We start from the raw sequence: 288,358 nt of genomic DNA on the forward strand, positions 1-288,358 counted from the left end.
GTTCCGGCTGCGCAGGGCTCAGGCGGCTAGGGGGGCCCTCTTTCGCCGCTGCTCGCGGCGAATCACCCGCAGAGCGGCGGCGATCAGGCAGCACACGCGGCTGGCAAAGTGCCGGCTGCGTGTGCTGCACTTTATTTGATAAAAATCGGCCCAGCAGGGCCTGAGCGGCAGCCTCCGGCGGTGATGGACGAGCTGAGCTCGTCCAGACCGCTCAGGAGGTTAACGAGAAGTCAAAGTCTAATTCATCCTCATCAGAGCTATCCGAACTTCCTCCGGAATCTTGAGAAGAAACATAGGAGGAACTCGGAACTTGAGCTTTTCTTTTCGTGGTCAGCTCTGAAACCGTATCCTTGACTACCTGCTTAATGAGGGAGGAGACTTCCCTGTCTTCCCTGGCTATGTCAAAATGGCATGCTTCACACACTTTTTTCCCAGGTAAGGATGATCTTCCACAAATCCAACACTGATTTGGCATAAGAACAGTCCCCACTGCTTTCTTACTAGCAGTATCTTGCTCCAACTTGTCTGAAGACTTCCTAGCTGCCTCTTGTATGTTAATTACGTGCCTTGCTTCAACATGAGACTCTCTAGGCTGGGAAGATGTGGAAGCTTGCAAAGATTTTGATGTTTCCCCTTGTCTATGAGAGGAAGGCCCTGACGATGAAGATGACTTCGTATGATGGTCGGATTTAGCATGTGATTTTTCTTCATCACTCCTCCGCCTAAGGAGATGATAAAGAAAAGGAAATACTATATTAGTATCTACTATAGTATTTGTGCTCTTTTAGCTCTCATGATGAATGATCTTACCTATTTGAATCTTTTGAAGATGACTCTCCTCTATGCTTCCCCATAATGCAGCTGAGAACAAGAACAGGAGAAAGGAGTCATAACTGATCCTTTTCCCTCATGTCCAGATAATAATAACATAACCCAAAAAACAACTATAATCTGAATCTACACACTAGCAAACATCTGAAGCAATTACATTATCACCTGCAATAAACTGGGCACAAAAAAAGCATATGCAGTACATCCTAAGATAATGCACAATATCAGGAAAAAAACTCTCAGAAATAGTGCTACACACAACCTGCAAGGAAACATCACAACAAGTGGGAGATTCATAATTACCGCTCTTGCTCCTTGCCGCTCCTCTGACACACTGCTCACAGGATGCTGTCCAAACACAGACTGGGCTTATCCTTCCGGACACGGCCTAAATAAGGCAAACTCCGCCTTACGCTCCGACGAGCAATGCGCCCACAACAAAGATGGCCGCCATCCACTTCCGCCCAGCCACCCATAAGCCCCACAGAGCGTCGCGCGCGCGCCTGACGTCACTTCCGGAAATGAACCCGGAACGCTGCAAAACCGCTGCTCAGAGCATAGCGCTGCTCCACAACGGACCAGAAACGCAGCTGCTGGGGAATTCGCCATACCTGTTGGTATGCAATGCGAACGCAGGAACATACCACAAGAGGCCCCGGAGAGACAACAAGAGGGGGCTCTGTGCCTTATTGGAGCCTTTAGCTACCAAAGACACAGACCTCGACAAGAGAGCACCAACTTGCCGGTCACCGCATCGCGAACAGCGGAGGTAAGATAAAAGTCCTAACATCCTGCAGGAGGCGAGGATTAAAAAAAAGAATGACGGTATGGGGCAGGGGGTAGCTCTCTTATTACTTTGGGATGTCCTGTCAGGGCAAAGGGGTGGGGTTTTGCCCAAGAGTGTACTGACAGGGGGAAACTCCAGGGAAAAGACTGTGTAGAGTATGGCTCTCATACTACATGAAGGGTGGTAAGATTGGTCTGTGATCTTTCATTTTCAAAAGACTATGGTCTGATGTGTGTATGTGGCCTAACATTATCAATATCCACCTCTGGTGGAGGGGTGTTGCCCCTTATTTCCTTATCTACAGAGAGCGACTTTTAATCCTGAGTGAGGACAGGTCTAATCTCCTCACCTGCCTATACAGTGGTTACCTAGGAGGTAACCCACGTTTGTGAGTATATACATTATATATTTTTCATTTCCAACCCTTTGTTTTGCATACTACACTATATTGGGCTCTCGGTATTTCTTTTGTCTTTGTCCTACCTTATAGTTCGCTTCAGTGCTTCCATTACAAGTAATCCGCCGTGTCCCCGACGCAAAACGAGGGCTGCAGAGCCCCCAAATCGCCCGGGGGCAATCCACCGGCATTTCCTGGAAGGGGCAGAGCTTTCAGCTTCAGCTCTGCCCCTCCTGACGTCAATCGCGGCGGATCGCCGCCTCTGCCCGCCCCTCTCACTCTTCCTTCACAGAGAGGAGCGGGGAGAGGCGGCGATCCATGCGGCGATTGACGTCAGGAGGGGCAGAGCTACAGCTGGAAGCTCTGCCCTTCAGCGCAGTCGTGGATGTTTGCCCGGGGGATTTGGGAGCTCTGCAGCCCTCGTTTAGCGGCGGGGATGCGGCGGATTACTTGGGACCACTGAAGCAAACTATACGGTAAAATAGCTTGCTTCCGTGTCTCTTTTGCTGGCGAGGGCCACAAAATATTGTACCGAGGGCCGCAAATGGCCCGCGGGCCGCGAGTTTGAGACCCCTGGTCTAGAGCCTTGAGTGTTGTGTTTGCTGAACGTATTTATTTACTTTTTGACAATTTTTTTATGCAACTTTTTACCGCATGTTTACTATCTGATTACGCATGTTTATGCAATTTTTTTACGCATTGTTCCTGCATGCGGAAAATTTATAGTGAATGTGGAAAAATGTGGACATTATCACTGCCGATAATATAGAGGTAAAAATTACCGCACGTGTGATTGTGAATAGAGTGTAGGTAAGCTTTCATACTACATGGAAGTGGAAGTTGAGGATTGAGGTTTCTAAAACTCATTTCCATAGAATTCCATTGTCTTAGGGCTGGAACCCACCAGAATGCTTTTTTGAGCGTTTAATTAGGGAGCGCTTTAACTTGCTTGCTATTTCCCTAAAATAAATGTAACAAAAACCACAGTAGCGAATGCGATTAGCAAATTCGCAATTGCAGGACATACAGCATTTTGGGGGTGTTTGCGCTTCACTGTAAAGTATTGAAGCGCTGGCAAATCACTCATGAATCGCTACACATAGCGATTTGTGTGTGATTTTAAATTACTGCAGACTGTAAACAAAAATTAAAATAAATTGAAAGGACCAATCAGAATTAAAATCGTTAATCGCTATCAATAGCTGGCAAAAAGCTTAGACTTTTTAAAATCGCTACCAAAATCGCCAGAAAACGCTCCTGAAATTGCTTACAAAACGCTAAGTAAAAACATGAGCGATTGCACTAGCGCTTTGCGATTTGTATTTGTAGTGGGTTCCAGGCCTTATGTAGGGTACAAATCTAGGTTTCTCATGTGCGGGGCTGTTCCCATACAGACAAATCTCTACCTACTGAACTTTGCATCTGTTCCCTGCATTCAGAAGTGTATTTCTCAGCCAGGGTTATATTTATAGCCCCCGCAGCATTCAGCATGTCTCTCAGAAAGGAACTGATTCCTACCACACTCAGCTCAACGATTTTAAATAGATTCAAGCAGGGAACCTATCAAGCTGCAGCATTGCATTGTGTGATTCGACGCTATGGCCTATTGATCATCTGCTGCTCTTGCCCTACCCCCAATCAACTGAGATTTTCTGTCCTGTCTGATCGATATTTGGTCAAAATTGATCGAACTGGATAGTGAAAAGAATCGATTCCCATCTGGATCTAAGGGAATCGAATGAGAAAATTGATGCGTGTATGGGCTCCTTACGATTGCTCAGTAGCGTACTTATTACTCAAAATGTTTTATTTATGGTTAAAACACGGCACAATACTGCAGCGATGTATTACAGGAAAGCAAATAAATGGTGTGTGGTCACAATGGCCTCCATTCACAAAGCAGCGGCTGGTAATCAAATTTCGGTCGGTACCGCATGCAGTATTTTAGATTTTTTTCCTGCATGCGGGAGAGTCTGTCAATAAATTACCAAAATATGGTATTTGTTCAGTAACAGTGGGTGGGCCCCAGAGTGCAAGATGCTGGTATCCTCCACCTCTCGCTGTCCACATGTGCCACCAGCTCCGTCCTCTGCAATCAGCAGAAGCGGCTGATGGAACACTGAGGCAGGGAACACACTAAGCAGAAACGCTAGTGTTGCGAAAAACGCAGCGAAAAACGCACATAATGCAAGTCAATGGACTACATGGAAAAACGCATATACTTGCGTTCTGCAATGTGCGTTTTTGAAACCGCTGGTTTTGTTGCATATTTTTCAGAAATGTATCAAAAACGCATATAATGAAAGTCATTGGTTGGTGATGCAGAGGTATTGCGTTTTAGTGCATTTTGTATGCATTTTGCATGCGTGTTTTACTTTTTAAATGCATTTTTCTTAAAAAAAAACAGTTTGATGATGTATTTCCACTTCCTGTTGACTTCCTAGTGATATGCATAAAATGCATTAAAAAAGCATACAAAACGCATATACATTTTTATATGGCAACCGCAAAAGCATTAAAGCATATGCAAAATGCAAGAAAAGAAACGCCAAACGCACATAAAACGCACTAAAAATGCACAAACGCATCAGCATCAAAATGCTACGTTTCCTGAACTGCCAAGTGTGCACCTAGCCTGAGGGCAGGAAATCACCAGGCCGAATCGCATATGCGTTTTTCATAGCACATAGTGAAAAATGCATATGCGATTCTGCCTAATGTATTCCTACCCACCACAATGGGCTCTATTCATAAAACCTTACCGCAAGTTTTCCGCTCAAAACAGCGGATTTTCCCGTCCATTTAGCAAAGTGGGCATTCATAAAAGCTGTTCCCGCATGAAAATCTACAATCCCCCAGCAGAGCGAGAAATTTCCGCCTTCTCCAGTGTTTTTCTAGATTTATCTAGAAAAAAGTAACAAAATGGCCATTCAATAAAGATTAGAGGAAGCGGTATGTGGACGGGAAATACCGCTTCCTCTGATTTTGCGGATTACATACAAGTGAATGGGACAGACCTCCCAGAGAGAGCAGCGCACGGAGGGACTCTGCCGGCTGAAGTGTTTCCGCACGCCTTCCGACAGCTTACCGCCAGCTTTCAGCGGGAGATCTCCGCTCTTGCATCGCAGCTTTCAAGATTTTTTTGAATGACCACCCAGAAGTGTAAAATACCGCTGCGGTATTTTACCTCTACGAGTATTTACGCCACAAGTTTTTTATGAATAGAGCCCAATCACTGGCTATAGTAGTAGGAGGGGTGGTCAGGACACGCCCACAAGAGAATAAGGAGCAGCTGATACATTGTGCCTTCAATCACTTACCTTGCTGTTGGTGGGTGATTGGACCGGTGCTGTTTGCCAGATTTGGAGCTGTGCCTTGCTGCTGCAGGCAATTGTGACCAGGACAGTAAGTTAGCTGCTGTCAGGGATGGGTGACATCTGTAGCCTGTATTCCCCCTGTGTATCGGAACTGGACACAGCGTTTAAAGCAATGCCTGCATGCAGTGACTTAGACTAACGGGTACTAATCCGTTAGCCGAGCGCATCCTCTAGGTGGTGACAAAACTCCACCAGAGTTACATCTTTTCCTACTATCCATGGCGGCCTGGAGGGGGAATAGTAATTAGCGCCACCTGCCGGATGCGCCCGGCTAACGGACAAGTACCAAATAATGTTGCACATTACAATGTAGAAATGTGAACAGGCTCACAGAACTGTGTGGGCTATGAGCTGACACAATTGTTCTGCAATGGAACTGATGCAGTGTGAATGCACCCTGGGTGTGGTCAGACTGTAATGTTTAGCAGTGCCAGTGCCTTTGTAGTGTGTGTGTAGGTGAATATTGTAGTGTGTGCGTAGGTGGAACTGGTGCCGTTCTTGTCATTTCCTTGTCTCTGTGTGTGATACTGATACATCTGGACTATAATCTGAACTACAGCATCCTATTTTGCAAGAACCAGAACTGGGGGAGGCTGAAATTGATGTGTGGAATAATAAAAAAAAAAATCTCTATCTCTTATCTATCCTCTCATCCTCTTATCTCTATAATCAGTGTTGTCAAAGTCTACCCTGTGCAAAGATCTGTTATTGCTTGCAATCAACATTGCACATTTGCTTAATTCACCTATGCGTGTCCTTAGTAGGGAAGCAACTACTTCAGAGTTTATGCATATTTATGTATGTTTATGCAACTATTCAGCAGCTTGAAAATGGACCAATCAAGTCCTACCTAGGTTTAAACTGAATGATTTCAAGCTGCATATATTTGCATAAAATGTAACATTTGTATACCACTGATCGTCCTTAGCTGGCATAACAAATCTGGCCTGCAGTATTGGATAAAGGTGCATACACAGGTGTGATTGATGTTGCCCATCAGGGATCAGGACTCTATTCCCTGGGTCACTGGGTGACATCGCTCTGTAGATGATGATTGATGGTGTTGCTATGCTGGGGGGCAACAGAGTGATGCCTGAACCATAGAATTGGCCGTCGCTGAGTGCATTTAGATCTGCTGGGCAAATAGTTTGCTGGTCAGGTGCTGCTGTACACATGCCTGATTATTGGCCAACTTGAGTCAGGCTTAAGTGAAGCTAGGCATACACTGCGCAAGGGTGTTTTGCCCCCCCAATAAAACACTGAGTAAAAACTATCTTCTAAACTAGAGCTCCTTTGAACATTAGATTTGATGCTTTGTATTGCTTCGATCATTGTAACGCTTGTGGTGGTGGGAGTTTCAGTTTTGTGCAAAACCATCCATTAGAAAGTCATCAGTTTGCTGGATCCAGTGAATGCTGCATATGGGAATTGCTGGTAGGGATAGTCAATGAGATGCACTTTGAGTTTATGCAGCATTATGCAAGTGAAAATGAACCAATCAAATTCTGCTGAGGTAACATTTGGGCCATTTTCAAGCTGCATAGAATTAGCATAATCCTGCATCAACTCAAAATGTGCATCTCATTGACCATCCCTGAGGGCCCGTTTCCACTATAGCGAATCTGCATATGTTTTCTGCATGCAGAGTCGCATAGCAGGGGGCGTAACAATAGACCCTGCAAGGAATGCAGCAGCAGGGGGGCCCAGAAGCTGCAGGGGCCACCTGGGGAGAGAAGTTTATTTTCCCTGTCCTGAGAGGGAAAACTATAGGAATGGAGAGAAAAAAAAATTATACTCTGTACAATTGTTCTAATGACAGCATCAGTCACTGATAAGGAATCCTACAAAGTTTTGCGGACACAGATTTGTCGATGGTCCCTATTCAGTGTGAAGCAGGTTCTTGTGTACAGCCCCCAACATCCCTACCCCTCCCCAATTGCTTTGTAGTGATGCTGGAGGAGTCTGCAGAGGCAGTTCTGCTCCATCAGAGGTGGACATAGTGAGTGCAATAAGAAGCTGTGGCTGGAAGCATGCTTGTCTGTTGGTTTTCTGTACGCCATGTGTGTCTGTATGTGTGAAAACATACATGCTTTATTACAGAAGCTAATGTAATTGATAGAGAAAATGCTCCCAGTGCTTCACTGTCGTTTTTTTTTTTTTTTTTTTTTAATCTGCATGGGGAAAACGCATTCAGGCTACATGTAGAGTTGGGCCGAACCTCCGATTTTCGGTTCGCGAACCGGGTTCGTGAACTTTTGCGAAAGGTTCGGTTCGCGTTAAAGTTCGCGAACCGCAATAGACTTCAATGGGGATGCGAACTTTGAAAAAAAAAATTAATTATGCTGGCCACAAAAGTGATGGAAAAGATGTTTCAAGGGGTCTAACACCTGGAGGGGGGGATGGCGGAGTGGGATACATGCCAAAAGTCCCCGGGAAAAATCTGGATTTGACGCAAAGCAGCGTTTTAAGGGCAGAAATCACATTGAATGTTAAATGACAGGCCTAAAGTGCTTTCAAACATCTTGCATGTGTATACATCAATCAGGTAGTGTAATTAAGGTACTGCTTCACACTGACGCACCAAACTCATCGTGTAACGCACCGCAAACAGCTGTTTGTGTAGTGACGGCCGTGCTGGACTGGTGCGCACCATGGCGAGAGTGCAGGTTTTGGTGGCTTTACAGCCCATATGGTCAGTCACCTGGCTGATGTAGCTGAATGACAGAACAGTGACTGTCCAGCTGATCAAATTTGGTCTGACCACAATGAGGCAACGACCTTATTATCGTGGGTGTGCCCCCCGAGACACTCATCTAGGCGCCGGTCATTGCTCCATTGTGATACGCAAGCCCCTTCACCACGGCAAGGTAATGATCACGAAGGGGAATGGGCGCATGTTCATGCCTTTTCTTTTGTTGTTGCAGCTGCCCGCAGTGCAGCCAGAAAAATTAGGCAGTCATGTACACGCACCCGAAAAATTATTACAGCGGCCGCTGCTAGCAGCGGCCTAAAAAATTCAGCAATCCGCCTGGAGTCCCGGACCCTGTTGGTGGTGGCGGAGAAGGTAGTGAAGCGGCCTGCAGGCAGACATGCTGTGTGGAGGGACTGGGAGCGACTTAGTCTTCTTGGGGCAGGCCAGGCAGCCAGTCACACGGCGTGCAGGCAGAGATGCTGTATGTGCGGGGACTGACTTAGTCTTGGGGCGGGCAGCAGCCCTCCGGGATCCATGCCTCATTCATTTTTATAAAGGTGAGGTACTTAACACTTTTGTGACTTAGGCGACTTCTCTTCTCTGTGACAATGCCTCCAGCTGCGCTGAAGGTCCTTTCTGAGAGGACGCTTGCGGCAGGGCAGGAGAGAAGTTGGATGGCAAATTGGGACAGCTCTGGCCACAGGTCAAGCCTGCGCACCCAGTAGTTCAAGGGTTCCTCATCGCTGTTCACAGCAGTGTCTACATCCACACTTAAGGCCAGGTAGTCGGCTACCTGCCGTTCCAGGCGTTGGTGGAGGGTGGATCCGGAAGGGCTATGGCGAGGCGTTGGACTAAAGAACGTCCGCATGTCCGACATCACCATGAGATCGCTGGAGCGTCCTGTCTTTGACTGCGTGGACACGGGAGGAGGATTAGTGGCAGTGGTACCTTGCTGGCGTTGTGCCGTCACATCACCCTTAAAGGCATTGTAAAGCATAGTTGACAGCTGGTTCTGCATGTGCTGCATCCTTTCCACCTTCCGGTGAGTTGGTAACAGGTCCGCCACTTTGTGCCTGTACCGAGGGTCTAGTAGTGTGGCCACCCAGTACAGCTCATTCCCCTTGAGGTTTTTTATACGGGGGTCCCTCAACAGGCAGGACAGCATAAAAGACGACATCTGCACAAAGTCGGATCCAGTACCCTCCATCTCCTCTTGCTCTTCCTCAGTGACGTCAGGTAAGTCAACCTCCTCCCCCCAGCCGCGAACAATACCACGGGAAGGTTGCGCAGCACAAGCCCCCTGCGACGCCTGCTGCGGTTGTTCTCCTGCCGCTGTCCCCTCCTCCTCCTCCTCCTCCCCCAAAGAAACACCTTGCTCATCATCCTCTGAGTCTGACTCATCTTCTGCACATGACCTCTCTTCTTCCTCCTCCTCCCCCCTCTGTGCTGCCGCAGGTGTTGAGGAAACAGCTGGGTCTGATGAAAATTGGTCCCATGCCTGTTCCTGCCGTAACGGTTCCTGGTCACGCTCATTCGCAGCTTCATCCGCCACTCTACGCACAGCACGCTCCAAGAAGTACGCGTAGGGAATTAAGTCGCTGATGGTGCCCTCACTGCGGCTCACCAGGTTGGTCACCTCCTCAAACGGCCGCATGAGCCTGCATGCATTTTTCATCATTGTCCAGTTGTCGGGCCAGAACATCCCCATCTTCCCAGACTGTTTCGTTCTACTCCAGTTGTAGAGGTACTGGGTGACGGCTTTCTTCTGTTCTAGCAGGCGGGAGAACATGAGGAGGGTCGAGTTCCAGCGAGTGGGGCTATCGCAAATGAGGCGTCTCACCGGCATGTTGTTTTTACGCTGAATTTCTGCAAATCGTGCCATGGCTGTGTAAGAGCGCCTCAAATGCCCACAGAACTTCCTGGCCTGCTTCAGGACATCCGCTAAGCCAGGGTACTTTGCCACAAATCTTTGAACCACCAGATTCATGACATGTGCCATGCAGGGTATGTGTGTCAGCTTCCCCATATGCAAAGCGGCAAGCAGATTGCTGCCGTTGTCGCACACCACGTTGCCTATCTCCAGGTGGTGCGGGGTCAGCCACTCATCCACCTGTTTCTTAAGAGCAGCCAGGAGAGCTGCTCCAGTGTGACTCTCCGCTTTGAGACAAGCCATGTCTAAGATGGCGTGACACCGTCGTACCTGGCATGCAGCATAGGCCCTGCGGAGCTGGGGCTGTGTAGCTGGAGAGGAGAACTGCCACTCAGCCAAGGAGGAGGAGGAGGACAGCGAAGAGCATGTAGCAGGAGGAGAGGAGGTGGCAGGAGGCCTGCCTGCAAGCCGTGGAGGTGTCACAATTTGGTCCGCCGCTTTCTGCTTGCCATCGTTCACCACCAGGTTCACCCAATGGGCTGTGTAGGTAATGTAGCGGCCCTGCCCGTGCTTGGCAGACCAGGCATCCGTGGTCAGGTGTACCCTTGACCCAACGCTCTTCGCAAGAGATGACACCACTTGCCTCTCAACTTCACGGTGCAGTTGGGGTATGGCCTTTCTGGAAAAATAAGTGCGGCCTGGCATCTTCCACTGCGGTGTTCCGATGGCCACAAATTTACGGAAGGCCTCAGAGTCCACCAGCCGGTATGGTAACAGCTGGCGAGCTAACAGTTCCGCCACGCCAGCTGTCAGACGCCGGGCAAGGGGGTGACTGGCCAAAAGTGGCTTCTTCCGCTCAAACATTTCCTTCACGGACACCTGACTGCTGCTGTGGGCAGAGGAGCAGGAACCGCTCAAGGGCAGAGGCGGAGTGGAGGAGGGTGCCTGTGAAGGTGCAAGGGAGAGAGCGGCATAAGCAGATGATGCACCTGAAGGAGGAAGAGGAGAAGGAGGGTGACTTTGCTTTTGTGTGCTGCTGCTGCTTTTGCTCAGGTGGCCATCCCATTGCTGTTTGTGCCTTTTCTGCAGGTGCCTTCGTAAGGCACTTGTCCCTACGTGAGTGTTGGCCTTTCCACGGCTCAATTTTTGTTGGCAGAGCGAACAGATGGCTTTGGTCCGATCTGAGGCACACACATTAAAAAATTTCCACACCGCTGAGCCACCCTGGGATGTGGGCACCTCAGCAGCTGATGCTGAAGGGCAAGTTGGCTGGCTGTACATAGGTGGCGAATCTGGCGATACATGGTGCCGGACTCTGCCACCAGCTGTTTCTGACGAAGAGCTGCCCCAGCTTCTTTCAGCAACTTCTATCCTCCTACTACTCTCTGACTCCCCCTCTGAACTGTCCCCCTCTTCATCTCCTCTATTGGGAACATACAGAGGATCCCTATCATCGTCATCATCGTAATCATCCTGCCCAGCTTCGCTTGCCTCAGAAAAATCCAAATGTGTAGGTCCTTCATCCTCCTTACACGTTACATCCATAGTGTTGTCGCGTAACGCAGACATATGAGCTGGTGAAAATTCATCTGGCTGTAACAATGGCTGTGCATCAGTGATTTCACCACCACTAAATAATTCTTGCGAAGTGTCAAATGCAGCGGAAGTGGTGCTAGTAGTAGCGCTGGTGGCTGAGCAAGATGAGGTGTTCTGTGTCGCTAAATACTCAACCACGTCCTGACAATCTTGGGAGGTGATGGGACGTGCCTTCTTCCGAGCACTGTACTGTGGGCCAGGTCCACACGAAATTACATTTACACGACCTCGCGCAGACCTGCCGGGTGGCCTTCCTCTGCCTCTGCCACTACCTCTTCCTCTTCCTCTACCTGTTTTGTCCATATCGGGTATGCACGGAGTGGTATATCACACTGCGTGCACTCACGTAGGTAGGTGGGTTCACTTAACTGCACAGGTATGCGCACTGATGCGGTGGGTTCACTGAACAGTACAGGTATACAGTGGCGGGTTCACTGAACACAACAGGTATGCAGTGGCGTGTTCACTAAACAGGTATACAGTGGCAGGTCCACTGAACAGAACAGGTATACAGTGGCAGGTCCACTGAACAGAACAGGTATACAGTGGCAGGTCCACTGAACAGAACAGGTATACAGTGGCGGGTCCACTGAACAGAACAGGTATACAGTGGCGGGTTCACAGAACAGGTATGCAGTGGCAGGTTCACTGAACACAACAGGTATGCAGTGGCGTGTTCACTAAACAGGTATACAGTGGCAGGTCCACTGAACAGAACAGGTATACAGTGGCGGGTTCACAGAACAGGTATACAGTGGCGGGTCCACTGAACAGAACAGGTATACAGTGGCGGGTTCACAGAACAGGTATGCAGTGGCAGGTTCACTGAACACAACAGGTATGCAGTGGCGTGTTCACTAAACAGGTATACAGTGGCAGGTCCACTGAACAGAACAGGTATACAGTGGCGGGTTCACAGAACAGGTATACAGTGGCGGGTCCACTGAACAGAACAGGTATACAGTGGCGGGTTCACAGAACAGGTATACAGTGGCGGGTCCACTGAACAGAACAGGTATACAGTGGCGGGTTCACAGAACAGGTATACAGTGGCGGGTCCACTGAACAGAACAGGTATACAGTGGCGGGTTCACAGAACAGGTATACAGTGGCAGGATCACTGAACAGGTATGCAGTGGCAGGATCACAGTACAGGTATGCAGTGGGCTGAGGGCTCACTGAACAGAACAGGTATGCTGTGGCAGGATCACTGAACAGGTATGCAGTGGCATGATCACAGTACAGGTATGCAGTGGGCTGGGGGCTCACTGAACAGAACAGGTATGCTGTGGCAGGATCACTGAACAGGTATGCAGTGGCAGGATCACAGTACAGGTATGCAGTGGGCTGAGGGCTCACTGAACAGAACAGGTATGCTGTGGCAGGATCACTGAACAGGTATGCAGTGGCAGGATCACAGTACAGGTATGCAGTGGGCTGAGGGCTCACTGAACAGAACAGGTATGCTGTGGCAGGATCACTGAACAGGTATGCAGTGGCAGGATCACAGTACAGGTATGCAGTGGGCTGAGGGCTCACTGAACAGAACAGGTATGCTGTGGCAGGATCACTGAACAGGTATGCAGTGGCAGGATCACAGTACAGGTATGCAGTGGGCTGAGGGCTCACTGAACAGAACAGGTATGCTGTGGCAGGATCACTGAACAGCTATGCAGTGGCAGGATCACAGTACAGGTATGCAGTGGGCTGAGGGCTCACTGAACAGAACAGGTATGCAGCCAGGAAGAAGTTAAGCCTAACTAATCTTTCCCTGAGAGACAGTCTGCAGCAGCTCGCCCTACTCTGACTAATGCAGGCACACGAGTGGCCGTAATGGCCGCCGCTGCCTGCCTTATATAAGGGGGGGGTGGGGCTCCAGGGGCTAGTGTAGCCTAATTGGCTACACTGGGCCTGCTGACTGTGATGTAGAGGGTCAAAGTTGACCCTCAGGTGCATTATGGGGCGAACCGAACTTCTTCCGCAAAAGGTTCGCGTGCGGTACCCGCACGCGAACCACCTAAGTTCGCGCGAACCCCGTTCGCCGGCGAACCGTTCAGCCCAACTCTAGCTACATGCACAATGCAGCCTGAAGTTGCACTAGCCAGTTGAATAACGTTGGTTCTCAGTTTACCTGTGCAGTAAGGGCCCATTTCCACTATCGCGAATTCGCATGCAAATTCCCATAGCAATACAAGTGAATGGGACTGTTTCCACTTGTCAGGATTCCTTTGCGTTTTTTCTGTGCAGAAAAAATTTGCATGGCAGAGCCATCAGAATTCGCATATCGCATACCGCTATGTGAATCGCATACAATGGGCTCTATTCTCAAAGAGCCAAATTTTCCGCAAAATTTTACCGCTATATTCCCGGCAGCGGTAAACTCCGCATTTTCCACATTCACTAATGTTTTCCGCATGCGGGAAAAAAGATGCGGAAACAGCCATTATTCATGCGGGAATGTTGCGGTAAAAAGGTCACATGAAAAAGTGTTTAACAAAAAAAAGTTATAAAGTCCAGCAAGCACAGCCCTTAAGCCTCCACACGTCATTAAAGTCAATGGGATGCGGAATATATCACCTACTACTTGTAGGTGGTAAAAAATCGGTAATTAACGACGAAATGATGCGCCTGACCATTTTTGAGAATTGATCTTTTATTGCGGAAAATACCGACTTTTGCGTAAAGTTTTCCGCATGAATCCAGCACTTTTGCCGCACTTTTTCCGCATGCGGAACATTTTGAGAATGTCAACTTGACGGTATTTTGGTCGCAAATTTCCCGCATGTACTTTACCGCATGCGGGAAATCTTTGAGAATAGAGCCCATCATATTTAATAGGAAATTCACATGAGGTTTGGGTATGCGAATTTTCATACAAATTCGCATGAAAATTTGCATAGAAACATTGGAAAAGCACACCAGCACTGCCATGGTTAAATTCACGTACATCGTCATCCATGCGAATTCGCATGAAAATTCGCATCGACCCGCATGCAAAATTTGCATCCGCATGTGAACTTTTACCGCAGCGATTCACACCGCACAAGTGGAAATGCAGCCGGGGGGGGGGGGGGGCATCCAAAGTTTTTTGCAGGGGGGGCCCAGTGACTTCTAGTTACGCCCCTGTTGCATAGCCAATGATATTAAATGGGCCGGTTTCCATTCGTCAGGAAGTCTGTGCGGTTTGCAGTGCAGGAAAAATCTGCATAGCAGAGCCATCAGAATTCGCACCCCGCATGCAATGTAATTCACAGGAAATAATTTGCGTACGTTTTCACCTAAAATCAATGTAAAAGCACACAGGCACTGACATGGTTAAATTTGCATACTTACAAAAATATGCAAAAACATACACTAATTCGCATAGAAATGTGTACGATTAGGCTACTTGCACAGTGGGATGTTGCGTTTTGATGCAATGTTAAAGTCGCAACAAAAATTAACAACGCAACGTCCCAAAAATGTCACAACGCAACTCTATGCCCTGTTATCGTCGCATAGAGTAGGCAAACGGGCAATGAAAAGTATGCTTCCAGGTCATTGTGCAAACAGTCTACCGCAGTTAAAGCGGACCCAAACCAAACATTTTTTTTTTTTTTTTTTATTAAAAATATTTAGTTGCACCACTCTGACACATACTAAGATAAATAAACATTCCTTCAAGCCTATGAGCATTTCAGTGCATGCTTTTCACCCCTCTCTTTCCATAACTAGGATTATATTGGGGGCAGCCATTAGCAATTCCTCCATTGCCAGACACCATCTACTGCACCAGTTTGCCGGATTCTGTCCCGGCAATTTGAAAGGAAGGGAGGGGTTCCTCCAATAAATGTAAAATATTTAATATTTGTCATCATGCAGCTGAAAAAAAGGCTGCTATTTATTATTATAATTTAGAAAATGCATTTTATTTCTGAAATCTTGTATTTTTAATTTGGGTCCACTTTTAATAACGTGTAACACACAGCATGCAGCACTTTCTAATAATGCTACATGTTACACACAAACACGTGCACTGTGAATGTTGCACAGACGTAGTATTGCTGTTCGTTAGTCCACATTAAAACTTTTTCTAACGTCCGACTTTAACGTCGCACTGTGAAAGAGGCCTTATGCACGCAAATTCGTTTTCGCATTTTCCTCAATGAATTCGCACCGCACAAGTTGAAACGGGCCCTGATTGTTGGTTCAGAGGTTGCCACATAGGGATAGTGAGTGAGTTGCAAATAATTCTGAGTTGGTTTATTCCAAATTTGTACACTTTTTTTTTTTTTTTTCCCCTTGAACATAAATTGAATTCCCAGTCTGCGGATAAACATGCATTACAAGCAGGGCCGGATTTACCATAAGGCACTGTAGGCACGTGCCTGCAGGCGCCTGATGATGGAAGGGCGGCTCACTCCCCTCCTGAGCGCCGCCCTCCCTCCTTCTCTATGCAGTCCTGATGAGAGTTTAAAAGAGGGATTACTCACCCTGCTCTTGGCATGCCACTAACAAAAGTCCCCTTCAGTCACCTTTAGCTACTTAATACTGAGGTTCCACCAGCTACCTGATACTTGAGAGCACCGCTAGCCAGTGCTGGTCGTAATGGAAAAATCTACGCGTACAGATCATTACGCGTAATTTTACGCTATTACGCTATTACGCATTACGCAATTACAGTTACGGCAAAGGAAATTATCTACGGTTCATCGCTGTAATTACGTGTTAACTTATGCAGTTACGCGTAAGGATACCGTAATGTAGGCGCTTACACTACGATGCTACGCGTAGTGCCGTAATACCCATTAATGCGTATTTTTTGATGCATACGGACGATGTGTACGCAATAGCCGTCAATGCGACAGCTATTGCGTACACATCATTCGTATGCGTCAAAACGTACGCTTATATACTGAAGGCGGGAGAAGATACTATTGGTTGCTTAGGATGTTGACTGATTGGCTACTCTTAGAAAAGGGGAGTTTTTACGTTAGTAATTACGCGTAAAATTACGCCTAAGTCTTCGTAAAATTATGCATACCTAGCACTTACGGTAGACAGCGTAATTACGATACCACTTAACTGCTTACGCGTAAATAATTACGCATAAGACCGTAAGTTACGTGTAGCGCTTACGCGTAAATTTACATTGAATTATGATGCGTAATTATGCTTATGCGTAATTTCGGCCCAGCACTGCCGCTAGCTACTTAATATTGAGGGTACTTATGGCTACCTAATACCTGTAGCTACCGGTGATGGGAAGGGAAGTAAGGGAGAAGTGACAGCCAGCACACTTTGGCGAGGGTTTGTAGGTTCATGGAGCGTGAAGTCTAAGGTGCCAAAACATCTGTGCCTATAGGCTCCTTTGAGGTAAATCCGGGCCTGATTACAAGCATGAATAATCCTACATCAAGTCCAACTTATCTGTATGTCCTTGACCATGACTAATGTAAATAATATATTTTATGATTACCTGACAGCTGACTAAAGCCACATACACACGCTCAACAAGTCTTTTAAATGCAAGCTTATCAAACCACTTGAAGCTCGACAACTTTGGTCAAGTAAGACGTGCAAACGACAAGGTGTCCTCACTGATAAGAGGTGACCGACAACTGATAGGATGCAGCTCAAGTCAATCCAGATGGTGGATTGACTTGAGCTGAGTCTTATCAGCTGTTGGTCACCTCTTATCAGTGATAACGCTTTGTCGTTTGTAGGTCTCTTACTTTACAAAAGTTGTCCAACTTCAAGTTGTTTGATATAGTAATGGTCAAGTAGATGCAAATGTGTGCAGCTTGGAATTGAACAGATCGAATTTACCTCAGCAGGATCAAATCCTCCATTTTTAAGCTGCATACATTTTGCATTTACTAGAACATCACTAGTTTGATAATTGTGCATTTAAAAAACTCTTGCTGGTCGTGTGTATGCGCTTTAAAGCTACATATTGAAGCTCTGTTGTCCAAAAGATTGGATACCAATGCCTGCTGGTCATGTAGGCGCCTTGCCTTAAAGGTGCCCATACACGCCAATTTTCCACAAATTTGCTCACATGACCAGCTAATTGTATATTCACTCAATCTCTTGCAAAGATCAATCAAAAGTCTGTCTGAAACATAGTACGTCTACTGCTGGGTAGAAAACAACCATCTAGTGTCTAGCTGGTGGCTTTCACTTATTCAGATTCACACCACTCCTGAACCATTGGAGCTGCCTAAAAGTGTCCAGCTGATCCACAAACATTTTACATATGGTAGAGTGACCAGACGTCCCGGATTGCCCGGGACGCGTCCCGGATTCGGGGTCCGCTGTCCCAGGCTTAATGAGGTCCCGGGAAACGTCCCGCTTTCAGCAGCGGGACGTCCCGGCCTCGGACTCTGGCCACTCTCTCCTCAATGAACTGGCAGCGGCGTCTATAGACGCCGTGCCAGTTCATTGCCTGCAGCCCCGCTCCCCAGCCTCCTCTTCCGGTGTCTGTTTCCGACACCGGTGTTGTCTGATTATGCTGCCTGTGGATTTGCGCTGCCCCGCATGCGCAGTAGGAGACTGTGCGGCCACATTTCCTATAGAACGATGCTGCTGGAGGTAAAATATGAAATATCTCCGCTCCCACACCTCTTACACTCCCCAAATTTTCAGGGTAGGGAGGGGACCCCCCGAACGACCTCTATGCCAAATTGCAGCCCCCGAGACCCGCTGGTTCCCGAGATAGGTTACTGTAATCTCTCTCCTGAACCAGCGGGTCTCGGGGGCTGCAATTTGGCATAGAGGTCGTTCGGGGGGTCCCCTCCCTACCCTGAAAATTTGGGGAGTGTAAGAGGTGTGGGAGCGGAGATATTTCGTATTTTATCTCCAGCAGCGTCATTAACTTCACACTGAGCATGCGCGCTATTCAGTGTGGAAGGGAGTTTCCGGGTAGCGTAATCAGACATTACACCGGCAGGCGAGCAGGGCTACGGCAAGATGGCTGCCGAAGCCCTGTACTGGAGACCTATTTGTACAGGGCTTCGGGCGCCATCTTGCCGTAGCCCTGTCAGCGCGGGAGAGAAGAGCAGGAGGAACAAGACGGTCCCGGGACGGAGCAGCGCGCCAGAGGCCGGACACTTCTGCCAGGTGAGTAAATGCTTTCTTTTCCAGGTGAAATGTTTGCCCGCATTAGGTTTCTTTTCCAGGTGAAATGTTTGCCCGCATTAGGTTTCTTTTCTAGCGAAATGTTTGCCCGCATTGCGTTTCTTTTCTAGCGAAATGTTTGCCCGCATTGCGTTTCTTTTCTAGCGAAATGTTTGCCCGCATTGCGTTTCTTTTCTGGTGAAATGTTTGCCTGCATTGTTTCTTTTCTAGCGAAATGTTTGCCCGCATTTGTTTCTTTTCTAGCGAAATGTTTGCCCGCATTGCGTTTCTTTTCTGGTGAAATGTTTGCCTGCATTGTTTCTTTTCTGGTGAAATGTTTGCCCGCATTTGTTTCTTTTCTAGCGAAATGTTTGCCCGCATTGCGTTTCTTTTCTGGTGAAATGTTTGCCTGCATTGTTTCTTTTCTGGTGAAATGTTTGCCCGCATTGCGTTTCTTTTCTGGGGAAATGTTTGCCCGCATTGCATTTCTTTTCTAGCGAAATGTTTGCCTGCATTGTTTCTTTTCTAGCGAAATGTTTGCCCGCAGTGCGTTTCTTTTCTGGTGACATGTTTGCCCGCATTGCGTTTATTTTGTACCGACATGTTGCCCGCATTGCGGTTATTTTGTGCTGACATGTTGCCTATTGCGTTTATTTTCTGGTGTCCGGGGTAACTGTTACTACATTTATTATTTGATTGGTCATAGATGGCTATGTTTGCTGCTTTGTGGTTACAGTATACTATTAGCATCACACAGTTTCTGCACACCCATGATGCAAAGTCTCGTTTGTCCACATCATGGCGTAAACACTGCTTTCTTATGCCTCGCTGTTACATCATTACGTTAGCTCCGCCCATACAATGTCATGGCCACGCCCATTTTTTCAGCAACCCCCCCCCCGTCTTCGCCGCTGCGCGCTCAGTCCTCCCCACTTTTCGCCGCGGCGCGCGCCGCCCCCCCCCCCCCCCCAACGTCACAGGTTGGACCCACAAAAATATGGTCACTCTACATATGGGAAATGCTACTTAGTTTCCTGTGTAAATACAGCCTAAAGCTACGTACACACATACAACGATCGTTCGTTGTGAACAATCTTTTAATTGACGAAAGAACGGCCTAAGTAAAGTTAGCTTATAAAGGTGTGTAACTATCTAATCGTTAGAACAAACGTTACATCATGTAAAGCAACTATTGCGCTTGCGCATAAAAATGAAAAGTTCCATGGAGAAATGGCGAAATGTGCATGTCAAGCCTAGTACGAACGACCGTTTTCCAATGATGTACTACTTTTGCAAACTATCGTCATTGGAAAAAATCCGCCAAGCTAGATCAATCGTTTTTAACGATCTTAGCTCGTCCGTCAGACTTAATGGTCGTTGGCTGTTTTTTTTTTGTTTTTTTTTAAACGATCGTTTGAAATGATCGGGGAAGGATCGTTTCAATGACTATAGTCGCATGTGTGTACGCACCTTTAGGCTCAGGTTGCCACTTGAGCTGGACCTCTAATGGCCTGTGGGAGTGAGAAGTGTAGTGTCCACTCTGATGGTTCAGTTGATGCCCAGAGCAGTTGCTTTTCAACCATCCTAGCCGGGGCACTATCTGCACAGTTTGTATGTTCTCCCAGTGTCTGGACACTCTGGTTTCCTCCCACATCCCAAAAACATACAGATAAGTTAGTTGACTTCGTCCTAAACTCTTTTTACAAAGTCTAGTGCTCAACACAGTCAGTATTTGCTATATAACAGTCCCAAAGGAATGTTTCTCTGATACACATCCGATCAATTTGTAAGACAGTCCATATATTCCACAAACACTGTGGGAGGCGCCCTTATATCTAATATCTAATATCTATTACTTTCAAATAGGCAAAGTGTGCCTTACCTTTTATGGAGGCTCGTACACACGGATCAGGTAAAAATTAATTTATTTCAAGCACAAATGGACTGGACAACGCGTTTCGCGACCGCAAGTCGCTTCCTCAGGTCAAATAAAATGCTGTTAGCCAGGGACGTGTAGCGTGGGCGCCCACGCTACACGTCCCTGGCTAACAGCATTTTATTTGACCTGAGGAAGCGACTTGCGGTCGCGAAACGCGTTGTCCAGTCCATTTGTGCTTGAAATAAATTAATTTTTACCTGATCCGTGTGTACGAGCCTCCATAAAAGGTAAGGCACACTTTGCCTATTTGAAAGTAATAGATATTAGATATAAGGGCGCCTCCCACAGTGTTTGTTACTAATTAGTACCCCACTAAGTAGGGTTATACTTACTGTAAGTCCATTATAGTAGTATCTTTTTCCGGGAGCGGCGACCAACAAGGCCGAGTGGAGACGGTACTTCTCCACATGCTCTGATGGTGGTTGCCTAAATGGCAACCCAGAATTGTGAGTATATATTTATTCTGCGATAGACCGTTTACACAACGATAATACACGATATTGGGCTCCCGGTGTCCCTGTGTTTTTTATCTCTACTAGCCCTACATATATTCCACAACCAGGTTGTGCTCACCCGATATGCAGGCTAACCATATTACAGATTAGCATATGCACGTTTGGCCCAGCTAGTAATGGTGCTCCTGTTCAACTCTTCTACTCCATCTTCACAGGCTCCAATAAATAAAATGCGTATAGATATATGGTGTAGTGCGTTCACATAAATTAGAATCGCCACTGGTGCTCCAACGCGCTCCTCACCTACTCAGTGAACCTCCACCACTAGAAAATACAAATCTCTCACCAGATAGTATGGCTGACCCGGCAAAGGCCAGCAGTGAGCACTTTTCCTTTTCAATCCTAGTTCTGTATCCTCCAATTTTCCTCAGCATAAAATGTCTCCCTTAACCCTCCTGGAGGTATGAAAAATTCCGCCAGGAGGCAGCGCGGCAGTGTTTTTTTTTTTTTTTTTCCAAATCATGTAGCGAGCCCAGGGCTCGCTACATGATAGCCGCTACTCAGCGGCATCCCCCCGCCCTCTTCGTTCGGGGTTACAGCCTGGAAGGTTAAAACTGAAGAGTATTTGCGTAGGGTAATACTGTTTTATTAATATCAAAGTTGAAAAGCAATGCACTTACAAACTCCGTATAAAATTGCCCATATCACAAACTCCACATGCAATCAGTGTCTCCTGTCGTGCTAGGCTCCGCTTTGTCCTAAATTGGCCCTAGACTACGATACATACACTGCATGATACAAAGACGTGATTATGGTAGGGATTAGATTCAGAGGCGTAGCTAGGCTTTTCAGCGCCTGGGGACAAAAACAGTTTTTGCGCCCTCTTCTGGACAAATTGGGCATGGCCACGCATCAGAATGTGGGTGTGGCCATGGGTTTTTAGCAAAATGTACAAATGCTGTTTAGATAGCCAGATGTGCCTCCCTTCCCCTCGTTTAGATAGCCAGATGTACCCCCTATAATTAGATGTGCCGGGGATGCGACCCCCTCAGCCGCAGGGGGGCCCGGGGCTGCTCTGGGGCCCGCTCACTGTGCGTGGGGGGAGCGCTGCTCTGGACCCCCCAGCAAGGTGCTCAACTGGCCGCAGCGTCTAATAGACGCTGCGCCAGTTCATTCCCAGCAGCCCCGCTCCACCAGCAGCCTGCATAGTCTCCGGCAGGCAGAGCAGGGCTACGGCAAGATGGCCGCCGAAGAAGCCCTACACTGGAGACTGTGTCTCTAGTACAGGGCTTCGGCAGCCATCTTGCCGTAGCCCTGCACTCTGCCTGTCAGCGCGGGAGATGTGCTGCAGGAGGACTCGGGGAGCTGCGAGCCAGATGCTGGGAGAGGAGAAGACTTCTGTCAGGTAAGTGAATTGTTTTTTGTTCACAGGTGCATTTTTTTTTTCTAGTGTCTGCTGCACACATTGTGATTTTCAGGTGTCTGCTGCCCACATTGTGATTTTCTGGTGTCTGCTGCCCACATTACGATTTTCAGGTGTCTGCTGCACACATTATTATGATTTTCTGGTCACTGCTGCCCACATTGTGATTTTCAGGTGTCTGCTGCCCACATTACGATTTTCTGGTGACTGCTGCCCACATTACGATTTTCTGGTGACTGCTGCCCACATTACGATTTTCTGGTGACTGCTGCCCACATTACGATTTTCTGGTGACTGCTGCCCACATTATGATTTTCTGGTCACTGCTGCCCTCATTGCGATTTTCTGGTCACTGCTGCCCACATTATGATTTTCAGGTGTCTGCTGCCCACATTGTGATTTTCAGGTGTCTGCTGCCCACATTACGATTTTCTGGTGACTGCTGCCCACATTACGATTTTCTGGTGACTGCTGCCCACATTACGATTTTCTGGTGACTGCTGCCCACATTACGATTTTCTGGTGACTGCTGCCCACATTATGATTTTCTGGTCACTGCTGCCCTCATTGCGATTTTCTGGTCACTGCTGCCCACATTATGATTTTCAGGTGTCTGCTGCCCACATTACGATTTTCAGGTGCCTGCTGCCCACATTACGATTTTCAGGTGTCTGCTGCCCACATTATGATTTTCTGGTGTCTGCTGCCCACATTGCGATTTTCTGGTGTCTGCTGCCCACATTACGTTTTTCAGGTGTCTGCTGCCCACATTACGATTTTCTGGTCACTGCTGCCCACATTGCGATTTTCTGGTCGCTGCTGCCCACATTGCGATTTTCAGGTGTCTGCTGCCCACATTACGATTTTCAGGTGTCTGCTGCCCACATTACGATTTTCAGGTGTCTGCTGCCCACAATACGATTTTCAGGTGTCTGCTGCCCACATTGCGATTTTCAGGTGTCTGCTGCCCACATTTGCGATTTTCAGGTGTCTGCTGCCCACATTACGATTTTCTGGTGACTGCTGCCCACATTGCGATTTTCTGGTGACTGCTGCCCACATTGCGATTTTCTGGTGACTGCTGCCCACATTGCGATTTTCTGGTGACTGCTGCCCACATTGCGATTTTCTGGTGACTGCTGCCCACATAAGGATTTTCTGGTGACTGCTGCCCACATAAGGATTTTCTGGTGACTGCTGCCCACATAAGGATTTTCTGGTGACTGCTGCCCACATAAGGATTTTCTGGTGACTGCTGCCCACATAAGGATTTTCTGGTGACTGCTGCCCACATTAGGATTTTCTGGTGACTGACTGCTGCCCACATTAGGATTTTCTGGTGACTGCTGCCCACATTGCGATTTTCTGGTGAACTCTGCCCACATTACGATTTTCTGGCCCACATTACGATTTTCTGGTAAACACTGCCCACGTTACGATTGTCTGGTGAATGCTGTCCACGTTACGATTGTCTGGTGAATGCTGTCCACGTTACGATTTTCTGGTGAACGCTGCCCACATTACGATTTTCTGGCCCACATTACGATTTTCTGGTGAACACTGCCCACGTTACGATTGTCTGGTGAATGCTGTCCACGTTACAATTTTCTGGTGACTGCTGCTCACGTTACGATTTTCTGGTGACCGGTGCCCACATTACGATTTTCTGGTGAACTCTGCCCACATTATGATTTTCTAAAGGCCCACATTACGATTTTCTGGTGAACTCTGCCCACATTACGATTTTCTGGCCCACATTACGATTGTCTGGTAAAATGCTGCCCACTTTACAATTAATTTACAGTGAAACGCTGCCCCATTACGATTATTTGGCACCTATGGGGGGGGCCCCATCCAAATATTCGCAGGGGGGCCCAGTGATTTCTAGTTACGCCCCTGGATGTGCCCCCCCTTGTTCTGCTGCAGAGAGAGGGAGAGAAGCAGGGGCACTTCGGGCAGCCAGTGAGCCGCCTCTCACTCCGGGGGGGCGCAGGGGGTGCGGTGGCCATGCTCTGTGCCCCCTTACAGTGCTGCGCCTGGGGACGTGTGCCCCCTTTGCCCACCCATAGCTACGGCTCTGATTAGATTATGAGCCCTTCTGAGGGACGGTTAAGTGAGAAGACTATATAGTGTATGTGTATATATTATTAGTCTTGATATTGATCCATCTCCTATCATAAATATGACAATTTGGATCTTACTCAATCATGCAACAATGGCTGAACGGATTTGAATGAAATTTGTCACACAGTACATTATCTGGAATAACATAAAGCATACTTTTTATGACCATAACTAAACTGTGGGCGGAGTAAAATACACTTTTTTTTACTGGGACAATGTAAACTGAAGCTATTTGTACACTGTGTAGGGTTCTCAATTTTTTTCACAGTGGGTGACTGGGATTAATATTCAGACAAATGGGTGTAGCCTACAAAAGCCAAGCAAAATTCACCTATAGATTTTCAAGGGGAATAATTGCTGCACTGTTAATGGCACAAGTCTCAAACCTGGTACAGTTGGGCATTGGGTGACTGGGGTTCAAAGTCAGAAAAGGGGTGTAGCCACAAACGGCCAATCAGATTTGTTTCATTTCAATGAAAATATTGATGCCATAGACCGCAAAGCTCACAAACTTGGTCATTGAGTAATTGTGGGTGGAGCAAACACCAGCCAAATCCATACCAAGGCAATTTTGGGTCATCAGCTAGTGAGTATATGATGTATCTCTCTATCTCTAGCCTCCTCCGTCCAGCTCCAATCGCTGATCACTTGCTGCTGGTCTCCTATGCATAGCCACTGATTAGCAGGAAGTAGAGTGTATACACCGCTATGCGGAGTAGTCCAGCGGCAAGTGATTGGCAATTGGAGCTGGAAGGAGGTGAGTTGCTCAATACAAAGATTCCATGCGCTTACTCTGCAGTGGAGGGGGGAGCACGGAGGGTGGTGCTGGAGAGAGGAAGGGGGGGAAAAAGTCAGGCTGCCCTCCCCGTGGCTGAGTCTGTGTGGCCACGGCTTCCCCCTCCATCACTTATGGGGGTGGACACCTATACCTAGCTAACCTATACTCACTGCAACTATAACAGAAAGGAGCGCTCTTCTGGTGCATTAACTTTTTTTTTTTTAATATGCTAAGATAAAATTGCACTTACAAAATAGAAGTAAAGTCGCAGCTTATCACACCTAATGGTGTACAGATCAGTTTCCCTCTGATGGAAAAATTCTCTCCTTAGTCTCCAACTCTGTGGCCAGTAGCGTGGGCTTCCCAAAGGGTCAGGACTCCGGCGGGACAGGGACTCACAGACAAGTAGCTACTATGTGCCTTTTGCATCATGACGCGTTTCGGTGTTACTACGGCGTTACTAAGATCTGACGAAGGCGTAGTAACGTCGAAGCAGTCATGACGCAATAGGCGCATAGTAGGTACTTGTCCATGAGTCCCGCCGGAGTCCTGACCCTTTGGGAAGCCCACGCTACTGGCCACATCGTTGGAGACTAAGGCGAGAATTTTTTCCATCAGAGGGAAACTGTGTGAAATGGTGTGATAAGCTGTGATTCTACTTCTATCTTGTAAGTGCAATTTTTTTTTTTATTTTTTTTTTTTTTTATCTTTTGAAGCATATTAAAAGGTTAATGCACCAGTAGAATGCTCCTTTCTGTTTTACTTTTTGTTAGAAAAATCTGACTACCTCCCACGAGTCATTACGGGAGCAGCATATTCTGGAGGCATTCAACGCTATCCTAAAGGGACTGTATCTGACTGAGCGTGGTGGATTTGAGATTTTTTTTTTTTCTTTTCCCCTGCAACTATAGCTAGCTACCTATACTGGGGACACTATGCCTGGTTACCTATACTGGGGGCACTCGTATCTGACTACCTGTACTGGGGGCATAGTATGGGCTTGCAAGTCCATGGGGGGGGGGGCGCACAATTTTACACCCTTGTCCAGAGTGCAATTTAGTTGAGAAACTGCATTGCCGATGTGGTAAAATGGACAAAAACGTGCGTTGTATCTTTGTAGGTACACAGACGAGATAAGTAACTTTGAAGCTGTATATTCTTTTTGTAGGATGTGAGGGGAATTTTAAATCTTGGGGAGGGAAAACCCTTTTGTGGCTAATTCCTAGCCGTAGGCCTGGTGCACACCAAAAACCGCTAGCAGATCCGCAAAATGCTAGCAGATCCGCAAAATGCTAGCAGATTTTGAAACGCTTTTTCTTTTTCTGTAGCGTTTCAGCTAGCAGTCTGCGGTTTTGGGAAGCGTTTTTGGTGTAGTAGATTTCATGTATTGTTACTGAACAGCTACTGTAACAAAAAACGCCTGGCAAACAGCTCTGAAGTGCCGTTTTTCAGAGCTGTTTGCGTTTTTCCTATACTTAACATTGAGGCAGAAATGCATCCGCAATCCAAAATCTGCAGCAGCCCGGGAGTATGCGTTTCTGCAAAACGCCTCCCGCTCTGGTGTGCACCAGCCCATTGAAATACATTACCCTAGCGGATCCGCACCCGCAAGCGGATCGCAAACCGCAGCAGAACCGCTCTGGTGTGCACTAGGCCTTTGTCAACATGTCTTGTATGTGCATAGTGTGGTCTGCAATTTAGCTTTTTTCCAAAGGTTCACATTTATGTTGTCAATGGGGACTATTGAGTATCAGAGTATCATTCGTCTATGCTTAGACAAATAGGCTTACCCTTAAAGAGGAACTACAGTGAAAATAATGTAATGAAAAGGTGCTTAAAGCGGAATAAAACACAGTATTTCTTCTTTGCTCTAAAACATTATTTACAGCATATTATATACTACAGTGTTTTTTTGTTAGAACAGCATTCAAAGGGTTAAACACAGGACTAAAAGCGGTTTAAAAATCTGACAAAATATTCAACAAAAATGTGTTTTCCTACTTTTTATAACCCATACACTTATAATACTTGTGCACAAAAGCAAATATGATAACGACTAACTTCCCAAAGTTGTTTGTTTACTTTGAAAGCTACTGGTGCATTTTATTCATAACTGTTGTAATTCTGTTTTAAATGCAGCCATCAGTGATTTTCTGACCTGTTTCACTCCAGGGCTCATTAGCATAAGTTTCTGCACAGCCAGAGAATGTTTACTTAATTGTATCAAGTAAAGAATGTATACAGAAGATGAGCTAATCACCAGTTCTGATGTGCCAGCCCATGCAGGAGAAAGTCAGTCCTGTGATGTAACCCTTTAAATGCTGTTTTACTAAAAAAAAATTGTTAGTATAGTATGTGCTGTAAATCTTTTAGAGCAAAGAAGAAATACTGGGTTATATTCCACTTTAAAAGCTCCCTGCCGGGAAAAGCTGGATGCATCTGAACTGGAGCTATTACCTTGTATTTAATTGTATCAAGTGAAGAATGTAAACAAACACTTCTCTGACACTGCAGACTCTCCTGAACACAAACACACTCAGAAAGCATTTTTGCTTATATTTCAAGATGTAAAAAACACTTATGAATAAAATGCAAAGTCAGCTCTCAGAGCAAAAAAAATTTACTTTGGGAACTTGCAATTTCTAAATGCATAATACTTATGCACAAAAGCAAATATGATAACCGTATGTCATATTAAAAGGTAGGAAAACCTGTTTTTATTGAAGATTATGTCAGGGTTTTATACCACTTTAACTTTTACAATTATGTATAAGCAATTTAGTCAGTGTTTAACTAGTGTAAAATATTTCCTCTCCCTGATTTACATTCTGAAATTTATCACATGGGGGCATCCTTACCACTGGCAGGTAATGTCTGTGGAAGGTGGTGCATTTTTGGCAGTCGGAAACAGCTGTTATTTCCCACAATGCAACAAGGCTACTACATTGGGATGTTAGTACCTAGGTGCTGCAATCACACTGTGGGAGAGTCCCCTGATCTGTCTGAGGAAAAAGTAAAGATTTCTCATGGGAAAGTGGGTATAAGCTACTGATTGGGATGCAGTTCAATCCTCGGCTACAGTTCCTCTTTTTAAATTACGTTAGATGAATACTGCTAGTGTTTGGGTTAACCATCACCGGCATTATCTAGCTACCCATTATCAGTACACTGTTATGAAATGTTGAAGATTTTTTTGCATTTTACTTGGTTAATTGTGCAGGACGTGTATGCCAGCAATCATATGTACAGTTTGTAAAGCCCAACCTCTACTGAATGGAGGATACAAATGACCAATCTGGACATGTAGTAAGTTGTTATGCTGTGAATTATCTTTATAGATTGTATCAGGTGACAGTTTGGGAAATTCAGCTTCCAGCTAAGCAGCATGATGGGAGATGTTAGAGTGAGACAGATGCCTCCTTTGTGGTGGAGGGGGGGGGGGGGGGGGGGGCGATGGCCCCGCACCTGAAGAGGGCCCTGCAGTCATGCCCGCCATGCCATGCTCATTTTGGTGGTGGTGAAAGAAAGCTCTACAGAAGTCTAGCTGTTTGTGTTCTGAGCAGTGTGTCATTAACAAATACAGATCTTCCTATTTTTGTTTTACGCATCTTCTATTTTGCACCAACCTCCCCTTTTTTATTGCTCAGGTTTTAGTCTTCAGCATACTTTATTGTACTATGCCATTTGCATTTTTGTAATGAATTTCTGCACTAACGTGACGCTTGCCAAATGTCAAATTAAGGTAACATGCAAGAGCCTCAGCCTGAGTGACCCAGGGGGATTTAGGTCAGTCAAGCATGGGCTGGAGCTGGAGGGGCTCAGGCTGGAGCCTCCAGACTGGCTGGGGATTTGTGCTAGGTTTGATTGGGAGCTAGGGATAGGTAGAGGCTGGCTGGAGAGCTTGTGGTGTGTATCCAGTCTGGCTGGGAATGGGTGTTAAGGTGCGTACACACATGCGACTATAGTCGTTTGAAATGATCGTTCCCCGATCATTTCAAAGACTATCGTTAAAAAAAAAAAAGCAGCCAACGACCATTAAGTCTAACAACGGACGAGCTAGATCGTTAAAAACGAACGATCTAGCTAGCCGGATTTTTTCCAACGACGATCGTTTGCAAAAGTAGTAAAGGTAGTCCTCAGTTAACGAACGAGATAGGGACTGTCATCTCGTTCTTAACCTGAATCTGTCATTAAGTCGGGACAGCGCCGGATTTCTGTGATTTTTTTTTTTTTTTTTTTTTTTTTTTTTTTTTAAAGCAGTTTAACATTGACCTAAAGACGCCGTGTGTGTGGGGAGGTGAGCAGCTACATACCGCACACCTCCCGTGCCCTGGCGTCACCCTCTGCCTCTACAAAGCACCTCCGTATCATTACAGAGATCCACGTCCTCTGACCCGGATACTGTTACTGCTCTGCACATGCGCAGTATGCCGGGTCGCCTCCCGGCCTGCGTCAGAGGACTCGGATCTCTGTAATGATACGGAGGTGTTTAGTAGAGGCAGAGGGTGACGCCAGGGCACGGGAGGTGTGCGGTATGTAGCTGCTCACCTCCCCACACGCACATGGCGTCTTTAGGTCAATTTTAAACTACTTAAACTTTTAAATCATAGAAATCCGGCGCTCGCTGTGATTTAATCGACGGGGCGGAGCTATCGGCGGGGCGTTCGTAAAGCGGGGGTACGTAACCCGAGGACTACATGTACATCGTTGGAAACGGTCGTTCGTACTAGGCTTGACATGCGCATTTCGCTATTTCTCCATGGAACTTTTCATTTTTATGCGCAATCGTTGCTTTACATGATGTAACGTTCGTTCTAACGATCAGATCGTTGCACACCTTTAAAAGCTAACTTTACTTAGGTTGTTCGTTCCTCAATTAAAAGTTCGTTCGTCGTTCACAACGAACGATCGTTGTCGTATGTGTGAGCGTAGCTTTAGGCTGGCTGGGGAACTGTGGATGGGTTCTAGGTAGAGTTGGGCGAACAGTTCGGCTGTGTTAGCCGAACTGCAGCCGAACTGTTCGGCTGCCCAAGCTGTCATTTAGCTGTGGCTCTTACTACTTCCGGGTCGCAATGACCCGGAGTAGTACGTCTGCGCTGGCCCGGCGGAGCGCGTCCTAGATCGCGCTCCCGTTGCCGGGCACTCTCTGCGCATGTGTGTGACGTCACACACATGCGCAGAGAGTGCCCGGCAACGGGAGCGCGATCTAGGACGCGCTCCGCCGGGCCAGCGCAGACGTACTACTCCGGGTCATTGCGACCCGGAAGTAGTAAGAGCCACAGCTAAATGACAGCTTGGGCAGCCGAACAGTTCGGCTGCAGTTCGGCTAACACAGCCGAACTGTTCGCCCAACTCTAGTTCTAGGCTGGCTGGGGAACTGTGGATGGGTTCTAGGCTGCCTTGGAGAGCTGGAGAATGCTAGGCTGGCTTGGGGAGCTGGGAATGGGTGCTAGGCTGCCTTGGAGAGCTGGAGATTGGTGATGGGTGCTAGGCTGGCTGGTGAGATGGGGATGGGTACTAGGCTGCCTTGGAAAGCTGGGGAGTGCTGATAGACTGGTTGGGTAGCAAGGAATGGGTTCTAAGCTTGTTGAGGAGCTAGGAATGGGTACAAGGCTGGTTGAGGAGTTGGTGATGGGTGCTAGTCTGGCTGGGAGCGTGTCTGGATAGAAATACAAACTTTGGACTTCCCATTCTGCCTAGCACCCATCCCCAGTCAGCCTAGAACCCATCAGTTGGTTAAAGGCCACTAAACCAATATAAGAATTACAATTCATAATGTAATCAAAAGGCAAATGATTACATTAAGTATTGTAATTGTTCCTATATTGGTTGGCTTAGTAGCCTTTAACAATTAATTTTTTTTAAACCATAAGGCATACTGCATTAGAGGTTAACAAGCCCATGAGTGTGGTGGTACAGTATATGGCTCTAGGCCCTGCATATGACACTCGCCCCAGGCCCTGCGTACTCTAAGGCCGCCTCTGAGTGGGCAAAGGCTTTCATATGGCAGTTGTAGTTGGAAACCGTGCTGTCAATAGTCCTAAAATGATGGGTTGCAGAAGTCCTGCTGTTTTGACCGAGATTCTAAAGGTGATTGTGATTTGGCTCAGCATTGATGTGATCACTCCCAAAATGCTGCATGCAGTTTAGCAGTTGCTCCAAGATATCAATGCTGCAAGTGGAACCAACCACAAAGGGTTCCACTGTTGCAGTACTTTGCCCGATCACCTGTGATCAGCAAGTGCTGCCTCTTGGTCCCAGGCCCAAAAGTTGGCTGTACATGCAGTGGAGATCAGTGAAACTGATTCTTGTCCATTTTGGGCATTTTGTCCATCTCAGAACCACATGTAAGGCCTGGAACCCACTAGGATTGCTTTTCTGAGTGCTTTATTTGAAAAGCTCTTGCTAATGTAATGCTATGGCTGTGATCCCACTGGAGCAATTGGTTTTTATAAAAATCGTGTGTGTGTGTGTGTGTGTGTGTGTGTGTGTGTGTGTTAACATCCTATCTGAGTTTTGATCAACCTAAAGGCACAAGTAGGTAGATTCAGGATGGGTCCACATTTTTGTCCATTTTTCACCTTGTTCTCTTCTAGGCTCATTGGGCCAGATTTGTCAAAGCATTACCAACTTTGTTTTTATTTATTCCCCTCTTCTTAGATGTCTGAGACAGTTCTGCACAGATTTTTTTTTTTTTTTTTTTTTTAAAAGAACCTACCAATATTTTGTCTCGGACACTCTTGATGTATATTTTCATTTTACAGATGACTGGGGTGGCGGTGGTCCTCCTCTGCCTTCTGATATGCATTACAGCACCTGCAAACTGCTACCCAGATGGTTTGGTGACGGTGGTTTGTGGTTCAATGATTCCTCAACATGGCTCTCAACCAGAGACTGAGATCATTCATACTCTAACCGTGGACAAGACCACCTTTATACCAGGAGACCTCATCAAAGGTAACGGTTATCAGTTGTAATGGATGAACTAACTGTACCAGATACAGTAGAGTCTGTTATCCACCACCAACGGGGATCGGCTGATGCCTGATAAGTGTGGTTTCTGGTTGCTTGAAACTCCATGTTAAAAATAGGCTTGGCACAGTACAATATCCCACTCTATATACATACCATGAACTCTGTAATGTTAAAATGCAGTAATTGAAAGCATATTCACCTTGGAAAAACTATGGAACCCAGTCTTTGTAGAGGAACTGTCGCTAAAATGTTTAAAATTTAAAAACCTACAAATAAGCACACTTCTCCCAGAGTAAAATGAGCCATACATTTCCTTTCTCCTATGTTGCTGTCACTTACAGTATGTAGTAGACAGGGGCGTAGCAATAGGGGGTGCAGAGGTAGCGACCGCATCGGGGCCCTTGGGCCAGAGGGGCCCTGAAGGGCCCTCCCTCAATTACAGTATTAGCTCTGTATTGGCCCTGTGCTCATAATAATCACTTCTATAGATACTTTGAATAGTAATAATCATTAACACACTGTTCCCCATCCCCCTCTTGCACCCCTGACACTGTAGTTGCCATTGGCAGGTTTTGGTGCGCCGTATCAATTGTTATGTATAGAGTGCTTGGGGGGGCCCCATAGTAAAACTTGCATCAGGGCCCTCAGCTCCTTAGCTACGCCACTGGTAGTAGAAATCTGGCATTACTGACAGATGTTGGACTAGCCCATCTTTTCAGGGGGGGGAGGGGTTCTCAGGGTTTTTATTTTTGAAAGCACTTAGTGAATGGCAGTTGCTCCGTCCAACTGCCAAAAAGTGTGCAGCGATCAGGGAGTCTGGCCAGCATCTTTGTATAATTCCTTTTTCAGGGAATGTCTTTATAAAGAATAAAAGCCATGCTGAGAATCTCCTATGGAGAAATGGATTAGCCCAAAACCTGTTGTCAGATTTCTACTACCTACTGTAAGTGACAGCAACATAGGAGAGAAGTAATTTATGGCTCATTTTACTCTGGATGAAATGTACTCATTTGTATGTTAACCATTTAATGACAATGTGTCATATTAAAACGTCATTCTTTAGCCTGTTAATGGCAACATGACGTTTTAATACGCCGCAGGTTCCCGCCGCTGCTCCGCATGTGTGCGCGCTGCTATCGCCTCAGTTTCCGTCGGGATCCCGTGCTAAGTGATTGGGGAAGTGAGCGGTCTTCTACCCAATCGCAATGCCTGAAGTGAATGGACATGACCACGAACAGCTGCTGCGTCCATTCACAAAAACAGGAAACTGTCAGTTAACAAAATGTAAAAAAAAAAAAAGTGATCACTTCCTATAACGGGAGAGTATTCACTAGCGCCAACTATATTACACATACAGGTACATACATAATACACAATATTAATAAAATTAATAAATTACACTACAATTCCCCCCTCCCCCCCCCCCCCCCCCCCCCCCCCCAAAGAAAACACTTGTAAAAAAAAAAAAAAAAAAAATCAGCTTAAAATAGTTGCAGCAAGCAATGGGCAGCGCTCACAGGCTGCAAGTGAAGTGAAAGCTCCAGAGATATGCCCAGCCCCTTGGGGCTAAATACACACCTTGAATACAAATCAGATGCAAATTATGTGCTAACACTAATCAAAAATTCTAAAATTTGAATGCAAGCTGACACCCCTGGAGGCAGCTAGCCTGAAGTATACTTAAGTTTTGTACAGCAGAAGGAAATGGCAGCGCTTCCAAACAGACGCTGCACCTGAATTGGAGCTTTCACTTCACTTGCAGCCTGTGAGCGCTGCCCATTGCTTGCTGTCTTTTGAACAAATGTGTATACCATTTATGGCTAGCTGCACCAGGTAAGGATTATGATTTTAATTTTAGACTAGCTAGGGTTCACTGTTGGATATGTTTCACCGAAGCAGGAAAATCTGGCGCATAGCTCCGCAGCTACTTTCTGGCGCGCCATTCAAATGTATTGAAAACGTAATACACCGTTTTCAGGTGGCATCGTTGCTGTGGTGGAGTCGGAGAGTGCATTGCCCGGCTGCCTGCGGTGGGGCGGGAGGAGGCAATAGCTGCCTGGGAAAAAGTGTAGCAGATGTGCGCAGGGAGTGGGGGCCAACTCCCACCCTCTGTTCCTCACCTCGGGAGCCCCCTCCTTTTAATGGCAGTCAGCGTAGCGGAAGATACAGCTGATCAATCACCGCCTGAGGCTCCGGTCTTCAGCAAACGTTAGAGCTGCAGGTCTACGCTGCCTCTTCTCTCTGCAATGCTGATTACACTGGATCAGGAAGTAGTGTAATCAGCATTGCAGAGAGAAGAGGCAGCGTAGACCTGCAGCTCTAACGTTTGCTGAAGACCGGAGCCTCAGGCGGTGATTGATCAGCTGTATCTTCCGCTAAGCTGACTGCCATTAAAAGGAGGGGGCTCCCGAGGTGAGGAACAGAGGGTGGGAGTTGGCCCCCACTCCCTGCGCACATCTGCTACACTTTTCCCCAGGCAGCTATTGCCTCCTCCCGCCCCACCGCAGGCAGCCGGGCAATGCACTCTCCGACTCCACCACACCACAGGCAGCCTGGGGAGGAGAGACTGTCCTATCTTCTGCAAAAAAAAACGTTTTTAGCAAAACGAAAAATTGCGTTTGGATCACAAACGCTAAATATCGTTCAGAACCATGCGCCATTTTTTCCCTGGCGCCGTTTTTTACTGTATGCATGTTTCACTGCTGAATATGCTTCACTGTTACATTAGTTTGAGGTTTTAACCCTTTTTTTCTTTTTTGGACAATTTTCATTGTTTGAACATGCTTCACTTTTTGATATGTTTCACTGCTAGATTAGTGGTTAGTTTCTCTCCTGTTGGTTCACGTCACCGCCGTAGGAGAGTCTATTAGGGATAATTTGTGCACAACTTATGCTGAAGCTAACGCCCCCTTTACTGTACCTGTTTTGAATGCAAGATGTGTAACCTGCCCGTTAGTCGAGCTCTGCATACTTGTGCAGGTAGTCAATTCAGGTGCAGCGTCTGTTTGGAAGCGCTGCCATTTCCTTCTGCTGTTAAAATAGTTGCGTTGGGGACTCAACCGTTTTTTAATCTATAATTTATGAGGGAGAATTGATTTTACTTTATCACATAGGGGCTTGTAATTATGGCCAGAACACACACACACAAAAAAAAACCAGAAAAATAACACCTAGATTTCAAAATAATATATTGTCACCATACATTGTGATAGGGGTTATTATTATTATTATTATTATTATTATTATTATTATATTTATAAAGCGCCAACATTACACAGCGCTGGACAATAAATATATACAATGATACAAGGATGACAGACATAGGGTTATACAACATAGAACAAAGTTATACATGCAAATTGTACAAAATACATGATCATGCAATATGGGCTGGTTAGGTAGGCCCAGTAATACAAGTACAGGCTGTCATAGGACAGGAGCACATGATCCTGTAGATTACACTAGGGAGTGGAGGACCCTGCCAGGGGCTTACAATCTAAAGGGTGGGGTGGAAACACTAGGTGGGGCTGTTAAATATTTCTTAGAGTTACTGTGTGGTAGGAGGTGGGTAGGCCATCATAAAGAGGTGGGTTTTGAGGGCTTTCTTGAATGTGTTGAAAGAGGGAGCAAGTCTGATGGGTGGTAGAAGGGCATTCCAGAGGGTGGGGGCAGCTCTTGAGAAATCCTGCAGGCGGGCATGGGAGTGAAATGCGTGGGGTGGTGAGGCGAAGGTCGCTGGAGGAACGGAGGGGGCGACCTGGTGTATACCTGTGAACAAGCTCCGAGATGTAGGTAGGGCAGGTTTTGTGCACCGATTTATACGCCAGGCATAGAATCTTGAAACTTATCCTGAAATGGATAGGGAACCAGTGCAGGGATTCACAATAGGGGGGATGTGGATGCAGAGTGGTGCTAAGAATGGCTGAGTCTTGCAGCCGCGTTCATCACTAATTGAAGGGGGGGCAGTGCGTTTCAGGGGGAGGCCAGAAAGGAGGGAGTTACAGTAATCAAGGCGCGAGATGATGAGGGCATGGATGAGCAGTTTGGTCATGTCCAGGGTTAAGAAGGGGCGGATCTTGGAGATATTACGGAGGTGGAAATTGCAGGCTCTGGTGATGTTTTGGATGTGTGGGATGAAGGAGAGGTCAGAGTCCAAGGTGACACCCAGACAGCGGGCCTGGGAGGTAGGGAGAATGGTGACATAATTTAAACAGTTTAAAGGGACTCCGAGCAGTGCAGAAACTATGGAAAGATGCATATCATTTTAAAGCTCTCTTTCTCCTCTTTCCGATGATATATAAACCGCTGCCCGCCTTTTAGTTTTCGCTACTTTCGCGATTGAAATTGCCGCAATTTCAATCGTGAAAATAAAGAAAACTAAAAGGCATAGAGCGACGATTTAGGTGTCGCCAGAAAGAGGCGAAAGAGAGCTTTAAAATGATATCCATCTTTCCATAGTTACTTGTATTACACAGGCCGACTTTTTTTCTGCTGAATGGAGCTGCTGACACTGGGGAAAGTGTCGTCCTGTGTAATACAAGTAACTATGGAAAGATGGATATCATTTTAAAGCTCTCTTTCTCCTCTTTCTGGCGACACCTAAATCGTCACTCTACGCCTTTTAGTTTTCTTTATTTTCGCAATTGAAATCGTGGCCACGGCAATTTCAATCACGAAAATAGCGAAAACTAAAAGGTGTAGGGCGGCGGTTTATATATCATTGGAAAGAGGAGAAAGAGGGCTTTAAAATGATATGCGTCTTTTCATAGTTTCTGCACTGCTCGGAGTCCCTTTAATAATCGGTACAATTGGGCAAATGTGGTGGTTTTATCCACAGGATAGAATGTTTAATTTTAAAACTATAATGGCTACTTTTTCTATTGAATTGATCATAATGGTAGTATGGTACATGCTAGGCCAGCTTTAGCATGTAGTGTGGTTGATGGTCTAGTGGGTAGAGTTGGGCCGAACCTCCGATTTTAGGTTCGCGAACCGGGTTCGCGAACTTTCGCGGAAGGTTCGGTTCGCGTTAAAGTTCGCGAACCGCAATAGACTTCAATGGGGATGCGAACTTTGAAAAAAAAAAAAAATTATGCTGGCCACAAAAGTGATGGAAAAGATGTTTCAAGGGGTCTAACACCTGGAGGGGGGCATGGCGGAGTGGGATACACGCCAAAAGTCACCGGGAAAAATCTGGATTTGACGCAAAGCAGCGTTTTAAGGGCAGAAATCACATTGAATGCTAAATGACAGGCCTAAAGTGCTTTAAAACATCTTGCATGTGTATACATCAATCAGGGAGTGTAATTAAGGTACTGCTTCACACTGACACACCAAACTCCACTGAACAGAACAGGTATGCAGTGGCGGGTTCACTGAACAGAACAGGTATGCAGTGGCGGGTCCACTGAACAGGTATACAGTGGCGGGTCCACTGAACAGAACAGGTATGCAGTGGCGGGTTCACTAAACAGGTATACAGTGGCGGGTCCACTGAACAGAACAGGTATGCAGTGGTGGGTTCACAGAACAGGTATGCAGTGGCAGGATCAATGAACAGGTATGCAGTGGCAGGATCACTGAACAGGTATGCAGTGGCAGGATCAATGAACAGGTATGCAGTGGCAGGATCAATGAACAGGTATGCAGTGGCAGGATCAATGAACAGGTATGCAGTGGCAGGATCAATGAACAGGTATGCAGTGGCAGGATCAATGAACAGGTATGCAGTGGCAGGATCAATGAACAGGTATGCAGTGGCAGGATCACTGAACAGGTATGCAGTGGCAGGATCACTGAACAGGTATGCAGTGGCAGGATCAATGAACAGGTATGCAGTGGCAGGATCAATGAACAGGTATGCAGTGGCAGGATCAATGAACAGGTATGCAGTGGCAGGATCAATGAACAGGTATGCAGCCAGGGACAAGCTAAGGCTAACTAATCTTTCCCTATGAGAGACTGCAGTAGCTCGCCCTACTCTAACTAATGCAGGCACACGAGTGGCCACGGCCGCCGCTGCCTGCCTATATAAGGGGGGGTGGGGCTCCAGGGGCTAGTGTAGCCTAATTGGCTACACTGGGCCTGCTGACTGTGATGTAGAGGGTCAAAGTTGACCCTCAGTGCATTATGGGGCGAACCGCAATGGGGCGAACTTTTCCGCAATAAAGTTCGCGTGCGGTACCCGCACGCGAACCACCTAGGTTCGCGCGAACCAGGTTCGCCGGCGAACCGTTCGGCCCAACTCTACTAGTGGGTAAGACAGATACCTACTACACACTGAGGCCTGGGTTCTAATCCCAGCTATGGTATGTAAGCTGTTTTGAAAAACTGCAATTCCCTACAGGATAATATTGGAGGCGGTTTTTAAAATTTTTTAGACGGAATCCGGAATTCCACAGAACAGTTCCGGAATGTAACAATTTCGGATCGACGGTGTGCCGAATTCCGCGGAACGGGAAATTGGAATTCCGAGCATGCCTAATAACGTCCCCCTAAAATGCAACGTCCTGGTGGGAAAGAGGCCTTAATGCTCAGCTAATGTTAATGAATGGGCCAAATTCCACTGGAGCGATTATGATTGCCAAATTTTCAAACGCGGGACATGCAGCATTTGTAGTGATTAGTATTTCTGTAAAGTATATAAACGCTGGCATAATCGCTCGTCCAAAACTACACCAAGCAATTTTGACATTACTGTGTGTATGTGTTAAAAGAAAGTGTCTGCTTTTTGCCAGCAATTAGCGTTTTTAATTCTGATTTTGGTCCTTTCAACTTTTTATTTTTTGTAAATTGAAAGGACCAATCAGAATTAAAAACGCTAATCTCTGGCAAAAAGCAAACACTTGTAGTGGGTTCCAGACCTTATGGCCTTCACCACTGAGTACTGACCATTTTGTTCTGGATAACTGGGACTCTACTGCATATTCATTTCGGAAAGCGTGCATCTTAAAGGACAACTATTAAGAAATTGTAAAATGCATCTTAATGTACCGTACATTTCACCCAGCCCATCTCCTCGAGGGATTCTTAGTTCTTTACAAAAGCACTTGCTGAACTGCAGTTGCTCAAACTGCCAAAATAGTGTGCAAGCGAGTATCCAGGGAATACTTTTGTAAAGAATAAAGGAAATGCTCAGAATCCCCCAATGAGAGGATGGATTAATGCAAGGTTTACAAAATAATGTAAGTGACAGCGATCTACAATGGCATTAGGCAGGGAAGCTTCCAAAGCGATTGTTGAAAAGAGGCATTTCATTTTGATATTAGATGGACTATTGCAGCGCATGGAAAATGGAAGCTAGATGTGATGCATAACTAAATAAATTCTACCTCCTTTTCTTCCCACTAATAGAGCTTTCTGGTGGTGGTATCTGATTGCTGCTTTATTATTATTTATTATATTTCTCCTCCCTCTTCCCCCCCCCCCCCCCCCACTAAATTAGCCCTAGACTATGTAACATACACTACACAATACATACACGGGCATATGCTTATGATGGGGACTGGATTGTGAGCCATTCCTGGGGACTGTTAAGGGTCCTTAATCAGTTGCTCTCCGTTTAAAACGGAAAGAAAACTGATTTTCAAAAGTAAGTCCCATGGTTTCCTATGGCACCTTTCACACTTAACGCGTTTTTAACTGAAATCTTCTTCCCAATGCACTGCTATGGAAAAAAACGCGTACTAACGCATACCAACTGATTAAGTATAAAAGGGCCCTTAGTGATAAGGCTGTCCTTTGTTAACCGCTGCACTAGATCCCAGCGCAGCGAGCCACGCTCCCACTGCTGATTGGTGTTAGGCAGTGGGGAGCTGTTTAAAGAGGAACTCCAGTGAACATTTTACTGTTGGCAAGTGATGTAGCTGCTGCATGGTTTTTGGCAGTTGTAAACAGCTATTTCCCACAAAAGTTCGAACTTTTCTTGTGGGAGGGGTTGCTTGTGGGAGGAGTTTCACCACAATATCAGTCATACAGCACCCCCTGATGGTCTGTTTGTGAAAAGGAATAGCTTTCTCATGTAAAATTGGGTATCCGCTACTGATTGGGATAAAGTTCCATTTTTGGTCGGAGTTTCTCTGTAAGTAACTCAGATAGATATAGATCTATATCTCCAGCTCGATTTCCAGCCGATATACAGCAGATTTGATCACTGATCAAATCTGCTGTGAAATCGTTAATGCAAATGCTGACAAATTGACCGATTTCCATCTGAAATCACTCAATTCAGTCAATCTGTCCAGGTGGAAAAATTTGCTCACTCGCCAGTGGGTCAGGAGAGCGTTGTTAGCGGCATTCGATTCAGCAACCGCAGCAATACATCACCTCTCTGCTGGCATAAGTCCCCGGGTCCATGCTGTCAATTTGTCTGGCTGGTCTTCTGCATCTCCTACTGTTTGAACTTCCCCTTCTCACAGGAAGAGACACAAAGTGAAGAGAACGCCCTCTACTGTTTGAACTTCCAGCTTGTCACCGGACAGGAAGTGAAGCGGAGATGCAGAAGACCACCCGGAGAAAGGGACAGCACAGACCCGGGGACTTGTGCCAGCAGAGAGGTGATGTATTGCTTCTGGCCAGGGGCAGCGAGGCAGGCAGAGGTAGCAGCAGCTACACAGGTTGTGACACTATTTCATACTGAAATCGATTCAAAATGTGTGCAGTGTATGGGCAGCCAATCCCTCTCTGATCTGATCAGAGAGGGATCTATCTGGTGGCAATCGACTGTGTTTGGCAGCCCTAAGTTTGAAATGTGCCAGGCAAAAACATCTGTAGTTAAAGAGACACTGAAGCGAAAAAAAGTATGATATAGTGAATTGGTTGTGTACTATGAATAATTACTAGAAGATTAGCAGCAAAGAAAATATACTCGTACTTTTATTTTCAGGTATGTAGTGTTTTTTTCTAACATTGCATCATTCTATAATATGTGCAGATTACACAACACTCAGCATTCAAAATGAGTCTTTCAGAGCAGTCTGTGAAGTAATGACCTCTCCTCTAGCAGAGAAAAAGTAAACAGTTCACTTACAGTTGAGATAATAAAAGTCAGATAACAGCCCTCTCCACGACTAAAGCTGGCCATACACTGGCCCGATTTGCGGCCTTTTCGACAGCAGATTCGATCACTGGGATCGAATCTGCTACCAATCGTTCGCGCTAAACGCACCCGCCGATCCGATTTCCTCCCGGAATCGGATCGGTCCGTCGATTGCGCCGTGCGGAAAAATACCGTCTATCGCCCGCGGGTAAGGAGTGCGGCGCTAGCGTCGGCCGATCCGATTAGGTATGCATTACCTGACGCTGGCTCCCGGGCATCTTCTCCGCTCTGTTCTTGCTTCCATCCCAGCGTACAATTAACTTCCTGTGTCACTGCAGTGACCAGGAAGTTAAATAGAGGGCGCTCAGATTCGATCAGATAGGGATCTGTCAGCTGGTCGATCTAATGGCAAATCGACCAGTGTATGGCTACCTTAAGACTTAGGCTTCGTACAGACATGCGATAACGATCGTTCGTCGTGAACGACGAACGATCTTTAATTGAGTATCGGGCGATGGTCGTTGGTACGAAGTCATTTAAACGTTCGTTCCTGTACGACCGATGTAGTAGCGATCGTGACGTACATAACAGGAAATGACAGAAGAATTTCGTGTAGGTGGCAATGGTGTGTAGGAAATTACGTTTATGGTGTGAGACAATAGAAAAAAGGAAATGACATACATGAAGGGCCAAAAGTGTAGTAGATTATAGGAAGTGACGTAGAAGTCAAACGATCGTTACCTTTATAAACGTTCGCTTTTCCCATTTAGTTTATGCACTGTTATACGCGGGACGTGCGTTGTGTTACGTTCGATACCAAACGTACGTTTCTTTGTAGCATCAAGCTTATTGCATCCCTATGGCTACCCACTTATCTAGACGGAAGAGAGCTGCTGTTTCTTTTGTGTGTCTTTTGCAAGTAAAGCGAAATCTTATGTTATATTTTGAGAAAAAAAAAGGACGTCCTTGGATGAAGAGCTGGCTCGAGAAGCGAGATCTTTTGTGCCATGATAATTTGGTGCGGGAATTGCGCCTTACTTGCCCTGATGACTTTAAAAATTATTTGAGGATGCCAGACACCGCATATGATTTTCTTTTATCTGTGGTCACAGCTGACATTCAGAAAGCAGACACTTGGATGCGGAAAAGCATTAGCCCGGATCAGAGATTGTGTGCCACTCTGAGGTATTTAGCAACAGGACGGGCATTACAAGATCTGAAATACACCGTTGGCATATCAGCACAATCGCTTGGACTAATAATTCCGGAAACGTGCCAGGCATTAATAGATGCATTACAAGATGAATATTTGAAGGTTGGTATGTTTGTTGTTAATGGTTTTCCTTTTTGTACTATACATATAATCATCATGTATGGCATCATCATTTGTGTTGTAATGGTGACATGTCTATTTATGTAATGTTTTCCTCTGTTCACAGTTTCCAAAGACACCTGCAGAGTGGATGGAAATAGCGGAAGATTTTTATTTGTTATGGGATTTTCCAAACTGTGGAGGATCAATTGATGGGAAACATATTAGGATTCGTCCACCATCCAATTCTGGATCATATTATTATAATTACAAAGGTTATTTCAGTATAATATTGATGGCAATAGTCAATGCCAAATATGAATTCATTTATGTTGACATCGGCAAGAATGGAAGAATGTCTGATGGTGGAGTTGTTGACCAAACCTCTTTCATGTCTAAGTTAAAGAACAATACTCTGAATTTGCCTAATACTGCGCAGACCAAGTTTGGTTTAAATTTTGTTTTTGTAGCTGATGAGGCCTTTCCTTTACATCAGCATATATTAAAACCATTTCCTCAGAAGACTCTCAACAGACAACGTGAAGTGTATAACTTCCGTCTATCTCGGGCAAGGCGGATAGTAGAAAATGCCTTCGGGATCCTGGCAAATAGATTTAGAGTGCTACACACTGCCATACATATGCGAGTGGACAAAATTGATACTGTTGTGTTTGCATGCTGCATTTTGCATAATTTTTTGCGCAAACACTATGGTGCTAGCTACTTACCACAACAGGCAGTGGATCGTGAGGACCTTGTTGGTGGGCACATTTTGCCAGGTGAATGGCGGAACAATGACAATGTCCTTACTGGGCTGCAAACATCTGCCCCACGCAATGCCACAACAGAGGCCAAAAGAGGTCGTGATTTGTATTGTACTTATTTTAATACGGTTGGTTCATTGTAGTGTGTTTTGATTTTGTTACCTCCTTTTGCCTATTTCTTCTCTGGACTTAAGAAATGTATTATAAATTTTGTTCCCCTTTGCATATTTGTATGTGGTCTATATTATTTGACTAGTGTTGTGTGTATGTGTGGTATGTGTGCGCAATAATTATAAAATAAATAGCACAAGGAAGTTAATGCATTCAGAATGTAGTATAGTGGGCCCATTCTGTATGGCTGTAACATAGTGCAGGAATATGAACCAATATATGTAAACTTAAGACATACCACTTGTGTGTTAAGAAGCAACAGATGTAAGTTAACAATCGTGTCTCATTAAGAACTATTTCCAAAGCATGGTTGTCACATAACGCTGTGTTTTTAAAAGTACACTCTGTGATCTGCAAATTAGTAGAGTGTGTTTTTTGGAAAATGTTCTTTACCCTATCTACTCGGATATAAGTCGACCTCGTGTATAAGTGAATCCTATTATTTAACCCTCTTACGCTGTAATTGTGTAAAGACTGAAGTATAAGTCTATCCATCAAAGTGAATGGCTGCACTTGGGGACTAGAAGTGGTTAATGGCTGCACTGCATACAGTATTGTAGCCATCAACCACTCCTGGCACCCAAGTGCAGCCATAAACTACTACATGCCCCTGCATTCCCCTGCTCCTCTTATCATTGTGGCTTACCATCTACACAAATATAGTTGACCCCTTTGCAACCAGACCTGAACTCAGAACTTCATCTCAGCAGTGTATCTACTTCCTGATTCATGGAAGCAGACGTAGTGTTAACCTACTGTGCTTTAAAATGTGATGATCTATCATCTCTGCCATGGCAGTCAGGTGGCACAGGGGAAAGATCAATTTGTGAATAGACACAAATGAGGGGTAATGAAACTGGCTAAACTCTCTAAATACATTCAGGGTGCTTTTATCAATGTTTGCATTCAGTCTTGTGAAACAGGTCATGTCAATTTTCAATGCAGCAAAAACCCCTGGCCCCACCTCCCTCATTGTGGCCAGTATTGTGAATGAAACATCCCCCTCCCCCCTGCATTGTGGCCAGTGTTATGTAAATATCTCACACCACCCCCATTGTGGCCAGTGCTGTTAAAGGAACCCCTCCTCCATTGTGTCCATCGTGGAGTTAACTTTACCCCTTTATTTGGGGCAGTAGCGCAAAACATCAACCACATCAGCTGCAGCAGAGCCACCCCCTCCACCACAAACCAAAGCACCCAGTGTACCTTCCCTTGTTTATTTATACGCACAGTGAGTTGGTGTATTAAGAGTTCGGAAGCATTCATTCATGATTTTTGCACTGGGCGCAGTGTCCTGTCACTCGTGCACTTTATCTCACGCTTGTCTGCCTGTGTCAGTGTCAGCGTACCTCTCACTCACGTGACTTTGGTAGCCGGAGCAACGCTGACACAGGCATACCAGCGTGAGAGAGAGTGCGCCAGTGACAGGACACTGACTGCGGCTGGTGCAAAATGCATGAATGGAGGCTTCCGGATCTCTTATTACAGCAGCTCACTGTGCATATAAATAAAGTAGTGAAGATACGCTCACACTGGCCACTGAAGCTTGCTAGGGGGAGGGTGCGCCGGTGCTGCGGGTGACTCGACCACTTTGCCCACAATGGAGGGTGATACCTAATAGGAAACACAACGCTGCCCACAATGGAGGGGGAGGGGGATCATTACACAACACATTGCTGCTGCTTGAAGGATAGAGAGTGGCGTGCCCCCTTCCCCCAATCCCAGGTATAATTACTGAAAATTATGAGGGACCCGAGTATAAGGCCCCCCCCCCCCCCCCCCCCCCACACACACACACACACTTTGATACTTGGAGGCAGTCCGACATTTTTCGATTTGTAGTCCAGTATATACGGTACTCACAATCATCAGGAGACTCATGCAACTGGACCATAAAACCAAGGAACCTACTTCTGAATGTCTGAAGCAAATGTACAGCACACATGCAAATGTGTGTACAACCATTTCACATTATTTGTAATGAAAATCAAACATTGAATTGATGTTCACCATCATTTATTGAATTTTTGTGGTATTACATCACATAACGCAAATACTAAATGGACTTTTGCCATTAAGAAAAAACAATTAACCTTGTATGTCACAGTAGTTTACACACAAACATTGTATGTCAAACATACTCAATCATAAAGTATCAGATATTAGTAAAGTTTTTTTCAACAGGCCAAAACTGCTCGCCTTGATCTGCATAGTAGTGGTTAGGTTGTTGTTGGTGACGGTCACTCTGTGTAGCATGTGGATAATGTGGGTTTCCATGGTATTGGTCCACGTGGTAGTTTGCAGGGTAGTGTTGGCTTTGGAAGTGTGGTTGCATTGTTTGTGCAGCTATAGTTGGCACATGTGGTGGTTGTGAGATGTTTGGGTACACTGGTGGTGCAATATTCAGTTGTGCTTTATTCAACAAATCAAGAATTGATGATTGTAGCATTAAACTTTTGTCCTTACTGAGTGTCCGTAATTTAGTTGCCACGATGTTCCCAAACGCATCACATTCGTCATCTTTTTGGTTCATGATAGTTGTTGCTTTATGCATAGCATCTTCACAATCTTCGAGAATAGCACTAACCCTTTTTCTTGTTTTTTTTGCAGGCAATTTATGTGGTTTTCTTGCCACTTGTCCTTGTGGTTTCTGTGTGGTTTGTGTTGTCTCCTGTGAAGTGGATGGTTCTGTGTTCTGTGTGTGATGAGAGGAACCACAATTAGACGTTCAAATATAATACTTACTTTGAATGGAGATAATATGTTACTGCCTGTTTACACTACAAGCCCATGATTGAATATGTTGTTGTGAAGGCCTATAACAATTCCTTACAGTGATGTTTGTTGTTTTATCGATATGTGTTTTTATTAAGTCAGACTATCTTTTCTACTTACCACGTATATGTTGTAACCTTTGTTTTTTTTTACATAAATATTGATACCAAATGATCTACATTTATATTCGAGGATGACCATGTCTGCATGGTGTAATTAAATGGTGGAGTTACATATGTACCTACTAATCATGTTTTGTGGCAAGGTGGTTATTAATGGGCGCCACCTAGCGGTTTTGTGTGTGTGTGTGTAACGTAAAGGTACCTTTTCATTGTTGACCATTCAATACTATCAAAAGTTGAGGACACCATCAAACATTACAGACACATGTGCAAATGTAGTGGCCAATAAGAAACATACAATTGAGCTGATGCTTTTAACGAGAACCAGAGATGAAGCACCCTGGTGTATTTTACCTTATAAATCAGTGGGAACATGACAGTAAACACCTAATCTGCTCTTTGTTTCATTGTTCTCTGTTTAATCTGACTGTTATCACGTCTGATAAGAATCCCCAATTGAGCACTCAGTCTGGCTTTGCTATGTAAAGATTATAGCTGAGTTTGTCTTCTCTGGTGTCTTTTCAAGGCCAAGCCTGCCCCCTTGTGGCTCTGCTATAATGACTCGGCTATAATTATTCCCTGCAAAGCCAGACTGAATGCTCAGTCCGGGATGCTTATCACAGCTGATAACAGACACTTTTAGCAGTGATGATGAAACAGAGAGCATGGTAAGTGTTTGCTCTAATGTTATTACTGATATAAATGGTACAATACACAAGTGTGCTTCATCTCTGGTTCCCTTTAAGTTTTAGACAGTATGATCAAGCACATAATGAAGCATGCATGTAACGTTAGAAAAGATTTCAAACACAGGTGAATCCAAACATGTGCTGCATATTTCATGAGGAATGAGCTAGCCAGGTATGAAAGGCACATGTTCATCACTTACATCAACAAAGTGAAATAGATATAACATATCTTTCATGCAAATGAGTGTATTTTAACACATTTCCAACATTTTCCCAGGATGAACCTGATGAAACTTGGTACATCTACAGAAAATACATAAGGTCTTGCTAATGCAATGTGATGGTTGATGATACCATACCTCTAGTGTGAACAACCACATAGGATTACATTATCTAAAGGTTTGAACATCACAAACATGTTTTAACCCTAGTGTACTGTTAAATGGGCCTTTGTGTACATTCACAGGCCTTAGCTTAAATGTTGCTGATGTAAGGTTTGTTTTAATGACTGAAATGAGGCATGCACATAAAACGCTATACTGCTAAGACATGATAAGCATGCTTGTTCCTGGCCTATGGCTTCAAGCATTCCAAACAGAGGAGGCCAAACAGAGTCATGCATGTGTTTTGTATGACAAACTCAAAAATATAGTAGACTACATCTATCACTTCATTTGTTATGTGATGCACTTTATGGTATATCATCAGCTTAGAAAAATTACAAACAAGAAATATCCACTTACCTCTTCAGAATCATCCTGATTGTGTGGATCTTCTTCGTTTGGTTCCTTTTCAACATTTGTGTCTTGGAGACTAGAAACTGATTGTCGAGGTTCCTCTTGGTCTGCTGTGAAGAGTAGTAGATCATAGTACCACAATCGGGGTGTATAGATGTCATCAGCACCTGCTCCTGATCGCTGGGATTCACGAACTTTATTAAGTTCTTTTTTGAACACTGTGCGTAAATTTTGAATTTTGGACTTCACTAACTCCACATTGGCAGTTGGTAGTAGTGGTAGGCACAACTTCACTAGTTCTTTGTGTGCTTTATGCTTAATGTGCCTATTTGAGTAATCTTTAGAGGTTATTTTCCAAAGGCATGGATGTGCTCTGTAAAGTTCAAGAAATTCTTTCAGGAATTCGGGGTTGGTGAAGATATCTTGTGTGACATGCACATTACTGTGTGTATTAAAGGAGAAAATATAAATGTACAAAGTTAGTGATAATGTTGAGTATCTGTACACAATACACAACAACATTAGTTGTTGCTTCTCTGTTTACAAGTATGTTTTGTCAGTGCTTTACATAAGGAGATATGGTTCATGATGGAATTTGAGAGTTTTTGGACCCACATCACTATATACATAACAATTGATATGGCGCAGCCAAACCAGACAACGCCAAGTACACTGTCTGAAGTAGAATCAAAGGATGCATAACATTTTGATATTAATTGATAATAATAAATACACCAATACAAGTCCATTTTTACAGCATAGGATCAATACATAGTTAATTAGGTTTTCTATGCTGCAGCACAATATATAGTACTAACGTATGCTATGTATTATAGAAGGTTATTTTGGGTACATTCGTGATAATGACGACATAGAATGCTTGTAAATATTAATACTGATAGTGTAAAGTACGCTTGTTATGAACGTACTATCGTATAGTAACGTTCGTTAAAAAACCCTAGCGATGTAAGCGTTATACCAAAATGAGGTTTTGACAAGGAAAAAGATATGTTACATGACAAATGAAATACATACCTTCCAGACGGATTCATGGTGCTTTAAACACTGCAAGTGGTGTTAGCCAACAACAGTTTTGCGGATATGTAGGCTGCATTTAAATACTTTGCGTCACGCACGTTCGTTAGTAACGTACGTTCCCAGGGTGTTGTCCATTTCCTGTTATGTCATTTCCTTTGGTGAGAGTCAACACAGCATTCCGAAACCAACAATGGCTACACAGAGCAGCAGCAGCCAGCGTGCGACAGCAATGTCCAAGGAGGAGATGATGGAGATGGTGCGGATATTAGATAAAAAGGACTATGATGGGAGGAAGAAGGTTTACAAACAGCCAGTGGGTCGCAAAAACAAAATACTGGACCAAGTTATTACATCCCTGCACGAGAAATATCATGTGGTGAGGACCAAACACCAGCTGCAACGCCGATGGTCGGACCTTAAATTGAGGGAGGAACATGTCCTGGAGGAGCTACGACAAAAAATAATTAAAAATAGTAAGTATCTATATAAAATGTCATGTAAAATGTCATTCTACATTATACTGTTTGATATTCTTGAAATGTGTGACATGATGTACAGTCTGTGCTTTAACTCACTAAAAACAATTTGAACATGGATTGCAGGTTCAAAGGAGTAGAGATAGATTACAGTGTTGGCATGATGTTTTGGTCACACATTCTCCTTTTGTATGTTAGATCTGTAGCGCTGTCTTGCAGCAAAACCATTGTGAAGTACATACAGCTTGTCGAAGGAACCAGCACATATCAGCTTTAACAACATAAAGTGGTTGTGATTGTGAACAACAACAATCAAAACTGCAAATGCAGTGTGAGATGATGATCTGCATGCCTACTCAGGGCCTGCGTGTTTAAACAGTGGCAGTGGGAGCTGAGCAAATTCGCTTTGTAGTATGAACTGACTGTATGCAGTTGACTATAGTGCCTTATTATTCAAGTGATACTATTAAGAATGACAACATATATGTGTAAATGTTTTTTTGTTTCACTCAACATGTGCTTGTATTGTTATCATATTACAGAAAAAAAAGCACGAAAAAGGAGAGAGAGAGAGAGAAAGGCAGCAAGAGGAGCAGGATGATGATGACGCAATGGCGGTGGCAGCAAATGAGGACATCACAGTTGTTCAGGATAATGGTGGTGAAGATTTGGAGGTTTCTGGCTATCCTGATGAGGCACAACGGAATCTACTTGAAGAAGGTTAGTATACATACCTTTGATGCTGTTTTATTTTATCATAAGTTGTAGCAAATACACAATGTACTTTTTGCTTTTCACAGATGAAGAGGCAGAAGTGAGCCAGGAGGATCATCAGGAAATGACTGAACTACCGGAAGATGGTGAGCATATGGATGTAATGTTCTGTACCCAAAAAACTATATTTCAATAAAGTGTTGTGTCCATTCTGTTAATGTAGTTGTGCTAACTATCACACCTTTTAAAACGTACAACGCCTTATCAGAGTCACCGAGCGAATGCTACGACCTTATAACACTTGCTCAGTGGATCTTGCAGTAGTGGTGGCGTTTGCCACTGTGGATATGTTGCACTCGCTATGTTACTTTTATAAGGCCTTGTTGTTTTGTTAAAGAGAACCCAAGGTGGGTTTGAAGAATATTCTCTGCATACAGAGGCTGGATCTGCCTATACAGCCCAGCCTCTGTTGCTATCCCAAACCCCCCCTAAGGTCCCCCTGCACTCTGCAATCCCTCATAAATCACAGCCACGCTGCTGACAAAAAGCTTGTCAGAGCTGGCTGTGTTTATCTCTATAGTGTCAGTCTGCTGCTCTCCCCGCCTCCTGCAGAACTCCAGTCCCCGCCTGCCTCCCTTCCCTCCATGCTGATTGGAGGGAAGGGACGGGGGCAGGGACCAGAGCTATGCAGGAGGCAGGGGAGCAGCTGAGACTGACACTACAGATGTAAACACAGCCTCACAGCACGGCTGTGATTTATGAGGGGTTACAGAGTGCAGGGGGAGCTTAGTGGGGTTTAGGATAGCAACAGAGGCTGGTCTGTATAGGCAGATCCAGCCTCTGTATGCAGAGAACAATCTTTAAACACACCTCGGGTTCGCTTTAAGGTGTCATATATTTCATACGCTTTCATATTGAGTACAAAGATTTGGTTTACATTAACACATTTGTGTGGTTCATTACATATGCAAACATGGGTAAATTTTGGATTCAGACAGGACAATACAATGCTACTGGCCTACCTTAGTCGCGTTTTATATTAACACATACTAGCCCAGCCATGGGCAAACTTTCCCCTCCAGGTGTTAATGAACTACAAGTCCCACTATGCATTGCAGATGTGTCACAGCCACAATCATGACTCATAAAGGCTAATGTATTGTGGGACTTGTAGTTAATTTAGAACTGAAGGGGCAAGTTTGGCCAGGCCTCTTTTAGCTATTCCAAAAATGTAACTACAAAATAACAATAACATGCTTGCTGACAATATGAAACATAGTTCATACCCACACACTCTCTGCTCCAAATGCCTATTTGCACATTATTAACAAACCATACTTTGAAATTGTAGATTACATAATTCTAACTGAAGTACCCCAACAAGATGTTGTACAAGCAGTACCACAGGCCAATTATGGTGAGTGTACACAATTGTGATTATTGCATAACATAACAGTTGTGACTTTTATACTCATGACATCTAATTAATGTTTATTGTCTGTCCTTAAAAATAAACATGATGACACATCTGTCAGCAGAGCTGACAAGGACACCGAAAACGTATAAGTAAGTAGTAGACATTTCCCCAAAGAAGCACAAAAAAAACACTAACCATTACTAAATCATCAATTTAACTTTGGTTTCGTTCACCTTGGTGTCTGGTAATTAGTGCATTCTCCAAGCATGTTTGTGCCAAATGTTCATGTGTGTGTGGGTGTCATTCACACTTTTTGGTGGCTTTGTTGCTAATCTGTAATTTTGCTGACATGCATGCAGAAAACAATCTTTAAAAGGTAAAAAGCTGGCAACACACAATTGGAGATGACATTGTTTATGTTGTATTTTTGTATTCTATTTCCCAGATACCTACCGTGAACACCAGGAAGGTGGTGATGCAAATGTAGCAGAATCCAGTGCTTTTATGGAAACAACAGAGAGCATCAACCTCAGTAAGTATACATTTCAATGCATATAGGCTAAAGAGGAATCACACATTTTTCACACATGAAAGTAAAAATTTAAATTTTCAAAAAAGACAAAATACAACAAAAGAGAAGGAAGGCTCTGGATCATTATGACCCTTCCCTCTCTTCTCTTGGTGTCGTTGATGCAGTGGTAGCTCCCTAGTTGAAATCACTAATCGCGGAAGACTTCAGAAGTCTTTTGGAGCCGTCTCCTCCAAAATACAGGCATCTACATACTGCGCACGCGTGAGAGAGGGCGAACACGCTTGTCCAGTGTAGAGAGGCCCATCTTCAGGGGTATTTGGGCTCCTAAACACTCCTGAAGCATCCTTTTGGATCTTGCAATAGCATTATTTGACAAATTTCATAAAATACTGTGACAGGGGAGCCCGCACAGGAACGGACACCAGGAGAGGAGAGGGACGGGTCATTAGGACCCCGAGCCTTAAAAATAATTAGCAAATATCTGTCTTTATAAGCTTGGAACGGGTTCCCATGTACTTTAATACATCTATGTAATATATCTCCTACAGGCCAGTGATCCTCGTACATAAAAAAAAATATATAACACTAATGTCCAGCCAACCTGCACCTTGTCCACCATACACATACAAAAATCTTACACACAGGAAATAACAAACTAAATTGTACGCTGTAAACTATCATTGATAAAGCACTGTGCAGTAAGGGAGGAGAAAGCCACATGGGGAGGCCATGGGTCTACAGCGCCTTATGGTTAATGCATGGATATCCTTTATGTAATAACTAGCTTTCTTGAATAACACATGCATTATTAATAATTTAAAATACATTATGTGTATAGTGTCCTTCCTATAGCACACACTATTTGTGCCACATATGCCTCTTGTCCATCCACTGCAAGCAAACTTTGACTTAAACACCCCGACATAAATAGCAGGATATTGAGGCGAAAAGGACATATCAATATCATTATGTAACAAACCTTATTTCATACAGTTGAAGAACATGTGGTTTTTACATCTATATTAATTTTTTGTTTTATTATTTTGTATAGCTAAAGAAGAAGCACTACAACTGAAAGAGCAGGCAGTGGAGGATTTTAATAATTTAGAAGCTTTGAAAGCGGACATGTGGGCTTCCATATCAAAGTTACAAGATAAGGCGCAGCAGCGTGAAAAAAAATTGATGTGCTTTTAACACGTTTCAATAAATAATTATATTTTTACACAGCCAAAAATAAAAAATTTGATAATGTTTCCTTAAAACTAAAAATAAAGTTCAATTTATACTTTAATAATATCTTTGTGGCCATTTATCATTTGTCACGGATTATGTGTGTGTGCTGGACAAACTGTTTTGAAACAGAAGTGTGAAAAAGAAGCGTGTGAGCATGTGCAAATCTGGCCAAACGAACGATCCACGACCGATCGTTATACAGACAATAAATTTACAAACGACCGTCGTTAGAAACGATCGGGCAGAATGGATCGTTCTAAACGAACGACATCCGTCGTTAGTCGGTCGTTGGAAAGGTCGTTTGGTCAGTTTTTTGGAACGATCGTCGGCCGATGCGGTCGGTAACGATCGTTTCCAACGACTATAGTCGCATGTCTGTACGCACCATTAGTCAGAGTTAATGGCTTGTTTGCATAGAGATAACTGGAGTTTCTTAACTCTTCCTGTACTGGAAACAATTAGACTGATGTATCTGATCTTAATGTTTTGTTTCTTAGCTGTACTACACATACAAATCATAATATCATAATTTTTTTTCGCTTCAGTGTCTCTTTAACTCCACCTCCATTCTGTTTGATGTTTACAGCCGGTCATTGTTGAACTTTTTTAGCCTTAATTTGATCACCAATATAAGGGGCCCCATACTTAAAGTGGCCTAGAGACAGGGCTGCATGGGCTTCCTCCGGCCCCCTCTGGCCTAATTGCTCCCATACCGTTCTCTTCGGACTTGTTCTGCACTTGCGTGGCCAGACCACACTCGTGCTACCGGCTCATTTATGTCTCTGGGAGCATTCTGCACCTCTGCAGTACTACTGCGCAGGTGCACAAAACTCCCGGCAACAGAAGCAAGACGGGAGTGCACCTGGCCAGACTCATGCACTAACTGGCCCCAACTGATGGATTTTCCAGGGCCAGTAGCGGGCGAATGGGCAGTCAGAGGATGGCATGTTAGTGATCAGGCTGGAGGAGAACTCTGGTATGGATTTTATCCATGCGGCCCAGTCTCTGGATTTCTACAGGAATGCTCCACTATAAAATATTAAATTATACACACAAGCACACATTATGGCCCTGTTTGTGATGTTCAGTTGGTTCCTGTCATTGCTGAACTTAGCCTTAAATTTTATCACTTTAGTTGGCCAAAAATATCTTAACAATAATAATCTGAACATTTTGTATAGCTCTTTTCTCCTGTCGGACTCAAAGCGCTCAAGAGCTGCAGCCACTGGGACGCGCTCAAGAGGCCACCCTGCAGTGTTAGGGAGTCTTGCCCTGAACTCCTTACTGAATAGGTACTTGACCTAGCCAGGATTCGAACCCTGGTCTCCCATGTCGAAGGCAGAGCCCTTAACCAGTACTCTATCCAGCCACTGGCTATACACACACCAATATTGAACACTAATTCAATCTGCCAGTAGTCCATTGCTCAGACATATCCAATATTGGCCCACCAATGACACCAAGTGAGACATCTTCCTCAGGCGGCAGGCCTCAGTTAAAATGCGTTAAGTGTGCCTGGCCTGCTTCCTGCCTGGCCATGGAGGGGGTCCCTGCCATGAGTTGAGCCGAAGAGGTAGCAGTGGACACAGGCATGGGAAGGTGGGGTGTTCGGGTCAGCCCCCTTCCCTCACCTGGGTTCTCCCTCCAGATGTGATGGTGGCAGCAGGCGGAAGATGAATGACTAAATCACCTGACTTCCAAGTTCCAGGTGTTGGAGGGCTAAGCTCTGCGTGTGTCCCACAGGTCTCCTCCTCCAATGCGGCCCACTGTACACAAGTACCCCTCCAGCTCACCTCACGGCGGGGACCCCCCCCCCCCATACTGGGGGTAACTATACTAGTGACCTACCTATACTGGGGGCAACTACAGTATCAAGAAAAAGTATGTGAACCCTTTGGAATTATATGGATTTCTGCACAAATTGGTCATAAAATGTTATCTGATTTTCATCTAAGTCACAATAGACAATCAGTCTGCTTGAACTAATGCCCCACATTAAATGGTTCCATGTGTGGTTTTTTTTTTTTTTTTTTTTTTTTTTTTTTTTTTTTTTTTTATTGCACACATGTAAACATTCTTAGTGCAGGTAGAGAAGTATGTGAACCCTTGGATTTAATAACTGCTTGAACCTCCTTTGGCAGCAGTAACTTCAACCAAACATTTCCTGTAGTTGCAGATCAGACGTGCACAAGGGTTGGGAGTATTTCTTGACCATTCATTCCTCTTTGCAGAACTATTTCAGTTTAGCATTATTCTTTGGATGCCTGGTGTAAATCACTTCCTTGAGGTCATGCCATAGCATCTCAATGTGGTTGAGAATCAGGACTCTGACTGGGCCACTCCAGAAGGCGTATTTTCTTCTGTTTGAACCATTCTGTTGATTTACTTCTATGCTTTGGCTCTGGAAATTTTTTTATTTTTTTTCAGTCTCATTATCTGGGAACGGCTTCTTTGGATTCTTCATCCAAGCAAGGGATGCTGATAATCTAGATGCTGGCGCAGTGGGCTCCTTTTCATTGGTTGATGATCAGATGTCACAGCTGCTGACATGCAACAGATTACTGGTAAGTGTTTTTGTTAGAGCTTGTTTGCACTAGAGCAATTAGCAGGTGATTCTCAAAGCGCTAGCGCAATATTAACACTATGGCAGTGATCTCACTGCTGCAATTGGCATTGATCGCGGGTGATTTGCGATTAGAGCCAAACTCATAGCATGCAATATATTGCAGAGATTGCGGAGTGATTGCAATACAGTGCTTAACAAAACACTGATCGCGATCACTCAATGACCGCAAATTTGTACAATGATTTATCCAGTGATCCTCTGGGACAAGACTCCGAGAAATCCACGCCCCTTCCAGGAAATATTTCAATCCCTCCCCTATAAAAGAAAGGCCATGAGAATCTCCCCTCAGTTTTAAATATATCCTGCACGAGAAGAATGTTTCTTTCCCTCAGGTGAACCAGGTCTGGGGTAGGTAGGGCCTGGGGATCCTTGTAGGGGGTTGCCGAGACTGAGTTGGTCAGTCTGGCAGCATCAAGGTTTCTTACCTTGCCTCGTATTTGCTCTCTTAGGAGGAGGGAGAAAGCGAGATGGCATCCTCGATCCTTCTGGCCTGGTTGGAGGTGGCGATAGGCTGTCTTGCACGCAGCTGGAGACAGCATCAGTGGAACAGAAGATCCATCGGGTCTGTTCTGGGGAAGTTTAATAGCCACGCGCGCGGCTGCCGCTGACGTCACTTCTGGTGGAAACCAGGGCGGAGCTTAGTATAAGGGAGGCGGTGGGACGCGCCGGCTTCCTCTCACTCTGGCTCTGGGGAGCGAACAGGACAGTCGCAATGTCTGTGGCTCCGGGGGAGGAAGTAGCGGGTCCTTCTAAGGTATTTTTTCAGGCTAAAGTAAGATACTTAGAACTATTTGGGCAACTTTTTCCATTCTAATGGGGGGGGTTATTTGGATAATGTTTTTCAGGCAAAAGATGGATCCAAGAGAAAGTGCCCAGTATGCAATGCACGACTGCCAGCTGAATGGGAAAAGACACTCTGCAAACCCTGCTCTAAGAAGGTTTTAGCAGAGGATGGCCTCTCTGTCAAGGATACGATAAGGGCCTTTAGACAGGAGATGGCAGATACTATTAAACAATTTAAATCTTCCTTGGCTGAAACTAGGACACAATCTAAACCAGAACCTCCTGTAGCAGCAGTTTCTTCTACTTCAGAAGGGGAGGTGGGTTCAGATTCTCATGATAGTGCAGAGGAATTTAAAGAAACCCCATCAAAATTTAAATTTAAAATGGAGGACACAGAGGGCCTGATTGATGCTATTATTGATACCTTACAGATTGATAAAGAGAATTCGGATTCGTTAACTCCTCATGATAAACTTTATGAAGGTTGGCAAGACAGTGAAGGCATTGTTTTTCCAGTTCATAAGTCTATTCGCCAGTCTATCCTGAAGGAGTGGACCGAACCTGATAAAAAACTTGTTTGTTCTAAAGGAATGAAGCGAAGATTTCCATTTAGTGAAGAAGAGGTTAATGTATGGGGTAAATGTCCTAAACTTGATACTCCCCCCTTTTCTCAGATGGTAAAAGAGGGAGAATTGGCTTTTGAAGATTTGGGCTCGTTAAAAGATCCGTTAGATCGGAAGACTGATGCTTTTTCTAAACGCACATGGGAGGCTATTTCGGCTATTTTTAGGCCGACTATAGCTTCTACTTGTGTATCAAGAACCATGCTGTTGTGTTTGGATCAATTTAAGAATAAAATTCAGGAAGGGGCTTCTAAGGAAGAACTTCTGGAGGCCTTAGAATTACTTTTCAAAGGCACTAGCTACCTGGCAGATGCATCAGCAGAAGGCATTAAGTATACAGCAAGAGCAGCTGGGTTAGCTAATGTTACTAGAAGATCAGTTTGGCTCAAAACTTGGGAAGGAAGTATCACTTCAAAATCCAAGTTATGTTCAGTCCAGTGGCGTAGCTAAAGAGCTGTGGGCCCCGGTGCAAGTTTTACATGGGGCCCCCCCAGCACTCTATACATAACAATTGATACCCTGGACCAACTAAACATATGCTGAAATGCCCTGACCTGCTTGGTCCAGCATTTCACAAAATAGTAAATTGCTCTCTGCAAGCAGGGAGGTTTCCTACCTCTCTAAAAGAAGGAATCATCAAGCCCCTTCTTAAAAAACCTTCCATGGATCCAGATGCTATGAGCAGCTACAGGCCTGTCTCCAACCTCCCCTTCCTAGGTAAAGTTATTGAAAAGGCTGTCTATCTGCAACTTGAAACCAGGCTGTCAGTAAACAACATCCTGGACCCTCTACAATCTGGCTTTAAGAAACACCACAGCTGTGAAACAGCACTCATCCAAGTCTGCAACGATCTGCTCATGGCAAGGGACAGAGGGGAATGCTCCATCCTAATCCTGTTGGATCTCTCAGCGGCTTTTGATACAGTTGACCATGAAATCCTGCTTAACAGACTGCAGGAGTACTGTGGCATCAGTGGATCAGTCCTCCAGTGGTTCAGATCATTCCTGACTGACAGAACACAGAGAGTATCCCTAGGACCTGTAATGTCCAAACCTGCACCTCTACATTTCGGAGTGCCACAAGGATCAATCCTATCCCCTCTGCTGTTTGCAATCTACATGTTGCCACTCGGTACACTTATCCAACGACATGGCCTGACGTACCACTGCTACGCCGATGACACACAGCTATACCTGTCCTTCAAACCTGGTGGAACAGACCCTACCCCAAAAATAAACTTTTGCTTAGCTGAGCTTCAGGCATGGATGAATGATAACTGGTTGAAACTGAATGCTGACAAAACTGAGGTCCTGTTTGTCCAAAGCCAGTGCTCTCCATCAAAACAGCTCTATCCTAAAGCAACACCAATCAGGATTGGGAATTCAGACATAAACAGCTCCAACCTTGTGCGCAGCCTTGGCGTACTAATCGATGGGGAATTGAGTTTCAGAAACCAAATTTCATCTGTAGTTAAATCTTCCTTTTTTCATCTGAAGAACATTGCAAAGATTAAACATCTGATTTCCCCCAGAGGATCTTCCAACCCTAGTCCACGCCTTCATCACATCACGGCTGGACTACTGCAATGCCCTTTATGCTGGCCTCCCCAAAAAGGACCTGCGTCGCCTGCAATTAGTGCAGAATGCTGCTGCCAGATTGCTAACAAACCAGCCTCGCCACTGTCACATTACACCGATCCTTCGCTCACTGCACTGGCTACCAGTAGAATGGAGAATACTCTTCAAGATTGGACTGCTGACATTCAAATCCCTGCACAATCTGGGCCCTGGATACATGAAGGACTTGCTGAAGCTGCACCACACCTCTCACAACCTCAGATCATCAAGTTCTATAAACTTGGTCACTCCCAGAGTGCACCGCAAAAAATCTGGAGACAGAGCCTTCTGTCATGCTGCCCCTACTCTTTGGAACTCCCTACCACACCCAGTAAAGACAGCACCATCCCTGGAGCTATTCAAATCCAGACTGAAAAGCCACCTGTTTAGCCTGGCATTTCCAGATTTATAAAATTCTTCCTCTGTACCATGATGGTCGGAGCCATGCTTATGCGCTTTGAGTCCCACGGGAGAAAAGCACTTTACAAATGTTGTTGTTGTTGTTGTTGATACGGCGCACCAAAACCTGCCAAGGACAACCCCAGTGTCAGAGGTGCAAGAAGGGGATGGGGAACAGTGTGTTAAGGATTACTACTATTCAAAGCACCTATAGAAGTGATTATTACCAGCACAGGACCAATAGAGAGCTAATACTGTGATAGAGGGTGGACCCTTCGGGGCCCCTCTGGCCCAAGGGCCCCGATGCGGTCGCTACCTCTGCACCCCCTATTGCTACGCCCCTGGTTCAGTCCCTTTTACAGGTAATCTGTTTTTTTTTTTTTTTCTCGACGATATTTTGATTTTTGCTGATTCGGTGAAGCTTTTGAAGGCACAACTAGAGACTTCTTTGAGGCATCTGGCAGATCTGGGGTGGTTGGTAAATCGAGACAAATCGGTGTTGATACCAACTCGAACGATAAATTTTTTGGGTATGATCGTAGACACGTCGGTTCAAAAAATGTTCTTGCCACCGGAGAAGATAGACAAGGTTATGAACGAAATAACCGGTCTACAACGGAACCCAAAAGTTTCCTTAAGAGTGATAACGAGAACTCTGGGTCTTTTGTCTTCCACAGCTCCAGCAGTACAGTGGGGTAACAGTAAAAAAGGGCGCAGGAGGCTAGTGGACAAATCGGGCGCCGCCATTCACTCCCATAATAAATATCGTTTAATGGGCGCCCGATAGGAAAAAAGGGCGCCGGAGAAAAATAACGTTTTAAAAGCGGCGCCCGGAGACTTAATGTTTTATTACTGCTTCTCATGATTACACCTTATTTAATGATTTATACATTTTTTAATATTTTTAAACGAAAAACAGTACAATATTTTTTTCAAACATTATTTTTAAACGAAGAAAACCGCACAATATGTTTTTGAAACGTTATTAATGCTTATCACAGGGGGGTCTTAGGTTTAGGCACCAACAGGGGGGTCTTAGGTTTAGGCACCAACAGGGGGGTCTTAGGTTTAGGCACCAACAGGGGGGTCTTAGGTTTAGGCACCAACAGGGGGGTCTTAGGTTTAGGCACCAACAGGGGGGTCTTAGGTTTAGGCACCAACAGGGGGGTCTTAGGTTTAGGCACCAACAGGGGGGTCTTAGGTTTAGGCACCAACAGGGGGGTCTTAGGTTTAGGCACCAACAGGGGGGTCTTAGGTTTAGGCACCAACAGGGGGGTCTTAGGTTTAGGCACCAACAGGGGGGTCTTAGGTTTAGGCACCAACAGGGGGGTCTTAGGTTTAGGCACCAACAGGGGGGTCTTAGGTTTAGGCACCAACAGGGGGGTCTTAGGTTTAGGCACCAACAGGGGGGTCTTAGGTTTAGGCACCAACAGGGGGGTCTTAGGTTTAGGCACCAACAGGGGGGTCTTAGGTTTAGGCACCAACAGGGGGGTCTTAGGTTTAGGCACCAACAGGGGGTCTTAGGTTTAGGCACTAACAGGGGGGTCTAGGGGTTAGAGGTAGGTACAGGGAGGGTTACTTAGGCACCAACAGGGGGGGTCTTAGGTTTAGGCACCAACAGGGGGTCTTAGGTTTAGGCATAAACAGGGGGGTCTAGGGGTAGGTACAGGGAGGGTTACTTAGTAATTTTTTTTTAAAACGTTATTATACGTTTCACTATTTAAACGAAAGATTAAAGTTTTTACAATTGCCGATTTAATGCACATTATTTAATGATTTATAACTTTATAAAACATTAATTTTAAACAAAATACAGTACAATACATTTTTAAACGTTATCCATGCTTATCGTTTAAAACCCCGCGCCCTTTTTTCCCAGCGCCCCTTTTTAACGTACGCGTACAGTGGGCCTTAGCACACCAAAGACTGCTTCAGTCTTTTCTACTAAAGAGCTGGGACAGATCTCAGCGGAACTTGGATCAGGAAGTGATGCTTCCTTTGACAGTCATCAGGGATTTGGATTGATGGGTGAACAGAGGAAATCTGTCCAAGGGGAATTTATGGATATACCCCAGAGAAAGAACAATCACAACAGATGCCAGTGCTTGGGGGTGGGGTGCTCATGTGGAGCATCAGGCCTTTCAGGGACAGTGGAGTCAGGAAGAGAAAAGATTCTCGTCCAATCGGAGAGAATTGAAGGCAGCAAAGATTGCTCTCATTCAGGCACAAGAGATTGTACAGAACAAACATGGCATGGTGAGATCAGACAATTCTACCACTGTGGCATACATAAACAAACAAGGGGGCACAAGGTCGGAATGGTTGCAAAGGGAGGCAGAGGAAATCTGTACTTGGGCACAGGTAAACGTGCTATCTCTGAAAGCTCTTCATCTAAAGGGTCTTCAGAATTTAGATGCGGACAAGTTAAGCAGGAATGCTGTTCTTCCGGGAGAATGGGCCCTGAACAGAGAAGTGTTTGCTCTGATTTCAGAGACCTGGGGTGTTCCTTCAATCGATCTTTTTGCGACGAAGCAGAATGCTCCTATGCCAGTTTTTTGCTCGATAAATCCAAGGGACTATCCTTGGGGAATAGATGCGCTGTCGCAGGTATGGAACTTTCCTCTGGCGTTTGCTTTTCCTCCTCTGCCTCTCATTCCATTAGTCATCAAAAAATGGAGGGAGATAAAGGCCCCATTAATTCTGATTGCGCCTCTTTGGCCAAAAAGTTGGTTCCCAATTCTAAAAAAGTTAGCTGTGGAACCTCCTGAAGTTACCGGACAGGAAGGACCTATTGTACCAACGAAAGCTTTGGCATCCGGAGGTGGAAAGGTTAAAACTAGCGGCCTGGATCCTGAGGTAGTATGGCTTAACAGCAGGGGGCTTTCCAGTAAAGTTGTTCAAACTTTATTGAAAAGCAGAAAGGATTCTACCAGAAGTATATATATTAAGTATTGGAAAACATATGTTTTTTCATTGGTTAGATTCTTCTTCTCATAACTTTTTTCTATTCCAGCATTATTGGATTTTTTGCAGGAAGGTTGGGAAAAAGGTTTATCGGTCAGCACATTAAAAGTGCAGGTATCAGCCTTGGCAGCCACGACAGATAAAAAATTAGCTGTGGAGGACTTGGTGGTAAGATTTTTTTAAAGGCTATTAGTAGACAGGTACCGATAAAAACGCCTAATGTGTCCCCGTGGGATTTGCCATCGGTGCTAAAAGGTTTATCCGGGGCCCCATTTGAACCTTTGGACCAGTGTGATTTATTGCATGTTACAAATAAAACTGCGTTCCTCACTGCCATATCTACAGCTAGGAAGGTCAGTGAAATACAGGCGTTATCTTACAAGCCTCCATATTTTCAGGATTTAGGAGACAGGTTAGTGTTGCAGACGGACCCAGGGTTCCTTCCTAAGGTGGTGTCCAAATACCATAGGTCTTAATCTATTGTTATCCCTTCCTTTAGCGTTCAGGGGGGAAAAAAGGATAAAGATCTGTACCTAGTAATGTCAGAAGGTGTATTTTACACTATATTAAAGTTACTTCAGATTTTAGGAGGTCTGATTCTTTGTTTGTTCTATTTGGGGAAAAAAATAAAGATTGCACAGCATCCAAATCTACTATATCTAGATGGATTAAGAAAGCTATTAATGTCTTATTCTTTATTGAACTTGGAACTTCCGTTGTCCTTCACGGCACCTTCAAGTAGAGCAGTGGCATCATCCTGGGCACATAATTCTGGTGCTACCCCGGAGCAGATTTGCAAAGCCGCTACGTGGTCAAGTTTTAACACTTTTGTTAAGCATTATAAATTGGATGTATTATCGGAACAACAGCAAGCCTTTGGTCGCAAGGTCTTGAAGGCTGCTACCCACCCTGAGGTTTGATTCTTGCTTATCATCTCGGAGTCTTGTCCCAGAGGATCACTGGATAAAACAATAGTAACTCACCGGGTAACGTTCTTTCTAGTGATCCTCTGGGACAAGAGTCTCACCCGATTTGGGTATAGTAGAATTATTCTGTACTTTGTATGGAGTGGTTCATAGTATAAATGAGTGAAAGGGAGAGTTCTAGATAGTTATTATTTAAGACTGAGGGGAGGTTCTCATGGCCTTTCTTTTATAGGGGAGGGATTGAAGTATTTCCTGGAAGGGGCGTGGATATCTTGGAGTCTTGTCCCAGAGGATCACTAGAAAGAACGTTACCCGGTGAGTAACTATTGTTTTTAAAGCAATAATCACTGTGAAATCACCCGTGCAAAACGCATGTGCTAGTGTTTTGCTTCAAGTGTGAATGGGCCCTTACTGTACTTTATAAGTTGCAGTAATAGTTCATTGTTTGACTATCCTTCCATATGTCTGCCCTGTGTTAATTTATAAAGGGATAATGGTGCATTTGTGTATAAAGTATAGCTTACAACCTTGCTTAATAGAAGTGTGGTGTCACATGGTCATACAGGAAAAAGAACGAACCACCAGACCTCATCAAAATGCCACCTGTATGAACAAAAGACTGTAATTCAGGGCCGGATTCACCATAAGGCACGGTAGGCACGTGCCTACAGGCGCCTGATAAAGCAGTTCACTCCTCTCCCCAAGTGCCTTTTTTCCAAATGCAGAGTCCTGGTGAAAGTGTAAATGAGGTTACTCGCCCTGCTCTCCACATTCCCCGAATGAAATCTCCATTCAGTCGTGGGCGCCACTAGTTGAGGAGTACCCGAATTTAAAATATACTTACCTGGGGCTTCTTCCAGCTCACTGTAGGTGGCGAGGTCCTCCTGGCTCCTCTCCTTCAGCCTCCGCCGGCCCCAGTTACCGGTGACACCCAGGCCGGGTGTCGGGCCGGCTCTTCCTGGTTGACGCAATGCGTCATCACGCCGGTCGCTTTGCGTCGTCATGGCGGCCGGTGCGATGACTCATTGCGTCATTAACCAGGAAGAGCCGGCCCGACGCCGGTAACTAGGGCCGGCGGAGGCTGAAGGAGAGGAGCCAGGAGGACACCGGGGGACCTCGCCGCCTACAGTAAGCTGGAAGAAGCCCCAGGTAAGTATTTCAAATTTGGGCACTCCTCAGTGTCCCTTTTAATACTGAGGGTACCTCTAGCTACTTAATATTGAGGGTATTTCTGGCTACCTAATAATTAGCATCTGTTGCTACCCACAGTATACAGGGGAAGGGAGAAATGACAGCTGGGTCAGCTATTGCACTTGTGGTTCGGTGGGGGTTGTGGGTTCATGGAGGGTGAAGTCTAGTGTGCCAGGACATCTGTGCCTATAGGCTCCTGTGAGGTAAATCTGGGCCTGAATGTAGTTAACTTGCATAGTGTGTGTGTGTGTGTGTGTGTGTGTGTGTGTGTGTGTGTGTGTGTGTGTGTGTGGTTTTTTTTTTTTTTTTTTTTTTTTTCGTTTGGTACTTTTCCGTTAGCCGGGCGCATCCACTAGGTGGCGATAAAACTCCACCAGAATTACATCTTTCCCTACTATCCATGGCGGCCTGGAGGGGGAATAGTAATTAACGCCACCTAGAGGATGTGCCCGGCTAACGGAAAAGTACAGTTTTGTGTTTAAATAATCTCAAGTGTGCGAATAGCAAATTATAAACACAAAACTGTACTTTTCCGTTAGCCGGGCACATCCTCTAGGTGGCGTTAATTACTATTCCCCCTCCAGGCCGCCATGGATAGTAGGGAAAGATGTAATTCTGGTGGAGTTTTATCGCCACCTAGTGGATGCGCCCGGCTAACGGAAAAGTACCAAACAAAAAAAACAAAAAAAAAAGCTTTTGTGATGAAGTTTGGATAGATTTACAGAAAGTGAGAGATATATTTTAAAGTGCACCCGAGTCAAAGGTCTGGGGGTGGGGGGGAAGTTTATACATACCTGGGGCTTCCCACAGCCCCCTCCAGGCTAATACCTTCCTTGCTGTCATCCTCCACCTCCTGGTTCTTCTGTAATTGGCCCTGAAACATCCTCCAGTTGGCGCAGGCTGGCTGAATGTGCTCTCATAGTTGGGAGCAGGCGCAGAATGCAATGGGAGTGCGCCGGATCACAGGTGCAGTTGGCCCTGGACCAGAGGACTTTCTGGAGCCAATTGCAGAAGATCCAGGAGGACAGGAAGGGAAGAAGGAATGATTGGGCTGGAGGAAGTCCCAGGTATTTATAATCCCCTCCTCCCTTCATCTCAGGTTTACTTTAAACCTTGCCTCGATGTATAGGCAGATCGACTGAGAGGCAGTTCTCCCTGAGGAAGGATTTTGATCCGTAACATGTAATGTACTTGTTCCGCAATACACCGCAAGTAATTTGCAGCCAGTGGTGTGCCGGCTCTTCATTTTGTATGGGTGTTTCCTAGGCCATGTGAGCAATCCGGCTGAGACTAGGCACCGGTAGACACAGGTTCCACACACCTGACAAGCTACTCTCCAGGCATCGTTTGATGTGAATTGGTCAAATGCAGTCCTGTTTTCTAAAGCACTTAAAGGACACTTTAAAGTGGAACTGAAATAAGTGTTTGACTTACCTGGGGCTTCTGCCAGCCTCTTTCAGCCTTCCGGTCCTCCACAATCCTCTGTTCTCCCGCCGCCAGCTACTTTCAGTACTGTCGTACCGTTGACTTGTAAGTCGACGGCAAGCCACGCGTGTATTTTTCCCATCTGCAATAGTCTCCTGCACTAATGGCACACAAGACGCTATTGCAGAAAAAGATACGTGGGGCGTGCAGTTGCAGAGTCAACCGTAAGTAGCTGCCAGCCGGAGAACAGAGTATCATGTAGGACCAGCACAAGACGGGAAGGCTGCAAGGGGCTGGCAGAAGCCCCAGGTAAGTGTGTGTTTGTTTGTTTGTTTTGCGCAATACCAGTTGCCTGGTAGTCCTGCTGATCCTTTGCCTCTTAAACTTTTAACCAAAGACACTAAACAAGCATGCAGCAGATCAGGGGTTTCTGACATTTTTGGAAAATCTGATAAGATTAGCTGCATGATTTTCTGGATGAATTCAGACACTACTGCAGCCAAATGGATCAGTACGGCTACCAGGAAACTGGTATTATTTAAAAAGCAATAAATGGCATCCTCCATATACTTCTTGCTTCAGGCTTCTTTTAACAGCCAAGAAACTGTGAGACAGCTTGAGATAAGGTTTTTCTTTTTTAGAAAATGCAAATTGCCTGGCTGTCCTACTTTACCCTCTGGCTATACTTTTCAGCCATAGACCCTGAACAAGCATGCAGATCTGGTGCCCTGAACTGAAGTCTGAAGAAATTGAATCTCACACCTGAAACGAGCATGTGCCTAGACACTACTGATGCCAGAAAGATCAGCTGGCAACTGGGCATGGTCCAAAAGTAAATGCAGTAAAATGGCAGCCTCCATATGCCTCTTACTTTTACCTTTAAGTAATTTTATTCTGTCAGTAGTAACCTAGTTTTGTTTCTACCCAATGCATCTGTGATTTCTCTGAACAGCTCCTGTGTCCAAACATTTGTCAGCTTGCCTCATTATGGTCAAGCCAGTTTAGTTTTTAGCAGTGGGCTGGGAGGGTCACCACCCAAGGTAGTGTGCAGCTACCTACTCTATACTGTTGTGTGGGGCTCTCTGGGACCTCTGTCTGCCTTTGGGGGGGGGGGGGGGGGGGACTCGATGGCTACCTATAATGGAGGGAGCTCTGGCTGCCTCTACTGTGGATAAAAACGAGTAATTATGCTTGAGCTAATAGGACAGCATGTGTGACCAAAAGATAAGTGGTAACATTGTGGTGTTTTGTTTGTTTTCCTCCCTGCCCTATAGAATTCTGCAGTGAGTCACACGAACAAGGAAAGTAAGACACTGGTGGAAGTTTACTGGATTGTCCCTAGTAATGCCCCGACGCGTGTCCAATTTCTGTAGGTGAACATGGCTGTCAATTGCTGAATTTTTTTTTTTTTTTTTTTTTTTTGGGGGGGGGGGGGGGGGGGGGGGGTTAGCTGACTAGAGTTAAAATGGCTTGTGTATAAAGAGGTACAGTGCTGTTTTTAGTTTGATGCAGTATCAAATGACCAGCTTTTCATGGAGAAAACGGCACATGCTCTGTCTGCATTTTGTAAAGTGGAGACTCGCAGCTAAAGTGCTGTTGGGAGGTGGCTCCTTGCATTCTGTGCAATGGGGTTTTTAGTGGTTCTACTCCCAGTTGAGTAGAAGGGCCAATGGCCACAGCTGAGGGGAACTTAACTGAATACAATTATTTAAAAAAAAAAAAAAAAAAATCTTATCGCAATATAAGGTTAGAAAATGGAGCCAGTGTTTGCTCAGGGCCCGTTTCCACTATCACGAATTTGCATGGGCAATACAAGTGGATGGAACGGTTTCCACTGGTCAGGATTGGTTTGCGTTTTTCTGTGCAGAAAAAATCTGCAAGGCAGAGCCATCTGAATTCGCATACTGCTATGCGATTTGCATACAATGTATTTAATAGGAAATTCGCATGCGGTTTTGGTATGCAAATGTTCATGCAAATTCACATATTTTGCATAAAACCTATGTAAAAGCACACAGGCACTGACATGGTTAAATTCGCATGCATACAAACATATGCAAAATCGTATGGAAATTCGTGGTAAAATTTGCATACAAACGTTAACAAATTTGTTTCAGCATACAAGTTCGTATCCGATACTGCGCAAGTGGAAACGGGCCCTCACTGTAAAAGCTTTCCTCACCCTGATCTACATTTTGTAATTTCTCATCAATGGCAACATCTTTACTGCTTGCAGGTGCATCACTGTGGAATGTTGTTCCAAAGTGAGTAGAAACACCTGCCTGGAATGCATTAGGGCCGAAGGCTGCATTGCTAAATAGCCCAGCAAAACCTCACTGGGAGGGTGGAGTTACATGCCAATATACATATAGGAAGGGTTTCTGATGCTGAAACGTGTCCTGAATAATCTATTGCGTTATTCTGTCATTCCTCTTTATATTGTGGCATGTGCTCTGTGGGGGTAGTTGGGATTGAACTACTGGTCTCTCCAGAGCCTTACACAGGAAGGATTGGTCCTGAAAGGATCCAGTAGTCAGGTTTATACTAATGCTATGACAAAGGTTGTAGCCGACACCTTCTATGTATAAGCTCTTTTATTGTTAGACACATGACAGTAAACATCAGCAACGTTTCGGAGGCGTGTCCTCCTTTCTCAAGCTCTATCAGTGTCTACACACATTCAACATCGGTTCCTTTTTATACTTAACGTGATAGAGACATAACTAATCGCATATCTTTGCCACGTTGTGGCGACCAATCACCAACCGTCTTACCTTGCGAACCTGATGGGGAACTTGATTCCATGTACCAAACAGACATGCGTAGAGGGGGATGCATCATCCTACGCAATGGGGTGGAGAAGGCGTGACCCGGAGCCGAGCACACTAAGACGCCGACCAGACACGGGGAGGCAGAAGATGACACCCTCTGGTCACGCCTACTAATGCCATGGGCGCATTGTCTTTGTGGGAGATGGGGTAACCGGTGGAATGTCACCTCTGAAGCAGGGGGACCTGTGAAACAGCTGTCAGGATGTCCTGCATACACTTCACTCGAGACCCCAGAGCTAGCTTCCTAAAAGGAAAAACTGTTGATTTGGCTAGTTAGGTTACAATTAACAATTTTATAAAAATAAGACCATGCAGGACTTCCGGTTCTGGGGCTGAGAGGAATGGTGGCATAGGTGAGATCCGCTGTGATTTCCCCTCCCTTACAATCTCCCTGATTAGAGAGGAAGAGAATCCCGGGCCGCAGAGCCGGGACAAGGTCCTCCAGCACCCAAGGCTGAGACACCAAAGTGCGCCCCTCCATCCCTGCCACCCCAGCTGTCACACACTGATTGCTATTAGACTAAGAGGCGCCACATTGCCCACAACCTCCCCAACACCTTAATCTCTAGTTATCTGGCTTGCAGTCACTGCCATGTATCCCCTTTTCTTATTTCCTTCTGCTTCGAACACAATTAGGAATGACAGCTGAATGAATTCTGCGCCCCCTCCTACACTGCGCCCTGAGGCTGGAGCCTCTCCAGCCTATGCCTCGGCTCGGCCCTGCCGGGCCGGAATATCATGTCCGAGATCGCTACCTCACCAGAGCGACTAAGGAGAAGGAGAAAGACAAACAGCATCAGAAAGAGGCCCGCGGGAATCCGTGTGAAAACAAGATGGCGCAGCCTGACTCTGATGCGGCGGCAGAGCCTGAACCTAGCCTGAAGCAAGGTGTGGATCTTGATTATCAGCAAGTGGCCAGGGAAGTAGTGTCACTCTTACGACCTGAGCTATCTACATTAATAAGGAGGTGCTGGGACATCAGATGCGCATGATTCAGGAGAACGTCGCATCAAACATGGCCAAGCTAACTCCGCTTGAACAACGGGTGAGTGACGCAGTTAACTCAGAGGAGGCAATCGCTCTGGCACAAACAGATTGCAATAAACAAGTGACATTTGATCGTATTGATGACCTTGAGAATCGGTCACACCGGAATAACCTCCGGGTCATAGGCTTCCCGGAATCTGTTAAAAATGAAGATTTAGCCGGACTGTGTTCGCTAGACCTACCCAAGGCTCTTGGCTTAAACAACCTCTTAAAAGTTGAAAGGCCTCACCGCATTCGCCCCATGCTCCCTGATAGAAAAACACCTCGCCCTGTAATTGTGAGGTACCTTGACTACTCTGAAAAAAACTTTATTAAAAGCCTATCGTGTTCAGAAGTTACTGCAGGTGCAAGGAAACTGTTTTTTTTTCTATCTGCAGACTATTCAGCGGAGGTGAACAAGGCCAGAAAGCGTTCAATCCAGTATGCCAAGCTTTAGAAAAAACTTTTGTTTTTTGTTTTTTTTATCTCCTATCCAGCCACCCTCCATGTTCAGAAGACTGGAAGGTATCCACATTTCTATCACCAGCAGAAGTAGAGAAGTCTATGCATTCTTTTGGGAGCATGGGACACGCTTAAAGGAGACAGAGTGCTTCCCTACAACTACAAGTTCTTTTGGGAGCAGTGATTCAGTTTCACCGAGGAGGGCGAGCAGGCAATCTTCTCCAAAGCAAGGCCTGGACTCCCCACCTAAACTTTTGTATCTTCCAGTCAGGAATCTTCCCCCTGGGATGATTGATAATTCGGCAATAAGTAATGATCGGGGAGAGAAATATTTGAATTTCATAGGTTTAAAGGGACTCAGAGCTCGAAAAATAAACGAAATTGGTACTTGGAGCTTTCTGCAGCCCACCGTAGGTCGGGAAGTCCCCCGGCGTGGTCCTGGCTCCTCTCCCGGACCGCATACCGCACCGCCGACACCCGGGCAAGGGTGTCGGGCTCCCACTTCCTGAATCAGGACGCTCTGTCATCACGTTGGCCGCTGCGTGTCATCACGGCAGCCGGCGTGACAGTACTGCGCATGCGCGATTTAACCGCACATGCGCAGAACTCACGCCGGCCGCCGTGATGATGTGCAGCGGCCGACATGATGACCGGTTCAGGAAGTGGGAGCCTGACACCCGGCCCGGGTGTCAGCGGTGCGGTATGTGGCGGAGGGACCGGGAGAGGAGCCAGGACCACGCCGGGGGAACCTTCCGACCTTCGGTGGAATGCAGAAAGCCCCAGGTAAGTACCAATTTCGTTTATTTTTAGAGGTCAGGGTGCATTTAATACATGGACTCAGGACATGATTTATGTGATTTAACTTTCATATGATCTACTCCTGTGCTCTCATAATGGGAGGGGCTCAGATGTGATGCTCACAGATGAGGGAAGGGGGACAAATGTGTTCCTCAAGGTTGATACTGTGGTTTGTTAATTTACTGCTATGTTTTCTGACTATTTCACCATTGCCATTACCTTTGTTCTTAGAAAAAAGGAAGTCAGTAAGAGATTGGGATACTGTAGTTACAGTGGAAACTAGGGATGCACTCATTATCCTAAACGCACACTGGCTGCTTGTTGGTGTGAGTGTGATCTGGAATGGGGGGGGGGGGGGGGGATTATACTTTGTTTATGTTGGTTTTTGTTGCTCACTTTAAGAGGCACACTTGCAGAAAAAAAAGATTTTCGGTGGGTCAAATCATGGGGTCGGTTATCTGATGGTAGAAAAGCAGGTGTTCTTGTTCATAAGAACTTCCAAGGTAAAATCTCACAGTTGGAGACAGTGATTCTGAAGGGAGATGATGGTTGAGATTTGAGGTCCATTTAGATTTATTTCATTTGGGGAATTTATGCTCCTAACGCGGATAATTCGGTATTCTTCCAGAGTCTAGTAAATTACAAAAACAAAGCCCCTGAATATGCTAAGATTCTAGTTCTTGGAGATTTTAATGCTGTTTCCAATCCCCAGATTGACAGACAATGCCCTTCTACAACCATGTCACAAAGTAGAAAGCATGACAAGACATTTGTAAAGGAATCTACAAACTTAGTTGACATATGGAGCCATTTACACCCTTTTGCAAAAGATTCTCATTTTTCTCATGTCCACAACTCCCATTCACATATTGATTATAGCCTTGTTTCTCTAAACCTAATTACCTCAGTTCAAACAGTTGCCATTAACCTCTTGCCGACCGCGTCACGCCGACGGGCGTGGCCGCGGCGGCAGCCCCAGGACCGCATAAAGCCAATTGGCGTAAAGTCCTGGGGCTCTGTTTTGCAGGAGATTGCGTGCGTACGCGCTCGCATCTCCTGCTTGGGGGGCGGGGCGGAGCTCGGGAGACTGTTAGACGGTGTGATCACCGTCTATTTACACTGTGCAGCGCTGCGGTCAGCAGCAACGCTGCACTGGGGACAGCCGTGTGAGACGGCTGTCCCCCTGGGGGACGAGAGCGATCGGCTCTCATAGGCAGAAGCCTATGACAGCGGATCGCCGTAATTGGCTGGCTGTGGGGAGGGAGGGAGGGAGAGGGTTTAAAGAAACAGGCTTAATAAAAAATAAAAAATATAAAAAAAAAATGGGGGGAGCGATCAGACCCCACCAACAGAGGGCTCTGTTGGGGTGGAATCACTTGTGTGCTGTGTTGTGCGGCCCTGCAGCTTGGCCGCAAAGCTGCAGTGGTCAATTTTACTAAAAAATGGCCTGGTCACTAGTGGGGTTTAGCCCTGCAGTCAGGGCCGGGCCGAGGCATAGGCTGGAGAGGCTCCAGCCTCAGGGCGCAGTGTAGGAGAGGGTGCAAAATTCATTCAGCTGTTATTCCTAATTGTATATGAAGCAGAAAGAAATAAGAAAAGGGGATACATAGCAGTGACTGCACACCAGATAACTAGATATTAAGGTGTTGGGGAGGTTGTGGGCCCTGTGGCCCTCTTAGTCTAATAGCAATCAGTGTGTGAGAGCTGGGGTGGGAGGGATGGAGGGGCGCACTTTGGTGTCTCAGCCTTAGGTGCTGGAGGACCTTGTCCCTGCTCTGCCTGCAGTCCTCAAGAGGTTAAGGCCTTAGTAATTTATGACCACGCACCCATCCTTGCTACCATCTATTGCTCCCCTAAGGAAACTCCAGCAGAGTGGAGATTTCCCACTTTTTTTTTATATACAGATGAACAATTTGCAGCTGATATCATTTTGTCGTGGAGAGATTTTTGTTCCAACAATAAACACTGGAAACAACCCACTTTATTCTGGCAAACTGCAAAAGCGGTGCTGAGGCCAAATTGTCACTTGCTAGCACCCACAGGAAAAAAATACCAAAGCATGTGATGAGGCTAGACAGGCCTATATGTAATATATAGCTGATTCTAATCCTATCCTACGAGACATGGATAGTAGCTAAAAAGGAAGCGGATGTGTGGTTAGAGAAATGAACAAGTCATAGAAAATATTAGCAAATTTTAACTAAACCAAGATGGACAAGATCAGCAATATCTCAGATTAAATATGCACTAATTAACAGGATATTATAGAAGTTTTTAACTCCTATTTGTATGAATCTAAAATTTCTGAGGGAATAGATCAAAATCAATATATTCAATCAATGAATCTTCCCAAATTAACAGAACAGGATCTAGAGATTCTCAACTCTCCTATCGCCCCACAAGAGATCTCCTCTAATTAAGAACTTGCTTTTGGGCAAGGCATCAGGCCCTGACAGTCTATCTATTGAGTTGCTTGTTTGGTTTATTTTTTTAACGCTTGAAGACAGAAGCTGTAGATACCCTAGCAGCCTTATATAACCACATCATTAAAGATGAGCAATTTCTGCCGACAGCAAATGATGCTAGGATTAAATTGATTGCCAAACCACAGCCCACTGATCACATGATTAAGGCCGGAAGCGGCTGATACACGTGGTGAGGGTGACTGCCATTGCGGCCTTGCATACGCCAGCCACAAGCCCTGCCTGTACCAAGGCTGAAGTCTGGCGCTGGATTCGGAAGGTAGTAGAACAAGAGGGGCAGCGTGGATGACCAGAGACCGGTGGAGAGCACGACCGCACCAGCCTAGCATCACCAAGGGGAGCTCACCATTGCTACTGCATATGGGATCTACCGGTGGGAGAGGAAAGAATCCAATCTATGTGCTGAACTTTACCTGCTGTAGCCTATAGGAAGTCTGATGGCCCATTACTGTGCTGCTGAGTGGTGAGAGCCTCTTATGAGGCGGAACCCCGTATACATGCTCATTATTTTGTAGTCGCAATACTGCATGAGGGTAAAGGATCTGCTGCTATGCACGGCTTATGAACTGTAGCTGCAATACTGCATGAGGGTAAAGGAACTGCTGATCTATGCCTATATAGTCCAACTGCTTAGTATTTGCTGCCTAGTGGAAGCAGGGGCGTAGCAATAGGGGGTGCAGAGGTAGCGACCGCATCGGGGCCCTTGGGCCAGAGGGGCCCAGCATATTTATACATTACTTGTCCTATGTCGCAGTACCCATCTGTCTTCTACCTGCTGCTGGTGTGGGGAATGCTATGCCCCAGCCGTGTGTATGTGGCTAATAGAAGAGCGGTGGAAGATGTATGGGCACCACGTCACACAGGACGGGTAATCTATAAATGCACATTTATACATTGGGGAACAGCAGCGGGTTTTCTTGCATTCGTCGCTAGTTCCGACATCACTCGCAGTTACCGTCGTGCACACGATCAAGCAAAGTAGGCCCTACATCTTGCAGCATGTTCAATTAATGTGACAAATTTCAGTCTGAAATTGGTCGCTTTGTTAATTGGGCATGTACTTGTTAGCACAGATTTTCTTCCGAATCTTGTAATTTTAATCTGATTGTCGATCGGACGCCAAGTTGCCTGATGTATGGCCACCTTAAGAGATGAGAAATGAGGCAGAATGCCTGAAGGTTCAAAATACCGTGAGTCCAGTAAGGGCTTGTTCTGTGTGTTGTTCATTTCCAGGTCAAAGAGTTCACTTCCTGACAAAATACAATGGATTTATTCATAAAAAGTGCTCGGGAATTTGCAAAGCACTTGAAAAAGTGATTTGAATAGCTATTTCCCTATACTTTCTATTGAACACAAACACTCAGAAAATGTTACAGGAGCTGCGTTTGCGATTTAATAGAAAGCTCAAGTATGAACACTAAAAGTGCTTGTGCAATGATTTCTTATTAGAGGGATTTCAAAAATCCCCAGCGCAAAAAACTCCTCCCTGTTCTTTCAAAATGGCTTTGCTTTTTAATTTTTTTTTCTTCACTAACCAAATCGCTCAGCGCTTGCGAATGTGAACAAGGCTGAAGTAATCCAAAGTATTGTTTGGCCAGTCGATTGATGGAAATTTAACAGATGAACAAAGGACACAGATCTGTTGTCAAGTCTCTTAACCACTTGGGCGGTATGGACGAGCTCAGCTCGTCCATCACCGCCGGAGGCTGCCGCTCAGGCCCTGCTGGGCCGATTTGCGCCAAATAAAGAGCAGCACACGCAGCCGGCACTTTGCCAGCCGCGTGTGCTGCCCGATCGCCGCCGCTCTGCGGCGATTCGCCGCGAGCAGCGGCGAAAGAGGGTCCCCCTAGCCGCCTGAGCCCTGCGCAGCCGGAACAAAAAGTTCCGGCCAGCGCTAAGGGCTGGATCGGAGGCGTCTGACGTCAGGACGTCGGCTGACGTCCATGACGTCACTCCGCTCGTCGCTATGGCGACGGTGTAAGCAAAACAAGGAAGGCCGCTCATTGCGGCCTTCCTTGTTTATTCTGGGCGCCGGAGGCGATCGGAAGAACGCCTCCGGAGCGCCCTCTAGTGGGCTTTCATGCAGCCAACTTTCAGTTGGCTGCATGAAATAGTTTTTTTTTAATTTAAAAAAAACCCTCCCGCAGCCTCCCTGGCGATCTTATCAGAACGCCAGGGTGGTTAAGGCCTAGGTTCTCAGCGTGTGGTATATGTACCCCAGGGGGTACTTCTGATGGTTGCAGGGGGTACTCGAGCTTGATATACTTAACCAAGAGTTACAAATTTGGAGTTTTAGAAAATTATAAATTGTATTTAAACACCACCAAATTAGTGTTTTTCGCTAATTAAAAGCCAATAGTAAATGCTTAGAAATTGTTTAGAACCAATTATCATGTACTACAATTTAAAGAGAAACTCCGACCAAGAATTTAACTTTATCCCAATCAGTAGCTGATACCCCCTTTTACATGACAAATCTATTGCATTTCACAAACCGACCATCAGGGGGTGCTGTATGACTGATATTGTGCTGAAACTCCTCCCACAAGAAGCTCTGGGACCGCGGTACTCTGGGCAAACTGCCACAATGTAACAATGTTCACAGACAGGAAATGGCTGTTTACAGCTGTCAGTAACAGCCAGAACAGCTAGAGACAGCTACATAACCTGCCCACAGTAACAATGTCACCATGTAATACATGTCAGAATGTGCATCTAGGAGAGGAAAGATTTTACAATGAGCAAACACTGACTAAATCATTTATACATAATTATTTTAAAAATGAAGCACTTTTTTTATTACATTATTTTCACTGGAGCTCTTCTTTAATAAATATTTGCCAAGGGATACTTGTGGTAGTGTTTACTATGCTAGGGGGTACTTGGTGAGTACAGGGTTTTAAAAGGGGTACATACCAATAAAATGTTGAACACTGTCTTAAAGAAAACCTGTAACGAAAAAACTTCCCCTGGAGGGGGAAGCCTCCGGATCCCGTTGAGGCTTCCACGGTCCTCCTCCTCGGTCACACGGTGGTGGCGATAAAGCTCCCAGAACAGCGGGGATGTAAATATTTACCTTCCTGGCTCCAGCGCAGGATCTGCTCTCCGCACAGAGATAGGTGGAAATAACCGGTCAATGTCGGGGCGCTCTATTGTGCAGGCGCAAGTCTCATGCGCCTGTGCAGTAGAGCAGACCCGACAGATCGGCTATTTTCGCCTATCTCTGTGCGGAGAGCCGCAACAGCGCCACCCACTCCAGCAGCCAGGAAAGGTAAATAAATCGGCGCTTGTCGACGGAGGATTCCGGGAAACTTCAGGGCAGCCAGCGCTGGACTGCCTGCAGCTACAGGGGAGGGGGAAGCCTCATTGGGACCCTGAGGCTTCCCCCTCCCGAGGTGAGTACCCCCCCAGGGGTAAACTGAGAGGGATATGGATGTTTCCTTTTAAACAATACCAGTTGCCTGGCAGTCCTGCTGATCTCTTTGGCTGCAGTAGTGGCTGAATCACACACCTGAAACAAGCATGCAGCTAATCCAGTCTGACTTCAGTCAGAGCACCTGATCTGCATGCTTGTTCAGGGGCTGTGACTGAAAGTATTAGAGACACAGGATCAGCAGGAGAGTCATGCAACTGGTAATTTAAAAGGTAAAATCCTTATCCTTCTCAGTTTAGGTTCTCATCCTGGTGGGAGGGCTCTGACAAGCAAGGTCCAGCCTTGTGTACTGTAATTTGAACAGGTGGGCAGGGCTTGACCCAGAGTGACAAAAACAGAAATTCTGCCAGATTTTCAGTCTCTCCATGCCTGTAGGTCCTATCAGAGTGCACCCCTGCATTCAGTGGGGCACCACAAGTCTGCAGATATGAGATATGAGTGCTATTACACGATTATTGGTGTTAATTCAAACCTGTATTACTCCAGGTTCTGAAAGTCCATTTTGACTTGCAACCTCTCAGAACGGGTGTCAGACTTATGCTGGGTACACACGTCACGATTTCCCGCTCTATCCGCACGATCTATCGGGATTGATTTGATTATTTCCGACATGTTCAATCGGGTTTTGATCGCTGCAGCCGTCGATTTTGCATACTTAACATGCAAAATCGACTGTTGTATCGATCGAAACTTAATAGAACATGTCGGAAATAATCAATTGATCGAGCGGGAAATCGCACAGTGTACCCAGCATAAGCCTAACATCCTCTGTTAAGGTGGGCAACATAGGAGCCTCCCAGCCCATAAAATATCAAACTATGGAAATTTATACAATAAGGTCAGCTGTCCCTGTGAAATGAACTGTTTGGAGCTGGCATCCTCGGATCAAATCTGCTTCTTCTCCGGCTCTGCAGTGAGGTGTGGAAAACTCTCTTGAACTAGGGATCTCAGACATCTGAAAAGGGGAAAGTATATAGGACTTTGACAACCTAGATTTAAGAGTTTGTCAGCAGGGTGCTGTGCGTTCCAGAAAGTTCTGATACTACCTATGCAGTTTGGCCTGGTCATGGCACAGAGTAGAATTGTCACCTATAGCTGCTTTTGACATGGTGACTAATGTGTAATGTATTAGATTAATTATGGTGAATGTGTCACTTAATTTTTCAGGTGGATTATTGAAAAAATGGAACTAGTTCAGATTTTAAACCGCTAAAATTGTTATACTTTGTTATCCAGAGCCACTGTGGTTGAGACATACGCCATTTACTGGGTTAAGATTCCAGGACCGGTCATTATCCAGACTGATGCGCTTCCTGTCCCACTGATACCAGTGACACCTTCACCAATAAGCTTGGACTTCAATCCCGCGCTAACTGGAAGGGTATACATGCCGCCTCATTTATCAATTTGTACAGCCTTTTTTTTTTTTTTTTTTTTTTTTTCCCCCTTTGCCTAGGCAATGCGTTGGTAATTTTCCAAGTTGGTGCACTAAAATGTGGGCATGGGCAATGCAAACTGGCTGCAACAAGATATTGGCCCAGTTCTAAGCTAGTTGTGGCAAAATTTAGATTGGTTCAGAAAATAAGCCTCTCGTTAAATCTGTAGTTCACTGCTATACTTGAAATAACTTATTCCGTACATTAATATATTGACTTTGAATGCATTAACCCTTCCCTGCCAAGCATGTGCTAGGTACGTTGTGGCTGGAAAAGGCTCCAACTGCCAACTTGCCTAGTATGATGTTTGGTATTTTGTCCCCAGGGAAGCAGCGGGGATGGGGCCTGACATCATTTTTCCCTCCTCACGTGGGCCCGCCTCCTCTGCCTCCCTGCAATGCTGCAGTAGCAGTTGGTGTGTGATTGCTCACTCAATGCCACATGTCCCCCTGCCGGCAGCAGTCTCTTCTTCTTGTTTCCTGTATGTTTGTGATTACATAAGCATCATACAGAGATCCGGAGGGGGGGGGGGCCGAGAGTGCCTGCTGCCAGAGGGGACGCCACATGGAGCGAGCAATCAGGTGAGCAATTGCACACCGCACCACTGCACTCCAGCTCTGCAGGGGGGCATGTGGTGGGAGGCTGGTGGCACCTATATTGGAAGCAATTATACTTACTACCTATATTGGGGCACCTATTCCTGGCTGCCCATATACCTGCAGGGGCGTTTCTAGCCATCTTGTCACTCCAGGCAAGAAAACCTGTAGCGCCCACCCCCATGCGTGGATGCGTCTCTCGCTGCCCTCCCGCAGTCCCCCTGTTTAATGGTAATCGGCCTGGTGTCTGGCTCAGTGACGTCAGCCAGGGTCTTCTGCGCATGGACCCGACTGAGACTGGACCCGACTGAGCCAGTTACCAGGTTTGATTGCAGACAGAGGACAACGGGATGACGGCGAGGGACTAGAGGAAGCTCCGGGTAAGTAAAAAAAAAATTGTAGTGTACTGTCTGACTGAGACTAAGATTCAGCAGCAGCAATGCTGCAGCATCGCCTCAGACAGCATGATTGCTCACTGCTGATATCACTGTCAGTGGTGCTGCTGCAGCTGGTGCGTTACTCAAACTTGGGGCCCTTTTCCACTAGCAACTGCAAATTACCTGCACTTGCGATCACGCAAGCTCCTTTTTCCACTGTCCGCGTTCCGCTGTACCGTCGTCGGCAATGTAACGCGATCGCGTTGAGAATTGCACTGGCCGGCAATTGCATTTTGGCAAAAACCGATCCACGATCGAAGCATCATAGTGGAAATTGGATCGCAGCCAGTGGAAAAGGGCCCTAACAACTCGGCCCACAGCGCCCAGCACAGCTTGCCTTGCCCTGCCCCCCCCCCCCCCCCCTGACAGTGTCAGGCTTAAGGTGGCCACACAGGATACAATAAAATGATCCGATTTTACGGCAATTGGATAAAAATTATCATATCTCCTGAAAAAATCGAAAGCTCTTTTATCTATCTGGAATGCCAGATATTTTTCTTCAATTTCTCTAAAGATTGTATGGTGTGTGTGTTTTGTCAATTTATTAATATGCACTTAGCTAACCTGTACTGGGGCACCTACCTATGTAACCTATACCAGGGCACCTACCTATCTGGCCTATACTGGGGCAACTATACTAGAGGGACCTACCTGGTTAACCTATACTGGGGCAATTATACTAGGGCACCTATGCCTGGCTACCTATACTGAGGGGGGACCTATAGCTGGCTACCTATACTGCATGCAACTAGACCTGGCTAACCTATACTGTGGGCACCTATAACTGGCTCCACGGCGGGGGGCACAATTAGGGATGCTCATTCGGATTCCGCAGAGATGCAGTTTCCGAAATTCCGATCGGAAATTGCATTTCCGCATCAGAATGCGGAAATCGGTAATGCAAGGGTGGTAGGCGGATTTCCCCTGGAAATCGCGGAAACTTCCGCCGGAAATTGCGGAAATTCCACCCGACTTTAACATACGTTTTTGAAAACTTTTTTTTGCATCTTGTTCACAAGATTCTGTTTAATAAACCCTGAAAATTTGGTGTTTATAGGACTTACGGGGGCTTTGCTATTAACCGCAAAAGTCGGCGGATTTTTACTGTAATGTAAAATGCAGAAAATCTGCATCTGCCTATTTTCTGCACTTTGTTATTAATCATTAAAGTCAGCGGATTTTTACTGTAATGTAAAGTGCAGAAAATAGGCAGATGCAGATTTTCTGCATTTTACGGTACAGTAAAAATCCGCCGACTTTTGCGGTTAATAGCAAAGCCCCCTAAAGTCCTATAAACACCAAATTTTCAGGGTTTATTAAACAGAATCTTGTGAACAAGATGCAAAAAGTTTTCAAAAAGACCTTATAGTTTTTGAGAAAATCTATGTTAAAGTCGGGCGGAATCTCCGCGATTTCTGGCGGAAATTCCGCATTGGAATGCGGAAATTGGTAGCGGAATCGGTAATTGGCAATGGCGGAATGCGGATTTACCGCGAAATCGGAAATTGGCATTTCCGAGCATCCCTAGGCACAATTTTGACACCCTCACCCTGGGTGCATTTTAGCCTAGAAACTGGCCTGGAAGCACTTTAACCGCTCTGCGACCACGACCACATAATGCCAATGGGCGGCCAGAGTGGCTCTTCTGGGACTGCCTAACACCAATTCAGTCCTCGTGAGATTATCAGGGAACGAGCTCTTGCTTGAATGCACGTTCCCTGCAGGGGACACAGAAAGCTGCCGCCCTTGGAGCTGGCAGGCTGAAACTAAGGGGGGGGGGGGGTAATTTTATGTGTACAGCGCTGGGACCAAGTGCAGCACTGTATTTAGTGTCCCTGTTACTTGCCTGTCCCTTGGATGGGCTCACAATCTAATCCCTGCCCTACTACTATCCCATGTAGTCATAGTGTAGTGTATGGATTGGGTGATGAATTTGGCCAAGCAGTAAATTGTTAAAACTGTGAAGTGCTGGATTGTGAATAACTACCTGGTCAGTGTCACTAGAGGGGTGAAAACCTGTGGTCCTCGAGTGGGTAATGTTTACCTATCTGGGTTATGCCAACCAAGCTAGTTAACACTGACTGATACAAGACTTACTAATTGAAGTTTGTATTGGCAACTAATGGGCAGTGGGGAATGTCAGAAGCCGGTATGTTCTGAGATATGGCACTGATAAGACAATGAGGCAGCTCTCTACATTTGGTGGGACTTAGTGGTGTACTGCTCTAATGTGGAATAAATGGTCAAATGTTTTCAGGATGGTAAAATTTAAGTAAGGGTTGGTGCGCATGTTTCAAAAAACGCTGAACATTTGTGATTATGCTAAAAATTTTGGTGTACTAGTCCTAAGAATTTTTTAGCTCATCTCACCAAAATTTTCTTTTTAAAGTGGGGAAAAAAATTACTACTTTTGTACTTCTAGTTCAACCTGTCTGGCTGCGGCAGCAGAAAGTTCTGCATCAGGAATCCAGCGGACTGTGACCCGAAGCGGGATGTGCAGTGCTTCTTCTTGTCCTTTACGACGCAGGGCAGTTCCGTGCAGATTGAAATGAGCGGTCCAGGGAAAGGCTATGTGGCATTTGCCTTGTCACATGATCAGTGGATGGTTAGTATCTCATCGTCTGGCACTTTACACAGCAGACAATTGGTTATTCAATGCCAGATATTATTTATTTATTTATTTTTTTTATAACATACTTTGCCACTGCAAGTCTAGAAACATACAGGCATGTCAGAAATGCAGAATTCTGATTCAGATGGCATTCCGAGAAGTGTAGTTCTGGATTTTCGCAGAATGGATTTATTATGTTTTTCAATAGTTAATTTAAAAAAAAAAAAAAAAAAAAATTTGCGGATGTACACTGAGGATTACACATTTCCAGCAGCCTCAGCACACGTCCACATTCTCGGATTAGTTTGACTTCCGAGTGTCCTTAATATGGAATTCCGACTTCTGCTATGGAAAGCAGATTTCCAATCAAAATCTGAAATTTGTATTCCACGGAATTCAGAAGCTCCTACCTAACCATATGACCTGTACTTCTTTTCTACACACAATACACATGTAAATAATTCAAAATGCTATTAATTTTGAAAAAGCCAGTTACAGCTCCTTGATTTGAGTGATGTTAAATATTAAATTTGTTACTTGGGAGCCCCTACTACTGTCACATGTATGGCCAGAGCTGGCTCATGTAGCCCAATGAAAGTGTGGGGTGAGGTTTTTGTGTTTGGTTTGTTTTTTTGCATGCTTCTGATACAAACTTTGTCTTCATTGATGGCTAAGTGTAGTAATGTACTACTGTTCGTGCAGGTGCTTCCGTAGGGGCAACCTGTGCAATTACCCCAGGGCCCCTGTATGCTGCCGGGTCACCCGGGTGGGCTCAGTCCGCCCATGATGCCAAGTGAGGAGACTTCCTCAGGCGGCAGAAGTCTGGGGACTGGAACAGGAAGTGAAGAGTGGCAGGGCAACTGCACCTAGCTATCAACACTGGTGGCACCTATAACTGGCTACCTACCTATACTGAGGGCGTTTTTTTGAGGGGCAGCAAGAAGTCTCGACCGGCCCTGCACCCGGGTCGCCCAAGGTCTCTACCCCCCCTCCCAAAGGCCAGGCCAGCCTGGACAGGTGAGTAACTATGCTGCCAAAAAATCTGAGGGGAAGGGCTTGCCAGAAATAGTGGCCCTACCCTGATGCCACTTATGGGGGCACCCCAACTTGCCTTGTAGCCCAATTGTCACCTGAAATGGCTGTGACTACTGTAGCACCAAGGGCTCTATTCGCAAAACTTTTCATACATGACTTATCACCCAACTACTAAAAATAACCTTTCAGCACTTGTACAAGCAAAATAATCACTCAAAGTTGTTCCTAATATATAATTTAATATTACTTTTCTTACCTTAATAATTTGCTGTTTGAGAGCTTAAAGTAACAGAAGGTGAGGAAACTTTGTGCATCGTGCCCAACAAACAAATTTAATATTGTAATAGTAAGCAAAGTGCCTGTATAAGACCTTATCTGAAAAAATGTTGTACTAGAAAAGTTGTTGCCACAATAAAAATCAAATTCAGTAAAGATAGTCAGCTTGATGGTTGCTAAGAATAAGTAACTGTGCAGCTAATGTCTGCTGTGGATGTCTAAGTCTGTCTTAGAATTCTGAAGGTATTTGTATACAGTCAGTCTATAACGATTGTTGTATCTGTTCTTGTAGGGGGATGATGACGCCTACCTGTGTGTGATTGATGGCCAGACTGTTGCTGTAAGCCCTGCCTACACCACTGGACGATCACCCCCGAAAGTGGCTTCTCCGGTAGCCTGGATATTTGTAATTTTTTTGCGAATTTCTGTTTTGGGAAAACACAGCAGCTGGAGAAAAATGGGGAAGTCTACTTACATTTAAAAGTATCGGATATACTCGCGTATAAGCAGTTTTTGGGACCAAAAAAAAGTGGGCCAAAAGTCCTCCCCTCCACCGTATTACCGTACTAGTGGTGATGTCGGAATTGTATATCCACCCCGCCACATGTACCTTGATGTAGTGGTTTGCAAGCTGTGTAACTATGCGTACGTTAAAAAGGGGCGCTGGGAAAAAAGGGCGCGGGGTTTTAAACGATAAGCATGGATAACGTTTAAAAATGTATTGTACTGTATTTCGTTTAAAGTTAATGTTTTATAAAGTTATAAATCATTAAATAATGTGCATTAAATCGGCAATTGTAAAAACGTTAATCTTCCGTTTAAATAGTGAAACGTATAATAACGTTTAAAAACAAATTACTAAGTAACCCTCCCTGTACCTACCCCTCACCCCTAGACCCCCCTGTTGGTGCCTAAACCTAAGACCCCCCCCCCCTGTTGGTGCCTAAACCTAAGACCCCCCTGTTGGTGCCTAAACCTAAGACCCTCCTTAGTGCTCACTGTATTGTGTGTAGAATAATGTTTTAAAAACAGTAAGGGATAAAATATATTACAATTTACATTACGTACTGATCGCTTTGTTTCGTGAATAATGTTTTACAAACAGTAAGGGATAACATTTAAAATAATGTTTTATTGAAATAAGAAACGTAAATCATCACAAGCAGTTATAAAACATGAAAAATCTTCGGGCGCCGTTGGAAAATGTTATTCTCGGGCGCCCTTTTTTCCTGTTCGGCGCTCATTAAACGATAATTATTATAGGAGTGAATGGCGGCGCCCAATTTGTCCACTAGCCTCCTGCGCCCTTTTTTACTGTTACCGTGTAACTATATCCTGTCCCCGGCCCGCCAGCATGTGCTGACCAATCGGAGCTTTTTAGAAGGTGTAGCTGGGTCCAGTTCCCGGTCTGCCCACGTTTTAACTCCTTGAAGCATAATTTATCATACTTTTTAATCAGTCATCACACTTTATAAATCAATACTTTATACTTGAATCTTTTTTACCAGGGTTTCTGGTAGCAATATGTCACTCACAAGATCTGATTCTCTAAAATCTGCTCCTGCTACAGTATGTGCATGTGACTATTGCTGTAGATACAGATTGAAGAGTCCTAGTAGGTGGCCCCTACAACTACAAGATCAAGACTATGAACGCTGCAAAACTCCTGCTCCTATGCCAGTGGCAGGAGCCTCAATAACTTCTGCCCACATGTCGCTCCCTACCATGGTGATGACTGGGGCATATTAATATAGAAGTTCAGTGGTCAAAGGTGCCTAATAGAAAACCTGTATCAAGAAAAAGTTCCCCTGGGGGGGTACTCGCTTCAGGTAGAGGAAGCATCCGGATCCTGTCGAGGTTTTCCCCCATAGTCCTGTGTCCCTCGGCGGTCTCGCTGTGCCCCTCCAAACAGCAGGGATGTAAATATTTACCTACCCGGCTCCAGCGCAGGTGCAGTATTTGCTCTCCACTTGGAGGTAGGCAGAAATAGCTGATCGCTGTCGGGCCCCTCTACTGCGCAGGCGCAAGTCTCCTGCACCTGCGTAGTAGAGCAGACCCGACAGATCGGCTAGTTCCGTGCTGAGAGCTGCAACAGTGCCACCCTCTGGAGCCAGGGAAGGTAAATCTAGCTTGTTGAGCCAGGATTGCGAGAGACTTCGGGGGAGCCAGCGCTGGACTGCCTGCAGCTACAGGGGAGGTGGAAGCCTCATTGGGACCCTGAGGCTTCCCCCCCCCCCCTCCCGAGGCAAGTACCACCTCAGGGGACGTTTTCTCAGTACAAGTTGTGTGTAAGATGCTGTTAATGCAAGCTAGATATCCATTTACAAATCTGTGTTTAGAAAGAGAATAATTTGGTCTGTGTATTGAACCTTTCTGTAAATCTAATTTTGTGAGCAGTCGTTTTTAGACTAAATGTAATTGTTCCTAAGAACGGATGGCTTTCCCTCCATTCTCCAGGGAAGGGATAGGAGCACTCGGTCTACTATTTCTTGTTTCATACATGAAGTAACGGTGCCTAGAAAAAAGGAAGTGGGGATTGCCACTAGGAAAATATTGCTAAGGTTATAGCGCTATTGTACTAGTGAATTTAGAGTAAAATGTTCAACAATATTTTACTATGGCTAAACCTACTCTCGCACAGAAACCTTCCCGGGTGGTGGCTAACCCTAATTCCCTCCCCCCGTGGTGCCTAAACCTAACATACATGATGACGCCTAACCCTACATCAACCTCCTAAAGCTGGCCCCTCTTCCGCAAAGCCACAATATGCTATGAAGGTAGGCCATTTGTTTGTTCTGTGCTTGCTATGCAATGCCACAATGTACAGTAGTTATTTGCAAGCCATTTTTCCTGCAAAGCCTCTGTACCAAATGACCTCTCTTGCTGCTAATTAGGCGCACAATTTTACCTTTGTAGCTGCATATCCCGGCTTCAGGAAAGGTAAAATTAGGCCTCCCGAGGTGCCCGCTAGTGGCCTGACATGTGCCCAAATTTCCATTCAATGCCACTAAAACTTTTTATCATAGGCGCCTATGGGGGTGCTGGTTTTTTCCCATAAGGGCTCCTGCTCCCTTTTCTGTTTTGTTTTCCCATTTCTAATATCTTAGGCCACTGTCTCAGAGATGCCTGCTGCCCTGCTAGGGGTGATCAGTCTACTCCTGCATAACAGATCTTCTAAATTAAGTGACATTGAAGTTAAAGTAGTGTGACTTGATTTAGCAGTCATTACCTGACAGTGATGACACAATCCTACTTTGCTTTTAAATATACATTTTATTTTTATTAGGTCAGTAAATGCTCAGGCATTTCACATATGCTAACTGAGCTTTCTAAGAACATTAGGTTAATTGTATCATGCAGTTTTCAAAAAGTACCAGTAATCAGTTACTTACCGTAGATCAGGCATGTCAAACCAGTCCTTAGAGGACCAAGGTCCTCACATTTTTGACACAGCTTAAATTGATGCAGGGGTGCCTCTAGCCATTTTGTCACTCCAGGCGAGAACCTGTGCCCCCCCCCTCCCCCACGTAGGGAAACCAATCAATCATATTGCAGCAACATTTCACAAGAAAGTAATCATAATGCGGCAGCGTTTCACCAGAAATTACACTTGCTGTGGCAGTGTTTCACCAGAAAATACACAGGCAGGGCTCCACTTTCATGAGGCACAAGGGGGACAGAAGGAGGCACGGGTACTGAATAAGGCACAGAGGGTGACATAGGGAGGCACGGGGACAGGAGGCGGCATGAGGGTCAGAAGTCACAAGGGGGGACAGGACGCACACAGGGGGATAGAATGAGACACAGAGGACAGAAGGAAGCACAGGAGGTACAGGGGGCAGTGGGCAGTACAGGAGGACAGAAGAATGCATAAGGGCCGGAAGGAGGCACATGGGGGGGGGGGGGGGTGCTCAAGGAGGCACATGAGGGGGGCGGAGTTTAGAGGGAACTGAGTGAGGCGCAAGTGGGGGACTGAAAGAGGCACACAGAGGACAGGAGACCCAAAGGGGGCAGAAGGAGGCACGATGGGGGGGCAGAAAATAAGCACAAAGGGGGCAGAAGGAGGCACAGGAAGACTGTAGGAGGCACAAAAGGGAACAGAAGGATGCACAAATGGAGACAGGAGGCACAAAAGGGTGACAGAAGGCAGAGAGGGATGTAAGGAGACACAGGGAGACAGGAGGCAGAGGGGGATCGACAGAGCCACAGAGAGACAGAAGGCTCAAAGGGGCACAGAAGGATGCACAGGGTAACAGGTGGCACATGGAGACAGAATGAGGCACAAAGGGAGACAGGAGGCCTGTACTGCCTATGCCTAGAGGTGTGGTCCATCAGGTAGCACACATTCCTCTTTCTCAGTGCATCAACTCTGACATGGATCTGGCCCTCCAGGTCTGGAGTTCGACACCAGTGCCGTAGATCCTGCAGTGAAACTGCTTAACCCTTTCTGGACCAGCACCCTCTGCCCCCTTAAGGACCAGAGGGTGCTGGTCCCGTAAATCGCCGCTTCCCGACGAATCGCCGCAAAGATCCGCCGCTCCCGATGAACACGCCGCTCTGTCCCCACCGCAGGCTGCTCTCTCTGCCGTCGCTATGATGGCAGAGCGCTGTGCGCCGGTCAGGAGCCGCTTTCATTGGCTCCTGACCCTGTCACTCCATGTAAGCCAATGAGAGCGGCTTACATGAATGATAGGGCCAGGAGCCAATGAAAACGGCCCCTGCCCGGCTCAGTTTCTGTCCTGACAATGTATTGGGTTGAACTGGTTTTGATTTTTGTGTTGGTTTGGTTTTGTTTACCCATCAAAGCAATTATGCCAGCTACCTTTTTTTTTTTTTTTTTTGCTGCAAGAAGTTCTACAGGACATAGCTTGGAGGGTCGCAGATGGAGTCATTCAGTGTTCTTTCCGCAGGAAGATTTGGATCCCGACTACTGTAGAAAGGTACCCTTTGGACATCGCTTACTACATTTTCCTGGCTGATGGAGATGCTGAGGATGGTATGGTTCTATACGTTTACAGTAGGCACCCATATTAATCATGACCATCTTTTGAAAAGTGCTGTAATTAATAGTATTCTCTTTCAGGTGCAATTAAAAGGCATAATAGGCAGCCTCTCATTACAAGTAAAATGTATGATGTCAGTGGACCCCCTAAAGACATTGGAGGATCACGGTCTCCATTGCTCATCAAATTTCATGGTAAATTTACACTCCACTCGATTATGATCAGTAAGATGACACTTTGTCCAGGTTTTATGAGAAACTTGGTAAAATGTAAAACCTGCTCAGGGGCGTGTATCGAAAAAAGGGCGCGGGATATAGCTGAAATTTATAGGTTGTAATGTAAAACAATTTCCGAATTCTAGCTTGTAAACGAAAATGTAGTGCTAAATAGGTTAAAGAGAGTCTGAAGCGAGAATAGATATCGCTTCAGACCTCATATATAGCAGGGGCACGTGTGCCCCTGCTAAAACGCCGCTATCCCGCGGCTTAACGGGGATCTCTGTCCCCCCAAACCCCCTCCGTAATGCGGGGGAGCGCTTCCTGGTTGGGGCAGGGCTAACCGCCGCAGCCCTGCCCCACGCGCGTCTGTCAGCGCGTATCTTTGCCTCTCCCCGCCCCTCTCAGTCTTCCTTCACTGAGAGGGGCGGGGGAGAGGCGGCGATGCGCGTCTGATAGACGCGACTGGAGGCAGGGCTGCAGCGTTAGCCCTGCCTCCAGGAAGAATATTTCTACGACCAACTTGCCGACCATCTTTTGTGGGGGGTGGGTTGGGGGTGAAGGGACCCCCGTTTAGCCGCGGGATAGCGGCGTTTTAGCAGGGGCACACGTGCCCCTGCTATATATGAGAGCTGAAGCGAGATTTAGTCTCGCTTCAGTGTCTCTTTAAATAAACGGCAAAATACCGGCTATAACAGACGCTATTTGACGTTTCATTTCAGAATTCGTTGAACAAAAAATATTTACGCTTGTATTAAGCATGGTAATACAAAGGTATAATTGCAGTAAAATATCTGTAAAATCTACCAAACTGTAGGCTCACACAGATCTCTTCCTATCCCTAGACCCCCTTTGTTTAAATATACATAATTTAATAAATTGTATATATTACATATATTGTGCTGTAACTATACCTAACCCTACTCTCACACAGAACCCTCCCTGTACCTATCCCTAACCCTAAGATCCCCCCCCCCCCTCCTCCCCAGTGGTGCCTAACCCTAACCATCCCCACTGCACAAACACCCTTACACACATATAAACAATATATGTAATCATTAAAATAATTCATTATAAATTACATGAATAGAATAATGTATATATTTTTAATAGAATAGCCTTAAAATCACGTACACATTAATATTATAAATAGAAAAAGGTGTGTGTGTGTGTGTGTGTCTCGATCTACCTCTATCTCATCACGTACGCATTAGAATTCTTAAAATAACGGTAATATTAAAAGCGATATATTAAGTTAATAAAGCTATAATCGACGCATTATAAGTGTGAAAAACAAAGTTAATACCAAAAGCGATGTTTTTCTAATAGAATAAGGTTGAAAACGATATTTAAGCATTATACGTATGAAAATGAATTTAAATGACTAAGTGTAAACGAAAATTTACTTGTTACAGTCCTTTAAGCGAAATTTAAAAAAAAGTAAAACACAAAGTCAAAACGAACTTGTAAACGATATTTGTTATAAACCTTATTCTGTAAACGAAAACTTTTAACACGATCCCTGCAACCGCTATTTCTCGGGCGCCCTTTTTTCCTGTCAACGCCCAATAGCCGATATTTTGCATTGCAGTCTATGGTGCCGCCCTCTTTTACTGGCCCGTGCTCAGGGGTGGACCTACTATAAAGACGCCTGAATAGCGTGATTCAGGGGGCAAAATCTAGGGGCACAGTTTGGGCCACCTGGCGCCTGCCTCATCCTCTTGCCTGCTTTCTTGGACACATGCCATCCTCCTCGTCGAGCATCCCCAAATTTCAACTATTAAATTTCTGAAAGGCATGCTACCATTTTTCCCCAAGACTTTTGGAGAGACATCAGTGTTTGTTTGTTTTTTTTTTTTTTTTTTTTTGTTTTTCCCTGCTTGAGGACCACAGGCTTACACCCCCTTCTCCCCCCCCCCCCCCCCCCCCAGCGACCAGGCCGTCTTTTACAATTCAGTGCACTGCAGCTTTAACAGCTTTCTGTTGGTGGCATCTGATTGCTCCTGTGGTTTGTGGATTTGTGCTGCACTAGATCGCAGAGCTGTACAATTCATTTCAGGTTTTTGTTTGCCAGCCGCGATCAGGGCTAGCAGGTACTTTATATAACTCAGTGGGGATGCGCACGCATCTGATCCCCTGCTAATCTCCTCCTCCTCCTCCTCAGGACTTGACGCCAATCAACGTTAGCCGGTCCTGTGGAGCCACCTTCCCGACGCCTAGCAGCGTTAGGTGGTTGGGAGGGAGTTAAACACTGGCAGCCCGTGACTTGCCCAGTACGTGGAAGCAAGGCATGCAAGTCTTTACTTCTTGCATAAAATAAACAGTGCAGCATGAGCATTCTGCCTTCTTATTGTTCAGTACTTGACAAGCAAGATTTCAGTCTCCCTGGTATCTTCACTATATGCAGGTAACTAGCTGAAATCAGGTGCACCCTCTGTAGGGGAGTGATCCTAATCCCAGCTTGGTACAGGACCTGTATAAAAGAGACCTGTCCACAGAAGCAATTATCAGATTCCAAGCTAGCCACTATGGTCAAGACCAAAGAACTTGTCCACGAAAGTTTGGTACAAGACTGTAGACCTGCACAAAGCTGGGCTACAAGACTTTCACCAAGAAACTTGGTGAGAAGGAGACAGTTTGCATGAAAATCTGCAAAGCAGTAGAATTGCAAAATTAAAAACTATTAATCTCCTTTGGTCTGATGCCCACATTCTGTTGCAGTAATCCTAAGAATCTCAGGGCACCTTGGACCATAGTTGTCTAAAAACAATTAACACATTATGCCGTGAAGGACTCAAATTTTGCTGAGCCTGCAAGGTCCTGCTACTCAAGACAGCACATGTACACAGGCCCATCTGCAGTTGGCTAATGCAAAGCTGAACGATTCAGAGGAGAACTGGGGTGAAAGTGTTGTGGTCAAGAATGCTACCGATGATGCCAAGAACACCATCCCAATCATCAAACATGAACAGAGTCCATCAGCAAACAAAGTTAGATGCAATGCACTCTATTGTGCCGTATTCCACATCAGAAAAAAATAATTGTTTTGGGGCCACACGGGGTCCCTCTTTATGACAGTGGCTAAAGGGTAACCCTGCAAGACCCCAAAACAATTGTTTTCTTCTGATGTGGGATATTGCACAAAGTGTGTTGCATCTAACTTGGTGTGCTGATAGGCAATGTCAAACCACTTGCATACGAACAGAGTCCATGTCATTTCATCAAGCACTTGGAGTGCCTGTTTCTCTTTACTCCTTGAATTATCAAACATGGAGGTGGGACACATTGGGCTCTATTCTCAAACTGAAATGACGTATCACCTAATTGATAAAAATAACATTTCAGCTCATTTACAAGAAAAATAACCACTGTTCCTAATTAACATTTCAATATAACTTTTCTTACCTTAATTATATATTTTGCTCTTTAAGCTTAAAATTGTAACAAGGTGAAAGGGGGACAGGACACCTTTGCTGCATTTGAGGGACAATGGATATGTAAATTTTGGGTAAGCATCCCCTTTCCACAATCTGCTGTGGGTTTTGGTCATTGTCATAATGGAATCCTCACCCATGACCAAAGGCAACAAAGGGATGGCTCCAGAGGAAGAACATTGAGGTCCTGGAGTGACCTAGCCAGTCTCTAAACCTGTGGATCCTCAGGAGCAAACTGTACCAGATGGTATCAACTTTCCCAAGTTTGAGCAATGTCCCACTTCCAACAGTAAGAATTCAGGTCCAGATCTGTACAGAGATGCCAGTATATAGTTATATGGTCGTTGGGTCAGGCTTGTCTTGGGAAACTTCCTCTTTTCAGGGGCATAGCTAGAAATCACAGGGCCCTATAGCAAAGTTTTTGTTGCAGGCTCGTGCCCCCCCCCCCCCCCCCCAAAAAAAAAAGAAACTGTGCATGTACACATTCATCCTCAATCATGCTCCCATTACCATGAGCGTTCTGCACCTGCTAAGTTGCAAGTTTTCCGAACTGCACAGAAGCGCGTTTGAAAAGGCGAGTACAGCTGAGACGGTGCATGGGGTGACAGCGACATAGTGGTGCTGAATGGGAAGATAGTAAGGGACCTGAAAGACTACAGGAAGAAGCCCCGGGTAAGTAGAGATGAAGGTAGTCAGAGGGACCCCAGTATAGGGAGGCAGAAGCACCCCCAAATATAAATATAGTCCAGCGCACATCCTCACATACATAACAAATGCAGCACAAAAGTCCCAGTTCAGATGTCCAGAAACTAATGCTTCAATCCTCCGTTATTCCACCACCAGATAACACCAATATAAAGCGCACTCACCAGATACAATGTGACCACTATCAGACTGGTCAATTAGCGCACACCTCCAGGTTACCCCAGTACTTCAGGTCCTGTTATATATTCATTACGTTTCCAGGTTTACTTGCCCAGATTATATGTCCAAGTACCTCAAACAGAAGCCTCTCATAGCATAATACAGTTTAAAAGCATTAAAACTTTATTAAAATATACACTCGCATATCACCAGTAGTGTTGAGGGCACAGTTTTTATCACGGGCTCTCCCCCGTTGCCAAGTCGGGCTAGATGACGGTCCTCCGTATTCAGCATTCCCACCGCCGCTGCTTAGTTCCTAGTGCGTCCAATCCCCGCTCGACTAGTTTCGTCACTCCCTCCTGACTCATCAGGATGCTCCTGATGAGTCATGAGGGAGTGACGAAACTAGTCGAGCGGGGATAGGACGCACTAGGAACTAAGCAGCAGTGGTAGGAACGCTTAATACGGAGGGCCGTCATCTAGCCTGACTTGGCAACCGGGGAGAGCCTGTGATAAAAACTCTGTGCCCTCAACACTACTGGTGATATGCGAGTGTATATTAAAGTTTAGGTTAGTGTTGGGCAACAGGAAAGGGATTTGGCATAGAGTAGGGAAGTCATCACGGCCGGGCTTTAGCATTTAGGTTGGGGAGAAGATGCCCATATAATGGGACAATCCTGCAGCTGATCGACCATTTCCAAACGCCACGGTAAACGATTGGCTGTTAATAGGCACAACCACTCGTTTCCAAATTCCTGTTTACCAATTTGATCAGATCAATGGAATCGATCCAATTAAGCCATTAATGAGCACGACCGATCATTTCTGATTACCATGGAAACAGTCGATCGGCCATGGAATTCTACCTTTAACGGCCACCTTTAGAAAATCTTGGGTGGCTGTCGGAACGCTAGGAGGGGAGGTTCAGGGAATATCTTTTTCAGTCTCTGATCCTTGTGTAGAATAGGATGAAGTTCTTTTGCAATCTAAGATTTCCAGGTGTGGGTTGTAGGTGACCACCACTGTGACACGGCTCTTTTCGTGGTTCTGCTTGCACTCCAGGAGCTGAGTCGTAGGGATGTTAGTTTTCTTGATTTAGCCATTAGAGGATTGTATCCCCGTTTAATGAAATTCTTCTTCAGGTAACCCAGGTGTTTCTCCCTGTCAGAACATATCCACTTGCATCTTATTGCCTGGCTCTAAATTATGGAATTCTTTGTTTGGGGTGGAAACTGTCATACCTGAGGTATGTGGGACGATCTACTGGTTTGCGGTACATGGATGTTTGTAGGCTTTTCTCTGTGATGTATATGGTGGTGTCAAAGTTAATCTCCCTGTGAGAGTAGCTCAGTTTATTTGATTGTGGGATGAAAGGCATTGAAGTTCCTGTGAAATTTGGAGAAGATCCTCCTCACTTGCAGACCAGATGATTACGATATTGTCTATAAAGCAGAAGTAGGCCATGGGTTTTATATGGCAAGTATTCTTCTTCAATCTTTGCCATGAAGAGATTTGTGTACTGCGGTGCAAACCGTGAGCCCATTGCCACTCCCATTTTCTGTAAATAGAGGTCCTCTCCAAAAGTGACATAATTGTGGGTGAGAACGAATCTCATCAGTCCAGCAATTGGCTTTATAGGTGTGCCCAAACCTTGAAGATATTTTTGCGACAGGCTGCCATACAATCACTATGGGGAATGTTGGTGTACAGAGACTCTACATCCATAGTGGCAAGAATGGTGCCTCCAGGCACTGGGCCGATGGCTGCCAGTTTGTTCAGGAGTTGTGTAGTATCCTGTATTTAGCTTGGTGTTTTACAGACTAGAGGTTTCAAAATGTTTTCCAACCACCCTGAGATATTCTGTGTGCGTTCCATTCCCTGAAATTATGGGCCTGCCTGGGTTCCCTTCTTTGTGGATTTTGGGAAGCATGTAAAAGCAGGCTGTTCTCAGCTTTTCCGGGATAAGGGTCTGTACATGAAGCCTGGTGTTCGCGGGCAATTTCTTTACCATCCTATTAAGTGCCATCCTGTACCCTTTTTTTTTTTTTTTTTTTTTTTTTTTTGTTAGGTCCTCCTGTAATTTGGCATGGTGTTAGACAACTGTCTTTGTGCCTCCTGGATATAGTTGCTGGTGTTTATGACTATGGCACCCCCTTTATCCGCTGGTTTAATAATATCCTTATTCTCCTTAAGGGATGTGATAGCCTGTCGCTCTTGCAATGTTATGTTTTTGAGCCAGTGTTTTTCTTTTATTCAGAACCCTGTCAGAGATTTGGCATCTAAATTTGTTGTTGTAGTTGTCCAGGGTAGAATTTTTTTTTTTTCCAGCTCTAGGGGTCCATCCGCGTTTTTTGTGGATCTGGTGTGTGGCTCATTGTCAGTAGTGTTGCAAGATTCCTTGTCAAAGTAGTGTTCCTTGAGTCGTAGCTTACTGAAGAATTGTTCCCGATCACCACAGAGTGCAATCTTGTCTATGGGCTTTGCAGGGCAAAATGACAGGCCAGTTAAATAGAAAGGGATGGGAAGAAATATAAATCTCAGCAGAAGAGCTCAGTGACCTCTGTAAACTGCAAAGCTGGCAGACCAGCCCTGACTCAATGTCAGACTTCAATCAGGTTCTTTCTCTCCTTCGGCTGTGAGCTCCATTCCTCCAGGCAGCCAGGACTCCCTTGTGATTCAGCAAGTGAAGAGCTGCTTTGTCTGTTACACGCTGGGTGGGAGTGATGTTGCAGCCTGTCTCAGACAGGCATGCTGTCAGCCAAACAGCAACATGAGGGCCTTCCTCGGAGTCGGACCCCCACATTGCCTCCTGCACCCATGCATGCCGGGCCTCCCTCATCCACCCTGTGGTAAGGGCCCCATAGCAACCACTCTGGTTGCTATGGTGATTGCTACACCACTGTCCTTTCATGTGGCATGCCCAAAGATCTCCCCAGCTGCACAGGAATTAAAGGATACCCGAAGTGACATGAGATCGACGTGTGTATGTACAGTGCCTAGCACACAAATAACTATGCTGTGTTCCTTTTTTTCTTTCTCTGCCTGAAAGAGTTAAATATCTGAGTCAGGACTGAGTCAGCCACTTACATATCTGTCACACTGTAGTCACTTCCTGTCTGAGTGAGGACTGAGTCTTTCAGGCAGAGAAAGAAACAAAGGAACACAGCATAGTTATTTGTGAGCTAGGCACGCTACATACGTACACATGTCTAGCTCATGTCACTTCGGTTAGCCTTTAAGGCCGTGTTCCCCCAACCCTGTCCCCAAGGCCCACCAACAGTGCATGTTTTGTATAAACTCTGTTTTAAGGGAGCCAAGCCATAGTGAAGGCTCCTTGTGGGATTTGTGGCAGCCAGGGTTAACAGTTGGGCTCCCTTCGTGAGTTTAACTGCCTGTCAGGTGATCACAGCTGATTGGTTGGCACAGGTGAAAACTGTCAATTCTTGGCAGTTTTGGATTGTGTCGACAAACCAGCTGTTATTAGGGGCTATATAAGGGGGCTCCTAGGGCCTGTACACACTGCTGCTCTTTTTAAATCGCAAGCCTTTATGAGAATAGGAAAAGCGCATTGCACCAGTGTGTACAGGTCTTCACGATTTTCATTATTTTTTCAAAAGACCTTGCGATTAAAAAATGCATGCGATTTGAAAAGCGCAAGCGCAGCAGTGTGGCCCTAAGTGCTGCTCAGCTGTCGATCCAGTGGAGCGATCAGCAAGCTCCCACCCTCTCGGCCCTATTTATTTTCAGTCATGGCGCTTTTATGTGGTTGTGTCACTGAAAAATGTGGACTAGCTTTAATATCGGCTAAGGGTGAATTGTTTGGTTATTATTGTCTGGGCTGTGGTGGTCAGGCAATTTTTTATGATTTTAAAGGGGCACTATGGCGAAAAATTGTAAAATTTAAAATATGTGCAAACATACAAATAAGTACTTCACCCCCCCCCCCCCCCGAGTAAAATGAGCCATAAATTACTTTTCTCCTATGTTGCTGTCACTTACAGTAGGTAGTAAAACAGACAAAGACAAACACTTATATTGCGCTTTTCTCCTGGCGGACTCAAAGCGCCAGAGCTGCAGCCACTAGGACGCGCTCTATAGGCAGTGGCAGTGTTAGGGAGACTTGCCTAAGGCCTCCTACTGAATACAGTAGGTGCTGGCTTACTGAGCAGTCTGAGCAGTCAGAGCCGAGATTCGAACCCTGGTCTTCTGCGTCAGGCAGAGCCCTTAACCATTACACTATCCAGCCTCCAGCTGGACAGAAGTGACAGGTTTTGGACTAGTTCAGTGATCTGCAAACTTGGCTCTCCAGCGTTAAGGAACTAAAAGTCCCACAATGTATTTGCCTTTATGAATCATGACTGTGGCTGTCAAGACTCCTGCAATGCATTGTGGGACTTATAGTTCCTTAACAGCTGGAAAGCTAAGTTTGCAGATCACTGGACTAGTTTAGTGTTGTGTGTTTTTTTTTGTTTTTTTGTTATGTTAGGTTTTGTTATGTTAGGTTTTAACAAGAATGCTGCCTACAATCCCATACATCTGAAAACCGGTGGAAATATTCTGCCTTATGTAAGAAGTTGAGTGGATCAATGGGACGTAAATGCAAGTTTAATTGACTTTTTTTTTTTTTTTTTTGATAGGTGCCTTGATGTTTGTGGCTTGGATGACCACAGTCAGCATTGGAGTTCTTGTTGCCCGCTTCTTTAAACCTGTCTGGCCTTCTTCAAGGTTGTGTGGGGAGAAAATCTGGTTCCAGGTTAACATCGTTTAGCCAGCTAACTAAATTTTTTTTTTTTTTTTTTTTAGGGGGTGGAGGGAATTCATAATGCATCCAAAATATACCAGAATCACTTGTGTACAGCCAAGATTTGGTAGACAATTGTGTTCTTAAATCATGAGCCTCATCCACAAATGGTTGATAAATCTAGCCAGAGTGATACAAATTCCCAGAGAGCCACAACTAGTAGGCCCAAAACAGTCCCAGCTGTATGCATCCTTATGGTGATTGTCCAAACTGGCGGCCATACCTCCTAAACCACTCGGTCTGTGATAAATGATTGCTAGAAGTGTTACAACAAGCAAGAGGCACAGGTGCATTCCTATGCAATAAGATTTGAGACATGTCTGCAGTGGCTTAACTACAGGGGAGCAGCTGTGTCACTGCAGGGGTGCCCACAGCTGTAAGGTGGCCCAAACTACTACTCCCTCGGTTAAAGGGGTCCATCCTTCAGATAACCGGTGGGTGCATACACTTGTTATAGGTGTGAAGAGTACAATGTCCACTCTTGTTTTATGACCCTTGCAAGGCAAAGAAAAGGGTGTGAACATTGGGGGGGGGGGGGGGGGCAGTGTTAATTTTGCTGGGGGTACCCATGATTTATAGTTGCACCCCCTACCTTCCTGTATGCATATCGTGTTCGTTTAAAGAGGAACTCCAGTGAAAATTATGTAACAAAAAAAGTGCTTCATTTTTACAATTATGTATAAATGATTTAGTCAGTGTTTGCCCATTGTAAAAGCTTTCCTCTCCCTGATTTACATTTCTGACATTTATCACATGGTGACATTTTTACTGCTGGCAGGTGATGTAGCTGCTGCTTGCTTTTTTTGGCAGTTGGAAACCGCTGTAAACAGCCATTTCCCACAATGCAATGAAGTTCACAGACAGGAAACAGCCAGGAAAATGGTCCTCAGTCTCCTGTGGGAGGGGCTTCACCACAATATCAGCTATACAGTGCCCCCGATGATCCATTTGTGAAAAGGAAAAGATTTCTCATGTAAAATGGGGTATCATCTATTGATTGGGATGAAGTTCAATTCTTGGTCACGGTTTCTCTTTAACAATGTTGATATTTGAACATTCTGGTAGTTAGCGCAGCAGCAGTGCTTAAAGAGGAACTGTTGCGAAAATCTTAAAATTTAAAGCTCCATAATAAATTTTCTTCCTGAGTAAAATGCAACATAAATGATCTCTTATGTTGCTGGCATTCACAGTAGGTAGTAGAAATCTCACATTACTGACATGGGCGTCCGCAGAAATTTTTCTGGGGGGGGGGGAGGGGCAAAAATCTGGGGTGGTGTAAAATGGGGCTACGTCATGCGGCACGCTGAAAAATGGGTGTGGTCATGAACCAGAATGTGGGTGTGGTCGTGGGTGGAGACAAGTTTACATGAACTAAGCAATGGTGGGGCATTAGATTAGGACAGTGGTGGCGAACCTTTTGGAGGTTGAGTGTCTAAACTGCAAAGTCACTTTACTATCACAAAGGGCCAACAGCAATTTAAACTAAATACAAACGTTTTAACTCATACATGAACATTATAGAAAATCCAAGTTGAAAATAAACTGTGAAGATAAACCATTTCATCCATCCTACTCCTGAAAAATGTATTCATTTTTTTTTTTTTTTAGAACCTACCAGTTTCATTTTCTGTTTTAAAAAGCGGAAAAAGTAGGTTTAATGCTATTGTCTCATATGATGATGATTCAGCTTTTTCCATAGTCTCGCAGTTAGCAATCATGAGGCCCCCAACATAACCAACTCAGCAATCATGAGGCCCCCCCCAACAAGACAAATTCAGCAATCTTGAGGCCCCCAACAAATCATGAGGCCCCAACAAGACAAAGTCAGTAACCATGAGGCCCGCAACAAGACAAATTCAGCAGTCATGAGGCACATAGACAGCTTTTCACATAAATAGGCAGAATGCCCCCTTAATATGTAGACACCTCTCACCTGGCAGCAGTTCCCCAAAATACACTCAATCTGACAGCAGTGGTTCCCCAAAAATAGGTAGCCCCAGGTCTATAGGTGTCCCCAGAATAGGTGGCCAGCGGTATAGATGTCCCCAGAACTGGTAGACAGGGGTAGAGATGTCCCTAGAACAGGTAGCCAGGGGTATGTGTAGGCAGGGGTACATGTGCCCAGTATATGTAGGCAGGGGTACATGTGCCCAGTATATGTAGCCAGGGGGATATGTCCCAGTATATGTAGGCAGGGGTATATGTCCCCAGGAAAAGTAGCGAGGGGGATATGTCCCAGTATATGTAGGCAGGGGTATATGTGCCCAGTATATGTAGGCAGGGGTATATGTGCCCAGTATATATAGCCAGGGGTATATGTGCCCAGTATATGTAGGCAGGGGTATATGTCCCCAGAAAAAGTGGCCAGGTGTACCCAAGCAGGAGGGGAGCAGCGCAGAGAAGAGGGAGAGCTATGGGCACTCACCTTAGGGGGCTCTCCCTCCCTCGCTCTCCCCTCCAGAACGAAGTGTGCAGCGGCTGGGCAGCGGGCGGAACTTACCTCGTCTCGTCACACGCGCCGGATGGATTAGCCGCTACTCTGGTCTGATCCAGACCAGAGTGCGGCACCAGAACTTCCGGCGCAGGAGCGAGACGAGGTAAGTTCCGCCCGCTGCCAGCCGCTGCACACTTCATTCTGGAGGGGACAGCGAGGGAGAGAGCCCCCTAAGGTGAGGGAAGGGGGGGGGAGACGTCCACCCTTCCCCACTGTGCCCATAGCTCTCTCCTCTGCGCTGCTCCCCTCCTGCTGGCTGCACGGGAACGCGGCCAGGGGGAACAGCGGGTGGCCAGGCTCGGGCAGATGCCCGGTTTTGCCATATGTGCGGACGCCCATGATTACTGACAGGTTTTGGGCTAGTCCATCCATCCATAGGGGACTCTCTGCATGGCCTTTTATTCTTTATAAAGACACTCCCTGAAAAATATTTACCGTATACAAAGATGCTGACCAGCCTCCCTGCTCACTGTACACTTTTTTGGCAGTTGTACGGAACAGCGATTCACTAGGTGCATTTTGAAAATAAAGAAATCCCTGTGAAACCCCATGAAGAGATGGGCTAGTCCAAAACCTGTCGGTTCTGTCAGATTTCTACTACCTACTGTAAGTGACCTGGGAGAAAAGTAGTTTATGGCTCATTTTACTCTAGAAGAAATGTACTTCTTAATTCTATATGTTTACATATATTTTAAATTTTAAGATTTCACGACAGAGGTCCTTTTAAATAAGTCTTGTGACATATATTTGATTTACTTACAAGTGTCTTCTTTCTTCAACAGGTTCATCGTATTCTTATGATGACCACGCTACTGCTAACAGCCATGGCTTTTGTACTTCCTTACATCTATCGTCGTAGATTGAGCAATGTAAGAAAATGTTAGTTCTGTCACAGTAAGAGAGCAGTGTATAGTGTGTAGTTTATTTTTTTTGAGAGTTTATTTTTCCTTTTTTTTATAGCCTAGACAGCCATGGCACACCTCGTTTAGGACTTTCCCTCTCAAATGAATGAGCAGCACTTTTATCATAGTTTTCACAAATGCAAGAGTTTTTGATCCCTATTTTTTCCATTGTTTGAACTGACACGCACTCCTGTCTGTAACGATTGGCGTCAGCAAGAACAGACTACTGATTATTAGGTGATCTGCAGTATCACCAATAATCAGTAATATACCTGATTATATGGTGATCTGCAGAATCACCAATAATACAACTATATTAGAGGAGTGGTATGATAGCTACTGACTGAGTATAATGCCAGGGGCAACAGAGTATCTGATAAGAAGCAGCACCCCACCAGAGGAGCTTGGGGGAACGAATAGCTATTAACAATGAATAGCCTGGTATAATAGTAATTCAGATAGAGAGCAATACCCCACCAGAGGAGCTGGTGAGATAGATTGCCACTAACAAAGAAACAGTATAAACTGACAGAGCAACTCCCCACCAGAGGAGCTGTTGGGAGAGTTTGCTACGAACAATGTATAGTGCTTGGTGCAACAGTAATCACTGATTGGAAGGAGACCCCACGAGAGGAGCTGGTGGGTCCTAACAGTAAGAAAACCCCTCACCAGAGCAAGGGCCCTCTGGTGAGAGTAGAGTAGTCAGACAGATCGGTTTGGCAACAGACAGGCAGATCAGGTACCAAATTCGGAAGGCAGAGACAGGAAGGTTAATTCTGGCAGAGTCGGCAAAAAGATCAGATGAGCAAAGGTACAGAATCAGGAAGCAGGAGCGAAGTCAGAACAAGGCAGTCGTACACAAATACAGTTTTCAATGAATTATAATTATAGCTATCACAGGTCTGAGCGCTCACACGAGGTATTCGCAACAGCAGACAAATTGTGAGTGAAGCCGCTTGGCTTTTAAGGCAGAGGAGACTCCTCTGGTCCGCCCCCTCCTCTAAGCCAATGAGGAGCGGCGAGAGTCTCCTCTGACGTCAGCCGACCGGCCGGTCAGCTGACGGGCCTCCTCCCCGCATAAAGGTCCTGTCTGTGCACACGTGATACAGCAACCCTATGAGCAGCTGACAAGCCTGTTCTCGGCGTGCTAGATGCCCGAGACACGGGAACACTACCAGGCAGGGAGTCGGAGGCAGCTGCGGCGGCAGTACTATTTCCCGCAGCTGCCTCCCCAGAGACCATTACACTGTCCCTGCGGTGGTGAAAAATGGCGAAAGCTGCCAAATGCTTTTCTGCATGCTTGCTGGATAGCATTTGGATGAGACACCACAGGAGGCCAGTATGAATTTGGACTTAGTGAGGTTAATTTCCTTTTAAGCCTTTTACAATACGTTGTTACTGCTGTATAGTTATTTATGTTTTGTTGTTTTTAGCGAGCAGGCTATCACCAGTATCTGGGCTGCATTGTTATGGCTTTGGCGATTCTCCAACCTGTACTGGCAATTTTTAGGCCTCCACCTCAGAGTCCCAGGTAAGAATCTTTCTCTATAGAATGATGCAAATGTTGCTGCTGCAGGCTAAAGAACAGCTCTAGCCTAAAATCTTATTTTTCCTACAGCTAGAACCTGACCATGCTGTTTCTAAAAGATTTTACCCAAGCATGAAGTTGCTAATATGGTGTTTGACGATCGCAGACCGACTCTCTTGCGGAAGCTGCCAACTAGAGAAACTTTAGGATTTTTTTTTAACAGACTAACTTAACGGCTAACTAAAATTCTAAATGCCATATATATATTTCCTGTAACTACTAGAAAATGGCAATACAAAGGCTTTTTCATCTGTGTTTTTGTGAAGAAAATTGCATTTACAGAGAACAGTTCTCACTGTGGGCATTACTATGGAGGACTGTGCCCAGCACATCCAGCATACAGAAACAATCTTCACTAGCTCTAATAGTGTGAGTAAAAGGTGTTCAGAATGATAGAAAGCAGAAATGAAGTTTCAAATGTGTGTAAATCAGTTGCAGCTGTGTGTGCCTGATCCTGTATCTCTCTGCCTCAGTGTAAAGTAAACAGTTTACAGCCAGGGAGATCTCATTCTGAATGGGAGGGGGAGACTCATCCAAGTAAGGAAAAAGTGCGGGTCCTTTTCAGATCCTTCTCTGTATCTAAAAAATCCCTCAGCTGTTCACATGTGATCTTTAATAAAGCAGGCAGAGCAGAAACTGTAAATGGAACCTAGCCATGGCTGGATTTCAGGCAAGGCACTAAAGGCCATGGCCTAGGGCACCAGGAAGCAAGGGGTGGGCTGGCACTCATGCAGTCAAGCTGCCAAACATGTGACTCGCACTAGTCTTGCAAGTTTCTGGGACTCTGGGTAAAGATGTCACTCATCACCGTCGGCTGCTCTTGCTCTTCAAGTCCTGCTGCACCCAGCTCCAACCTATCAGAGCAGAAAGCATTGCTTTGGCCCGTAAATGGAACAAAATTATAACCATTCTGATCATTTCAGATTAAATCAATCCACAAACCGGTGATAAAACCATTGACAAATTGGTAATTTGTAGTCGATTGGCACACTCCCTACTGTCCAATCCAATCAATTGGAAGGTTGATTGCTTAGTAAAATTGTATTGTTAATAAATCTCTTTAAATACATTGATTACTGGGACCAATAAGTGTCTGTGGTTGGGGTTTGCTGTTTGTTAGTGGGCAGCTGGTGATAGCAGCCTTGGATGGTAAAAAAAGAAAAACAAAAAAAAAAACACATCCAACCCTGAACCTAGCTACATGGTATCTCTAGCCTGATGCCAACACAAATTGTTACAGACAGCTGGTAAACAAGGCATTTTTTCAAACAGGCTGTGATGAGACCTCTGGAAAGCTTTCTATTGCTGCTAGCTAAAAGCTCTATAGGTATGTGGGGTTTACAAAAGAACAGTTTGATAGTTGTTTAACTACTTTCACCTTTTGGACTTTGCTATTACGTACAAAAGGATGCTGCTATTCTGTTGCGCGTGGCTATGTGCTCCTGCGTGCAATCGCGCACTCCCATGCCACCGCTCGTTAGCCCGGAGATCAATGAATGGGAACACAGTTCCCATTCACTGAGCTAACTCCCCGTCAGAAAGACTGACCGCAATCTTTCTAAAGAAGTTTCCAGTCCTCCCTTCACTTCCTGTAAGTGAGAGAGATTGCTTACAGGACTTTAAAAAAAAAATAAAAAAATGTAGCTGTAGTTTTACCATTTGGCCACAGTCATTTTTTTTTCTAATTACAATAAACAAACGTAGTTACCTAAAGGGTCTCCACTTTTTCTTTTTTTTTTTTTTTTTACTTTTTTTTTTAATATGCATGTGAAGTATTACTATTTTTTTTTTTTTTAATTATAAGCTTGTAAATAGTGATGGATGCAAAACTGTAAAAATGCGCCTTTATTTCCAAATAAAATATTGGTGCCATACATTGTGATAGGGACATAATTTAAATTGTGTAATAACCAGGACAAATGCACAAATTAAATACGTGAGTTTTAATTATGGTTGGAAGATGAAGCCAGCACCATCAATAAAGTATTATGCTCTTTTATTTAGTATTCTTCATAGCAGTCCGTCACAGAGATATTACGGGAACTTGAATTGAATTATTCCATCATTCTTAAACCGGCGGATAAGGGGGGAGCAGTGGTAGTGGTGAATATTGAAGACTATATGTCGGAAGCGATGCGCCAATTATCTGACTGTAACACCTATCAATCACTGCCCTGCGACCCTCTGCCCGATATACAAAAACGTATTTCTGATGTTCTAAACAAAGCCATTCAAGATAGGATAGTTGATGATAAATTGGTCAAATTTCTACAAATAGAATATCCAAGAACACCGGTGTTATACCTGGTACCAAAAATTCATAAAAATTTACAACATCCTCCAGGCCGCCCTATAGTATCAGGGATAGATTTGGTTCTTTCACCCTTTGCAAAATACCTTGATTACATTCTTCGCCCATTTTGTTGTAGCACAAAAGTCATACTTAAAGGGATACTGTAGGGGGGGTCAGGGGAAAATGAGTTGAACTTGCCTGGGGCTTCTAACGGTCCCCCGCAGACATCCTGTGTTGGCGCAGCCACTCACCGATGCTCCGGCCCCGCCTCTGGTTCACTTCTGGAATTTCAGACTTTAAAGTCTGAAAACCACTGCGCCTGCGTTGCTGTGTCCTCGATCCCGCTGATGTCATCAAGAGCGCACAGCGCAGGCCCAGTATGGTCTGTGTCTGCGCAGTACACTCCTGGTGACATCAGCGGGAGCGAGGACACGGGCGTGCAGGCGCAGTGGTTTTCTGACTTTAAAGTCAGAAATTCCAGAAGTGAACCGGAGGCGGGGCCGGAGCATCGGTGAGTGGCTGCGCCAACACAGGATGTCTGCGGGGGACCATTAGAAGCCCCGGGTAAGTTCATCTCATTTTCCCCTGACCCCCCCCCCCCCCCCCTACAGTATCCCTTTAAGGGACACTACTATGTTCCTGGAAATTATCGCCTCTTCAGGATATTCCTGAGGAAAGCTTGATGGGTCACTATGGATGTTGAGAACCTCTACACCTCCATCCCTCATGATGGGGGGGGTCATATGCTATTTATAGCTTCTGACTTTTCTGATCCTCAGATTCAGTTTTTGATTGATTTTGTTACATATTATTTTGAAATTTAATTATTTTGTATTCAACGACAGTTTTTATTTAGGTACGTGCCACAGCCATTGGGTCGAACATGGCCCCGTCCTATGCAAATATATACATGAATGTTTATGAAGAAAGTGTTTAACAATCCAAATTTTAAAAAGTATGCCAAGATTTGGCTAAGATACATTGAAGATATATTTTGCGTGTGGGCGGGGCCCCGTTCGGCCCTAGAGGAGCTGACTTCACAGCTACACCAACAATGTGAGGCTATTCGCCTTACTATACACTGTGATGTCGACAGTGTTCATTTTTTAGACACTTTGGTCAGAATTGACAATGGAAGATTGTATACAGACCTGTATGTAAAACCTACAGACCGTAATGCTATTCTCTCTTTTGACAGCTTCCATCCTAGAAGCACTAGATGTGCCATACCTAAATGTCAATTTATGCGGATAGGCCGCATAGTGGGTGATGGAGAGAAACTTGAGTCCCGACTAGATGAAATGACAAAAATTCTTAGCATGACAGTATCCTGGGGATGTGGTGGCTAATGCACGCAGGGAGGCGAGAGAGACACCTGCACGACACAAGGGGAGAAAGAATGTAGGCAATCGATTACCTTTTGTTTCTAAATTTAATATATGGAGTGACTCCATTAGTAGAATTGTTAAAAGACATTGGAGCACATTGTCTCGCTCTATCCCCTCCATTAATAAATTTCAAAATCCACCATTATTTTCATATAAACGAGCTCCCACTCTACGGGATAGATTAGTACTAGAGATGAGCGTAATGACCTAATTACGATTTTGCGAAATTTCGCGTAATTAGTGTAATTACGATTATAGCCGTAAGTACATAATCGTAATGAAGGATTTCGCGAAATTTCGCGTAAGCGTAATTTTCACGTAATTTTCGCATTACAGTCGTATCATGCCGTAATTTCGCATTAAACGCTACCGTAATTTCGCGTTAAACCGTAACGCTCCGTATAATATAAAAAAGCCGCCGACTTTAAGGGTTAATAGCAAAGCCCCCTTAAATGCTAAGAGCCTCAACTTTGGAGAATATATTAAGGAGATCAGGAGGAATAAGAGGAAAAAAATTTTTTTCAAAAAGACCTTATAGTTTTTGAGAAAATCGATGTTAAAGTTTCAAAGGAAAAATGTAAACATTTAAAAACCCGCCGACTTTAACGGTTAATAGCAAAGCCTGCTTAAAGTTTAGGAACACCAAATTCCCAGGGTATATTAAGGGGATCAGTGGGAATAAGAGGAAAAATTTTTTTTCAAAAAGACCTTATAGTTTTTGAGAAAATCGATTTTTAAGTTTCAAGGGCGAAAATGTCTTTTAAATGCGGAAAATGTCAGGTTTTTTTGCACAGGTAACAATAGTGTATTATTTTCATAGATTCCCCCAAGTGGGAAGAGTTTTACTTACTTCGTTCTGAGTGTGGGAAATATATAAAAAAAAGAACGTGGGGTCCCCCCTCCCAGACCTCTTTAACCCCTTGTCCCCCATGCAGGCTGGGATAGCCAGAATGCGGAGCACCGGCCGCGTGGGGCTCCGCACCCTGACTATACCAGCCCGCATGGTCCATGGATTGGGGGGTCTCGGAAGGGGAGGGGCAGCCAAGCTTTCCCCTCCCCCTCCGAGCCCTTGTCCAATCCAAGGACAAGGGGCTCTTCTCCACCTCCGATGGGCGGTGGAGGTGGAGGCCGCGATTTCCTGGGTGGGGGGTTCATGGTGGAATCTGGGAGTCCCCTTTAAAAAGGGGTCCCCCAGATGCCCACCCCCCTCCCAGGAGAAATGAGTATAGAGGTACTTGTAGTACCCCTTACCCATTTCCTTTAAGAGTTAAAAGTAAATAAACACACAAACAGATAGAAAAAGTATTTTAATTGAACAAAAAACATAACCACGAAAAAAGTCCTTTAATATTCTTAATTAACCATTAATACTTACCTGTCCCTTTAAATAAATGATCCCACGCAATATCCTCGGAAATGTTCTATCAGTTACAATGTAACAAAGTTATTATGTAACAACTTTGTTACATTGTAACTACGCCGCACCCGACGCCACTCGCCGCTCAGCCGCATTTTCCGCATTTAAAAGACATTTTTGCCCTTGAAACTTAAAAATCGATTTTCTCAAAAACTATAAGGTGTTTTTGAAAAAAAAATTTTTTCCTCTTATTCCCACTGATCCCCTTAATATACCCTAGGAATTTGGTGTTCCTAAACTTTAAGCAGGCTTTGCTATTAACCGTTAAAGTCGGCGGGTTTTTAAATGTTTACATTTTTCCTTTGAAACTTTAACATCGATTTTCTCAAAAACTATAAGGTCTTTTTGAAAAAAAAATTTTTCCTCTTATTCCTCCTGATCTCCTTAATATATTCTCCAAATTTGAGGCTCTTAGCATTTAAGGTGGCTTTGCTATTAACCCTTAAAGTCGGCGGCTTTTTTATATTATACGAAGCGTTACGGTTTAACGCGAAATTACGGTAGCGTTTAATGCGAAATTACGGCATGAACGAAACGCGAAATTTCGCGTTGAAAATTACGCTTACGGTATTTTCAATTACGATTTTAATGGCAATTTCGCTACGCTAATTTCGCATCGTAATCGCAAATTTCGCATGCGTAATTATAGTAATGCGAAATTACGAAAATTTCAGCTCAACTCTAATTAGTACACGCTGAGATGAAGACCTTGGTTAGACCACCAGAGTGCTGCACTCGTAGGGGGACATTCCCCTGTCTCAACTGCGTGCATTGCCACTCCATCATCAGAGCCCCTTATATAGTACATCCATATACAGGGAAACAATCTCCAATTAAAGGCTGTTATAATTGTGATTCCCAATATGTGGTATACCTGCTTAAAGAGAACCCGAGGTGGGTTTGAAGAATATTATCTGCATACAGAGGCTGGATCTGCCTATACAGCCCAGCCTCTGTTGCTATCCCAAACCCCCCCTAAGGTCCACCTGCACTCTGAAATCCCTCTTAAATCACAGCCACGCTGCTGACAAACAGCTTGTCAGAGCTGGCTGTGTTTATCTCTATAGTGTCAGTCTGCTGCTCTCCCCGCCTCCTGCAGAACTCCAGTCCCCGCCTGCATCCCTTCCCTCCCTGCTGATTGGAGGGAAGGGACTGGGGCAGGGACCGGAGCTATGCAGGAGGCGGGGGAGCAGCTGAGACTGATACTACAGATGTAAACACAGCCTCACAACACGGCTGTGATTTATGAGGGATTGCAGAGTGCAGGGGGACCTTAGTGGGGTTTGGAATAGCAACAGAGGCTGGGCTGTATAGGCAGATCCAGCCTCTGTATGCAGATAATATTCTTCAAACCCACCTCGGGTTCTCTTTAAGTGCCCTTGTGGCCTTATTTATGTAGGACAGACCATCTAAATTTAAAGTAAGATTATCAGCCCATAAATCAGCCATAAGGAACAAACTTGTAGAACAAGCTGTCCCATCACACTTTGTGAAGTTTGGACATAATGTCAATCAACTTAGATGTCAAATTATCGAAGCAATTCCACCTATGAATAGAGGTGGTAGCAGGATAAAAAAACTACTCTATAGGGAAGCCTATTGGATCAGAACATTAGATTGTCTTGACCCTCGGGGCCTTAATAGGGAATTTGAACTATCACCTCTATTATAATTATCTTATTTCTGTCATTCTATTACCATTTTATTTTTAGTCTATTTTTTAATTTTTTTTTTCTGTCTCTATTTTTTTTTTTTTATGTTTATTTTTACGTCCTAGTTCTCTTGACTTTATTTGATATGTAGGTCTTAATTACCATGACCTTATACATCTGGAATGATGTGTTCTCTGTGACTGTATATATACTGATATGTGACTAGTCTGTAATGGATATTTCATTTTTTCACTTTAAATCAGTCTGCTCCTTTACTGTCCCACTGTCCTATACTGCCATCACCAAAGTGTCCGTGCTTACGCGGCTCTGTAATGGTGGTTGCCATGGTGATGTGACTGGGGCGGCGCCGGTGAGGTCATGTGGGCGCTGGAGAGTGATGCCTACATGCGTCTCTGCATGCGACGCGTCACTTCCGCGTTCCACCTCAGGCCTCGCTTGTGTCCAGCTCTTACGGAGCTGGTCACGTGGTGCTCCCCCGGCCGCGCACCAATGTGGGAGCTCCGCCCGCCTCCTGGGGGCGGATCTTGGCCACAAATGGTGTCCTCCGTACATGGATGCGGCGTGGCTCGGTCTTCTGAGGTGTTGACATGTGGGTGAGTGTCTCTCTTTCTATTGGCTCCCTTCCTATCTTTTAGTTCTCCATCAGGTCCGCACAGCCCATTTGACTGTGTGATTGGTCTAAGAACCTTGACCAATGATTGGTGGACTTTATGGTGGCTATGTATAAATTGTGTTCTATGTTAGTACACATTCTGTCACTTGCTTGAGAAAGGGGGATCCCCCCGAAACGTTGCAAATCTCTGTGACTGACTGCTATGAAGAATACTAAATAAAAGAGCATAATACTTTATTGATGGTGCCGGCTTCATCTTCCAATTGTTACTTATCCGTTTGGTACACGGACAGCCAAGGCACATCACATTTGTTCATAGGAAGGAATGCCTCCTCCTCACATTTCTACTGGTTTTAATTATGGTAGCACGTAGTATTTTAAAGCTACAATGGCCAAAAACAGAGAAATTATTTTTTTTTCCTTTATCCTGTTCAAAATGCATTTAGAAAAAAAAATTCTTAGCAAAATGTACCACCCAAAGAAAGCCTAATTAGTGGCGGAAAAAACGAGATCTAGATCAATTAATTGTGATAAGTAGTGATGAAGTTATTGGGAAATGAATGGGAGGTGAAAATTGCTCTGATGCTTAAGGTGAAAAACTGAAAGCTGAAGTGGTTAACACTGGCGCACAGAGGGGGGTATTCCGGGTGTCTGGAACACCCCCCCCCCCCTGCACAAAAGTGTGGTGCAGCGCTGCGGGGGCCTCGCTGGTGGCAGGCGGAGGGCATACGGGCACAGGCAGAGCTGCGGGGAGAGAAGACTTTCCACTTACGGTGCCTGGATCCTGTGCTGCTTCTATGTACTTCCTGTCCCAGCCGGCGTCTGTCGCTATGGTAACAGCGGCCCTGTGATGACGTAACCGCATGTCATCACAGGGGGAGCTCTTACCGATGCGACGCGCGCCGGGAGAGGCTGAAGATAGAAGCTGCGTGCAGGATGAAGGCAGGTAAGTGGAAACGCCTCTCTCCCCGCTCCCCCGCCTACCTATCTAACCTATACTGGGGCATATACCTATCTAAACTATACTGGGGGGCATATACCTATCTAACCTATACTGGGGGACATATACCTATCTAATCTATACTGGGGGACATATACCTATCTAATCTATACTGGGGGACATATACCTATCTAATCTATACTGGGGGACATATACCTATCTAATCTATACTGGGGGACATATACCTATCTAATCTATACTGGGGGACATATACCTATCTAATCTATACTGGGGGACATATACCTATCTAATATATACTGGGGGCATATACCTATCTAATCTATACTGGGGGACATATACCTATCTAATATATACTGGGGGGCATATACCTATCTAAACTATACTGGGGGGCATATACCTATCTAATCTATACTGGGGGCATATACCCATCTAACCTATACTGGGGGCATGTACCTATCTAACCTATACTGGGGGACATATACCTATCTAATCTATACTGGGACATTTTTTTTTTTTTTTTTTTTTAACCATGCAAGGCCATGCAGATTGCCTGGCTGTCCTACTGAGCCTCTGCCAGTAACACTCTGAAGGTGCGTACACACATGCGACTATAGTCGTTTGTAACGATCGTTCCCCGATCTTTACCAACGACGATCGTTACAAAAAAATGAACCACCGACTATTAAGGCAAACGACGAACGAGCCAAATCGCTACAAAAGAAAGTTCTGTCTCGGCGGATTTTAACCAACGACGATCGTTTGCAAAAGTAGTACATCGTTGGAAACGATCGTTCGTACTAGGCTTGACATGCGCATTTCACTATTTCTCCATGGAACTTCTCATTTTTATGCGCAGGCGCAATAGTTGCTTTCTGTGATGTAACGTTCGTTCTAACGATCAGATCGTTACACACATTTTAAAACTACCTTTACTTAGGTCGTTCTTTTATCAATTAAAAGTTCGTTCGTCGTTCTTAACGAACGATCGTTGTCGCATGTGTGTACGTAGCATCAGCCACAGACCCTGAACAAGCATGCAGATCAGGTGCTCTGACAGGTCTGACTGGGTTATCCACATGATTGTTTCAGGTGTTTAGACACTACTGCAGCCAAATGGATGAGCAGGACTGCTAGGCAATTGGCATTGTTTAATAGGAAATAAATATGCAGCCTCCACATACCATTTGATTTACCTTTAACTCTTACCTAAAGTGAAACTTCAGAGGGAGCAACAATTTTTTTTTTTTTGTCAAGTCTAATCCTTAAAGCGGATCCGAGATGAAACACTAAATATAACAAGTGACTTGTCTATATATCTTATCTAAAGTTTAGATAGTTTACACCGCAAATCTATCTTCAAACAGCTTCAACAGTATATTAATAATTTTTCCTGTGATACAATGGCTGGATAGTGTACTGGTTAAGGGCTCTGCCTTTGACATGGGAGACCAGGGTTCAAATCCTGGCTAGGTCAAGTATCTATTCAGTAAGGAGTTCAAGGCAAGACTCCCTAACACTGCAGGGTGGCCTCTTGAGCGCGTCCCAGTGGCTGCAGCTCTTGAGCGCTTTGAGTTCGACAGGAGAAAAGCGCTATACAAATGTTCAGATTATTATTATTATTATTATTATTTATTATTATTATAATGGGAGCAGACATGTTTTCTGCTTGTCACTATTACACAATTGCACACACAGGCAAGCTTATCTGTATCTAGGCATGCTAATCTGCATATTCTGTGAAAACTCCACTCTTATCTCCTCCATTACACAGGCAACTGATCTGTATCTGCACTGCAGCTCTCAGATTGTGAAAACTCTGCCTCTGAAATCTATAACTAGTAACACCTTTTTCACCTGCCCAGACTGAAATCCCACAATCCCTTGCAAGCGCCAAGGCACTGTGGAGAAGCTGTGGGTGTGGCTTGTTTAGTTTATAGGAAATTAGGGTATTAAAACAAAAGAAAACAAGTATTTGGCTTGAGGAATGCCCTATAAACTATATGTAAGGAACACAATTATGCAAGGAGTAAAAGTTCATCTCGGATCCACTTTAATAGGGCTAATGCACACAAGGACTGTCTGCATGGATCAGGACATAATCCTGCTGTTGACAGCTCTGGGCAGAGTTCTATACAGATGTATCACTAGCCTATAACCTAGCAATGCATGCTGTTATGGAGTAGGGACAATGCACAGCAGGAAGGTGAGTAAGGAAACTGAGTGCTTGGTCAGGTGTTGCTGTTGGTCCTTACTGGCTGCCCTGACAGTTTAATCAAGCCAGTGTACATAGCTTACACTCGTCTTAACCAACTGACTGCAGAAAGTGTAAATTGCATCCCTGAATTAACCCTTATCATGAAACGGGCGTGGGGGGGGGGGGGGGCACAGCCTAGTTCTATGTAGGCCTGGAACTGAACATGCTCCTGTGACTCGTGATAAACCTGTCACTTTGGGTACCCTTTAAACATAAGAGTACATGGTTAAGTATTGTAAAATATAATGCCCCATTCAGACAGGCACTTTAACCATTTCCTTCTGCATAATGGGTGTCTGGTTTATATTGGTTGAAGGAACTGGCTCAGTAAGGGCCGGATTTACCATACGGCACTGTAGGCACGTGCCTACAGGGGCCTTATAATAGAAAGGCGGCTCACTCCCTTCCTTGAGCTCCTCCTCCCTCCTTCCTTATGCAGAGTCCTGATGAGTGTAAATGAGATTATGCGCCCTGGTCTCGGCATTCCACTGATGAGATCTCCCTTCAGTCAGGGGCACCTCTAGCTACCTAATACTGAGGTTCCTTTAGCTACTAAATACTTGACTATTGAAGTGAAGTTCAGCTTAATGATCCACAAGATTATAAGACTTTATTTAAACCATGAAAAAGCAGCACATGTTCGCTGACCTGTTTCAGACACCTTGTGCAATTTTTTTTCACTGTTTGTTAAAATAAAGGCTTATTCCTGTGGACTGATGAGCAAAACTTCTTCTTCAAAAGTCTACTGTCTGAAGATTGAGTTACCCAGTTCCAGCTATGTGTCTATCAAGTGGAAAGTAGAGCGGACTTCACTTTGAACTTTACTTAATGCTTGGGGGCACCACTAGCTACTTAGTATTAGGTAGCTAGAGGTACCCTTAGTATTAAGAGGCACCTGTAGCTACCCATGACAGGCAAGGTAAGTAAGGGAGAAGTGACAGCTGGGACAGCCAGCACTCATGGTTCAGTTGGAGTTTGTAGGATCAGGGAGGGCGAAGTCTAGTGTGCCAGGACATCTGTGCCTACAGGCTCCTGTGAGGCTGTGAGGTAAATCCGGGCCTGTGTAGGGCAGTTTCTAGGCTAAACTGCTCCCAGGGCGAGCGTATAAAAACTGCAACCAAACCCACCTCCTCCCCATCCCACCCCCCACCCCACACACAGGGTTTGAAAATGTTTGTGGTGCGGTATTGTTGCGCCCCCCCCCCCCCCCAGTGTAGATAGCCAGTCATGGGGGGCTTTGGCCTGCTGGGCGGGGATTACAGTGAAAGAGGGAGAGCAGCATGCACACAGGGATTCAGTTGCAGGGAGGGTGGCAGATTACTCCCTTTCCTCGGCCCCCTTTCGTGGCCCCCTCGACTGAAAAGATGTGGCGGTGCTGCAGGGAGCCTTGTGTGCAATCTTACCTCAAGGCTCCATGTGATGTTCACTGTCGCTCCGCTGCTCTGTCTCAGTGCTTCAGTACTTGTGCTAAGCAGGAAGTAGAGGGAGGAGTTGGGCACTCCTTCCCGTGGCTAAAACCTTGTGTTGTGCCTGCAGCTCCCCCGTCCTTCACTGCAGTAACTGTTCCCCAGGCAGACACTTGCCTTGCCTGCCCATAGAAATGGGGCTGTCTAGGTAATAACTCATGATTTAAAGAGGAACTCCAGTGAAAATAATTTAATATAAAAAGGTGCTTAATTTTTACAATAATTATGTATACATGATTTAGTCAGAGTTTGCTCATTGTAAAATCTTTCCTCTCCCAGATTCACATTCTGACATGTATTACATGGTGACATTGTTACTGTGGGCAGATTATGTAGCTGTTCTGGCTTTAACAGACAGCTATAAACAGCCATTTCCTGTGTGTGTCATTGTTACATTGTGGCAGTTTGCCCAGAGTACCGTACGGTACCAGAGCCTCTTGTGGGAGGGGTTTCAGCACAAAATCAGTCATACAGCGCCCCCTGATGGTCTGTTTGTGAAAATCATTATATTTTTCATGTAAAAGTGGGTATCAGCTACTGATTGGGATAAAGTTCAATTCTTGGTCGGAGTTTCTCTTTAAAGGCATTTGTGGCAGTGTTAATGTTGTGTATTTTTCTGTTTTTTAGAAGGCCAATTTTTTACTGGACACATTGGACAGTTGGCACAGCTGCTAGGATTATAGCAGGTAAGATCTCCTTTATGTCCTGTGTAAACAATTGAGAACTGGGTCACCCTAAATATGAACACTACAAACCATGCATTATCTACACATCCCCATTTTTGTAAGAACGCAGCTAATAATGCTAATACGCGGGTTAACCAGAAAGTGACAGAAGTTTGCTTTATATCTGCATTGCAAATTATTCTTTCAGTTGAATTTTACGTGCAGTGCCATTTTAACTTATGACTATGGTAGGGATTAGATTGTGAGCCCCTTCGAGGGATAGTTGGTGACAAGACTATATAAACACTGCAAAGCGGTCAAAGTACCTTTTTTTTTTTTTTTTTTTTTTTTTTTTTATTTGAGCTTAAATTACTCTTCTCCTATGTTGCTGTCACAGTAGGTAGTAGAAATCTGACACAAGCAACAGGTTTTGGACTAGTCCATCTCTTCATAGGGGATTCTCAGGATATTCCCTAAAAAGGATTTAAACAATGCTGGCCAGCTTCCCTGCTCGTAGTTTTTTGGCAGTTGGACAGAGCAACTGCCATTCACTAAGGGCCACATACACACATCAGACCATAGTCTTTTGAAAATGAAAGATCACAGACCAATCTTACCACCCTTCATGTAGTATGAGAGCCATACTCTACACAGTCTTTTCTATGGAGCTGAACTCCACATCAGAAAAAAATCTTTGCAAGATGCTGCACACACAGATGCTGTACAGACACAAAAGATCAGTATCTGCAAAAGATCTGTTCCTGCCAAAAATCCATTCCTGCAAATTGCAATGATAGTCTATGAGATCTGCAGATCATCATACACACATGATTTAACTGACATTCATCTGTAGATCAAGCAATCATACGCAGATCTGAAAATCCATCCTGGTGGATCTGATCTGCAGATGAATTTCAGTTAAATCATGTGTGTATGATGATCTGTAGATCTCATAGACTATAATTGCAATTTGCAGGAATGGATTTTTGGCAGGAACAGATCTTTTGCAGCTACAGATCTTTTGAGTGTGTGCAGCATGTTTGTGTACAGCATCTTGCAAAGATTTTTTTCTGATGGGGAGTCCAGCTCCATAGAATAGACTGTGTAGAGTATGGCTCTCATACTACATGAAGGGTGGTAAGATTGGTCTGTGATCTTTCATTTTCCAAAGACTATAGTCTGATGTGTGTATGCACCTTAAGGGCTTTGGAAAATAAATAAATACATCCCTGAGAATTCGTGCTTATGGGAAGTAAGTCTAACTTTGATTTATGCTTTAAAGTGCTCTTGCGGGCTAGTCTATGTTGGCCAGACCACATAAAAAATCAGTTAGACTTTGTTCCCATAAACACGCCATAAGAGAAAAACTTGTAGATCAAGCAGTGGCGAACCATTTTGTAAAAGCTTCACATACTGTCAGTCAATTTAGATATGATTTTAGAGCAAGTGCTACCATCTAGGAGAGGAGGAGACAGTCAAACTTCTATATAGGGAGGCATATTGGATAAAAAAGTTGGACTCTATGGAGCCCAGTGGTCTCAATAGGGAACTGGATTTGATACAGTTTATATAGATTGCTGTTTGCCTCCTATTCTGCCAAATGATGTCATTGCCGATTTAGATATTAGTATATGTATCCTTTTTGGGTTTTTTTTCTTCCATTTTTATCTTTTCTTAGTTTATTTAGTTTTACCTGGACCTTCTGGCTGCAAAAAAACTGCCCTGTATTTAATCACTTGGGTTACATGGACATACAGTGGGTTGCAAAAGTATTCGGCCCCCTTGAAGTTTTCCACATTTTGTCACATTACTGCCACAAACATGCATCAATTGTATTGGAATTCCACGTGAAAGACCAATACAAAGTGGTATACATGTGAGAAGTGGATCGCAAATCATACAACATTCCAAACATTTTTTACACATAAATAACTGCAAAGTGGGGTGTGCGTATTATTCAGCCCCCTGAGTCCATACTTTGTAGAACCACCTTTTGCTGCAATTACAGCTGCCAGTCTTTTAGGGTATGTCTCTACCAGCTTTGCACATCTAGAGATTGAAATCCTTGCTCATTCTTCTTTGCAAAACCGCTCCAGCTCAGTCAGATTGGATGGACAGCGTTTGTGAACAGCAGTTTTCAGATCTTGCCACAGATTCTTGATTGGATTTAGATCTGGACTTTGACTGGGCCATTCTAACACATAGATATGTTTTTGTTTTGAACCATTCCATTGTTGCCCTGGTTTAGGGTCGTTGTCCTGCTGGAAGGTGAACCTCTGCCCCAGTCTCGTCTTTTGCAGTCTCCAAGAGGGTTTTCTTCCAAGTTTGCCCTGTATTTGGCTCCATCCATCTTCCCATCAACTCTGACCAGCTTCCCTGTCCCTGCTGAAGAGATGCACCCCCCCCCCCCCCCCCCCCCCCGAGCATGATGCTGCCACCACCATATTTGACAGTGGGGATGGTGTGTTCAGAGTGATGTGCAGTGTTAGTTTTCTGCCACACATAGCGTTTTACAGTTTGGTTAAAAAGTTCCATTTTGGTCTCATCTGACCAGAGCACCCTCTTCCACATGGTTGCTGTGTCCCCCACATGGCTTGTGGCAAACTGCAAACAGAACTTCCTATGCTTTCTGTTAACAATGACTTTCTTCTTGCCACTCTTGCATAAAGGCCAACTTTGTACAGTGCACGACTAATAGTTGTCCTATGGACAGTCTCCCACCTGAGCTGTAGATCTCTGCAGCTTGTCCAGAGTCACCATGGGTCTCTTGACTGCATTTCTGATCAGCGCTCTCCTTGTTCGGCCTGTGAGTTTAGGTGGATGGCCTTGTCTTGGTAGGTCTACAGTTGTGCCATACGCCTTCCATTTCTGAATGATCACCTGAACAGTGCTCCGTGGGATGTTCAAGGCTTTGGAAATCTTTTTGTAGCCTAAAGGTGGCCATACACTGGCCCGATTCCCGGCCGTTTCGACAGCAGATTCGATCCTGGGATCGAATCTGCTGCCAATCGTTCGCGGTAAACGCCGCCGACGATCCGATTTCCTCCCGAAATCGGATCGGTCCGTCGATCGCGCCGTGCGGGAAATTACCCTCGATCGCCCGCGGGTAAAGTGCGCGTCGCTAGCGGCGGCCGATCCGATGAAAAATACATTACCTGATGCGGGCTCCCGGGCGTCTTCTCCGCATCTTCTCAGTGCTGCACCCGCTCCATCCCGGCGCTTCCTGGGTCACTGCAGTGACCAGGAAGTTCTAATAGAGGGCGCTCTATTTGAACTTCCTGGTCACGGAGTGACACAGGAAGCGCCGAGATGGAGCAAGAACAGAGCGGTGCAGCGTGGAGAAGATGCCCGGGAGCCAGCGTCAGGTAATGTATGCGCGGGGGGAGGACAGGCGGCAGGAGCAGCTGAACAGATTGTGATCGGTTTCAGGCTGAAATCGATTCACAATCTGTTTGCAGTAAAGGCAGCCATACGATCCCTATCTGATCAGATTCGATCAGATAGGGATCTGTCAGCTGGTCGATCTGATGGCACATCGACCAGTGTATGGCTGCCTTAAGCCTGCTTTAAATTTCTCAATAACTTGATCCCTGACCTGTCTTGTGTGTTCTTTGGACTTCAGTGTTGTTGCTCCCAATATTCTCTTAGACAACCTCTGAGGCCGTCACAGAGCAGCTGTATTTGTACTGACATTAGATTACACACAGGGGCACTATATTTAGTCATTAGCACTAATCAGGCAATGTCTATGGGCAACTGACTGCACTCAGATCAAAGGGGGCCGAATAATTATGCACACCACTTTGTAGTTATTTATTTGTAAAAAAAAAAATGTTTGGAATCCTGTATGATTTTCGTTCCATTTCTCATGTGTATACGACTTTGTGTTGGTCTTTCATGTGGAATTCCAATAAAATTGATTCAGGTTTGTGGCAGTAATGTGAAAAAATGTGGAAAACTTTGAGGCCGAATACTTTTGCAACCCACTGTATATGTATGTGTATGTGTCCGTGTATTGGATTATATGTTTATAGCTGTTTATAGGCTTGTAGGAGTGCTCCTTAGTGCGGGGGGGCGTTCTGTTGTCCATTGCCATAGTAACGAGGTGGGAGTGGGTGGACTCGGAGCGCGGCCTCTAGGCATCTCACTGGTCGCTCAGTTGTGGAGGCGTGGGCGGCATGAATGCCGCCTATGCTCCACGTCACTCGCTGCAGTTCCCCGTCAGGTCCGTCGGGGGCGAAGCGGGGTGATGCTGCGCGAGTGCAACTGCGCGCAGGCGCTGGGTGGTGGAGACGTCCCCGCTCGGTGACATGGGGAGGGAGGAAATGGATTTGGTGTCCAATGGACGAGCAGATGGTTGGTTCCCCATCAGGTCCATGTCTAGTACGGACCTGCGTGATTGGGCAGTAGTTTCACTGCAACTCGCCCTGACATGTCTGTATATAAATGATGTGAAATGATATATGTTCATACTGTACTGAGCCTTGCTTGATAAAGGAGTTGAATCTCGGAACCGTCACTGATGGCTGTACTAGATGCATTCATGCAATAAAAGAGCAAAAGATTACGGATGGCGCCGGTCATTCTTCATTACTTTTGACATATCTGCAGTGCTGGCAGACAGACCGAGGCACATCCACCAGGAAGCAAAGGAAGGGTGCTGCACTTTCACTATCTACTATGGTGATGACTCTAGAAATGTTATTAGACAGAGAAGCTTAGTGAATTGAGGCCATGATCTCCTAGGAGAAAGTTAATTGCATATGGGCCAGTGAGTTAATTTCTGATGCTTATTGTCAGGGCTGTGGAGTCGGAGTCGTGGAGTCGGGCAATTTTGGGTGCCTGGAGTCGGAGTCGGGAAAAAATGCTCCGACTCCTAATGAATTTGTAACTGTAATTAAAATAGAAAATATGATAAAATGTTCTATTTCTCAGATAATAGTCATTAAAAATAATGTATATATACAGTAATAGCTATGCTTAGTCCACAAAAATAAAACAAACCAATCAAAATTAGTTACTTGTGCTGCTTCAATAAAGCAGTCCCCGTATTTTTAAGGTCAGATATACATATCTGATTGTGACTGTATATATGATGTGTACACAGGAATCTCTTATATATACTAAATAACATCTATGCTGTAAGAATAAAGCCTGATGTGTAGCTGTGTCACTAATAGAGATGGTCAACGAGATGGAAATAATTCTGCATTGATGCTGATTTATGCAAATGTATGCACTCCCTTTGCTGATGAAATCAAATAATTTGTGTTATTAAAATTTGGTTTGGTGACTACAAATTAAAGGGTAACTGAGACGGATGAAAAGTAAAGTTTTATACATACCTGGGGCTTCCTCCAGCCCCCTTCAGGCTAATCAGTGCCTCGCTGTCCTCCACCACCCGGATCTTCTGCTATGAGTCCTGGTAATTCAGCCAGTCAGCGCTGTCCGGCCGCATGCCGCTCCCACAGCCAGGAGCATTCTGCACCTGCGCAATAGTGCTGCACAGGTGTAGTATGCTCCTGGCGGCGGAGTGTGTGCATGCGCACTACGCCTGACTGGCTCAAGTACCTGGACTCATAGCAGAAGATCCAGGTGGTTGAGGAGGACAACGAGGGACTGATTATCCTGAAGGCAGCTGGAGGAAGCCCCAGGTATGTATAAAACTTTAATTTCATCTGTCTCAGGTTTACTTTGTTACACAGTAGTACTATACTCTACATATGCACTCCCCACAGAGCTACAGGGAATCCACTGAGAATGCTGTGCACATTGAACACAGAGGTGTTGTCTGTTTACAATCTCCTCATTCCCCTGCACAGTACCTGCACATCATTCTTACATGTACCCACACTTACATTGCCTAGGGCCTGATAGATGTTCTTTGTTCCGGTTTGTACCTTTTACAAGTACTCTTACCAAGGACTAGTTTTAGTCTAAAGGGAATAAATATAGTAGTCTACATATCCTTCTTACTTCAGTTGTCTTGTAAAATTCCTAAGCGTTGGCAGTTAAGAGACGAATTTCATGTTGCATACTTTTAATCAACAAAATTGTAATATGCAAATTAGAGGAGTCGTGGAGTCTGAGTCGGTGGAATCCTAAACTGAGGAGTCGGAGTCGGTGGATTTTTGGACCGACTCCACAGCCCTGCTTATTGTAAAAGCAGCAAGAGAGTTCATAACGCTCTACCCCCAGACATCATACCAGTCGGTGCAGGATCAGGCAAGCCAGGCCCCAGCAAGACAAATGTAGAAGAAAGGATCCGCAAACCAAGACAGGTTGAAGTGAAAAAGGCTTGAAAAATTTATTTGAAAAAATCCACAAGATGTGCAATAAAAACAGGATCAACTGACGCGTATCGGGCCTACCATCTGCCCTTAGTCATAGTTAAAAGTGAACCTGCACAGGAGGAAATTTATATGAGACCGGGGAGGGAAAACCCCACCCCCGGAAACACACAAGCCACCTCTTAAAGGAACATACATCCATAAGAAATGCAATAAGAGAATTACAATAATAGCATTGGAAATATCATATATAAAAGATGTAAAAATGTTGTCACTGAAAACTGCTGGGATAAGTGTAAACATACCAATGAGTATATGCAAAGAAAATAGTGCAAACTAAGAAAACAGAGGCAGCAATGGTAATACATACAAGTGATTAGATACATACAGTGTATATATAATCCAATAGTAAAGCTTCAATATGTATAGACTAGACTCAAGTCCCACTTTTTATTTAAACCATGTGGTACACGAGTGCCCAGTCTATGAATCCAGAAAGCTTCTCGTTTCAACAGCAACCTTTGCATATCACACCCCCTAACTGGATACACCACCCGCTCCACCCCCTGAAAGACAAAGGAAGATAGATCCTTCTCATGTACCGTCTCAAAATGTTTAGAAACCGCCGATTTGCGGAATGTGTTCCAATTTGTACCACAATAATGTTCCGCTATGCGGGCTCTAAGATGACGGGTGGTACACCCCACATATTGTACACGGCATGACATGCAAGAAATGACATAGATTGTGTTTTTAGTATCACAATTCACATACTGCTTAATTGGAAAGCTCTTATTGTGTGCAAAAGAAAATATAGAGTTATTAGTTCTATGGCACTGGCAGTACTTGCATGTAGAGAACCCACAAGGGTAGGAACCTACTGTCGCCAACCATGTGGGAGTGCGGGGGAGGGAGGGAGAACGGAAAAGGCTGGGTGAGAGAATGGACCCCAAGGTGCGGGCCCTCCTGGCAGAAAACCGGCACCCTCCATCAAGGATGGTTTTAAGTTTTGTATCAGGGTACAGCACAGGGATATATTTTTTAATAATGTTTGTAATTTTGTTGAACTCAAGGCTGTAACCAGTGACAAAAGTAACCCGGTCCTCTCCGGCTCCACTACCCAACCTACTTTTCAAAAGGTCCGAGCGCGGTCGCCTATTGCTCCTTTGGCGCCCCACTGTCAACTGTCTTGCAGTGTAGCCTCTCTGTTTGAGTCTAGCCTCAACTAGATTACATTCCTGTTCAAGATCAGTCGGGTCTGAGCAATTACGCGTCGCCCTAATAAATTCACCTGTGGGGATGGCATTAATGGTGTGTCTAGGATGGCATGAATTGGCAAGTAGGATGGAGTTCCCTGCCGTGGGCTTACGGAAAGTACGGGTGGAAACTGAATGAGATATAGGGTCCCCCCTAAGAGTAAGATCCAAATAGTCAATCTTGACCGGATCCGAGCACATTGTGAAGTTCAAATTAAGATTATTGATGTTGACATAGATCAGAAAATCCTCCAGGAGGGCCGGAGGACCTCCCCACACTAAAAGTAAATCATCTATAAACCTGCCATACCAGATAATATGGGAGGCAAAGGGGTTGTCCTCCCCAAAGATGCGGAGCTCCTCCCACCATCCCATGTAGAGGTTGGCAAGGGAGGGGGAAAATTTCGCCCCCATAGAAGCTCCGCATCTCTGGAGAAAAAACCTCAAATCAAACATAAAATAATTGTGCGTGAGGAGGTACCTCACAGCCCTCCCAAGGAAAGCCTGTAAGGACACATCAAAAGAAGAATACTTGCGGAGATGAAAGTCCATAGCCTCCAAAGCCAGATCATGTGGAATCGAAGAGTAGAGTGATGTGACGTCCATGGTCACCCACAGAAACCCGTCCTCCCAGATGAAACCATCCAAACTGGAGAGTACATGACGGGTGTCCTGCAGGTAGCCAGGAAGTCTAACAACCAAGGGCTGCAGATGAGCGTCGACCCATTCCCCCAGACGCTCTCCCACGGAGCCAATGCCGGCCACAATCGGCCGGCCCCGCGGGGGAACGTCTGGTTTGTGGATCTTCGGGAGATGGTGGAAGACGGGCACAACCGGGTGCAAAGGACACAAAAATTCAGACATGCGTTTGGTTAAGACACCCGTGCTGTGCCTTAAGTCCAGCAGCGCCCGAAGATCTTGAAGGAAAGCCTGCGTAGGATCTCGAAGTAAAGGCTGATATACATCCATATCCCCCAATTGTCTAAGGGCCTCTGCCCGGTAGTCCAGGGCATCCTGGACCACGACCGAACCTCCCTTATCAGCCGAGCGTATTACAATATCATTGTTGCTCTCAAGAGCGGCTAAGGCTTGTTGCTCGGATGCTGTGAGGTCGGAAGGGGCCCTGGACGCCCTGGACAAAACGGTCAGCTCCCTCTCTATAAGGTCCTGGAATGAATCTATCTCAGGAGATCTAGCATTCACAGGATAAAAAGATGGATTAGAAATTTTGACAGGGACAACTTGCTGTAAATCTACCCTGTCAGAAGTATGTTCGTCGAGGTCCCGCAATGCAGTGAGGGTCCTAATGTCCCGAAACGGGGAAACATCCCCAATATGATTCCGGAACAAGGGCAGTGCATCACCGGACTCCGCAGAGTCAAAATTATCCGACAGGAAATGTTTTCTCACCACTAGATTTCTCACAAATTTGTTTAGATCCAGGATGGTGTGAAACAAATTGAAATGACATGAGGGAGCAAAAGATAGACCCCTGGACAAAAGGTTGACCTGATCCGAAGAAAGGGTACAACTGGAAAGATTAACAACATTCTGGAGAGGAGGATCTGGAGTCCCTAATGATGATTTGAATTTGTTATGTTTACGGCCCGCTCGGCGGGTGCGTTTCTCTTTTGTCTTCGTTTTTTTGATTTGGTTGTGCTCCTGGGTGTTTGATAATAAGGTGTGGAAGGAATAGGGACACCTGATGTCTGGAGTATTGGGGGGACCCCTGATGTGTGGGGAATTAGTACGGTGTGTATCAGATACTTCTGAGGTATCAGATAGGGAGCCTAGATTATCCGATGAACTAAAACTCACATTCTTTTTCGGAGTAAATTTTTTAAGAATGGATTTAGGTGACCTGTAAAAGGATTCCCATCTGCCCCATTCGTATACCACATTTTTGTTATAATCATTTGTATCTCTGAGGAATTTGACACGCTTGGTCTCCATGATGATTGTCTCCAACTTATTAATATTTGTCTTCAATTTGGAATGCAATTCATCATAGAGAGACAAAGTGTCAAACGCCTTCAGGTCTTGATTGGTTCTGTCTATCTGCAATTTCAAATCCGTGAGTTTTTGTTCCTCATACGTCACTATGAGTCTCATAAGTTTTAGAGAACAGTCGGACAAAATCTGATTCCACTCCAAAATGAAACTGTCGGAGTACACTGTGGTGGGAATCTTTTTAATGCGTAAACCTCTGGGTATAATCCCCTTGCTGATATAATGTTTTAGGCTAGTTACATCCCACCACAGACGCACTTCCTTATCCATCAGACACTCCAGAGTGGTTTGCAAAGAATGCAAGGTGAGTTCTGGCTGCAGGCTAGCTGCATTAAGATTGCCTGAAAACACTGATATAAATTTGTTCTTGCGGTCAGTGTCATGCAGTAAACCGCCAAACAGATCCAGGTTGGCACCAGGATCAAAACCATATTTGGATTCATCAGTATGAGTCATCTGTGCAGGCTCTGATGTGGTAATAACTGCTGCAATATCATTATAAACAGTGTCATTAGAGGATATATCCACATCAGTGCCCCCAGACGGCTCCAAAGGAGACTGCATAGTTCTGGCAGGCTCTGATTGTAAAATAGATTCCCCGACAAGTTTGGGAAAAGCATTTGCATAACCTACAGTGCCAGATTTAGGAACAAACATGTTAACATTTTGTGGCAATACATGATTGAAATCAGAAACACCCAAATGAACATTGTTATAAGACACACCAGAAGGATCCATATAGGCATAGCGTGGCCTGGATGTCTGAGATGGCATCGCATCATACATAGGTACTCTAGGAGGAATGAAAGTAGCATGATTGACGCCTGGTGGACCATGCTGTGAAGATTGTGGCCCTGGATACATAAACAAGGTAGGATCAGTGGCAATGTTCTGTGTCAATGTGTAATGACAGGCAGTTCCATTGGCATGATAGGGAGTCCCTTGGGTGGACATTAGGGAGGGTGCAATGGTTGGTACAGGCATCAAAGTCTCAGTCCCAGATGTGCGCTTGGGCACAGCCCCCAAAGAATGTGATGCAGCAGGGTGAGTGGCCATGATGTTATATGGGTAATGTAAGTCACTCACCCCTTTGGTCGTGTAGCCGTAGCGTAATGGACCAGGCATGGAGGAAGAGTCCAGAGTAAAAGGAACGCTGTATCGTTCTCTGGCACGCCTGAAGATTTCCTCTGTAGTCAACTGTGACAGAGACGGCGAGCCCGGAGAACTATGTGCTGCCGGAGCGTGGGACTCAGTTCCTCCCTGCTCTCCAGCCGCCAGGACGTCACTTCCTGTGGTGCGCTCCAACAGATTCCCCGCACGCTGAGCTGAAGGTTCCTTGACGGAGGTTCCCCCACCCGCAGCCAAGAGCATAGACTGGGAGGACATTTGATCGAACAGCCCTCCACACACAGACGGTGCTCTCTCCGGTAAGTCCACAGCAGCGGTATGAGAAGCTCCAGCATTTGGATCACCCACATCACGTATTGGTAGGGGTGGAGGAGTAAGCTGGACGGCTTGCGGGGGTTGAGTAGATGAAGTATGGCCTTTGAGAATAGGTTGACCATTGCTGTCCTCTCTGTTCTCTCCACTCAGAGCAGCAGTTTTGGAGCGTAATTCCATGATAATTGAAGTGAATATTTATTAATCCAACTTGCCAAAATTATATTCATGGAAAAATCAGTGGCAACAAAAGATAATATTGCACATAACACTGTGGAAAATGGAATTCAAGTAGTTGTTAAGCCTGAAAGGGGGGAGCATAATGTAAGGCAGGCAAAAGCAGCAAGAGAGTTCATAACGCTCTACCCCCAGACATCATACCAGTCGGTGCAGGATCAGGCAAGCCAGGCCCCAGCAAGACAAATGTAGAAGAAAGGATCCGCAAACCAAGACAGGTTGAAGTGAAAAAGGCTTGAAAAATTTATTTGAAAAAATCCACAAGATATGCAATAAAAACAGGATCAACTGACGCGTATCGGGCCTACCATCTGCCCTTAGTCATAGTTAAAAGTGAACCTGCACAGGAGGAAATTTATATGAGACCGGGGAGGGAAAACCCCACCCCCGGAAACACACAAGCCACCTCTTAAAGGAACATACATCCATAAGAAATGCAATAAGAGAATTACAATAATAGCATTGGAAATATCATATATAAAAGATGTAAAAATGTTGTCACTGAAAACTGCTGGGATAAGTGTAAACATACCAATGAGTATATGCAAAGAAAATAGTGCAAACTAAGAAAACAGAGGCAGCAATGGTAATACATACAAGTGATTAGATACATACAGTGTATATATAATCCAATAGTAAAGCTTCAATATGTATAGACTAGACTCAAGTCCCACTTTTTATTTAAACCATGTGGTACACGAGTGCCCAGTCTATGAATCCAGAAAGCTTCTCGTTTCAACAGCAACCTTTGCATATCACACCCCCTAACTGGATACACCACCCGCTCCACCCCCTGAAAGACAAAGGAAGATAGATCCTTCTCATGTACCGTCTCAAAATGTTTAGAAACCGCCGATTTGCGGAATGTGTTCCAATTTGTACCACAATAATGTTCCGCTATGCGGGCTCTAAGATGACGGGTGGTACACCCCACATATTGTACACGGCATGACATGCAAGAAATGACATAGATTGTGTTTTTAGTATCACAATTCACATACTGCTTAATTGGAAAGCTCTTATATAAATATATCCCTGTGCTGTACCCTGATACAAAACTTAAAACCATCCTTGATGGAGGGTGCCGGTTTTCTGCCAGGAGGGCCCGCACCTTGGGGTCCATTCTCTCACCCAGCCTTTTCCGTTCTCCCTCCCTCCCCCGCACTCCCACATGGTTGGCGACAGTAGGTTCCTACCCTTGTGGGTTCTCTACATGCAAGTACTGCCAGTGCCATAGAACTAATAACTCTATATTTTCTTTTGCACACAATAAGAGCTTTCCAATTAAGCAGTATGTGAATTGTGATACTAAAAACACAATCTATGTCATTTCTTGCATGTCATGCCGTGTACAATATGTGGGGTGTACCACCCGTCATCTTAGAGCCCGCATAGCGGAACATTATTGTGGTACAAATTGGAACACATTCCGCAAATCGGCGGTTTCTAAACATTTTGAGACGGTACATGAGAAGGATCTATCTTCCTTTGTCTTTCAGGGGGTGGAGCGGGTGGTGTATCCAGTTAGGGGGTGTGATATGCAAAGGTTGCTGTTGAAACGAGAAGCTTTCTGGATTCATAGACTGGGCACTCGTGTACCACATGGTTTAAATAAAAAGTGGGACTTGAGTCTAGTCTATACATATTGAAGCTTTACTATTGGATTATATATACACTGTATGTATCTAATCACTTGTATGTATTACCATTGCTGCCTCTGTTTTCTTAGTTTGCACTATTTTCTTTGCATATACTCATTGGTATGTTTACACTTATCCCAGTAGTTTTCAGTGACAACATTTTTACATCTTTTATATATGATATTTCCAATGCTATTATTGTAATTCTCTTATTGCATTTCTTATGGATGTATGTTCCTTTAAGAGGTGGCTTGTGTGTTTCCGGGGGTGGGGTTTTCCCTCCCCGGTCTCATATAAATTTCCTCCTGTGCAGGTTCACTTTTAACTATGACTAAGGGCAGATGGTAGGCCCGATACGCGTCAGTTGATCCTGTTTTTATTGCATATCTTGTGGATTTTTTCAAATAAATTTTTCAAGCCTTTTTCACTTCAACCTGTCTTGGTTTGCGGATCCTTTCTTCTACATTTGTCTTGCTGGGGCCTGGCTTGCCTGATCCTGCACCGACTGGTATGATGTCTGGGGGTAGAGCGTTATGAACTCTCTTGCTGCTTTTGCCTGCCTTACATTATGCTCCCCCCTTTCAGGCTTAACAACTACTTGAATTCCATTTTCCACAGTGTTATGTGCAATATTATCTTTTGTTGCCACTGATTTTTTCCATGAATATAATTTTGGCAAGTTGGATTAATAAATATTCACTTCAATTATCATGGAATTACGCTCCAAAACTGCTGCTCTGAGTGGAGAGAACAGAGAGGACAGCAATGGTCAACCTATTCTCAAAGGCCATACTTCATCTACTCAACCCCCGCAAGCCGTCCAGCTTACTCCTCCACCCCTACCAATACGTGATGTGGGTGATCCAAATGCTGGAGCTTCTCATACCGCTGCTGTGGACTTACCGGAGAGAGCACCGTCTGTGTGTGGAGGGCTGTTCGATCAAATGTCCTCCCAGTCTATGCTCTTGGCTGCGGGTGGGGGAACCTCCGTCAAGGAACCTTCAGCTCAGCGTGCGGGGAATCTGTTGGAGCGCACCTACAGGAAGTGACGTCCTGGCGGCTGGAGAGCAGGGAGGAACTGAGTCCCACGCTCCGGCAGCACATAGTTCTCCGGGCTCGCCGTCTCTGTCACAGTTGACTACAGAGGAAATCTTCAGGCGTGCCAGAGAACGATACAGCGTTCCTTTTACTCTGGACTCTTCCTCCATGCCTGGTCCATTACGCTACGGCTACACGACCAAAGGGGTGAGTGACTTACATTACCCATATAACATCATGGCCACTCACCCTGCTGCATCACATTCTTTGGGGGCTGTGCCCAAGCGCACATCTGGGACTGAGACTTTGATGCCTGTACCAACCATTGCACCCTCCCTAATGTCCACCCAAGGGACTCCCTATCATGCCAATGGAACTGCCTGTCATTACACATTGACACAGAACATTGCCACTGATCCTACCTTGTTTATGTATCCAGGGCCACAATCTTCACAGCATGGTCCACCAGGCGTCAATCATGCTACTTTCATTCCTCCTAGAGTACCTATGTATGATGCGATGCCATCTCAGACATCCAGGCCACGCTATGCCTATATGGATCCTTCTGGTGTGTCTTATAACAATGTTCATTTGGGTGTTTCTGATTTCAATCATGTATTGCCACAAAATGTTAACATGTTTGTTCCTAAATCTGGCACTGTAGGTTATGCAAATGCTTTTCCCAAACTTGTCGGGGAATCTATTTTACAATCAGAGCCTGCCAGAACTATGCAGTCTCCTTTGGAGCCGTCTGGGGGCACTGATGTGGATATATCCTCTAATGACACTGTTTATAATGATATTGCAGCAGTTATTACCACATCAGAGCCTGCACAGATGACTCATACTGATGAATCCAAATATGGTTTTGATCCTGGTGCCAACCTGGATCTGTTTGGCGGTTTACTGCATGACACTGACCGCAAGAACAAATTTATATCAGTGTTTTCAGGCAATCTTAATGCAGCTAGCCTGCAGCCAGAACTCACCTTGCATTCTTTGCAAACCACTCTGGAGTGTCTGATGGATAAGGAAGTGCGTCTGTGGTGGGATGTAACTAGCCTAAAACATTATATCAGCAAGGGGATTATACCCAGAGGTTTACGCATTAAAAAGATTCCCACCACAGTGTACTCCGACAGTTTCATTTTGGAGTGGAATCAGATTTTGTCCGACTGTTCTCTAAAACTTATGAGACTCATAGTGACGTATGAGGAACAAAAACTCACGGATTTGAAATTGCAGATAGACAGAACCAATCAAGACCTGAAGGCGTTTGACACTTTGTCTCTCTATGATGAATTGCATTCCAAATTGAAGACAAATATTAATAAGTTGGAGACAATCATCATGGAGACCAAGCGTGTCAAATTCCTCAGAGATACAAATGATTATAACAAAAATGTGGTATACGAATGGGGCAGATGGGAATCCTTTTACAGGTCACCTAAATCCATTCTTAAAAAATTTACTCCGAAAAAGAATGTGAGTTTTAGTTCATCGGATAATCTAGGCTCCCTATCTGATACCTCAGAAGTATCTGATACACACCGTACTAATTCCCCACACATCAGGGGTCCCCCCAATACTCCAGACATCAGGTGTCCCTATTCCTTCCACACCTTATTATCAAACACCCAGGAGCACAACCAAATCAAAAAAACGAAGACAAAAGAGAAACGCACCCGCCGAGCGGGCCGTAAACATAACAAATTCAAATCATCATTAGGGACTCCAGATCCTCCTCTCCAGAATGTTGTTAATCTTTCCAGTTGTACCCTTTCTTCGGATCAGGTCAACCTTTTGTCCAGGGGTCTATCTTTTGCTCCCTCATGTCATTTCAATTTGTTTCACACCATCCTGGATCTAAACAAATTTGTGAGAAATCTAGTGGTGAGAAAACATTTCCTGTCGGATAATTTTGACTCTGCGGAGTCCGGTGATGCACTGCCCTTGTTCCGGAATCATATTGGGGATGTTTCCCCGTTTCGGGACATTAGGACCCTCACTGCATTGCGGGACCTCGACGAACATACTTCTGACAGGGTAGATTTACAGCAAGTTGTCCCTGTCAAAATTTCTAATCCATCTTTTTATCCTGTGAATGCTAGATCTCCTGAGATAGATTCATTCCAGGACCTTATAGAGAGGGAGCTGACCGTTTTGTCCAGGGCGTCCAGGGCCCCTTCCGACCTCACAGCATCCGAGCAACAAGCCTTAGCCGCTCTTGAGAGCAACAATGATATTGTAATACGCTCGGCTGATAAGGGAGGTTCGGTCGTGGTCCAGGATGCCCTGGACTACCGGGCAGAGGCCCTTAGACAATTGGGGGATATGGATGTATATCAGCCTTTACTTCGAGATCCTACGCAGGCTTTCCTTCAAGATCTTCGGGCGCTGCTGGACTTAAGGCACAGCACGGGTGTCTTAACCAAACGCATGTCTGAATTTTTGTGTCCTTTGCACCCGGTTGTGCCCGTCTTCCACCATCTCCCGAAGATCCACAAACCAGACGTTCCCCCGCGGGGCCGGCCGATTGTGGCCGGCATTGGCTCCGTGGGAGAGCGTCTGGGGGAATGGGTCGACGCTCATCTGCAGCCCTTGGTTGTTAGACTTCCTGGCTACCTGCAGGACACCCGTCATGTACTCTCCAGTTTGGATGGTTTCATCTGGGAGGACGGGTTTCTGTGGGTGACCATGGACGTCACATCACTCTACTCTTCGATTCCACATGATCTGGCTTTGGAGGCTATGGACTTTCATCTCCGCAAGTATTCTTCTTTTGATGTGTCCTTACAGGCTTTCCTTGGGAGGGCTGTGAGGTACCTCCTCACGCACAATTATTTTATGTTTGATTTGAGGTTTTTTCTCCAGAGATGCGGAGCTTCTATGGGGGCGAAATTTTCCCCCTCCCTTGCCAACCTCTACATGGGATGGTGGGAGGAGCTCCGCATCTTTGGGGAGGACAACCCCTTTGCCTCCCATATTATCTGGTATGGCAGGTTTATAGATGATTTACTTTTAGTGTGGGGAGGTCCTCCGGCCCTCCTGGAGGATTTTCTGATCTATGTCAACATCAATAATCTTAATTTGAACTTCACAATGTGCTCGGATCCGGTCAAGATTGACTATTTGGATCTTACTCTTAGGGGGGACCCTATATCTCATTCAGTTTCCACCCGTACTTTCCGTAAGCCCACGGCAGGGAACTCCATCCTACTTGCCAATTCATGCCATCCTAGACACACCATTAATGCCATCCCCACAGGTGAATTTATTAGGGCGACGCGTAATTGCTCAGACCCGACTGATCTTGAACAGGAATGTAATCTAGTTGAGGCTAGACTCAAACAGAGAGGCTACACTGCAAGACAGTTGACAGTGGGGCGCCAAAGGAGCAATAGGCGACCGCGCTCGGACCTTTTGAAAAGTAGGTTGGGTAGTGGAGCCGGAGAGGACCGGGTTACTTTTGTCACTGGTTACAGCCTTGAGTTCAACAAAATTACAAACATTATTAAAAAATATATCCCTGTGCTGTACCCTGATACAAAACTTAAAACCATCCTTGATGGAGGGTGCCGGTTTTCTGCCAGGAGGGCCCGCACCTTGGGGTCCATTCTCTCACCCAGCCTTTTCCGTTCTCCCTCCCTCCCCCGCACTCCCACATGGTTGGCGACAGTAGGTTCCTACCCTTGTGGGTTCTCTACATGCAAGTACTGCCAGTGCCATAGAACTAATAACTCTATATTTTCTTTTGCACACAATAAGAGCTTTCCAATTAAGCAGTATGTGAATTGTGATACTAAAAACACAATCTATGTCATTTCTTGCATGTCATGCCGTGTACAATATGTGGGGTGTACCACCCGTCATCTTAGAGCCCGCATAGCGGAACATTATTGTGGTACAAATTGGAACACATTACGCAAATCGGCGGTTTCTAAACATTTTGAGACGGTACATGAGAAGGATCTATCTTCCTTTGTCTTTCAGGGGGTGGAGCGGGTGGTGTATCCAGTTAGGGGGTGTGATATGCAAAGGTTGCTGTTGAAACGAGAAGCTTTCTGGATTCATAGACTGGGCACTCGTGTACCACATGGTTTAAATAAAAAGTGGGACTTGAGTCTAGTCTATACATATTGAAGCTTTACTATTGGATTATATATACACTGTATGTATCTAATCACTTGTATGTATTACCATTGCTGCCTCTGTTTTCTTAGTTTGCACTATTTTCTTTGCATATACTCATTGGTATGTTTACACTTATCCCAGCAGTTTTCAGTGACAACATTTTTACATCTTTTATATATGATATTTCCAATGCTATTATTGTAATTCTCTTATTGCATTTCTTATGGATGTATGTTCCTTTAAGAGGTGGCTTGTGTGTTTCCGGGGGTGGGGTTTTCCCTCCCCGGTCTCATATAAATTTCCTCCTGTGCAGGTTCACTTTTAACTATGACTAAGGGCAGATGGTAGGCCCGATACGCGTCAGTTGATCCTGTTTTTATTGCATATCTTGTGGATTTTTTCAAATAAATTTTTCAAGCCTTTTTCACTTCAACCTGTCTTGGTTTGCGGATCCTTTCTTCTACACCTGCTTATTGTAACCAGTATAGTTTTGCCAAACTGAGCCTCACTCTAACTACAGTCCTTCAATTTAAAAAGCATTACACTGAAGAATAATAACCTGTTGTAAGAACCATAGAAGTGAAGTGTAACAAACTCTAGAAATATTTGTGGAGCCAATAATTCATAGACCACAATAAAAGATACGGTTTAGACTTTTTCTTTAAAGGGGCAGTTTAGTGAAAATTATTTACCATTTACCTCAGTGGCAGTAAGACCAACATATGCTCAGGCTAGCTGCTGGAGAGGATCACATGGTCCCCAGAGGATTTTTTTTTTTAAATAAAATGTGCATTATATGGTTAAGCTAGCACTTGGCTAGCTAACCATGCCCCCAAGTTTTGCCGCTCTGCTCCGATCCCCCACGATTGCCGCAGTTATATGTACCCCCCAGGGAGCCCGTGATGGCACAGTCTCCCAATTGGCTCAAGGCTTCATTATGGGGAGGATTGGGACTGGGCATGACGTTGATGACATCATGTCCAATCGTTGCCATAGCGACAAGTGAAGCTAAATGGTGAAGCTGCGGCTCTTGCTGGATCGCGGAAGGGGTAAATATTGCCAACGGCAATCGGGGGTTTAGTTAGGTCCGGCGGGGCTTGGGGGGCATAGTTAGCTAGCAAAGTGCTAATAAAAAATCCTCCTGCAGACGCAGCCTCTGAAAATGCGTACCGCCAGGGAGGTTAATCACATATCAGTTATATAATATGGAGAGCATATGTTTCTCCATAGACCTTGTGTTAAAGTAGATATCACTAAATCTGCTTTCAGAGAGGTGAGCTGCTTCATTAGCTTACTATGCGATGGACTTCACTGATAGCAGACACTCCAGCTGATTTATAACGCTGACTCAGACACTACAGAGAGCTGCTGTAACTAGCTAAGTAAATAGATAAAGCAGGCTGCTAATTATTTACTTACTTAGCAGCCTGTTTATTTACTTAGCTAGTTACAGAGAACAGCATGGCTCTCTGTAGTGTGTCAGCCTTATAATCAGCTGGAGTGTCTAATCAGTGAAGTCTGTCACTTACTATGCTTATGAAGCAGCTCCGCTCTCTGCGAAAGCAGAATTAGTGATATCATCTACTTTTTTTAAGAAAAGGTCTATGGAGAAACATATGCTCTCCATATTAAATAACTGATATGCAATTATTGGAATTAATAATTTCAACTAAACTGCCCCTTTAAATGTCTGGAGATGGCCTTTAAATGGAAAACTGCATCCTTGAATTGCAAGCAAGTCTCTTTGATTCTGTGGCTGCCTGGTTTGCTGTGTGTCTATCCCATGGATGTCGAACCGGTCCTACGAGGGCCAAGGTCCTCACACATTTTTGACACCACTCAAATTGATGGGTCTGATTCAGGAAAAGTGTAGTCCATCAGGTAGAACACATTCCTCTTTCTCAGTCCATCCTAAACACTGGCATGAATCTGGCCCTCCAGGCGTGGAGTTAAACACCTGTGGTCTATCCACATCTTCCAGTGAGACTGGCAGCCACGCCTGTGTCCCAGAGCCTCACTAAGGCCACATACACACATCAGACCATAGTCTTTTGAAAATTGAAAGATCACAGACCAATCTTACCACCCTTCATGTAGTATGAGAGCCATACTCTACACAGTCTTTTCTATGGAGCTGAACTCCACATCAGAAAAAAATCTTTGCAAGATGCTGCACACACAGATGCTGTACAGACACAAAAGATCTGTTCCTGCCAAAAATCCATTCCTGCAAATTGCAATGATAGTCTATGAGATCTGCAGATCATCATACACATATGATTTAACTGACATTCATCTGCAGATCAAGTAATCATCTGCAGATCTGAAAATCCATCCTGGTGGATCTGATCTGCAGATGAATGTCAGTTAAATCATGTGTGTATGATGATCTGCAGATCTCATAGACTATCATTGCAATTTGCAGGAATGGATTTTTGGCAGGAACAGATCTTTTGCAGATACTGATCTTTTGTGTCTGTACAGCATCTGTGTGTGCAGCATCTTGCAAAGATTTTTTTCTGATGTGGAGTTCAGCTCCATAGAAAAGACTGTGTAGAGTATGGCTCTCATACTACATGAAGGGTGGTAAGATTGGTCTGTGATCTTTCATTTTCAAAAGACTATGGTCTGATGTGTGTATGTGGCCTTAGGCTGCTGTGATTCTCGCTATCCCACTGTTCAGCCCATGTAAGATTCTGCATTTGTTGGTTTTATCTGGGATAATATGCTTTGTTGCAGTGGCGGCCATCTTCCTGGGCATGGAATTGGATGCACTGGATCTCCCTAACCCTTGGGACTCCTACACAATGGTTGGATTTGTATTGTGGCATGTCTGTACAGAGATCTTGCTAGAAGTGCACCATTACTGCCTAATGCCTCGAGGTGAGCTAATCTGTAAAAGTTATTTTTTTCAGATACTGTAATATAATTTGTGTATTGCCTCAGTACAGGTCAGCAATCCTCACTACCTTCAGTTCTAAAGGAGAAAAGTCATGTGATCTGAATTGGTTAACCGGCATTGCAAGCAGGGCTTCTGCTTGGATCTGTGCCACAGTATTCAGATTACAAGGGGTTAAAGAGGAGCTGTTAGGTATAGGGTCTCAGAGAAAAAAAACACATATATCAGTAGTTAAATATTGGCTCTACTTACATTGCATATGCACTTCACTGTCCACGTTTGGATTTCACAGAATTTTTATATAGGATATGCAGAGAATGATGCTCCTGACAGCTCATGGCAGGTTCCATGTTTGTCTGTCTCCTATGAAGCCAATTGTGATGTCATATCCTCCCTGCTTCCTGATGATTACACTTGCAAAAAAGATTCTAATGGACAACACTACTGTGCAGTGAATATTAATTAGCCATGTGGCTAGGAACAATAGAGGACTCATGCAGTATAACATGTGCCCTGTGATTTTTCAGTGCTGTGAGTTCAGGCTGCTGCTGTTAGAAGCTGCTGTAACATGAGCCTGTGAAGCAGCCATAAGGCTCATACACACATCAGACTATAGTCTTTGGAAACTGAAAGATCACAGACCAGTCTTACCATCCTTCATGTAGTATGAGAGCCATACTCTACACAGCATTTTCTGTGGAGCTGAACTCAACATCAGAAAAAAATCTTTGCAAGATGTTGCACACACAGATGCCGTACAGACACAAAAGATCAGTATCTGCAAAAGATCTGTTCCTACCAAAAATCCATTCCTGCAAAATGCATTCATAGACTATATCTGCAGATCCTCATACACACATGATTTAACTGACATTCATCTGCAGATCAGATCCACCAGGATGGATTTTCAGATCTGCGAATGATTGCTTGATCTGCAGATGAATGTCAGTTAAATCATGTGTGTATGATGATCTGCAGATCTCATAGACTATGAATGCAATTTGCAGGAACGGATCTTTGGCAGGAACAGATCTTTGGCAGATACTGATCTTTTGTGTCTGTACAGCATCTGTGTGTGCAGCATCTTGCAAAGATTTTTTTCTGATGGGGAGTTCAGCTCCATAGAAAAGACTGTGTAGAGTATGGCTCTCATACTACATGGAAGGTGGTAAAATTGGTCTGTGATCTTTCATTTTCAAAAGACTATGGTCTGATGTGTGTATGTGGCCTTAGGGCGTGATAGGGAAATGAAGGGGATGACCCAAGGTAGTGCACTGGGGAGAAGCAGCCCCAGAATGCTTTGCAGTATATGTTATGCGTCCTGCCGGCCTCCTTACAGAGCTTGGGAATAACAGCCTTGCTATTCAGCACACATCACAGTGAGAGAGATTTTTAACTTCAGTATTGCCTTTTTGGCTTCCTTCTAAACAGTTTAACACAGGAGAATAGAGGTTTAAATTAGCTTTTGTAGCCTGACAGTTACTCTTTAAGGCAATCCTGCTGAATACTGCCCAAGAAGATTGCAGCCTGCAGATTTTTGTGCTGCTGAACATAGTTGTATTTTATTTTCTGGTTGAACCTAATGGACGTAGGTCTTTTCAACCCAAATAACTATATAACACCAGCCTGCTCCCTCACATATCACTGTTGATCCAGAGGAAGGAGAAAACCCTTACAAGGCATGGTCTAATACTCTAATTTAACCCCAAAATGGAAAAAAATCCTTCCCGACTCCAGATGGCAATCAGATAAAATCCCTGGATTAACACCACTGGGTATTGCCTAGTAATTATATAGCTATGGATGTCTTTCAACGCAAGAAAAGCATCTAAACCCCTTTTAAATGCAGATATAGAATTTGCCATAACAATTAATTCCACATCTTAATCACTCTTACTTTAAAGAACCCTTTCCTAAATGACAAACTGTTTTCTCCATGCGCAGATCCTTTGTGAAAGCCTAGGGACACAAAGCTCATCTGCCAAGCTTCTATATTGTCCTCTGGCACGTTTATACATGTTAATTAGATCCCCCTCTAAAGGCTCATACACACATCAGACCATAGTCTTTGGAAAATGAAAGATCACCGAATAATTTTACCCCCTTCCATGTAGTATGAGAGCCATACCTACAGTCTATTCTATTGAGCTGAACTCCCCATCAGACAGAAATCTTTGCACGATGCTGTACACATTCAAATGATCTGTTCCTGCAAAATGCATTCATATTCTATGGTATCTGCAGATCATCATACGCACCTTGTTTAACAGACATTCATCTGCAGATCAGATCCACCAGGATGGATTTTCAGATCTGCAGATGATTGTCTGACCTACAGATGAATGTCAGTTAAACAATGTGTGTATGAGGATCTGCAGATATCATAGACTATGAATGCATTTTGCAGGAACGGATCTTTGGCAGGAACAGATCTTTTGCAGATACTGATCTTTTGTGTCTGTACAGCATCTGTGTGTGCAGCATATTGCAAAGATTTTTTTTTCTGGTGGGGAGTTCAGCTCCATAGAAAAGACTGTGAAGGTATGGCTCTCATACTACATGAAGGGTGGTAAGATTGGTCTGTGATCTTTCATTTTCCAAAGACTATAGTCTGTGTGTATGAGCCTTAAGGCATCTATTCTCCAGACTAAAGCTCAGTTTATCTAACCTTTCTTGATGAGAACTTCCATCCCTTATATCAATTTTGTTGCTTCTCTGCACCTGCCCTAAAACTGCAATATCTTTCCTGTGATGTGGTGCCCAGAAATGAATTCCATATTCCAGATGTGGCCTTACTGGAGAGTTGAACAGGGGCAATATTATACTAGAATCTCTATTTTATTTCTCTTTTTAATGCATCCCAAAATGTTAACTTTATCTGCAGCGGCTTGGCATTGAATACAATTCTTTAACTTGTTGTCAATGAGTACTCCTAAGTCCTTCACGTTTGATGTCCCTGTGACAATCCAGCCCCGCGATGCCGTCTAATCTGCTCCAGTTAGCATGCGCAGGAAGTACGGTGAGCAGACTGACAAAGATTGGTCGCACAACTGCCGACAATATGTACTGTGACAATCTCTCACCAATCCCGTATTACTAGGCCGTTGTTGCCATGCAGGTCTCATGCACTAGAGACTTCCGGAGGCAAATTCACTGTGTGCGTAGTAAACGGTTAAGATTGGTTGGAGATGCCCATACATGTACAATCCCAATTGTATGAACAATCAGTAAACTAAAAATCGATTTCACGCTTGAAATCGGGTAACTTCACTGCCACCACTCTCCGATTGATAGGGCGAAGAGACCCCAATGCTATCCTAATACGGTAGCCAGCCCAATCGCGTTCGCCATGCTCCAGTCACCGTTCGGGTAATGGTCACTTCCGAAGGCTTAAAGATTGTGAGCAATGTGATGTTTAAAGAAAGGGTACTGGGTCCATTTATGATGCAATCTCGAATGTATGTCCAATCGATAAACTAAAGTTATCGCTTTCGCACAGGAAATCGGATACTAGCTAATCCTAGAAGGAAGAAACTGTTTACAACCTAGCTAGCAAATCAACAGTTTATAAGAAAATAAAACAATGCGGTAGTATGACTCTTTAGAGGGCAGATTTGTGGTAGCAACAATCAGATGACCAGCACAGGCACAAGACTGAACGATTCTAAAACTGCATGCACATAGCCTACTTTAGCCCACAGATAAATATACCTGTCCGGCAGAACAGATTGGTTTGATGGAGAGTAGAGATGAAAAACAGAATGTCTTAATATACAGTTCAAATACCATTATTGGTAATCCATGCGGCAATCGCAAGTCTTTAGCGGAAAGTCCAAGATGGCGATTGCCATGCCTTTGTGAGAAATTATCCAAGACATTTGCGCCAGTGTCCAGCTGGCTGCCGGGATGTTATTCGACAAGATTTTAGGTGAAGGACGCTGGATCTTTGTGTCATTGGAGCTTTAATCCTCACTGTAGATGGGTGGGGTCATGACACGTAAAAGTCCAGCCTTGTGCAATTTGAATAAGGCAGTGCCCTGTTAGACGGAGAGATTTTGGCCCAATTCCTGTTTTGCCCACTTTCTCCGTGTCCATAGGTCACATCAAGAAATGGAATGCATATTCGCACCCAGCATAATTGTACAAATCACTTGATACCACACATGAGGACCATGGGAGACAAATAACACCGTTCGTTACTTCCACCCTTTTTCAAGTATCTGGATCTTCCAGAACCAATGCTACAATCTCTCAGAACCAGTGTCCCGTGAAGTCCAACACACTCTGAATTTGAAGGACCTGGTATCTTTGTAACACCAGAATTATTACAAAACTGTGCCTATTAAACATGGTTTTTAAGGTTTGGTTGAACTTTTGGGAGTCCCCAGCTGGAGTGATAAGGATCACTCCTGTGTCTTTCAACTCAGGCCAGCAGGCAGCTATGTGTCGGACACCTGCTGGGTTGGTTCCTAACCGAACCAATTAAAAGCATCCTTTTCTAGACTGTCAGGCTGATATCTAATCTTCATCTGATGGATGAGCTATATAACTTCCCAGAAATGCTAGGTGACAGATTTCTAACATAGGTGGGGGTTTTGTAATTAGAAACTGCCCGTGCTTGCTAGCAGAGCCAGGAAGGAGAGAAAAAGTTGATTTAAACCAAAAATGTCATTTTGGTTGCTTGCAGTGAAACTAGCGTTTGACTCCATGATGCATTTGATATGTCCTATCGAAGGCGTCACAGTCCCCATCTGTATCCTGTTTATTTTGTATGGTGCTAGACCATTGGTATGACCAAAATGCATGACTTTACATTTTTCAACATTGAATTTCATCTGCCATTTATGTGCCCATAAAGCCATCCTAACCAGATCCTGTTACAATATTGTGCAGAACCATAAACTCTCAGGAAGATTGTGACATATCGCATGATCTACAAAAATCAACATTGCCTTCTACTGCATATACTAGATTGTTAATAAATAAATTGAAGAGCACTGGACCCAGTACTGACCCCTGTGGGACCTTACTACTAAGTCACCCATTTTAAATAAGATCCATTGACCACAACTCCATGCACACACTTGGGGCTGGTATAAGGGGCCACGGGCCAAACTGCAGGGTCAGGGGCCCCCTACGCAGTGCAAACCCCCCCCCCCTGCCATTACCCCTCTGCTCCCCAAGGCCCTGAAAGTATATTAGTAGCAATAATTACCGCAGTCCCGGAGTGTGAGTAGGTGGACAGCGGCTGCATTTGAGGCACGCTGTCTCTACACATGATGCGCCGGATCATAGAGAGAGAGGGAGACAGCGTGCCTCAAAGTGCAGCTGCTGCCTGCCCCCACACACGCTGGGACTCAGGTAATTATTGCTACTAATATACTTTCATGGCACCGGAGAGCAGGCAGCCAGGGTTGGCGCTGCGTGGCCTCAGCAGAGGTCGGGGCTATGGGGCAGATGCTCCCTTTGCCTCTATGGTAGCCCGGCCCTGCACACTCTTCCCCAGTCCTTGCATCCTCAGCTTATGCACCAGACTTTTGTTGGACGTTGCAAAGGCCTTCAACACTGTTCCCAAGTATATCACATCTACAGCATTCCCAATATCCACATTAGCGTTCACTACATCATAAAAGCTGAGCAGGTTAGTCAAACGCGAACTGTCTTTAGTAACCCCATGCTGATGCTGAGAAATAAGATTTTCTACCATGAAGTGAAGTCTTGTATAGTATCTTAGTAACACCTCAAATAGTGTAGTTTTCACACAACTGACGTTTAGATCCAGGAAATTGTAAACCTGTAAGCTTTTTTTTTTTTTTTTTTCTTTATCGTTTTTGTTTTTGCTCTGACACATTCATTGAAGTGTGCCAGAGCTAAAATCTATGAACCATTGACCATTTTAGCTCTTTCCTGCTCTCTAATGCTGGGCATACACGGAATAGATTGTACGCCGGATCCCGGCGCTGGCTCGATTCCGGCGCATCCCCGCTCGTCCCTGCGGGCGCTCGAGTGGGGAATCCGGCGGGTCATCGGACCAGAAGAATTCAAGGGGGAGAGGGATGCCGGTCAGTATAGGAGGATTTACTGCATTGCTTGGCTTGCTTATTAAAAAGGCATAAAGTATTGCCGGCCATATTCCAGTCCAGTGTCCACTAGTGCTGTCTAATATGGACTGGGATCCCATGATCTTTTCCTGGCTGGGGGAGGGGCGCCGGGTGGACTAGGGAAGGGAGCTGCTTGGGCTGGCTAAGCCTTTTAGTACTTACTGCCTGGCTGGGCTGTATATGATCATTTTTTTTTTTTTTTTCTCAAATGAGTCGGGCAGTCGGCTGGCTGGCCTGGTGCTGCAGTGAGTGCTGTACTGTCTCGCTCAGTGGTGGGTGGCTTGCTGGCTGGCTGTGACAACTCGCACTGGCTCGCAGCGTCGTCGACTCATCCACCGGGCCGAGCGAAAGGTGGGGCTGCCTGTTTTCCGCTCTGCGCAGCGTTCCACTGCAATGGACACTGCGCGGCAGTGCGCTGACGTGACTTCACTGATAGCATAGGGAGATGGAGATCGGGACGGTGGCCCGGGTGCCGCGGAGAAAAAGTTAAACAAGACACTGTCATGGCTGGGTGCCCCTAGGGGCACATGACCCACCCCAAGCTACGCCCCTGACTAGATGCCAGTAGTGAGGGTGTATTATTCGGTTATTCGGTGCACTACTAGGACAAGCAGACCTGCCTCAAACAACTAACATGTACACTTGACACACAACTGCAATATAACAATAGCAAGGAAAAAAGGCCCTTTAAAAGGGTGAACTACTGTAGTACTAAGCACTGACTGCACCTCTCTGCAACAACTCGTGTGCACTTTGTGGACACGCTGAACAGCAATATCAGATCAAAACACAGCCTTAAAGTGAACTTTTGGACTAAAAAGCTACTCGGCAGAACTGAAAAGGCTTGATGTTTCACAGCATCAGAACTTTGTTTTTTCCTACCAAAGCATCATTTTTAGCTGCATTTTTAGCTAAGCTCCACCCATCAAAGAAAACTGCCCGTACTTTTTTTTTTTTCCCTGATGCTGTGCAAAGCATGATGGGATTTCCTATGTTGTTCATTGCCTAGCAACTGGGAGGGGTGATCAGCACACAGGACAGTTGGAACTGTCTCATGCTCCCTGTCACCTCATTTCAACCAAAAAGATGGCTGTCCTCATGAAATCAAACATTTGCCTGTTCTTTTAAAACAAGGTGGGTAAGAGATTATATTACCTATTTTAATTAACGTAACTTAATCACAGTATGTTTGTTTAGGCTGAAGTTCCTCTTTAAGAAGGGCTCTTGGGTTTATGTGGATACAACATGCCATATGTTCACAAATAGATGCAAACACGTTTTTTGGCGTAAAGTATTTGCCAGGCCAACAGTTAGAGCCCTCTGTACCGACCAGTTTTTGTCATAGATGAGCGGATGAAGCCCAAATAGAGCTTTTGTCCATTTAATTTTTTTTTTAAATATTCTTTATTTATCATTTTCATTTAATCACCAAAGTTCAGATATCTTCTACACATAAATATATATCATAATTTAACAAATAAATTCATTTATCACAAACATTTAACCACTTTACCCCCATGCGTACGGATTTCTCCGCCCCTTTTTTCCCTCCTAAAAAACCAGGGACGGAGAAATCCGTACCTTCCGCGCTACCGCCGCTGTCCGCGCTCCCGCCGCTCGTGCGCGCGCACCCGCCGCTCGTGCACGCCGCCGCCCGCTCGCCCGGAGATCAATGAACGGGAAAATCCATTCCCGTTCGTTGATCTAAGCCCCCGCAATGATCTGCTGCTTCTTTCAGAAACAGCGAGATCATTGTGATCTTCTCAGCCTCCTACTGCTTCCTGTAAGCGTCCTTCCGGACGCTTACAGGTCGCATGTAAACAAACACTCTGTGGCCATCTTGTGGCCAAATAGTAAACTACACCCTAAAAGCATTTTACATATACAAACATTACATTTACACAATAAATTAACTCATTACCTCCCACACTCCCCAATTTATTTTTTTTTGTAATTAAAAAAAAAATACAATTAAAAAAAAAACATAAATAGTTACCTTAGGGACTGAACTTTTTAAATATTTATGTCAAAAGGGTGTAACACTGTTACTTTATAAACTGCGGGCTTGTAATTAGGGATGGATGCAAAACTGAAAAAAATGCACCTTTATTTCCAAATAAAATATTGTCGCCAAACATTGTGATAGGGACATAATTTAAATGGTTTTATAACCGGGACAAATGGGTTAATACATTTCATGGGTTTTAATTACAGTAGCATGCTTTATTTAAAAACTATAATGGCCGAAAACTGAAAAATAATTTTTTCCCACATTTTTTCCTATTTCCCCATTAAAACACATTTAGAATAAAATTATTCTTGGCATAATGTCCCACCTAAAGAAAGCCTAATTGCTGGCGAAAAAACAAGATACAGTTCATTTCATTGGGATAAGCAATAATAAAGTTATAGACGAATGAATGGAAGGAGCGCTGAAAGGTGAAAATTGCTCTGGTGGTCAGGGGGTAAAACCCCTCAGTGGTGAAGTGGTTAAATATGACAATATATACAATCTCACTTATCTCCCCCCCCCCCCCCCCCCTCAGCAGCACAGTAAATTCCAAAAGTGCAAAAAACGTTCTGTATTTAATCATCCATAATAATATCTTCAGTCCTAATTAATACATCCTACATCATTCCCACCTCACTCATACCTTCCATCCTGCTCATTCATATATCATAGGGAGTCCGCGGGCGGGGGGAGAGACAAGGCCCACAGGGGCCCCTCAATCAGATTGTCCCGTCCAGCCCTGGCCTAGTCATGTTAATTTCCCCTTCCCAAAATCTGCCTATACCTTTCTGTTTCCATAAATCCAACCCAGTTTTTCCATATCTCCACTCCGCAATCCTCTGTTCCATGTAAATAGTGAGTTAATTGCTCCATTCTATATATATGCGAGATCTCCCCAAGCCACTCCACAACAGAAGGGGGACTCACCGACTTCCAATGCCTCCCAATAAGTGCTCTGGCACCGTCTATTAGATGTCGTACTAAAGACTTCTTATATTTTCCAATACTCCAACTGTTAAGGTGGAGGAGGAAGAAGCCTGGGTCATCTCGCACCTCACTCCCTGTCACCTCCTTCATTATTTCCCTTACTTCCTCCCAAAAGGGTCTGATATCACTACAGTCCCAGAATATATGTCTCAAGGAGCCAACGTCTTTTCTACATCTCCAACACTTTCTATCGGCTCCCTGAAACATCTTACCCAATTTTTCCGGTGTATAATACCATCTTGTTAATATTTTAAAACCCATTTCCTGTATTCTTGCTGAAATAGATGTCTTATGAGCCCATATTAGTACTTTTCTCCATTGTAGGTCTGTTAGGTCCCTTTGTAAGTCCACCTGCCATTTGTTTCGAATAACTTGTGTGTGGTCCTCCTGACCATTTAACATTGCGTAGATCTGAGATATCACCCCTTTCCATCCCTTCTCTCCTTCGCAAATATCCTCAAATTTAGTATTTCTCCTGGATAGTTCCTCCCTTGTAACTTTCGCACTCAGGAATGACCTAAATTGTGCCAGACTCCAGAAGTCCAGTCCTTCTTTCTGCAAGGATCTTTCTATTTCGGCTAATGTCTTCCACCTTCCCCCCTCTGTTAGCATATGTGCTTGCAGTCCCTTTGGTCCTCTCCAATTACAGTATGCATTTTTTTGCGTCCCAGGGACAAACTCCGGGTTATCCAGAACCGGTAGTAATGGAGAGGGATAGGCCTCGGGCTCTAATTTCTTATAATATTTATAAAATATTTTTAGTGTGTGCTCTAGCAGCTCATTTGCCGGATGGGTGTGGTTATATTTCAACTCCATCCAAGGAATATTTCTTAGCAGTATATTTTCCAGCTCTTGCTCCAGGTCGACCCACCTCTTGCTTTGTATGGGTCTATGCCAATCCACAATCCTACTGAAAATGGAGGCCACATAATATAGTTGGGGGTCTGGTACTGCTAACCCTCCTCTGTCTGGATTGCGTCAGTAACTTAAAACTTATTCTGGGAGGTTTTGCCCTCCATATAAACCTTAGGAAATTTCTTCTGACATTTTGGAAAAAAGACGATGGAACTGCGACTGGGAGGGTCTGGAACAGATATAAAAGTCTCGGCAAGATGTTCATTTTTAATATGCTCACCCTCCCCAGCCAAGAAAATTCACGCTTATTCCATCTCTTTAAATCTTTGTCTATTTCCTTCTCCATCTCTTTATAATTAGATTGTATAATATCCCTGGAGTCTGCTGCCACTTTTACCCCCAAATAAGTCAGGGTCTTTAAGACCCATCTTATTGGGAAGTTCTCTTTTATGGAATCTATATCTTCCAAACTCATCCCTACTCCTAAGGCCTCACATTTATCCCAATTTACTTTGAAGTTGGACAGAAGCCCATATTTCTTAAATTCTGCGAGCAGGCAAGGTAACGCAACCCTGGGTCGGGTAAGAAAGAACAGGAGGTCATCTGCATAAGCAGCGATTTTATGGATCCCCCTTCCTATCTCTATCCCTGTTATATCTTTATTTCCCCTGATATGCCTCAATAAGGGCTCTAAGGTCAGTGCAAAAATCTACGGGGAGAGGGGGCAGCCCTGCCTTGTCCCATTCTTTATTTCTAGGGGTTCCGACAGTACTCCATTTATCCTAATCCTAGCCCCAGGGGATGAATAGAGAGCCATAACGTACGCTCTCATCCTATCTCCCAGCCCAATCTGTTCTAAGACCAGCTTGATAAAGTCCCAGTCCACCCTGTCAAACGCCTTCTCGGCATCCGTCGAGAGGCACATGACAGGAATGGACCGGGCTCTTGCATATCTCATTAGTATCAAAGTCCTAATAGTGTTGTCCCGTGCCTCTCTTCCAGGTACAAAACCTGTCTGATCGTAGCTTTTGTCCATTTAAATGAGGAGCACTAAATTTGTAGTAAAGGAACATACTGCATTGCGGCATCAGAACCGTGTGACACCTGGTGGTGGAAGTTCTGGTCTGGGTCTGCTTTGCTGCATTTGGGCCTGAATAGATTGCAATCGTTGATGGAACAATGAATTCTGAACTAGATTAGAGAATGATAAAGGAAAATGTCAGGACTGTCCAACTGAATCTATGTAGCCTTGTTAGAAGAATAAAGTGAGCGGTTCTGCAACTCACCATTGTGAATGTGGCCTTAAAGTGACCCTGAGAAGAGGGGGTATAAAAGATTTGTACATACCTGGGGCTTCCTCCAGCCCCTCAAGGCAGATCACTCCCTCACTGTGGTCTAAATCCTCCTAGATTGTCCCGTATAAGCCCCGTTCCTTCGCGGCCAGTCGAGCATACTGTGCATGCGCAGCCCGTCTGTGCGTGCCCACCGTGCTTCTGTCGCTGAGCATTCTACAGCTGTGCAGACGCAGAACGCTCCCAGGCACGGGAGCTAGACTAGTGCGCATGTTTGGCTGCACTGCGCAGACTGTCCCACAACAGCCCCATTCTCAGTGGTAAGTTGGGGCCAATCTAGAAGGATTTGGACTGCAGCGAGGGAGAGCTCTGCATGGAGGGAGCTGAGGGAAGCCCCACGTATGTATAAATCTTTTATGCCCTCTTGTCTTGGGTACACTTTAAGGCCTACTTCACACTACAAAATGCAACTGTGAAGTACTTGGCTATTGAGATTTTGCAAAACTCTTTTCAGAGCGTGGTTTTTTTTTTTTAAAGGAATGTGCGTTTTTGCACATCCGTTTAAGACAAAAAAATGCCCTTAAAGCTGATCCGAGATGAAAAACAAACTAGAACAAGTAACTTGTCTATATATCTATCTAAAGTTTAGATGGTTTACACAGCAAATCTAGCTGCAAACAGCTTTAATAGAATATGATTGTCTTCCTGTGATACGGTGACCGCAGCCATGTTGTTTGTAAACATTACACAGAGGCAGGCTTATCTGTATCTGGCGCACTCAGCCTGTGAAAAAAACCAAATTCCCCCTCCTCCCTCCCCTCTGCCTCTGAAATCATTGGCTAGTAACCCCTCCCCCTCCTCCTGCCCAGACTGAGCTCCCATGCAGCCTTGCTACTGCCAAGGCTCTCTGAAAACCTGTGGGCGTGGCTTATTTAGTTTATAGGGAATTAGAGTATTAAAACAAAGTATTTGACTTGAGGAATCCCCTATAAACAATAGGAAAGGAACACAATTATGCAATGAGTAAAAGTTCACCTCGGATCCACTTTAACCTAGTCCCCTATGGACCAGAGCAATTTTTACATTTCAGAGCTCCTCCCATGATCACACTTTTTTTTATTTTATTTTATTTTTTTATTTTTTTCCTTTATATGCAGAACAGGAGGAATAGAAAACAAATAAAATGTCTGACTAATGGCAAACCATGACTATATTTTTTACAATCTAAATAAACTTTAAATCAGTAATTTATGGAGTTTTATTCAGGTATGTTTCTCTAGTTTTCCCAAAACACAGCCTTTTGTCTGTTCTTCCCACAGAACCTGTAAAAGTACCAGAAGACCAGATTAAGATTCTACATCCTCAGTGTAATAATGAGGAGGTAAGTCCTTCTCACTGTCAGGGCCGGGCCGAGGCATAGGCTGGAGAGGCTCCAGCCTCAGGGCGCAGTGTAGGAGGGGGCGCAGAATTCATTCAGCTGTCATTCCTAATTGTGTTTGAAGCAGAAAGAAATAAGAAAAGGGGATACATGGCAGTGACTGCAAGCCAGATAACTAGATATTAAGGTGTTGCGGAGGTTGTGGGCCCTGTGGCGCTTCTTAGTCTAACAGCAATCAATTTGTGATGGCAGGGATGGAGGGGCGCACTTTGGTGTCTCAGCCTTGGGTGCTGGAGGACCTTGTCCCGGCTCTGCTCACTGTAGTCCTTATACAGTTGAATAAGTCTGTTCTTTTTAAGATGTGCTAGATGCACTAACTGTACATCTCAAAAAGAATGGCTTGTATTGGCTCACTGAAAATACATTATGCAATTATTCTGCTGCAATTGCAATCACCAGAGCTGATTGAGAACAAATTGATGTCTAGTAGCCTAAAGGTCGGGAAATCTAAAATCCAGTTCTTTGCTAGATTGCTTGGGCGTTAGATTGCATTCCTCATCTGGGTCACAACAGACTAACAGTATTGGCAATAGTTGTGTGTGTTGTTTTTTTTTTTTTTTTGTTGTTGTTGTTCTTTGTGTGTGAATTAGACCTTTATTATTTGGTTAAGGCTGGAGGGCAGTGTGATTATACAACATGACTGAAAGGGAGAGTACCATGGCGTGATGTGGTAAGTGTGAAAGGCATATGTTAAAGGAGCACGGAAAAGGACGCGGGATGAAGCCCTTTTCAAAAATTTCCTATAACCATGTTTTGATCATTCCTAAGGTTTTTATCATTTCTTTATCTCAATTAAAATAATATAAATGGTAAAATAGTATTAAAATGCATGGGGTGAAGTTGAAATAAATAAAATAATATACTGTTATAAATTGGGCACAGTGGTGAAACTATTGCCCCTGCAAAGGATGCAGGCGAGGGGGGGCCCATGGCTCTAGGGTCCACCACCCGCATGCATTAACAAGCGCGAGGATGAGTAGGACACAAATTGTTTGCAAGCAGGCTGTTGTCTGGTGTGGTGGGCACCAGGACCCGGAGTCATACTTCTCTTCAACCTCCTGCTCAGATGCTTCCTTACCAGCCCGCCATCTCAAGCACACAGGATGGACACGCATGGCGAGGTAATCCCTTGTGGGCTGCTACAAGCTTCGAACTTCTGTCTGCCTTCTTCTGGTGCAATCTCCTACAGACAGGGTGATGAATGGCAACAAATGTCTCTTGTCTGGTGCTGTGAGAATGTATTGCTTAATTCTTCTGTGTGTGTGTGTGTGAGATCTGCCTGCCTAATTTCTGTTTTTGTGGGGTGCCTCAGCCTGCCTGATCTGTTTTGTGGCTCGGGGTGTCTGCATTAGGCGTTGGTGGGGATTTCTGTGTGAGAGATAACAGTGCTGCTCATCCGGATTCCAGATATCCGGATTACCCGGATAATCCGACCATTTTTACCACTATCCGACTGATTCAGATTCCTGATACCTGGGCCAAATCTGGAATGCGGTATCCGGATAGGAATTCGGATATCCGGTCTGATATCCGGGTACTGAAACTGGCTCAGTGATGTCATGGCCGTCATCTCTATAATCAGAGGGCTCCCAGCCTAAGCCCTAGCACCCAATCACAGAAGGGAACCCTGGCCAGCTCCCCTGTATATTGAGGGGTGCCATGATGAGAAATCTCATCCTTGCTTGTGACTGCTCACTGAGAGACATGCTCCAGTGCTGCTGGCCTAGCAAGTGCCGTGTACAGTGATGAACCTAAAGCTTGGGACCGTAGGAGTGAACTCATCCCCCCCCCCCCCCCAAACACACAACAACAAACATACCACAAATAAATGACTGGAGAAAGACCAACAGAACTTAGTGCATAAATATCGGCCGCAGCCTTTTCTTTATTGGGGTTTTAAAGATAACAGGTTATTTATTGATTGTTTTGGACACAGCACAAGAGTAACTCGGCAAACAACAAAACGAAAAGCCGTCCCGGGCAGGAAAGGCCCAGGGAGGCTAACAATAACTTAAATAACCAGCAATATTCCCAAAACAATCTTGTGGGGATGGTACCCCCGACACTCAAAACTTGGAAAGCGGGAATGGGAACCCACAATAAATTACAGCCAGCGACAAAGGGCAGGGAGGGTGGGGGATCTTCAGCTCCTGAAAGGGTGAGCTTATGCTGGGAATCAGGCCAGTATATATAGTAGCAGATGCACGCTGATTGGCTGTGACACTATAAACAACATGGGAGTCCCAGCCAGTGAGAAATCTTGAAATCTGGATGACCTGTAAATTAGAGTGACCAGATTTTTGTGGGTCCAACCGGGGAGGGGGGGGGGAGACCATGACATTGTATGGGTGCAGCTAACATAATGATGTAACAGCGAGGCATAAGACAAACGAGACCTTGCATCATGGGTGTGCAGAAACTGTGTGATGCTAATAGTATACCGTAACCACAAAGCAGCAAACATAGCCATCTATGACCATTAAATAATAAATGCAGTAACAGTTACACCGGACACCAGAAAATAAACGCAATGGGCAACATGTCAGCACAAAATAAATGCAATGCGGGCAAACCTGTCAGCACAAAATAAACGCAATGCGGGCAAACCTGTCAGTACAAAATAAACGCAATGCGGGCAAACATGTCAGTACAAAATTAACGCAATGCGGGCAAACATTTCACCAGAAAAACGCAATGCGGGCAAACATTTCACCTGGAAAAAAAACGCAATGCGGGCAAACATTTCACCTAGAAAAAAAACGCAATGCGGGCAAACATTTCACCTGGAAAAGAAAGCATTTACTCACCTGGCAGAAGTCTCCAGCCTCTGGCGCGCTGCTCCCGGGACCATCTTGCTGCTGATCTTCTCTCCCGCGCTGACAGGGCTACGGCAAGATGGCGCCCGAAGCCCTGTACTGGAGACTGTCTCCAGTACAGGGCTACGGCAAGATGGCGCCCGAAGCCCTGTACTGGAGACTGTCTCCAGTACAGGGCTCCGGCAGCCTTCTTGTCGTAGCCCTGCTCGCCTGCCGGTGTCGGAACACCGGAAGACAGTTAGGCTGGAGCGGGGCTGCGGGCAATGAACTGGCACGGCGTCTATAGATGCCGCTGCCAGTTCATGAGTATAGAGTGGTCAGAGTCCCGAGGCCGGGACGTCCCGCTGCTGAAAGCGGGACGTTTCCCGGGACCTCATGCTGCCTGGGACAGCGGACCCCGAATCCGGGACGCGTCCCGGGCAATCCGGGACGTCTGGTCACTCTATGTAAATAGAAAGTCAACAGCAGAATCTCATTCAAATTTTTAAAACTTGGAGGGAAAAGTTCCCTCCAAAAATAACAGTTTTATGGTAAAGAAAAGGAAAAGAGGGGGGTGGGGGGTCACTCCACGGCCCCAAAGGATGCTTTCCCTTTACAGGGGTGCCTCCATGCATTTCAGTGATTAACACCTTCGCTATTACTACACTATTGTTCTATTGTTAGGTAGCTAGCTTGATTTCATTCAGTGACAGTCAGTGTTCGCTGCAGGCCTGCTGCAGCAGCTGCTATAGTGTGTGTGTGTGTGTGTGTGTGTGTGTGTGTGGGCTATGCACAGACCAGGCCAGCTGCTGGCCTGCTATTGGCCTTAGCTACGCTACAGTATAGGTTAGGTAATAGGATTACTGTGTTGTGTAGTTAGTACTGCAGACAGTGCTAGTTAGTTGTTAGCGTAGTACTACTGTGTTAGCTTACTACATAACTGCTGTGCTGCTGAGCAGTGACAGTTAGTGTGCACTAGTGTCTTCTCCTCTGCTGTCTGACTGTCACTCTGTGCTGACGTTCTTTAAAGTCCAACCCTGATTTTAATTAAGTACAAGTACCCCACATGTGGCTGACTCAAACAGGCGCTGGCAGTGGTCAGACTCGGAGCTCCAGAACCCCCTCTGCCACTCCTGCCGACACTGAGGCCTGTTCAGGCAGCCAGTCCTCAGTGGCCTCATCTGCTCCCTCCATCGCTCCCCGTGCAAGGAAAAACCACCGCCGGACCCTATTGGGAGAGTCTTTCCCTGCTGTTGGCAAGAGGTGGACATGAAGTGGCTGGGAATCACTATGCCTACCTTACCACCCTTTACCACCACAACCTCCTGGCTCCTGCTGATTAACTATTACGAACTAAGCCGCCTGGTTCACAAATTTTTTATTTTTTTTAATTTATTTTTTTACAGCCGTGGTACCAACAGTGCTACGTGCCATGTGCCACAGCCAAGTGCCACATCAGGCATGCTACTGGCAGACGTTACACCTGCTGCTGCATTGCCCTGCTCCTGCTGACTGTGCTGCTCCCACCTCCAGGCCACTGATGCCACCTATATTTAACCCCAAACACAATTGCTGCGTAATTCTTTGGAGGTGTCCGGGCTGAAAACTGTCATGTTCCAGTTGTGCGGTTGGACTTTGGACACAATGTGGGATGCACAACCGCTGTCTGAAACCTAGTCCTGATGTTAATTTACGGGCCTTTTTTTTGGGGGGGGGGGGGGGTGTAAGTCCCCACATAATCAATAATCAATTAGTGTTTCCCTTTAAAGAAACATGATGCTACATGCCTCATTTATCCCCCAAAATTTTTTTAGAAACAATTTAACCACTTGCCGACCAAGTGATTTCCCATTGATATGTGCTGGGTGGGCTCTTCAGCCCCCAGCACAGATCTTATTGCAGGCAGGGCGATCAGACTTCACCCCCCCCCCCTTTTTTTCCCCACTGGGGGATGTCCTGCTGGGGGGGTCTGATCGCCGCCGCTCTGCTGTGCCTTGCGGGGGGGCTCCTCAAAGCCCCCCTCCGCAGCGCTATTCCCCCCCCCCCCCCTCCCTCTCCCTGGCTCTGTGGGTGGTACAGGACGGCGATGCATCCTGTACCGCCTCTGATAGGCTTCAGCCTATCCGACAGCGGCGATCCCCGTCCTATCAGAGGCCGGGGATCGCCGATCTCCTTTACGGCGTTGCTGCAGCTGTAGCCGTACAGAGACACCCTCCGTGAACTGACATGGAACGGCCTCTCGAACGAGCGGCCGTTTCCATGGAAACCGGCAGACAACCAGTTTACTCCAATCGGCGTTAGCTGGTCGTCAAGAGGTTAAAGGCCACTTCCGGTTTTCTATCCGGATATCAGAATCCGGGCGGATATCTTGGATACTGGGTTCGGATATCCGATTCTATTCGGATATCAAAAAGTTTGGATTCAGATATCCAATCCGAATATCTGGGTATCTGGATCTGAATCGATTCGGATTTTGAAAAGGGGTATCCGAGCAGCACTGGTAGTTTACTCTATTACTGGGTGCCCACATTTCTATGTTGCATTTGACAATTGTGATGTGGGGCCAGGGGGCCCTTCCAAAGTTGCACAGGGGGTCCCAGTGATTTTTTAGTTACACCCCTTATTGGGGACCAAATGAAAACCAATATTTACAGTGGTAATGACAATGGTAAAACATTAGCAATATTACCGATATTTTACTACAACTAAACCTAACCCTACTCTCCTCTCAAAACCCTCAATAACCTCTTCAAATGTTTGAAATTTAACATTTTAGAAAAAAAAATGTTTCCGTATTTTCAAAAAATTAGTCAGGCCCAGCACTTGCTATTTATCAGGTGCCTAAGTGTGGGTTGGTCTGTTTGAAGACTTTGGGGAAGGTGACTGTGGAGAGGAAGAGGTCAAACACACGGTGAGGGTCAGGGAAGTGGGTGTTGAAGGATCTGGGATCGAAGGGGAAGTCGACAGCAACAGGCTGACTATCAATAGTGACAGGAGCAAAGGTGGTCAGGGGTGGGTGGGATGAGGGAATGGCCAGGGAGGGGATGGAGGAAGGAGATTTTGTTTTGGATTGTTGCGCTTAGTGGTGAAGTGAATGGCAAAGTTGTTGGCTGAGAGGGAGGACCTAGTAGGGTGGAGGAGTGTGGTTGAGTAGGGAATTAAAGGTGGTGAAGACATTGAGGGTTGGAAGCTTGGGTTCTGAATTCTGATCAGGGCTGCAAAGTAACTTTGGCATCAGGGAGGGCAATGTGGAAGATAGGAAGCTGGGCAGCCAGAGAAGTAACATCTGTGCTCATTGCAGCAGTGTTCTTCAATCGTAAGTTATCAACCTTTTATAAATGGTGGTACATTTCTGGGTACGAGCAGACTGTTGTCACAGGTGGTTAGCGTAGAGTCTTGAGTGGCTAGGGGTCTTTACCAGAGCACCCCACAAGGGATGATGGGCTGCTACCCCTAGTGGGCACTGTACTCTGCTGCCTAGTAGCCACCAGGTAACGACACCCAGGATTGCCCTGCCAGTGACTGACTCCACATCGCAGTCTCCTGTTCTCTTCATTCAGGTGCTGAAGGTAGTAGTATTCATAGTCAAACTGAGCCAGAGGTCCGGGCAGGCAGCAAATAAGAAAGGGCAGCAAATAAGAAAGTCAGAGAAACAGAGCCAAGGATTATGGCAGGTGGCAAAACGGGAGTAGTCTGGGTCACTCTTACCTCAGGCTCTCCCCTCAGCACTCCCCCCCCCCCCCCCCCCCCTCCCTCCAGCATTAATCAGTGGCAGCAGCAGCGGGCAGGAACACAGACCTATCTCCATGCATTCCACCGCCAGAGGTCCTGTCTCTAACGGCTCATGCTACTTCCTGGTAAACTGGAAGTAGTGTCAGACGCTTAAAGAGAGGAACCTCCGGTGGTGGAACATTTGGAGGTATGTCCATGTTCCTGCACGCCGCTGCTGCCACTGATTAAAGGAGAACTGTAGTGAGAGGTATATAGAGGCTGCCATATTGATTTCCTTTTAAGCAATACCAGTTGCCTGGCTATCCTGCTGATCCTATGCCTCCAATACTTTTTGCCCTAGACCCGAAACAAGCATACAGCAGATCAGGTGTTTCTGACATTTTTGTCAGACCTGACAAGATTAGCTGCATGCTTGTTTCTGGTGTGATTCTGCAGGCAGATGGCTCAGCAGGGCTGCCAGGCAACTGGTATTGCTTAAAATGAAATCAATATGGCAGCCTCCATATACCTCTCACTACAGTTCTCCTTTAATGCTGAGGCGAAAGCCCAAGGTGAGGAAGGTGGGCAGTGGCCCCCCTCCCTGGTGATGTGGGTGGCCAATGCTCTCCTCCCATGCGCTGTGACCCCCTCCTACCTCCCAAAACTGCCCTGGGCAGGCCCCATGCGTCTGCATCCCTTGCAGCACCTATTGTTACGGCACTGGCTCTGGTAGCTGTCAATCGTAGTCCATGTTGTGCCCGCGGACTATAACAAGTGGGTAAGCTAAGAGCAGTCCATAAAAAGATAGTGTACTTGGGGCATCCTTAAAATGGCCTAAACCTCCATTGAAAGTTTAATTCCCAATATACAGATAAGTTGATTGGCTTGCCTCTAAATTGGCCCTAGACTACAATGAACATAGGACTATGGTAGTGATTAGATTGTAAGCTTCTCAGAGTACATAGTAATGTCACAAACTGTCCTTTATAAGCACTACTCCAGTCCAAACTGGCACCGGTCCAACCTGCTCTGAACTCTGCTGCTCATCTCATTAATGTCTCTTCTCGCTCTTCCTCTGCTGCTCCTCCCTACCTCTTTATTGGCTGCCAATTAGTGGGAAAATCCAATCAACTTTTAGCCCTAACCTACAAAGCTTTCCATGATCTCCCTCTATACATTTCCTCGCTTGTTTCCAGATTACCAACCCAGCCGCAATCTCAGATCTCCACATAAGCTTCTTTTGATATCCTTGCATTTACGTATACAAGACTTCTTGAGGCCTTCACCCCTCTTCTGGAATGACTTTCCACAGCACATCAGCCACTCTCCAACCTTGAAATCTTTAAATGCTCTCTAACATATATTTTTTATGACAAGTATATGCTCTACTTTAGGCCATTCCCACTCTGACCTCTAGTCAAGTTGTACTCTTTACTAGATAACCTAAAAAACGCACTGTTTGAATATTGCATACCACCCAGCCCCCCCTCACCCCTCAATTATATTCTTTTAGATCAGGGGTAGGGATCCTATAGCTCGGGAGCCATATGTGGCTCTTTTGATGGCTACGTCTGGCTCACAGACAAATCCAGTAGGGGTTGATTCACTAAGTTACACTGCTCAAGCAGCTCAGCTTAGTGTGGCAGCCAGGGGCATAACAATAGACCCTGCAAGGAAGGCATCGGCAGGGGAGCCCATAAGCTGCAGGGGCCCCATGGGGGAGAATTTTCTTTTCCCTGTCCTGGGAAACAGACAATTAAGGGTACGGAAAGTAAAAAACGTTCTGCTCTCTGCACAATTGTTCCAAATGACTGCATCTGCTCAGTGGTCAGCCGCTGATAAGGAAGCTTTTTGTACAAAGTTTTGTAGGCAAAGATTTGTAGGCAATCCCTATTCAGTGTGCAGCAGGCTCTTCTGTACACTGCTGTTTTACCCAGGGGAGAGTAATTAGAAATCACTGGGCCCCCCTGCGAATATTTGGATGGGCCCCCCCATAGGTGCCAAATAATCGTAATGGGGCAGCGTTTCACTGTAAATTAATTGTAAAGTGGGCAGCATTTTACCAGACAATCATAATGTGGGCCAGAAAATCGTAATGTGGGCAGAGTTCACCAGAAAATCGTAATGTGGGCCTTTAGAAAATCGTAATGTGGGCAGAGTTCACCAGAATATCGTAACGTGAGCAGCAGTCACCAGAAAATTGTAACGTTGACAGCATTCACCAGACAATCGTAATGTGGGCAGCATTCACCAGAATATCGTAATGTGGGACAGAAAATCGTAATGTGGGCAGAGTTCACCAGAAAATTGTAACATGGACAGCATTCACCAGACAATCGTAACGTGGGCAGTGTTCACCAGAAAATCATAATGTGGGCCAGAAAATCGTAATGTGGGCAGCGTTCACCAGAAAATCGTAACGTGGACAGCATTCACCAGTCAATCGTAACGTGGGCAGTGTTCACCAGAAAATCGTAATGTGGGCAGCAGTCACCAGAAAATCGCCATGTGGGCAGCAGTCACCAGAAAATCGCCATGTGGGCAGCAGTCACCAGAAAATCACCATGTGGGCAGCAGTCACCAGAAAATCGCAATGTGGGCAGCAGACACCTGAAAATCGCAATGTGGGCAGCAGACACCTGAAAATCGCAATGTGGGCAGCAGACACCTGAAAATCGCAATGTGGGCAGCAGACACCTGAAAATCGCAATGTGGGCAGCAGACACCTGAAAATCGCAATGTGGGCAGCAGACACCTGAAAATCGCAATGTGGGCAGCAGTGACCAGAAAATCGCAATGTGGGCAGCAGTGACCAGAAAATCGCAATGTGGGCAGCAGACACCTGAAAATCGCAATGTGGGCAGCAAACACCAGAAAATCATAATATGGGCAGCAGACACCAGAAAATCGTAATGTGGGCAGCAGACACCAGAAAATCATAATGTGGGCAGCAGACACCAGAAAATCATAATGTGGGCAGCAGACACCTGAAAATCGTAATGTGGGCAGCAGACACCTGAAAATCGTAATGTGGGCAGCAGACACCTGAAAATCGTAATGTGGGTAGCAGACACCTGAAAATCGTAATGTGGGCAGCAGACACCTGAAAATCGTAATGTGGGCAGCAGACACCTGAAAATCGTAATGTGGGCAGCAGACACCTGAAAATCGTAATGTGGGCAGCAGACACCTGAAAATCGTAATGTGGGCAGCAGACACCTGAAAATCGTAATGTGGGCAGCAGACACCTGAAAATCGTAATGTGGGCAGCAGACACCTGAAAATCGCAATGTGGGCAGCAGTGACCAGAAAATCGCAATGTGGGCAGCAGTGACCAGAAAATCGCAATGTGGGCAGCAGTGACCAGAAAATCGCAATGTGGGCAGCAGACACCTGAAAATCGCAATGTGGGCAGCAGACACCTGAAAATCGTAATGTGGGCAGCAAACACCAGAAAATCGTAATATGGGCAGCAGACACCAGAAAATCGTAATGTGGGCAGCAGACACCTGAAAATCGCAGTGTGGGCAGCATACACCTGAAAATCGCAATGTGGGCAGCAGACACCTGAAAATCGTAATGTGGGCAGCAGACACCTGAAAATCGCAATGTGGGCAGCAGTGACCAGAAAATCGCAATGTGGGCAGCAGACACCTGAAAATCGCAATGTGGGCAGCAGACACCAGAAAATCGTAATGTGGGCAGCAGACACCAGAAAATCATAATATGGGCAGCAGACACCAGAAAATTGTAATGTGGGCAGCAGACACCAGAAAATCGCAGTGTGGGCAGCAGTGATCAGAAAATCGTAATGTGGGCAGCAGACACCAGAAAATCGTAATGTGGGCAGCAGACACCAGAAAATCGTAATGTGGGCAGCAGACACCAGAAAATTGCAGTGTGGGCAGCAGTGATCAGAAAATCGTAATGTGGGCAGCAGACACCTGAAAATCACAATGTAGGCAGCAGACACTAGAAAAAAATGCACCTGTGAAAAAAAACAATTCACTTACCTGACAGAAGTCTTCTCTCCCGGCACCTGGCTCGCAGCTCCCCGAGTCTTCCTGCAGCACATCTCCCCATTCTCCCGCGCTGACAGGCAGAGTGCAGGGCTACGGCAAGATGGCTGCCGAAGCCCTGTACTGGAGACACAAATAGTCTCCAGTGTAGGGCTTCTTCGGCGGCCATCTTGCCCGTAGCCCTGCTCTGCCTGCCGGAGACTACGCAGGCTGCTGGAGTGGGGCTGCGGGGAATGAACTGGCGCAGCGTCTATTAGACGCTGCGGCCAGTTGAGCACCTTGCTGGGGGGTCCAGAGCAGCGCTCCCCCCACGCACAGTGAGCGGGCCCCAGAGCAGCCCCGGGCCCCCCTGCGGCTGAGGGGGTCGCGTCCCCGGTAGGTACGCCGGTGGTTTTACCCCCTGCCTTTCTACACCTCCCCAAGTGCTGTGTACTGTAGTGGTGCTGGAGAAGTCTGCAGAGTCAGTTCTGCTCCACCAGAGATGGACAGAGTAAATGAATAACATTAGTTCTCAGTTAACCTGTGCAGAAAGCGAGGTGGGCCCCATCCAATGTTTTGCAGGGGGACCCAGTGATTTCTAGTTACGCCCCTTGTGGCAGTGCAAATAAAACTTTCTAAAGTAGGCACACTACTGCTGTAGCATCATGTACTGCTAACTTACTTGCACTACCCCAAAACGAACAGCTGCTCCAATTGTTCCACTCTGGACCCTGTCAGGTCCAGTGATTTTGTAGAACGAGATCCCGCACTTTGATTGGTCCAATAGGCTGCCTGCCACTTGACAGGCAGCCTATTGGGCCAAAGTGCGAGGATCTTGTCCTACAAAGTGAATCAACCCCCAAGCCAGCTAGCTAATTGTACAAGCTGTTAGTTGGTATTTCTCCTGTCTGGCTTTTGGGGAAATTGCTGATGTTGCTGGAACCCAAGAGAAGTTGAAGTGTCTGACACTTCTGCTGCCTGGCGGATCAACTGTATACACATCACCATGGCAACAGGGATGTGAGCCCTCTGCTGCGCATGCGTACTGTCCCAGTTTGAAGTTGTATGGCTCTCACTGAATTACATTTTAAAATATGTGGCGTTTATGGCTCTCGGCCAAAAAGGTTCCTGACCCCCGCTTTAGATGGTGTTTTGGAATTTGTTGTTCACTTTGTAGCTTGCACTCAGTTATAGATTTTATTCATCATGTTACATTTGTCATTGTAATTATCAATTCTCTTTTGTACCGGTGTCCATATTTGATATGTTCCATAGTCTGTATTATGTACTCCATGTTTGTTTTTGAATATGTTGCCGATTTATAAATCAATAGCGCTGACAACTTCCACAGTGCTTTACAATTTTGACGTTTTCCAGAATCTGTAACTTTAACAGCCTGCACCAGATGGTGCTGCTGTCTTGGTTTTGGCATGTGTTCAGTTCAATCCGTTCTGTACCTAATGTGTCTGTTTTTTTGTTGTTGTTTTTTTTGTCAGGGTCACACCTTTAAGAAGATTGTGCTGACAATATACATCTGTGGAAACTTTGGCTTTTTGATCGCATTCTTGGCTGCAATCAACCAACTTTAACAGGCTAGAACAGCAGCGATAAAGGCATTTCTGAATCGGGAGTTCTGTCAACCAATCATTTTCTAAGCTTTGCACAAAGCAGGACTCTGTTTTGGTACTTTTCTTTGTGCTGATGTCTTAAAGTGCAATTGGAAAACACTGAGGGCTGGTTCAAACTACAAACGCAAAATGCAATGTGATTTGTGTTGATTCCCGTTCAACAGACTGAGATTCACATCGCAATCGCACCTAAAGCGCTGCATGTAGCATGTTTTTGCGATTTATGGAAATCGCAAACGCTGCAGTGTGAATTATTCCATAGGGATGCATTGGCAACAAGGCTTTGCTAATCACTGGCGATCAGCAAGCGCTGAATAGCGCCAATCAGCCCTCAACGTGCCTTAAATCCAGTGATTTGAATGCTCACATCCTGGTCCAAAAGTCTAGTGTGCCTTTAAATAGATGTCAAGTGCATTTATTGTCATTCTAATCGCCTGAAGAAATGACCTGCATAAAATTATTTATTTAGATTTTAAAAAAAGTTAAAATATTCATTTAAAATTGTAAAAAAAAAGTCTATTTTTTTTTTTTTGTTTTGTTTTATGAAATTGAGCTGACCAAAAAAAAAAAACCTTAATGTTCCTATTTATTAAAAAAAAAAAAAATCTTACTGCCTGACATGGAGACACATTAATTGCATTTGTATTGTGTCTTTTACTTAATAAATGAATGCAGCCCATAACCAATTGGATGAATATTTATGTTGACCAGATATTGACCATGTGGTGTTTGTTTCTGTTTCTTTGTGTCCCCGGCATGTGGCCACAGGTAGGGGTGTGGGTTAATGGGGAAGAGGGGCATGATTTGTAGCTAAAACCTTGCATGTGTAATGGAAATAAATTCAACAGTGAAACAGTCACTCCAAACTTATGTAATGTGAGCAGCTATTTTACATAGTGTAGTAGTTGGACAGGGGCTTTTCCTTCCCAACCAGGAGATATCAAATTACAACTTGTGATTAGACATAAATGAGGAATAATTGCCTGAAGACAGTCCCCACACACAGCATCTCTACCTGCACACTGTGTGACTGCCTGCCCCAAGACTAATGCTTCATACACACTTGAGATAAAAGTCTTTGGAAAAGGCAAGATCACAGACCAATTTTACCCCCTTCCATGTAGTATGAGAGCCATACCTACACAGTCTATTCTATGGAGCTGAACTCCCCGTCAGATAAAATCTTTGCAGGATGCTGGACACAAAGATGCTCGTACACACTCATAAGATCATTATCTGCAAAAGATTTGTTCCTGCCAAAGATCCGTTCCTGCAAAATGCATTCATAGTCTATATCTGCAGATCATCATACACACCTTGTTTAACAGACATTCATCTGCAAATCAGATGCACCAGGATGGATTTTCAGATCTGCAAATGAAGTCTGTTAAACAAGGTGTGTATGATGATCTGCAGCAGAGCCGGGACAAGGTCCTCCAGCACCCAAGGCTGAGACACCAAAGTGCGCCCCTCCATCCCTGCCACTCCAGCTGTCACACACTGATTGCTATTAGACTAAGAGGTCCACAGGGCCCACAACCTCCCCAACACCTTAATATCTAGTTATCTGGCTTGCAGTCACTGCCATGTATCCCCTTTTCTTATTTATTTCTGCTTCAAACACAATTAGGAATGACAGCTGAATGAATTGTGCGCCCCCTCCTACACTGCGCCCTGAGGCTGGAGGCTGGAGCCCCTCCAGCCTATGCCTCGGCCCCGCCCTGATCTGCAGATCTCATAGACTATGAATGCATTTTGCAAGGATGGATCTTTTGCAGGAACGGATCTTTTGCAGATAATCTTTTGTGTACAGCATCTTTGTATGCAGCATATTGCAAAGATTTCTGTCTGATGGGGAGTTTAGCTCCATAGAAACGACTGTGTAGAGTATGGCTCTTATACTACATGGAAGGGGGTAAAATTGGTCTGTGATCTTGTCTTTTCCAAAGACTTTTATCTCAAGTGTGTATGAAGCATTAGTCGTGAGATACAAATAATTCAACACTGATGTAGGCTTATGCAAATTTACAAAGCTTGAAAATGGACCAATCCAATTTCACTTGGCAGCAATAAGAGGTATACAGGATCTTCTCAAAAAATTTGCATATTGTGATAAAGTTCATTATTTTCTGTAATGTACTGATAAACATTAGACTTTTATATATTTTAGATTCAAATACACACAACTGAAGTAGTTCAAGCCTTTTATTGTTTTAATATTAGTAAATTTTGGTTTTCATGAGCTGTATGCCAAAATCATCATCTCAAAAAATTAGCATATTTAATCCGACCAATAAAAGAAAAGTGTTTTTTAAACAAAAAAAGGCAACCTTCAAATAATTTGGCGACTTTCGGCACGGAAATAGACGGAAATACCCGATCTCCGTCGGGTCCGCTCTACTGCGCAGGCGCCGGAAACTTCCTGAGGCTTCCCCCACCCGAGGTGAGTACCCCCCAGGGGCCGTTTTGTCGTTACAGTTCCTCTTTAAGGCCGCTATCGAAGCATCCCGGGCCTCCATAACACCTGAGCAGTGCCGCAGGCAGACTGCCTCCATGCCACGCCTCATAGAAGCAGTCATTCCTGCAAAAGGATTCCCGACCAAGTATTGAGTGCATAACTGAACATAATTATTTGAAGGTTGCCTTTTTTGTTTTAAAAACACTTCTTTTATTGGTCGGATGAAATATGCTAATTTTTTGAGATAGTAAATTTTGGTTTTCATGAGCTGTATGCCAAAATCAATAATAAAACAATAAAAGGCTTGAACTACTACAGTTGTGTGTATTTGAATCTAAAATATATGAAAGTCTAATGTTTATCAGTACATTACAGAAAATAATGAACTTTATCACAATATGCTAATTTTTTGAGAAGATCCTGTACAATTGCTTTCAGCTGGATATTAATTCAAATGCCAGTTGTATGGTCCTGTTTAACACAATTTAAGGGGGAAAAAAAATTCCTTCAAAGCAGACCTGAACTCAGAACTTCCTCTCTGCTCTAAAAGATAAGCAACAGCATAACCTCTTAAGGCTAGGTGCATACTTAGTAGAAATGCTAACGCTGCGTTAAACGCTGTTTTTGCCGCTAATGGAAGTCTATGGGTCTCAGGCAAAAACACATATGGATTTTCACTGTGTGTGTTTTTTAACCACCCTGGCGTTCTGATTAAATCGCCATTGTGGCTGCGGGAGGTTTTTTTTTAAATAAAAAAAAAACTATTTCATGCAGCCAACTGAAAGTTGGCTGCATGAAAGCCCACTAGAGGGCGCTCCGGAGGCGATCTTCCGATCGCCTCCGGCGGCAAGAGATAACACGGAAGGCCGCAATGAGCGGCCCTCCGTGTTTCGCTTCCCTCGTCGCCATGGCGACGAGCGGAGTGACGTCATTGACGTCAGCCGACGTCTTGACGTCAGCCGCCTCCGATCCAGCCCTTAGCGCTGGCCGGAACTGTTTGTTCCGGCTACGCTGGGCTCGGGCGGCTGGGGGGACCCTCTTTCGCCGCTGCACGCGGCGGATCGCCGCGCTGCAGCGGCGATCAGGCAGCACACGCGGCTGGCAAAGTGCCGGCTGCGTGTGCTGCTTTTTATTTGGTGCAAATCGGCCCAGCAGGGCCTGAGCGGCAGCCTCTGGCGGTGTTGGACGAGCTGAGCTCGTCCAGACCGCTCAGCAGGTTAATTAAATGCTGTTTTGTTGCATAATCTCAAACTCATAAAAACGCACATAGTGAAAGTCAATGGAAACGCAACGGTATGTAATTCCATGCATTTTTAATTTTTTTTTTTAAATGTTCTAATGTATATCCGCTTCCTGTTTACCTAGTGATTTCCATAAAACATGAAAGAATGCATACAAAACATATATGCGAACCACAAACTCATTAAAACACGCAAAACACTTGAAAAACGCATCTGTGATCAGTGGCTTATCTAGGTAAGACAGTGCCCATGGCAAATACTAAAATTGCGCCACAGACAGACAGACAGACACACACACACCCCTACAATCAACAGCATTTTTTCTAACCTTTTTGGACGGGCTAACCCCATCATGCAAAAAGAACACATGCGCACACACAAATACCAGAATGTAACAGTCACTATGACATAAATTAGGCTATCCTTGATCCTCTGCCTCGAGTACTTTAAAGAGAACCTGAACTGAAAATAAAAAGTCAAAATAACAATACACAGGCCATACTTACCTCCTGTGTAGTCTACTACTCAATCTTTCTCCTCTCCTGAGTCCCATTTGTCCACTGTGATCAATGGATTTCTCGGTTCTCCATTTTAAAAATGGCCATTACCCCCTAACAGCTTGCCGGTCAACACACTGTTAAACTGTAATATCGCTACTTGAGCCATAGGGAAACATGGACATTACCTTGCACATTCAGTTGTAACTGACGTTCCAGTTGCTGTCAGTTATATATCAGCAGCTATTTCAGTTCTGACAAAATATTGTCAGAACTTGAAGGGATCACTGTAAGAAGAAAATGGTGAGCTTCTGAGAGGAACTGATGTTGAGGTTAGTATGTAATCTTCATTTGCAGCTATGTCATGTGTTTATTTTAAATATTTTTACTCACTTCAGGTTCCCTTTAAGGCAGGGAACATACTTGAGTGTTTTCATACGCGTTTTCTACACAGAACTCATGTTAATCAAAGGGCTAGTTCCCACTTAATGTGTTTTTCTCGCACAGAAAAAAAAATGACATTCTGCATGAGAATTCTGCTCATTTTGTCAGTTTTCTGTATCAATTACATTAGCTGTTGTGAAAAAAACACACGTTTTTCTGCACACACACTTGGTATGCAGAAAAACACGAGCTGAAAACTGAAAGGCAAGTGTGTTCCCTGTCTTAGCCATAGACCCTGAACAAGCATGCAGATCAAAGGTCTATAACACATCTGACAAGACTAGCTGCATGCTTGTTTCAGGTGACCAGAAAGATCAGCACAATTTCCATGCAACTGGTATTGTTTAACCACTTGAGGACCACAGTCTTTTCGCCCCTTAAGGACCAGAGCCTTTTTCTCCATTCAGACCACTGCAGCTTTCACGGTTTATTGCTCGGTCATACAACCTACCACCTAAATGAATTTTACCTCCTTTTCTTGTCACTAATACAGCTTTCTTTTGGTGCTATTTGATTGCTGCTGCGAGTTTTAGTTTTTATTATATTCATCAAAAAAAGACATGAATTTTGTAAAGCTTTTTTTTTACTTTCTGTGCTGACATTTTTCAAATAAAGTAAAATTTCTGTATACATTTTTGTCCAAATGTATTGTGCTACATGTCTTTGATAAAAAAAAAAATCCATTCAGTGTATATTTATTGGTTTGGGTAAAAGTTATAGCGTTTACAAACTATGGTGCCAAAAGTGAATTTTCCCATTTTGAAGCATCTCTGACTTTTCTGACCACCTGTCAGGTTTCATGAGGTGTTAAAATTCCAGGATAGTATAAATACCCCCCAAATGACCCCATTTTGGAAAGAAGACATCCCAAAGTATTCACTGAGAGGCATGGTGAGTTCATAGAAGATTTTATTTTTTTTGTCGCAAGTTAGAAGAAATGGAAACTTTTTTTTTTTTTGTCACAAAGTGTCATTTTCCGCTAACTTGCGACAAAAAAAAAAATGAAATCTGCCACGGATTCACTATGCTCCTCTCTGAATACCTTGAAGTGTCTACTTTCCAAAATGGGGCCATTTGTGGGGTGTGTTCACTGTCCTGGCATTTTGGGGGGTGCCTAATTGTAAGCACCCCTGTAAAGCCTAAAGGTGCTCTTTGGGCCCCTAAGCGCAGTTAGGCTGCAAAAAAGTGCCACACGTGGTATTGCCGTACTCAGGAGAAGTAGTATAATGTGTTTTGGGGTTTATTTTTACACATACCCATGTTGGGTGGGAGAAATATCTGAGTATGGCGATACCACGTGTGGCACTTTTTTGCACCCTAAGTGCGCTAAGGGGCCCAAAGTCCAATGAGTACCTTTAGAATTTCACAGGTCATTTTGCGACATTTGGTTTCAAGACTACTCCTCACGGTTTAGGGCCCCTAAAATGCCAGGGCAGTATAGGAACCCCACAAATTACCCCATTTTAGAAAGAAGACACCCCAAGGTATTCCGTTAGGAGTATGGTGAGTTCATAGGTTTTTTTTTTGTTTTTTTTTTCTTGTCACAAGTTAGCGGAAATTGATTTTAATTGCTTTTTTTTCACAATCTTCTATGAACTCGTAATACTCCTAACGGAATACCTATACTGCCCTGGCATTTTAGGGTCCCTAAACTGTAAGGAGTAGTCTTGAAACCAAATGTCGCAAAATGACCTGTGAAATCCTAAAGGTACTCATTGGACTTTGGACCCCTTAGCACACTTAGGGTGCAAAAAAGTACCGCCGTACTCAGAAGTAGTAGTATAATGTGTTTTGGGTGTATTTTTACACCTAACCATGCTGGGTGGGAGAAATCTATTTTTTTTTTTTTTTTTTTTTTTCACACAATTGTCCATTTACAGAGAGATTTCTCCCACCCAGCATGGGTATGTATAAAAATACACCCCAAAACACATTATACTACTTCTCCGGAGTACGGCGATAACACATGTGACACTTTTTTGCAACCTAGGTGCGCTAAGGGGACTAACGTCCTATTCACAGGTCATTTAGAGGCATTTGGATTCTAGACTACTCACGGTTTAGGGCCCCTAAAATGCCAGGGCAGTATAGGAACCCCACAAGTGACCCCATTTTAGAAAGACACCCCAAGGTATTCTGTTAGGAGTATGGTGAGTTCATAGAAGAATTTTTTTTTTTTTTTTTTGTCACAAGTTAGCGGAAATTGATTTGTATTTTTTTTTTCCCACAAACTTGTGACAAAAAATAAAATCTATGAACTCGTCACACCTAACAGAATACCTTGGGGTGTCTTCTTTCTAAAATGGGGTCACTTGTGGGGTTCCTATACTGCCCTGGCATTTTAGGGGCCCTAAACCGTGAGGAGTAGTCTTGAACCCAAATGTCTCAAAATGACCTGTGAAATCCTAAAGATACTCATTGGACTTTGGGCCCCTTAGCGGTTGTGGCTGCAAAAAAGTGCCACACATGTGGTGCTGCCGTGCTCAGAAGAAGTAGTAGAATGTGTTTTGTGGTGTATTTTGACATATATCCATGCTGGGTGGGAGAAATATCTCTGTAAATGACAAGTGTTTTTTTGTTGTTTTTTTTTACACACAATTGTCCATTTACAGAGAGATTTCTCCCACCCAGCATGGGTATGTGTAAAAATACACCCCAAAACACATTATATTACTTCTCCTGAGTATGGCGAAACCACATGTGTGACACTTTTTGCAGCCTAGGTGCGCTAAGGGGCCCAACGTCCTATTCACAGGTCATTTTGAGGCATTTGTTTTCTAGACTACTACTCACGGTTTAGGGCCCCTAAAATGCCAGGGCAGTATAGGAACCCCACAAGTGACCCCATTTTAGAAAGAAGACACCCCAAGGTATTCCGTTAGGTGTATGACGAGTTCATAGAAGATTTTATTTTTTGTCAAAAGTTAGCGGAAATTGATTTTTTTTTTTTTTTTTTTCACAAACTTTTGACAAAAAAATAATCTTCTTCTATGAACTTGTACTACACCTAACAGAATACCTTGGGGTGTTTTTTTTTTTTTTTTTTTTTTTTTTCTAAAATGGTGTCACTTGTAGGATTCCTATACTGCCCTGGCATTTTTACAGGCCCAAAACCGTGAGTAGTCTGGAAACCAAATGTCTCAAAATGACTGTTCAGGGGTATAAGCATCTGAAAATTTTGATGACAGGTGGTCTATGAGGGGGTGAATTTTGTGGAACCGGTCATAAGCAGGGTGGCCTCTTAGATGACAGGTTGTATTGGGCCTGATCAGATGGATAGGAGTGCTAGGGGGGTGACAGGAGGTGAGTGATGGGTGTCTCAGGGGGTGGTTAGAGGGGAAAATAGATGCAATCAATGCACTGGGGAGGTGTTTGGAAGGGGGTCTGAGGGGGATCTGAGGGTTTGGCCGAGTGATCAGGAGCCCACACGGGGCAAATTAAGGCCTGATCTGATGGGTAGGTGTGCTAGGGGGTGACAAGTGGTGGCAATCTGAGCGTGTAATTGGATGCCCGCAAGGGGTAGATGGGGTCTAATCTGATGGGTAACAGTGACAGGTGGTGATAGGGTGTGATTGATGGGTGATTGATGGGTAATTAGTGGGTGTTTAGAGGAGAAAACAGATGTAAAGAATGCACTTGGGAGGTGACCTGATGTCTGGTCCAGGGCCGGCCCACCCATGAGGCGGGGTGAAACTTTTGCCTTAAGCGGCACTTCTGGGGGGGCGGCATCCGCCCGTCCGTGGGGGGCCGCCCGAGCTGGAGGGTTAGCGGGCAGGAAGGGGGTATTGGGCCTAGCGGCGGGGAGGGGGGTTGGACCTCCCCCTCCCTCGCCTGGGTCCCCCATCCTCCGCTCCCCTCCAGCTTTAAAAAGTTACGTCGCTGTCTGCAGCTATTGTAAGAGGCAATGGGTGGGGATCACTAACCTCTTCCTCGTTCCAGCGTGCACTCCACTGACGGCACTTCCTGCTATGCTGCAGGAAGTGATGTCAGTGGAGCGCACGCTGGAACGAGGAAGAGGTGAGTGATCCCCACCCATTGCCTCTTACAATAGCTGCAGCCAGCGACGTAACTTTTTAAAGCTGGAGGGGAGCGGAGGACGGGGGACGCAGGCGAGGGAGGGGGGGTCCGACACCCCCCCCCCCTCCCCGCCACTAGGCCCAATACCCTCTTCCTGCCCGCTATCCCCTCCAGCTCGGGTGGCCCCCCCCCCCACAGCGATTTCTTTAAAGAGTGCCTCAGGCGGCAAAAAGTCTAGGGCCGGTCTGTGGGCGATCTGATGGTGTGGGTGATAGGATTGCCCGCAAGGGGCAGGTTAGGGGCTGATTGATGGGTGGCAGTGACTGGGTGATTGACAGGTGATCAGTGGGTTATTACAGGGAAGAACAGATGTAAATAATGCACTGGCGAATTGATAAGGTGAGGGGGGGGGGGGGTCTGAGGGCAATCTGAGCGTGTGGGTGATTGGGTGCCCGCAAGAGGCAGATTAGGGTCTAATCTGATGGGTAACAGTGGCAGGTGGTGATGGGGTGTGATTGATGGTTGATTGATGGGTAATTAGTGTGTGTTTAGAGGAGAGAATAGATGTAAACAATGCACTTGGGAGGTCATCTGACGTCGGATCTGCAGGTGACCTGATGGTGTGGGTGGGTGATCAGATTGCCCGCAAGGGGCAGGTTAGGGGCTGATTGATGGGTGGCAGTGGCAGGGGGTGATTGACAGGTGATCAGTGGGTTATTACAGGGGGGATAGAGGCATACAGTACACAGGGGGGGGTCTGAAGAGAATCTGAGGGGTGGGGGGTGATCAGGAGGGAGCAGGGGCAGTTTAGGGTTAAAAAAAAAGCATTGACAGTGACAAGGAGTGATTAGGGCGGTGATTGGGTGTAAACAGGGGGGTTGGTAGGGGGGGGGGGGGGGGTCTGAGGGGTGCTGTGGGCGATTGGGGGGGGGAGGAGATCAGTGTGCTTGGGTGCAGACTAGGGTGGCTGCAGCCTGCACTGGTGGTTCTTCGGACAATGGGACCACCAGGGCAGGCGGCAGCCTGTATAATAGGCTTTGTATACATTACAAAGCCTATTATACCTATTACATGCGGCGATCTGGGTGCTAGTAACCCACCGGCCCTTCCGAATGGCCGGCGGGTTACAGCGTGAGGGGGGCGGAGCCTGTCACCGGCAGCTGATCGCGTCACGAATGACGCGAACGCTGCATAACCACGCCCGTCACTGCCACCGCCGATGGCTGTATTGCTGTCGTTTGGGCCCAGCCCTTACCGCCGCCCGTCAGCTTAAAGGGATACTGTAGGGGGTCGGGGGAAAATGAGTTGAACTTACCCGGGGCTTCTAATGGTCCCCCGCAGACATCCTGTGCCCGCGCAGCCGCTCACCGATACTCCGGCCCCGCCTCCTGTTCACTTCTGGAATTTCTGACTTTAAAGTCAGAAAAACACTGCGCCTGCGTTGCTGTGTCCTCGATCCCGCTAATGTCATCAAGAGCGCACAGTGCAGGCCCAGTATAGTCTGTGTCTGCGCAGTACACTCCTGGTGACATCAGCGGGAGCGAGGACACGGCAACGCAGGCGCAGTGTGTGACAATCCAGCCCCGCGATCCCGTCGAGATCTGCTCCCGTTAGCGTACGCAGGAAGTACGGGCGCAGACGGACAACGAGACCGGTTGCTGGATGGTCAGAGGTAAGAAGAAAAGGGCGACAGAGCGTGCCAATCCCGTCTAATCTGCTCCCGTTAGCATACGCAGGAAGTACGGTGAACAGACTGACAATAAAGATTGGTCGCGCAGCTGCTGACAATATGTAATGGGACAAACATCCACCAATCCCGTATTACTAGGCCACTGTTGCCATGCAGGTCTCATGCACTAGAGACTGCTGGAGGCAAATTCACTGTGTGCGTAGTAAACGGTTAAGATTGGTTGGAGGTGCCCATACATGTACAGTTTTGATTGTATATACAATCTGTAAACTAAAAATATCGATTTCGCGCTGGAAATCGGATAAATACACTGCCATCACTGTCCGGTTGTATGGAGCGGACAGTCTCCAACGCTATCATAATACGGTAGCCAGCCCAATCACGTTCAACACGCTCAAGTCACCGTTCGGGGAATAGTCACTTCCGACGGCTTAAAGACTGTGAGCAATGTGACGTTAAAGAAAGGTTGCTGGGTCCCTATATGATGCAATCTCGAATTGTATTTACAATCGAGAAACAAAAGTTATCGATTTCGCACAGGAAATCTGGTACTAGCTAATCCTAGAAGGAAGAAACGGTTATTTACAACCTAGCTAGCAAATCAACAATTTATAAGCAAATCATAAAACAATGCGGTAGTATGACTGACTCTTCAGAGGGCAGATTCGTTATAGCAGCAATCAGATGACCAGAACAGGCACAAGACTGAACGATAAAATCGTTAGTTTATTTCTAAACTACATACACACAGCTTATTTTAGAACAGATTGATTGACAGAGAGAAGAGAGGAAAAGAGAACAGAATGTCTTAGTATACAGTTCAAATACCGTTATTGGTAGTCCATGCGGCAATCGCAAGTCTTTGGCGAAAGTCCCAAAATGGCGGTTGCCATGCGGCCAACAGGCCTTTGTTAGGAAGTTCCAAGAGGGAGGGTTTGCCCGCGTCCTTGCGGGCTGCCAGGATGTTACTAGGCATCAGATTGAAAGTAAAGGACTCAGAGCTTTCTGGGCTCTGTCTGGTTATAGCCCACACTCCAGCAAGGAGGGGTTAGGGGGCGTGGATCACACACCTCTTTGGGAATAGGAGATCTCTGCCCCTCTCATAGAGACAAAAATTTACCTGAATCATGATAAGGGTGCTCATCTGCAAACCGTACAAGTTAGGTTAAATCTAATAACATTTTTAGGTTTGTCAGAATTTATCAAGAACGTTGATACCAAACTTGGGGAATCAGACCCCTGGGGTATTAGAGGGTTATTTTAAAACAATCTTACGCTAGATCTGGCAGTCCGATTGGTCCGTAAACCTGTCAGAACCAGCGCCCTGTGGAATCCCATAACCTGTGCAGATTTCATGGGCAGGGAGATCTGCTATGTCAGGTATTATGAAGGAAATATGGAGAACATATGAATATTGGGATTCCTGAGGTCACAGCAGGTTTTCCTAAGGTCATTGAGAAAGTCAGCTGTAGTCTCTAAGTGGCTTCTGCAGGATGTTAGCAGGACCTCCTGTGGCTGCTCTTTTCATGTACGGAGCTGAGGAGCCACCAAGTCGGGGTTAGGCAGTGGAGGTGTGAGATTTCCCTCTTTCTGCCTGGTTGGGGGTCCCTGTGCTGGTATAAAATCTTTTCAACAGGAGGCTAATTAGCTGACCATGAAAAGATTTCTCCAGCCCTTTGGTGAAGGGAAAAAAAAAGTGTATTTAAACCAAAAACTGTATTAACCCCTGGCTCCCCTGATCTTCTTATAAACCAAGCCTTTCCCTCTGCTGTCACTTTTAATAGTGGCGACAGGGAATATTTTATAAGGCTCTAACTACTTTTTTAGGACGAATAAACGTTGATTCGTCACACCTCCCCCTTTTAAGAGATTAGCTGGGGAGGAGTCAACAAGACTCTGAGTAAAGCAATCCACTGTCTGCTGGGTCTGGTACGCCACATTCGGAAAGGCTGGGTTGCGCCTGACCTTGGGGGGTTGCCTTTTACCCATGGCATTGGTCAGTGGGTTAGTCAGGAGGCTACAGGGCGTAGCACACATCCTGTAGTATCCCGCCGTTTCCCGAGAGGCCTGTACCTCTGTCATCACAATCTGATCTGCGTCTGGTTCAACGGTCAGATTGTCAGCTGACAGCTGTCCTAGTACCAGGGACGAGTGATCGCAGTGTTGCTCCCAAGTCGGGGGGAACACAGGGATGTCATCCGGGTACGTGACTGTACAACCGTGCTTGCTCTTCCACAGGTCGTTCCACGCCTGGAGGAAGGTGGCTTGGGCATTCATCATGCCAAAAGACATCCGCATCGAGGCGTTTAAGTCCAAGGGCAGGGTGAATGTGGATTCCAGGCGTGCCTTGGGCACGGTTGGAATCTGCCAGTATCCGTAGCTCTGATCTATGATCGTTAGGTAGTTGGCGGATGCCAGCCAATCCAACAGATCACCGAGTGGAGTCATGGGATACGCAACGGTTATTGGGATGTCGTCCGGCATCCTATAGGCCTCACAGAACATGGTGGTCGGTGAGCTAGAGGATTTGCGGAGGACAGACATCTGTAACATCTCCTCATACTTCATCTTCACTTTTGCTTGCACCTCCGGAGAGGCGCTGTATGGGATCTGCCATAAGGGCTTGTGAGTCCCCGGGTCCCTTCTGTGAACTGCTGTATCCTGCCCAGGGTTGCTGCGAAGATTTCGCTGTGGGGGCGCAGTGCGCTTCAGCGAGGCCTTCGGGGAGTACGAGAGGTGGGGGGTGACTTTCACATCATCTGCCAATTCTCGTGTGGGAGCTATCAAGCCTGGTAGGGGACCTGTGTCTTCCTGTTCTAATTGGCTGTGCTCTCCCAGAACTAACTGCGTTCTATCTGACTGGGCTTCTAACAGATCCACATGGACCGTGCTTTCACCTGGGGTGTCAGTTACATGGGGAATGGGTTCACTGGAGTAGTTACCATTCTCCCTGTACACCTGTAGTGGAGCTTCCACTGCTGGCGGCTTAGCGGTCTGGCCACTAAGCGCACGCAGGTTGGAGTCGCTCTGTAGTATCCTCACGGATGCGGGACTACAAGTCTCAGCCAGCTGCCTAGTGTGATCTGAGGTCAGCTGCTGAAAATCTAACTCTCTGGGGTCAGAGCTGACAGGAATGCCTGCAGGCTCTGAGCTCAGGTTACCAACAGTACTGTATGTGTCTGTCTGCACAGGCCCACCACAGTAAACATCACCTTTTGGGTTAATCAAAATCATGTCCATATTGACATTGGCCTGGGGATCAGAGATATCAGGGGAAGTCGACACTTCTCCAGATAGTCCTTAGCCCAGACTACCGGTGACACTGAAGGCGTCATCCAGCGTACTCTCACAAACATGCACAACATTATCAAAAGCATTTGCATAACATGACATGTCATTTTTAGCATGAGTGTCACCCGCCTGAAAGTCAGAATTGTCAGAGGGGATCCCTGCTGTCAGCTCTGAGTTCATGCGGCTGGCCATAGAGCATGTAATGGCTAAAGAATGTACAGCGTTTCTATCACAATTATCACTGACACATGCAATTTCATTAGTAATAACAGGTGCAGAAAGAGATAAAAGACAGTCAGTTGCTTGTACATATAAATCTGAGGGAACCTCCCGCCCAGTGGCGTTAGGTACAGTAGCAATAGCAGGTAAGGGGTTGACATCTCCCTGTTTTCCCATAGGCTTGTACAGTACCTGGTGGTCAGGGAGTCCTGCTGGGAACTCCTGCATATCAGCAGAAAATTCCGAAGGGCATACAAGCGTGCCTAGATCAGTGCCAAGCACAGGAGGAGAGGGAAACTCAGCAACAGCCCGCTCTGGAAAACCCACCCCCCATCCGGCCTTCTCGGGACCTGGGATAACAGGGTTGTGGTGGTTGGGCCTGACTTCAGTCAGGGTGAGGAGCTTTTGTGGGAGAATATCTTCCTCTGTGGCAAGGTCGGAACAGACCAAGGAAACATCTGCTTCTGGAGCACTGGAGCAAAAGATGATCTGGTCGTCCACTGGAGCACTGTGAAGATTTCCGGAACCGTAGAGCATCTCTGACACGGCTGACAGGCAGTGCAGAGGGTGATGCAGGTGACGGATCAGGGTTGCTAGCCATCTTCGGGCTAGGGACGGTCGTTCTCTTCCTCTTGGGACAGAAGAACTTTATGTGGCCGGTCGAGCCACAAAGATTACACGTGCGAATGGCAGGTGTGTCAGACTGGGATGCAGCAATAGCAGCAGCTGCAGGTCTCAGTGGCACAAAGCTCACCGGACCAGGAGGAGCGAATGCAGTAGGCTTACCTCCTTCCAAGTCTTGGGACAGTGTTCTGTGACTGTCCAGCACCAGGGTTCTCTGGCTGTCAGTTACAGGAACCTGATAGTACGCCCTCTCAGAGGTGCGCACAGGAAAGTCTCGTTCCGTGCCCTCTTCCATGGCAGGAAGTTTTGCTGTGGGGGTCACGGGTAGAGGTTCGCATCTCTCCACCGAAACACATAGTGAAGAGTGCTGATTTGATTGGGTTAGCTGGGCCAACTCCAATTCACGCTGGAGCCGTAGCTCTTCGATCTGGAGATCCCGCTGGCGCAGACACTCTCGGTGCTCCTGGTATCGGCGCAGTTCCTCGCCGGTCAGGTTCGCCAACTCCAATTCCCGCTGGAGTCGTCGCTCCTTGGCCTGGAGATCAAACTGGCGCAGTCGCTCTTGGTGCTCTACTTCACGCTGGAGCATCTTTGCCTCATGCTGGCGCTCCTCTCTCAGGAACTGCCGCTGTCGTTCTGCTTCCTGGCGCTGTTCTTCTGCCTCCTGGAGCAGAAGTTCTTGTAACTCCGGGTACATGCGCAGATCCTGGTCAGTCAGGTTTGCCAACCACTCCGGGGTTATCAGGACTGCAGGTAATAGAGGCATTAAGCAAGGTGGCGACAAGGATTCCATCTCTGGAGTAATGCCACCAGCTCAGCCTTGTCTGTGCTGCAAGCAGCAATGCCGTGCGATTCGCAGAGGGCTTGCACGTCAGGAACTGACCAATTTTGGTGAACCTGAACTGAATCAGACATTCAGAAGAGAAGAGTACAAGAAAAAATAGGGTATAGCAAAGAGAAAGTTAGGAAAGGTAGACCAATCTATTCGCTATCAATGTGTACCGTTTTGTGCCCAGAACTTCGGTTCTGCAAGACAGGATACTTAGCGACCACTGTCTTATTATTCTGGTTGCAAAGACTGAGTTTGTCAAATCTTTGCGCTCTGATTTCCCAAAAGCTGGCTATGCCTGGTTTTGGGGTGTGCTATCACCACCACTGCCAACCAATGTGACAATCCAGCCCCACGATCCCGTCGAGATCTGCTCCCATTAGCGTACGCAGGAAGTACGGGTGCAGACGGACAACGAGACAGGTTGCTGGATCGTCAGAGGTAAGAAGAAAAGGCGACAGAGCGTGCCAATCCCGTCTAATCTGCTCCCGTTAGCATACGCAGGAAGTACGGTGAACAGACTGACAATAAAGATTGGTCGCGCAGCTGCCGACAATATGTAATGGGACAAACCTCCACCAATCCCGTATTACTAGGCCACTGTTGCCATGCAGGTCTCATGCACTAGAGACTGCTGGAGGCAAATTCACTGTGTGCGTAGTAAACGGTTAAGATTGGTTGGAGGTGCCCATACATGTACAATTCTGATTGTATGTACAATCGGTAAACAAAAAAATATCGATTTCGCGCTGGAAATCGGGAAAATAAAGGAAACTGCCACCACTCTCTCAAGTTCAGGGAGGAAAGAGACTCCCGCTATCATAATACGGTAGCCAGCCCAATCACGTTCAACACGCTCAAGTCACCGTTCGGGGAATAGTCACTTCCGACGGCTTAAAGACTGTGAGCAATGTGACGTTAAAGAAAGGTTTTTCTCGCACAGAAAAAAAAATGACATTCTGCATGAGAATTCTGCTCATTTTGTCAGTTTTCTGTATCAATTACATTAGCTGTTGTGAAAAAAACACACGTTTTTCTGCACACACACTTGGTATGCAGAAAAACACGAGCTGAAAACTGAAAGGCAAGTGTGTTCCCTGTCTTAGCCATAGACCCTGAACAAGCATGCAGATCAAAGGTCTATAACACATCTGACAAGACTAGCTGCATGCTTGTTTCAGGTGACCAGAAAGATCAGCACAATTTCCATGCAACTGGTATTGTTTAACCACTTGAGGACCACAGTCTTTTCGCCCCTTAAGGACCAGAGCCTTTTTCTCCATTCAGACCACTGCAGCTTTCACGGTTTATTGCTCGGTCATACAACCTACCACCTAAATGAATTTTACCTCCTTTTCTTGTCACTAATACAGCTTTCTTTTGGTGCTATTTGATTGCTGCTGCGAGTTTTAGTTTTTATTATATTCATCAAAAAAAGACATGAATTTTGTAAAGCTTTTTTTTTACTTTCTGTGCTGACATTTTTCAAATAAAGTAAAATTTCTGTATACATTTTTGTCCAAATGTATTGTGCTACATGTCTTTGATAAAAAAAAAAATCCATTCAGTGTATATTTATTGGTTTGGGTAAAAGTTATAGCGTTTACAAACTATGGTGCCAAAAGTGAATTTTCCCATTTTGAAGCATCTCTGACTTTTCTGACCACCTGTCAGGTTTCATGAGGTGTTAAAATTCCAGGATAGTATAAATACCCCCCAAATGACCCCATTTTGGAAAGAAGACATCCCAAAGTATTCACTGAGAGGCATGGTGAGTTCATAGAAGATTTTATTTTTTTTGTCGCAAGTTAGAAGAAATGGAAACTTTTTTTTTTTTTGTCACAAAGTGTCATTTTCCGCTAACTTGCGACAAAAAAAAAAATGAAATCTGCCACGGATTCACTATGCTCCTCTCTGAATACCTTGAAGTGTCTACTTTCCAAAATGGGGCCATTTGTGGGGTGTGTTCACTGTCCTGGCATTTTGGGGGGTGCCTAATTGTAAGCACCCCTGTAAAGCCTAAAGGTGCTCTTTGGGCCCCTAAGCGCAGTTAGGCTGCAAAAAAGTGCCACACGTGGTATTGCCGTACTCAGGAGAAGTAGTATAATGTGTTTTGGGGTTTATTTTTACACATACCCATGTTGGGTGGGAGAAATATCTGAGTATGGCGATACCACGTGTGGCACTTTTTTGCACCCTAAGTGCGCTAAGGGGCCCAAAGTCCAATGAGTACCTTTAGAATTTCACAGGTCATTTTGCGACATTTGGTTTCAAGACTACTCCTCACGGTTTAGGGCCCCTAAAATGCCAGGGCAGTATAGGAACCCCACAAATTACCCCATTTTAGAAAGAAGACACCCCAAGGTATTCCGTTAGGAGTATGGTGAGTTCATAGGTTTTTTTTTTGTTTTTTTTTTCTTGTCACAAGTTAGCGGAAATTGATTTTAATTGCTTTTTTTTCACAATCTTCTATGAACTCGTAATACTCCTAACGGAATACCTATACTGCCCTGGCATTTTAGGGTCCCTAAACTGTAAGGAGTAGTCTTGAAACCAAATGTCGCAAAATGACCTGTGAAATCCTAAAGGTACTCATTGGACTTTGGACCCCTTAGCACACTTAGGGTGCAAAAAAGTACCGCCGTACTCAGAAGTAGTAGTATAATGTGTTTTGGGTGTATTTTTACACCTAACCATGCTGGGTGGGAGAAATCTATTTTTTTTTTTTTTTTTTTTTTCACACAATTGTCCATTTACAGAGAGATTTCTCCCACCCAGCATGGGTATGTATAAAAATACACCCCAAAACACATTATACTACTTCTCCGGAGTACGGCGATAACACATGTGACACTTTTTTGCAACCTAGGTGCGCTAAGGGGACTAACGTCCTATTCACAGGTCATTTAGAGGCATTTGGATTCTAGACTACTCACGGTTTAGGGCCCCTAAAATGCCAGGGCAGTATAGGAACCCCACAAGTGACCCCATTTTAGAAAGACACCCCAAGGTATTCTGTTAGGAGTATGGTGAGTTCATAGAAGAATTTTTTTTTTTTTTTTTTGTCACAAGTTAGCGGAAATTGATTTGTATTTTTTTTTTCCCACAAACTTGTGACAAAAAATAAAATCTATGAACTCGTCACACCTAACAGAATACCTTGGGGTGTCTTCTTTCTAAAATGGGGTCACTTGTGGGGTTCCTATACTGCCCTGGCATTTTAGGGGCCCTAAACCGTGAGGAGTAGTCTTGAACCCAAATGTCTCAAAATGACCTGTGAAATCCTAAAGATACTCATTGGACTTTGGGCCCCTTAGCGGTTGTGGCTGCAAAAAAGTGCCACACATGTGGTGCTGCCGTGCTCAGAAGAAGTAGTAGAATGTGTTTTGTGGTGTATTTTGACATATATCCATGCTGGGTGGGAGAAATATCTCTGTAAATGACAAGTGTTTTTTTGTTTTTTTTTTTTACACACAATTGTCCATTTACAGAGAGATTTCTCCCACCCAGCATGGGTATGTGTAAAAATACACCCCAAAACACATTATATTACTTCTCCTGAGTATGGCGAAACCACATGTGTGACACTTTTTGCAGCCTAGGTGCGCTAAGGGGCCCAACGTCCTATTCACAGGTCATTTTGAGGCATTTGTTTTCTAGACTACTACTCACGGTTTAGGGCCCCTAAAATGCCAGGGCAGTATAGGAACCCCACAAGTGACCCCATTTTAGAAAGAAGACACCCCAAGGTATTCCGTTAGGTGTATGACGAGTTCATAGAAGATTTTATTTTTTGTCAAAAGTTAGCGGAAATTGATTTTTTTTTTTTTTTTTTTCACAAACTTTTGACAAAAAAATAATCTTCTTCTATGAACTTGTACTACACCTAACAGAATACCTTGGGGTGTTTTTTTTTTTTTTTTTTTTTTTTTCTAAAATGGTGTCACTTGTAGGATTCCTATACTGCCCTGGCATTTTTACAGGCCCAAAACCGTGAGTAGTCTGGAAACCAAATGTCTCAAAATGACTGTTCAGGGGTATAAGCATCTGAAAATTTTGATGACAGGTGGTCTATGAGGGGGTGAATTTTGTGGAACCGGTCATAAGCAGGGTGGCCTCTTAGATGACAGGTTGTATTGGGCCTGATCAGATGGATAGGAGTGCTAGGGGGGTGACAGGAGGTGAGTGATGGGTGTCTCAGGGGGTGGTTAGAGGGGAAAATAGATGCAATCAATGCACTGGGGAGGTGTTTGGAAGGGGGTCTGAGGGGGATCTGAGGGTTTGGCCGAGTGATCAGGAGCCCACACGGGGCAAATTAAGGCCTGATCTGATGGGTAGGTGTGCTAGGGGGTGACAAGTGGTGGCAATCTGAGCGTGTAATTGGATGCCCGCAAGGGGTAGATGGGGTCTAATCTGATGGGTAACAGTGACAGGTGGTGATAGGGTGTGATTGATGGGTGATTGATGGGTAATTAGTGGGTGTTTAGAGGAGAAAACAGATGTAAAGAATGCACTTGGGAGGTGATCTGATGTCTGGTCCAGGGCCGGCCCACCCATGAGGCGGGGTGAAACTTTTGCCTTAAGCGGCACTTCTGGGGGGGCGGCATCCGCCCGTCCGTGGGGGGCCGCCCGAGCTGGAGGGTTAGCGGGCAGGAAGGGGGTATTGGGCCTAGCGGCGGGGAGGGGGGTTGGACCTCCCCCTCCCTCGCCTGGGTCCCCCATCCTCCGCTCCCCTCCAGCTTTAAAAAGTTACGTCGCTGTCTGCAGCTATTGTAAGAGGCAATGGGTGGGGATCACTAACCTCTTCCTCGTTCCAGCGTGCACTCCACTGACGGCACTTCCTGCTATGCTGCAGGAAGTGATGTCAGTGGAGCGCACGCTGGAACGAGGAAGAGGTGAGTGATCCCCACCCATTGCCTCTTACAATAGCTGCAGCCAGCGACGTAACTTTTTAAAGCTGGAGGGGAGCGGAGGACGGGGGACGCAGGCGAGGGAGGGGGGGTCCGACACCCCCCCCCCCTCCCCGCCACTAGGCCCAATACCCTCTTCCTGCCCGCTATCCCCTCCAGCTCGGGTGGCCCCCCCCCCCCACAGCGATTTCTTTAAAGAGTGCCTCAGGCGGCAAAAAGTCTAGGGCCGGTCTGTGGGCGATCTGATGGTGTGGGTGATAGGATTGCCCGCAAGGGGCAGGTTAGGGGCTGATTGATGGGTGGCAGTGACTGGGTGATTGACAGGTGATCAGTGGGTTATTACAGGGAAGAACAGATGTAAATAATGCACTGGCGAATTGATAAGGTGAGGGGGGGGGGGGGTCTGAGGGCAATCTGAGCGTGTGGGTGATTGGGTGCCCGCAAGAGGCAGATTAGGGTCTAATCTGATGGGTAACAGTGGCAGGTGGTGATGGGGTGTGATTGATGGTTGATTGATGGGTAATTAGTGTGTGTTTAGAGGAGAGAATAGATGTAAACAATGCACTTGGGAGGTCATCTGACGTCGGATCTGCAGGTGACCTGATGGTGTGGGTGGGTGATCAGATTGCCCGCAAGGGGCAGGTTAGGGGCTGATTGATGGGTGGCAGTGACAGGGGGTGATTGACAGGTGATCAGTGGGTTATTACAGGGGGGATAGAGGCATACAGTACACAGGGGGGGGTCTGAAGAGAATCTGAGGGGTGGGGGGTGATCAGGAGGGAGCAGGGGCAGTTTAGGGTTAAAAAAAAAGCATTGACAGTGACAAGGAGTGATTAGGGCGGTGATTGGGTGTAAACAGGGGGGTTGGTAGGGGGGGGGGGGGGGTCTGAGGGGTGCTGTGGGCGATTGGGGGGGGGAGGAGATCAGTGTGCTTGGGTGCAGACTAGGGTGGCTGCAGCCTGCACTGGTGGTTCTTCGGACAATGGGACCACCAGGGCAGGCGGCAGCCTGTATAATAGGCTTTGTATACATTACAAAGCCTATTATACCTATTACATGCGGCGATCTGGGTGCTAGTAACCCACCGGCCCTTCCGAATGGCCGGCGGGTTACAGCGTGAGGGGGGCGGAGCCTGTCACCGGCAGCTGATCGCGTCACGAATGACGCGAACGCTGCATAACCACGCCCGTCACTGCCACCGCCGATGGCTGTATTGCTGTCGTTTGGGCCCAGCCCTTACCGCCGCCCGTCAGCTTAAAGGGATACTGTAGGGGGTCGGGGGAAAATGAGTTGAACTTACCCGGGGCTTCTAATGGTCCCCCGCAGACATCCTGTGCCCGCGCAGCCGCTCACCGATACTCCGGCCCCGCCTCCTGTTCACTTCTGGAATTTCTGACTTTAAAGTCAGAAAAACACTGCGCCTGCGTTGCTGTGTCCTCGATCCCGCTAATGTCATCAAGAGCGCACAGTGCAGGCCCAGTATAGTCTGTGTCTGCGCAGTACACTCCTGGTGACATCAGCGGGAGCGAGGACACGGCAACGCAGGCGCAGTGTGTGACAATCCAGCCCCGCGATCCCGTCGAGATCTGCTCCCGTTAGCGTACGCAGGAAGTACGGGCGCAGACGGACAACGAGACCGGTTGCTGGATGGTCAGAGGTAAGAAGAAAAGGGCGACAGAGCGTGCCAATCCCGTCTAATCTGCTCCCGTTAGCATACGCAGGAAGTACGGTGAACAGACTGACAATAAAGATTGGTCGCGCAGCTGCTGACAATATGTAATGGGACAAACATCCACCAATCCCGTATTACTAGGCCACTGTTGCCATGCAGGTCTCATGCACTAGAGACTGCTGGAGGCAAATTCACTGTGTGCGTAGTAAACGGTTAAGATTGGTTGGAGGTGCCCATACATGTACAGTTTTGATTGTATATACAATCTGTAAACTAAAAATATCGATTTCGCGCTGGAAATCGGATAAATACACTGCCATCACTGTCCGGTTGTATGGAGCGGACAGTCTCCAACGCTATCATAATACGGTAGCCAGCCCAATCACGTTCAACACGCTCAAGTCACCGTTCGGGGAATAGTCACTTCCGACGGCTTAAAGACTGTGAGCAATGTGACGTTAAAGAAAGGTTGCTGGGTCCCTATATGATGCAATCTCGAATTGTATTTACAATCGAGAAACAAAAGTTATCGATTTCGCACAGGAAATCTGGTACTAGCTAATCCTAGAAGGAAGAAACGGTTATTTACAACCTAGCTAGCAAATCAACAATTTATAAGCAAATCATAAAACAATGCGGTAGTATGACTGACTCTTCAGAGGGCAGATTCGTTATAGCAGCAATCAGATGACCAGAACAGGCACAAGACTGAACGATAAAATCGTTAGTTTATTTCTAAACTACATACACACAGCTTATTTTAGAACAGATTGATTGACAGAGAGAAGAGAGGAAAAGAGAACAGAATGTCTTAGTATACAGTTCAAATACCGTTATTGGTAGTCCATGCGGCAATCGCAAGTCTTTGGCGAAAGTCCCAAAATGGCGGTTGCCATGCGGCCAACAGGCCTTTGTTAGGAAGTTCCAAGAGGGAGGGTTTGCCCGCGTCCTTGCGGGCTGCCAGGATGTTACTAGGCATCAGATTGAAAGTAAAGGACTCAGAGCTTTCTGGGCTCTGTCTGGTTATAGCCCACACTCCAGCAAGGAGGGGTTAGGGGGCGTGGATCACACACCTCTTTGGGAATAGGAGATCTCTGCCCCTCTCATAGAGACAAAAATTTACCTGAATCATGATAAGGGTGCTCATCTGCAAACCGTACAAGTTAGGTTAAATCTAATAACATTTTTAGGTTTGTCAGAATTTATCAAGAACGTTGATACCAAACTTGGGGAATCAGACCCCTGGGGTATTAGAGGGTTATTTTAAAACAATCTTACGCTAGATCTGGCAGTCCGATTGGTCCGTAAACCTGTCAGAACCAGCGCCCTGTGGAATCCCATAACCTGTGCAGATTTCATGGGCAGGGAGATCTGCTATGTCAGGTATTATGAAGGAAATATGGAGAACATATGAATATTGGGATTCCTGAGGTCACAGCAGGTTTTCCTAAGGTCATTGAGAAAGTCAGCTGTAGTCTCTAAGTGGCTTCTGCAGGATGTTAGCAGGACCTCCTGTGGCTGCTCTTTTCATGTACGGAGCTGAGGAGCCACCAAGTCGGGGTTAGGCAGTGGAGGTGTGAGATTTCCCTCTTTCTGCCTGGTTGGGGGTCCCTGTGCTGGTATAAAATCTTTTCAACAGGAGGCTAATTAGCTGACCATGAAAAGATTTCTCCAGCCCTTTGGTGAAGGGAAAAAAAAAGTGTATTTAAACCAAAAACTGTATTAACCCCTGGCTCCCCTGATCTTCTTATAAACCAAGCCTTTCCCTCTGCTGTCACTTTTAATAGTGGCGACAGGGAATATTTTATAAGGCTCTAACTACTTTTTTAGGACGAATAAACGTTGATTCGTCACACCTCCCCCTTTTAAGAGATTAGCTGGGGAGGAGTCAACAAGACTCTGAGTAAAGCAATCCACTGTCTGCTGGGTCTGGTACGCCACATTCGGAAAGGCTGGGTTGCGCCTGACCTTGGGGGGTTGCCTTTTACCCATGGCATTGGTCAGTGGGTTAGTCAGGAGGCTACAGGGCGTAGCACACATCCTGTAGTATCCCGCCGTTTCCCGAGAGGCCTGTACCTCTGTCATCACAATCTGATCTGCGTCTGGTTCAACGGTCAGATTGTCAGCTGACAGCTGTCCTAGTACCAGGGACGAGTGATCGCAGTGTTGCTCCCAAGTCGGGGGGAACACAGGGATGTCATCCGGGTACGTGACTGTACAACCGTGCTTGCTCTTCCACAGGTCGTTCCACGCCTGGAGGAAGGTGGCTTGGGCATTCATCATGCCAAAAGACATCCGCATCGAGGCGTTTAAGTCCAAGGGCAGGGTGAATGTGGATTCCAGGCGTGCCTTGGGCACGGTTGGAATCTGCCAGTATCCGTAGCTCTGATCTATGATCGTTAGGTAGTTGGCGGATGCCAGCCAATCCAACAGATCACCGAGTGGAGTCATGGGATACGCAACGGTTATTGGGATGTCGTCCGGCATCCTATAGGCCTCACAGAACATGGTGGTCGGTGAGCTAGAGGATTTGCGGAGGACAGACATCTGTAACATCTCCTCATACTTCATCTTCACTTTTGCTTGCACCTCCGGAGAGGCGCTGTATGGGATCTGCCATAAGGGCTTGTGAGTCCCCGGGTCCCTTCTGTGAACTGCTGTATCCTGCCCAGGGTTGCTGCGAAGATTTCGCTGTGGGGGCGCAGTGCGCTTCAGCGAGGCCTTCGGGGAGTACGAGAGGTGGGGGGTGACTTTCACATCATCTGCCAATTCTCGTGTGGGAGCTATCAAGCCTGGTAGGGGACCTGTGTCTTCCTGTTCTAATTGGCTGTGCTCTCCCAGAACTAACTGCGTTCTATCTGACTGGGCTTCTAACAGATCCACATGGACCGTGCTTTCACCTGGGGTGTCAGTTACATGGGGAATGGGTTCACTGGAGTAGTTACCATTCTCCCTGTACACCTGTAGTGGAGCTTCCACTGCTGGCGGCTTAGCGGTCTGGCCACTAAGCGCACGCAGGTTGGAGTCGCTCTGTAGTATCCTCACGGATGCGGGACTACAAGTCTCAGCCAGCTGCCTAGTGTGATCTGAGGTCAGCTGCTGAAAATCTAACTCTCTGGGGTCAGAGCTGACAGGAATGCCTGCAGGCTCTGAGCTCAGGTTACCAACAGTACTGTATGTGTCTGTCTGCACAGGCCCACCACAGTAAACATCACCTTTTGGGTTAATCAAAATCATGTCCATATTGACATTGGCCTGGGGATCAGAGATATCAGGGGAAGTCGACACTTCTCCAGATAGTCCTTAGCCCAGACTACCGGTGACACTGAAGGCGTCATCCAGCGTACTCTCACAAACATGCACAACATTATCAAAAGCATTTGCATAACATGACATGTCATTTTTAGCATGAGTGTCACCCGCCTGAAAGTCAGAATTGTCAGAGGGGATCCCTGCTGTCAGCTCTGAGTTCATGCGGCTGGCCATAGAGCATGTAATGGCTAAAGAATGTACAGCGTTTCTATCACAATTATCACTGACACATGCAATTTCATTAGTAATAACAGGTGCAGAAAGAGATAAAAGACAGTCAGTTGCTTGTACATATAAATCTGAGGGAACCTCCCGCCCAGTGGCGTTAGGTACAGTAGCAATAGCAGGTAAGGGGTTGACATCTCCCTGTTTTCCCATAGGCTTGTACAGTACCTGGTGGTCAGGGAGTCCTGCTGGGAACTCCTGCATATCAGCAGAAAATTCCGAAGGGCATACAAGCGTGCCTAGATCAGTGCCAAGCACAGGAGGAGAGGGAAACTCAGCAACAGCCCGCTCTGGAAAACCCACCCCCCATCCGGCCTTCTCGGGACCTGGGATAACAGGGTTGTGGTGGTTGGGCCTGACTTCAGTCAGGGTGAGGAGCTTTTGTGGGAGAATATCTTCCTCTGTGGCAAGGTCGGAACAGACCAAGGAAACATCTGCTTCTGGAGCACTGGAGCAAAAGATGATCTGGTCGTCCACTGGAGCACTGTGAAGATTTCCGGAACCGTAGAGCATCTCTGACACGGCTGACAGGCAGTGCAGAGGGTGATGCAGGTGACGGATCAGGGTTGCTAGCCATCTTCGGGCTAGGGACGGTCGTTCTCTTCCTCTTGGGACAGAAGAACTTTATGTGGCCGGTCGAGCCACAAAGATTACACGTGCGAATGGCAGGTGTGTCAGACTGGGATGCAGCAATAGCAGCAGCTGCAGGTCTCAGTGGCACAAAGCTCACCGGACCAGGAGGAGCGAATGCAGTAGGCTTACCTCCTTCCAAGTCTTGGGACAGTGTTCTGTGACTGTCCAGCACCAGGGTTCTCTGGCTGTCAGTTACAGGAACCTGATAGTACGCCCTCTCAGAGGTGCGCACAGGAAAGTCTCGTTCCGTGCCCTCTTCCATGGCAGGAAGTTTTGCTGTGGGGGTCACGGGTAGAGGTTCGCATCTCTCCACCGAAACACATAGTGAAGAGTGCTGATTTGATTGGGTTAGCTGGGCCAACTCCAATTCACGCTGGAGCCGTAGCTCTTCGATCTGGAGATCCCGCTGGCGCAGACACTCTCGGTGCTCCTGGTATCGGCGCAGTTCCTCGCCGGTCAGGTTCGCCAACTCCAATTCCCGCTGGAGTCGTCGCTCCTTGGCCTGGAGATCAAACTGGCGCAGTCGCTCTTGGTGCTCTACTTCACGCTGGAGCATCTTTGCCTCATGCTGGCGCTCCTCTCTCAGGAACTGCCGCTGTCGTTCTGCTTCCTGGCGCTGTTCTTCTGCCTCCTGGAGCAGAAGTTCTTGTAACTCCGGGTACATGCGCAGATCCTGGTCAGTCAGGTTTGCCAACCACTCCGGGGTTATCAGGACTGCAGGTAATAGAGGCATTAAGCAAGGTGGCGACAAGGATTCCATCTCTGGAGTAATGCCACCAGCTCAGCCTTGTCTGTGCTGCAAGCAGCAATGCCGTGCGATTCGCAGAGGGCTTGCACGTCAGGAACTGACCAATTTTGGTGAACCTGAACTGAATCAGACATTCAGAAGAGAAGAGTACAAGAAAAAATAGGGTATAGCAAAGAGAAAGTTAGGAAAGGTAGACCAATCTATTCGCTATCAATGTGTACCGTTTTGTGCCCAGAACTTCGGTTCTGCAAGACAGGATACTTAGCGACCACTGTCTTATTATTCTGGTTGCAAAGACTGAGTTTGTCAAATCTTTGCGCTCTGATTTCCCAAAAGCTGGCTATGCCTGGTTTTGGGGTGTGCTATCACCACCACTGCCAACCAATGTGACAATCCAGCCCCACGATCCCGTCGAGATCTGCTCCCATTAGCGTACGCAGGAAGTACGGGTGCAGACGGACAACGAGACAGGTTGCTGGATCGTCAGAGGTAAGAAGAAAAGGCGACAGAGCGTGCCAATCCCGTCTAATCTGCTCCCGTTAGCATACGCAGGAAGTACGGTGAACAGACTGACAATAAAGATTGGTCGCGCAGCTGCCGACAATATGTAATGGGACAAACCTCCACCAATCCCGTATTACTAGGCCACTGTTGCCATGCAGGTCTCATGCACTAGAGACTGCTGGAGGCAAATTCACTGTGTGCGTAGTAAACGGTTAAGATTGGTTGGAGGTGCCCATACATGTACAATTCTGATTGTATGTACAATCGGTAAACAAAAAAATATCGATTTCGCGCTGGAAATCGGGAAAATAAAGGAAACTGCCACCACTCTCTCAAGTTCAGGGAGGAAAGAGACTCCCGCTATCATAATACGGTAGCCAGCCCAATCACGTTCAACACGCTCAAGTCACCGTTCGGGGAATAGTCACTTCCGACGGCTTAAAGACTGTGAGCAATGTGACGTTAAAGAAAGGTTGCTGGGTCCCTATATGATGCAATCTCGAATTGTATTTACAATCGAGAAACAAAAGTTATCGATTTCGCACAGGAAATCTGGTACTAGCTAATCCTAGAAGGAAGAAACGGTTATTTACAACCTAGCTAGCAAATTAACAATTTATAAGCAAATCATAAAACAATGCGGTAGTATGACTGACTCTTCAGAGGGCAGATTCGTTATAGCAGCAATCAGATGACCAGAACAGGCACAAGACTGAACGATAAAATCGTTAGTTTATTTCTAAACTACATACACACAGCTTATTTTAGAACAGATTGATTGACAGAGAGAAGAGAGGAAAAGAGAACAGAATGTCTTAATATACAGTTCAAATACCGTTATTGGTAGTCCATGCGGCAATCGCAAGTCTTTGGCGAAAGTCCCAAAATGGCGGTTGCCATGCGGCCAACAGGCCTTTGTTAGGAAGTTCCAAGAGGGAGGGTTTGCCCGCGTCCTTGCGGGCTGCCAGGATGTTACTAGGCATCAGATTGAAGGTAAAGGACTCAGAGCTTTCTGGGCTCTGTCTGGTTATAGCCCCCACTCCAGCAAGGAGGGGTTAGGGGGCGTGGATCACACACCTCTTTGGGAATAGCAAAAATCTATTAACCCTTCGCACACTCACATGCAAATGTTCAAACAATTGCATTCACAGATTCACTCATCCAGGCACAACTGTTATCCCTACAGCTAAATTAAAAGCCAGGGTTTTAGTTCACAGAAGAATGCATTCTTATGCTTAATCACCTATACTGCGCAGAAGTACCCACATGGACACATAACATTAGCTCCCTTGTGCGATTGGTAAGATGCACTGTCTTTCCCAGGAGAGGAAGTTAGGATGTGTGCTCCTAATCCATTGATAGGTTTGATGCAATGAATGTGTTTGCATGTCTGCACTATGCATGTTACAGGGCCAGAGTTAGGACACCTATGTTTACCTGGGTACTTCTGCGCAGTATAGGTGATTAAGCATAAGAATGCATTCTTCTGTGAACTAAAACCCTGGCTTTTAATTTAGCTGTAGGGATAACAGTTGTGCCTGGATGAGTGAATCTGTGAATGCAATTGTTTGAACATTTGCATGTGAGTGTGCGAAGGGTTAATAGATTTTTGCTGTTTTCTAGCCACACCCCCTTCAGCACCTCCCTTTCCCTAATAATTTATTTAATGTCCTAACTAGAGGCGATGTGCCTGGATATATGTATGTTTACTCTTTGGGAATAGGAGATCTCTGCCCCTCTCATAGAGACAAAAATTTACCTGAATCATGATAAGGGTGCTCATCTGCAAACCGTACAAGTTAGGTTAAATCTAATAACATTTTTAGGTTTGTCAGAATTTATCAAGAACGTTGATACCAAACTTGGGGAATCAGACCCCTGGGGTATTAGAGGGTTATTTTAAAACAATCTTACGCTAGATCTGGCAGTCCGATTGGTCCGTAAACCTGTCAGAACCAGCGCCCTGTGGAATCCCATAACCTGTGCAGATTTCATGGGCAGGGAGATCTGCTATGTCAGGAATTATGAAGGAAATATGGAGAACATATGAATATTGGAATTCCTGAGGTCACAGCAGGTTTTCCTAAGGTCATTGAGAAAGCCAGCTGTAGTCTCTAAGTGGCTTCTGCAGGATGTTAGCAGGACCTCCTGTGGCTGCTCTTTTCATGTACGGAGCTGAGGAGCCACCAAGTCGGGGTTAGGCAGTGGAGGTGTGAGATTTCCCTCTTTCTGCCTGGTTGGGGGTCCCTGTGCTGGCATAAAATCTTTTCAACAGGAGGCTAATTAGCTGACCATGAAAAGATTTCTCCAGCCCTTTGGTGAAGGGAAAAAAAAAGTGTATTTAAACCAAAAACTGTATTAACCCCTGGCTCCCCTGATCTTCTTATAAACCAAGCCTTTCCCTCTGCTGTCACTTTTAATAGTGGCGACAGGGAATATTTTATAAGGCTCTAACTACTTTTTTAGGACGAATAAACGTTGATTCGTCACACAGTGGTTTTCTGACTTTAAAGTCAGAAATTCCAGAAGTGAACCGGAGGCGGGGCCGGAGCAGTGGGGGAGTGGCAGGATGTTTGCGGGGGACCATTAGAAGCCCCGGGTAAGTTGAGCTCATTTTCCCCCGACCCCCCCTACAGTATCCCTTTAAGGCGGTTGGCAATTGGTTAAAAAGAAATAAATATGGCAGCCACCACTCTCATATGAATGAAAGCAATGAAACATTTGCAGTGACGATTATAACATATTAAAAACCTGACAACCTATTAAATATCAGTAGATAGATACTGAGCTAGAAATATAATGAATTTTAACTATTGAGGTACACTGTACAAGAGACGTTGTTAAAACTGGCCACAGAGATGCCAACAGGATAATGGTTAAAGTGCAGAGAGTGTCATAAATAAAAGTAAGTAAACAGCACACTGAGATAAGGCTGAGGAATGTGTGAATGCCAGAGAGGAGAATTAATAGGAGACCTTGTAACCTCCAGACCGGGAGCATCTGCCACTATCTCAGGGGACTGAGACATGATCTGTGGTGGGGAGAGAGGGAAACGTTCGGACCTCACCTCTCAATAGCCTCTAATGTAGATATATGACTGAGACGGCCAGGTTGTTGGATGATTGTTACTCCCTTAGACTCAGGAATGCTGTCAGCAGCACTGCGCCCCCCCCTGATGTTTGAAGAGAGCGGTCACCTGGGGCACTTGCCATGCCTGCACCCTTCTAGATCCGCGTCTGTCTGTGATAAAGAAATACAAATGCAGCAAAAATGCACACAAAATGAAACTTGACATAAAATGCAACCTTTCATGTTATTTGTGCACCTACCCTTAAAGAGAACTTGTACTGAGTAAAAATATTTAAAATAAACACATGAGGTAACTTCAAATGAACATTGCATAGTTACCTTGCCATCAGTTCCTCTCAGAAGCTCACCATTTTCTTCTGACAATGATCCCTTCCAGTTCTGAAAACATTTTGTCAGAACTGAAATATATCAGTTGCTGTCAGTTATAGCTGAGAGGAAAACTGATGTACCAGGTAATGTCCATGTTTCTCTATGGCTCAAGTGGGTGATGTTTAACTGTGTGCTGACCAGAAAGCTGTTGTGGGGTAATGGCCATTTTCAAAATGGAGGACAGAAAATTCCCTTGATCACAGTGAACAAATAGGACGCGGGACGGGAGAAAGACACTGAGGAGTAGACTACATGGAAGGCAAGTATGACTTGTGTATGCTTATTTTGACTTTTAATTTTCAGTTCAGGTTTTCTTTAAGGAAAAACCTTTCTTTGTTACACCTGATACAAACCCTGCAATAAATCTGGAGTGTCTACTTCCTGTGTGCATGGAAGCAGACATAGGGTTAGCATCCTGTTTACAAATTAGCTGCTCTGCTGAGGCAGCCAGTTGAAACAGCTGAGATCAAATTACAGTTGTGATTAGTTACAGATGAGGGGGAATTAGACAGTTTAAACTCTCTAAATACATGGTGCACTTCTGTTTTCTTTTTATCTTGTGCAAGAGCAGTCCCATTTCTAGGGGTGGGCCAGGAGGATGACTGCCTAGAGTGCAGTGAAGGAGGGGAGAGTAGCGAGCACATTCTGACTTGGCTGCAGAGCGGGTATCCCAACTCCTCCCTCCTTTCAGCCCCACCACTGCAGAAATGTCTTACTAAAACTCTCCTCCTGGGATCCATGCGATCACATGCTGCTCACTGCTTTTGCTAACCAGGAAGTAGTGAGCATTGCTGGAGATGTGGTGGCATGTGATCATCGCATGGAGCCTGGAAAATGAGTTTTGCTTCCACCCCGCCACACATTTCTGCAATGAAGAGGAGCACAGAGAGCTGAGGGAAGAGGGGTGGACTCCCCAACTCAACCCTGAGTTCTAGTGTGCCTGCTGCTTCTCCCCCACCCCCCCCTTCCTTCACTGTAATACCCCAGCCTATACTGGGGGTATCTGAAACAGGGTGCCTATGCTGGTGCCATTTATACCTGGCTTCCTATACTGAGGAGCTAAATACAGCACTGCAAATAATGTTCTCAAGCCCATCAGGGGAGGGTGCGAATTTTGCACCCTCGTCCTGGGAGCAATTTAACCTAGAAACTGCCCTGTGCAAGAGTTCAGGTCCTTAGTTTTTAGTGTTTTCTCCTAGGTGATATTTTTCTCCTCCTAAAATGCCCTTTAAACCACCAGCAAGCAAGAAAACACTAAAAATCATTCTGATAGTACATTGTCACCATCTTTTGGGTAATTTTACATTGTAAAATGCTGAAGACTTATTTTAAAGAGAATAAGAAAATTATCTCCTAACCTTGGCACTCCAGCTGTGGTGGAACTACAAGTCCCATGAGGCATTTCAAAACGCTGAAAGCTCTAAGCATAACTCGGGGAGGTAGAGGCATGATGGGATTTGTAGTTTTTGTCACAGCTGGAGTGCCAATAACTCAAGAGAAAGTTAGCTGTATAGCCCTTGACCTATATGCAATTAACCTTACCTTGAGTTATCTCCTAGGAGATAATTTTCATATTCTCTTTAAAATAACTTTTTAAGTGTTTTACAAATGAAAAAGTACCGTAGTTTCAAAATTGAGTATCTTCTTGCTTGTTGTTGGTTAAAGAGAACCAGAGACTAAAGGCCCATACACACGTCGGATTTTTGCGAACTACCCGTTGTTTGAACGTTCCGTCGTTCGCACGTCAAATCCGGCGTGTGTACTGACTATCGTTCAGGTGATAAGACTGGTTTTTCAGCGATCCGCCGGGCGCTGCCCCCTTATGGCTCAGCTTTCCTGCTTTGCACACTCAGAGCTCTGATGACATGGGAGGGGCTGCTGCTGCCGAGAAAGAAGCTCTGAAACGGACAAATGTATCTGTGTGCACTGTGCAGCCAGTCATTATCTGCTGTATGCAGTTTAATTCCTATGATAGACACTTCCTACAGGCAGCCACACAGCATGCCAGAATAATAAAGTTGAAAGCACACAGATGAAAGGCTGCAGCAGCCCTGCTTGTCTATAGTCTCATAGAGGCTAGACAGCACATTCAGAACAGCTTATAACCTGGAAGCAGAAGGGATATGAGCTGGTGGCCATATTGGATTTTTCCTGGAGCAATAATGGATAAAAAACACTCAAAAAGGCACACCAGAGTGGCGAAATTATCAAGTAGAGCATTTACTCTTTACAAGCTAGCCTATCAACTGATATGTTTATTTTGTGTGAATCGTTCATCTCTGGTTCCCTTTAAAAGGAATATTATGACAAGGTGTGAAAATATCACCTAGGAGAAAAAGAGAATGTCATCTGGACTCTTGTCATAAAATGCCTTTTTTAAATTGTAACTGTCAGACATAAAATACAACATCAATGCTTTATTTTTATGTGGTAAACAAGTAATAAGGGTGCTAACCAGGCAATCCAAAAGTTAAAAATCACCATTACTTTTCTTGTTGATAAATGACCATTTCCTAATTTACCTGACTCTTATTTGGTACATTGCCACACAAAGGAAGTTGCAGGGCATGCTGGGTTGTTTTCCCCTGCCACACCTCTGTTCCTCTCTAATTGGCCAATATTTCTCATGCTGAGACATTGGACTTTCTATTGCAGAGCTGAGTGGGAGTGCCTGGGACTGGGAGGAGGGCAGGCAATGCATACTCAATCAGACAGAGGAAAGTAAGGGAGGAAATTACATCAGGATTGGCTTCAAGATAGACACAGTTAAAATGGAAAATCATAAGGATTTTTTCCTTTTTTACTATAGATAAATCACTAAAATCAAACTGTGGACAGTACATATGCTATGTAAGTAGAGCAAGTATTTGTATGTATGTATATGTATGTATATACATATATAGCGTGCGTGGTTTTTTTTTTTACTTATAGATCGTATGGCTGACAGCTCCTCTTTAAACTCTCAGCAAGCAAAAACCTTTTAAAGAAAATTTGAAAACGATCTCATAGGAGATAACTCGGGAGCAAAAGGTAATTGCATATGGGCCTTATTGCAGTTCTGCACTACATAGTGATGAGCACAAATTTTGCATAATTGTAATTTTGCATCCTCATTTGCAGCTACAATGCAAAATTATAATGTGAAATTTGAGCAAAAATAATTTAGTTTGTAAATGTAATCAGAAACCATAATTTTGCATCATTGTTGTGTAATTTTGAGTGGTTGACAGTAAAGCCTCCATACATGACATCATCACCAAAGTTGTCATGGAACTAATTAAGGAGAATAGAGGGAACAAGACAAAAAAAAAATTCAAAAAGAATTGATTTTTAAAAATGCAAAGGACATTTTTAAACAAATTTTTCAGAATTTATATAATTTGTTAAAAAGACCTTAAAGTTCGACAACCGTTTAAAAAGACATTCTAAAATGTTAAGTTTTTAAGCTATTCTTCAGGTCCAAGCAAAAAATAAAATCAAAATCCACTTACCTGGGGCTTCCTCCAGCCCCTGGCAGCCATCCTGTGCCCTCGCCGCAGCTCCAGTGGCTCCCAGTCTCCTCCTCTGCAGAAGCCAACCTTGCCAGGTCAGGTTCCGGGCCGGCTTCTTGTGCGCTCCACGGCGCGAGTCACGTGGTCCCGCCATCATCATCAGGTCTGTACTGCGCAGGCGTCGGTGGGATCACGTGACCAGCGGCGAGGGCACAGGGCGGCTGCCAGGGGCTGGAGGAAGCCCAAGGTAAGTAGATTTTTATTTTATTTTTTGCTTGGATGTTTCCTTTAACATTCATATTCATTTTGGTGGTGATAGCATGTACTTTGCTATAAACTACTAAAGTTGGCAAGAAATTGTGCAAAATGATGAATGGACTATACCAGTGATCTGCAAACTTGGCTCTCCAGCTGTTAGGGATCTACAAGTCCCACAATGCATTTGCCTTTATGAATCATGACTGTGGCTGTGAGACTCCTGCAATGCATTGTGGGACTTGTAATTCCTTAACAGCTGGAGAGCCAAGTTTACAGATCACTGGACTATACGAAATAAATTGAATATTTAAATTGTAATTATGTATTGTCTTAATTGTGAAAAGTACATGAAATTTTACATAATCGTAATTAGCTGATTACGATCATTACTAGCACTGCATGCATTGTGTTATGTCAGTGAATTTGTCGCACTGCACTGCTAATGTACCAATCCAATATAATTACATTGCGTTTGAAACACATATCCTTCCTCATAGCCTAAACCTTTTACTGTATTTGTGAGTTGGATTCAAATAAAAACCCTTGGACTTTACCTGCGGGTGTGCGGACTTCATCTTCACTGTGTTCCTGAGTTGCCGTTTGGCTTCCAGCACCTTGCACAGGTATCAGAGGTAGAGCGGTTTTTCTTTACTATACATTGCGTTTGAAATGCAATTATATTGTCTGACACTGCACCAGTGTGAATGTAGCCTGAAGGCCACACACACCATACAATTTTTAAAATATCTTTTTCAATTCAAAAATTGCAATCCATTTTCCTGACTGAAACATTTCAGAAATCTGACCAATGTGCCACATGTTAAATTTTTCCTCAATTTAGAAACAAATGATTGAAAACTGCTTGGGTCTGTATATCAAGTAATTGACAATCTACTCTACACCATTCAATTTTCATAAAAATTTATCAGAAAGAGTCCACCACTCCCAAACTCTTATTACTGAATAACAATAATAATAAAAAAATAAATTCTCGAACGAATGAAAAAACATTTTTTGATTTTTTTATTTTTTTTTTGGGGGGGGGGGAACCACTTGTTTTTATTGAATTGCAGTAGAATTGGATAATTTTATTATGGTTTGTGTGGCCACCTTAAGGGCCCTTTTCCACTAGCAGCATTCCGGCATTTTGACGATCGCTAGTGCACTCTGATTTACAATCACGGTGCACATTTTCCATTAGCACATTTTGATGTTTTGCTGATCGCAATCGTAGAGCTGCGCGATTGTTGCGATCATGTTTCGCTCCCGACGGTCCACACCACAAACGTGTCGAGTGGAAAAAGAAGTGCTAAAGGAACATAATTGAAACTGATCCAATGTTTGGACAGACTAGATAGAAAACCTGGTCTGCACATGGTGATTTTCAGATCTGTGTATGGCCAGATAAATACACCTGAGGCTTATCCGAGTGCCTGGCTTTTATGGAGCGCAGTAATCTTTAATGTTCATATATACAGTCAGCTGTAATACAACAAATCACTTCAGTAAGACAGCATCGTCCACATAGCAGATGAACCCATCACCACAGACATGGCAGCAGCTTCTCCGACAAGGAACAGACCCTGGAAAAGCAAAGCTCACCGGCAATTACATAACTCACACTGATTGCTGTCATTATTCTGTAATTGTTGTATGCATTCGCCAGCATTGTTTCATGATGGAAGATCAAGCTTGGAAATACACTGGAATTCAAGACTGATCTTGCCCAAATCTGCTTTGTGTTGACATAACTACACAATAAATGCAATTATAAATGGTATTGACAGTACACATGTTGCTAGGTACATAATGAATCACCATCTGTATTCAAAAGAAAAGAAAAAATATATTCCTATATAAAAACACATGAACTTGCATAGCACTAGACAGGAAGCAGCTGTTGTTGGACACCTGCAGGTCTCCAGCGATTGTGGGGCCAGCAGTGGATTGTCTATGGCAGGAATTGGCAGAAAGTCCAAGTGAAACAAGACTACATCCCTTCTGAGATTCCTCATCCGTATGCTGAGAAATCTCTATATGTAGCTCTGAGTCTTATATCACTTTTTTCCCCAGCTTGGCCATTCTGATCCTCAATGCTGTGGATAGAGAGGAGAATAAAGTCAGGGCCATGGTCATTGATTTAAAGAGACTCCGTAACAAAAATTGCATCCTGTTTTTTATCATCCTACAAGTTCCAAAAGCTATTCTAATCTGTTCTGGCTTACTGCAGCACTTTGTACTATCACAGTCTCTGTAATAAATCAACTTATCTCTCTCTTGTCAGACTTGTCAGCCTGTGTCTGGAAGGCTGCCAAGTTCTTCAGTGTTGTGGTTCTGCTATGAAATCCCCCATCCAGGCCCCTCTATGCACACTGCCTGTGTGTTATTTAGATTAGAGCAGCTTCTCTCTTCTCTCTTATCTTTTACAAGCTGGATAAATCGTCCTCTAAGCTGGCTGGGCTTTCACATAGTGAGGAATTACAGACAAGGGCAAAGCTGTTTGCAGGAAGAAAAGAGCAGCCTGAAACTTCAGTGCATGAGAGATGCAGGGGGAAAGAAACACACAAATGATCTCTTGAGATTCAAAAGGAAGGCTGTATACAGCCTGCTTGTGTATGGATGTATTTTCTATGTGTGGACATACTGTACATCAACCTACTTCCTGTTTTGGTGGCCATTTTGTTTGTTTATAAACAAACTTTTTAAAACTGTTTTTAACCACTTTTAATGCGGCGGGGAGCGGCGAAATTGTGACAGAGGGTAATAGGAGATGTCCCCTAACGCACTGGTATGTTTACTTTTGTGTGATTTTAACAATACAGATTCTCTTTAAGTAACTGTACAAAGTAAAAATGATTGCCCAAAAAACAGAGCTTTATTTCTGGTAAAATAAAATGGTCATGTTTCCAGTTCCTCCCATCTGACAATGTAAGAGGTATGCATGGCCACACCCCTCCCATTTAATGCTGTGGAAGCAGTGATTGGCTGGCCCAGTCATGCCACCAACCATCAGATACCATTAGGGCCTGGGTCACTGTACTACACTAGCTGATTGTTATAAGGACAGAAATATCAAAAATGACATCATGGCACATTAATGTCTTGCAAAAAATCGATACAACTTTATTCAAAAATACAAAAGGTGAATTTTTCATAAAAACTCTTATCCGAAAGATAGCATTTATGGCCCGTTCACACTGCGCACATTTCCAGCCACGTTTTGGAAACGCGTGCAGGAGGCAGACACGCACCACATCAGACAGTGCATAGAGTGCACTGTCTGATGTTCACACTGCATGCGTTCCGGACCAGTGCGGTCCGGGAACGCATGCTGCACGTAATTTTTGCAAAAACGCGCGGCTGTCTCATTAACTTTTCAGTGATGGGATCAGCCACGCAACGCATACAAACGTGAATGGCGTGCGTTCGCATGCGTTGTGTTCCGCATGCGTGGCCGTCCGCGTTTGTAATGTGAATGGTCCCTAAAGCTCATCAAACATATCCGGGAAACTAGCAAGATCAATCAGCTGGCTTGACGAAGTTAAGAATACTTAATTTTCTGATGCCACTAGAAATGTATTCTTACTAATGCCAACGACACATGTTCATTTCGGGTATACAGTACCCTTTATCAGGCCTAATTGTATATAATTATCTATTGGGCTAGATTGTCCCCAAAAGCCAGATAAATAAGAAACAAGAATGCAAGCATCCGACCGTCCGGGTGCACAAAAATATTAGTATTGTATTCTTAGTAACAATACATTTCTAATATCTGATGGCGTTAGTAAGAATCAGTGATGCTCGGATACCCCTTTTTATTATTCGAGTTTGGTCGAATTCGAATAGTAGATTATTCGAATTCGGTCGAATATTCGAGTCGAATATTTTTTACTATTCGATTCGACCTCGGACTTCGAGCTCACTATTCGAGTCGGTATTCAAGCTCATTATTCGAATTGGCCTTAAATAGCTTCCAACACTTGTTTTGAGGGTGAATGATGCAAGAAACATCTTTTTTCCCAAGTAACAGCAAGTGATTATGTGGGGATGTTCCTTTAAAAAAAAAAAAAAAGGTGGGAAGAGAACTTCTTCTTCTTCTCCTTCTCCTTCTCCTTCTCCTTCTCCTTCTCCTTCTCCTTCTCCTTCTTCTTCTTATTATTATTATTATTTTTCTATTTCGTCTTCTTCTTTTTCTATATCTTCTTCTTCTTCTCCTTCTTCTTCTTCACTTATTTCTCTTTTATATATAGTTTTTTTAAAAGAAATGCAGCTATTTTTGAGCGTAATAAATAGCTGGTGGCGCATGGTGGAAGCGCCATTGTATGTGCTCCCTGGCAGTGGAAACACACAGACAGCAGAAGGTAAATTCAGCAGCAGCAGCAGGAGGAGGAGGATGATTGTGTGGCAGCAGGCAGTCAATGAGGCAGGCAGCGAGACATAATAGGCTGTGTGGTACCTAGCGGTGGTACCAGGCCGTAAATACACAGCATGAGGTTCCAGACAGCGGTCGTGAAGCCCACATCATGTCCAATACACAACTGGGACAACACAGTTTTCAACCAGGACACCTCTAAAAATAATATCACAAAGCATTAATAAAAAGTATATATATTTTTTTGTTTTTTTAAAGAAATGCAGCTATTTTTGAGCGTAACAAATAGCTGGTGGCGCATGGTGGAAGCGCCATTGTATGTGCTCCCTGGCAGTGGAAACACACAGACAGCAGGAGGTAAATTCAGCAGCAGGAGGAGGAGGACGAGTGTGTGGCAGCAGGCAGTCAATGAGGCAGGCAGCGTGACATAATAGCCCTGGTACCTAGCGGTGATACCAGGGCTGTAAATAAACACAACAGGAGGTCCCAGACCGCGGTCGTGCAGCCCACATCATGTCCAATACACAACTGGGACAACACAGTTTTCAACCCGGGCACCTCAGAAAAATTAAACCTTTTTTTTTTTTTAATGGTTTTTTTGTTTTGTTTTCACAGCAAATGACACAGATATAGCTATTGTTTGACGTAATAGCTGGTGGCAGAGTGGCAGCAGAAGGTAATTCTGTGTACCCTGGCAGTGGGAAACACAGACAGACAGCAGCAGCAGCAGGAGGAATGGAGGAGTAATGAGAGTAGCTATTGTTTGATGTAATAGCTGGTGGCAGAGTGGCAGCAGAAGGTAATTCTGTGTACCCTGGCAGTGGGAAACACAGACAGACAGCAGCAGCAGCAGGAGGAATGGAGGAGTAATGAGAGTAGCTATTGTTGGACGTAATAGCTGGTGGCAGAGTGGCAGCAGAAGGTAATTCTGTGTACCCTGGCAGTGGGAAACACAGACAGACAGCAGCAACAGCAGGAGGAATGGAGGAGTAATGAGAGTAGCTATTGTTGGACGTAATAGCTGGTGGCTGAGTGGCAGCAGAAGGTAAATCTGTGTACCCTGGCAGTGGGAAACACAGACAGACAGCAGCAGCAGCAGGAGGAATGGAGGAGTAATGAGAGTAGCTATTGTTGGACGTAATAGCTGGTGGCAGAGTCGCAGCAGAAGGTAATTCTGTGTACCCTGGCAGTGGGAAACACAGACAGACAGCAGCAACAGCAGGAGGAATGGAGGAGTAATGAGAGTAGCTATTGTTGGACGTAATAGCTGGTGGCAGAGTGGCAGCAGAAGGTAATTCTGTGTACCCTGGCAGTGGGAAACACAGACAGACAGCAGCAGCAGCAGGAGGAATGGAGGAGTAATGAGAGTAGCTATTGTTTGACGTAATAGCTGGTGGCAGAGTGGCAGCAGAAGGTAAATCTGTGTACCCTGGCAGTGGGAAACAGAGACAGGCAGCAGCAGCAGCAGGAGGAATGGAAGAGTAGTGTGAGTGTGGCAGCAGGTAGGTAGGCAGCGTGACATAATAGCCCTGGTACCTAGCGTTGATACCAGGGCTTTAAATAAATACAACAGGAGGTCCCAGACAGCGGTCGTGCAGCCCACATCGTGTCCAATACACAACTGGGACAACACAGTTTTCAACCCGGGCACCTCAGAAAAATTAAACCTTTTTTTTTTTTTTTAATGGTTTACTTTTTTTTTTTTTTTACTGCAAATTACACAGATATAGCTATTGTTTGACGTAATAGCTGGTGGCAGAGTGGCAGCAGAAGGTAAAATCTGTGTACCCTTGGCAGTGGGAAACACAGACAGGCAGCAGCAGCAGCAGGAGGAATGGAGGAGTAGTGTGAGTGTGGCAGCAGGTAGGTAGGCAGCGTGACATAATAGCCCTGGTACCTAGCGTTGATACCAGGGCTTTAAATAAATACAACAGGAGGTCCCAGACAGCGGTCGTGCAGCCCACATCGTGTCCAATACACAACTGGGACAACACAGTTTTCAACCCGGGCACCTCAAAAAAATAAAAAATTGGTGTTTTTTTTTAATGGTTTACTTTTTTTTTTTTTTTTTTTTTACAGCAAATTACACAGATATAGCTATTTTTTGACGTAATAGCTGGTGGCAGAGTGGCAGCAGAAGGTAAAATCTGTGTACCCTGGCAGTGGGAAACACAGACAGACAGGCAGCAGAAGGGCAGTACACACAGCAGCCCACTGTAGATGTAAAATGTGTGGCTGCAGGCGACGTAATAGTCAAAGTGAACCAGGCTGGCTTAGTGAGCAGGAGCCAGGAGAGGTGGTAAAGCGTGGTAAGGCACATTAACGATGGTTCTTCCGGCAGCCAGTTCATGTCCCCCTCTCGCCGACAACAGGGGCCAGGAACTCGCCTTCCACCCATGCCTGGTTCATCTTGAGAAACGTAAGTCTGTCCACAGACTTGTGAGACAGACGTGAGCGTTTCTCGGTGACCACGCCACCAGCTGCACTGAAGCAGCGCTCGGACAGCACGCTGGAAGGGGGGCAGGACAGCATTTCCAGGGCGTACTGCGCCAGCTCGCTCCAGATCTCCAGGCGCTTGACCCAATACTCCATGGGATCAACAGGGGCATCGCTGTCAAGCCCGCTGTAGGACCCCATGTAGTCAGCCACCATGCGGGTCAGGCGCTGGCTGTGACCGGAGGAGGATGCTGCTGCATGCACCTCCTCTCTAGTCGCTGCTGCTGGAGCCTCTACAGTCCTGTAGAGCTCATTGCTGAGAGACAGCAGGTCTGTGGGGCGCTTGCTGCTGGATGCAGGCACCTGCTGCTGCCTCTGTGCTGGCTGGACAGTGGGGGTGGAAGGCTGGAGGAAGGCTTCCTCAAAGCGCTCAACAAGGGCCTGCTGCAAGCTCCTTATTTGTTGCGCTGGGTCTCCTCCTGCAGGCGGCAGGAACTGGCTCAACTTCCCCTTGAGGCGTGGGTCCAACATCATGCTGATCCAGATGTCCTCCCTCTGCTTCATCTGGATCACCCTGGGGTCCTTGCGCAGGCACGTCAGCATGTGCGCTGCCATTGGGAAGAGGCGGGCCACGTGTGCTGGCACATCGACGGCAGTGCTGTCCTCATCCTCCTCCTCTGCCACCTCATCCTCTCTCCACCCCCGCACCAACTCAGCTGCGCTGTGCTGATCCCCCTCATCAGCAGCAAGGTCAGGGACCTCCACCAAGTCCTTCTCCTCCTCCCCCTCAGAGGTGGACTGTGCAGCTGCTTGCCGCTCCTGCTGGTCCAAGGCTGCCGCTCCCTGTTCCAGCAAAGCATCGAGGGCCCTGTTCAGCAGACAAACCAGGGGCACCCACTCGCAGACCATAGCATGGTCCCTGCTCTCCATGTTAGTGGCCTGCAGAAAGGGAGCCAGCACTAAGCACACCTGCTGCATGTGCCTCCAGTCGTCATCGGGGACGATGGACGGGATGTTGCTGGTCTTGTCCCTTTTCTGAGCGGCGGAAACAGTGGCCAGGGCAAGGTACTGGTTGACAGCGTGCTTCTGTTCAACCAGACGCTCCAACATCGCCAGGGTGGAGTTCCAGCAAGTTGGAACGTCAAGGATCAGCCGATGGCGTGGCAGCTCCAGCTCCTTTTGCACGTCTTCCAGGCTCGCACAGGCTGCAGCCGAGCACCGGAAGTGACGCACAACGTTCCTTGCCGTTTCCAGCAGTTCGCCCATCCCCTGGTAGGTGCGCAAGAACTTCTGCACCACCAGGTTCAGCACGTGGGCAAGACAGGGGATGTGGGTCAGGTTTCCCCTGTCAATTGCGGCAACCAGATTGGCCCCATTGTCGGCCACCACCTCTCCGACTCTGAGGCCTCTGGGGGTCAGCCAAATCCTCTCCTGCTCCTGGAGTTTGGCCAACACATGGGTTGCCGTCAGTTTGGTCTTCCCAAGGCTGACCAACTGCAGCAGAGGGCCTTCACGCTGCTGCTGAGGCGGGGGGTTTGGCCAGGTGTGCCGGAGGATGGCAGAGGATCGGAGGAATCTGCTGCAGTTCCCCTGACCCTGCGGGGTGGCACCATCCACTGTGTTGCTGCTGCTGCTGTGCCCGCTGCTGCTCTCCCATCCTCACCCCCTTCCACCAAGCTGACCCAGTGGACAGTGAAGGACAGGTAGCGGCCTGTCCCGAAGCGGCTGCTCCAGGAGTCCATGGTGACGTGGACCCTTTCACCAACCGCGTGCTCCAGCCCTCGCTCCACGTTGGCCATCACAAAGCAGTGCAGTGCAGGAATGGCCTTGTGGGCAAAGAAGTGTCTGCTTGGGAGCTGCCAGTCTGGGGCTGCACAAGCAAGCAGCACACGCATGTCGCTCCCCTCCTGCACGAGCGTGTACGGCAGGAGTTGGGAGCACATGGCCCGTGCCAGCAAGCCGTTCAGCTGACGCACGCGACGGCTGCTGGGAGGCAGAGCCCTAACCACCCCCTGGAAGGACTCGCTCAAAAGGCTCTGGCGTGGGCTTTTGCTAGCACGGGAGTCAGCGGACACAGCAGAAGAGGCCACTGAGGACTGGCTGCCAGAACAGGCCTCAGTGTCGGCGGCAGGAGCTGCAGAGGGGGGAGGAGCAGTGCGTTTCCGCACTCCTGCTGGTGCTGCTGGAGGAGCAGGAGGGCGGGTGGCTGCTGTTGCTGCTGCTGCTGCTGAAGGCTGTGCAGTGATGGGTGTGGTGCCACTGCCAGCACCAGATGCCTTCAGCCTCTGGAACTCCTCATGCTGGTGGAAATGTTTAGCAGCAAGGTGGTTGATGAGCGAGCTGGTGCTGAACTTTAAGGGGTCTGCACCTCGGCTCAACTTCCGCTGACAGTGGTTGGAAGTGGCGTACTTGCTGTACACTGTGGGCATTGTGAAAAATCGCCATATTGGTGACAAGAACAACCCCCTACGGCCTGGAGCCGCTGCTGCCTGTCTCCCTGTGGTGGTTGGGGTGGGGGCTTGGGTGCGGCTGGTGGTGGTACTGGCAGATGCTGCTGCTGCTGCTGAGCCTAAAACACCAGCAGGCTGTGGGACCTGCCTACTGCTGCCAATGCTTGCAATGATGCGCCTCCTTGCAAGCCCCACAAGCGCATCCTCCTCCTCCTCCTCAGAGCTGCTGACAACTACATCCCCAGGAGCTGGTGGCACCCAGTCTTTGTCTGTCACCGTGTCATCATCATCCTCCCCCTCCTGAAACATGTCCTGCTGGGATGATGACCCCCCAAATTCCTCTCCTGATGCATGGATGGGCTGCTTGACTGTCGCCACAGTCTTGCTGTCCAATCCCTCCTCCCCCAAAGTGCCCATCAACATCTCCTCCTCAAAATCGCCAACAACAGCAGACAATTTACTCATGATGCCTGGGGTCAAAAGACTGCTGAATGACAGATCGCCAACTGACGGTGAACTGGCCTCCTCCCCAGGCCCTGCTGGGCGGCTGCTGCGAACAGGGGTGGTGGTGGTGGTGAGGGTGGAGGCCTCGGATGCAGAGCTGATGGCGGGCTGCTCATCCTCCGTCATCAGTTGCACCACAGTGTCTGCATCCTTTTCCTCAATGGGACGTTTCCGACCCGGCTGGAGGAAAATAGGAGCAGGTACTACACGCTGCTGCTGCTGCTGTGTCTCTGCAGCGTGAGTTGCAGATGCTCCTGCTGGGCGGCGCCCAAGGCGTCCACGGCCAGTGGCTAGAGGCGGAATGTTAGCCACTGACGCAGCTGCTGCTGCTGCGGAACTGTGCATGGTGGCGCAGCCGCGGCTTGCCACAATGCTGCTCCCTCTCCTCCTGATTCCCTTTCTGCCCTTCCCCTTGCCCAAACCGCGCTGGCTGCCACTTCCAGACATCTTTGATGTTTTGGGCGTAAACAAAAAAGTTTTTTAAAAGGGCGGGTGAAAAAGTGGGGTACTTTAATGGAGTGGGTTGGTGGGTGAGGTGACACTAATCACTAAGTGATTAGATCGCTAAGTGATTACTAGTACAGTACTAATACAAAATACAATAATTCAGTAATCAGTAAGTGTGAACAGTGAACAGTGAGTGTGTCCCCTAGTACACTAACTAGAAAATACAATAATCAGTAGTAATCAGATTCAGTAGAAGGAAATAGAGTGTGTGTAGTACACTACAGACAGTGCACGCACACACACACGCAGGAGCTAGCCTATGAACAGTGACTTAGTGTCCCTAGTACAGTAAGTAGTAACAGTAAGTACAACTAGAAATTACAATAATCAGTAGTAATCAGAAGGAAATAGAGTGTGTGTACTGTACACACACACGCAGGCGCTATGAACGAACAAACAGTGACAGTGAGTGTCCTAGTACAGTTACAGTATACTACAAAATACAATCACTCAGTAGTAAAGGACAGCAGAAACACTGGTATAGATGAGAAATAAACTAACAGAGGACAGGAGGACAGCTGTGCCCACACAGGCAAGGCCCTGAGGCCTAAAGCTGTGTAAGCTTGCCTGCAGCAGCTGGCTGTCTCTATGTAACACACAAGCTACTAACTAAAATACAATGTCTATCTAACTAACAACAATATAGGTGTATATAGGAGGTGTATGTGAGCAAAAACGCTAGGTGATTGACCACAATAAAGCTCTTGCTAAGCCAAAGCACAAAGGAGCAGATCTCTCTCTGTACAAAGTCAGGCAAGGACGGAAAAACCTAAAATGGCGGCCGCTATTTATAGGGTAGGGGCTGGCCAGGGTCCCCCTCTGTGATTGGCTGCCGTCAGAGGGCCTGGGAGCCCTCTGATTGGCTCTAAGGACATCAATCTGGGCTATGACGCTATTCGAGCTCGGTATTCGAGCTCGAATAGCGCTGTTTGCTCGAATAGCGCGAATAGTGAATGGGCTATTCGAATTAACTCGAATAGCCCATTCGAATAGCTGCAGCTATTCGAGCTCGGTATTCGAGCTCGAATAGCTGAAAAAGTGCTCGAATATTCGAGCTACTCGAATATTCGAGCTCTGCTGAGCACCACTGGTAAGAATACAATACTAATATTTCTGTGCACCCGGACGGGCGGATGCTTGCATTCTTGTTTCTTATTTATCTGGTTCTTGGGGACAGAGCCAGATCCGCCAAGCGGATTGCTCAAGTCCAGTCTTATCAGCTGAAAGATGGACTGTACACACGCCCGACTTGACGTCCAAACGACCGGTCGTTTGCGAAAATCTGACGTGTGTATGTACCTTAAGCCATAGACCCTGAACAAGCGTGCAACAGATCAGGTGTTTCTGACATTATAGTCAGATCTGAAAGATTAGCTTCATGCTTGTTTTTGGCATTATTCAGACACTACTGCATCCTAATAGACCAGCAGGAATGCCAGGCAACCGGTATTGTATGAAAGGAAATAAATATGCCAGCCTCCATATGTTTCTCACTTCAGTTGTCCTCTCCTCAGTGGCGTAGCTAAGGAGCTGTGGGCCCCCCCAATCACTCCATACATAACAGTTGATACGGCGCACCAAAACCTGCCAATGGCAACTACAGTATCAGAGGTGCAAGAAGGGAATGGGGAACAAGTGATTATTATGAACACAGGACCAATAGAGAGCTAATACTGCAGTTGAGGAAAGGCCCTCTCGGGGCCCCTCTGGCCCAAGGGCCTCGATGCGATCGCTACCTCTGCAACCCCTATTGCTACGCCCCTGTCCTATAAATAAAACGCTTTGAGGTCCCCTTGAACTCGGTTTTTACTTTGTTTAAATTAACCCTTTAGCAGTCAATTTATTAAAGGGAACCTGAGGTGAGAAGGATATGGTGGCTGCAATATTTATTTCCTTTCAAACAATACCAGTTGCCTGGCAGTCCTCCTGTTCCTGTGTCTCTAATACGTTTAGCCATAGACCCTGAACAAGCTTGCAGCAGATCAGGTACTCTGACTCAGCTGACTCGGGTTTTACTGGATTACCCATATGCTTGTTCCAGGGTTTTGACTCAGACACTACTTATGCCAGGAGATCAGCAGGGCTGCCAGGCAACTGGTATTGTTTACAAGGAAATAAATATGTAAGCCTCCACATCTCTCTCAACTCGGATTTCCTTTAAGAGGCTTACAAGTGTTCCAGGTCAATTGATTTTAGCACATTTTTTGTTTCTTATTTGTTACTAGGAATGATCAATGAGATACACATTTTTCCAAAATTATGCAAATTTTTATGTAAATATATGCAGTTTGAAACCGGACCAATCAATTTAAACCCAGGTTTAAATTGATTGGTCCAAAATCAAGCTGCATATATTTGCATCAACTCGTAAAATTTTGCACATCTGTGATCATCCCTATTTGTTACATTTCCTTGCTACTAATTAGTACTGCTGTAATGTGTATTTATGACCATTTGTCACTAGGTGGCAGTGTGGGATAATAAAGGATTTCTGCTTTCAGTTTCTATATCCTCTGCTGGCAGAGAGAGATATCAAACATTCCAAGAATTTACAGCACAACAAGTTCTGCTGGCTGAGGTCAAAGGCAGTGCTGCCGATGGATTAATATTTAAGAACCTAGAATGATCAGCAATCCTACTGAGGAGCATTACACCTTATAGAGTGAGTCCTCCTAAACGTGATACGTCAGTTACAGATTATGACTGGTTGGCTTAGTCATCTAGTGGCTACTTTTTCCCCTGAGCAATCAAATAATTAGATTTTCCTAATGATGTTACCTCTTTTTCTTTCCATGTAAAATTTTAGATGGTTCCACTTCTCTTGTACTGTATATTCGATAATACAAAACAAAATGGGAAGGCTGTATTACAGAACAACACTGTCACTTCTTCTATGGATTCTTACCTGTTAATGAGGGTTCCTCAGTGCCGTCATCTATGATCTGTTTGGATGCATAGCTATGGGAGCCAAGGCTTGCCTCTTGTTCTTGTAACGATATGGAATTCTTGTAGGGTTGAGGACCATGCAATGCTATATTGTGTCTGGGTACTTTCTGTAGAACGTTATTTGGCACAGAAGAATTAGAAATGAGTTGTGGTTGTGATTCTGGTGGTTTGATTAGTCCTTGTGCCACAGTTTCTTCTCCCTTATCTGTATCATCATCAATGACAACCAGTTCCGCTCGAATGATTCCCTCATAATCTGTTAATGGTCTGACATCATTATCATCAGCGTGCTTGTAGCCCATGAAAATCATGGTGACTGGTTCTGAGTCCTCTATGAAGCATGGTGCTGCATGGACTGTGGTGTAGTGTATGTCCTCTTCCATATCGGCAGTTTGGTGACTGGTGTTGTATCCTCCCGAATTAACAAACATGGCCTCATGGTAATCTTCCTTTAGTTGAGGTTCTGCGTTAATTATTTGTCCATTTTGTGTGATAACATTTGGCTGTGTGTATACTGGTACTTCTGGTGCAGATTGTATATTTGGAATTGTAGGTTCTGCTACTTCTGGAGCATGTCCGTTTTGATGGTTCATAATGACAGGAGAGCTATGGCCATTCAACTTTGGTATGACTGCTCCTTTATGGATGGCAGCTGTGGGACTATTGTATTGGTTTGAGAACACTGGTTCATGGTACTCTGTAGGTGACTGTGTATTCTTTTCTGTAGCTTTTCTTAAGAGATCCTCCACTTCAACAGGAGCAAGACTGTCTACTTCATTTTTAGCCACTTTACCTTCAGAGCTTAAAGCATACACAGACTTTCTACCATCATCATAGACTTTGACTCCTGCATCTTGAAACTCATCGGAGGGGATCGGGATTGAAGATAACACTGTGCTTTTTCCAGTCTTTATGTCTTTCTGAACCTTGATTTCCATGGCAAATAAAGCTGGAGCAACAAAATGGGAAGTTGTTATTCTGGTAGCATTAAAAAAAATAAATATATAACGTATATACTCGAATACAAGTCGACCTCGTGTATAAGTCGACCCCAATATTTAACCCTCTTAAGCTGGAATTTTTCATTCACTCAAGTATAAGTCTACCCAGCAAAGTTAATGGCTGCACTTGGGGTTCAGGATGGGTTAATAACTGTACTGCATACAGTATTGCAGCCATTAACCCCTCCTGCCCCTTAAGTGTAGTTGATAACTCCTCCAGGTCCCCAAGTGCAGCAATTATTTACCCCGCTCTCTGCAGCCCAGTATTTCCCCCCTTTCCGTGTTAATTGTTGTGGCTAGGACTTTCAGACCTGTGTTTCCTTGGCATTTCCTTATAGTATCTCTTACCACTGGGTAAATTGCTGCAGATGGCAATGTCACTGTTAGTACACACATTACTCACTGCGCTCAGTGTTGCCTGTGACTCGTGTATAAGTCGACCCCTATAGTTTTATGAAGTGAATCAGACCTACATTTCTAGACTTATACTCGAGTATATACAGTATGTGTGTGTGTATTAAACATTTTGTATGGAATAGTAACAATGAGCAGTTTTGCCGTTTTTAGTTATGCCCCTATTTAATCAGCAATAACTTTTTCACTACTTACAACACTCTAGTAATCTATACATCGTTTTTTGGTCGACAAGATTTTTTTTTGTATGTTTTACTTCCTTAGCGATTGTTTTACTTGCTATGCATTTTAACAGGAAAAATAAGGAAGAAATGGTAAAAGAACTATTTCTCTGTTTTCACAAATTACAGTTGGAAAATAAACAGCGCTACTATAGAAATACTTCATATTTTATTAATCTATTTATTCCCTTAATTTATCACTTACTGTAAATTATGTTGCTGGTATAATGTATGGCAAAGATATTTTATTTTGATATAAAGGTATTTTTTCCCCTTATACTGTATTCTTAATGAAAAGTCCATAATTGTCTAACCATCAGATAAAATGCAACTGTCATCATTTTTTAAACTTAAAGGTATAGGCTTGCTATACACCAGCGGTTCTGGATGCTTGCTTGGCTTAACAAGGGTGAAAAGGGATGATTTGCATCTTCCGTGGTAGTGCATTGTGGGTAACCACAAATGTTCACTTATAACTGAATTATTGCAAATTTACTTACTGTTTTAAGAAGGAAAATTACACCAAGCTTTGCTTTTTTAGTAGGAGGGCTTTTTGGTTCCTTTTATCCCCCTATACATTCCCTAGTAGTTTGGGTCACCCTGAGCTGCTTGGTTACTCTGTTGTACTGGTCCAAGCCCTATTTCATACAGCTTTATCAATCCCTGCCATGTACTGATGAGGACCAAAGGTCCGAAACAGGCTGTCTACATATGGGTTTGATATGGCTGTGTAAAACTTAAAGCTATAGGCTTGCTATACACTAGTGGTTCTGGATGCTTGCTTGGCTTAACAAGGGCGAAAAGGGATAATTTGCATATTCAGTGGTAGTGCATTGTGGGTAACCACAAATGTTCACTTATAACTGAATTATTGCAAATTTCCTTCAGTTTTAAGAAGGCAAATTACACCAAGCTTTGCCTTTTTAGTAGGAGGGCTTTTTGGTTTCTTTTATCCTCCTATACATTCCTAGTAGTTTGGGTCACCCTGAGCTTCTTGGTTACTCTATCATTTTTTAAAGTAGACATATAGGGCTGTTCAATCATAGGTAATTTGTAATATTCATACTTGTATGATTTTGGGTGAAATTTTCCCAAATTTAACTATAATTTTGAAAATTACAATTTTTTTTTCAGTTCTATATTCCATTTTTTTCTAGATGGCAGCAGCGTCAGCTTAAAGGGAACCTTAACTGAACGGGGGGTAAAGAGTTTTACTTACCTGGGGCTATTACCAGCCCCCTGCAGCAGTCCTGTGCCCTCGGAGCCGCTCTGGAATCCTCCGGTCCCCCGCTGTCACTTAGTTTCGTTTTTGACGACTCACCAGTCGCCGGCCGCCATGCGTATTATTGGACGCATTCACCAATGCAATTAGCGCTATTGCGGACCGCAACGCGTACAAAAATACGCGTTGCCGCATATCTACGCGTGCAGAATGCAGCAACGCGTATTTTTGTACGTGTTGCGGTCCGCTATAGCGCTAATTGCATTGGTGAATGCGTCCAATAATACGCATGGCGGCCGGCGACTGGTGAGTCGTCAAAAACGAAACTAAGTGACAGCGGGGGACCGGAGGATTCCAGAGCGGCTCCGAGGGCACAGGACTGCTGCAGGGGGCTGGTAATAGCCCCAGGTAAGTAAAACTCTTTACCCCCCCGTTCAGTTAAGGTTCCCTTTAAAGTGAACCCAAGGTGAGAGTGATATGGAAGCTGCCATATTTATTTGCTTTTAAATACCAGTTGCCTGGCAGCCCTGCTGATCCTCTGCCTCTAAAGCCTCCTCTACACGGTATGATTTTCCATCAGATTGTATCTATTAAGCCTCTTCTACACGGTACAATTTTCCATCAGATAGATGGATCTATTAGATGGATCTAGTAAGAAATTGCATTGTGTGTAGACGTCCAAATTGTTTCAGATCAATTTTGCGATAGATTTTGCTTTGATAAGTACCCAAAATCTATTGCAAAATCTAAAGCCTCATCTACACGGTACAATTTTCCGTCAGATCCAGATCTATTAGACAGATCTATTAGATAATTTCCAACCGGTCCAATCAGATTGCATTAGATTTTGGGTACTTATCAAAGCAAAATCTATCTCAAAATTGATCTGAAACAATTTGGATGTCTACACACAATGCAAGTTCTTATTAGATCTATCTAATAGATCCGTCTATCTGATGGAAAATTGTATCGTGTAGATGAGTCTTAACGCAATCCAATTGGACCAGTTGGAAATTATCTAACCAAAGATTTACCAGATGTGCTCCTTTATTAGCCCCCCCAACCTATAGATAGCCTGATGTGCCCATGTATTAGTCCCCCCTATTTATAGCCAAATGTTGTCCCTTATTAGCCCCCCTATATAGCCAGATGTCCCCCTTTATTTGCCCTGTATAGATAGCCAGATGTGTCGCTTTACTAGCCCGTCCCCCAGTATAGATAGCCAGATGTGCCCTTTTATAATCCCCCTCCCCCATATAGATAGCCAGATGTACCTTTTTTTTATTAGCACCCTGACCTCCAACATAGAGAGCTGTATGTGCCCCTTCAATAGCCTCCCCCTAGTATAGGTAGCCAGATGTACACCTTCCCCCAGTATAGACAGCTAAATGAGCCCCTTTATAAGTGCCCTACGTCATAGATAGCCAGATGTTCCCCCTTTATTAGTCTCCCCCCAGTATAGAGTTCATAATAGATAGCCAGATGATGCTAGCATGCACGCTGTGCTCATTGAAAGCTGCAGACTTAAATTCACATCGCTGAGCTTTCCAGTGGTTCTGCAACAACGTAAATGTACTGTAGCTGGGCAGGTAAGTTCACTGAATGAATTGAAGAGAATAACAATAATATGGCTTATCTCAATGAAGATCAACAATGTAGGGGTAAAAATATGTACTTTATTGTAAACTAAAAGGACAATGCGTTTCACAGGTGTACCCCACTTCCTCAGGTCAAGTGCCTGTAGGTGAGCACAAAATGGCTTGGAGTGCCTATATATAAACTATTTTTTAATCTATTTTTCAGGCCTCTCCTCCCTTTATCTACATTATCGTCCAATAGAACCCCACACCTCACCTGATGTAAACGTACCATAGAAATATAATTGCACTGAGATTCGATTATATTGTCTGTTGCGACAGAACCCAACGGACGCAGTGTGAAAGGATCCTTATTAAAGTTAAATACTACCACTGAATGGATACAAAATGGCTTTAAAGAAAGCTACTGAGAGGGATATGGTGGTGGCAATATTTTTTCCCTTTTATACAATATCAGTTGCCTGGCAGTCCTGCTGATTAGTGTTGGTGTTATAATTCAGGAATCCCCAATTCTCCCACACACCACACTTCAGAACTTGAATCAGTGGATACGGTCATGGGGAGCTCACTCACTTGCAGATCATGGTGCACTTCATGTGTGGTTTACGTGAAGTGTGGTTTGAACCTCAAGTGAATGAACTCCTCGCGACCCTGTCCACTGATCGGGTGCTGAAGGGTGGTGTGTGGAAGAATTCAGGTTTCTGAATGAATTGTCTTAAATTTGAACACAACTGCTGATCTTTCTGGCATAAGTAGAGTCTGAATCACACACCTAAGACAAGCAAGTCAGATTTTAGTACGAAACATCAGATCTGCATGCTTGTTTGCAGTCTGTGGCTAAACGTATTGGAGACAGAGGATCAGAAAGACAACCAGGCATTTTTCATTTTTATCCACTTCACCCCAGGGGCAAATCCAGGATTTCCAAGGGGGGGGGGGTTCCTGAAAGTGGCGTGTGGGCGTGGCCAAAATATGGTGTGGGTGGAGCCAAATACTAGCAGTTTCTAGGCTAAATTGCACCCAGGGTGAGGGCGTAAAATGCGCCCCCAACGTGGAGACAGGTATAGGTGCCCGCAGTATAGGTAGCCAGCTATAGGTCCCCCCCAGTATAGGTAGCCCATATAGTTGCCCCCAGTATAGGTTAGATAGGTATATGCCCCCCAGTATAGATTAGATAGGTATAAATGTCCCGCAGTATAGGTTAGATAGGTATATGCCCCCCCAGTATAGGTTAGATAGGTATATGCCCCCCAGTATAGGTTTGATAGGGATATGCCCCCCAGTATAGGTTAGATAGGGCTATGCCCCCCAGTATAGGTTAGATAGGTATATGCCCCCCAGTATAGGTTAGATAGGTATATGCCCCCCAGTATAGGTTAGATAGGAATCTAACTATAGGTTAGATAGGTATATGCCCCCCAGTATAGGTTAGATAGGTATATGCCCCCCAGTATAGGTTAGATAGGTATATGCCCCCCAGTATAGGTTAGATAGGTATATGCCCCCCAGTATAGGTTACATAGGTATATGCCCCCCAGTATAGATTAGATAGGTATATGTCCCCCAGTATAGGTTAGATAGGTATATGCCCCCCAGTATAGGTTAGATAGGTATATGTCCCCCAGTATAGGTTAGATAGGTATATGCCCCCCAGTATAGGTTAGATAGGTATATGCCCCCCAGTATAGATTAGATAGGTATATGCCCCCCAGTATAGGTTAGATAGGTATATGCCCCCCAGTATAGATTAGATAGGTATATGCCCCCCAGGATAGATTAGATAGGTATATGCCCCCCAGTATAAGATAGGTGAAGGAAGGTGCCCGCCCCCTGTGTGGGGAGAAGATTGCCTGGGGAGAAGACAGAATAAAATGATGGAGGCGCCAGCCGCGCTAATAAGGGATGCGGGAACCGGCTTTATTCCTCGCTCCCTCCCTCCCTCTGAATGCCCCCACCTGCGGTGAATGTGTGCCGGCTCCCCCATGAGTGTGTGCGCAGCGGAGCGGTAGGTCCTCTTACCGCAGATCAGGCGCACCAGCAACTGGAGTCTCATGCTTCCTGTGACGTCATGGTAAACAGGAAGCATGAGACTCCAGTTGCTGGTGCGCCTGATCTGCGGTAAGAGGACCTACCGCTCCGCTGCGCACACACTCATGGGGGAGCCGGGCACACATTCACTGCAGGTGAGGGGCATTCAGAGGGAGGGAGGGAGGGAGGGAGGAATAAAGCTCCCGCATCCCTTATTAGCGCGGCTGGCGCCTCCATCATTTTCTTCTGTCTTCTCTCTCCCCAGCCGGCCGGGCCATGCGGCAGCCCCACTTCCGGTCCCGGTGCAGGGGGTTGTTCTAGACACTCAGAACAACCCCCTCCATGCGCCACTGCACCCTCAAGAGGTTTTTACCTTAAGGGCTAGAACAATTTTCTCCTGCCAGCGCTCCTCCCTTTTATTCACCAATAACTTTATTACTACTTATCACAACAAGATTATCTATACCTTAGGCAACTATTTATGTATCTTTTTTAAAACTTCTTTTGTTTGTTTTGTTTTTTTACACAAGAGTTTTTTTTTCCCGGGGATGGTGGGGGCTAAGTGGAAGGGATTTATTTTATAAATTTTTAATTAAAAATGTATGTGTCTGTGTAATTTTACTTTAACGCCACTAGATAGCACTGTGAACACAATCCTGCTTTACAGGAAGTGTTCACTTTTTTATTTACACTTAATACATGCTTTCAATACTTCCTGTATTATGAATGGACATGGCCCCTGATCGGTGTTATGTCTATTCCTTCCAAGCATTGCGATATGTTAGTGGAACGTTTGATCCCCTTCCCCAGTCATGGATCCCTGTATTTCGACATTATCCGTATCTCAACCCGCCGAGTGGCGGGCATGCATGCGTGCACGGAAGCGGCGAGCTATGCATTAAAACGTCCTGGAGCCGTTAAAAGTCTCCAGCAGGACGTTTTAATGCGTGGCTTACCACTAAGTGGTTAAAAGGAAATAAATATGTTAATCTCCATATCTCTCTCACTTCAGGATTCCCTTAAGAGGAAAGAGATCACCCTCGAACAGGAGCACCCCCTTTGATGCATCAAACATGCAAACAGCTAGTTGTTATACTGAGTTCTGTTTACACTGAATGGTGTACGTTTACCTTTGACATTATTATAATAAACATCATTCATTATTTGTTTGTCCCATCGTTGTTCCATCCATTCTAGAACATAAAAGGCTTAAAGAGTAACTGTTAGCCCCAAAAATCAAATTTAAATCTCTATTGCAATGTTTTAATTACTTTGTAAGGGAGCCAAAAAGGCAATGCAGAAGTTAAAAAGCATTCTAATTTTTTTACTGTGTAGCCTTTTCTCCAAGCTCCTAAGGAGGACGCAAAGCCGCATAACAGATACTGCAGAGCATGCCCATGTCTGCCCGACCCCCCTCTCCCCCCCCCCCCCCAGGACCAGGTGCCGATGTCTGCCCGACCCCCTCTCCCCCCCCCAGGACCAGGTGCCGATGTCTGTCCGCTCTCCCCCCAAATCCGCCGCCCCCCCAAGAGCCGATGTCTGTCCGACCCCCAGGACCAGGTGCCGATATCTTCTCACCCCAAAAAGCTGACACGGAGAGAGAGCGGGAGCGGAGTACATCTACACACTTCCAGCGCCGCCACCGCAGAGCAGCCGCCGCCGTGCATCTCTCTCCTGCTCGTGATTCTCTCACATGTGACTCGGCGGCGGCTGCTCTGCGGTGGCAGCGCTGGAAGTGTGTAGATGTACTCCGCTTCTGCTCTCTCTCCGTGTCAGCTGTTGGGGTGAGAAGATATCGGCACCTGGTCCTGGGGGGTCGGACACACATCGGCTCTTGGGGGGGGGGGTGGGTTGGGGGAGGAGCGGACAGACATCGGCACCTGGTCCAGGGGGGGGGAGAGGGGGTCGGGCAGACATCGGCACCTGGTCCTGGGGGGGAGAGGGGGGTCGGGCAGACATGGGCATGCTCTGCATGCTCTGCAGTATCTGTTATGCGGCTTTGCGTCCTCCTTAGGGCCTAGTGCACACCGGAGCGTTTCCGCTGCGGTTTGCGATCTGCTTGCGGGTGCGGATCTGCTAGGGTAATGCATTTCAATGGGGTGGTGCACACCAGAGCGGGTGGCGTTTTGCAGAAACGCATACTCCCGGGCTGCAGCAGATTTTGGATTGCGGATGCGTTTCTGCCTCAATGTTAAGTATAGGAAAAACGCAAACCGCTCTGAAAAACGGCACTTCAGAGCGGTTTGCCAGGCGTTTTTTGTTACAGTAGCTGTTCAGTAACAGCTTTACTGTAACAATACATGAAATCTACTACACCAAAAACGCTACACAAAACCGCAAAACGCTAGCTGAAACGCTGCAGAAAAATAAGAAAAAGCGTTTCAAAATCTGCTAGCATTTTGCGGATCTGCTAGCAGTTTTTGGTGTGCACCAGGCCTAAGAGCTTGGGGAAAAGGCTACACAGTAAAAAAATTTGATTGCTTTTTAACTTCTGCATTGCCTTTTTGGCTCCCTTACAAAGTAATTAAAACATTGCAATAGAGATTTAAATTTGATTTTTGGGGCTAACAGTTACTCTTTAAAGCAAATCTGAAGAGAAAATAAACTTATGAGATAATGAATTGTATGTGTAGTACAGCTAAGAAATAGAACATTAGTATCAAATAAAAGAGTCTCATATTGTTTTCCAGTACAGGAAGAGTTAAAAAACTTCAGTTGTTATCTATGCAAATAAGCTTCTCTGAGCTCTTCGACCCACTGGTTCAAATACAGTCCTTTTTTTCTGAAGCGCTAAAACAGCAAAGAAACAGTGAGAGTGGGCTTGAGATAAGGATTTATTGCAGGAAAGTTCAAAGGGTCATTATTTCTGCTTTGTTTTATAGTTTAAACGACAGAGTGTGCTTTTAAAACTGCAACTGTGACCGAATGATGCAGTATTATTAAAAAATGTTCTTTGCTACAAATGTTCTATCCCTTATCCGTACTACATATACAATTAATTTTATACGTTTTTTCTTTTGCTTCAGGTTTGTTTTAAATCAAACTATAACAGCCGGTCAACAAAGGGCGTTCATCAACGGAGTCATTTTTACATGTTTTTCCCTTTAGTTGCAAATACTCCACTATGATCATAAGAACAATGCACTGTAATACAGATTCCAATTCCAGTCTACTATTCACACAACAGTGTGCCCTGACATAACTGTGATGGGAATACTGCCTTCCATATAAATAGCTCTAGCATGCATCATTTCAGTGTAAGTCCCAGTGACAGGCTTGATGCTAACAGCTCACGATGACCATAATAGCAGTAAAACGAATAGCTAGATGCCACCGATCTATCAAGTGATAGTACCTTTTCTTGGCTCATCCCCATTCTCAAGTTGTGCGCTCTCCATCTTTCTAACGAATGTCGGTTTATAAGAAGGTGGTAAATCAGGTATTCCAGCATAGATGTCTCGCACTGGCTCTGTGAAAGAAAACATCTCATGAGAACAACAAAGTACATAATGACAAAGCTTTCTACTCTATCTATATATAAGAATCTATTGATTGCAGACATCAAAGACCAAACAACCCTTTTTAGATGTTCTGCTGTAATGATAAATATGTACCTATGGAGGCAAGTTGTGTTATGTTATTTAATGTCAACTAGTCAGGTCAGGCAATGTGACAAAACTAAGAATGCTGCCACAGGGCAGTCCTCTAAATACAAATAGAGTCTCCAACGGGGATCAGCTGATGCCGGGTAAGTGTGCTTTCTGGTTGCTTGAGGCTCAATGGCCTCAATTCACTAAGCAGTTTAGACTAGTTTACTGATGATTTTTAGTCTACAGATGGTTTGGTGTAAATCAGTTGCATCAAATGGGAATTCACTAATAATTTCCAAATATTTTAGACCTGTTTTTAGACCTGGTCTAAAACATTTGGTAATTAGGTCGGTAAAGCAGGGGAAATGATCAAAAGATGCAATTCACAAACGAGTAGCTATGACTGACATCCTTCTCCTCTGATGATCTCTCCTCTGGATACAATTAAACTCCTGCATAATTAATTCAAAAGGTTCCATCCTAATGTCTAAAATACCTCATAGAATGACTTTACCGACAGAAATCAGCTGGTCTATTATCTGTCAGGAAAAAGTGGGTGTGGTTACTCCTTGTTTGCCTTTGTGAATTGCATCTTTTGATCATTTCCTCTGATTTACCAAATGTTTACGCCAGGTCTAAATACAGGTCTAAAACATTACACCAAACCATCAGTGGACTAGAAACCATCAGTAGACTAGTCTAAACTGCTTACTGAATTAAGGCCAATGTTAAAAATAGGCCTAGCTAATACAATACTATATCCCGCTCTGCATACATGCCATGAAGTTTGTATTAAATGTTAAAATACAGTAACTGAAAGTATATTAACCTTGGGGGAGCAATGGAACCCTGTCTTTAAAGTGGACCTGAACTCTTGCACAGGACAAAAGGAAAACATAGAGACATGCACCCTTTATGTATTGGGAAAGTTTAGCCTAATTCCCCCGCAACTGTGACTAATCACAAGTGTAAAGTAATCTCTCAGTTCCACCAGCTGGCTGCCTCAACAGTTGTACAAAAATTATGGTTCTAGAAAGTCTCAAATAAATGAGGCATGTTTAGCTACACAAGTGTATATCTGATGTGAAGGTTTATCCCAGTTACCCTTAGAGGCATGTTTTATATATTTAATAACTTATTTTTGTTTCTTTAAGGTTATTTAATGTACATACCTATGTGCATACCTTCTCGAACTTCTGCGTTCACAGCCTGCAAAGTCCAAGAGAAAGAAAGAAATATGAATTTATATTACAGCCATCGGATAATCCCATGCCTAAATCTTTTTGTTCCATTGCACTTTTTTACTTATTAGGGATTGACATAATTTACATAGCAGGAGCCTATAGGCACAGATGTTATAGCACTCTAAATCTAGACTCCGGCTCCAAATAGCATTTTATAATAAGGGGAGGCTAACCTTTTTGGATAAGAAATACAATTGTTGATAATAAAGTTTATATGTTTATAGTAATCTGGGGAGCGGTAGTCTGATGATTACCGTGTATACTCGCGTATAACCCAACCCGCGTATAAGCCGAGGTACCCACATTACCCTCAGAAACCAAGAAAAAGTGACTCGCATATATGCCCCACCCATAGCCCCGTCCACATTAGCCAGATGTGCCCCCAGTACAAGTCAGCCGCCCTCCCCATAGCCATATGTACCCCAAAGATCATACAGTTGTGTCTCAAGACACTACTACGTCATAGATATGAGACACAGCAACAGAAAGAATCCCCGATCGTTGCTAGCATGCTCCGCCCCACAAGCCAGGGAACACAGGTTGTCTTGAGCAGCGCACTCTGCACACCATGTTGCAGGGGATGGGGACATAAACGCAGCAGGGAACTAACTGGCAACAGCAGGCTCACTAGTGCAAAAGCCTCACGCTCCTCTGCCAGTAAGATAACCCGCTCTACCATCCATTCTGACTCACATATAAGCCGAGGGGGTAACTTTTCAGCAATTCAATGGTCACCTTGGAGTTTAGTCCAAGCCTCCTAGATTAAGTAGCACTTGCCGGTGCTCTTTTCCTGCAGGTCCACCACTCCTGCTAACATGAAACTCCAACAAAGTACAAAAAGGCACTCCACAGGCTTTAAACTTTCGTTTGTGGTTTATTCGAGCATGGACATCGTGTCCATGCTCGAATAAACCACAAACAAAAGTATGAAGCCTGTGGAGTGCCTTTTTCTACTTTGTTTGGGTAACTTTTAAGCACATTTTTTGCACTGAAAAATTAGGCCTATATGCAAGTATATAAGGTATATTTTTGCATTTCTGATATCAGACCAGCTCTCCCTCTGCTGAGTAGGAAGAGTTTGTATTAACTAAAGTAAAAGGCTTGTTCCCTGGAAAAAAGGTTTTGTGAGACTCCAAACTACGGCCTCCACAAACACACAAACCCCGGCTGAGCCACACTACAAGTATGCTGGCTAATTATGCCTCCTTAGTGCGATAATTCCCCAGTTCTTCCCCTCCCCCCTCGTGGATGCGATGCGTGTGCAACTTCCTGTGTACTAAGCCTGCCAAGTACTTCTGTACCCTGATACGTAATTATTACCTGATTAGTCTGATAGCTGAAACTCAGTAGGAGTCTATACAGGATGGTATACTTTCGAGAGGCTTTAAGTTCCCTTATTCTGCTATTGTCATGAAGGTTCAACCCACTGCAATATGCCTAGGGTCTCCTTCTCTAAGTTTTAGAGGTAAATTTGCACTAAAGTTGTCATGATAGGTGCTGCCTTGTTCTGTGAGGAGCGGAACCAAGACAGCTTATTTCATTGGCTTTTGTTTAAAACCATTTGGCCATTTAACATCGGTTTGAGTTAAATGCATTACTAGAGTATAAGTCATTGTTTAACCCATTCAGGTTCCGTCGTTTTCACGTGAGAAATGTTCACTTCCCATTCATTAGCCTATAACTTTATCACTACTTATCACAATGCACTGATCTATATCTTGTTTTTTCCGCCACCAATTAGGCTTTCTTTGGGGGGTACATTTTGCTAAGAGCCGCTTTACTGTAAATGCATTTTAACAGGAAGAATAAGAAAAAATGGAAAAATTCATTATTTCTCAGTTTTCAGCCATTATAGTTTTAAAATAATACATGCCTCCATAATTAAAACTCACGTATTGTATATGCCCATATGTCCCGGTTATTACACCTTTAAAATTATGTCCCTTACACAATGTATGGCGACAATATTTTATTTGGAAATAAAGGTGCATTTTTTCCATTTTGCATCTATCACTATTTACAAGTTTCAAATAAAAAAAATATAGAAATATTTCATCTTTACATTGATATTTAAAAAGTTTAGACCTTTAGGTAAATATTTACATGTTTGTTTTTTTTTTATTGTAATGTTTTTTTTTTTATATACTAAAAATTTTATTAGGGTACTTTTGGGAGGGTGGGGGAGGTAAACAATAGATATATAATGTAAATGTGTGTTAATTCTGGTTTTTTTTTTTTTTCAGGTGTAGTATTACTTTTTGGCCACAAGATGGCGGCCATGAGTTTGTTTACATGATGTCACTCTAAGCGTAGCACGCGCTTAGAGTGACTCATCGCAGAGGGAACGGCCAGAAAAGGCGCAGCTTCCGAGAGAAGCTGTCGCTTTTTCAGCGGGGGAGAGGAATCAATGATCGGGCTCCGTAGCCCGATACATTGATTCCTTGGCTACCGAATCCGTGGCCGGGAGTGCGCGTGCACGCGCACGATCGGCCGCGGGGGCGCGCGGTAGCGCGCATGGTTCCTGGACGTAGAAACTACATCCAGGAACCAAAATAGGTTAAGGTACTAGCACATCATTATGGCTGAAATTAGCTCATTATATGTCCACTGTTTTCGATGTACTGATTTATTTAAATGATTTATATTGTTTCTGTGTCAGACACAATTACTATTGATTATGCTGGCATAGCTGTTTGTACTTTTATGTTGATGGGTTCAATAAAATTTTATTGGAAAAAGAAAAAAATATGCCGGCTAGCCCAGCAGTCACCTCTCTCCTACTTTCCCTGCCTAGCATAGGTTGCCACAGGTGTCCCTTAAAATGAGGGTACTTCTGGCTACCTTATTCTAAGTAGCTAGAGGTGCCCCCAAGTATTAAGTAGTTAGAGGTGAGCCCGGCTGAAGAGAGATCTCGTCAGAGGAAGGCTGAGAGCTGTGTAATCTCTCATTTACGCTTTGCTCTGGACTTTACATAGGGAAGGAGGGAGGGAGGCACTGGGGGAGGGAAGTGAGCTGCCTTTCCATCAACAGGCGCCTATAGGTATGAGCCTACAATGCCTTATGGAAAATCTGACCCTGCTTACTACTAACACTGAATGCTGATAGTTCACAGGGAACAGGGCCATAGCTGCTTCCTAATTAGCATCCTCTGTTGGTGGTATCACAAGGCAGGCTTTGGTATGGGCTTATCCTATGCAAGAATACCCCGAAAACACCATGCTTTGATTCGCTGCCCACTGATATCTATGAGCATCCTTCAGGCCTGGTGCTGGCAGTACTTATTGAGCTAATGCATTTGCTGGCATCTGGCAACTAAAACTGGCATTACTCCTCCATATACAAGAGTCATAGGCTGTTGTCAGGGGCCTTATTCAATTACCATTATCGCTAAGGATATGGGCTGATAATAAGATAACACATGATTCACGAATACATACACCAGAATAACAAAAAAAATGTTAGGTGCAGAGTGCAGGTTTATGATTTTCCATTATCATTTGCTCTATGCATACATACTTTCCATTGGAATTCCATTTTTGCCTATAAAGCATAGCTGAATTACTCTCCTTTGTACAGTCTGAATGAACATTATCCATGTATTTTTATCAGAGGTATCCATGGAAACAAAAACGGCAAGACAAGTGAAAACACATTAAAGTCTATATTACTGTTGTGAAGGTGATCAGAACGTCTAATATGCTAATATGCTCACATTTTAAGTTAAAGTGATGACTAAAATCACAATTCCTATGAATAAACAGGGCCATGCAATATCACCACAGACACGTATGTAACGTGCCAATTTAAAGTGAGCCTTGGTTTACTTAAAGCAGCAGCGGCAGCTATAATACCCCAGGAAAACATACACACAGAATGTATATACATATGTATTGTACTGTCCATGTTTTGATTTCAGGAAATGTTATATAGTAAATAAAGAGAAAACTATTCCAGGCAGTTTCTATCTTTAATGCCTATGATTGAAGCCAATCCCTTACTCTTTTTTTCTCCTGCCTGAAATGGTGTATTCATTCCTAGCCCTCCTCCTCACTGAGCTCTGTAGAAACTGCACTATCATAACTAGCTTGCTTTGTAAACACGTGAGCACACAGCACAGATCATATTTCTGCAGCTTCAGCAGAGGAATGAGGTATATTTCCCTTCTCAGCCTCCTGTCACACTGGACTGCCTTAAGCCTATCAGTGAGGAGCAGGTATGTGGGAGGGAAAATAACAAGCTTCCCTCTCCCAATGTACCAGAATAGAGCCAGGCTACCTGAGATAAGATTCATTACAGCAGAAACATTTATGGCTATATTGGAATGCTTGCAATGTAGGGTCAGGATTTTGACTATATAATAAACACAGAGCAGTAGGTATAATTTGATTTTATGGCTGACAAGCCTGCTTTCAAGGACGCCATCCCGTATGGCCAATTTCTCCGCCTTCGGAGAAATAATAAAAATGACACTGACTTTGAGAGACAAGCGGAGGAATTGTATGACCGCCTCAGGAATAGAGGTTATGAGGTAGAATCAGTGGGCAAAGCCCTTGCTAGATCTCGTGAGGTCCCTAGAGAACAACTTCTCACCAGAAAGAATCGATCATTTTCAAAGACAAATCGGTGTAACTTTGTTTTTGATTACTCTCCCCTATCTGAAAAAATTAGACAGGCTATTAGGAATCAGTGGCGTATTCTAAAGTTGAATAGTACTTTGAAGGATCTAACTACCATGCCCCCTAGGGTCAGCTTTAGGAGGGGGAAAACGATTAGGAAATTACTGGTACACAGTGACGTTAGAGTTAGAGAGGAAAGTTCGGTTAACTGGTTGTCAAAGAAAAAATGGGAAGGCAATTATGGATGTGGACACTGTAGTGCGTGTCGCTCTGTTAGAAAGGGTAAGGTAGTCCAGATTGGACCAGTCACCTGGAGAATTAGAGAATTCATCAATTGTCGGACAAAATATGTTGTGTACTGTGTTTGGTGCCCCTGCGGTTGTTATTACATCGGGAAAATAGTCCAGCCTCTAAAGGAACGTTTCCTCCAGCATAAAAGATCTATCAAAAACGGGGTAGGTGCTACCCGTTTGATAGAGCATGTAAATGAGAGCCATGGTGGCAATGCGGAATGTCTCTCCTTTGCAGGCTTGGAAATTGTACAAGGCGACAGCAGGGGAGGTTTGAGAGATGATCGACTCTCTAAAAGGGAGGCCTGGATGATTTCACATACTGAGGCTCTGAGGAATCTGGGTTTTAATGAGAGGGATGAGGTTAATGCATTTTTTAAGTAAAAGCTCTAGGTAGGATTTCAAGTTATACTACACTGTCACCTTAACCTGTAATATGTTCATGGTTGTCTCCCCCCCGCCCCCTTTGTGAGAGAGAGGTGGGTGGTGGGAGGGGATACCTGGATATAGGTGGGGTAGGGAGAGAAGGTGTCAGGCCCCACGTGTCCTGAAGAGGCGTGGTTACACGTGAAACAGCTGTAGACATAGGGGCTTTTGTTTGGACCTGTGCTTTGTGGCTTCAATAAAAGAAGATTCTATGAGGAGTGCCGGAGTCTGTCAGTTCTTTCAGCTATAAAGCCTGCTTTAAAGATTTGTAATCTGTTAGCACGGTGGACATGCAGGAAATGAAAGAAGGTACAATGCATGTTTATGTACCTTAACACTGAACAGCACCATACACTATTACATGTATGATCAACCTTGAAAGCAGTTCAACGTTTTCTGATCGAAAATCAATCAGGATATGTGCATAGTTACATCAAATACTACTGATAAGATCTCTGTAGAAATCTGAATATCAACTGGAAAGTTGCCATTGCTAGCTTTTTACCACTTGGTGTAGTACAAAATCACATGGCCATCATTTGCCCTTGTGCCCCCAGGCAGTGGCAGTGAAATGCAGTGTGAAGTAGAGGCCCTAGTGTGATGTGATTCCACCTAGGTATGCTAGAGATTCCTTGTAGCCAGAGATATTGGTGTCATCTCAACCAACTGGTGCCATACTATTGCAGAAAGATAATAAGCCATCTCCTTATTTCCTTTATACTACAACACCTCTTCACCTGGGAAACATGGAGGAAATAAGTGGCATTCTGAGTGTGGTTCTCACAAGCCAAGATATGCTCTGTGTATTACTAACTACAGTGCAGAACGATCAGTGGCAACCAGTCGGAGCCGTAACTATAAATCACGCAGGCCTGCAGAAATATTTTTATGAGGCTCGCCCTACAGTCACACCTCTTTCCACCATGGTGACACAGACTGGAAGCTCATCTTCTAGGGGTGACAGAAGTGTGGTCACTATGAGCCCCCATAAGAATGTGGTCACCATGAACATGATTCCTCCGGCCATAACAAGAGACCCCAACAAAACCTTCCCTGGAGTGGAGCCTTGTATGGGAGGGAGGAGAGTAAGAATGTGGGGCCCCCAAAGTGCTGGGCCCACAGTAGCAAGGTCTGCCTCCTTTTTTAAATCCATGGCATGGCAATAGGGGACACAGAGGTTGCAACTGTAGCCCAATCAGCTACAGCATTACCTCCAATATCTGCTATAAGTAATAACCAGCATTCCCCCGAATCTGTAGAGAATCCACGGTGCACGACTACAACCCCCATCACATATGTGCATGCCGTCCGAGCATACACGTCCCAAAGCCCGCACCGTGCACACGCGCACACAAGCACGTCCTCTCCCCCCTCCCATCGTGAAAACAGTAGTCGGCAGTTGTAAAACGTGTGCCCATCGCTTCACCCATGCCATATTACAACTGCCTTTAAGTAGTCATAATAATAATCATTATTAATAAACTATTCCATAGTCCATACCCCATGCTTACTCATCTCTCACACTATGGAAACCTGTTTTTTTTTCAATCGCAGCGATACAGGCTGCAATAAAAGCCCACAGAGACACCATACACACACACCAGGGAGCAGAGGCGTAGCTAGGGTTTTCAGCGCCCGGGGACAAAGACTATTAATGCGCCCCCTAAGGTGAAGGGTCGTGACCAAATGTGGGCGTGGTTATGGGTGCTCCACATTTGGTCACGCCCCTTCAAATGTACATGGAGGTTAGCAGGCTCACGCTCACCCACCCTCCCTCAGTATGTACCTTCCAGCATGTTCCAAGACAAATTCAGCAATCATGAGCCCCCACCATCAAGACAAATTCCGCAATCATGAGCAAACATGAGGCCCCCAACATGACCAACTCAGCAATCATGAGGCCCCCAACAAGACAAATTTAGCAATCCTGAGGCCCCCAACAAGACAAGTTCAGCAATCATGAGGCCCCTAACAAGACAAATTCAGCGATCTTGAGGCCCCCAACAAATCATGAGGCCCCCAACAAGACAAATTCAGTAACCATGAAGCCCCCAACAAGACAAATTCAGCAGTCATGAGGCACATAAATAGACAGCATTTCACATAAATAGGCAGAATGCCCCCTTAATATGGTAGACACCTCTCACCTGGCAGCAGTTCCCCAAAATACACTCAATCTGACAGCAGTGCTTCCCCAAAAATAGGTAGCCCCAGGTCTATAGGTGTCCCCAGAATAGGTGGCCAGCAGTATAGATGTCCCCAGAACAGGTAGCCAGGGGTAGAGATGTCCACAGAACAAGTAGCCAGGGGTATATGTGCCCAGTATATGTAGGCAGGGGTATGTGTCCCCAGTATATGTAGCCAGAGGTATATGTGCCCAGTATGTGTAGCCAGGGGTATATGTGCCCAGTATATATAGTCAGGGGTATATGTGCCCAGTATATGTAGCCAGGGGTATAATATGTGCCCAGTATATGTAGCCAGGGGTATATATGCCCAGTATATGTAGCCAGGGGTATATGTGCCCAGTATATGTAGCCAGGGGTATATATGCCCAGTATATGTAGCCAGGGGTATATGTACCCAGTATATGTAGTTAGGGGTATATGTGCTCAGTATATGTAGGCAGGGGTATATGTGCCCAGAGTAGGTAGCCAGGGATATATGTGCCCAGAGTAGGTAGCCAGGAGTATATGCCCAGTATATGTAGTTAGGGGTATATGTGCCCAATATATGTAGGCAGGGGTATATGTGCCCAGAGTAGGTAGCCAGGTGTATATGTGCCCAGAGTAGGTAGCCAGGGGTATATGCCCAGTATATGTAGTTAGGGGTATATGTGCCCAATATATGTAGGCAGGGGTATATGTGCCCAGAGTAGGTAGCCAGGAGTATATGTGCCCAGAGTAGGTAGCCAGGGGTATATGTGCCCAGAGTAGGTAGCCAGGGGTATATGCCCAATATATGTAGTTAGGGGTATATGTGCCCAATATATGTAGGCAGGGGTATATGTGCCCAGAGTAGGTAGCCAGTGGTATATGTGCCCAGAGTAGGTAGCCAGGAGTATATGTGCCCAGAGTAGGTAGCCAGGGGTATATGTGCCCAGAGTAGGTAGCCAGGGGTATATGCCCAGTATATGTAGTTAGGGGTATATGTGCCCAATATATGTAGGCAGGGGTATATGTGCCCAGAGTAGGTAGCCAGGGGTATATGTGCCCAGAGTAGGTAGCCAGGGGTATATGTGCCCAGAGTAGGTAGCCAGGGGTATATGCCCAGTATATGTAGTTAGGGGTATATGTGCCCAATATATGTAGGCAGGGGTATATGTGCCCAGAGTAGGTAGCCAGGGGTATATGTGCCCAGAGTAGGTAGCCAGGGGTATATGTGCCCAGAGTAGGTAGCCAGGGGTATATGTGCCCAGAGTAGGTAGCCAGGGGTATATGTGCCCAGAGTAGGTAGCCAGGGGTATGTGCCCAGTATATGTAGTTAGGGGTATATGTGCCCAATATATGTAGGCAGGGGTATATGTGCCCAGAGTAGGTAGCCAGGTCAGGTGTCCCCCTCCCCAGCAGGAGGGGAGCAGTGCAGAGAAGAGGAAGAGCTGCTCTCCCTCCCTCGCTCTCCCCTCCAATGTCCGGGTGGCTGGCAGCGGCGGGCGGAACTTACCTGCGTCTCGTCGCAGCGCCGGATGGATCTGCCACTACTCTGGTCTGGTCCAGACCAGAGCAGCGGCTGCGCACCCGAACTTCCGGCCGGCGCTGGAGCGAGACGGAGGTGAGTTCCGCCCGCCGCTGCCAGCCACCCGGACATTGGAGGGGACAGCGAGGGAGGGAGAGAACCTAAGGTGAGGGAGGGAGGGGGGAGATGACCCCCCTTCCCCACCGTCCGCACAGCTCTCCCTCTTCTCTGCGCTGCTCCTGCTCCCCCCCCCCCCCCGCAAAAAAAAAAACAAAACCCCGGAGCTCAGCTGGGCGCCCTTGGGGACCAGGCGCCCCGGGGCACTTGTCCTACCCCGACCCCCCCTAGCTCCGCGCCTGCCAGGGAGGGAGGGAGCTCCGATACATTGGGCGGACTGCCCTGTATATCTTCTCTTTGTAGACAGAGGTGAGAGGAGAGGGCAAGGGGTGGGGAGGAGCCAGAACATCTGTGTAAGAATCCAGACACTGCCGCGGAGCGTGATTTGTTTTGGACATTAGCCATAGTAGCCTGGCCATGTCACATATTAATCAACTAGAAACTCTAAGTGGCCGGACTTCAGGTTCTGGTCGTAACATATATAATCTTCAATCTGGAGGGGAAAGTGTAAATTTGCATTGGGGTTCAATGTAGTTTTGCCACTGTAGGTAATGTGATCCCAAGCAGCCACAAAGCATGACACCTTAAAGAGGAACTCCAGTGAAAATAATGTAATTAAAAAAAAGTGCTTCATTTTTACAATAATTATGTATACATGATTTAGTCAGTGTTTGCCCATTGTAAAATCTTTCCTTTCCCTGATTTACATTCCGACATTTATCAAATGGTAAAATTTTTACTGCTAGCAGGTGATGTCACTGAAAATAGCGGCTACTTGCTTTTTTTGGTAGTTGGAAACAGCTATTTCCCACAATGCAATGAGGTTCACAGACAGGAAACTGCCAGGACCATGGTCCTTACAGTTTCCTGTGGGAGGGGTTTCACCACAATATCAGCCATACAGAGCCCCCTGATGATCTGTTTGTGAAAAGGAATAGATTACTCGTGTTAAAGGGGGTATCAGCTACTGATTGGGATGAAGTTCAATTCTTGGTCACGGTTTCTCTTTATTTTTTGCCCGTACCCAGTTATCAGTATTCTCATATGCTGCTTTACATACCCTTATGATGTCCTCTGTTGTTCTTTCCACGGACTTTAGTCTTTGTAAGACTTTGACTTCTTTAGCAGACAGCTGTACTTCCTGCTTCTCAAGATTTTCAATTTCTTCTTCCAGTCTGAAAAGAAAAGAGATTCCTGTGAAACGCTAAATATAATTCATACAAGGTGTGCCAAAAACCTGTCAGATGTAGTGTAGTTTCCTACTACAGTACAAGATAATGTTATTCATAAATATGTTGAACAGGTGTTGATATGCTCTTAGATTCCTGATAATCAGCCAGCACAGATTTAAAGTTCCAAATATGAGCTCTGTAGTCAGAGTGCGTAGATGGGACCGTTTTGTGCATAGCTCCGAAGTGTCCCTCTTGCGGAGGGATAGTCCCTCTTTGGGAACCAAATCCCTGTGTCCCTCTTTCTTCCTCATTTGTCCCTTTTTTAATAATGTGTGTTAATATGTGTATTTTTCTACTGAAAAAGTGTTTAACTGACTCCAAACATTATTCTCAGCAATTAAATTGATATATTTCTTATACTCAAATATTAAAATGAAGAAAAACTAATGATGATAGGAAGGACCAGTGTGGTTTGAAAAATAAAACTACATTTTTTGGTTGTAAATTTTTTGTGATATGCATAGAGAGGGGTGTGGTGGGGTTGTGCTTAGAGGTGTGGCCTGGGTGTGTATTGTAGCATCCCTCTTTATTATCTCAAAAAGTTGGGAGGCATGCATGTGAAATGAAAACCTCTGTCCCTCAAAAAGGGAAACAAAAACACAAACTGCCAAAAAGTGTGATTTTGAATGAATAACCTAGGAGGATACTATGTGATGTTTAGGTGGGAGTTACTCAGACTGAAGTACTTTAGACAGCTGAGAAGATATGTTTCATAACTTCTCTGGTCATTTTTTCCTCAGTCACAAGACAAGACATGTACACCGAAAGTTACTGTATCTCCACCTATGTTTCCGTTGATGCCTAATCCGTGCAATAATAACAAGAGATGCAGTTCTGTTCCTGCTGATATCATTTTTCACTAACAGTGTTATATTAGCATGTTATATAAGCAGTGCTTATTTCTAGGTAAACATCACCCTAAAGTATACGTCTCCAAAGCAGCATCACTAAAACCGTACTGAAAAGGCCCTGCATTTTAAAGGGAACCTGAACTGAACTTAAATCTGCAGTCTTTTAGTTACCTGGGGCTTCTCCAAAGCCCCCCGTAGTCTGTGAGGTCCCCTGATGTCCTCTGGGTCCCCTCTGTTCTCCCACTTGCAGCTCCATTAAATGTGCGACCCCAACACGAGATTTAGGCCCCCTTTATACTTGGCTTGCAAACCTGTGTTGCTTTAACGTGTTTTACCGCAGGGTAATGCAACAGCAATGCAAGGCAATGGGGCCAAGCACACTTATGGCATGGGGTTGCGCCGGATATGCCGCCAAGTCACTGCAAAGTCCACAGCACGTTACCGCCAGACGTAGTAATGTACGGCTATGGGCAACGCAGGAATTTTAAACATGTTTGCAGCGGCGGTGCAGCATGCATGTGCGGATTGACAGGAATACAATGGGGAAACCCGGGAATCCCAGTGACATACTCTATTCAGGGCTCATTAGTGGTGGCAGCATCAGAACAAGGTGCTGAGAAGTGGAGATGCCTCAAGCAAGTGGTATTATTGTTTATGTAATCTGATGTAATTATTGTGATTCTTTTGCAGTGGGTTGTTTGTTGTGAGAACAAATACACTGATGAGGGTTTTTTGCACACAGTCTTGTTTGCAGCATATATTGCTTGGTTTTACAAATAGAAAAACAGAAAACATTTCTGGCCCTCTGCTTAAAGGAAAACTAAAGTCAAATAAAAAAAATAGATTTTAACCACTTCACCACTGAGGGGTTTTACCCCCTGAGCACCAGAGCAATTTTCACCTTTCAGCGCTCCTTCCATTCATTCGTCTATAACGTTATCATTACTTATCGCAATGAAATAACTATATCTTGTTTTTTCTGCCACCAATTAGGCTTTCTTTAGGTGGGACATTATGCCAAGAATTATTTTATTCTAAATGTGTTTTAATGGGAAAATAGGAAAAATGTGGGAAAAAAAATTATTTTTCAGTTTTCGCCATTATAGTTTTTAAATAATGCATGCTACTGTAATTAAAACCCATGAAATTTAATTGCACTTTTGTCCCGGTTATAAAACCGTTTAAATTATGTCCCTATCACAATGTTTGGCGCCAATATTTTATTTGGAAATAAAGATGCATTTTTTTCAGTTTTGCGTCCATCCCTAATTACAAGCCCATAGTTTATAAAGTAACAGTGTTATACCCTCTTGACATAAATATTTAAAAAGTTCAGTCCCTAAGGTAACTATTTATGTATTTTTTTATTGTAAATTTTTTAAATTTGTTTTAATTACAAAAAAAAAAAAATGGGGAGTGTGGGAGGTAATGAGGTAATTTTTTGTGTAACACTAATTTATTTATATGTAAAAAATGCTTAGGGTGTAGTTTTACTATATGGCCACAAGATGGCAACAGTAACTTTTTGTTTATTGCGACCTGCGAGCGTCCTTCCGGACGCTCGCAGGAAGTACTAGGAGGCTGTGAGTGTTTGTTTTTTTTCACAATGATCACGCTGCCCATCGAAGAGCAGCGGATCATTGCGGGGCTTAGATCAACGAACGGGAATGGATTTTCCCGTTCATTGATCTCCGGGCGAGCGGCCGGCGGCGTGTTTACTAGCGGCGGGCGGCGTGTTTACGAGCGGGAGCGCGGGCAGCAGCGGGAGCGCGGAAAGTACGGATTTCTCCGTCCCTGGGGGTTAAAGGATGGAAAAAGGGACGGAGAAATTCGTACGCGTGGGGGTAAAGTGGTTAACTTACTTGGGGCTTCTTCCAGCTCTCTGGACTCGTTCTGTGCCCACAACGTCCTCCTGATCCCCTCCTGCAGCAGCAGCGACCACCACAAAGCTGACTTGTTGCCGCCAGTCAGGGACTACTGCGCATGCATGGCCCCGAGCTGCAAGCACCCTGGCCGCCCTCCTGTCTCCAGGAGCGTTCTGCGCATGCAGAAATTGCTGCTGCACAGAACACTTCCTGCGGCAGGAGGGCAGCCAGGGTGCGCAGTAGCCGCCGGCTGGCAGCGACAGGCCAGCTTTGCGGAGGTCACCGCTGCTGCCCGGAGGGGGATTAGAAGGACATTGTTGGCACAGTAGGAGTCCACGGGGCTCATAAGTTAAAATCTTTTTTTTTATTTGACTTTAGTTTTCCTTTAAGCAGAGGGCCAGAAATATTTTCTGTTTTACTATTTGTAAGACCAAGGAATATATGCTGCAAACAAGACTGGACAAACCCTGTGTGCTCATCAGCGTATTTGTTCTCACAACAAACAACCCATTGCAAAAGAATCAGAATAATTACATCAAATTACATAAACAATAATACCACTTGCTTGAGGCATCTCCAGTTCTCAGCACCTTGTTCTGATGCTGCCACCACTAATGAGTTTGAAATAGTCACTACTGAGAGCTGCGGTCATGAAGGATTCCCATAATACAATTTGATAGGGGTGTGTCAGCTTTTAATCAGACATATTAAGGCCTCTGTGGGAAATTGCTAAAAACCGACCAACTGGTTACAGCAGGGCGTAACTATACATGTGGTCTACAATAAAAAGGCTCAGATACTAAATCTCATTTGCAGGTGTTCCCCACTTCTCCAGGGCTATAACCATCCTTGGCCTCATCGCCAGTGATGGTGAATGTGCCTACCACAGTGAGATCATGAGTATCTGCAATTGGTGTAAGGATAACAAGCTTGTCCTAAACTCTGCAAAGACTGTTGAGCTGATTGTGGACTTCAGAAAGCTCCCTCACTCAAACCAAACCTTTTTCAAAGACGCTGAAGTCACTAGAGTACCAAATGTTTGGTTCCTCTGTAGACCAATCACCCATGACTCGAGATGGGTTCAGAACACCTCCACATGCCAAAAAAAAGCTTGGCAAAGGTTGTTCTTTCTGAGACAACTGAGGAAGTTTGGTATGCAGCAGGAGCTGCTGACCAGTTTCTACATTGCCACCACTGAGCCTATTCTGTGCTCCTCTATTATCATCTGTTATGCAGGCACAACTGCTAGCAGGAATTACAAACTCCAACGGGTAATCAACAATGTGGAATGGATAATTGGGACACCCCTACCACCGCTGTAACTCCTTCACACATCTAGGCTGAGAACCAGGGCCAACAGGATCAAGCATGATTCCTACCACCCTGGCAGCCATTTCTTCAACCTCCTTCCTTCAGGACGCCGCTTCAGAATCATCCCCACACAAACTTACAGGCACAGGAACACTTTTTTTCCCCCAAGCAGTCCTCCTTTTGAATTCAAGCCTGTATCACAGTTAAACCTCCTAGCATGGTACTCCCTGCATTACTGATTACAACCTATGCCTCATTATCTTTATGTCTGTATTCTGTGGTTGTTATTCACTGTATGTCAACTTGCACTATGCCCAACGATGATGTGTACCACAAACAAATCTGTTGTACTTGGCGAATACATCAGATACTGATAAAAGGACTATGTACCAGATGGCTGGGGTGAACAAGTGGGAGCGCCATGGATACTCTTCCATTACTTCTCCTTTTTAACATTTTAAAAGGTATTTTACAGTAAACCTGAGACGGGGTGGGGGGATAGAGAAAAATGTATACATACTTTAGGGTTCCTGCAGCCCCATCCGGCCTGATCGCTCCCACGCAGCAATCCTCTGCTGCCTGCAGCCTCTACAAATTGCCCCGGAAAGTCCTCCTGTCCATGGCATACTGCGCAGGTGCAGTCAGGCTGTGCGCGCTCCCTCGTCACGCTCCCATGGCCAGGAGTGTTCTGCGTCTGCAAAGTACTACGAAGGCACCGGAGGACGGCGGTGTGGGTGTGGTCAGGCTGGAAGGGGCTGCAGGAAACCCCAGGTATGTAAAAAAAATTTACATACCCCATCTCAGGTACACTTTAATTTCATCTTGGTGCCTTCTACCTCACCTTACACCTGTGATGGGGACTTTATTTTCCCTAAATAAATCCAGGCCGGGATTGCAGCTTCACTACACCCTGAGAAAACCTTGGCAAACCGGAAGCATTCTGTCATCAGGGCCTTAAAACTTTCCACATTGGACTTTTTGAACTGTAGTTCGCAATTACTATACATCTTTCATTAAAGTGGACCTAAACTCTCGCACAGGACAGAAAGAATACATATGGAGATGCACCCTATGTGCATTTAGAGAGTTTAGCCTGTCTAATTCCCCCTCATCTGTGACTAATCACCAGTGTAATTTGATATCTCAGCTGTGACTGCTGACTGCCATGGTAGAGAGGTAATTGGAAACACAGAATGTTAACAATATGTCTGCTTCCATGAAAGCAGGAAGTATATACACTGCAGACTTATTGCAGGATTTGTATCAGCTGTAACAAAGAAATGTTTTTTTAAAGGTTATTATGCTGTTGTGTATAGAGTTCAGGTCCGCTTTAATATACAGCACTTTTTGTATGGTATTGATCTGAATGGTATTGTTGTATACCATAGCCTGCCATGTTCTGCAGAAAGCAGTTATATAACCATCTGTGCAAACAAACAATTGTGAACTCTGTCCAAAAGTTTGTGAGTTATGTAAATATTATAAATAATAATATCCTGACCTGCGGAAGCATCCCTATAAACGGCTATAAATTGGCTTTACACATAAAAGGATGAGTTGTCTGTAGCCAACTTTAGTTTTTGGACCGCCCAATCACAAACTACTGTTGCAATATGCTCTTACATGAGGTCTCAGTTGTCTCGCAACGAATGCCACAGTTGCCACTTATACCACTTAAAATTGCCAGATGTCTGAAAAATCATTGTAGAAATCACGCCTTTAGATTTATATACACATATATAGAGCGACTGAATGGTAAAAGACTTACAGATCTTTCACCCCTCTGTAATAAGAAATTCCTGTACTTATCCGTTAGCCGGGCACATCCGGCAGGTGGCGCTGTTGTAGCTAATTTCATTCATACTTAGGGCTCATTCACACTATGTGCTGCGCTGTCAGTTTTGACGCAACGCACATAGTGCCCGATCCACATGGCAACATGAAAGTCCATAGACTTTCATGTTACCATTCACACTACAGGTGTGCGTTCCCATGCGTTACGATGTAACGCTTCTGGGGACATATAATCGCACGACGCACACATTTCCCGACGGGTACGGCTGCCGGCATCTGCGCTCTAGCGCTCCCCAACGTGCATTCCGTGCGTTGACCGTGCGATGGCAACGCAAGCACGAAATCGTGTTCGTGCTTGCGTTGTGTAGTGTGAATGAGCCCTTCGTTAACGTAGTACTGTGTGAATGGAAGCGCCGCAGGTGGCGCTAATTACATTGATACAGCACGTAACTACATTGTTAATGGGAACTAATATGTATTTCAAGTGGCCGGAACTGTCACTTAATGCAATTAAAATGAAGGCGGCAGCAATTTAACAGATGAACCCGCCGCCTTCGTCTGTTCTTCTTCTTCTTCTTCTCATCCCCTTTTGCCCTCCTCTCGCTTCTATACAATGCTGGCAGCTGGGGGGAGGGCACGCGTGTCCCCTCACAGTCGTTCGTCGCAAGAAAAGAAGCAGGATTCCCTGCCGCGACGAACGACTCTGGGGGGACATGCATGTCCCGCAGGCTGCCAACATTGTATAGAAGCGAGAGGAGGGCAAAGGGGGATAAGAAGAAGAAGAACAGACGAAGGCGGCGGCTTCATCTGTTAAATTGCCGCCGCCTTCATTTTAATTCCATTAAGTGACAGTTCCGGCCACTTGAAATACATATTAGTTCCCATAAACACTGTAGTTACGTGCTGTATCAATGTAATTAGCGCCACCTGCGGCGCTACCATTCACACAGTACTATTTTAACTAAGTATGAATGAAATTAGCTACAACCTACATCCTGCCGGATGCGCCCGACTAACGGATAAGTACCGAAATTCCTGTAGTTTAGGGTCAAACAGATTTAGGCCTCTTGCACACTGCAAATCTGATTTCGATTTGCGTTCTTGATTTTCCCAGGATGCTCTCAACAAAAGAAGAAAAACGAAGAAAAAATGCAGCATGCTGGTCTGATTCAAAATCGCAAATCAGAGTCGCATGTAAAATTGCTTGAAAATCGCAATTCAGAATCGAAATCGCATGTATTGCGCAAGAGGCCTTTTAGGCAGAGTTTTTCTTTAAATGGGAAAGCCCTGTTCTCAAGAAGCAGAATAAAGCCAGAGCAATGAGCTAGTAATCCCCACATGAGTGTTGGGAACTAAAGAACCAGCCTGCTAGTAATCACCAGATTATAGAGGCTTTGTCTTTATAGGATAAATCAGTGATACATTGGTCCTCATTTATCTCTCATTAGAGAAGGAATCCAGTACAAGGCAGAATCTGATTTAAGAAGTGGATTGCCAAGAACACGGATTAATGAGATTAATAAACTGTTTCTTTCTCATTTGTAGGAGCCATGAAAATGTGAGAAGACAGGTTGGGCACACTGTTAATAATGATTAGAATTACTATAGAAATAGCTTATTTCATTAGTATAAGATCTCTGCTGCAAGTGTCTTCTGAAGTCAGCTGTCAGCAGCATGTGGTTCCTGAACCAATGTATTAATCGATTAAAAAATACTATATATATTATTTTTAACCACTTAAGGACTGCAGTCTTAAAACCCGTTAAACCAGACACTTTTTTTCCCATTCAGACCACTGCAGCTTTAACGGTTTATTGCTCGGTCATACAACCTACCACCTAAATGAATTTTACCTCCTTTCCTTGTTACTAATACAGCTTTCTTTTGGTGCTATTTGATTGCTGCTGGGATTTTTAGTTTTTATTATATTCATCCAAAAAGGCATTAATTTTGTCAAAAAAAAATTTTTTTACTTTCTGTGCTGACATTTTTCAAATAAAGTAAAATTTCTATATACATTTTTGTCCAAATTTATTGTGCTACATGTCTTTGATTAAAAAAAATAAAAAAGGTGTATATTTATTGGTTTGGGTAAAAGTTATAGCGTTTACAAACTCTATAAGAACTATCCTGGAATTCTTACAAGAATTCCAGGATAGTGTAAATACCCCCCAAATGACCCCATTTTGGAAAGAAGACATCCCAAAGTATTCACTAAGAGGCATGGTGAGTTCATAGAAGATTTTATTTTTTTGTCACAAGTTAGCGGAAAATGACACTTTGTGACAAAAAAAAATAAAAAAAAAGTTTCTATTTCTGCTAACTTGTGACAAAAAAAATAAAATCTGCCACGGATTCACCATGCCCCTCTCTGAATACTTTGGGGTGTGTTTACTGTCCTGGCATTTTGGGGGTGCTAAATTGTAAGCACCCCTGTAAAGCCTAAAGGTGCTCATAGGACTTTGTAAATTAGATTTTTTTGATTTTTTTAAACACAATTGTTCATTTACAAAGATATTTCTCCTACCCAGCATTTTAATTTTTGTCACGAGTTTTTGATTTTTATTGTTTTTTTTCACAAAGTGTCATTTTCCACTAACTTGTGACAAAAAATAAAATCTATGAACTCACCATACACCTAACGGAATACCTTGGGATGTCTTCTTTCTAAAATGGGGTCACTTGTAGGGTTCCTATACTGCCCTGGCATTTTAGGGGCCCTAAACCGTGAGGAGTAGTCTAGAAACGGTGGGAGAAATATCTCTGTAAATGACAATTTGATTTTTTTTTTTACACACAATTGTCCATTTACAGAGATATTTCTCCCACCCAGCATGGGTATGTGTAAAAATACACCCCAAAACACATTATACTACTTCTCCTGAGTACAGCGATACCACATGTGTGACACTTTTTTGCAGCCTAGGTGCGCTAAGGGGCCCAAAGTCCTATGAGTGCCTTTAGGATTTCACAAGTCATTTTGAGGCATTTGGTTTCCAGACTACTCCTCGCCGTTTAGGGCCCCTAAAATGCCAGGGCAGTTTAGGAACCCCACAAGTGACCCCATTTTAGAAAGACAACACCCCAAGGTATTCCGTTAGAAGTATGGTGAGTTCATAGAAGATATGTGTGGCATAACGGTTGGTCTCAGCAACAATTAAGTCATAGAGACCAGCAGTGATCAGAAAAAAAAATGTTGTCACTGCGGTGGGGTGGGTGAGGGTTTGGCCGATTGATCAGGAGCCCACACGGGGCAAATTAGGGCCTGATCTGATGGGCAGTGTGCTAGGGGGTGACAGCTGGTGACAGGAGGTGATTGATGTGTGTCTCAGGGTGTGATTAGAGGGTGGAATAGATGCAAGCAATGCACTGGGGTGGTGATCGGGGGGGGTGTCTGAGGGCGATCTGAGGGTGTGGGCGGGCAATTGGGTACCCGCAAGGGGCAGATTAGCGTCTGATCTGATGGGTAGCAGTGACAGGTGGTGAAGGGGGTGACGGGGTGATTGATAGGTGATCAGGGTGTGATTAGAGAGGAGAATAGATGCAAGCAATGCACTGGCAAGGTGATCAGGGGGGGTCTGAGGGCTATCTGAGGGTGTGGGCGGGTGTTTGGGTGCCCGCAAGGGGCAGATTAGGGTCTGATTTGATGGTTAGCAGTGACAGGGGGTGACGGGGTGATTGATAGGTGATCAGGGTGGGATAGAGGAGAGAATAGATGCAAGCAATGCACTGGCGAGAGGATCATGGGGGGGTCTGAGGGCGATCTGAGGGTGTGGGCTGGTAATTGGGTGCCCGCAAGGGGCAGATTAGGGTCTGATCTGATAGGCAGCAGTGACAGGTGGTGACAGGGGGTGATTGATGGGTGATCACTGGGTGATTAGAGGGGAGAACAGATGTAAATAATGCACTGGGGAGTTGATCGGGGGGGGGGGGGTCTGAGGGCGATCTGAGGGTGTGGGGGGGGGGTCTAAGTGCCCGCAAGGGGCAGATTAGGGTCTGATCTAATGGGTAGCAGTGACAGGTGGTGACAGGGGGTGACGGGGTGATTGATAGGTGATCAGGGTGTGATTAGAGGGGAGAATAGATGCAAGCAATGCACTGGCGAGGTGATCGGGGGGGGGTCTAAGTGCGATCTGAGGGTGTGGGCGGGTAATTAGGTGCCCGCAAGGGGCAGATTAGGGTCTGATCTGATGTGTAGCAGTGACAGGTGGTGACAGGGCGTGATTGATGGGTGATTGATGGGTGATCAGTGGGTGAGTAGAGGGGAGAACAGATGTAAACAATGCACTTGGGAGGTGATCTGAGGGTGATCTGAGGGTGTGGCTGGGTCATCAGGTGCCCGCAAGGGGCAGGTTAGGGTCTGATCTGATGGGTGGCAGTGACAGGTGGTGACAGGGGGTGATTCATGGGTGATTGACAGGTGATCAGTGGGTGATTACAGGGGATAATAGATATATACAGTACACAGGAAGGGGTCGGGGGGGGGGGGTCTGGGGAGGATCTGAGGGTGTGTGTGTGTGGGGGGGGGTAATCAGGAGCCCCCAGGGTGCAGTTTAGGACCTAATCTAAAGTATAGCGTTGACAGATAGTGACAGGGAGTGATTGGTGGGTGATTAGGGAGGTGATTGGGTGCAAACAGTGGTCTGAGGGGGTGATCAAGGGGGGTCTGAGGGGTGCTGTGGGCGATCAGGAGGCAGGGAGGGCAGGGTCAGTGTGTGTGTGTTGTTACTAGAAGGGCTGCCCCCTGCCCTGGTGGTCCCTCGATCACTGGGACCACCAGGGCAGGAAGCAGCCTGTATAATACACTTTGTTAGCTTAACAAAGTGTATTATACACTTTGTGTGCGGCAGATCGGGGGTTAACAACCCGCTGGCGCTGCTACTTGGCGGGCTGACGTCGCGGGTGGGCGGAGCCTAATGCAGCCGGATGTGCGCATCCAGCGGCATTAGGCTCCTCCCACCCGCGATCCCCGGCTACTCAGTCCCCCAGGTGCCGCCGCCGATCGCCGTTACGTGGTCCTGGGGGTGCCACTTTGCCGCCGCCTATTGGTAGTGGGCGGCCGGCAAGTGGTTGAACCCATCTATTACACACAGCACACTCTTTAGTATACAAAGCCAGCGATGGAGTAAGATGTAATGGGGCCCTAGGCAAGGTAGTAGATTTAGCGCTCCCCTGTTGCCCTTTTGGTAAGCTGACATGGAGAGAGGTCAAAGAAGGTGGCAGGTAGGTCCTGTACACACTGGTGCAATTTTTTGAAAATCACAATTGTGTTGCCTGCAGCGATGCGCGCCCCCCACTGTGCATGCTACGTGTCATCACGCAGGCTGACGTGAGAGTCCTGCGCATGCGCAGTTCAGTCTTAGAGTGTGCGCGGCAGGGGCGCGGATCGGGGACTTCGGCCTGAAGTCCCCGATCCAGATTAATCACTTCAGCCTACAGGTTTTTTCACCTTCAGGACGGAAGCAATTTTTCCGTCAGCGCTCCTCCCATTAATTCGCCAATAACTTTATCTCTACTCATCACACGTAAATGATGTATATCTTGTTTTTTTCGCCACAAATTAAGCTTTTTGTGGGCAATTCTTGTTTTCAGTAATTACTTTATTTTCTATGCATTTTATAGGCAAATACACACACAAAAAAGAAAAAATACACTATTTCTCCAATGCCATCCCCTATAGCTTTAAAATAAGCAATGCTACTATAAATAAAACCCACCTGTTTTATTTGCTCATTAGTTCCGGCTATCACAACATTTAAATTATGCTCCTAGTACAATGTATGGCGTCAATATATTATGTGGAAATAAAGGTGTATTTTTTCTGTTTTATTTTTTTTTTGTGTCCCATCCATTGTTAACCTATATGTCCTAAAGTAACAGTAATATACCCTCATGACATGCATATTTAAAAAAAAAAAAAAAAAAAAAAAGTCCTTAAGGCAACTATGTTTTTTTTTTCCCCCTTACTGTGTCCCCCCCCCCCTCCCTTTCATTTACTTGCATGGAAACTAGGGTGGGGGTTAGTTAGTTAGTTAGTTTATTCACGTACTTTATTATGAATGGATTATGAATTATTATGAATTATTATGAATGGACATGTCCATTCATTACAGGCACTTCAATTGGCTTCAATTGGTTCACAGAAGCTTGGCTTCTCTTCCCCAATCGCCGGAACGGAAAACCGCTGGGCTGCAGCCCCACGACCCCATGGGTACTGCTGCTTAAACGCTGGACGAGAATACTCATCCAGTTAGATTTTAACAGTGCCTCTCTGGACGAGAACACTTGTCTAGATAGGCTGAAGTGGTTAACGCCAGTGGGACCGGGAGAGGAGCCAGGAGGACGCCGGGGGGACCTTGCAGGCTACAGTGGGCTGGAGGAAGCCCCAGGTAAGTCCAAATATCGATTTTAAAAGGAGCTCAGGGTCCCTTTAAGCTTGGCGCTTTTCAGTGTGTACAGGTCCTTAGACATAGTGGGAGGGTTCATGTGAGAATAGGGTTAAGTTTAACAATAGTAAAATTGTAAAATGTACCACTATTTTACTATTGGAATTACTAATGCATGATAGTAGAATGTCGGTTATTTTACCAATATTCTACTAGCAGCAATATTTGGCACCCAAATTTCCACAGTGCCCATTTTGCATGCATGTCTTCGAGACTTTCTGAATGTTATCGGAGGGAAAGTGCAACTTGCGACCAGTGCTAATGGCGTGCTGTCATGGAAGTATATTAGAGGACTTGAGTCCAAGAAAGGCATGATAGACCTTGCATGCAGCATCCGCCAGATGTTATACTGAAGTTAAGCATCAACATTGTTGTGAATGTTGTTCAAGGAATTCATTGCATTATCTTTACCACCCATCTCTGAGACTTATGAAACAAACTCATTCTCTCTCAGTGTTATACTCCCATAAAGAGAGACCTCAGAGAAAACAGCATGATACAGACCTGACCATCCTCAGGGCCCTTTCACACAGGCGGTGTGGTATTTTTACCGCACCCCACCGCTGGGCATTGAAAGTCTATGGAGACTTTTAATACTGCCACAGTATGGCTCAACAGTACGGCACAGCGGAAGTGACGTTTTCTCTGCATCCTGGACGCTGGTCCAGAACTACGTTACCATGCAGCTTATGCGGCGACTTGCGGCAATCTGCATCAGCCCGGAATTCATGTTAGTCTATGGCGACGCAGGGATTTTTTTAAAGTTAACGACCTGACGTTGCGGCATACATGTACGGAAGCGTATTTTTACAATACGCTTCAGTGCACATCCACATACCCCAAAGCAGGGATCAATGCTTGGCCCAATGTCAGATGGGGATACCGCGTAGTAATGCGGTATTCCCCGAATTCCTGTTTTCGGCGTTGCAGCATGGCTGCCGCACCGCCAGTTTGCAGTGTGAAACGGGCCTCAGGCTCACTTCCCACATGCAGCGGATGCAAAACGGCATGGTAAGCTTTGCTCCATCGCATGTCTGCACCATCCATTCTACTCTGCCTGTGTGTTCTGTCCATTTTAATCGGGATCGGTGATACGTGTCCCCCGGGTCTACGGCTGCTGAGTGCTACACTTGGTCTTGGAGCTCAGTGACCAGACGGCGGCAGGAGCATGGGGCTTATCCAAACCAATGAGGATCCCCATGCTTCTGCCTAGCACCGATCTGTTTACTGGGACTGAGCGGAGGAATCAGCAGCAGTGGAGCCAGGAGACATGTGAGTATTTGCGTGGCAGCAAACAGGACAATTTTTTAACATTAGGGTCTGCTTTCTATGCTGAGCAGAGCTTGCAAAAACATGTTTTTTTTGCAACAAGTGGGAACAGAGCCTCATCCATCCTTCCTGAGGTCATCTGAAGAAAGGGTAACCCCCAAAACTAGTTGTGTGTTGCATGCCATTTTCTGAATACAGTTTACTGCCAAGCAAGAGTACTGTCTCTGTCTTCATTTATTACTTGGATATTTGGTGGAGTGGTGGACCTCCGGAGACTTGCAGGTAGTGTAGGGGCCTTAAGACTTGCGATCAGCCCCCATCCTACATGTGCACTAGCCCCACCTTTTCCTTCTGCAGTCTCCGCCCATTCGTGTGGCCTGTGAGGCGTTTGCAGAAATCTGTCCATTGGTAATATCTGTACTGTGCTCTTGCAGGTACTACAGTATCTTCAGATACTGAACTCTGATCTTGCAGTTGATATGTAATAATGCAACCCAGGCTGCTCTACACTCTGCTAGACTTACAGCACATCTACCTCAAGGAGTTAATCAGTGCATGGTACAGTGTGTACTCTGACACTCACACAGAGCTATAAAATACTAACAAATGGCATAGAGGTTAAGGTCACTGCACATTATAGCTATTCAGCACTGAATGTGCCACTTGGCAATCATATCGGAAAGCTTTCCTCTGCACACATTGGCAGAGTCATGCTGAACAGAAAAAAAAAGTGTCATGTGTAACGTAGCAGTTATTTCTCTTTTAAGTCTCTTTATGAATAAAGAAACAGAAATTTGCTTTCTTAAAACAGAAGGTATTTGCAATTATTTAGGTTAGAGTGAGCATATGAGGTCTCCCACAATGCATCACTGCTGAATATGCAAATCATCCCTTTGATTGTGGGACATCTCATAAGCTCACTCCAACCAGGATATTTGTGAAATTTTGCTTTGCATAGCATTTTAGTAAGAGGGCTTTTTGGTCCCTTTAATGCCTTACATACTCCTAAGAGTTCTGGTTCACCATGAGCTTGCTGGGTAATCTGGAGCTTTGGGTGTTTCAAGTCCTACTCCATAGAGCCAAATTAATCCATGCCATGCACTGATGAGGATCAATCAATCTGAAATGGTCTGTATGCATGTTGGATTATTGTGGCTCTGTACAATTAATAAGATGACACATCATTGCTTTCCAGTGGTTTTAGAGGTGTGTCTAGCTTTTAGGGACAATTTGCATAATTGGCAGTAATGCACTGTGGGAGACATCATATGCTCATCCCAACCTGAATAATCACACCTAACTTGTAGGCAAATATTTCAGTGTTCTCCCCAGGCACTTTTAGCCGGGTGCTGCACCCGGCTAGTTTTTGTGAGCACCCAGCTGTCATTGGCTCACCTCCTCCTATGCTGTAAGCAGGGTTGTGCACAGAAGCACCGACCCTGCATTCCCTCATCTCACTCCACCCAGCTACTTTTTCATGCCACCCGGCTTGAAAAGATTCTGGGGAGAACACTGTATCTATTTTACATAGCATTTTAGTAAGAGAGCTTTTTAGTCCCTTTTAGCTCCTTACACACACCTAGGAGATCAGGTTTACCATGAGCTTGCTGGGCAATCTGTAACTCTATGTGTACAACATCTTCAAAATGAGACTCCACAAGACGCTGTGAAGTAGTTTAATCAGCAATGAGAATGTATTAATAACTTACTGATTTGTACCCAATAATCTATCACAAGCCAGCAGTTGTGTGATTTTGTAAAAGAGAAAAAAAAAGTAAAATGTACATTTTGTGGCATAAAAAACTCATACAGGGCTCCTCTACATTCTCAGCTGCTGTAACTTACATCTGTACAGCAGGGGGGTCAGGGAGGTCACAGGTCACACAACAGCTGCTCAGAGACATAGAAAAAGCCAAGCATATCAGTGATTCCTAATATAGAGACCTCAGTGAGCTACTATTGTAATGCTAGGTACACACTATGCATTGCTAAGTACACACTATGCAATTTCCTGTCATCGAAATGATAATTTCCAATATGTTAGATCTGCCCCCAATTTCAGATCACTACTTCACAAAATTGATCCTGTTATCGATTGGGAGCAGATCGGACAGTGGGAAATTTTAGCTTTGACACGTCGATCTGACAGGAAATGACATAGTGTATATCTAGCATTAGGGCTGCAAATCTGCATAGGGTGGCAGAGAACATGGGGATCTTCATATAGTTGGAAAAATAGTATGGGCAGCCGGGTTCTGGCTGTGTGAGAGAAAACATCTCAGCTTCTGGAAGATACTGTTACTGAGGACACTTTATGAATAACTACCAATAAAATATGGACTGTAAGTCTGGTAACATGACTAGTAGTTAGCAGGGCCAATAAGGGCTCAGGTGTGTTGCCATATACCGAGAAATGCTGAGGTGACCTGGGGCTCTGGGTCATTTTGAAGAGGACATTCAAGCTTCTCCCACCTGGCCTTCCCGCATAAAAGGCTAAAAGGACTGGTGGGTACCTGTCTATTGGTAGGGGTAGTACCAATCAGGGCCGGATTACCGACCAGGCAACAAAAGCAGTCGCTTGGGGCCCCATTCAGAGTCAAAGGGGCCCCATTAGCACATAAACCAGCCCTTGCCATCCTGTCAGCGGTGGCTGGATGGTATAATGGTTAAAGGGACTCTGAGCAGTGCAGTAACTATGGAAAGATGCATATCATTTTAAAGCTCTCTTTCTCCTCTTTCCAATGATATCTAAACGGCTGCTCTATGCCTTTTAGTTTTCGATATTTTCGCGATTGAAATCACGGCCACAGGACGACTTTTCTCCAAAGTCAGCGGTGGCTGGATGGTATAATGGTTAAAGGGACTCTGAGCAGTGCAGTAGCTATGGAAAGATTCATATCATTTTAAAGCTCTCTTTCTCCTCTTTCCAATGATATATAAACAGCTGCTCTATGCCTTTTAGTTTTCGATATTTTCGCGATTGAAATCGCGGCCACAGGACGACTTTTCTCCAAAGTCAGCGGTGGCTGGATGGTATAATGGTTAAAGGGACTCTGAGCAGTGCAGTAACTATGGAAAGATTCATATCATTTTGAAGCTCTCTTTCTCCTCTTTCCAATGATATATAAACAGCTGCTCTATGCCTTTTAGTTTTTGATATTTTCGCGATCGAAATCGCGGCCACAGGACGACTTTTCTCCAAAGTCAGCGGTGGCTGGATGGTATAATGGTTAAAGGGACTCTGAGCAGTGCAGTAACTATGGAAAGATGCATATCATTTTAAAGCTCCTTTTCTCCTCTTTCCAATGATATATAAACAGCTGCTCTATGCCTTTTAGTTTTTGATATTTTCACAATCGAAATCACGGCCACAGGACGACTTTTCTCCAAAGTTGGCAGCTCGATTCAGCACAATGCAATGAAATATAAGGAACCCAGGGGGATATAATTACAAACCTCATGCTGGTAGGTGTGAGGATGTAATGAATTAGTTGTGGGTATGCTTAAAGGCATATCCACAGGCACTGCTTGGAGTCCCTTTAAGGGCTCTGCCGCTGACACAGGAGACCAGGGTTCGAATCTCAGCTCTGCCTGTTCAGTAAGCCAGCACCTATTCAGTAGGAGACCGTAGGCAAGTCTCTCTAACACTGCTACTGCCTATAGGGTGCGTCCTAGTGGCTGCAGCTCTGGCGCTTTGAGTCCACCAGGAGAAAAGCGCGATATAAATGTTATTTGTCTTGTCTTGTCAAATGATGCCGTGCGCTGCTGATTGTCTTCAGAGCCAGGCTCTCCTCCTAGGTCCCCCTCCTGCTACTGTGCGCTCTGCCGCTGCCCACTCCACCCTCCCTTCCCACAGAGAACCACAGCTGCAGCAAGAATGTTAGCAGCAGATGGCAAACGCTCACTCACCTATCCATGATCCAAGCAATAGAGATCCCGTCATCTGAAACCCATCTGTCTCTTCTACAGTGCAGCCGCTCGCTCTGAACTTCCTGATTCTCAGATCAGACATGAAGTAGGAAGTAGTAATAGTAGTAGTAACAGAGCGGCAGTACTCTAGAGGAGACAGATGGGCTCCGGATGACGGGACCTCTATTGCTTGGATCGCAATAGGTGAATGTGATTCATCTGGTGCTGTCATTCTCCCCCACTGCGGCTGCCTTCTCTGCTGGACTATCGTATTCACTGGGATGGAGGCTGCATGGTGGCTGTCTAGTTTGGGAGGAAATTGGTTGTTCGGTGGTGGGAGTGGTTATGTAATTCTGTCTGGGGAACGGCTTCCGGTTTGGCGGTGTCCAGAGCTTTCTGCTATTGCCAGGCTGGAGATGCAGGGGGAAAGTGCTGCTGCTGTGATATCTGGCGCCCTCTTCACAGGGGTGCCCCAGCCCCTGAGTGCAAATGTCCCAGCCATTCATCTCTCACTCTGCATTTTGCCGCTGCTATTCCCTGCATTGTGCACCCACAGAGGAAAGCGTGCTGTTGCCCATAGCAACCAGTAGCTCGGCTGCCCGGTGTGTGCGACATATTGCTGTGCAACTGCATCTTCTGATTCTATTACGACATGATGGGGGGGCCCAAATCAGTTACTTTGCTTAGGGCCCCATTTAGCCTTAATCCGGCTCTGGTACCAATTACAATATATGGGCTGGGCCTTATGGACTTGTGGTAGATATTATTGCTGCTCAAGTGTACAGATCATGGAATATTCTGGTTGGCGTTTTAAGCATGAGTTGGTGTATTTAACTAGTAAATGTAGTGAACATAACATAATGAATAAAATTGCTTATTGTTCGCATTATTTATTTATAGATTATTTAGTCAGTGTTTGCCTATTGTAAAACCTTTCTTCTCCCGGATTTACATTCTGAAATGTATCACTGGTGGTGACATCTTTAGTTCTGCCAGGTGATCCGTATGGAATGTTGTTTACAGAGAATTCTATGCCTCAGAGGAAAAATCTGCTTGCTTGGTAGTTGGAAAAAGCCATTATTTCCCAAAATGCAACAGGTTCACAGACAGCAAACTGTCAGGACCTTGGTCATGACATCACACTGTGGGAGGGGTTTAAAGAGACACTGAAGTGAAAAAAAATTATGATATAATGATTTGTATGTGTAGTACAGCTCAGAAATAACACATTAGGAGCAGAGACATACGTCTAATATTGTTTCCAGTACAAGAAGAGTTAAGAGACTTCAGTTGTTATCTATGCAAAAAAGCCATTGAGCTCTACGACTTTCATAGTTGCAGAGAGCTCTGAGTTCTGAAGGTTGTTATCTGATAATCTGAGCTGTCAGACAAGGATTTTCTTTTTCTCTGCAAGAGGACAGGTCAATAGTTCACAGCCTGCTGTGTAAGGCCTCGTTCACATCTGCTGCGCTGAAAAACGTGTGAAAGCGCGTGGTAAAAAACGCATGTGTTTGTGCTCGCTTTAGTGTGCGTTTCTGGGCGTTGCACTGCGCTTCTTTAAAGCACGTTTTGCTTGTTGTACCAGCAGCAGTTGTCAATAAAACTTTGTTTTTGTATGTAAATGTATTTATTTCTCCAATTAGGGGTAAAAAATGCATGCGCTTCTATGCGCTTGTACGCGCTTCTATGCGCTAAAAAGCGCACCCATTCACTTGCATTGATGTGCGCTTTCCAGCTCAACGCACAGAAATGCATGCAACCCTACGTTTCTGTAACGCTGCTCAGCGCAGCGCATAGATGTGAACCAGCTACATTTAGTTACATGGGAAAGTAAATACCTTGCTGATCGCACAGGGCAGTGCGCTGTAAAAAGCGCACAGAAACGGCCCTGATGTTTACGAGGCCTAAAAACATTTAGAATGCTGAGTGTTTTTTAAAATGCACATATTAGAGAATGATGCAATGTTAGAAAAAACACTAACTGAAAATAAAAATATGAGAATATTTTCTTTGCTACTAATCTTCTAGTAATTATCTGTACTACACAACCAATTCATTATATCATATTTTTTTTTTTTGCTTCAGTGTCTCTTTAACTGCAATATCAGCCATACAGACCCACCTAATTGTCTATTCCAGAAAAGGTAAAGATTTTTGGTAGGAAATGGCGTATCAGCTACTGATTGGAAGTTCAATCCTCGGTGAAAGCTCTTCTTTAATGGTTAAAGCCCCCAATAAATCAGGGGATTTAGCCTTAAAATAGCTTTTAATGTTAAGTGTGTTTTTTATTATTTAAATGTAAAGTTTAAGTCATTTAGATGTTCACATGCATTCCCCATGAGTCAGTCCATCAGACCGGTTTACAGGTAGAGGACAGTGACTGTGGTACGCCTCTTCACCAAGCCTTTAAACATTATTATTTATGCTGTTAGAAAAACTGCATATCTCCCAACTTTCAGAGATGAAGAAGAGGGACACTTTTCATGCTGGGCAAAAGCAGGGCCGGTTCTAGACTTTGAGGATGCCGCCCCCCCGATAGGTAGTATAATTGCCCCCAGTATAGGTAACCTGGAGGGGGTATCAGCGGGCACAGCAGTGGGGAGGGGGGGTCTAACCCCCTCCCCCCCAGGCGGGGAAGTAATTACTCACCTCTTCCTTCCGCGTTCCACCGGTTGGCACTTCCAGCAATGCCGCTCACTGTACTTACACATGAGGGGAGTAATTACCCCGCCTGCTGCCTGACACACGTTGCGCTCATAGCTGAGGGCCCGACCCCAATCCCCACCACTGTGCTCGCTGCCCCCCTTCCTGGCAGCTACCCCCTCCAGTTTGTGGGCCCCCACCCACCCATGGCCAGATGAGCGCCACTCCTCCCACTTCCACCACCTAAGGAACCTGCCTCACCCGACTCATGTGCGGCCCAGGGCTGGGCAAATGACACACCTTCCACCACACCTCAAGTCAAATCTCAAGATTCCAGTCAGGTACACCATGAAAGAAGAATACTTCCACACTGTCATGTTGCGTTGCATCGTAACAGACACTGGTTTGCGCACTGTAACATGGTGTGATTTAAAGTGTATGAACAATACACAACTCATCAGTAATGATGCAATGCAACTGATTCCATTATTACAATACAGTGTGTTGTCAGAGGCGCACCTGCTGACATGCACGATGTGAGACTATGAAGGTGCACATTGGTCAGCTACTTCTTTACATGCATGACACTGCATGCCAATATAAATATTGTTTTTGGTTGCATGCATAATGTGTTCCTTATAACACAATGCAATGCAACACCTCAGTGCAACGTGAATCTAGCCTAAAGGACATACAGTAAAACCTTGGATTTAGAGTAACTTGGTTTGAAAGCGCTTTTGCAATTCAAGTAAAAAATGTTGTGAAATTTTGACTTGATATACAAGCAACATCTTGCTATACAAGCAAAGCAATGAATACTTGCGTCCCATCATTATAACTGAGCCAATGGTTCTTCTCCCTTTGACGATGCAGGATTTTACTTAATTGTACGTAAAGGACCACTATTGCGAAAAAAGTAGGCAGTTAAAATCTGACAGAAAGGACAGGTTTTGGGCCAGTCCATCTCCTCATGGGGGATTCCCGGGATTTTCTTTGTTTTCAGCAGCATTTCCTGAACAGCTGTTTAACTGCCAAAATAGTAAGATACCAGCCAGCCACCCTACTCACTTGCACAATATTTTCTCAGTTTGCAACTGATGTTCAGAAAATGGTCCTTTAATCTGAGTGTAGTCTGAACAAGGTTCCATTTTCATTAAATCCTCAAAAGTAGGCACAAAACTGTGATTGGGTAAGTTTCTTGTTAAAGCCACACACATAAAAAATAGTTGGGTTGAGCCAACAGATAACAATGATTCTGATAGTTATAGGGAAAGTCTTGTTTACATTTTTATTTTATACAGTACAGTACCATGTATTCAATATTTTTCTAGAACTGTTTTTGGATTGTGGAACACATCATCTGGGTTTCCATTAATTCTTATGGGGAAATACACTTTGATAAAAGAGTGCTTTGAATTACAAGCATGTTTCTGGAACAAATTATGCTTGCAAAACCAAGGTTCCACTTGTATTTTCATTTTTCAAATTACCGCAGGCCTTCCATTCCTAATCTTCCCTTGTATTAGCACTTGGCAATAAGTAAGACAATAATTCAAATAAAGAACATACAAAATAGCACTTTGACACATACATATGTCCAACATTATGCACAACCAACCTCACAACATGACCAACCTTTTTACACGACAAGTACGTACAGACACGCCAACCAACTAAACAACTCACTTAAATGCTATACCAGGTCCAGTTAAAAAATGGCGCAGGGGGAAAAATGGCGCACCGTTCCGCCGATAAATGCATCATAAAACTAAATGAATCATAAAATGCTATTTACCATTTTAATGTAAATACGTTCAAACGGTAAATAACGTTTTATGATACATTTATGGCGGAACAGTGAGCCATTAAAAAATACAGAGGGGCTAGTGTTAGGCAGCAGGGGTCGGGGGGAGAGAGAGCGGGACACTGATGTTAGGTGGAGGGAGGATGTGTGCAAATGGAGTCCTGCAGCGAGCCAATCACCATGCAGGGACTGAAGCAACATGGTGATTAGCTGCAGGACTACAGCAAACTAACTGAAGAAGTGAAGGAGCGATCGCCGGCCGGGACAAGGTAATGTATGCTTATGCACACCTCCTCCCTCCACCTAATCATACTCCCTCCACCCTGCTGCCTAACACCAGTGTCCCGCTGCCTCTCCCCCCGACCCCTAACACTAGCCCCCTGCATGTTTAACACTTATAACACTATTTAACATTATAAGTGTAAGGCACCCTGCATGCGCCATTTTTTAACACTTATAATGCTAAATAGCGTTATATAGTATAAGTCTATACGGCGTCATTTCTATTACCCCGGCGCTGTGTGCCATTTTTATCTGTCCCGGCTATACCTGCTAGCTAAACAACAAACTACACAGCATATCCCCATTCAAAAACAACAAAGTTGTTCAAAAGACTTGTACATGTGACCAACCTGCATGATAGTTGGGCAGGTGGATCCACCAGTTGGATCTGGCAAACCACCTGTTATCAGTTGCTCGTCTTGTTGTTTGCTAGCCATACACACGCCCAACTGTCTTCCAGTTTATATGATAGTTGGGCAAATTGTTTGGACGTGTGTATGAGCTTTTAGAGGGTAAATCTATTGGTTTTTACAAAGCTGTAAACTGGGCCAAAAACGAGGGACGTCGGAAAAGGACAGGGAGGATTTTCTTCCAAAAGAGGACCTGTCCCTCAAAAACAGATCTGCTGTAAGTTATAAATGCTATATGCAGGGGTGTTTTCTCTATCTGACTTTGGTTAATGAAATTGTAAGCAGCCATAAAAAGCATCAAATGCAACTTGTTACATAAAGCTATAAATTTAGTCTTGCCGCTAACATGTTGTAATAAAGAGCTTAGTAATCAGTTACCAGCCTTGCAAAGCAAGATAAAGATGACAGCCTCAGAAAGACACAGCATCCATTCCCAGACAAAAGAAATTGATGGCCTCAATCATAAACTGTCCACGCTGGAAAATATGTTATCATTTATTCTACTGGCCCTCTAGAATTAGATGGGCGGCCTGACCTTTACACACAGCTTTATTCGTCAGTTTCTATGGACAGTCTATGGCAAAAATTCCAACTGACAGCAACAAAGCTAAACCTGCATGGAAAACAAAGCGGGGGCATGACCTTAACTGGAATAAAGGAGAATTATAATTAGACTGGCGGAACCATGCTAAGAAATCTACTTAGTTTATATTAGCAACCAAAGCATTGTCCTAAGTAATTGCTTCTATTTAAAGCTCAGTGTATGGAAAAGATCTGTTTCCCTAGGCCTGGTTTATTGAGGTTCACCCAAGCTGTAGGAAGTATGAGAATAAAGGGGATTGTGCTAGCCGGGGCTCAATTCCTTCAAAATCCTCTGCTATTAGTAAGAAAAAGATTACAACCCCTGCCTGGGTCATATCAGATTGTGTCAATGACTTCCGACACTTCTTGACGCATTATATTGATCAGTCATTTGTATAAACATGAAAGAAAGCTGGCAATCCAAAATTTATCTTTAGTGGTTCGATGTAAACATATGGCCAACATTTCAGAGCCGCGTAGGACCCCTTTATCAAGCCTTGATAAATGGCCATATTTTTACATGGAACCAATAAAGATTGATTTTCGATGTGCCAGCTTTCCTCCTTGTTGAATACTGCATAGAGGGCGTCATCCCTCTTTTCAGCTGTCGCACTCCCCTTAAAGACTATGGGTTTGATCCTTTAGTGAGTGTGAGACAATACTACCAATGTGATTTGTATAAATACACCGTGCGAGAAGTGCACAGCCAATCAAAATTTACCAGCATGTCTGATCACACAGTAACCGACCAGGCAGTGTATTGGTTCTTTTGGACTAGAATTCACTTTTCATGTTGTTAATTTTCGAAGGGGAGAGCAGTATTTTACACTGGGGTGCATGCTAGCTTTTGGGATATGGTATTTTGCACTGTGGTAGGGGGGTTATTATGGTAGGTTTTTGGGGAATAATATTTTGCACTGGGGGTTGTGCTAGGTTTTGGTGGGGGTAGTGTTTTGCACTGGGAGGGTTATGTTAGGTTTTGGTGGGGGTAGTGTTTTGCACTGGGAGGGTTATGTTAGGTTTTGGTGGGGATAGTGTTTTGCACTGGGAGGGTTATGCTAGGTTTTGGTGGGGATAGTGTTTTGCACTGGGAGGGTTATGCTAGGTTTTGGTGGGGATAGTGTTCTGCACTGGCAGGGTTATGTTAGGTTTTGGTGGGGATAGTGTTTTGCACTGGGAGGGTTATGCTAGGTTTTGGTGGGGATAGTGTTTTGCACTGGGAGGGTTATGCTAGGTTTTGGTGGGGATAGTGTTTTGCACTGGGAGGGTTATGCTAGGTTTTGGTGGGGATAGTGTTTTGCACTGGGAGGGTATGCTAGGTTTTGGTGGGGATAGTGTTTTGCACTGGGAGGGTTATGCTAGGTTTTGGTGGGGATAGTGTTTTGCACTGGGAGGGTTATGCTAGGTTTTGGTGGGGATAGTGTTTTGCACTGGGAGGGTTATGCTAGGTTTTGGTGGGGATAGTGTTTTGCACTGGGAGGGTTATGCTAGGTTTTGGTGGGGATAATGTTTTGCACTGGGAGGGTTATGCTAGGTTTTGGTGGGGATAGGCTTTTGCACTGGGAGGGTTATGCTAGGTTTTGGTGGGGATAGTGTTTTGCACTGGGAGGGATATGCTAGGTTTTGGTGGGGATAGTGTTTTGCACTGGGAGGGTTATGCTAGGTTTTGGTGGGGATAGTGTTTTGCACTGGGAGGGTTATGTTAGGTTTTGGTGGGGATAGTGTTTTGCACTGGGAGGGTTATGCTAGGTTTTGGTGGGGATAGTGTTTTGCACTGGGAGGGTTATGCTAGGTTTTGGTGGGGATAGTGTTCTGCACTGGCAGGGTTATGTTAGGTTTTGGTGGGGATAGTGTTTTGCACTGGGAGGGTTATGCTAGGTTTTGGTGGGGATAGTGTTTTGCACTGGGAGGGTTATGCTAGGTTTTGGTGGGGATAGTGTTTTGCACTGGGAGGGTTATGCTAGGTTTTGGTGGGGATAGTGTTTTGCACTGGGAGGGTTATGCTAGGTTTTGGTGGAGATAGTGTTTTGCACTGGGAGGGTTATGCTAGGTTTTGGTGGGGATAGTGTTTTGCACTGGGAGGGTTATGCTAGGTTTTGGTGGGGATAGTGTTTTGCACTGGGAGGGTTATGCTAGGTTTTGGTGGGGATAGTGTTTTGCACTGGGAGGGTTATGCTAGGTTTTGGTGGGGATAGTGTTTTGCACTGGGAGGGTTATGCTAGGTTTTGGTGGGGATAGTGTTTTGCACTGGGAGGGTTATGTTAGGTTTTGGTGGGGATAGTGTTTTGCACTGGGAGGGTTATGCTAGGTTTTGGTGGGGATAGTGTTTTGCACTGGGAGGGTTATGCTAGGTTTTGGTGGGGATAGTGTTTTGCACTGGGAGGGTTATGCTAGGTTTTGGTGGGGATAGTGTTTTGCACTGGGAGGGTTATGCTAGGTTTTGGTGGGGATAGTGTTTTGCACTGGGAGGGTTATGCTAGGTTTTGGTGGGGATAGTGTTTTGCACTGGGAGGGTTATGTTAGGTTTTGGTGGGGATAGTGTTTTGCACTGGGAGGGTTATGCTAGGTTTTGGTGGGGATAGTGTTTTGCACTGGGAGGGTTATGCTAGGTTTTTGTGGGGATAGTGTTATGCACTGGGAGGGTTATGCTAGGTTTTGGTGGGGATAGGGTTTTGCACTGGGAGGGTTATGCTAGGTTTTGGTGGGGATAGTGTTTTACACTGGGAGAGTTATGCTAGGTTTTGGTGGGGATAGTGTTTTACACTGGGAGGGTTATGCTAGGTTTTGGTGGGGATAGTGTTTTACACTGGGAGAGTTATGCTAGGTTTTGGTGGGGATGGTGTTTTGCACTGGGAGGGTTATGCTAGGTTTTGGTGGGGATAGTGTTTTGCACTGGGAGGGTTATGCTAGGTTTTGGTGGGGATAGTGTTTTGCACTGGGAGGGACATGCTAGGTTTTGGTGTGGATAGTGTTTTGCACTGGGAGGGTTATGCTAGGTTTTGGTGGGTATAGGGTTTTGCACTGGGAGGGTTATGCTAGGTTTTGGTGGGGATAGTGTTTTGTACTGGGAGGGTTATGCTAGGTTTTGGTAGGGATAGTGTTTTGCACTGGGAGGGTTATGTTAGGTTTTGGTGGGAATGGTGTTTTGCATTGGGAGGGTTATACTGGGTTTTGGTCAGGATAGTGTTTTGCAATGGGAAGGTTATGGTATATTTTGGTGGGTGTAGTGTTTTGCTCTATGATGGTTATGCTAGGTTTTAGTGGGATAGTGTTTTGCTCTAGGATGGTTATGCTAGGTTTTTGAGGGAGGAGCTATAGGAAGTTCCCAGACTGCTTTTAAATCTAATCAGAAACAACATGACATTTACACAGGAAGTCAGCATTACAACTCAGCAAGGCACTTAAAGAAAACCCAAATACTGTAATGCATAAATGAGTTACACATGTCAAGCACAAAACTTTGTAAAAAATATATTTTTTTTAAAGTTAGCCATACACTGTGTATCATTTCCAATTGACCAGTCGTTCAGTTCCATAAACCTATTCAAACTAACAAAAATCAGTTATAATCTAGGGCCTTAGATTTTGATTGTTGATTGATTAGGAAATAAATGGATTGAAACTTGATTCGGTAAAACATACATATTTATTGATGCATCTTGGAAGTGGAAATGTTGGGTTTGGCTAAATAACGTTCTACTGCTTCCATTAGTGGAAAACAACAAGAAGTGGTGCCATTCTGATCTGCTGAAATCTGATGAAGTGGTGAAATGATTGTAAAGGCAACACACTAGATAAAGCTTGACTGAGGTGGTGAGTAACGACCTCTGCCGAGGGTCCAGCCTGTGTACATCTGATGGCCACAATAGAAGAAAAGTCCAGTACATAAATGCTGAACCATAAATCAGCACCAGGGAGTCGACCAGTCAGCACCAGGATCAAGCAAAGGTGCATAACTAGCCCAGCAAAGTAGAAAGGAAGACTGGGTCTCAACCTGGATTTGTGCAAGTGTTGATAAAGGCCTTTGGCGGAAACGTTGAGTTTTTTACTGCTATGGCACAATAGAAGTTTTGTTATAATTGCACAAAACCAGGTTGAGACCCAGTCTTCCTTTCTACCTTACATCTGATGGCCATCCATCCAGGCGGATTGCTTTGGCCAAGCGACGGCCAGCTGTCGGTCCTGCAATGTCACTTGTGGGGTTGGATCCCGATCATTGCCTGGTGGCATTAATCAAGTGAGTGTGTTCAGGGCTTTAATCCTTGATTGACATCCAATCAGGAAGATATTATTTAATGTATTTATAAAGCACCAACATATTAGGCAGCACTGAACAATAAATTAATTGGGAGACGGACAACCAAGTACAAGGTACGAAATACAAGATTATGCAACAGATAGAGACCATATAGTTCAAGTCCACATCAGTCTGCAGGAAGGGTACCCGATGGGGGTCCATGATCAAGTTCAAACCAAGTTTTGCCATTGATATGAGGGGGGGGGAGGGGGGAGAGGTAGGCAATCTTGAAAAGGTGCGTTTTGAGGTCTTGTTTGAAGGTACTGTGGAAGGGAGTTTAAGAAAGTGGAGGAAGCTCTTGAGAAGTCCCACAATCTTGCTTGGGGGCAGGAGATGTGTGGGGCAGTCAGACGCAGGTCGTTGGAGGATTAGAGAGGGCGGCCAGGTGTATGTCTGTGGACAAGTTCAAAGATTTAGGTCGGGCAGGTCTTGTGTACAGATTTGTAGTCCATCTTAGGGGCTTGTTGCATAACGTGTGGCCACCTTTACAAGCTGCAGTGTCATTCCACTTACGCAGTTGTTCCTGTGAAGGATAGGGTAGGTAAGGGCACAGCAAGCTCAGCCCTCTTCAACAGGGGATTATGTAAACACACTCATATGAAATTTTAGAGCAAAATGAGAGTATCATCTCATTCTCTATTTAAAAGCTATGAAGGTAGTAGTCAGGGGCTGACAGGGTCCAGGACAAAACACTTTATAGTGAGTTGTAGATAACAACTGCAGGATGTATTAATAAAAAATGAGCTAATAACATCCTGCTGGATTTCAGCCTGGCCACACTGAAAACAGCAATTTTCCATTTCTGTAATTGTAGTTACACTTTAACCATTTCTGACATCAGAGCAAACACACACCTGGCACAGAATGCTTGTGGAAAGTGGCAAAACAGTTGCAAATAAGACAAACAACTAGTGTTATCATTACACCAACCTGCTAATATTAAGTTCCAGCATTTTGATCTGTTTCTGGTCTTCTTGGTTTTGTCGCAGCGTCTCCTCCTGTTCTTGTGGTGTCATTGTACTTAATCCATCCAGAAGCCATTTTTCTCGTAGGGCTTTTTTCTGGAAGTTAGATGAAAAACAACCTATTTATATATAATATGTACAGTGGTGTGAAAAACTATTTGCCCCCTTCCTGATTACTTATTCTTTTGCATGTTTGTCACACTCAAATGTTTCTGCTCATCAAAAACCTTTAACTATTAGTCAAAGATAACATAATTGAACACAAAATGCAGTTTTAAATGATGTTTTTTATTATTTAGTGAGAAAAAAACCTCAAAACTTACATGGCCCTGTGTGAAAAATAAATTGCCCCCTGAACCTAATAACTGGTTGGGTCACCCTTAGCAGCAATAACTGCAATCAAGCATTTGCGATAACTTGCAATGTGTCTTTTACAGCGCGGAGGAATTTTGGCCCACTCATCTTTGCAGAATTGTTGTAATTCAGCTTTATTTGAGGGTTTTCTAGCATGAACTGCCTTTTTAAGGTCATGCCACAACATCTCAATAGGATTCAGGTCAGGACTTTGACTAAGCTACTCCAAAGTCTTCATTTTGTTTTTCTTCAGCCATTCAGAGGTGAATTTGCTGGTGTGTTTTGGGTCATTGTCCTGCTGCAGCACCCAAAATCGCTTCAGCTTGAGTTGACGAACAGATGGCCGGACATTCTCCTTCAGGATTTTTTGGCAGACAGTAGAATTCATGGTTCCATCTATCACAGCATGCCTTCCAGGTCCTGAAGCAGCAAAACAACCCCAGACCATCACACTACCACCACCATATTTTACTGTTGGTATGATGTTCTTTTGCTGAAATGCTGTGTTACTTCTACGCCAGATGTAACGGGACACGCACCTTCCAAAAAGTTCAACTTTTGTCTCGTCGGTCCACAAGGTATTTTCCCAAAAGTCTTGGCAATCATTGAGATGTTTTTTTTAGCAAAATTGAGACGAGCCTTAATGTTCTTTTTGCTTAAAAGTGGTTTGCGCCTTGGATATCTTCCATGCAGGCCGTTTTTGCCCAGTCTCTTTCTTATGGTGGAGTCATGAACACTGACCTTAAAGAGAACCCGAGGTGTGTTTAAAGAATGTTATCTGCATACAGAGGCTGGATCTGCCTATACAGCCCGGCCTCTGTTGCTATCTTAAACCCCACTAAGGTCCCCCTGAACTCTGCAATCCCTCATAAATCACAGCCGTGCTGTGAGGCTGTATTTACATCTGTAGTGTCAGTCTCAGCTGCTCCCCCGCCTCCTGCATAGCTCCGGTCCCTGCCCCTGTCCCTTCCCTCCAATCAGCAGGGAGGGAAGGGATGCAGGCGGGGACTTGAGTTCTGCAGGAGGCGGGGAGAGCAGCAGACTGACACTATAGAGATAAACACAGCCAGCTCTGACAAGCTGTTTGTCAGCAGCGTGGCTGTGATTTATGAGGGATTGCAGAGTGCAGGGGGACCTTAGGGGGGTTTGGGATAGCAACAGAGGCTGGGCTGTATAGGCAGATCCAGCCTCTGTATGCAGATAATATTCTTGAAACCCATCTCGGGTTCTCTTTAATTGAGGCAAGTGAGGCCTGCAGTTCTTTAGATGTTGTCCTGGGGTCTTTTGTGGCCTCTCGGATGAGTTTTCTCTGCGCTCTTGGGGTAATTTTGGTCGGCCGGCCACTCCTGGGAAGGTTCATCACTGTTCCATGTGTTTGCCATTTGTGGATAATGACTCTCACTGTGGTTTGCTGGAGTCCCAAAGCTTTAGAAATGGCTTTATAACCTTTACCAGACTGATAGATTTCAATTACAGTACTTTTGTTCTCATTTGTTCCTAAATTTCTTTGGATCTTGGCATGATGTCTAGCTTTTGAGGTGCTTTTGGTCTACTTCTCTGTGTCGGATAGCTCCTATTTAAGTGATTTCTTGATTGAAACAGGTGTGGCAGTAATCAGGCCTGGGGGTGACTACAGAAATTGAACTCAGGTGTAATAAACCACCTTTAAGTTATTTTTGAACAAGGGGGGGGGGGGGGGGGGGGAATCACTTTTTCACACAGGGCCATGTAGATTTGGATTTTTTTTCCTCACTAAATAATAAAAACCATCATTTAAAACTGCATTTTGTGTTCAATTAGGTTATCTTTGACTAATAGTTAACGATTTTTGATAAGCAGAAACATTTAAGTGTGACAAACATGCAAAAGAATAAGAAATCAGGAAGGGGGCAAATAGTTTTTCACACCACTGTATATAATAAGCAAATACAGCCACTGTTTCAGGATTTCAGGGTCCTCATACCTGTATTGCCCATAAATGAGACAAGATATTATATCTATGGCTATATGAAGAGGCACAGTGCTGGTGGCAATATAGGCCCTCCTGTCTTCAGTAACCATGAATTAGTTAAAAACTTTCAAGTGACTTTTAGTTAATAGCAACCAGGGCAACCAACCGGTTGCCTTGGAAACAACTTTGCTCTATGTATACGATATTGTGGTTACACAAAGAGATAGCGGAGATGGAAAACTGAAACATATATTTATTTGCATGTTAGGCTGTTACAGTGAATGAGAAAACAAATAAGAATTTGTTTTTAATTTGCATTTTGGGAGCATATTATTAAATGTGGTTCCCTGCCTCCACAGCTGCCCAGTCCCGCATTATTAAACCTGTCCCCTCAAGGGCCCTGATTCCCCAAATTATGGTAAAATTGCTGTGCACTTAATGCAGATCTCACTAATAAGTCAAGGGACGCTACACTGTCAGTGGTAGCAATCAGGGGCGTAACTAGATGGCAGCAGACCTGTCAGGGATCCCCAACTGCTATCTTACTTCCTCAGATAAAGGGGTCCAACCTTCAGATCAGAGCGTTTGTATTATAATGTCGCTGGTGAGTTGGGCGCAGGGGGAGCCGAATGACGGCTCTCCCTGTTGCTGCACTAATTCCTGGCAGCTTTATATACTATATCCCCTCCGAGTCCTATCAACTTGAAGGGAAAAGTATTTGGGTTCTGGCGATCGCCGGGATTACCCGCGCACTATAGCATTAGTGCTATTCCAGCGGCCAGCTTCGGCACTCGGCGTTGATCGCCAAAACCACCTGCTTTGCAGATCAGGTGTTTTTGTGGCTACACTTGTTATGGGTGTGAAGGTTATGATGTCCACACTTGTTTTGTGACTCTTGCAAGACGAGCCCCCAGGTTGTGAGGGTAACCAAGGGGAGGTAAGGGAAGGGGTGTGAACATGGGGGGAGGGTCCCATCAAAGTTTTAGCTGGGGACCCCGTTATTCGAAGCAGGTGTTTTAGGCAGGTGTTTTAGCCATCATTCAGCTCACCTAGCACCCAGCTCACTGGCGGTGTAATAATACATACATGACAGAACATACTTCAGTTTATTTGTGCTTAGACCTCTAGTTGTAATGGTGAATTGCAATGCGCTGCCTGCCCACAGCAATCTTGGTGAAGGAGAGCTACCTCATGAGATAAACAGATAAAGAGAGCTAACTCATGAGGTAAACAGGTACAGAGAGCTAATCCATGAGATAAACAGATACAGAGAGTTAATCCATGAGATTACTTTTTTTATTTACTGTAACTCTTATTTTGGCTAGTGATACTTTTGAGCATGGATTTGAGTTATTATAAATCCCAGCCTGATAACTAGCAGGTGTGCTTTACATAAGCCACATTAACCTGCCACCATATGAAGCTGCCATACTGCTGTAATGTGGGTCTGGTAAGAACATTGTTCACAGGAATTTGAACACGATGTGTTTACCAAGTACACGTGTTTCAGAGCAAACATATTACTCCACAATGAAGGCCTTTCGTGTCCCTGCGCTGTGTTTATTTTTCAGCTGATGGCGAGGCATGCACACCATTGTTCTCTACATCACACTGTAGGAAATAAATCACGTATGCCTGCTGTGGTATGTGAAGCAATATAATCATCTGTAAAAGTTCTGCATTGCTGTAATCTGCATTTGTGAAGGAATTCTGGTCTATAAGAATAGTGTGTGTATAGATCTTGAGGGAGGTGTAAATTCCAGCTAGCGCTGACGTTTACCAGATAACCTCAGCATTCACAACAACATAATTACTGGAAACTGCTGAAAAGTTAAAGGGGCACTACAGCGAAAAACTGTAAAATTAAAATATATGCAAACATATACAAATAAGAAGTACATTTTTTATCCATTTTTTATACAGGACACAATACTACTCCCATGTATGGATTAATAGAGTGCTTGTGTGGGTAGATCATGCAAAGATCTCATATCACTTTGTTTTTATAAAGTAACGAACCAAATAAATTAGTTTTATTTATTCTAATCGTGGTTTACACATTTATTATAACAACACACCTGCGCGCCCATATATTAATTTTTTGTATGGTCTACCATAGGTGGGAATAGGGGTTAACCCACCGTAATTTGGGCAGCACCAAGTGGGCAGTAGAAGTTTCAGCTATTATCAAGCAGCGCCTTCCAATATTTGTTTTGAAAAGTTAAAGGGGCACTACAGCAAAAAAACTGTACAATTAAAATATATGCAAACATATACAAATAAGAAGTACATTTTTTTCCAGAGTAAAATGAGCCATAAATTACTGTTTTCCTATGTTGCTGTCACTTACAGTAGGTAGTAGAAATCTGACAGAAGTGACTGGTTTTGGACTAGTCCATCTCTTTATAGGGGATTATCATTGATATACCGTATATACTCGCATACAAGCCGAATTTTTGACCCCCAAAAAGGGGGTCAAAAGTTGGGGGGTCGGTTTGTATGCGAGTCTTCCCTGGTGGTCTAGTGGTGGGTGGTGGGTGGTCGGGTGGTCGGGTGGTCCGTGCCCCGCTCCCCCCCCCTCCCTGCTCCCCCCGCGGCCGCCGCTGCTATTTTACCTTCTTAGACAGCGGCCGCTTCCTAATCCGCGTTCCTCTTATTTCTCAGAGTGTCAGTGTATCACAGCAGCGCGCCGGGCGCTGCTGCTGTGACGATGCAGGGGGCAGGAAAGAGCGGTTCCCTTGGTAACGGCGATACAGATCGCCGTTATAGGGAGCCGCGCTATTTCCTGCCCCCTGCATCGTCACAGCAGCAGCGCCCGGCGCGCTGCTGTGATACACTGACACTCTGAGAAATAAGAGGAACGCGGATTAGGAAGCGGCCGCTGTCTAAGAAGGTAATAGCAGCAGCGGCGGCCGCGGGGGGAGCGGGGGGGAGCACTACCCACCTATGCTGGGCACTATACTCGCTAAACTGGGCACTATACTAGCTAAACTGGGCACTATACTGGCTAAACTGGGCACTATACTAGCTAAACTGGGCACTATACTAGCTAAACTGGGCACTATACTGGCTAAACTGGGCACTATACTGGCTAAACTGGGCACTTTACTAGCCATACTGGGGCACTATACTGGCTAAACTGGGCACTATACTGGCTAAACTGGGCACTTTACTAGCCATACTGGGGCACTTTACTAGCTAAACTGGGGCACTATACTGGCTAAACTGGGCACTATACTGGCTAAACTGGGCACTATACTGGCTAAACTGGGCACTATACTAGCTAAACTGGGCACTATACTAGCTAAACTGGGCACTATACTGGCTAAACTGGGCACTATACTAACTAAACTGGGCACTTTACTAGCTAAACTGGGCACTATACTGGCTAAACTGGGCACTATACTGGCTAAACTGGGCACTATACTAGCTAAACTGGGCACTATACTAGCTAAACTGGGCACTATACTGGCTAAACTGGGCACTATACTAACTAAACTGGGCACTATACTAGCTAAACTGGGCACTATACTAGCTAAACTGAGGCACTACCTACCTATACTGGGCACTATACTGGCTATACTGGGCACTTTACTAGCTATACTGGGCACTATACTAGCTATACTGGACACTACCTACCTATACTGGGCACTATACTAGCTATATTGGGACACACTGGGGGGCTGCACCAATCCAGCATTTCCTACCCCCGGCTTATATGGGGGTCAATCATTTTTCCCTGTTTTTTCAGGGAAAAGTTGGGGGGTCGGCTTATATGCGGGTCGGCTTATATGCAAGTATATACGGTATTTATTTTCAAAAGCACTTAGTGAATGGCAGTTGCCCTGTTCAACTGCCAAAAAACTGTGTAGGGAGCAGGGAAGCTGTCAGCCTCATTGTTTGAATCCTCTTTTGAGAATATCTTTATAAAGAATTAAAGCCTTGCTGAGAATCCCCTATGAAGAGATGGACTAGTCCAAAACCTGTCACTTATGTCAGATTTCTACTGCCGACTGTAAGTGACAGCAACATAGGAGAAAATTAATTTATGGCTCATTTTACTCTGGAAAAAATGTTCTTCTTATTTGTATATGTTTGCACATATTTTAAATGTTACAGTTTTTTGCTGTAGTGCCCCTTTAAAGGAGACCTGAAGTGAGAGGGATATGGAGGCTGACATTTAATTTCTTTTAAACAATTCAAACTGCCTGGTTATGGCGTGCTTGTTTCAGTTGTGTGATTCAGACACTACTGATGCAGGAACCATTAGCAAGGCTGCCAGGCAACTGGTATTGTTTAAAAGGAAATAAATAATGGCAGCTTACATATCCCCGTCACTTTAGGTGTCATTTAAAACGGATCTGAACTCAGAACTTCCTCTCTGCTCTAAAAGATAAGCAACAGAATAATAACAGTTCTTCGTTACAGCTTGCAGAATTCCTGCAATCAATCTGCAGTGTGTCTACTTCCTGGTTTCAGGGAAGCGGACATAGGGTTAACATCCTGTGTTTACATACTATTTGTGTCGGCCGAGGACTGTCTAATTTATGTGCTGAAACAGCTAAAAGATCAAATTACACTTGTGATTACTTAGAGATAAGTGGGGATTAGACAGGCTCTTCTCTTTAAAAACACACAGGGTGCATTTCTCTCTGTTTTCCTTGTGTCCTGTGCAAGAGTTTAAGTCCACTTCAAGCCCCAGTGATGTGTCATCATATAGAAGTCATAGGGCTTGATTCACTAAGACAAATAGCATCCCTTATCAGAGTTAACACGTCTTATTAAAGTCAACACGCCTTATCAGAGTTAACACACCTTATCAGAGTAGCATAGCGAGCGCTACAAACTTATGCCTGCTAATTGGCAATGACGAGAGCTCCACTCGTCCTGCACTGAGCCCCTGCGGGTCCAATCACTTTAAAGGACATTATACCCGCACTTTGATTGGCCCAATAGGCTACCTGTTAAGTTTCCTGTCAAGTGACAGGCAGCCTATTGGGCCAATCAAAGTGTGGGGATAATGTCCTTTAACCACTTAATGACATGCTGACTTATAAAAAAGTCCTGCTAGAGCCGCTTAATGGCTCCAGGACGTTTTTATAAGTCAGACAGTGTTGCTGCCGCTGGTTGCTGCCGCTGTTAATGTGCGCGGGTACACGTGCGTGCTCCTGCTGGTGCACGTGCATTCCCGTGCACATGCACTGAAAATAGTGAAAAAAAACACCACAAAAAATACACCTTTATTTCCAAATAATATATTGTCACCAAACTTTATACTAGGGACATAATTAAAAGCTTGTGATAACCAGGACAAATAGGCAAATAAAATGTGTGGGTTTTATGTACAATAGCAGTAAAACCATAGGGAATGAAATTGGAGAAATAGTGTATTTTTTCATTTTTTTCAAGTATTTCCCTTGAAAATGCATAGAAAATAAAGTAATTACTGAAAACAAATATCAACCCCAAAAAGCCCAATTGGTGGTGAAAAAAACAAGATATAGATCATTTCATTGTGAATAGTAGTGATTAAAGGATACCCAAACTGACATGCGACATGATGAGATAGACATGTGTATGTACAGTGCCTAGCACACAAATTACTATGCCGTGCTCCTTTTTTCTTTCTATGCCTGAAAGAGTTAAATATCAGGTATGTAAGTGGCTGACTCAGTCCTGACTCAGACAGGAAGTGACTACAGTGTGACCCTCACTGATAAGACATTCCAACTATAAAACACTTTCCTAGCAGAAAATGGCTTCTGAGAGCAGGAAAGAGATAAAAAGGGAAATTTCTTATTAGTGAGGGTCACACTGTAGTCACTTCCTGTCTGAGTCAGGACTGAGTCAGCCACTTACATACCTGGTTTTTAACTCTTTCAGACAGAGAAAGAAAAAAAGGAACACAGCCTAGCTATTTGTGTGCTAGGCACTGTACATACACATGTCTATCTCATTATGTCACATTTCAGTTCAGGTATCCTTTAAGCTATTGGCAAATGAAAGGAATGAGCACCGAAAGGTGAAAATGGCTCTTGTCCGTTAGGGTAAAAACCGCCTTGGGGTGAAGTGGTTAAAGTGATTGGACCCACAGGGGCTCAGGGCAGGACGAGTGGAGCTCTCGTCATTGCCAGTTAGCAGGCATAAGTTCGTAGCGCTAGCTGTGCTACTCTGATAAGGCATGCTAACTCTGTTAAGGCACGGTAACTTTGACAAGGTGTGTTAACTTTGATAAGGTGTGTTAACTCTGATAAGGCATGCTATTTGTCTTAGTAAATCAAGCCCATAATATTTAAAGTGGTAGTAAACTTTAAAGGATAGCCGCTCTGAAAAGGAAATGTTAAGCGTTACTTACTTGGGGCTTCTCCCACTCCTAGTAGTCTATGTGGTCCATCGCTGTAGTTCCACTGTCCGCTAATGCGCCGCTAGTCCCTCCAAAAGATCCCGATTACACTGTGGTTGTGGGGTTCTGCGTATGCTCTTGATCTCGCTCCCGAAGTCAGAAGCATTCTACGCTTGAGCATTTTAAGTCATTGTGAACTGCGCAAGCACATAATGCTTCAGGCCAGGGCAGCACGATAGAGAGAAGTGCCCAGATGCACCCACGCATGCGCAGATGTCTGCAACCACAACTGTGTTTGGTGATCTTTCAGAGCGGCCAGCGGCATACTGTAAGGGCAGATAGACTTCCATAGACTAGAAGAAGCCCTAGGTAAGTAAAGCTTAATGTCTCCTATTTAGCTCGCATATCCTTTAAAAATGCAATTATTTCTCAGTTGGTCATTCCTTAGTTAGAATGTACAGTAAATAGTAAAAATGAATCTACTCACAAGTTTACATTCTCAGCTTCTGATATGGAACTTGCACTGAGAGAATCTTAAAGGAGGGTCTACAAAATGTAAAGTGTAAACCATAGCATCCTGGCCACACCTTCAGCCAATGTTCATCAAATGAAACAGGGCCACAAGAGCAATATAAGTAATCCAGCAAAGCCAATTCTCATAAGAGTCTAACCATCCTCCAAGAATGTATTCTTCAGAAAATAACTACATTTTTTGTGGCAAGCATTGCTGATTTAGTACATCCCTGCTCAGGGCTATAAAGCCAGTGGCGTTGCAATAGGGGCTGCAGAGCTACCCACCACATTGCACTCATTGACCTGTTGTGTTAGCTTTTTATTGTGGTAATGATCACCTCTATATGTGCTTTGATTAGTGGTAATGTAACAAACTGCCAGCCACCCACCTCCTGCTTACACTTCTCTCACACTGCGCCTTGGGCAGGTTTTGGTGCTCCATATCAATTGTATGTAAAGAGTGCTTGAGGGGGCGCAATGCAAAACAAGCACTGGAGCCAATAGCTCTTTAGCTGCGGCTGGAACTTCCATAGGGGCAAACTGACCAATTGTCCAGAGCACCCCAGGCCAGCTGCCAGGCCTGCCTAAGTCTATAGTGGTACCTGAGGCCTCTGCAGAGTATTTGGCAGCAAAGTGACTCCCCTGTCCCAGCCGATGCACTCCTCCATCAGTCTGTATCCTCCCCGTCTCAATCCCTGCTGGTTGCCTCTTCTCAGTGATCCAGCGGCATGCTATGTGAGTTACAAGTGCCAGGTCACGAAGTAGAAGCACCAGTGGGGATGAAGACGATTAGCATGCAGACTGATGGAAAAGGGGCAGGTGAGTCACTCCGCTGCCAAATACTCTGCATGGGGCCTTGGACCCACTATACACCGGAGGGGGGTGATCTAGGGGGTTCCCAAGCCAGTTCTGAGGGATGAGGGCAGAAACGAAGAGGCCTCTAGCCACTTAGGGGGTGGAGCAGGTGGGGCCCATACACCCTCCCTAGTCAAAAGACATTGAGCATTGCTAATAAATTAAAAGTTACTATGAAATACATTACAAATATAAGAGACCAAACTAACATGTTAATCCACTACAGCCTTGTTGGTTCACTTAAGATACACATGGATTTTATAGATTCTCATGAATCACTGGGGGATTCATTAGTAACTCTTGTCCTCCATGTCCATGGCTAGCTTTCACTCCAAGAGCAAAGTATAGCCGGGGCATGAAATGATACCAGGCTGATGGCAGAAGTACGCATGTCAAAAGCCTGTGTGCACTAGTCCAAAAAGAATGACAAAAGAATGTCCAAATAAAATAGAATAATACAAACTGATGCATCGCATATTGTGCTGTCGTATATTGTACCTTTAAATGCTGTAGCTTTAATTTTCCTTCTTCGATATGAATGCGTCGTTGAGCAATTTCTTCTTGCAACTTCCTTTTATCCTAAAGAAAATAAAGGATGTGTTAAGATTAACTAGTTTTGAATAAAACTTAAACATTCTAAAATCTAATTTTTTCGGGGGGCGTGGCCGGCTGCACGCGCGGATGGTAGCTGCCTAGCTGAGCTCCTCCAGCGATCTACCCTAAGCGGCACAAAACAGCCTATAAATCAATAAAAATGTCACAGGATCCGGAGGATGAACTGCCGATGGACTTGAAGGCGAACAGGAAACGCAAGAAAAACAGCAGCAAGCCTCAGAAACTTACTGACTTCTTAAAAGAGCGTCAACTGAATTGCAAAAAAAATTATCCCTTTCCATGGGTCACAAATTCCTTAAAATACTTGGGAATTGCCCTTTCTAAAAAACCACCAGGATCTATATAAAACAAAATTTTACCTACAATCAAATAAGAACTCAAATGCATTTCAAAAAATTGTCGCTCTTGGGCCGGCAGACTTGCTGCCTTTAAAATGCAAACACTTCCAAAAATAACTTATGTACTAAGAACAGTCCATATCCCACTGAAACCATGCTTTTTCAAAGAAATTACTAAGATTATATCTAACTACATTTAAAACGATGAGCGTCACAGAACCAAACAATCAGTTCTCACTATTCCCAAAAGATTTGGAGGGACGGGAGTTCCATGAATAAAATCCATGTACTATGCATGTAACCAGGGGTGAGCCTGGGGTGCCTGGCACCTGGGTGCAAGATTTTCTCTGGCACCTATGGGAGAGGTTAAATTAACCACGCCCAACCACATAACCACACCAATGTCCTGCCTAATCACACCCACACCTTCCACCTTTTTACGCATGCATGTGATACCCCATTCCTACCCCTATTCCATGGGCTTGCTCCTGGCTGGCTTTGGCTGCCTGCGAGTCTGCTAGTCTCTGGACTGACTCAGGCTGAGAGGCTCTGCGAGTGCAACACAGTCACACACTGCGTATTTATGGCTGCATGCGGCCACCCTACTCTTGCTCGCTGTCGTCGGCTCCTCCCCCAGCCAAGCCCAAGCGTAAGGTGGGCTGCCTGTATCTTTCCCGTTGCGCCGCGCAGCCTACCTTTCACGTTATTTTTTACTGACAAATACCTAAAAATTTACTGACAAAAGATTTTTACTGACAAAATTTCCCCACTAGATGCACATAAGAGACAGCGTTTCACCAGTAAATGCACGTAATGACAGACAGCTTTTCACCAGTCAATGCACATAAGAGACAGCTTTTCACCAGTAAATGCACATAATACGAGACAGCTTTTCACCAGTAAATGCACATAACAAGAGACCGCTTTTCACCAGTAAATGCACTTAACAAGAGACCGCTTTTCACCAGTAAATGCACTTAACACGAGACCGCTTTTCACCAGTAAATGCACATAATGACAAACAGCCAGTGTCCCCAGTATATGTAGCCAGGGATATATGTGCCCAGTATATGGAGCCAGGGGGTATATGTGCCCAGTATATGGAGCCAGGGGGTATATGTGCCCAGTATATGGAGCCAGGGGGTATATGTGCCCAGTATATGGAGCCAGGGGGTATACGTGCCCAGTATATGGAGCCAGGGGGTATACGTGCCCAGTATATGGAGCCAGGGGGTATATGTGCCCAGTATATGGAGCCAGGGGGTATATGTGCCCAGTATATGGAGCCAGGGGGTATATGTGCCCAGTATATGGAGCCAGGGGGTATATGTGCCCAGTATATGGAGCCAGGGGGTATATGTGCCCAGTATATGGAGCCAGGCGGTATATGTGCCCAGTATATGGAGCCAGGGGGTATATGTGCCCAGTATATGGAGCCAGGGGGTATATGTGCCCAGTATATGGAGCCAGGGGGTATATGTGCCCAGTATATGGAGCCAGGGGGTATATGTGCCCAATATATGGAGCCAGGGGGTATATGTGCCCAGTATATGGAGCCAGGGGTATATGTGCCCAGTATATGGAGCCAGGGGGTATATGTGCCCAGTATATGGAGCCAGGGGGTATATGTGCCCAGTATATGGATCCAGGGGTATAGGGACCCCGTTTAGTGAGTGAGTGAAAGGGACCCCCCCCCCTCTAGCCACCACCGCCGCCGCTACCCCCTCACCTTGCTTTCTTCAATCTGAAGCATGCACCCAGGAGAGGATAGAGGACGTGCTATGACCCTCAGTATCTCTGCACAGGATACTCCAATGTATCTACAGCAATAGAGTCAGCACCATCCAGTATTCTTAAGCTCTTTTATTGGTTAAAATAGCATGATGTAAGCTGCCAGCGACAGCCCCGCTGTTTCGGTCCTAAGACTTTTTTCAAGCTGTTCAGTTCGTGCTGACTCTATTGCTGTAGACCCCCTCACCTTGCAGCAGCATCAGACCTTGATCAGCGGGCGACCCGACCAGTAAGAGGGTGCCGGACACACCCGCTCTATATGCGGAAGTGGTGTCACTTCCGCATATCAGTGCGCGTGCTAGGTCCTAGCGCCCGCACTACTGGTCGCCGCCTGATCGTGGTCTGACGCGGCGCCAGTGGCTAGAGGGAGGGAGAGAGCGGAGGCCACAGGGGGAGAGCGACGGCCGGGCGGTGCCTCTCAGAGACGGGCGCCTGGGTGCCTTGCATCCACAGCACCCGCCCAGGCTCGGCCCTGCATGTAACATCGAAATATCTAAAGCTTGGTGGCATCAAACCAATGACACTCCACTATGGGTTCAAATAGAAAAACACCTCATTAAAGGAGATCTAAAGAGCTTCTTCTTTGCAAGTCTTTTTAGCTCATCCCTTAAAATACCCCCTATACCCACTATACAGTCCACTATCCTCGCCTGGAGATACTTAAACAAAAAACGCAGCCAGGTATGTTATTACCGGATATACCTCTGACCACATTACCCTTGCTAATTGATAATATCAATATTCACAAATGGCTACATGCTGGTATATCTCACATTAATCTCTTACTGCAAAATACAACTCTCCTGCCTTTTTCAGATATCGTTAAAGTGTATAAGTCCCGAACGCGGAGCTCCACACCTTCCTCCAAATTAAGCACTGGTGGGCAGCCACAAAACACAATCTACCCTATCTCTCAGCCCCATTACTATGCTACTTCAACACCAAACCCCCCCTTCCAAAGGGTATAGCACTATGTTATGAAGAGCTTATTAAAAGCTCCGAACTTCAACTTCAAAAATATGCTGACTACTGGTCATCTGAAATGCATGAAACAATAACCATATCAAACCTTAAAAAGGCATCTTTCTTTATTTCTAGGTTCTCCAAATGTATAAATCATTGGGAAACATTTCATAAGATTGTGTTGAAATTGTATATTACACCAGTCCATATATACAAATTTGCATCCAATTATTTACCCTACTGTTGGAGGAATTGTGGAAATCTAGGCTCTTTATACCACATTTTCTGGCAGTGTCCTCACATTGGGGGCCTTTGGCAGGAAATCTCCAACTATATTTCTAAAAATATATGGGAAAAAACTTTCAAATTACTTCTCCCCTAGCACTACTACATATAGGCTTGGATAATATACCATTAAATTACAGACTAGAAATTTTTCAGGTTCTATGTGCCACAAGACATCAAATTGCCTCCTCCTGGAAAATGGTTGAACCACCTTCTGCATCACAAGTTCTCTCCCTGTACAGATTGAATGTTGCCAAGGAACGCAAATTAAGAGACATTTCATCCTAATGCTTCCAAAAACGTTAAACTATCTAGCAACCGTGAAAATGTAGATATTCTATTTGATTACTAGAATTACCAAACCTGCTATAAGATACCCCTGGGCCTATGATAAGGGTAATGGTTTCCCTTTCTTTTAGTTCTGCTAGTTGTAAGACTTGTTGACAATTTAATTATCAATACTTGTAGGTATTGCTGTATGTCTGTTAAACAACAAATTGCATGTTTCGTTATTCTTACTACTACTTGTTGCATGATAATGCAGAGACTATTGTTGGCTCAATGTATTATTGTATTAACAATTCTGCTAATAAAACATTTTAATATTGAAAAAAATAAAATATAATCTATTCTGCTTCATTTGCATGGATCTGAACTGGAAATCAAAATAAATGCTCATTTCTGGTGTATGAGTTTTGCCCTCGCATTTCTCAGAAACTTACAGATCAGGTGCGTAACTATGGGGGAGCAGTCCCTGCAACTGCAGGGGGGCCCAGAGGTGTCGGGAGGCTCCAACTACTAACTCTCCCTTTCTCTGATACTCCAGATGTGGTGTGTTTGTGGCTATACATGTTATGGGTGTGAAGATCCTGATGGCCACCCTTGTTTTATGACCCTTTTATGATGGACCCCCAAGTTGTGAGGGTCACCAAGGGGAGGCGATGGAGGGGTTGTGTACATTAAGGGGCCCCATCAAAGATTTGCTGGGGGACCCGATGATTTGTAGTTATGAACCAGTCATGGATCGTCCCGGGGCCAATTTAGCCAGATTCAACCAGAATTATTTTACATACAGTACTATATTATATATTATACACACTAGTGGACACTAGACTAGTTGAGGGGACCCAGCAGGTAACCTTAAAGACCAACGGCTGCTCCATAGGCATGGAAATTTGGTTGCGACCACTAATTCGTAAGAAATAGGGGACCTACTAGCTCTAAAATTGCACACCCGGACCCTCGCAGATGGCTTTCGGCCGCTGGACTTCAGGCACGGCACTCGCTTCGGCTGCAGCCTTCCCTCCTTTACTAAACCTATTAGATTGGTGGCATGGATTCAGGGCTAGTTCAAGCCCCAATGGGGCCCCAGGGCAAAGATAACCTGGGCCCCCTTTTGACCCCCTCCCAAGAAAATTTGTCCCTTAAGTGCTCCCCATGTTGCCAGACACCCTCCCCACCCAGGTCTCCCCTGAGGCCTCTGCATAATTTGTTTAAGTATTACAACTTGCGTGTTCCAGTGCTGCCTGTCTCTTCTTAGTGACCCAGTACATCACATTATTACACAATAACATGTGATAGGTCTAAAAGAGATGTAAGCAGCAGGGATGAAGAGAAGAAGCAAGAACGGGGCAGGGTGCCAGGAGAGGTGAGTTGCAATCCTTACACAAATCATGCTCCCAGGGAGAAGTCGAAGGAGACCTGGAAGGGGGTCCAGCAGCGCTCGGGGGCCCTGGGGGCAATTGCCCCCTTTGCCTGACAGGTAGTGCCGGCGCTGCATGGATAGTGTTTCCTGCTGGGTCCCCTACTTCTTACAAAATAGTGATCACAACAAATTGCCATGAGCAGAGATCAGCCCATGGTCTATGAGATTTCCCGCTGGGTCCCCTTCTCAACTAGACTAGCGCTATCAATTGAGTTCAGTTGCTGGTCTGTGGCCTCTGCTAGCATGGAAGACAATGGCAGGTAAGACCTAACTATACAGAAACCAGCTGCTGGACTGATTTCACACTCTACTTTTACAGAGAACACAGGAACATTTGTATGAACAGATATTTGCCCACAGCAGGTAGTTGTTATCTGTGTATATAATTTCACGAGCAAAGACAACATTTTGATAATTACTATAATTTTGTCAGACGAGCAATATAGAGTGTGTCCGCGCAGTCAGCAGAAATACAGGCGTATAAACAGAGACAGCTGCAATAGGTTCAATCCTGCAGGTGTGAAGAATACAGCAGACATGAATTACAGGGAACCTGAAGTGAGATGAATATGGAGGATGCCATTTTCATTCTCTAATAAACAATGCCATTTGCTTGACTTTTGTGCTGATGTTCTGCCTCTGATACTATAAGTCACTGGCCTAGATCACATGCTGTGATTTTGGTCTTACTACACTGGCTGCATGCTTGTTGCAGGTGTGTGGCTAAAACACTACTAAAGCCAAAAGCTCAGCATGACAGCCAGGCAACTGGCATTGTTTATAAGGGAATGAACATGGACACCTCTCCCTTCAGCTTCCCTTTAACATAAAATGGGCGATCGGTTTATGGTTTTCTTATGTTGTTGTTGTATTGGAGTACCAACTAGGCCCCCTGGACGCTCACCAAGCCCTGGGCATAACCGGATCCAGCTGAGTTAAAGCTACAGTGAGGCAGGTATGTGTATTTTCATACAGAAATTTAAAGAGAAACTCCAACCAAGAATTACATTTATCCCAATCAGTAGCTGATACCCCCTTTTACATGAGAAATGTATTGCTTTTCACAAACAGACCATCAGGGGGCGCTGTATGACTGATATTGTGGTGAAACCCCTTTCACAAGTAGCTCTGGGACCGCTGTACTTTTGACAGTTTGCCACAATGTAACAATGTTCACAGACAGGAAATAGCTGTTTACAGCTGTCTCCAACAGTCAAAACAGCTAGCAGCAGCTACATAGCCTGCCCACAGTAGAAATGTCACCATGTAATAAATGTCAGAATGTAAATCGAGGACACTAAAGATTTTACAATGAGCAAACACTGACTAAATCATTTATACATAATTATTGTAAAAATGAAGCACTTTTTTTATTACATTATTTTCACTGGAGTTCCTCTTTAAAAGAGAGGAGTCTTGGCTTGACTCTAGCCCTAATAGTGAATCTTCAAAAGAATATACAGAGAATGCAGAGAGGAAACCAGACATTTTCAGCACACATTTTCAAGTTTTTAGGTCACAGCAGGCATCAACTGCTATAAAAATTGGTAACTACCCACACTGTGTGTCCTCTATTAGTAAACACAGAGAGGGATCAGTAGCTGATGGCCAGAGACCTTGTGGAGGTCATTAGAACCAGTTCTCTGCCTGGCCACCTAACTGCTACATCTACGGCTACATAAGCAGACCACAATAGTTATAGTAAAATGATTTCAGATTATATGCTAAAGATTGCACAGAAAACTCATTGTGAACCAGAACTCTTAAGAGTGTGTAAGGGACTGAAATAGACCAAAATGCCTCCTTACTAAGATGATATGAAAAACAGAAGTTTGCCTTCTAAGTTTGCCTAAAACAGAAGGTAGTTGCGATAATTCAGGTTGGAGTGAGCTCCGAGGTGTCCCACAATACATCACTGCTGAATATGCAAATCATTTCTCGCTGTCCGTGATAGCTAAACACACCTCCAGAACCCCTGGGATGCAATGATGTGTCAGCTTGTTAATATTACAAAGCCAAACGAATCCAACATGCATACAGACTGTTTTGGACTGGTTGATCCTCATCAGTGCATGGCATGGATTAGTGTGGCTCTATGGGGTAGAACTTGAAGCACGCAGAGTTACAGATTGCCCATCATTAGCTCAGAGTGAACCAGAACTCCTAGGAGTGGTTGAATAATTAATGCAGAGATTGTATCAAAATAGTGATCACTGTATACATATTGCAGTGTTAGACAAGTAAATTTGTAATTTAATATTCATAAAAAAACAAAAATTTACATAATCTCTACTCGTATATAATGTAAGGATTTGCTTAACAGCAACTTGTCTGAGATTACCACGATAATGTTGTCTACAAGGCTGTAACAATACTTGGCAACATGCAAGGAATTTCCTTCCTGTAGGAATAAATCCTTTGTGGAACTCTAGTATTAAAATCTGCGAAAATAATTAAACTATGTTCAGTGACCAAACCCAGAATCTTTTAAGGTAAGGCAGCAAGCAGATTGAGGACAGCATGCAAAGTGCAGTGAGTCACAATAATCAGACTTCACCTTTCTTCATCACTATTGCTTCACTATTAGCTACCTACTCTACACCAGGGGTGTCAAACTCAAATACAAAGTGGGCCGAAATTGAACACTGGGACCTAGTCACGGGCCAACCTCAATGTCTACTGGCCACCTTCCTCCCTTATAAAGTTCCCTGGTGTCTAATGGCCCCCCTCAAACCCTTATTCAGTTCTCTGGTGTCTAGATGCCCCCACTCTCCCCTATACAGTTCCCTGGTGTCTAGAGGCCCCCACCCTCCTCTATACAGTTCCCTGGTGTCTAGTGTTTTACCCCTACCTCCGCCATATGGCTTTCCTGGTGTTCTAGGGCCTTACCTCCAATATAGCTTCTGTGGTGTTCTAGAGTGGGCCAAACATAATGCAAAGTGGGGAACCCACTTGAAATGTAATGGCTTTGAGGGCCAGATTTGGCCCGCAGGCCGGAGTTTGACATGTATGCTCTACACTCTACTCTACACTCTGTCTGCTCTGTACTTAGCCAAAATAGATAGCTTGGAATAGTGGAACCATGTCTGGGCAGGAGCCATTCTTCCATTAAGCAACGTGAAACACAAGCTTCAGTTTGGCCACAATTAGAGGGCGGCAAGAGGCGGCTCCCCTCCCCAAATGTTCCCCTCCTCATCTCTCCCTCCCTATATGTGCGGCGCTGCTTCACTCACCTGCTTTTAGCATTCCAGTGATGGGATCTCCATCGGCCCATCTAGCATCTTGCAGGCATGGCTACAGCGGTTCCTCATGTGACCTATTACGTGCTGCTGAGTCATATTAGGCGCTGCTGTACTCAGACAGGAAGCAAGATTTCACCTGTGGTTGGTGATCCCATTGCTAATCTGCTGAGAGTGGGTGGATGATGCGGTGCCAATACAGCATCCTGGGGATCAGATGCTGCAGGCCAGCAGGGAGGAGATGCTGTCTTGGAGGAAGCAGAGGGAGGCAAATATAGTGCCAGTGCCTGCAATGCACAGCCCGATGTATCTCTCCGGTTTGTGTGTGTGTGTGTGTGTGTGTGCGTGCGTGCGTGCGTGCGTGTGTGTTGCTGACCCTGTGTCTGGGATAATGGATCTTTAAGGAGGTGCTAATAAGTCTTTATTTTTTATCACTATTTTACTTGTAGAGAAACCACACATTGGTTCTTTGCTTTTAGAAAAATCACCAATTGGTTCTCACAGGAATAAGGGGCACCAAATATATTTTTTTTTATTTACTATGTAAAAAATGGTTTGAGGTTTCAAAAACCAAGAAGGAAGATTGCACACCTTAAGCACTGTGTTTTTCGGTGCTGGACCCAGTAGCAAAACAAGTCCAATTATGCCAAGGAAGGGTCCGCACTCAGCCCACTGCAGACTAGCTGAGAAGGTCTGAAGCTGTTTCAAAAACCAGATACCATCTATAAATACCTGTTGCAAGTAGCTCATTTAAAATAGTATTTCAGCTGATCTGCTGAAACTGTACTTTGAAATTTCAGGAAAAAAATATCTGTTCTCCTTACTAGCCGTGCACCATTTAGGATGTGAAAATCAGATCTTCTCCCTCAAAATAAGGCAGTTAGAAGGGTCATTTCTCTGTCTGCTTTGGCTAGTTATGCCATTCCCATTTTACAGTTGTTTGGTGCATAAACTCCAGTACCTCAGTTAGTAAATATAACGGTGACATCATAATCATACGGGTCACTTCAAGTTTTATTTACAGAAACTGGTCAGCCGGAAATGTCCCCATATTCACATTCCTTAAACTGATGCAAGCCAAATAAGGGGTTAAGTAGAGATGAAGAAGGCATCTGGCTGAACAGTGAGAATCTAAGATGTAACAACTGGTAATTCAAGTTTAAGCTGGTAACACAGCTGCTCCTGGAAGTGCCAAAGCCAACAGGCTAATTTTCCAGTGTCTCACCCACAAAGATGACTGATGCAATTGTCGATTTACAGTCATGGGTGTAGGTGGTGGAGAGGTGCGCATCTGACAATGCCATGGTTACCTCCATTTGTGTACGTGTGTGTGTGTACATATAGATGAGGCATGCATGCAGACTCTAATCTTACAATAACACTGCAATCAGAGCATCTGAACACAGGTGGAATTGTCAGCAGAAGCTTAGTCATTTTTATACATCATTATCAGCTCTGATTTTTTTACATTTTACACCTAATACATTTAAAAAGTCAGTAGATGATTCAGAGCGGCACATCGTACCTGTAAATCGGGTGCATAATCAAGGTGCTAAGCAATGTCACCAGGTAAACATGAACAGCTCACAATTGTTTCGTGGCCTCAGAGAGTCGCCTTCATCAGAACACTTGTCTGCAGAGGCTTACCTATGTGGGGCAAGGGGGAACATATGTCCCAGGGTGCAGTACTGTGAGGGCGCTCAGCACAAGTGCTGCACCCCTATGCACGCGAGAGGCGGCTCGCTGGCTGCCCAAAATGCCCCTTCTTCTCTCCTTCCATATGCAGAGAAGTGCAGAAGCATTAATAGCAGCAGACAAAGTGGGGCAAATCTGACTATCTAAAAGGGGACACATCTGGCTATCTGAATGGGGAAAGGCACACATTTGGCTATCTAAATGGGGGAAATGGGCACATATGACTATCTCTAGTGGAGAAGGGGTAGATCTGGCTATCTAATCAGCATTTGTACATTTGTCTCCACCCATGACCACAACCACATTCTGATCTGTGGCCACGCCCATTTTCTCCAGAGGTGGGCTCAACAACTATCTTTGTTCCTGGGAGCTGAAAACCCTAGATACGCCTTCTCTTTCTCTGCATTGATTTCTGAAAGGGACCCTCCGAAGCACCCTCCATTTGTTGACTGATGTACTGAAGAATAAAACCTTCTAACAAGTTAGAGTGTACTAGCTTTGGAAATTTAAATACTGTGTCTAAAGTTATTCCATTTAAGCCTGCAAAGGACTACATTACAAACAGTTTGAGAGCTGTGCATGGGGAAGGATACTGCAGTAAAACTGTCCTATTACCAGAGTAATGTGCCCAAAGTAAAATAGAGTAATCTTATCACTAGCACAGGAACACAATGGCAAACCATGGGAACACTACTGCATTAATTATGTGTTATCCATCATCATGCACTCCACTTTGGTGTTTTGGTGGGCACTTCACTTCCAAAGCCTGGCCACATCCCGTCTTTTCTATAACCTGCCTCCTCCCAGCTCCCAATACTGAGACTAGGAGGGTGTCAGTTGGGAAGAGGGGAGGTAGTAGGTAAGTCCATGAGGCACTCAGGCTTATGCACATAGCATATAGGTAGGATCCGGGAAAGTGAGAAACTCCAGAGAAATGCATCATCATACTTTTCTATATGTGTCAATAATGCTGTTATTGGCCTTCTTTACAGTGGTAAGCTCCCCACACACTTATTTTGTATTTTCAGCGGTTTTATCTTGGCCGAGAGCCAACTACAGCAAAAAAAAGTAAAGAGTCTGAAGTGGTGGGCATCACAGTCTCCATAATACATTTAAACCACTTTTGGGGGGACCTGAAACCTGCAGTACATGAAAGGCAGCCCAAGAATTTACAGGAACTGGAGGCTTTTTGCCAAGCTTTACTATGTGAGAAAATTAAAGGGAACGTGAAGTGAGAGCGATATGGAGGCTGCCATATTTATTTCAATTTAAACAATACTAGTTGCCTGCCTGCCCTGCTCATCCATTGCCTCTAATACTTTTGGCCATAGACCCTGAACAAGCATGTAGATCAGATGTTTATGATAATTGGGTACCGTATTGGGTAGCGGATGCACTAGGCCCTAGGCCTTCCCAGAAATCCAGCCTTGGAGGCCAGTGATCAGACCCTCTGGTCAGTCTGTACCCCCATGTAGGCCCTATGCAGTTAACTTGTGAGCCACGTGGATAATTGAGTAATGTTTTTGGCAAGCAATTGTGACAAATACAGGGCTACCTGTATCTTGTGGCATACACTGGGGAGCCAACTTTGACTGCTGGCAGAGATAAGGATACCTGTGACCTCTAACAGAGATCTGAGGGACCAACTTCAAGTACTTGGGTTAAGGTCATTAAATTTGATATACAATTACAAACCATATACAGCCTTGTGATTCGGGCTGGTAAGCCTTGTTTTTATTTTTCGTGGTGGGTAAGTACTTGATCTAAAAGTCACCACAAAAATTAACCAATGCCACAAATGCCAGTTCCAGTAGTAGAAAAAAAAAAACCTTCCTCTGCCCTTATAGTGGTCATTGTTATTCTGGCATGAGGCCTCTCAATGCAACCTGATCTGAGCTGGAGATTATAACCTAACACTGCTGCCGCCTCATAGGAATCCTCATCACACTCTCATGTAGATGTTTAGTCTCTGCAAGGTGAATAACACCATGCTGAAGTACATGGCTTCTGACTTAGAATGAGACAACTGCTAAATAATGAAGTCAGCATCATATATTTACAGAAACTGATCTCTCTAGAGCTTGTTTCAGCTCCCTTGATGCCTTTGTGTCTTTTTACTAAAGCAAAGTTGACAATGACTCTAGTATGAAGGAGACACCTGTCTCAGCTTGTGTCAATTTGTCTTTGACGTCTTCAGTCCACCACGGTTACCGGTGGTGATTTATTAAAGAAGAGCTGTTTAAAGCTCTGTTACGCCCAAGCTTGTGCAGAACAGTTCCAATCTTAAAGCGGGCCTGAACTCAGAACTTCCTCTCTGCTCTAAAAGATACGCAACAGTATAATAACCTTTAAAGAAAAACATTTCTTTGTTACAGCTGATGCAAATCCTGCAATAAATCTGCAGTGTCTACTTCCTGCTTTTATGGAAGCGGTTATATTGCTAACATCCTGTATTCACAAATCAGCTGCTCTGCCGTGGCAGAGGAGACTCCTAAGCTGACACAGCTGAGAGATCAAATTGCCGTGGTAATTAGTCACAGATAAGGGGGAATTAGACAGGCTAAACTCTCTAAATACATACAGGGTACACTTCTCTATGTTTTCCTTCTGTACTGGGCAAGAGTTCAGCTCCACTTTAAAGTAGATTGACATGGGTTATAAAGAGTGGCTTCTCATACTCCCCACCCCTCAAAGAAAAAGAGTAGTTGTATATTAAAACAAATGCTGAAGTACATTTTTTCTAGTAGAACTCACGGTCGCAGGTCTTCACACATGTGGCAATTTACGTTGTATTAACTTTGATTATTTAATTTATCAAATGTAATAATCTAACAGGTCTGACAGGTTTTGGACTAGTCCATTTCCTCATGGGGGATTCTCAGTATCTTCTTTATTCTTTACAAAAGCACTCCCTGGAAAGGAATCTATACAAAGAACCCGGCCATGATACCCCCTACTTGCTTGCACACTATTTTGCCAGTTAGACTGAGCAACTAAGAGTTAAAAAAAAACACAAAAAAACCCCCTAAGAATTTCTCATGAGGACATGAACTAGTTCAAAATCAATCAAATCTGTCAGATTTTTACAACCCAGCAATGTAAGAAAAAATGTACCATATTTTTCAGTCTATAAGACGCTCCTGACCATTAGACTCACCTAGGTTTAGAGGAGAAAAAACTGGGGAAAAAATATATACTAAACCTGGTGCATCCATGGTGAAAGGGTATCTTGTGGATTATGCCCTTTGTACCTCATGCCCCCTTGTACCTCTTGTGTCTCCCTGTGCCCCCCTTGTGTCCTCCTGTGTCTCCCATGTGGCCATCTCTGTCCTTCTTGTGTTCTCCTCTTTGCCCCTTTGTGTCCCTCTTGTGTCCTCCTCTATGCCCCTTTGTGTCTCCCTGTGACCTCTGTTTGTCCCCCTGTGTCCTCTATGCTCCTTTGTCCTCCACTATGCCCCTTTGTGTCCCCCTCGTGTCCTTCTCTATGCCCCTTTGTGTCTCCCTGTGGCCTCCGCTTGCCCCCCCCTGTGTCCTCCTCTGCATGGACACAGTACAGGGAGTCCCAGACATTGCGGTGGGTTGGAGGTTCGTATCGGCAGGCGTTCAGAAGTCAGGAACTCCCTGCATTGGGACTATAAGACACAGTGATTTTTTTCACCTACTTTTGGGGGGGGAGAAGTGAGTCTTATAGTCCAAAAATACATTGAATGAATTTATAGTGTATTTTACTCTGGAATAAACAACCATACTATGCATATGCAAAAATATGCGTTTTTAATTTTACAGTTTTTCAAGATAGTGGTCCATAAAGACTTTATATCGTTTTGTAAACAATATGAATGAGAGCCACTGTCAGGTCTTTATTACTGTTGGTTGTCCTTACGGGAGAATTTAATTCACAAGAGCATCACAAAAGTCAGGACAGGAAGGAAAATGTTCCCATCAGGAGCACAGTTAGCAATAACTTGTTCAAAGTTTTGGCTGGAGTGGTTGTTTAAAGGACAACTGTAACAAGAGGTCTATGGAGGCTGCCATATTTATTTTCTTTTAAACAATACCAGTTTCCAGGCTAGCCTGCTGATCCTCTGCCTCTAATACCTTTAACCATATACCCTGAACAAGCATGCAGCAGGTCGGGGGTTTCTGACATTATTGTCAGATCTGACAAGATTAGCTGCATGCTTGTTTCTGGTGTTAGTCAAACATTACTGAAGTCAAATAGATCAGTAGGGCTTCCAGGCAACTGGTATTGTTTAAAAGGCAATAAATATGGCAGCCTACATATCCCTCTCATCACATTTCCCTTTAAATTCCCCTTCACAGATGTGACTGGACTGTCTGAAGATATAATGTGGGTCTGTTTCTGGAGTTAGGGTTTCTTGCAGTCAGTGTCACTTTGCCAAGACAGAAATCTGTTATGCTGGCCTGCTGGGAATACCCCATGAGTTTTTTCATCTGATAAATGGCTTGATAGATAATTTTCAACATGTTTGATCTGATTTCGATTTTCTCATAGAAGAGAATAGAAATCAATCAAAAACAATTATGGGAAAATCGATCTGAAAAACGATCTGAGAATCGATTGTAAAGTAAATCTGCCAAAAAAACTCAATGCCCAGGGAACAGAAGACAGAAGTATATGGAGGCTGCCATGTTTATTTCTTTTTAAGCAATACCAGTTGCCTGGCAGCCCCGCTGATCCTCTGTCTCTAATACTATTAGCCATAGCCCCTGAACAAGCATGCAGCAGATCAGGTGTTTCAGACTTTAAAGTCAGATCTGTCAAGACCAGCTGCATGCTTGTTTCTGGTGTTATTCAGATACTACAGCAGAGAAATAGACCAGCAGGGCTGCCAGGCAACTGGTATTGATTAAAAAGAAATAAATATGGCAGCCTCTGTATACCTCTTACTTCAGTTACCCTTTAAAGGACAACTGTAGTGAAAGGGATATGGGGGCTGCCATATTTTTTTCCTTTTAAGCAATACTAGTTGCCTGGCTGTCCTGCTGATCCTCTGCCTCTAATACTTTTAGCCATAGCCCCTGAACATGCATGCAGTAGATCAGGTGTTTCTGAAATTATTGTCAGATCTGACAATATTAGCTGCATGCTTGTTTCTGAGCCAAATAGATCTGCAGGTCTGCCAGGGAACTAGTATTGTTTAATGGGAAATAAATATAACAGCCTCCATATCCCTCTCACTACAGTTGTCCTTTAAGAAGGTAAGTCGGGGAAAAGTCATGTGAGTTACAGAATACATTATTTTAAACTGGGTGTGGATTCTTCTATTGTATTTGTTAAATGAGTAAATGTTTCACGAATTCAACTGTGAAGAGATACAATGGAATGGAGCATAGCTTGCAGACAGTCTGGCTGTAACCAATGACGTAGTATAATGCCAGGATAGGAGAATATAATGTACTCTAACCATGTACAGTGTACACAGGCCCTAAAAACTAAGGTATACTATGGTATACAGTCCTTTATAGAGGAACTGTAGTGAAAATAGCATCATGAATAAAATTGATTATTGTTTACAATATTCATTTATAGATTTTTTAGTCAACGTTTGATCTTTCCTCTCCCTGATTTACATTCTGACATTTATCACAGGTGGTAATATCTTTAGCTCTGCCAGGTGATCTGTACAGAATGTTTGTTACTGAGAGTTCTATGCACAGAGGGAGATACTACTTGCTTGGCAGTTGGAAAAAGCTGTTATTTCCCACAATGCAACGAGGTTCACAGACAGCAAATTGTCAGGACCTTGGTCATGACATCACACTGTGGGCGGGGTTTCACCACAATATCAGCCATGCAGACATGCAAGGTAAAATGTTCCATTACAAGAATACAGACTGAAAATGATAGTGATCCTGTACATATAGCATTATAGTTGCAGTTTTGATCAGGAAGGTACTTGGGAGTTAATTTGGCATATTTCTAAGTACCCTTATCCTGGATAACATTAATAACTTTAGTAGTACCAAAACAAAATGAAACCTCCCTAAATCTTCAGGCTGCTGTGTTTTTTAAGCAAATATGTTTTATTGGTGTGCTTATTTTCTATACAGTGTTGTCATTAGCTGTTCCTCAAAGAAGCTCAGAATCTAATCCCTACCAAAGTCATACTGTTTGTCCATCTTAGTGCATTGGGACTCGTTCCCCCGGCTGACAGTTGGGAAAGAGTGTTGTCCAATGCACTTCCTGCTAGTGACGGTTCTGCTGTTATGGAGGGATGACAGAGCAGCACGCAAAGGAGGTGGTCGGGTAAGGAGAAGTACAATGGGCTTGGCCTGCGATCGGGTGAGATGATCTGGATCTCTGCAACGCATTGAGGCCACTGTAGAGATGGTAAATTGTTGGAGGCTGGTCAGGAACCATCTCTGCTTAGACTCTTGCGTGCACGAAGGTCAATTTTGCAAGAAAACCATTTAACTTATTGTCTGTATATTTTGGGATGTGAGAGGAAACCCACGGGGAGAACATGGGGAGAACATACAACTTCGTGCAGATGGCGTCCTGGCCCAGATTCCCTAGAGACCCAACACTACAAGGCGAGAGTGCTATCCGCTACACCACTGTGCTACTGTGCTGTGGGTGGACGGGAGCTTGGGTAGAGCGGTACTGTAGTTGCAGAGCGGAATGTTATACATTACCGGCCACAGCAAAACACAAGTCCTCTCCACTTTCTATTCAGGTTACAAGTGCTGTTACGCCACCCAATCAAAATGCAGCTTTCGTCCCTGTCACATGACATAGGACAGAAGCCACATGGTGATTGGCTGGCTGCACGGTCCTTGCAAACTGAATAGGATGTGGAAAGGAATTGTATCAAGCTGGGAGCAGGAAATGCATAGCGCTCCACTGTGCTGAAGCTCTGCATTAGATAGACACAGGACCGTCCCCAGCTCCCGGGCCCCCCAGGTCCCAGGCCAGTGCTTCAGAATGATTTTCCTAGAAATACATTAGAATAAGTAAACAAACGCTCAATGGACAGACATTTGAAGGTTACTGAGAAAGACCCAAATGTAGTTCTACAAACAAGTAATATTTAACCTAATAGTCCTGAAAAACACCATGAATTGCTCTGAAGGTTAAATACTTCTAGGATTGTTTCTTTAATAAGAGGAACAAAACAAGCCCCAGGCTTCTAGTCTAATTTCACCATACTAGCATTACAACAAACAACTATTTATAACATATGTTCAGTGGCGTAGCTAAGGAGCTGTGGGCCCCGATGCAAGTTTTACATGGGGCCCCCTCAAGCACTCTATACATAACAATGGATACGGCGCACCAAAACCTGCCAATGGCAACCACAGTGTCTGAGGTGCAAGAAAAGGATGGGGAACAGTGTGTTATTTATTACCACTATTCAATGTATCTATAGAAATGATTATTATGAGCACAGGACCAAAAGATAGCTAATACTGCAGTTGAGGGAGGGCCCTTCGGGGCCCCTCTGGCCCAAGGGCCCCGATGCGGTCGCTACCGCTGCAACCCCTATTGCTACGCCCCTGCATATGTTTCTTTAATCTCACAATGTGATATAAATATGTTACCATGTTTAAAATGATGGTGGTTAACTGCACATGCAGAAGCCAATGTATTCTGTGCACGGCGTGACTATCATTTGTTGGTGGTTTACAATGTCGCAGTACACATCTTGTACTTTGTTTAAACCACCAGCAGACCATACGAGTCGTATAGTCTGCTGGTGGTTTAAACAAAGTACAAGATGTGTTCACATTAACACTTGATCCCTCAGCGCCAGTTCGGAGCCAGTGCCGTACAGACATGTCACTTGTCACACTGCTGTGGAGGAGAGGCGTGACAGCACAGTGCATGACGGAGCGGCTTTGAGTGGTAGGCCTGCACTCGGTTGAGATAATCTGGCAATCTGGATCTCTCGGCGACCCATCAGGGAAGCTATGCACCCTCTAGATTCTTGACAGAGAACCCTCTAGCATGTGTATGAGGCTTGACACTTACATACAGTTCTTAAACTGACTGCACATTAACCCATAGAAACAAACTCATTTAACATTGATCCTGCATTCACACTAACCCTGCTCTACTTCCCGAAAATATAAACGTTAATGAGAACCTGAGGTGAACCTCAAATAAGAAAAGACATACCTACTGAGGAAGAAGGAAACCTCTGGACACTGTAGAGGCTTCCTGTGTCCTTGTCATCAAGCTCCTACTCCTACTGCACAGACACCAGCTCAGGCGCACCTCTGCAGTACCATGGAGCTACTTGTGCACGAGCAGCTGTACTCATGCAGGAGCAGTACTGGAGCATGTTAGTGATGCAGTAAGGCCAGTATTGTGGCTACCTATACATACACTGTGATAATAGGCCTGGTTCACATTAGCGTTTTTTTTACGGAACCGGACATACGGATCAGGCCAGCTGGATCTGGTGAAAAAGGTCAGTTTTACAGCCAGTGTGCTGTAAAACATCCGTTTTCATTGGTTCCTATATGCTGCAAAACCTTCTGTTTCCGTTCCGCTGAGCGAAACGGTCCGGAAAATTGGGTCCTGCGGCATTTTTTTGTCTGCTCAGCGGAATGGACCACGGAACCGTATGGCCGGTTCTGTTGGCAAACGCTTATGTGAACCGGGCCTTAGGCATATCACCTCAGTGTATCTATAGGTGGCCACCATACTGCTGATAAACTTCTGTAGTGGCTGCATTAGATACTACTTAGTGATTCTCATGCAGTGCTCAGTAT

At 45.1% G+C, this 288,358-nt stretch overlaps 2 protein-coding genes across 2 annotated transcripts in view; one reads left to right on the forward strand and one right to left on the reverse strand.

The window, feature by feature from the left end:
• Positions 1-1,450: 1,450 nt before the first annotated feature.
• On the forward strand, positions 1,451-161,571 carry LOC137522064 (putative ferric-chelate reductase 1). Its single transcript, XM_068242088.1, has 17 exons — positions 1,451-1,600; positions 32,132-32,324; positions 55,787-55,923; positions 67,187-67,281; positions 78,182-78,326; positions 81,837-82,019; positions 83,629-83,718; positions 86,559-86,571; positions 88,189-88,332; positions 88,420-88,533; positions 97,490-97,605; positions 100,930-101,016; positions 102,483-102,580; positions 115,330-115,388; positions 136,152-136,295; positions 148,877-148,938; positions 160,996-161,571. The coding sequence occupies exons 1-17, from the start codon at positions 1,451-1,453 to the stop codon at positions 161,086-161,088; spliced, it is 1,923 nt and encodes a 640-aa protein (XP_068098189.1). The 3' UTR covers positions 161,089-161,571.
• A 35,499-nt stretch (positions 161,572-197,070) lies between these two features.
• The window catches only part of PALMD (palmdelphin), a 127,345-nt gene continuing 36,057 nt past the window's right edge, over positions 197,071-288,358 (reverse strand). Inside the window, exons 2-8 of the mRNA XM_068242584.1 lie at positions 269,484-269,564; positions 258,935-259,065; positions 230,370-230,484; positions 220,114-220,150; positions 218,707-218,820; positions 208,827-209,816; positions 197,071-197,745 (exon numbers count right to left, since the gene is read on the reverse strand). Of these exons, the coding sequence (XP_068098685.1) occupies positions 197,702-197,745; positions 208,827-209,816; positions 218,707-218,820; positions 220,114-220,150; positions 230,370-230,484; positions 258,935-259,065; positions 269,484-269,564 (1,512 nt within the window). The 3' untranslated portion in view covers positions 197,071-197,701. The remainder of the gene's footprint in view (positions 197,746-208,826; positions 209,817-218,706; positions 218,821-220,113; positions 220,151-230,369; positions 230,485-258,934; positions 259,066-269,483; positions 269,565-288,358) is intronic.

The sequence above is a fragment of the Hyperolius riggenbachi genome, chromosome 6 (genome assembly GCF_040937935.1).
Source record: "Hyperolius riggenbachi isolate aHypRig1 chromosome 6, aHypRig1.pri, whole genome shotgun sequence".
Lineage (NCBI taxonomy): Eukaryota > Metazoa > Chordata > Amphibia > Anura > Hyperoliidae > Hyperolius > Hyperolius riggenbachi.

Bases quoted from the DNA above. Each gene is read 5' to 3' on its own strand.
- LOC137522064 (XM_068242088.1), top strand. From the start codon at position 1,451: ATGCAATGCGAACGCAGGAACATACCACAAGAGGCCCCGGAGAGACAA. The intron at 1,601-32,131 runs GTAAGATAAAAG...TTCATTTTACAG, and splicing joins CCGCATCGCGAACAGCGGAG to ATGACTGGGGTGGCGGTGGT. The intron at 97,606-100,929 runs GTTAACATCGTT...TTTCTTCAACAG, and splicing joins GGGAGAAAATCTGGTTCCAG to GTTCATCGTATTCTTATGAT.